At 43.9% G+C, this 250,000-nt stretch overlaps 2 protein-coding genes across 19 annotated transcripts in view; both read right to left on the bottom strand.

Moving 5' to 3' along the window:
- Nucleotides 1–48,323: 48,323 nt before the first annotated feature.
- LOC129866679 (contactin-1a-like) lies at nucleotides 48,324–169,276 on the bottom strand. Of its 3 annotated transcripts, none has more exons than XM_055939482.1 (25): nucleotides 169,136–169,276; nucleotides 114,958–115,083; nucleotides 100,934–100,972; nucleotides 92,638–92,764; nucleotides 92,203–92,378; nucleotides 91,207–91,302; nucleotides 89,977–90,080; nucleotides 89,572–89,674; nucleotides 88,310–88,409; nucleotides 87,947–88,128; nucleotides 87,497–87,621; nucleotides 86,125–86,242; nucleotides 85,605–85,755; nucleotides 84,029–84,156; nucleotides 80,937–81,109; nucleotides 77,933–78,056; nucleotides 67,825–67,986; nucleotides 63,301–63,450; nucleotides 60,851–60,921; nucleotides 59,733–59,967; nucleotides 58,710–58,813; nucleotides 58,271–58,460; nucleotides 57,894–58,006; nucleotides 54,012–54,168; nucleotides 48,324–52,471 (listed from the first exon to the last, which is right to left on the bottom strand). In XM_055939482.1, the coding sequence occupies exons 2-25, from the start codon at nucleotides 115,001–115,003 to the stop codon at nucleotides 52,392–52,394; spliced, it is 3,054 nt and encodes a 1,017-aa protein (XP_055795457.1). In that variant the 5' UTR covers nucleotides 115,004–115,083; nucleotides 169,136–169,276; the 3' UTR covers nucleotides 48,324–52,391. The 3 variants fall into 3 exon arrangements, with proteins under 3 accessions (XP_055795457.1, XP_055795455.1, XP_055795456.1); XM_055939480.1 differs by having other exon boundaries at nucleotides 100,934–100,986; nucleotides 114,960–115,083; XM_055939481.1 differs by lacking the exon at nucleotides 169,136–169,276 and adding an exon at nucleotides 131,530–131,634 and having other exon boundaries at nucleotides 100,934–100,986; nucleotides 114,960–115,083.
- A 12,942-nt stretch (nucleotides 169,277–182,218) lies between these two features.
- Nucleotides 182,219–250,000, bottom strand: part of LOC129866676 (neuronal cell adhesion molecule-like) — a 110,563-nt gene continuing 42,781 nt past the window's right edge. The window contains exons 1-32 of one of the 16 annotated variants that reach the window (XM_055939465.1): nucleotides 241,808–241,972; nucleotides 236,354–236,430; nucleotides 209,577–209,755; nucleotides 208,827–208,844; nucleotides 208,150–208,255; nucleotides 207,719–207,912; nucleotides 206,007–206,129; nucleotides 205,510–205,680; nucleotides 203,273–203,329; nucleotides 201,056–201,167; nucleotides 200,047–200,231; nucleotides 199,497–199,628; nucleotides 199,155–199,298; nucleotides 198,884–198,995; nucleotides 198,528–198,694; nucleotides 197,427–197,574; nucleotides 197,051–197,175; nucleotides 196,763–196,792; nucleotides 196,067–196,168; nucleotides 195,433–195,630; nucleotides 195,235–195,305; nucleotides 194,890–195,115; nucleotides 194,408–194,523; nucleotides 194,018–194,222; nucleotides 193,703–193,825; nucleotides 192,813–192,989; nucleotides 191,122–191,184; nucleotides 190,565–190,693; nucleotides 189,561–189,719; nucleotides 188,533–188,664; nucleotides 188,312–188,390; nucleotides 182,219–184,787 (exon numbers count right to left, since the gene is read on the bottom strand). In XM_055939465.1, coding sequence (XP_055795440.1) covers nucleotides 184,541–184,787; nucleotides 188,312–188,390; nucleotides 188,533–188,664; nucleotides 189,561–189,719; nucleotides 190,565–190,693; nucleotides 191,122–191,184; nucleotides 192,813–192,989; nucleotides 193,703–193,825; nucleotides 194,018–194,222; nucleotides 194,408–194,523; nucleotides 194,890–195,115; nucleotides 195,235–195,305; nucleotides 195,433–195,630; nucleotides 196,067–196,168; nucleotides 196,763–196,792; nucleotides 197,051–197,175; nucleotides 197,427–197,574; nucleotides 198,528–198,694; nucleotides 198,884–198,995; nucleotides 199,155–199,298; nucleotides 199,497–199,628; nucleotides 200,047–200,231; nucleotides 201,056–201,167; nucleotides 203,273–203,329; nucleotides 205,510–205,680; nucleotides 206,007–206,129; nucleotides 207,719–207,912; nucleotides 208,150–208,255; nucleotides 208,827–208,844; nucleotides 209,577–209,661 — 3,936 coding nt within the window. In that variant the 5' untranslated portion in view covers nucleotides 209,662–209,755; nucleotides 236,354–236,430; nucleotides 241,808–241,972 and the 3' untranslated portion in view covers nucleotides 182,219–184,540. Of the gene's footprint in view, nucleotides 184,788–186,187; nucleotides 188,211–188,311; nucleotides 188,391–188,532; nucleotides 188,665–189,560; nucleotides 189,720–190,564; nucleotides 190,694–191,121; nucleotides 191,185–192,812; nucleotides 192,990–193,702; nucleotides 193,826–194,017; nucleotides 194,223–194,407; nucleotides 194,524–194,889; nucleotides 195,116–195,234; nucleotides 195,306–195,432; nucleotides 195,631–196,066; nucleotides 196,169–196,762; nucleotides 196,793–197,050; nucleotides 197,176–197,426; nucleotides 197,575–198,527; nucleotides 198,695–198,883; nucleotides 198,996–199,154; nucleotides 199,299–199,496; nucleotides 199,629–200,046; nucleotides 200,232–201,055; nucleotides 201,168–203,272; nucleotides 203,330–205,509; nucleotides 205,681–206,006; nucleotides 206,130–207,718; nucleotides 207,913–208,149; nucleotides 208,256–208,826; nucleotides 208,845–209,576; nucleotides 209,756–236,353; nucleotides 236,431–241,807; nucleotides 241,973–250,000 lie in introns of those variants that run through there. The other 15 variants (XM_055939464.1, XM_055939473.1, XM_055939474.1 and 12 more) reach the window with 15 other exon arrangements.

The raw sequence follows: 250,000 nt of genomic DNA, 5'->3' as shown, positions 1-250,000 counted from the left end.
TGTCTGGGATATCACTTAATTATCATATGCCAGCAGGGGGCAGGGATGTTGTTGGAGATGGGAAGGGCAATCAGCTGAATTTAGATTGCGCGTTGCCTGTACGTCCTATCATAGTGGACATCAATACAATGTGATATTATTCAAGAGATGTATGAAATATTCCCGATTTTTCCTAGCCTTACATTTTCATTCTACAATCTGCCTTTCTATTTTTCTCCAATTCTCCCAGTTTCCCTGAGTCTCGCATGGCCTTTCTCTGTCGTGCATCCTTGGTCTTGATGTCTCTTCTTGTTTTTCTCTCTCCCCTCTGTGTTTGTCTGTCTCCCTCTCTCTCCTCCTCTCTCTCTCCCTCCTCCCTGCACTAACCCATTTGATTCCTCTCCTGGGTGGTTCTGCAGTAATGAGTGAGAGTGGGGTCTGTGCGGTTAGCTTTCCTGGACAAGGAGAGGGGGAGACCCAGCCACAGTGTGATCCTGCTCCTGTCTGATTAAGGGCCACAGTGACACGGAGAGAGGGGGTGTCTCAGTGCCAACCCTTCTGATCCTCTCTCTCTCTCTCCCTGTCTCTCCATCTCTCACGCTCTCTCTCGTTCTCTCTCGTTCTCTCTTTCTGCCAAACCCTCTGACCCTCTTCCCAGGAGACAGTGAGTGGCAGGGGATACGGCAGGGGTAATCAACCCACTCATCCAACAGGAGGGGATACAATCAGAGAGAAAGTACTCCACAGGTAAACACAGAGGGGGGAGGGGAGAGAGATATAGGGGGGAGAGAGATATAACTATTTGCACGTCATTACAACACTGTATATTACAACACATAATATTATTTTGGAACTTTTGTGAGCGTAATGTTTACTGTAAATGTTTTATTGTTCATTTTACTTTTGTTTATCATCTACTTCACTTGCTATGGCAATGTAAGCATATGTTTCCTATGCCAATAAAGACCCTGAAATTGAATTGATATAGGGAGAGAGATAGATATATAGGTGAGATAGATGGATAGGTGAATAGATAGATATAGGCGAGAGATAGATATATAGGGGAGAGAGAGATAGATAGGGGGTGAGAGAGAGTGGGGAGAGAAAGAGAGGAGCAAAATGGGAAGAATTTTAGAGACTGAGGAAGGCATAGGCAAAGAGCAAGAGAGCCTGATCATCAGGAAAGTAAGTGAATTTAACTCTATAGTACTACTCCAACATCCAATATTGGCAAAGCGAAATGACCAAGTCAAAATATGAAAACATAGCAGTGCTACCAGTGCCATCACATCCGGACTGGGGTCCCATACATACCGTAGCATACGGGTTTCCATCATGGCAACCCGGTGTATCCCGATCTAAATCACACCTTGAGCTCCAAACCTACCAACCATCCATTCATACCATAACATGAGGAAATCAAACTGCATATTACCACATGTTGTCTCCATGCAGTGTCCGTTCCACCATACCATGGCAACCAATCCAAAGCAATCAACTCCATATCTCCTGACCTTCCCAACCCATCCACCCACACCACCCACAGACCGACATCACACACACACACACACACACACACACACACACACACACACACACACACACACACACACACACACACACACACACACACACACACACACACACACACACACACACACACACACACACACACACACACGCACTCCTGTTATCTCCCAGATAGGTCTCCTCTATGACGACCCACCGCAATCAAATCCCCATCTAATGATAATACAGCCTCTGATCCAACCCACCCACTCAGAGGAGATAGGGGACTGGAATAGGTGGACAGTGGATATGGAAAACTGCAATCTATCTGCATAGAGAAAATATATAATTTAGGCCACATTACTGTGTGCGTGTGTGTGTGTGCGTACGCGTGGACAATACATGCGCGTCTGGGCGACATGTCATGTTGGTGCAGGGCCTGAATACATTGCGTATCTGGATACATTGATTCTCCCACGCCCACTTGATTTGATTTGATGTGCTTCTCCCACTTGTGCCGGCCTTTAGCATCACACCACGTTGCCATGTTACTTGCATGATGCATTCTCCTTAAGCTAAGAGAGATAAGAAACTACTCTCAACTCTGAGCGCCGAGGTCAACGAGCGGTGTGACCCGGAAGGTTTGCTGTGCAGGTCACAACCATAGGCAGGTCATACCGGGTCAATAGCAGATATTCTATAAGATGATGAGACTTCCATTTGCCTTTTATTGCTTCAAAACAACCGGAGCTATTCCTAAGGAATTTGTGTCAGACCTTCTCTGCATCCATATAAATAAGGCAATGACATTTCCATTGCAGAGAAGAAGTGTTATTTCCCAAAGGACATAGACATCATGGCATCACATCTCAAACTACCACACGTCTCGTGTCAGTTGCTGTAATGTTAATGAATTGCAGTTGTCACACGCACATCTAATACCAGTTAGGTGCTGGGTAAATGAATATATAAGACCTTGTTGTCCTCTTCAGGCGGCGGATGTATGGCGGAATGCAGCATAATGGCATAATCACGCTCACCTCAGTCAGGTAGCAGGATGAGACCCTGAGTTCTGATATCAGAGTTAATTGGAGACAGGTTTAGAAGAGTGGTAGAGGAGGAGAGGATTTGATGGGTCCGTAAATGAAGTGGTACGAGTTGGACAAGTGGTCCTTTAATGAGTAGACTGAGTAGGGGAACTTTTTTTTATTTAAAGATGACGTGTCCACTAACATGGCAAGGTGATGCTCGGTGATTTCTCTTTCTTCTCTCTCGGCCAATGTCCCAAATGGCACCGGTTCATTATCATATAGTCACTTCTACAAAGGGAATAGGGTGCTATTTTTGACCCAGACTTTCTCCTGATGATTATTCCAAGATGGAGGACGATGAGGTTGGAGAACGGAGAGGGGCGGCCGAACCATTCTTTCTTATCTCTCCATTGATTCCCGACGACATGGAAGGAAAAGGAATGGACGAATGGATGGATTCCATCAGCAGCAATGAGAGGCGAACAAAGACGTTCCACGGCGAAGGGTGTACAGTGGGTCTACAGCCTGAGATAAATGCCTGACTGAGGACTATTTCCTGGACCCGGGGATCTTAACGATCGGCAAACGTGACACACTTACATCTCTTGTGGTACTTGAGGCCCAATGACACACATGCTCTTCTGGCCAATCTGTCGGAGCACATACTGCACAGGCAGGTATTGAGGTAGTGAGTGTGTTTTGGGGGCCGCCATTTTTCTGCAGGTGGTTGTAAGGTTGTCTATTTAAATCCCTCCTATTTTATAGTAGATGTCTGTGAGTAGAGCCTGCTGTAGAGATATTGTCCATCAGGGATTGCAGAGGGAAGAGAGATAGATAGAGCAAGGAAGTGAGAAAGAGAGAGAGAGCGAGAGAGAGCGAGAGAGAGCGAGAGAGAGCGAGAGAGAGCGAGAGAGAGCGAGAGAGAGCGAGAGAGAGCGAGAGGAAGATAGATAGATAGATAGATAGATAGATAGATAGATAGACGATAGGTATTGCGAGAGAGACGGAGAGAGAGGAAGAGCGAGAGAGAGAGAGAGAGACAGAGAGAGTGAGAGAGAGAAACAGAACAGGAGAGAGAGCGAGAGAAACCTAGCCGGATCGAGAGAGAGAGAGAACTAGAGAGAGAGAGACTGAAAGAGAGAATGAGAGAGTGAGAGAACGAGAAACAGCGAGAGATAACGAGAGAGAGAGAGAAAGAGAGAGAGAGAGAGCGAGAGAGAGAGAGAGAGCGAGAGAGGAGAGCGAGTGAAAGTGATAGACAGAGTGGGAGAGATGGAGAGAGAGCAAATAGGAAGATGGAGCAAGTCTGCAGCATGTGCCTAATGTTAGTGCGCCGTTAACTAGCGGGGAATTGGGGAGATAGCATCAACAAGAATAGGCCAATCCAACCAGAGGGGATGAATTCAATTCATCCGTAAAGCCCATGATGTGCTCAAAATATCCAGAGTGTAAGGACTGCATGGGCTGCATGACAGGAAAAACATAGGCGTGAACATAATTACAAACAGCAGTATGGATTTCGTCATATATAACATTTATTGGGCTGGGGGGGGGGGGGGGGGGGGGGTAAAAGCAACTCTTAGGTACAATCTGCAATAATTACAGCCCCTTTCCTCAACCTATTGCACAAAAAGTGTGAAAGAAAATACAGATTGTGGCTTTAAAACCAATGATTTCTAGTAACAGTGTCTCTACTGAGGCTCTACACCTTTTCAGCTAAGTACACCCTCATTTCCTTTCCTGTTGGCCCATTAAGTGCGCTGGACCACTAACTAGCTAGCAGGAGAGTGAACCTCCATTAGCGCTCACAATTACCTCCATTCCCCCATTAACAGAGAGAGAGGAGAATAGTCAGGGACTCAGCTACAGAAATCACATTAAATACAAATATAGGCTTTAAATGTAACCTTTGGACGTAGCGCCCTTATTAGTGCGGTGCGGTCTCCTCTCTCTCTCTTTCTAGTTCTGCATATCATTACTGCCCTGTGCCCCAAGTTTCAGAGCTATCCGACGTACGCGAGTCATTAAAGCACATCCATCTAAATTAGGCAGTGCATTAAGCCTATGCCATGCGAGGCGTTCCTACCGCAGCTCTCTCTATCTAGACTTACAGCACAAGAAACCTGGCACAGTAACCTAACGAGACACACATTGAGTGTGTCTCAAATGGTACCGTATTCCCTATAAAGTGCGCCGCTTTTGACCAAGGAGCATAGAGAATAGGGTACTATATATACTTTATCGGGAAAAGGGTGCCATTTGAGACCCCTCCGTGTTACAGATGGTAAACGGGCAGGCGCGGACGCCCTATAGCATAATTAAAAAGAGTAATAACACACAACTGCGTTATTTTCCATTCTTTCATTTCCCAGACAAATGAGTGAAGACAGAGAGGAGGTCGTAAAGAAAACGGCACGATGATGAATAACCGCTAATGTACGAGCCATTGAATTCGGGAGTGGAGGGTGGAGTGGATGGAGTCTAGTGCTTATAGGGGTTTTGCAAATGAGACCTCCTGATTGGGTAACAGTGTGTTGGTAGGAGGACGTAAAGTCTAGTCAAGTCAAGTTTATATGTACAGGCGACACATCGTACACAGTACAATGAAATGCTTAACCGGCAGGATCACCTCTCAACAATGTGAAATGACAATAATAATAATGATTAATTATTAATATAATTAATAACAATAAGAACAGGTGTAAGTTAAGAATATTAAAAATAGAGTCAGTTTAGCAAAAATATATATACAAGCAAGGCACTCCAACACATTTACAGTTGAAGTCAGAAGTTTACATATACCTTAGCCAAATACATTGAAACTCAGTTTTTCACAATTTCTGACATTTAATCCCCATAAAAATTCCCTGTTTAAGGTCAATTAGGATCACCACTTTATTTTAAGAATGTAAAATGTCAGAATAATAGTAGAGAGAATTATTTATTTTAGCTTAAATGTCTTTCATCACATTCCCAGTGGGTCAGAAGTTTACTTACACTCAATTAGTATTTGGTAGCATTGCCTTTAAATTGTTTAACTTGGGTCAAATGTTTTGCGTAGCCTTCCACAAGCTTCCCACAATACGTTGGGTGAATTTTGGCCCATTCCTCCTGGGAAAAATGGTGTAACGGAGTCAGGTTTTTAGGCCTCCTTGCTCGCACACGCTTTTTCAGTTCTACCCACAAATGTTCTATGGGATTGAGGTCAGGGCTTTGTGATGGCCACTCCAATACCTTGACTTTGTTGTCCTTAAGCCGTTTTGCCACAACTTTGGAAGTATGCTTGGGGTCAATGTCCATTTGGAAGACCCATTTGCGACCAAGCTTTAACTTCCTGACTGATGTCTTGAGATGTTGCTTCAATATATCCCCATAATTTTCATACCTCATGATGCCATCTATTTTGTGAAGTGCACCAGTCCCTCCTGCAGCAAAGCACCCCCACAACATGATGCTGTCACCCCCGTGCTTCACAGTTGGGATGGTGTTCTTCGGCTTGCAAGCGTCCCCCTTTTTCTTCCAAACATGACGATGGTCATTATGGCCAAACAGTTCAATTTCTTTTCATTTGACCAGAGGACATTTCTCCAAAAAGTATGATCTTTGTCCCCATGTGCAGTTGCAAACCGTAGTCTGTCTTTTTTATGGTGGTTTTGGAGCAGTGGCTTCTTCCTTGCTGAGCGGCCTTTCAGGTTCTGTCAATATAGGATTCGTTTTACTGTGGATATAGATACTTTTGTACTTGTTTCCTCCAGCATCTTCACAAGGTCCTTTGCTGTTGTTCTGGGATTGATTTTCACTTTCGCACCAGAGTACATTCGTCACTAGGAGACAGAATGTGTCTCCTTCCTGAGCGGTATGACTGCTACGTGGTCCCATGGTGTTTATACTTGCGTACTATTGTTTGTACAGATGAACGTGGTACCTTCAGGCATTTGAAAATTGCTCCCAAGGATGAACCAAACTTGTGGAGGTCTACATATTTTTTCTGAGGTCTTGGCTGATTTCTTTAGATTTTCCCATGATGTCAAGCAAAGAGTCACTGAGTTTGAAGGTAGGCCTTGAAATACATCCACAGGTACACCTCCAATTGACTCAAACGATTTCCATTTGCATATAAGAAGCTTCTGAAGCATTACATAATTTTCTGGAATTTTCCAAGATGTTTAAAGGCACAGTCAACTTAGTGTATGTAAACTTCTGACCCACTGGAATTGTGATACAGTGAATTATAAGTGAAATAATCTGTCTGTAAACAATTGGGAAATTAAAGAATTGAAAATGACGTAGTCGAGTGTTACTTGTATCATGCACAAAGTCGATGTCCTAACCGACTTGGTAAAACTCTAGTTTGTTAACAAGAAATGTATGAAGTGGTTTTAATGACTCCAACCTAAGTGTATGTAAACTTCCGACTTATGTAAACTTTATGTAAACTTCCAACTGTATGTGCCGGGGACTCGGGAATGTAGCTAGCTTTCTCCTGTGCTCTTTGTAAAGCCGCATACCAATTTCATGTTTTGGACGATAAAAGAACCAAACTTCGACTCAGACTTATAACTGAATACTTGGCTCTGTCACGCCCTGTTCTGTTTCACCTGTCCTTGTGATTGTCTCCACCCCCTCCAGGTGTCGCTTATTTTCCCCGGTGTATTTATCCCTGTGTTTCCTGTCTCTCCGTGCCAATTTTGTCTTGTCATGTCAAGTCAACCAGCGTGTTTTTCCCATGCTTCTCCTTTTTCTTATCTCTCTTTTGTTAGTCCTCCCGGTTTTGGCCCTTGCCTGCCCTGACTCTGAACCCGCCTGCCTGACCATACTGCCTGCCCTGACCTCGAGCCTGCCTGCCACTCTGTACCTCCTGGACTCTGTCCTTGTTGTGATCATTTTGCCTGTCCACGACCGTTCTCTTGCCTGCCGCTTGGATACTAATAAATATCAGAGACTCGAACCACCTGCCTCCCGTGTCTGCATCTGCACCTCGCCCTGTGCCCTTATAGGCTCTTTGTATGCCACAAAGCAAATTCATGTTCGGGACGATAAAAGAACCAAACTTCAACTCACACTTATGACTGAATACTTGGCCTATCAAGGTGTAACGCCTGCCCGTGTGTCACTTCCTATCCTTCCAACCCAACCTAAACCCATTGATTTTGATCAGTTTCTGTCCCCTCGGAGATATCCTGGTGATGACAGCACCTCACATCTTCATGTCAACGACAGAGCCATCCGTCACCCCGAAGGGCCGAGTGAAAGGGCCTGACGTCGTGTGTGTGCGTGTGCGCGTGTGTTCCTCCCTCTCTGCCACCTCTGTGTCTGATGGATGCCTTGTGTCTAACCACCACCTCTCTTCCTTTGTCTGCCTAGGACTAGGCAGACCAAACCTCTGTTTCCCTCTATCCCCCTATAATTATCTCACCCCCCCCCCCCCTCCCCTCCTGATCCCCCCCCAGGCCTCTGCTAGATATATTTATTCTTAATGTCAGATAAGAAATTGTTTGTGTTAAGATATGATAGCTACTGTATGTCGGGGGGAGCGTGTGAAAAATGACAGGTCTGCAAATAGGAGGAGATAGGAGTTTTTTTCTCTCTCCCTTCCGCTTGCTGATAAATGGGGTTTTGATTGATTCGATTGCCTATTTAACCTTGGTAATAGCAGCAAGCTGTCGAAAAGTGACAACAGATAGAGTTCGTCTCCTTGCTACTGTTGACGACTGCAATGCCTCGCCATGTTAGGGGGAGGAGGAGGAGTGCCTTGTATAGTGTCAGAGCCAGTGTGCGCGTGTCATTCCTCAGTTGTTATTTTGAGACCTATAAGGGCTTTTTTAGTAAGTAGTAAACGCATGTTGCCCCTTGCTGGAATTACAGTAACAATACGCAAGGCTGTCTGCCTTTTGCCTTAAATAGGAAATGTAATAACGATATTCATATCTCCCTGAAGAGATAGAATAACAAATACATAGCAGGGAAGTTGTCTATCTCCTCCATTTGCTTCAGGCCTAATCAGGCCGAGTCCATATCCCTCCCCAAACTCATCTAAGATCCATCAGGTCTCCACACCTCTAGTCCTCCACCAGGCCCCGGTCTCATCTACCCACCTCCGTGTCCAGGTAGGAAGCTTCCAAAGCCAGACAACCTCCTGCCTTTGCCAGGGAGGGTATGTCCACTGCTGGAGCAGAGATTGAGATGCCGTCCGGGAAGTGATGAACTCAAATCCAGCCTGTCTGATGAATTTCTCTCCATACTAAATGGCCCCTCATAAAGTCCCTTGCACACCAAGTTAGTACCAGTTTTGTACCAGTTTCGTAGCATTGCAATACAACAGTTTCACAATTGATGTTGACGTAGAAATCTGACACGGTGTGAAAAGCCTTTCATCCAGAGTTTGAAGCACTTTCTCTTGTCGACTTTCTTTTTCTAAATCCGTTGCCTGGCTATGCGTAAAGACAAGTGTATTTTGTGTAACTTTTGGTGGTTTTGTCCCCTCTCTAAAACGTTCGCACTAGTCGATATAGAATTCTCAAAGCTCTCTACAGCAACACTGAGCATTGGTTCATTGTCCAGGTGAAATCGTTGGTAACTCTTTTCGTTAAGAATAATCTGGCAGTTTAGCGATTGAAGACTTGCATTGGCATAGGCTTTGGTTTCCCGGGCTAAGTAAGACACACTTCTGGCACACCAGGTTCAAATCCTGTTGGTCACACACACGCAAACACAAACAATATCTTATAGTGCATACAGTATGGTCAAAAGTAACACAGTCTAAGAAGAAAACATACATTGACAGTCTGTTTGTTTATTCCATGTGTAACTCTGTGTTGTTGTATGTGTTGCACTGCTTTGCTTTAATCTTGGCCAGGTCGCAGTTGTAAATGAGAACTTGTTCTCAACTGGCCTACCTGGTTAAATAAAGCTTAAATTAAAAAACTTAGGACTCTGGTAAAAAGTTGTGCAATATCCCACAATTCGTTCACTTAATAATCTCGTTAGGTCCTTAACACCATTTGTCATGGGAATGTTCCCGTGATGTGCAAGGAATGTTTACAAGAGACCATTCCATCAACGTCCCACCAAACATAGAACACGGTTGCCATGTTCTCTGAACATAAGCTATCAATGTTCTAGACAGGTTTCATGGGAACGTGACAAGAATATGTCTGTGCATCAGTGGTCATGATGTCGCCTGATGGTCCCAAAGGAATGTTTTCCTCAAAAATGTCCTTTTCCATTACACATCACGTCTTGTTACTGTTGCCGAGCCAATCAAGGCCCAGCTTAGTGAACCACTGATCTATTCTTTGTCTGTTGGCAAGGTTGGGAATACTCACACACAATGCTTTTAACATACAGTGTTTTCAACTTACATATTTGACACACTTTTTGATGTAGATGATTACACTACTTATTATTCAACAGTCCTCGCCTGGGATTTGAACTCATAACCTCTCGGGTTCACCATTCTTCTTGGCACCAAGTCGGTGTCATTTATCACTTAATCTTACTATTCTCATTATTGCTTTGATCGACTGATTTCAGCAATTTAAGTTCATTCAGTATAGTAGGTGGGGCATGTTAACCTATTTTAATGAAACTGTCTTGAATGTACTTTTAACAGAACGGAAATGTACTTCAAAGTGCATGTTCCCCTAACTCTAATGCCGAAACATGCTAAAAAAGGTTCTTACATAGATAGAATGTTCCCCTAGCTAAAAGAAAACTGGACCCTCAAACAATGGGGGAACATTACGGGTTACAAAACAAAAACATTCTCTCTCCCTAGAATTGTTAGCTGGGAAGGTGCCATTTAGGACGCAGCCATGGCATTCGGTTGGTCGCTGGGCGGGCCATGCGAGTCACTCAGTGGCTTTACTTTGTGTAGTCTAATAAAAACGTTAAGTGAGCAAAAAAAATGCATTTCATAAAACGTGTCGGTTCAACGGCTTTATCATCCTGGGTCCGTAGCAAATGTCAAGCAGGAGAATTTCACGGGCGCTCCATCAAATCTCCATCGCGTAAAATGCTCCATATAATACTACTCTGCCAATGAAATCATCCCTTAATTATGAGAGCAGCTATTCTGACCAGATGTGCGTTATCCTCAAATCCAAATCTAGTTGTACAAGCAAACATTTCATGAAATGATTCGAGAAGATGAATAGAAAATAAGCTTAATAGCATTTGAACGACAAGATGTTGATTGGAGAATCGATGTGTTCGCTTTCATTTGTCACCCATCGGTTTCCCTGGTATTGACTTCGTATTCATTACAGTAGTATTAATTAGTTGGGGATCAGCTCTATGTTGACCTAGAAGGTCGGTAAGACTGGTCTCTCTTACACACCCTCCACCTCTCATCTCTATATTCCATCCTCTGAACGAACCCCCCCCCCCCCCACTCCACCACAGCCAGTCGCTCATTTCCCACAGTCTCTTCAACAGTACTCTTTGGATGACTGTAAACCCGCATGGACCTCCAATCTCACACGCCAGACCTAGGCTGTGAAATAAAATCCTCATGAGTGCAACCATGCATATAAATCATAAACAGCTATCAATAAATAATTACATTTAAGCGTATCTTAATGGCGGAAGTTGTGCTGACTGGGCCAGCATGTTTATGGCCTCATGATGGAGCGGCAGAAGACATTTACAATGCGGTATGATGTCATAACAGGTGACCTGCTAATGGTCCTCAACACATCGACTGCGTTGACGATACCGCTCCTTCAATTACTGCCACGATAACGGCATGCTACAGCTGGATAACGCCAACACTGCAGTGTATTAACGATCAAGCGTTGAGGCCCTTTGCTCCACCAAGAGCTAAAAGCAATATGTCAACTCAAAATGTGTGTCAGATTGCCAATGTATTTCTACAGAAACAATCCATTGCAAGACTTCGGGTTAGGAAAAAAAATAAATAATAATTGTTCTTGGAGAAGTTAAAAGGAAAAAAGAAAGCTAGTAAGACGAAAACCATATCAATTAATCCCAAAGAGAATGTTCCGGTATGCTGTACAGTATGATCTGCTTTCTGCAGTTTCGAAAACAACACATACTTTACATTCATAGCCCCAGACTCTCAAGCAGAGATCCACTATAGGACTGACAGTCAGCGATACACCAGGATAACAGCAGTCAGTCTACAGTGCATATGAAACATTCCCAAAATGCCAGGGAAGATATGCCGCTGTCACACCTACTAGGCGGTTCTTTGTCTGGCAGAGAGCACAGAGACAAAGGTATCAATGAAGAAGCACAATGGCTGTTTAAGCCACACGTGGCAGACCGACAAGGAAGGTTAGGTTGAAATGAGCTTCCCCTTCAGGTATTGTGTTGTGTAACACTGTGATGTTGAATTGTACATGGATCTCATATCCACATGCTTATCTTTAATTATTAATCAGGAGTGGTGACTGTGTGGGGCAACAGGGACCTGTGTGTGACATGATGAGTGCAGGAGACATATGAAACAGGTGCAGTGCTGTCACGTTCCTGACCTATTTATGTTAGTTTTTGTGTGTTAGTTGGTCAGGACGTGAGGTTGGGTGGGCATTCTATGTTATCTGTTTCTATGTTGGTTTCGGTTTGCCTGGTATGGCTCTTGATTAGAGGCAGGTGGTTTGCGTTTGCCTCTAATTAAGAGTCATATTTAGGTAGGGCATTCTCACTGTTTGTTTGTGGGTGATTGTCTCCTATGTCTGTATGTATGTTCGTACCACATGGGACTGTAGCGTTTGTTTGTTTCGTTTCGTTTCGATGTCGTCCGTTTCCTGTACGTAAGTTTATGTTTAGTTATGTAAGTTTATGTTCAGGTTTCGTTTCAACGTCGTTTTCTTGTTTTGTAGTTTGAAAGTGTTTTGTTTCGTTTCGTGTTGCCATCATCGTTGTTAAATAAAGATGGCTTATTTCCCAAAGCCTGCGTTTTGGTCTGAGGATCCTTCTCTCCTCACCTCATCCGAGGATGAGGAGAGCGTCACCCGTTACAGAATCACCCACCCACACGCTAAGACCAAGCGGCAAGGGAAAACGAAACGGAGTAAGGGACAGGAGAGAAAGGAGCAATGGACATGGGACGATGTTTTGGATGGAAAGGGTTGCTACACTTGGGAGGAGATCCCAAGTGTTTTGGTCTGAGGATCCTTCTCTCCTCACCTCATCCGAGGATGAGGAGAGCGTCACCCGTTACAAGTGCTGCCTCAGCACAGTGTGTGACCACAGACAGGCAGACTGTGACATACAGTCTCACACACACACACCCTCTCCATCCCCCTCCCCCTCCACTGCCAGACGTGTACCTGTAGAGCCCTGGGTTGTCACTCTCTTGCTCCCCTGATGACACCAGAGGGCCTCCTGTGACAACACATCCAGGGAACCCTTGGACGTCCAAGACTGTCACCTCCTGTCACCTACCAGTCGTGTGTGTGTGTGTGTGTGTGTGTGTGTGTGTGTGTGTGTGTGTGTGTGTGTGTGTGTGTGTGTGTGTGTGTGTGTGTGTGTGTGTGTGTGTGTGTGTGTGTGTGTGTGTGTGTGTGTGTGTCTCAAGCGTATGTATTGTTATGAATAATGAATGATTTACACTGTGACAACATGAAACCCAAACAGTACCCTGCTGCTGAAGAGGAGGATGGGAGCCGAGGAGAGTGGGCGGTCGGCGGGAATGTTTTGGTGAGTGCTCACCACTGAGGAGATGACAGAGAGAAAAGAGAGAGAAACATCACAAAAGAGAGGGAAAAAACAGGAGACAAAAGTGAAGGAAGCCTTAAAGAAGCTGCGAGAAGCGATAGAGCGCCTCTCCTCCTACACAGTCAGGGCTGAGGATGAGGACGAAGAGATCAGAGCCTCCCTGTTCACCGTTCATTGTCTCCTTCCATAGTGGATGAGGAACATTCAGAGCGTGAATAAAAAAAATAAAAAATGTCCTTGGCGTTATGGCGCGGAGCACAAACAGCCTGTACTCTCCCCGCTTTATGGCGTGTGTGTGTGTGTGTGTATATATATATATATATATATATATATATATATATATATATATATATATATATATATATATATATATATATATATACATATGTGTGTGTGTGTGTGTATATATGTGTGTGTGTGTGTGTGTGGTGTGTGTGTCTGTATATGTATATATGCATGTGTGTGTTTGTGGTGTCTGTAATGCTCAGTAAAGAGGGACACATTTCCCTCCATGTGGAGCAGTTCTACCCAGCAGGCTCTTGAACGTGCAATTACAATGAGAACGCTACACTTACTACAGATAATAGATAGAAAGCTATAGGCAAGTTATTAAACCCCATTCTGGAAAGGATATCACCCCTTTATAACACAGCCTCTCACAGGGTGAACATAACCCAATGAAGCGGATGTACTGAGGTTAAAATAAACAGCAGACGTGAGCAACAGAAACGCTGGAAAAACATCTAGATATTACACAGGCAAACAAAGACAGACACTGAATCATTGATGGAAAGGCCTAAGTGTTCCATTGGATCTTATCGATAGTTGGATCTTCTATGAGATGAGAAGAAAGAACCGCACCGTGCACGGGAGAGAATCAGATGACAAGACGGCCTGTTTGAAGATAAGATGGAGGTACAGGTTGAGAGAGGTGTCCCTCCATTCGCTCCTTCCCTCCTCTTCCAAACAACCCCCTCCTCCACCTCTCCCAGACTCCTCCTCTCACCCTCCACTCCTCAGGGCCAAACAAGCCCTCTAACCCATCAGGCTCTGGCGTCAACATATGGACATGCATTTAAAAAAAATACTGCAATTGACTGCAATTGTTCAAGACAGTATCAATCCATCACATCAGTGGCAGGGGTGAGTCTCCAGTCTATTGTCTTCTGTCGGAGTGTGTGAAGATGGGGATCAGATAACACCCTAGCCCCAGGCTTCGGCCCTCGGCGCATAAATCAAGTGTAAACAGCACGGCTGGTGGTACAGCATCTGATAGTTAAGGTTTCCACAAATCGTTCTGCCGATCGTTCAGCAGGCTGTAGATATCTGACTGCCAACATTTTCACTTGATTCTACATGTAAAGCTGGTGCGTACTCAGCGCGCAAATGACTTCCGGCACTCTGTTCAGAGGTGCTAAGTACCCTAGGGACTCTATTCAATATGTAAAGTTGAAGCGTTACAGATTAGGCAATAGAAATGTAAAGGTAATTTCCGATTGAGGCAACATAAGCAGTGTTTACTGTGAATGCAGTCTCCGCTAAAGCGGGGAACATTGCCTTTAAACTTCAATCAAGCTGCAAAGCGGAATTTTCCGCAAAGCGGATTGAATCGAGCCCTAGGCCGGCAAACAGATAACACCTTAGCCCCAGGCTTCGGCCCTCCTGCATAAATCAAGTGTAAACAGCATGGCTGGTGGTATAGTATCTGACAGGTAAGGCTCGCACACATCGCACAGAATGTCCGTCTGACGATTTATCGTTCAGCGCGCTGTGTTTTAGGGCCCTGCTGCTGTAGCAATCGGTGAGCACTCGTTGTGCAAATTAAGGATGGCACTCTGTTCAGTGGTGCTAAGTACTTGGTGTGTCTGAGCCCTGAGCCCCCCACCTGTCTGCATGGCAATGGCAAGCTCCATATGAGAATATCACACTCATACACATCACACACACACACCAACGAACACACGCAGGCACGCACACACACGCAAACTTGTATTTATTCATGACCTTTACTTTGACAGGGAGTCACGCTGAGACCAACGTTTTTTCAACAGATGAGCCCTGTATACACTTTAATATAGGCACGCACGCACACACACACACAGCACGCACGCACGCACGCACGCACGCACGCACGCACACACACACACACACACACACACACACACACACACACACACACACACACACACACACACCAATATGAGGACAATATTTCCCAGCCTTACTATTCGTCACTAGAGTAAACAGTCATAAAATCCTGATAGAACCTCCAATTACGTTCGGGAACCCTGACATCTCTGCATGGCAAAAAAACAACAGGGGGCCGCTGCATATCGCCAACACACCAGAGAGAGAAATAATGGCACTTGTTATCTGCGCCCATTTGTGGCAATTAAAAGGGAACCCAGGAGAGCAGGCGGTGTCCGGGGTTGCACTCAATGTGCCCTGCCACCCTGGCCCCCTGACGTATGGCACAGTGCTGGTAGACCTCCGGGGGGAGCTGTAGCGCCAAGCCCGCCCTGACAGAGACAACTGATTTATCACCTGGCCGCTGCGGCTAATGCACCGGGCTCTTCGGTTCTCCTTGTGGGGCTCAAACAATGATAGAGAGAGGAGGCGTTATTATCCACGTTGGCATCCACATACAGTAGCCTACATAGCACGCAAACACCCATACACAAACTGAGAGAGAGAGAGCCCTGTATTATTCATTAGGTTGACTATTCATTCCCTCATTCTAATGCGGCTCCATTATGGAGAGTGCAAACATAGATTGAATTTATGGTGTTTCTCTGTGTACACACACGCGCTACATATGATGATTTTTCATCCGGGTTTTCTATGCATCGGCAGGACAGAACGGCAGCGTCTCGTAGACTCGTAAAACAGCAGCTGGTGCGCGCTCTCTGATACTATGGAAGTCTCGAGGTCAGTAGCGGCCAAGTTACAAACTATGTGTTGTGATCATTGCGTTGTTTGCTCTAGAACCTGTAGGTTCATATGACTTGCGACCGTGATATATAGGCCTAAGGCACAAGACAATAAGAAGACAGTGGCAGAATAAATTCAACCACAACTTTGTTCCATCCAAACAACATCTGTCCGGTGAAGTCCACAAAGCATATTGCATGTAACAAACAGTAACATGACCTACAGCATGGTCAAGCAAGTCAAAGTTTCTGGCATTTTTGAACTACTAAAGAACTATTGATTTTTCGAACCAAAGAGAGATACCGCTATTTCAGCACCGTTTCGTTTGACATTTCAATATAATCAAATCGCCTCTGCTTAGTTTAATAAAGTGACAACTAAAAGATACCAAAAACAATTTAGTCCAACCAACGTAAGCTCAATATGATGTGGCTGTCCATGATTCTGATTTCTCTCTCTCTCTCTGTGTGTATGGTTCGATCTGAATCACCGTTATAATCGTTGGCCAGTACGGAGAATTTGGTAAAACCAATCTCCATCTATGACTGATTTAGGAAAGGGCAGATTTTTTTCTATCTAGCTGGCTAGCCACCGGAAGACAGCGATACAACGAGATGCAACAATTCAATTTTTTTCTGTAAATTACTTTTTGTTTTTGAATAGGTGTGATTGGTGTGAAGCCAAATACAAACTGGCTTCCCTTGACACTTTTGTTGGATGTGCCAGGACCATTCACAGTTGAACTCAGTTAGTTAAGTTCAACGACTGGCTATTATTATTTTTATTTTTTTTATCAAGGGAGGCCAAATGCTCGCTGTCTTCAATGGCATTTGATTCTATAGACACTCAGATACTTTCTCCGGTGAGATACATTCAGCCTCTTAAGAATTTAAGGAAAATTATGAAATAAAGATAGATTAAATAAACTTTATTTTACGGGGGGAGTTTTTTTTTTTTTTTTTTTGTGGGGGCTGGTTTCCCTTGGCACCCATGAATACAGGCCACTGCTCAAGCTTCCGCTCGCCTGAGTTAGAATACCTCACGATAAGCTGTAGACCAGGGGTGGGCAACTCCAGTCCTCAAGGGCCTGATTGGTGTCACACTTTTGCTCTATCCCTAGCAAACACAGCTGATTAATCAAATTGCACGCTGAACTGAAGATCATGATTAGGTGATTATTGGAGTCAGGTGTGTTAGCTGGGGCTGGGGCAAAACGTTGACACCAATCAAGCCCTCGAGGACTGGAATTGCCCACCCCTGTTGTAGACCATACTATTTACCAAGAGAGTTTTCAGGGCAATAAACCAAAAAGAAAATGCTCATCCAGAGGCATTGCTCCTAGTGGCCGGTGACTTTAATGCAGGAAAACTGAAATCTGTTTTAGCTAATTTCTACCAGGATGTCACCTTTTCAACTAGAGGGAAATAAACTCGAGATCATCTTTACTCCACACACAGAGACACGTACAAAGCTCTCCCTCGCCCTCCATTCGCAAATCGAACCATAACTCTATCCTCCTGATTCCTGCTTACGAGGGAAAAACTCAAACAGAAAGTACCAGTGACACGCCCAGTGGTCCGTTGAAGCAGATGCTAAGCTACGGGACCGTTTCGCCAGCACAGACTGGAACATCCCTCACCCGCTTGATTAATAAGTGCATCGATGACGTCGTCCCCACTGTGACCATATGTACATATCCCAACCAGAAGCCATGGATTACAGGCAACATCCGCATCTAGCTAAAGGCTGTTCTTTATTTTACTGTTATTGTTATCTATCCTGATGCCTAGTCACTTTACTTTAACTTCATGTACATATCAACCTCTAATACCTCATTGTTATCTATCCTGATGCCTAGTCACTTTACCCTACCTTCATGTATATATCTACCTCAAATACCGTATTATTATCTATCCTGATGCCTTGTCACTTTACCCTGCCTTCATGTACATATCTACCTCAAAAACCTTATTATTATCTATCTTGATGCCTAGTCACTTTACCCTGCCTTCATGTACATATCTACCTCAAATACCTTATTATTATCTATCCTGATGCCTAGTCACTTTACCCTGCCTTCATGTACATATCTACCTCAAATACCTAATTATTATCTATCCTGATGCCTAGTCACTTTACCCTGCCTTCATGTACATATCAACCTCTAATACCTAATTATTATCTATCCTGATGCCTAGTCACTTTACCCTGCCTTCATGTACATATCAACCTCTAATACCTAATTATTATCTATCCTGATGTCTAGTCACTTTACCCTGCCTTCATGTACATATCAACCTCTAATACCTAATTATTATCTATCCTGATGCCTAGTCACTTTACCCTGCCTTCATGTACATATCAACCTCTAATACCTAATTATTATCTATCCTGATGTCTAGTCACTTTACCCTGACTTCATGTACATATCTACCTCAAATACCTTATTATTATCTATCCTGATGCCTAGTCACTTTACCCTGCCTTCATGTACATATCTACCTCAAATACCTTATTATTATCTATCCTGATGCCTAGTCACTTTACCCTGCCTTCATGTACATATCAACCTCTAATACCTTGTACCTCTGCACATTGATCTGGTACTTAGGGCTGTGGCGGTCATTCAATTTTGTCAGCCGGTGATTGTCAAGCAAATAACTGTCGGTCTAACTCTCAGTAATTGACCGTTTATTAACATAAACACATTTAGCATCTCCTGGCCTCCACGCAAAGCCTACAAGCCACTGGTGCAGACCTTTGGAACACCAATATTTTAAAAAGTCTAATAAATCCATGTAATATAGCCTACACCATCACAATAAATCCATTATTTATTTTAGACAGGTCTTAAGAAAAATGATTTGAAGAAAATGTCGTCTAGAAGACCGGAATAGCATATTCTGAGTTGTCCTTATGTTAGGCCCTGATCTGGCAATGCCATATGGCTGTGGGCTACACTAGTTCATTTAGCAGACAAGATGTGCTTAATTTTATATTATTTTATAGTATGAAGAATAGAATTGAACAGTGAATAAAATAGAAAGGATATTTTCTACAAATGATTTCTGAAGGAGTGCGCACATGCAGCTATTCTGTGTTGAGCGGTTAACAAAGAAACAAGTCCTCCTAAATGCTTAATTTAGTTATTTATTGAACTTTGGTTGTGATACAAACGTTGGGCTATATGTTTAGGTTTTTAATACATTCTAAGGCTGCATGATGAGACTCAAATTATTATTATTTTTTAAGTCGCATGAAAGGCATGAGCTCTGCTTGGTTTCTTGCGCAGTCCAGAAAGTCCAGAAAGCGCCAGGACCGTCTCCTAAAGTTGATTCAGCTGCGGGATCGGGGCACCACCAGTGCAGAGCTTGCTCAGGAATGGCAGCAGGCAGGTGTGAGTGCATCTGCACGCACAGTGATGCGAAGACTTTTGGAGGATGGCCTGGTGTCAAGAAGGGCAGCAAAGAAGCAAAGAATCCCATTTCCGATTGTTTGGGGCATCCGGAAAAAAGCTTGTCCCGAGAAGACAAGGTGAGCGCTACCATCAGTCCTGTGTCATGCCAACAGTAAAACATCCTGAGATCATTCATGTGTGGGGTTGCTTCTCAGCCAAGGGAGGGGGCTCACTCACAATTTTGCCTAAGAACACAGCCATGAATAAAGAATGGTACCAACACATCCTCCGAGAGCAACTTCTCCCAACCATCCAGGAACAGCTTGGTGACAAACAATGCCTTTTCCAGGATGATGGAGCACCTTGCCATAAGGCAAACGTGATAACTAAGCGGTTCGGGGAACAAAACATCAATATTTTGGGACCATGGCCAGGAAAATCCCCAGACCTTAATCCCATTGAGAACTTGTGGTCAAACACCTAAAGGCAGGTGGACAAACAAAAACCCACAAATTCTGACAAACTTCAAGCATTGATTATGCAAGAATGGGCTGCCATCAGTCAGGATGAGGCCCAGAAGTTAATTGACAGCATGCCAGGGCGGATTGCAGAGGTCTTGAAAAAGAAGGGTGAACACTGCAAATATTGACTCTTTGCATCAACTTCATGTAATTGTCAATAAAAGCCTTTGACACTTATGAAATGCTTGTAATTATACTTCAGTATTCCATAGTAACATCTGACAAAAATATCTGAAGACACTGAAGCAGCAAAATTTGTGAATATTAATATTTGTGTCATTCTCAAAACTTTTGGCCACGACTGTACACCGGTTGTAAAGCGGATTCATGTGCTTTTATTTGGCCACTTTAGTTGTGATACAAACCTTATCAAAACATGTAGGCCTATGGGCTAGGCTACATAAGGTGTGCATCTATGATTTGAAACAGTCGAGGCAAAAAGTTATGTGCTGTTTCTTGCCTTACTGCACACAAGCTGGGCATCATTCACAAGTGATAATATATCATTCACAAGTGACAATATATCATTCACAAGTGATAATATATCATTCACAAGTGATACCCTAATATTGTCACCCGCCAGACTAGTCTTGATTTAATCTAAATAATAAATGTGTCAAATTTGTTTTGATTTAGAAAGGACCAGTATCATGCATCTGTCTCGGAAACTGTAATGTAAACATGTCATCTATGCACTTAAATAGCGTATGGAGGACACTTTTCCCGTGGATCATTTTCATGCCAGACAGGTAGGCTATACTCCTGTTGTAAAACAAAGCAAAGTCCATAATATTAGGAAAGTTGAGAAATAAATATCGTAGGCCTAGCCTATAGAAACGTTTTAATAGAGTCCATCAAAACCCTTTTCTTGTGCATTTGCATAGCCTATAGAAATGTTGCGCAACATCAGCTCATGGGCGCTCATGAAGTGTTTGACTTAATTTTCAATTATATTTGCATTGATATCAGAGTGATTAAAGGGACAATAGAGAGCTGAGTACCAGGCAGTTAGCAAGTTGGGTAGGCTACTAATGACCATCAGCAGCATCAGAGCTTGGAGAAGCCTAGTTACGGTGACTAAACGGACACATTTGACTGCGATCATGAATGACTCTTGACCGCCAGTGTGGCGGTAATACGGTCAGCTCCATTTTTGTGTATTTTATTGTATTCCTCTTGTGTTACTATTTTATTTTTAAACTGCATTGTTGGAAAGGGCTCATAAGCATTTCATGTTAAAGTCAGGGCACGTGACAAATAAAATCTGATTCGATTTAGAGCTGCCGCTTTCAAGGAGTGGGACACTCACCTGGACGCTTCTATGAAATCCCGCTATGCCCTCTGACGTACCATCAAACAGGCAAAGCATAAATACAGGACTAGACTTGAATCCTACTACACTAGCTCTGATGCTCGTTGGATGTGGCAGGGCTTGCAAACTATCACAGATTACAAAGGGAAACCTAGCCACGAGCTGCCCAGTGACACGAGCCTACCAGACAAGCAACACTGAACCACGCGTGAGAGCACCAGCTGTTCCATGGGGACTGTGTGATCATGAGTAAGACCTTTAAACAGGTTAACATTCACAAGGCTGCAGGGTCAGACAAATTACCGGGACGCGTCGTCAGAGCATCCGCTGACCAGCTGGCAAGTGTCTTCACTGACATTTTCAACCTCTCACTGACCCAGTTCGTAATACCACAGCACTCACATCTGTAGCTATGAAATTATTTGAAAGGCTGGTCATGGCTCACATCAACACCAACATCCCAGACACCCTGGATCCACTCCATTTCCACAGATTATGTAATCTCAATCGCACTCCACACTGCGCTTTACCACTTTGACAAAAGGAACACCTACGTGAGAATGCTGTTCATTGACTACAGCTCAGTGTTCAACACCATAGTGCACTCGAAGCTCATCAATAAGCTAAAGTCCCTGGGACTAAACACCTCCCTCTGCAACTGGATCCTGGACTTCCTGATATGCCACCCCAGGTGGTGAGGGTAGGCAACAACACATGCGCCACGCTGACCCTCAACAAAGGGGCCCCTCGGGGGTGTGTGCTTAGTCCCCTCCTGTACTTCCTGTTCACCCATGACTGCATGCCCGCACATGACTCCAACACCATCATTAAGTTTGCCGACGACACAACGCTGGTAGGCCTGATCACCGACAACGATGATACAGCCCATAGGGAGGAGACCTGCCAGGACAACAACCTCTCCCTCAACGTCAGTAAGACAAAGGAGCTGATGATGGACTACAGGAAATGGAGGGCCGAGTACGCCCCTATTCACATCAACAAGTCTGTAGTGGAGCAGGTCGAGAGCTTCAAGTTCCTCGGTGTCCAGATCACTAACGAGCTGTCATGGTCCAAACACACCAACACAGTTGTGAAGAAGGCACGACAACACCTCTTCCCCCTCAGGAGGCTGAAAAGATTTGGCATGGGCCCTCAAAATCCTCAAAAAGTTCTATAGCTTCATCATCGAGAGCATCTTGACTGGCTGCAAACGCAAGGTACTACAGAGGGTAGTGCATCCGGGGTCCAGTACATCACTGGGGCCGAGCTCCATGCCATCCAGGACCTCTATACCAGGCGGTGTCAGAGGAAGCCCTCCCCAAAAATTATACGATTTCATCCACCAAAGTCACAGAATATTTTCTCTGCTACTGCACTTCTACTGAACAGCTTCTACCCCCAAGCCATAAAACTTCTAAACAAGACGGCTAAATAGCTAATCAAATGGCTACCAGGACTACCTACATTGACCCTTTCTTGCACTATCTTGCACTAACACACATACTGGACTCTACCCACACACACACACACACACACACACACACACAAGCACGCACGCACGCATGCACGCACGCATACACACTTTCACACTCACCCCACACCCTGCTGATACTGTCTATTATCTATCCTGTTGCCTAGTCACTTTTCCCCTACCTACAGTATATGTACAGTACATATCTACCTCAATTACCGTGTATCCCTGCACATCGACTCGGTACTGGTACTCCCTGCATATAGCCATGTTATTTTTACTCTTTATTTGTATTTGTTATCCACTGTGTATTTATTCCTCGTGTCACTATTTCTATGTTTTAAAAAAAATGTATCTTATCTTTAACTCTGAATTGCTGGAAAAGGACCCATAGGGAAGCATTTCACTGTCTACACCTGTTGTCTACGAAGCGTGTGACAAATAAGATGTTATTTGATTTGACGAGGATGTTGATGATAATGGTACTAAAAAAGGAGAGCAGAAGGAAGGATGGGCATTAAAGGGGCTTTAAAATGCAAGAGAGTGAGGGATAGAAAGAGAGAGAAAAAAGCAGTGAGAGAGAAATCAAATGCTAGAACAGTCTAGGAAATAAGATGAATTACAGTCCCTCCTCAACATGCTGTTAGAATTAACTGAAGCAAGACAAAGGGAATAGCAAATAATCGGTTCCCTCTTAATGATGCTGACTGTGAACAAGACAGAAGGCCCAATTCTTCCACCTGACACCCATCGCCACTTGTCTAGACTCCATTTGAACAACTAGCGCAGCAGAAAACATTGTTATAGATGGATTAAACAAAGGAGAGAAAGATAATGGGCAAAAAAAAGAAAGAAATGCTTATTTTCTTTTCAATCTGTAGTGTATCTATCTATAAGCGGTGCCAATTACAGAGAGCCAAACAATGAAGGCTAAAGCTCCGCACGGCAGCAGGAGACTTCTTCAACGTGATCGCCCGCAGATCGGTATAAAACATTGATTTTATGCCCTTCTCCTCCGGGCTGCGATCATTTCTGTCATTTGTTAAGAGGAAAACTTCTAGAGGGAAAGCCAACACATTCTCAGAACAAAACCACTGATTCCTCACACTTCAGAGTATAGGAACACAGACTTACACGCGCACACACAAACAGACACAGCCCCCCACACACTCACACACACACACACACACACAGGCAAATCACTCCCATCAGTAATATGAGTGTTCAACCCTTGATAGTCCAGGGATATTGATTCAGTAGCACAACAGCACTCAATGGCCACTGAGTGATGAGGGAAGACAATCATGGACAAATTTTCCCTGGGATTCATTAGGCCTGAACCGGCAAAAAACGAACTAGTCGGTCGTTCCACCTCAAAAATCACAATAAAGAGAATTTCGACAATCACCATCTCAGATTGTTCTGAAATTGCTTCGTGTAGTTAGCAACAGATACGATTAGCATTACTGAAACATTATTTTATGAAAATATAATTTGATCTCTGAGAAACTAAGCTAATCGATTGCACCCACTTTTGCCATCAGATAATAGTCAATAACTATAGTACCCAACATCCGATTTGGACCAAACTTCCTACCAATGAGTAAGACATGAGGAATCCCCCTCCCAAAAAATCTAAAGCCACCCACGGACCTCCCACACCCCAATCCCACCCCAACAACCAGTATATGTAACAGTCTCGCTTCCGTCTCTCTCCTTGCCACAACCTGGGCTTGAACCAGTGATGCTCTGAACACATCAACAACTGCTTCCCAAGGAGCATCGTTATCTATCGCACCAAAAAAGCCCATGGTCCTTGCAGAACAATGGAAACAACTACTTCAAGGTCTCAGAACAAGTGAAGACAGCGATTGAAACGCTATTTACGTACACCACTAACTAGCTAGCCATTTCACACTGGTTACACTCACCTAACCTTTGACCTCCTCCTTCTCCACAGCAACCCAGCAGCTGGGCAGAGCCCATCTGAGTTATCCGGGTCAGCAGCATCAATGACCATATTTACATCCACACCAATATCCCGTTATTTTTCGTGATACTCCAGTATTCTGTTTTTGAGTTGACACATATAAACATCATATCCTGTTTAAAATAAACCGAAAGAGTTTGTATCCTATTTATGAGAAACCCGGGAAAAATGCATGGTATATGCTGATCTCAGATGAGATACTGTGGCATGTCAACACCTTAACCCGTTTACTGTTGTGTTTTCTCTTTCTCTTTCTCTTCTCTCATACAGTAGTAACTTGTTACCCCGGCCTAGAAGACTAAATAAAGTAGTGCTCACCAGAATAGTCTATTACATCGATAGTATATGAATGCATTAGTAATCTAGTTAACACCGGTAAAGTTGTCTGTTTTTTTGTTTAGGGACCAGGGAGAAAACACAATAACTCCAAAACAAGTGGAAAGATTATTCCTGTGCAAAATGTCATCAGTTTGACCGGTATTAAGGAAATGAAAAGCTGTGAAAAGGATGAAACACGTTTCTGATAAGACTTCAGTTCATCTCGGGTGCATATTTTAGGTGGTTGAAATACTGTACGCTTGCGTAACAGTGTCAAAGATAAGATGCTGAAAGAAAGAAATCATATTTGTCCACTTCTATTCCCGAGACAAAATTTAAATTTGTTGTATAATTTTGCTGCAAGAAATGCATAATTCTGCAGGAGTTAATATTATATTACTCTACAGTGAGAGGTTATAGGCCTACAGTCCCTGTCCATATTTCAGTTACTATTCTGTTTATTCATGGATACTCGTGAGCAGAATATCAAAGGTCCATGTAAACAGCATATCCTGAATAATACCTTAAGCGGAATATGAGCTACTATTCGGAATACTGTGCACATGTAAACTTGGTCATGGTAACAGTGTTTCACCCGTCCCTCTCCTTGCACTAACCTTGGCTCGAACCAGGGACCCTCTGTACACATCAATAACAGTCACACACGAAGCTTCATTACCTATTGCTCCACAAAAGCTGTGACCTTTGCAGAGCAAGGGAAACAACTACTTCAAGGTCTCAGAGCGAATGACGTCCCCGCTTGAAACGCTACTGGCCCACACCGCTAACTAACATTGATGAGAGAGGTCGCAGGAGAATGGCAAGAATCGTGCAAGCAAACAGGCGGGCCACAAACAGGCAAATAACGGCACAGGACAACAGCAGCGTGCAGGACGGCATCTAGGAACGCACAACTTGTTGATCAATGATTGGCAGACAACCACACCAGGTTCCACTTTTATCAGCTAAAGACAAGAAGAAGTGGCTCCAGTGGGCACGCAATCACCAACACTGGACAATTGAGGAGTGTAAAAACTGGAACTGGAACATGACAGCGAGTTCAGTTTACTTGAGGACCTGCGCAGTCTCCAGACCTCAACCTAATAGAGCATCTTTGGGATGAGACGGAACGAGCTGTTCACAGCATGAATGTACCACCGTCCAATCTGCAGCAGCTGCGGGATGCCAACGCGTCGGCATGGACCAACATCCCTGTGGAACGTTTCTGACACCTTGTAGAATGCCCAAAGAAGTCTGGCTGTTCTGGAGGCAAGGGGGGGGGGGGGGGGGTCTGACCCAGTACTAGATGGGTGTACCTAATAAACTATCAGTGTACACAGTATCAGTTCTCTATGTTTGACAAGTAGGATGAAGGTGTGGCTTGGAGTAATGCTTCTCCATACTATATAATGTATTCCCTGTGAATCTGGTGATGTTTTTTCCTCCTATTCAGAGAAATTTGAAATTGAAGTCGTTTGCATTATTTATGATAAAGTAGTGTGAAAGTACCGGCCTTTGACCACTAAATGGCGCTGTTCTTGCTATACTGCCACATTTTTATAAATTTTCCTGGTGTCTTGTGTTTATTAAACAGAACACAACATTTCCTTAGCAATTTTGTGTTCTAAACCAATGGATTTGGCTCATTATGAAATTCAATTGTGTGGTCATCCTCAGTTCAATCCAGTCCTCCATAAAAGCAATTCCATTTATCCTTCTCTTAGCAACCTAATGCTTCAACCCAACTCTCCTTAAATAGTACATCAAGTGGCCACTCTCTGAAACGGCTATTTCTATGCAATTCTCATATGAAGACCTTTCCTACAGCTCTATAGGTATTGTGATTAGTGACATTATCATTAAACCCAACACAATCCAAATAAAATTGCTAAATGTATACAATGTGAGTTTGGGACTTTTACCATCAAAGACCATAGCATTGATGTGCTGTGATGTGCTGTAGCCTAATAGTTTGCTTGTTCACCAGGAATGGTCTAACAGTAACTAATCCAGAACTGTTCATAAGGGAATAAACCACACACAAAGGAGATGTTTCCTGGGACACTGATTAAACATGAAAGAAGAACCAACCGATTTAGTTTAATGGAAGACTGGCTTGAATTGTGGATGACCACACAATTTATTTTCATTATGAGCCAAATCTATTGGTTTTCTACCCAAAGTTGCAAAGGAAATGTGGTGATCTATTTATAATAAAGACGAGACCAGCAAAATGGATAAAAGAGTGTGTCGGTATAGTAGAAACAGCGGTAAATAGTGGTCAAAACCTGGTACTTTCACACTACTTTATGGTAAATAATGAAAGTTACTGATTTCTCTGAACAGGGGAACAAAAACCGATCCAGATTCACAGGGAATACATGACATAGTATTGAGAAGCAATACTCCAAGCCGCAGCTTCCCACTACTTGTCAAACATAGAGAACTGATACTGTATACTGGTTGTTGGGGTGGGATTGGTGTGGGGTGCGGAGGATCCGTGGGTGTCCGTTGGGATTCCTCATGTCTTTCTCATTAGCAGGAAGAAATGTGGTCCAAATAGGGTGTTGGGTACTATATTTACTGAATATTATCTGAATCCTACACATTAAAATGGTCAATTTGGTTGCAATCAATTAGCTTAAAACTTCAACTTAAATTTCAACAAAATAATGTTTCAGGAATGCCAATCCTGTGTGTTTCTAACTACGGAAGCCGTTTCAGAACAATCTGAGATGGCGGGGTGTCATGGCTTGCTGAAATGACAAGGAATGTGCTCGTCAATTGGAACTTCAAATCAACTGCTGCCTAACAAATAAGTGGCCGGAATGGGTCTTGCCGTTTTCCCACTTGTTCAAAGTCTTAGGGGGTAGCTTGTGTTGTTGCAGTTACACCACTAGGAATCAACTGGTTCAATACAGTTTTTCATGAAAAATCTATGTTACAAACATTGTGCAACAGTTATATTGGGGGAAGCCGAGCCAATCCCAGCTCGGGAACATCACTGGCCACTTTCTGTGTAGACTATAACATGACAGGTTTGTAGCGTGGTACTGTGATCTCTGAGAGAGTTTTATGTAAGTCGGAGGCTCTCTTGGAAGTGCATAGAACCGAGAGCACAGCTGAGATGACTCAAGACGGGAGATGAGAGGGGAAGGGAAGCTGAGCAGTACACTTCACATGGGCTTTGAAGCCTTGGGGAGATACTCTATTTTTAAATAGTCCTGTATACATTCTATTGACATACACCGAGAAAAAAACACATACACCGTAACACACAATATCTAGACTCTAAGCTGTTTGGCAAAGAGTAGAGACTATTCCATATGCTGCCATATAGAATGCAATCAGTTTATATTTGAGCTGAACCAGTAATAAACATATACATGGAAAAAATGTACCAGCTGTAAAATGTGCAGACAGTCCCAGAACAATACAATCCGCAATATCAACTCAAATCCTAGAATGCTATCTTTCTCCCTCTCTACAATCGCCAGCCTCACAATACCAAATTTGCCAACACCTGTACCTTCCGTTGACTGTTTTTTTCCCCCCAACACAGAATGTGCATTCTGCCATCTGCTGGATGAAGACTGTAGTCACCCTACCACCCCACTTACCTACCACATTCAAAACAGATGCGTACAGAGTGGCTTGGCTCCAGGTATAACAACATAATAGGAACCACATTGCACACACTTCAATGAACAATATGATCTCAACGTTGGAGGCAGCATTGACGCAACAAAATAGATTGGATCTGATTGGCTATTTTCTTATCTGCTCCAATCAGAGTTTGGCCTAGCCGTCTGTTGGCAGAGGGCTGGTACCAACAGAGAGGCTTTGACCTCACTATGATGACTCAGCACACATACACACACACAAACGCACGCACACAAAAACGCCGGAGGTCAATTAGGGGGAAATGGGGTAGAGAAACACAGACCGTCCAGAGGGAAAACACACTCAGGCCCGCACATGCAGAATCACAAAATAAATACAGACAAACACATTCTACACTGGTTGAATCCACGTTGTTTCCATGAAATGACATTGAACCGACGTGGAACAGACATTGAATTGACATCAGTGCACAGTGGGATAGCCTACACTGACTGTGCATGTTAGCGCACACACAAATGCACACTTGATGGACCAAACATAATAATTCCTCTGATGGACACACTTTACCAGAAGGCCCACAGGTTACATTTGAAAAGACAATTGCATTTTCTTGCTGAATGTCTCTTCCAATCCCGGGACAACTAATCAGCTACTTGGAGCTGGTTGATAACCAGTGACAGGTAGTCTTCCTCCTTCCTCCTGTCTTTACAGGAGTGTTACAACAACTAGGATCAAAAAGACGCTGACCTTTATCTATGAGACGATATGACCTCATGTTTCCTCAGAGTGAATATTTATCATCTCAACCATTCCCTCAGACTCTACCAAAATGTACCTCATTTAAAATCAAAACCCATTACAGCTCCTGTTCCCTGAGAGTCAAACTAGAGGGGGGGGGGGGGATTAAATTAAGCAGCTCTATTCTGTTCAATAAAATTCCAATAAGAACACACACAAAGCTTGTCACTATTCATTTCCTCCTACAAGGCCAGACAATACAGAGCTGTCAGTAGTGAGTTGTGATTGAGGAATCTCCCACACACCCGCACACATTTTACCATTGACGAAGATCTGTCAAACCTCCCATATAAGATTCCCCACTGTTGTTGTTCATACTCACGTCTTCTCTCCTCTTCACGACGGGATTTTGACTAGAACACGAGAAGGATCCTTTCAAAGGACAGATAATAGGTCTATGCATATTCATTAGGAGGGATTTGTGGAAGGCAAGACGAGGCAAGGCAGACGTCTGCGAAGCTGTCTGCTTGAGTGGGGTGAGTGTGTTTGAAATGGCATGTCTTTCTCTACGGGGGTCGCACGGAACTTCCCGAAGAGAGAGAGAGAACTGAAGCAGCTGACGAGGAAACACTTTGTCAGACAGTTAAGGGGGGAGTCGCTTTCACTTCAAAGTCAACACAGAGTAACCTAACCTGTGTGCCTCACAAGAGGTTCTGACATCTTCAAAACCCTGTGGCTCAGACTTGGATGAAGTCAGACACATTTTCTGTCTTTTTAATCCTCTGACACTGTGCCGGGGTAACTGAACGCCCATGAAAACAAAGTGTGGTGTTGTTTTCATGTCTTTTCATTCAGCGATGTGTTGAAGACGCTTCGAGGAGTGTTATCTACCCTTCAACATGAAGTAGAAAGCGGGAATTGTTTTTGATCCCTTGTTTCTGTCCCTCTGGTTTCCCCCTTGGCAAGAGTACAGTGCAGTGCCCAACGTCAAGCTTCATGAACTAATACCCAGTGCACCTGGCACATTACCTTGGCTTATCTCTCCCTTCAACACATCCATAATGTACTGTACTTTACTGTACTGTACAGGCGTAAACTGTACACCTGTCTCTCTGCATCTAACGGCTTCCCTTTCCCCTCACTTATTAGGACTTAATCCTCCTTCTGAACAGAGAGGCTGTCTGAGACTGGGTGCTGCTGATTGGAGCTGAACTAAATTATGATACAGTATAGAGGAGACATTTGTTTTGATGGTATTTCACCTAGTTTCATGTAATTCAACAGTGCTGACACTGGTCATGAGGGCTTAGTTTGCGGGAGAGAATGGTCCCACGGACAAAACTCCTCAGCAGGCAGACCTGGCCACATCTAGGCCCTAAGGCTCATGTCCACAAAGCATCCCAGAAAAGGTCCTAGGAATCTTAAGACAGTTTGAGGTACCGCAAAGTAAAGATAGTGATGACGCTCGTTGACGTTGTTGCAAATGATGGGGAACAAGCAATCGCGATGAGGCTTTGCCAGCTGTGAAGTCTATAGAGCTTCAGAAAACCACAGTGAATGTGACTGTCCATCAAATGTTGCAATGGTCAAATTGTGGTAGAATTTTAGCGTGACACGATCACTTTGCCTACTCTTAATTCTTGCCTAATATGTTGGCCTTTTTGAACAAATTCTGATATTTTGAATAATGTAATAGGCATAGGCTATTCCAGTATGAATCATCATTTTGATAATATTACTGTTAATATCAACAAACTTGTCATTCCCGTTCAATAACTCGCTTTCGGGCACAGTAGGCATCAAGTTACTTGCAATTATTGTTGCATAAAAAGTTTGAAAGGTCTATCATTAATCGTCAAACACATAGGCCCGAGATGCTGTCAATCGCCCAACTTATAAGCATGCCCAATTTAGGGATAGTTTGAAATAACATGATGTAGGTTAATGAAATAATTGAGAGAAAAATATGCCTCGTGAAGTCATTGTCAAAAGCACAAGAGATAGTGGCGCATATTATATTATATTAATTGGATTTTATATATACAATTTAGGGATAGGTCTACATTATATAGAAATATTCAAATATTATTTCAACTCCAAAGCAATGCCACTGACTTGCTGCTTTTTCGTATCATCAACACACCTGCTGGTAACTTCTAACTGGTCAGGACAGCTCCGGAGGTCTCCTAAATATCTGTCTACTAGGTTGGTCTCATGTGACTAAAGAAGCTTCACGCATTGCTTTTATTGTTACCCATAAGAGTAGGACTAAAACGTCTCTATTCCTATCACTTATGACCAATGTTCTACTCTGAGACCGTTTTGTGGATACGGCCCCTGATTACAAACTCATGTCACACTGCGGACAGAGCCTTGATGGTAAGCAGCCAGCTGTGTGCGTGCATGTGTCCTGAATCGGGACTTTCCTAATTGTCCTGTAACAGCTGGACATTATGCCACAGGATAATGTAAGAGTGTGTAGGTTTCTGTGACGGTAAGAGACCCACCAGGTCAATGACTAACAGACCCCCCCCCCAGCTGTGAGACTTGAAGGGTGGGGGTCTGGGGCTTTTAAACAGTCAACCACAGCAGCCATTTTGTGGGTGAATGAAGTCACTTACAAAGCGATCTACTCATCATAAAGACACAGAGGGCTAAATACTCAGTCTCACGAGAGCCCTTCTATAGCCTTTCGTGACAGAGGGGTAAAATCATTGGCCACAGCGGTGTGTGTGTTTCTGTAAAAAAAAAATATTTGAAAAAGTCTCCCTGGCCCTATAAAGAAGTCCCTCAAAATGCATTTTCTCAACCTGTTAATCTCATCAACTGCCTGGCTTCTTTTTGACTCATTGCTTACAGTATGTTATGGCTTTTAACCGTGTTGTGATATTAGACTTCTTTACCAGATGCTGCAGTCATCGGTGTGGAGCTCTGATCTATTCTACGCCGCCCAGGTTCAGTGGAGAGGCAGGCTCCAGGCTACACTCATTACGGTGTGAAGAGCGCAGAGGTCTCCCTTGCTGTTTGAGTGAGTGGTGTATTGCTCCAGTCATTGGGCGGAGGGCGCTCGGCCTCAAGAGGACCTGAAATCTGGGTCACTCATCTGAGAGCAAACCTGTTGTGCTTTGAGGTTCACTATCACAGACACAGTAAGCACAGACGTGCACACAAACAGGCTCACATGTTGATGAACCGGCAACGTTTTATTGTACATCAAAGTGGATTTAAAGTGTAGCTCTTAAGGGTCAACTAGTGTGATTCACCTAAGATCAGGACCTAAGTATACTCCAACCATCCACAGCTCAAACTAACTAACGAACAACTCTTCAACTGCTTGAAACAGCCTTTCAAAAAAAGCTACAGTTTTACCCAGCGGAACTCTCTTCACGACCCCGGTGGCTTTTAGGGGAACAGCTTCCTGGTTCACATCCTCTGCCTAAAACAACACACCTCTAGATCTACTGCACCACCGAGGAGAGTCAACGCACGCACACACACTATGCACCGCGGAGGAGGGAGACCGGATACAGAGTCAACACACACATCGCCAAACACAACAGTGCGTGTTTCTGCCGGTGTGTGTGTGTGTGTGTGTGTGTGTGTGTGTGTGTGTGTGTGTGTGTGTGTGTGTGTGTGTGTGTGTGTGTGTGTGTGTGCAGCAAGTACCCTCTCAGGACCTTGGTGTCCAGCTCCTTAGCCATACCCTCCGTGGTCCGTCCAGCTCCTTAGCCATACCCTCCGTGGTCCAGAAATGAGCTCAATCTCGACTTATTTTAATGAGAAGGCCACAAGCGTCGAAGCTTTATAAATAACAGAAGGTTAGCCAATCGAACAAGGAAAGAAATATTAAAAATGTCATTGCTCCAATAAACCTAAATTACAAGAAAAGACTAAACAGATGAAAGGTTTCAGTTCAGTTCCCACAAGAACAGCATGTTAAAAGACACCCCAACCTGAATAATCATCTACTGAGACATACTCAAGGCATACTTTTTTGATATCTCTTAAACAAAAAAGACTTGATGGACCAACCACATCTCACATGTAGCTATGTACACAGGTCTACAGAGCTATAAAACACCCATTATCTTGGCCTTCCCTACAGTACTACAATCTAAATAAAGCCACGAAGAAGAAGTTTGTTTTAGCTGCTCCACTAAAAGTTAGTCAAATGATACAGGAAGTAGGAAATACGGTCCAGCAGCTAGAGTAAACAGTTACACCGTGCTTACTCTGGACGACTGGCCACCGCAACCGAGCATGTCGGGTACAGAAAACACCCCTAAATGCCGACCTTTAGTCTGTTAGAAGCAGACTGCAAGGAACGGACAGACAACACAGTTAAGACGTCTAGATAAGCGACCAGGGTCAGAATAGGCATCAGAAAGACAATCGAAGTGTCCATCCGCAACGGACGTGACCAATGAAACGCCAGTGTCTTACAACACACAGAGGGTGAAGATTATCTGATACTGTATGTCTCTCAGCAAACTAATTGAATGAGATTGCTTCTCCTTTGTTTCCCCTCAAACATAGCAGACGACGTTGAGTTTGCTGTGGGGAGAAAAATCCAACTGGAAATCCTATTGTTTATCAGCAATCATCTTTTGTTTGGACTCAAGTCTCGCTTCCTCCCCAAAAAACTGAAATCTAATCAGCTGACACGAAAGTGCAGGTGATAAATCTATATTTCCTCTTGTCACAGCACAATCTATTTCTGTCATCTTTGTGCTCTGGGCCTAATCAGAATGGCCTTCTCTCTCTCTCTCTCCTTCAGTCTCTCTCTCTCTCCTTCAGTCTCTCTCTCTCTCTCTCTCCTTCAGTCTCTCTCTTCTTCTCTAACCTTCTCTTCCTCCTACCCTACCTCCATCCATACCTCCCTCTTCTCTCTCCCTTCACTCTCTTCCTTACTCCAGGCTAAGGTATCAATGACACGAGCGACCAGCTACATCTCCAGTAGAATCACTCGCAGCCAGGTGAAAAGGCCTGATTGCCTTAGTTTTCACTTTGTTTTAGTGAATGGCACCTCTCCAGAATACCATTACTGTGTCAGCAACCCTCTAAACTATAGGCCCTTTCCACTTGAAAAGGCTAGCGGAGTACCTAGCGATCTCTTCCCATTGACAACAACACTGAAACAGTGAGCTACACTTCGAGCCACTACACATTTTATAACAATTACAATGAAAATATGTTACGAGTATACACAAAAGCAATTTCAAACGGTGCAGTAGTGGTGGGTAGCCTCACGTCCTTGGTCCCTTAGGCTTAGGATATCAACGGAGGCGAACTATAGGCCCACAAAGTGTGTTTAATCTCACCAAGTTTTCAACTCCTCACCTACTCACAGAGAAGGATCCTTTGTAAGGCAGGAGTGACTCGGCCTGCTCATCTTGCTTAAATCCTTCCTCTTCAATAACACACAACTGTCTGTCATCCTGCTAACTGACGTCATCCTCTGTGTGAGGCCAGAGTGAAGGCTTTCAGCTGCACCATCTAAATCAACCAGCTGACTCAAAATATGCTGCAGGACCCACAGTGTCACTGCTCACAACTGGATAACTGGATATAGACAAATGGACGGTCCTCAGAAGAGGAAGGGGGGGACCATCCTCCTCAGTGAAATTAATAAAAATCTAAATAGTGAAACATTCAAAAAAGTTATCCTTTTTAGAATAGAAAACAGAATAAATATTTACATCACCAAATAATTGATTTAAACACACTGTTGTGCAACGAAGGTCCTCAGCAGCACTCCGCAGGGTAGCACCATGGCATAGCCGGAGGACAGCTAGCTTCTGTATCTCGCAATAGAATGCTGTATCTCACAGTTTCTTGGCTTGCAATGTCTCGCAACTTCAGTAAAGCAGGGCCCATCAACAATGAATAGGCTAAGGATATTCTACACGCAACAGACTGAAGACTGAACACACACTGGCATCATTAGCCTAAACCATCAAAAAAGAGAGCATAAACCATCCCCCAAAAAATCACACCCTGAAGTGGTCTGCTTTGTGTTGGAAAATTGTGCCATATTAAATTCCCCAAGTCAGAGGCATCATGCCATAGGGGGCAGTGGTGCACATGCCCCCTCAGATGTGTCATGTTGTTATTGTTGTCGGTTCTCTGTAATACTACTAGCCACCTAGCAATTTTATGAAGTTGGCTTTAGCTAGCCCAGATAGGTTCCCAATCTTCCGACCTCATAACTAGCTATGAAGAATCCATCAAATTCCAGTTATAACAAAACAAATGATTTTTGATGTTATACCCTAACAAGACGATAGGCTACAAAGGCCTGGGGAAAGTTGTGTAATTTGGAGAATTTGCAAGGCATGCGAGACAAGACATTGTGAGATACAGATTACTAAGACATGCACACGGTTCTTTCTGCCTGCCCCCCTCCTCTCTCTCCTTTGTCAGCTCTTTCTCTTCGCTAATGATGCGAGTGTGTGTTCAGTCTTCGGTCTGTTGCGTGTAGAATATCCTTAGCCTATTCATTGATGATAGCCCCTGCGTTACTGAAGTTGCGAGGCATTGCAAGCCAATAAATTGCGAGATACAGCATTCTATTGCGAGATACAGAATAAATGTTTGGCTTTTTTACATTTTACCCCTTCTTTCTCCCCAATTGGTAGTTACAGTCTTGTCCTATCGCTGCAACTCCTGTACGGACTGGGGACAGGCGAAGGTCGAGAGCCAGGCGTCCTCCGAAACACGACCCTGCCAAACCGCACTGCTTCTTGACACACTGCACTGCTTCTGGACACACTGCTCGTTTAATCCGGAAGCCAGCCGCATCAATGTGTCAGAAGAAACACCTTACAACAGGCGACTGTGTCAGCGTGCATGCGCCCGGCCTGCCACAGGAGTCGCTATAGCGCGATGGGACAAGGACATGCCGGCTAAATCCTCCCCTATCCCAGATGACGCTGGGCCAATAGCGTGCCGCCTCATGGGTCTCCCGGTCGCATGTGCCACTCGGGAGGTCGAGATGCAGCTTTTGATTGACAATAGATAGGCTTAGTGCACTGTTCTGACTCTCTGCCTAGCCGACCTGCCTATACTGTGCCCCTGCCCTCTCTGTCCCTCGCTATGAAAGAGTCCACGTTTTTGTGTTCTAAGAATTACAGCAACTAATCAATCTCCTCCGTTACAAAAATACTGAATCTTAGGATTCGACTCTTGACGCTCAGAAATGGGAGTCGACACCAGGAGTCGACGTGCAAGGAATCAATTATTTTTGGGGTCGACTCTCCACCACTACATCATCGTCATTAACAGTTGCAAAAATGTCAGGGAAAGGCAAGCGACAGCAGCGAAGTCCTGTACGGCAATACTTTGAGAAGTTAAATGAGAAGGTGGTGAAATTAAAATGTTGTAAGGTGGAAATGAGATACAGTAATGGTAGTACAAGTGAAATGCTTAACCATCTGAAAGGGACACACCGTGAGACCCAAACCATTATTGGCATCAGCACAAATGCAATAAAACGTCACGTTAGAGTAGCTAGCTTGACTAAATACTTTAGCTTGCATGCCTGCTGGCAAGGTTGGTTGTCTTTTGAAAAGCAAGCAATAACTAAATGCCCTGAATAAGACTCACATTCCTTTCAATATTTTACCCAGATTTTAGCAGACATGCAGAGTACCCTATTTAGTTTCTTTCACCACTAGTCTAGAGGATACAGACAGCTCAAAATGTATATTAGATATGCAGTAGAATATACATATTTTTACATAGAATTAGGCATAATGATTATGGATCTAGATTGCAGGAAAAAGCTTTTTCAGGTGTTTGAAAAAAAATCTAAATTCTCCAGCCCTGGAAGTCTATTTTGGAACATAGGTTTGTCTGACATGGGCAAGCCAAAGCAATGTTAGTATGCTAAATATAATAGGTCTGATGATCAATACTGACTGAATCCCCTCAGTTACAAGGAGTAAATGATGTGCTCTGGGAAAGCCCAAATATGCCAATCAGGTAAAATGACAGAAGATGTAATCATCAGTAGAGTTAAAATGTTGCCGTGGCTTACCTCTGGTACCGGGCCATACTCCTCCTGGTCCTGGTCCAGTGCATCTGTTGGTCCTTGTTCAGATAGCTGAGACAGGCAGACTCCAGAAGCTCCTGAGCCTGAGTCACTCTGTATACATTATCATAACAACAACAAAAATCCGTAAAAAGAAATAGCCTAATAGTGTATGTTGTTGGATAATGGAATATAGTGTTATAGAAGCCATCTAATGTGTCCATCTCAAATACAGTAGGCATACCTATCTTGACATTATGTAATTGTATCACATCAAAAGCAATACTTGGTGTTGGGTTTAATATGATACAAGTTCTCACCTTGTAATATCCAATAACCTGTTTGGCTATGTTGTTGATGTTCAGCATGTATTGGTGCAACTTTCGCTGGTACCTCAGAGCAGTCAGCTGCGCCTCGCTTTGGAGGGATGACACCTGGGCCAGTAGGGACTGCTCTCTCCTGACCCACCTGAGCCGCTGCATCCGGGCTTCATGCTCCGAGGTAACGCTCCGTTCCTGGAGCGCATCGTTCAGCATGCGAAGCGCATCTAAACAGCAATGGTCTCCCTGGACGACGTCTGTCTGCAAGAGAAGTCTGCAACCTTTCTTACAGACACCCACATCTCTGTGGTCAAAGTTGGAGTCGTCTTTTACCATACACAAATCATTATCCATCTTGCTTGGTTTCAAAACCTCTCCGCTACTTTCTCCGTCCTCCTTGCACAGTTTCCTATGCAGCCTCTCTGCAGTGGCAATATTAAAAAAGTTAGCAGAAGTTTGGCCAGGTGTAGAATGAACTGATGGATTTACAGACGGTTGCTATACAGACTGTGCGTAAAGTCAAAATCCCAATGTAAAACAGTCTAGGCAATAGAAACTATGCGCTTCGGGTGAAAATGCGATGTCAACGTTTGCCGCGTCTACGTCCCATCGATGTCGCCGTTTCTTACTAACTGTAAATGAACTGGATAACTTTTTACCGCCCACTTGTTGCTGGAGTTGTAGACTAACTAGTCTACTCACCCTTGTCTATTCCCAATATGATGAGAGAGAAAGAAAATATGCGTCATGGGTAAGTTCCCTATCCATAATAGTAGCAAAAACACTGGTGGTATGCTAATAGTACTGAATTCATTTTAAACAGAGGACATTACAGTCATTTCCATGAATTGTTTTCAATAGAACCACCAGAGGTCACTCAAGTCTTCAGATAACATGATACAACGATGTCATTGATTTTCAGACAATTGGATTTCCGCAACTCAACAAAACCCGTTGCCTCCATTTTCACATCATGCATTTTTTATTTATTTCAAAATAAGAATAAATTATGTATTCTAATTTATTTCCCATGCTCTACAAAAATAGGCTGCAATATAGAATGTGGCTCTATGATGACCAACCATCACAAAAAAAGTGGTATTTTGGGAACGCCTTCTATACAGCTAAACTCTGTAATATAATATCTTTGTAGAGATCACTACGCGAGCCTGATCCCGTGGCCTACAGCCCAGTGTCCATCCACCATCTAACTGTCTAACCCAGCATGACAGAGTACAGGCACCTCTCAGAGAGAAGGCATCATGTTTCAGGGCTCTGTGTCTGGTACGGAGTACACAAAAACAAAGTGACATCACTCGGGCTGTGTGTTGTATGACATGTCAGAGAGAGAGAGAGAGCGGGAGGCTGGCAGGTGTAGATTTACAAAGCCAATAGTTCTCAGCCCTGGGATGTTTGCACCTATCTGGAAGAAACACATATACTAGTCTAGACCATATGTCTCTGACATACTAATAGTGTTTACTGCTGACAACAGTCTTGGTGAAACACAGCCTCCAGTGTTACTCTGTCTAGTGTCACATCACACTTCATAAACAGTACGTTGATTCCAGACCAAGCTGTTCTGTGAGGGAAAAAGTGAAGAGTCCTCCTCATTAATAATCATTTAAAAAGTAATTAACAAATCCTCCTTGTCAATAAATCAAACCAAGACAGATTCATTTTCTAGTGAGACGATCAAGGGCTGTTTTACATCACAATTGAAGTAACTACCCACTGGGCACAGATGTCAATTAAATGTCTATCGCACATTGGTTCAGTGTCTGCCCAGTGGGTATACTTTTTGGACTCTGGTTCTTTCAGATGGAATTTACAGATTAAACTCAGTAGGCGGTATCTATAAATCTGACAATCTGATTTCCCTTAGGACCTTAGGAGATGTAGCAACAAACGATGTCAACAAGAACAACAAAACCACCTGGGACGAGGCCTATCACCTATCACAGAGAACCCATATGTTCTGGCTGATAAGCCAACTGATGTGAGACACATTCAGGGTGAAGTTATCTCCCTCTTTTTCCCATAATCGTCCTCTGTACGTTCATGTGTGTAGAAGTAACTATTGGAGCCATTTTGATTAGCAGGAAGTGTGGATGGATTCCCTTATCTCAATTTTTATCTAAATCTAACTGATAAATAGGCTGTGGCCTTAATCCCCACAAACAAAGGGGAAATACATAGTTTTGACTTTGTTATCTGAAATCATTGTTGGATACAAACTGGAAAACAAAACTCAGACTGTTTCTGGTTCTGGCATAAAATAAAGAGTATCCTGAGAGAGCTGGTGTTATCTATAATGGAGAACAGAGTTGTAACACTATCTCTGATCTCTAATCAGTTCTAAACTCTGGCAATGAAAAGGGATATTTTTCACCTGAGCTGTTATCGCAGAAATAGTCAATCATTGGAGAGGACGAATGCCTAACAGTGAAGATGATAAGGTAACTTGGGGTAATTTGGGGTAAATCACCCCCCCTTAAGAACAATGTCTAATTGTTGGCTCAAAAACAAAGTTAGGTAAGAATTACGTACTGTATGTGTAGGCAAACAAACTCACTTTTTTTTTTTTTGTTATTTAGTAAAAAAATAAAATAAATAAATGCCGCCTGAAGATTAGTGTGTTAAAATCAATTGTGTATGTTTAACATTTTTTTTATAATTCACTCTTAAAAGGTCAAGTCGAGGTATCTTATTTCAATTAAATAAACCAAATATTGAAACAAAATGGCATTACACATCTCATTATTAGTATCCTCACTATGATGAGGTTTTGATGTAAAGTCCTTCTCTTTTTTCACGCTTCCTGTCCAAATCACCCTAACGTATCCAAAAATGCATTGTGTAACTCAATTAAGTTACTTAAAGATGATTTGGAAAACACTAAAACATTTTTTTTTACAAATTGTACTACTATTAAAACACTGATTAAATGTTTTCTCTCTAAACAAGTGTATTATTTATCTTTAGTGGTATTTCTTTACTGGTATTTCTAAAAATGTTTATAGATCTAACTTTATTAGTTTACATATATAACTATTTCTAAATCACAAAATATTTGATAAATGGTTCGAGTGACTTAAAAAGTTAAAAAGTTGAGATGAGACAGATTACATTTTTATTTGAGAAAGAGCCGTGGGGGAGGGGGGTGGAGGGGGGCGTTTTACCCCAAGATACCATACCTTTAATGAATGATCTACATTGAAACCATTCACTTGATAGCAGTGAGTTCAAGCAGTTGAAATTAACACTTTAGAATTTCATGTTTTCACATAGGGGGCGGCAAATGGGGTCTTCCTGTGTCATACATCTATAAATCAAAGGAAATTGTATTTGTCTCATGCGACGAATACAACAGGTGCAGACCTTATAGTGAAATGCTTACTTACAAGCCCTTAACCAACAATGCAGTTTTAAGACAAAAAAGTGTTCAGAAAGTATTAACTAAAATAAACTGAAGTAAAAAAAATAAAAATAAAAATAATTCAAGAGCAACAATAAAATAACAATAGCGAGACTATATACAGGGGGTACCGGTACAGAGTCAATGTGGAAGCTATATACAGGGGGTACCGGTACAGAGTCAATATGGAGGCTATATACAGGGGGTACCAGTACAGAGTTAATGTGCGGGGGCACCGGTTAGTCGAGGTAATTGAGGTAATCATATATCTAGGTAGACGTAAAGTGACTATGCTGTTTTCAACTCTCTAAAACCTGCTGTTTTCAACTCTCTAGAGACAGCAGGAGCGGTAGAGATACTCTGAATGATCGGCTATGAAAAGCCAACTGACATTTACTCCTGAGGTGCTGACCTGTTGCACCCTCGACAACCACTGTGATTACTATTATTTGACGCTGCTGGTCATCTATGAACATTTGAACATCTTGGCCATGTTCTGTTATAATCTCCATCCGGCACAGCCAGAAGAGGACTGGCCACCCCTCATAGCCTGGTTCCTCTCTAGGTTTCTCCCTAGGTTCTGGCCTTTCTAGGGAGTTTTTCCTAGCCACCGTGCTTCTACACCTGCATTGCTTGCTGTTTGGGGTTTTAGGCTGGGTGATGTAAGAAGGGCTTTATAAATACATTTGATGAATAAACAGAGAGTAGCAGCAGAGTAAAAAGGGTGGATGGGGTGGAGACAATACAAATAGTCTGGGTAGCCATTTCGTTAGCTGTTCAGGAGTCTTATGGCTTGGAGCAGTTGCCATACCAGGCAGTGATGCAACCATTCAGGATGATCTCGATGGTGCAGCTGTATAACACTTTGAGGATCTGAGGACCCGTGCCAAATCTTTCCAGTCTCCTGGGGAGGAATAGGCGTTGTCGTGCCCTCCTCACGACTGTCTTGGTGTGTTTGGACCATGATAGTTTGTTGGTGATTGAACACTAAGGAACTTACAGGAGAGGCCTACAAGCCACAGTGTCTCGCACCCACTGTGAAATTTGGTGGAGGATCGGTGATGATCCGGGGGTGCTTCAGCAAGGCTGGAATCAGACAGATCTGTTTTTGTGATGGACGCATGAATCAAGCCACGTACAAGGTTGTCCTGGAAGAAAGCTTGCTTCCTTCTGCTCTGACAATGTTCCCCAACTCTGAGGATTGGTTTCTCCAGCAGGACAATGCTCCATGCCACATAGCCAGGTCAATCAAGGTGTGGATGGAGGACCACCAGATCAAGGCCCTGTCATGGCTAGCCCAATCTCCAGACCTGAACCCCATTGAAAATCTCTGGAATGTGATCAAGAGTAAGATGGGTGGTCACAAACCATCAAACAAAGCCGAGCTGCTTGAATTTTTGTGCCAGGAGTGGCATAAAGTCACCCAACATCAATGTGAAAGACTGGTGGAGAGCATGCCAAGACGCATGAAAGCTGTGATTGAAAATCAGGGTTATTCCACCAAATCTGGATTTCTGAACTCTTACTAAGTTAAACCATTAGTATTGTGTTGTTTAAAAATTAATATGAACTTATTTTCTTTGCATTATTCGAGGTATGACAACACTGCATCTTTTTTGATATTTTGACCAGTTGTCATTTTCTGCAAATAAATGCCTAAATTTGGGAGAAATGTTGTCAGTAGTTCATAGAATTAAACAAAAATATAAATTTTACCCAAACACATACCTATAAATAGTAAAACCAGAAAAACTGATAATTTTGCAGTGGTCTCTTAATTTTTTCCAGAGCTGTATATTATGCTCAGTCAGCTGTGCCTCAAAAGTAATACAACGCATGATATATTAACTGCGATAATCATATGCCAAAATATTGTAAATATAATTTCTAAATGGTCCGAGAAGAACAACATTGGCAGGGCAATTCAAGCATAGTGGTAAGGAATTGGGCCTATAGCCTACTGCGCAAACCTCATTGCTACAGTACTGTTTTTAATTGGTTAATGTTGCATAGGCTTACGTTATGTCATGTTTCAAAAAAATCTGAGCGGTAAATCTCTGCTTGCATTCACACTCAGAAAGTAATCTTGACTCAGAAAAGGTTGGCGACCACTGATATAGAGGAAACACGGGAATGACATGTTTTCACAATTAGACCATATAGACCTACTCTTACATGACGATATCCTAAATACAAATCTTAAAAACCTGAAACCCCGGCAAAAAGGTCTACCACAGCTATGTTACTGAGGAAGAACTGCATTGTGCAGAGAGAGCTTTATGATTCAGAAAAATCACGTTCGGTGCGAAGTCCGTATATCAGCAGTTTTAGAGTCAACCACCTCTAGCCCTCAGTGGTAAAGACCCCAAGAGGAGATTTAGGAATTAAATTGTTTTTCAAAAAAGCTTTTTTCTAACACATTCTACTACTCAGTAGGAATTAGGAAACATATCGTCAACATAGGTTCTGATCAGCTGTTTTCCTGCGCTCTGCCAAAGGGCATCCTCGTCCAGAGGTACACACTGTTATTGACTGTTGTGACACCATTGGGGAGGTCCACTTTGCCTAATATTCAATTATGTTTATTATTGTCTTTGTATTGGTAAATATTAATACTCCTGGCCTACATATTTACTGGGAATACATACCATTTATTCCTGTTCACAATGCAATGTTATTATTTGAGATACTTAACTGTTGTGAGGTTTGAGTATAATTTACCCCTGTTATTGGACCAAATTCTATTGTCCAAAGAAAAAAAAATAGGCAAGTTCAATCTAATGGAGTCTGTTTTAGCAGCCTGGTCTCATAGACTAGACGTAACATAATACATGTAAATCCGGGACAGTCAAATGAGTATAATATGTTATGTTTGATATGGTTACACAAGACAGAAGGTTACTTAAGTAAAAAAAAAAAAAGGAGGGTGTTTGTTCAGGGTGTATGGATGGGTGTATAACATGAACGCCCAGCAACCCAAAGGATGCGTGTTCAAATCTGATCACGGACAACTTTAGCGAATTAGCAACTTACTGCCCCAAAATCCAGGGGGTTTTAGGCTGTGGAACAGCTACTTTAGGCCTAATTAATGCAAAACACCGCTTTCTGGAATTTAATTTAGCTCTTCAAGGATCTTATGTTTAATCAGCTGAGACTTTTTGATTTGGTGTACATAGAGTTTTGTCTTTTCTTCATTTATTCACTGTACATTCTGTACTTCCGTCGGCCTATGGACATTCAAGACAATATATAAAAGAGACAAGTCACCTTAAATGAATAGTTACCTAAACTTTTATTGTTCCTTTTATGTCCAGCCAATTGGAGAGTCCAGTTTCAGCCCTCTCAACACGTGCAATTCAGTACAGTATGAATACAGCACTGAACATACAGCCAAACACTGCTGCTGTATCAACAACGGTGATGTCATCAACGCCCAACCCATCTTACAGTAATGCAAGAGACCGACCGCAGGACTGACCAGTAGGGCCTACTGAACTTGAACGAGTGAGATTCCTTTAGTCAGTTTAGGTTCTTTCTGTAAGACCTTAACCCCCATTAGGGTCGAAAAAATGGATTACCTGGAAAACTTGGGAATTCTCCATTTGGGATTTCTGGAAAAGCTGGGAATTTTGGGAAAGTTTCAAAACATTTGCAATCCGGCCCTCCAAAGACTTCCCCTTGAGATGACTGGCTTGATGAGGCAACTAATGCACACGTTAGGCTTATCTATAGAATGTGCAGTATGTACACATAACACACAGTCGCTGACATAAAGGGATGTCATTCATAATGGAATGAATGTTTATTATTATTTGCCACAAAGGCATGTTGAGTTCATATGAAGCTGATAGGAAGTTGCCTGTATGCATAATGAGTTGACTCAGTGCAATGTATGGATGGAGCTTCTTTACCATATAGGCCTATAATTACTTTCCAATGTCATGCATGTTAGGATGTAGTAATAGCACATTTCCTTCCAAATATCAAAGTTCAAGGCATTCATGCATTTGGCAACTCTTTCAATGACTTGTCGCATGAGGGGAAACCGGGAAAAGCACTTTGGTAGGTGTTTCGTCGATAGAGTCACAATGTATGCAGAAAGCATAGCTCTGGGTCCAGGGCGCTGCTTGAGCCTTGCGGAGTACGCCACTTGAACACCCTGGACCAGAGCTAGTAAAAGCATGGCTTGCATCACACCGAACATGTATTCAGGGAGAAATAAAAAAAAGAAATCTGCATTTTTATACTTCTCGCAGGGAAATAACAGTAATAACATCTCTACTGTTTAACCAGTGGCGGGTCATAGTGATGAACAACAACACCGATTGATAATGCATACTCTATATATCTCTCTGATAACATGTAACTCTCATGTTGTTAATAAAAAGACAAATGAACGTTCCAAACATAGCAGGACCAATGTATGAGCTTCGGAGGACTCTGATACGGATATTGAAAGTTTGTGTTGTTTATCTGTAGTTGCACCAGTTTATGGACCACGACACACAATAATAGTACAACTGTTATAGGAGCTAGGCAGGTTGTGTTACGCATAATACAATTTGAATAGCCATTCAAGATTCAAACAGTCATTGCACGGTTACTTACTGAACTGAGTGAGAGTCACTGCATCACTGTTGATAGTGACACTCACACTTGAGACGTTGATTAAAAATGGCAGAAACATTTAAAAAATAAAATAAAATAAATGAGACATTAAAAAGATGAAACAAAATGCAAAACATTCTTTACAAAGCACCAGCATGTAGTCTACCACTAAGGTCTGATACAGTCAAAACAAAACCTTTTTGCGCTCAATGTACTCTATATATTCAAACCATATAAATAGAATCCTTCGAAGGGAAAATACCCATTCTATAATTCTATTTGTATGATTCCAAACTCAGTTTAGTTATATGGTTCCTCCAAGTGTACATGCTTACAACACTGGACACATGTTATGGCAAAGCGACGGTCACAGGACAGTTAGGTGTCCTGACAAGCAAACCAAATACACCACTGTCACACATTGTTTATGTCATGTTTTACAACCGGTGGGTCTAATCCTGAATACTGATTGGTTAACCTGTTGAGGATGGGGGCGCTGTTGTGACTATTTATGCTAATCGTGTAATTTTTGAAACGGCTTCCCACAAAATCGTTGATCGTACAATATGCATATTATTATTATTATTGGATAGAAAACAGTCTATAGTTTCTATAGGAGTTGAAATTTTGTCTCTAAGTGGAACAGGGCCCATTCTACAGCAATTTCCCTGACATGGAGTCAGATTTCAGAAATTTTGGCCCCTGATCTGGAGTCAGTTAAAAGGGCACTGTTATTGCTATGAGTATACGGACACTGCTTACGTCTTCCCCTGGATGCCTTTACGTGATGACGATTTGAATGGGGTCGATTGCGCGTTCACAGGCACTACAAATTAAAAAACCCTGAGGCTAGTCACTCTTTTGGAGCTGCGTCATGCGCCTAGAGGACACCGACCCGCACCTGTTCCAAGCATTAGTGGAGGGAGTAATATTACTCGGGTCATGTTTCTACTCGTTATGGGAGTTAAAAACATCATAAGGTAGTTAATTCAAAGCGTTTTATAGCAATTTATATCCGTTTAGTGCGATTTTGGGACATTTATTTCTGAAACGCTGTGAATTGCTGGGCACGCTTCCAGTTCATCCCGAACGCAGTTGGCATTTCCACATGGCAAGAGGACAGCTTTCCACCAAAAGACGATTACTCCCAAGAAAGGATCCTTTGCCCAAGATACTGATGGAAGAACAGCTCAAAGTAGGACATTTTTATTATGATAAATCGTGTTTCTGTCGAAAAATGTTAGTGGCTTAGGACGCCATGTTTTTTGACGTAGCTTCGCTTGGCGCAAACTGTATTGAAAAGTAAGGATAAATTAAAAAATGTAATTCCGCGATTGTATTAAGAATTAAATTGTCTATCAATCCCTGTCCACCCTATATTTTTTAGTCACGTTTATGAGTATTTATGTATAAGAGTAGATCACTGTCTAAGTGGCGCACGGACATTTTCTCACCAGCTTGGCTACATTTCACATTGTCTAACCATGATTTTGGTGGCTAAATATAAACATTTTCGATCAAACTCTATATGGATTGTGTAATATGATGTTACAGGAGTGTCATCTGAAGAATTCTGAGAAGGTTAGTGAAAAGATTAATATATTTTGGCGATGTTGACTTTTATCGCTCACTTTGGCTAGAATCAATGCTGGGCTGCTATGTGCTATGTGCTATGCTAATATAACGATTTATTGTGTTTTCGCTATAAGACACTTAGAAAATCTGAAATATTGTCTGTATTCACAGGATCTGTGTCTTTCGATTAGTGTATGCTGTGTATTTTTACGAAATGTTTGATGATTAGTAAGTAGGTAAACACGTTGCTCAATGTAGTTTTTCTAGTCCATTTGTGACGGTGGGTGCAATTGTAACCTATGCCATCTACCTGAAATATGCACTTTTTTCTAACAAAACCTATCCCATACCATAAATATGTTATCAGACTGTCATCTGATGAGTTTTCTTCTTGGTTAGGGGCTATAAATATCTTAGTTTAGCCGAATTGGTGATAACTACTGGTGTTGGTGGACAAATAAAAGATGGTGGATTATGCTAATGTGTTTTTAGGTAATAGATGTACATCTTTACATATTGTGTCTTCCCTGTAAAACATTTTAAAAATCGGACATGTTGGCTGGATTCACAAGATCTGTGTCTTTCATTAGCTGTATTGGACTTTAATGTGTGAAAGTTAAATATTTAAAAAAAATATTTTTTTTGAATTTCGCGGCTCTGCCTTTTCAGTGGGGGGGGGGGGGCACCCTCATCCTAGACAGGTTAAAACCGCATTTCAGCCGGTGTCTATTCAACAAGTTACCACCAGCTAAATCTATGACGTTAAAATGCCTATTTCCTCTGTTCCATCTGCACAATCCACTGTTTTATCAGCCCAGTCAGGCAACTAGGCGTATGTCGCAGGTCACTACTTCACAGGAGAGCTGTTTGAACTTAAACGTTTTTATTTATCAAAATGCGTTCATTGGCAGAAATGACTTCTCGAACATGTGAACTTTCATGAGCCTTAATAACAAACTTGTATTCCATCTGTAAATACAGTGGCTTGCCAAAGTATTCACCCCCCTGGCATTTTTCCTGTTTTGTTGCCTTACAATCTGGAATTAAAATAGATTTTTTGGGGGTTTGTATCATTTGATTTACACAACTGCCTGCAACTTTGAAGATGCAAAATATTTTTTATTGTGAAACAAACAAGAAATAAGACAAAAAAAATGAAAACTTGAGCATGCATTCACCTCCCCAAAGTCAATACTTTGTAGAGCCACCTTTTGCAGCAATTACAGCTGCAAGTCTCTTGGGGTATGTCTCTATAAGCTTGGCACATATAGCCACTGGGATTTTTGCCCATTCTTCAAGGCAAAACATAACTGTGTCCAGTGTTCCTTCAAGTTGGATGGGTTCCACTGGTGTACAGCAATCTTTAAGTCATACCACAGATTCTCAATTGAATTGAGGTCTGGGCTTTGACTAGGCCATTCCAAGATATTTAAATGTTTCCCCTTAAACCACTCGAGTGTTGCATTAGCAGTATGCTTAGGGTCATTGTCCTGCTGGAAGGTGAACCTCCGTCCCAGTCTCAAATCTCTGGAAGACTGAAACAAGTTTCCCTCAAGAATTTCCCTGTATTTAGTGCAATCCATCATTCCTTCAATTCTGACCAGTTTTCCAGTCCCTGCCACCAAAAACATCCCCATAGCATGATGCTGCCACCACCATGCTTCACTGTGGGGATGGTGTTCTTGGGTTGATGAGAGGTGTTGGGTTTGCGCCAGACATTTTCCTTGATGGCCAAAAAGCTCAATTTTAGTCTCATCTGACCAGAGTACCTTCTTCCATATGTTTGGGGAGTCTCCCACATGCTATTTGGCGAACACCAAACATATTTGCTTATTTCTTTCTTTAAGCAATGTTTTTTTTCTGGCCACTCTTCCAATAAAGCCCAGCTCTGTGGAGTGTACGGCTTAAAGTGGTCCGATGGACAGATACTCCAATCTCAGCTGTGGAGTTTTGCAGCTCCTTCAGGGTTACCTTTGGTCTCTTTATTGCCTCTCTGATTAATGCCCTCCTTGCCTGGTCTGTGAGTTTTGGTGGGTGGCCCTCTCTTGGCAGGTTTGTTGTGGTGCCATATTCTTAAAAAATGTTAATAATGGATTTAATGGTGCTCCGTGGGATGTTCAAAGTTTCGGATATTTTTTTATAACTCAACCCTTATCTGTACTTCTCCACAACTTTGTCCCTGACCTGTTTGGAGAGCTCCTTCGTCTTCATGGTTCCACTTGCTTGGTGGTGCCCCTTGCTTAGTGGTGTCGCAGCCTCTTGGGCCTTTCAGAACTGGTGTATATATACTGAGATCATGTGACAGGTATGTGACACTTAGATTGCACACAGGTGGACTTTCTTTAACTAATTATGTGACTTCTGAAGGTAATTGGTTGCACCAGATCTTATTTAGGGGCTTCATAGTAAAGGGGGTGAATACATATGCACGCACCAGTTTTCCGTTTATTATTCTTTATAATTTTTTGAAACAAGTAATTTTCTTCATTTCACTTCACCAATTTGGACTATTTTGTGTATGTCCATTACATGAAATCCAAATAAAAATCCATTTAAATTACAAGTTGTAATGCAGCAAAATAGGAAAAAAACGCCAAGGGGGATGAATACTTTTGCAAGGCTCTATACAAATAAAATTGTTAAATTACGAGCACAGTTGGTTAAAAAGACAGCAACCTTCCCGCTAGTCATGATTGGCTGAGATAATGAGTGGGCTGGACATGCCAAGAGATGAGTTTGGATTGGTCTGCCATATAGCAGGCTTCTGTCTATTTGAGCTGGTCATTATGTCTAGGTAATCCTATCTAACACGGCTTTTTTATTTGATTTATCGTGTAGTAAAACTTAACAAAAGACTCCAACTATGCAAGTATCCATTTCAATAGAATGTCACTGCAACAACTGTTTCAGAGCACTCTTGTCTGAGTGTGCCAGAGTGCAGAATAACAGCAGTTAAATATGTCAGTAAGCGTTGGCAAAAAAGCGTACAAGCAAAACAGGATGTCTTATTTAATGAAAGGGGTTGCAATCTGCCGTGAAGCATTCGTCCATGTATACGGGTAAGAGTCTAGCTACAGTTTCAGATATTATACGTTTATAATTTTGTCAGAAAGTTGTTTTCATTGCAAGCTAACGCTTGCTGTTAGCGAGCTAGCTGACATTAGATGGCAGGCCCGCTAGCTAATATTATGTTTATGATCTGTGTGTAGTAACTTCAATGTTATATCAGAATGCCATTTCGCATTGCTAGTTATAGCCTAATGTTAGCAAGCTAACTAGCTAACACTGAACCTATTTGGGTAACTTTAGCTAGCTATGACAATCGTTTTGTATTGCTAGTACTCTATGGATTGGGATTATGGTTCATTGTTTAGCCCCACCCATTTTAAGAGGGTGTGAACAATGCTGCATGGGTGTAGACAAAGGAGAGCTCTCCAGTAGGTACCAAAACATTCAAAGGCCATTTTCTCAAAAGTGAGTTTACAAGTTTATCAACTTTCAAAGCAGAATTACTTTCCCATTGTTCTTCAAAATGCAGTGTATGATATACCATTTTGTAGCTCTGAGTCTCCACTTTTATCCAATGTACAAAACACAACTTCAAATTTTGAGACCGATTTAAGCCGGTCGGTCACAATTTATAAACTTGATCTCCACTATAAAAAGCATCTAGACATGATCTCACATTTCTTTAAGACTAACATTTAGTTTTCAACAGCGGAGATTTGTATAAACCTTGCTGTCTGTCTCTCAGATATTTGCAACATTGTTTCAATATTCGAACTTGTCGGGAGTCCGGATAAGAGACAGACAGACAGGCAGGCAGCTTTTCTCAGCCAGTCGAAATCATGAATCAGCATAATTTTTATGGATATATACAAACTGCAGGTCTGATATGTTTTCAAGCTAATTCTTGTTCCCAACAGTTTGTCAATACATTCAACTTTTACATACACATGTGCTAAAAATGCTCGCGTCACTCTGGCTGAGAAGTTTCTCTTGTTCTGTCAGGAAAATCTTTCCGATAACAATGTCGACATGCAAACACTTGTAAACTGGTCTATTCATTTTAGAGAATGTTATGAGTTGGAAATAAGCATGTTTTTGTGAGATAAAAAAAATCAATGTTTCTCTGAACAAAGAAGTTACAGCGTTAATAGTAAGCTATATGTACTGGCTATATGTACTTATTCGATAGCAAAACCATATACGTTGCATATATTATATTAGTATTACATGAATTGCTCTTTTTGTCTGATGATGTTCGATAAGATACATCTTAGGATGTGGTTTGACTGTACCTCTGTAAGGGGATGGTGTAATTCATCTTGAAAAGAAACGAAAGAGGGAAAGAAAAAGCCACTGAAATGCAATTAAAACACATAAAGACATTTTCATAAACTCATACACTTATCCTTCACAGCTATATTACCTGCTAAGCTTATATATACAGTATATGTGGAATGCTATGTTGTAACAATTGTCCATAATGCCATACATCAAATAAAACACACACTTTGAAGCTACTGTACCTTCATGAATGAACAAGAAAGGCCTGTATCACAATATTGTTGGAAACAGTTACCTGCCATCTTTGTGTAGTACCTATGCACTAACACCTCACCCAGTCAAGAGCAAGTCATGGCATTGTGAAAGATAAGTGTAACCGTTTACATATAAGGCATATTGAAAAAGTTGAAAGACCTCCTTAGACGCTCCTCCTTTAAAGATAATGTAGGGTTAAAATAAGAGAGATCCCAGATATCTTCTTTGTCCAAATTTTGTATTGTGTCTTTTTCCACAAACAGAGCCTTAATTCCTCGAAACTGGGTTTTTGGCCTGCGGGGTGAAACCAGAGGTTGTGGAAACCAAAGTTGTCATAGATAGGCGTCAACTTCACAGAGTCTCCTTCACAGATAAAGATGGCGCGACATTCAGAGGCCCATCAGGCAGAGCAGAGCCACCAGGAGCAGGGAGGCCAAGCTGAGGGACTTGGCAGCCATGACGCCTCCAGCTGGAGGGAGACAGACAGAGGCACAATGGTGACGTTTCAATTACATTTTGGGTAACGTTCTAACCTATCAACCAAGCCATGTATATTTGGTCTGTTCTGTTAGGGATCCTGTGTATGGTTTCACGATAGGAAAATATTACATACGCACATCCAATGTGTTTGAGCAGGTAGTGGATATCAAATCATATGTTTAGAAAATTGTTTAAAAAAAAAGAGTGCACACTGCAATTTATGCTTCTATGTTGTTAATTGGCGACAAAGTTTCGACCACTTTCCTTCATGGTTTTATGATATCATGCTGTGTACCACTCTGAGTGGCCCCTCTCCCTACCACCTGTGTAATATGTAATATAAGCCAAAGATTGGATTTAGAATTTGTATGGCAAGACAGAGTCAGTTTTTTTTTTTTCAGTGGCAAAATGTGAGTGCCACATCCAATTTGGAGATCGATGACATGCACTGTAAATGACTGGCTGACGGTTGTGGCTGGCTGACACAACATTTACTGTCATAGAGAGTTCACCTCTGTTCAACCCACACATGCTACATTCACGAGGGCTCACTCCAGTAGAGAAGCCATTGGTGAACTGATCACAATTCCAAATGTATGTATAGATGGGTGCATTGTGTAGCCTACAGCTGATTCCTGGGCTGTCATAAAATAGCAGGAGTATTTCAGTTTTAAAGATGGCCACCGAAAGCCAGAGCCATTTGTCACAGTCAACCAGGTGGCCCATGTGACAGGAGCTGTCACTGACATTTTCATAGTGTATATTATTATAGAGGTATAAGATGGGTGGAAAGGCTTTGGTCTAAAGTCCATTACAAAAGCCCGGTGATGGCCCACTGACTTCAGACTGACTGGCCGCCTGACTGAATGACTGGCTGAGTGGATGGGGTGGAGGATGGAGGGTTGGCTGAGAGTCTGGGTGGATGGATCAAGGGGTAGAGGGGGTCTTGTGAGAAGAGGAAGAGGGAAACCCCCTCCTGGGTAGCTGTTATCATGTAGGCCAGGCCCACCTGACAGCTTGATTTCACAGACTCCTGGGAATCAGAGCTCCGGGGGGATTATAATGTAGGGGGTTTGACAAATGGAGGGCCAGCTGCCTTGGATAAGATGGTGATATCTCCCCACCGCACCAAATATGGGATTCAACTTCAGATGGATTACAGTGCTTCACTCAAGTGTAGCCAGAAGAGGACTGGCCACCCCTCATAGCCTGGTTCCTCTCTAGGTTTCTTCCTAGGTTTTGGCCTTTCTAGGGAGTTTTTCCTAGCCACCGTGCTTCTACACCTGCATTGCTTGCTGTTTTGGGGTTTTAGGCTGCGTTACTGTACAGCACTTTGAGATATCAGCTGATGTACGAAGGGCTATATACATACATTTGATTTGATTTGATTATGTTGGCAGTGTGTTACTTTAATCTATAGCACCTCCTCACAATCAGCCTCCATTTTGTGTCATATTAATTTCTGCCTCTAAAAGGGGCCTTAAACATTTTTGTAAATGTATTATGTTGATATTTGATTGGTGTGTTACCTGAGATGCGTACTTGGGCCACAGCCCCGTCCCCTCCCTCGCTGTGAGCCCTGACCTCCACTATGTAGTCCCCATCCTTGTGCATGGGCAGGTCTATGGACCGTTTCCCAGTGGTAAACAGCATCCCAGTGGATTTGCTGGCCTGCCTGTACAGGACCTGTATGGAGACCAACACACAGACACAGAGAGAATATTAGATCAGTTCATATATGTTCAGAATAAGGAGCTATGGCTACACCGCAAAAAGTGAAATATAAGCTAGCCTAAATGGTCTTATATTGACTGATAATTCCCTTAATCGTCTTGTATGTATGGGATACACATGGTATACACTGTCCAACGAAATGCTTACTTGCAGGTTCCTTCTCGACAATGCAACAACAATAATAAATAATAAAAGATAAGAATATGAACATAAAATAAATGGCTCAGTAGAATAGAATAAACATTATAGTGTAATACAGGAAGGCACAATTTATAGCCCAATATTTAAATGTGTTTTGGGGAAGGGGGATTGGTGGGCATGTGTTTTAAATTGTGAAGTATTTAGCAATCTTGTAGCAGCAGTTGTGATGTGTGTAGCATCAATGTATGTGTGTGTGTGTGTGTGTGTATGTGTGTGCGTGCGTGTGTGTATGAGTGTACAGTGGCAAGAAAAAGTATGTGAACCCTTTGGAAATACCTGGAGTTCTGCATAAAATGGTCATACAATTTGATCTGATCTTCATCTTAGTCACAACAATAGACAAACACAGTCTGCTTAAACTAATAACACACAAACGATTATACTTTTTCATGTCTTTATTGAACACACAGTGGAGGATGGGGAAAGTATGTGAACCCTTGGATTTAATAACTGGTTGACCCTCCTTTGGCAGCAATAACCTCAACCAAACGTTTTCTGTAGTTGCGGATCAGACTTGCACAACGGTCAGGAAGACCATTCCTCTTTACAAAACTGTTTCAGTTTCAGCAATATTCTTGGGATGTCTGGTGTGAACCGTTCTCTTGAGGTCATGCCAGAGCATCTCAATCAGGATGAGGTCAGGACTCTGACTGGGCCACTCCAGAAGGCACATTTTCTTCTGTTCAAGCCATTCTGTTGTTGATTCACTTCTGTGTTTTGGGTTGTTGTCCTGTTGCATCACCCAACTTCTGTTGAGCTTCAATTGGAGGACAGATAGCCTTACATTCTCCTGCAAAATGTCTTGATAAACTTGGGAATTCATTTTTCTGTCGATGATAGCAAGCTGTCCAGGCCCTGAGGCAGCAGAGCAGTCCCAAACCATGACGCTCCCTCCACCGTACTTTACAGTTGGGATGAGGTTTTGATGTTTGTGTGCTGTGCCTTTTTTTCTCCACACATAGTGTTGTGTGTTCCTTCCATACAACTCAACTTTAGTTTCATCTGTCCACAGAATATTTTGCCAGTACCGCTGTGGAACATCCAGGTGCTCTTTTTCGAACTTCAGACGTGCAGCAATGTTTTTTTGGGACAGCAATGGGTTCTTCCATGGTGTCCTCCCATGAACACCATTCTTGTTTAGTGTTTTACGTATTGTAGACTTGTCAACAGAGATGTTAGCATGTTCCAGAGATTTCCATAAGTCTTTACCTGATACTCCAGGATTCTTCTTAACCTCATTGAGCATTCTGCACTGTGCTCTTGCAGTCATCTTTGCAGGACGGCCACTCCAAGGGAGAGTAGCAACAGTGCTGAACTTTCAACATTTTAGACAATTTGTCTTACCGTGGACTGATGAATATCAAGGCTTTTAGAGATACATTTGTAACACTTTCCAGCTTTATGCAAGTCAACAATTCCTAATCTTAGGTCTTCTGAGATTTTGTTCGAGGCATGGTTCACATCAGGCAATGCTTCTTGTGAATAGCAAACTCTTTTTATAGAGTAGGGCAGCTCTAACCAACATCTCCAATCTCGTCTCATTGATTGGACTCCAGGTTAGCTGACTCCAATTAGCTTTTGGAGAAGTCATTAGCCTAGGGGTTCACATACTTGTTCCAACCTTCACTGTGAACGGTTAAAGTTGTGTGTTATTAGTTTAAGCACACTGTGTTTGTCCATTGTTGTGACTTAAATTAAGATCAGATCCAATTTGATGACAAATGTATGAAGAAATCCAGGTAATTACCAAGGGTTCACATAATTCTTCTTGCCACTGTATATCTATGTGAGTGTATGAATGAGTGAGTGCATGTGTGCTAAGGTACAGAGAGTCGGTGCAGGTCAGTGCAGGTGACTAGTCTAGAGGGGCCAGCTCTCTGCCGACTCTCTCGCTTGTAGATAGAGCCTGTTGGTCTCTGAGCCTGTTGGCATCAGACCTCATACTCCAATACCGTCTGCTCGACAGTAAGGATGCTGCCAGCCTTCCACACTGCTTCGACTAGATGTCCTGGATGGGTGGGAACACGGTCCCGGTGTTGTACTGGACCGTCTTCACCCGTTGGAGGGCCTTTCGGTCGTGGATGGAGCGTTTCCCCCGTCCCAGGCCGTGATGCAACTGGTCAGGACGCTCTCAATGGCGAAGAAGGTAGTATTAGGAGAGGACCCGGGGTGGCATGCCAAATTTCAGCCTTAATTTGACAGCCTTAGGAAGTAGAGATGCTGTTGCGCCCTCTTGACAAGAGTGGTGGTGCTGTTGGTCCATGTCAAGTCCTCGGTAATGTGGACGCCAAGGAACTTAAAACGTCTCCCTCGCTCTACTGCAGTCCCATCGATGTGGATCGGGGAATGTTCCCTCCTCTGCTTCCTGAAGTCAACAATTAAGTCCTTTGTTTTGCTGACGTCGAGGGAGAGGTTGTGGGCCTGGCACCACAATTCCGCTTACCTCCTCTCTATAGGCCGACTCTTCATGGTTGGCTATGAGGCCTTACCACCGTGGTTTCGTCAGCAAACTTGATGTTGCAGCGGGTCAAGCTTGGAGGGAACAATAGTGTTGACTGCTAAACTGTAGTCAATGATCAGTAAGCTCACACAGGTGTTCCTCTTGCCTCGATGTGTTACGGCCATGTGAATAGTGATAGAAATGGCATCTACCATGGATCTGTTGGAGCGGTAGGCAAATTGGAGTGGGTCCAGTGTGCCTGGCGTGCTGGCCTTAACGTGGGCCATGACCAGGCCCTTGAAGCACTTCATGATGAGCGGGGTGAGTGCGACAGGGCGATTTGGGCATGATACCTTGTTCTTCTTGGGCACTGGGATGATGGTGGTGTCCTTGAAGCAGGTGGGCACTACGGCCTGGGACAGGTTGAATATGTCCGAGAAGACGCCCGCCAGCTGGTCAGAACACACTCTGAGGATGCGGCCAGGGATGCCATCTGGGCTGGCAGCTTTGTGAGTATTTACTCTTTTGAGGGTTTTCCTCACGTCAGCTTTAGAGAGCGAAAGCACCTGGTCGTACGGAGCAGCGAGAGTCTTCCTGGACGGCTCGGTATTGTCCGCCTCGAAGCGACCATCGTACGTGTTAAGATTCTCTGGGAAGGAGGCTTTGGTTCCCTTACTTGTAATACGCCTTTTTATTTGGTTAAAATAAGCAAAACTATCGGCCAATGATGTTAGATTATTTAACTTGGTAAAAAGTGAATTATCACTTCAATATAAGATATTTAGGCTTGCTTAGATTTCACTTTTTGCAGTGTATGAGAAAGGCACTTGAGTCAACTGTATGTTGTGTCGAGTTAATGTGGACCTTCTAGCTTGGTTGAGTTTTGAAAGCTGTAGCTTTAAGACATCTGTTACGTCTCATGTGCGTATGCGGCAGATGCTGGAGAGAGACTATGTGTTGATCTGAAGTACAGCCCTTCTTCTTTTGTTGTTGACTACACTACAAGCTTCCGTGCATTTGTAAAAACTGTACCCACCTTGTAGCCATCTATTGTTGATTCGTTGGCCAAGGGTTCGACATGTTCCCAGGCGATGTTTACTGACGTTCCTTTCAGCTTTTTACTGATTATTTTAGGAGGCCGGCTTGGGGCTGGCGAAAAACAGAAGAAAAATTGTTCTACAGTGTAAGGATCATGTGACAATCAAACAGAATCAGTGAGATCACACTTTTGCGGTACATAACTCAGAATATGCTGACGATTATTTAGCTGTGGACCAGTCTCACCGACACAGATTAAGCCTAGTCCACCACTAAGACACTTTCAATAGAGAAACTCCATTGAAAAAATGTTTTAGTCTAAGAGTAGTTTTCATTTATTTCCAGGAAACAAGCCCTGGAGATAAAAATACGTACGGGCTTTCTTGGTGTAGATCTGCAAGTGTTGGCTGCTGGGTCCGTATCCGGCTGCATTGTAGGCCTTGACCTCTACGAGGTAGTGGGAGTCTGGGGTCATATTATCCAGCCTGGTCTGGTTCTCTCTGCTGGACACCACCACCCTCTGACTGGACGTCTCGCTGTCCTCCGCCTTCCTCCAGTACCGCACCTGGACAGGAGAAGAAGGAGACGGCCACAGAGACTCAATATACTGTATATAATATTCTAGGGCCTAAATACTTCCTGGTAAAATAATATGGTAACGACTATTAGCTGATTGTACTGGATCAAATACAACTCAGTACTCAGGGTTTGTCCATTGTTTGGAGGACTCTGGGTTGGTGCAGACAGGTCGCTTCTACTTCTATCTGATAAACAGTCATGTTACTCCTCATAGACACAGACACATAGTACTGACCTGGTAGCCTTCTACGGTGTGCTGAGTGACAGGAAGCCACCACACGATGGCCTCAGTGGCGGACAGCGCCCTGGCCCCCACACTAGTAGGGGCTTTAGATGGCACTGGTGGCACACACAGATAGATAATTTAAGATACTATAAGACAGAGAGAGAGAGACCCTGTAAAAGTATTTCCTCCATATACCCACCTACAGTAACTATCAATTTTATATGAATATAGTTTTTCTTTCACTTTACTTCATGTTTACTTCATGTTGGCACCAAGTCTGACCTGTTCATGCAGACCTCCCCCAGTCTTGGTAAGGAGGCATCTGTTAACAGGCATTAATCATGACCTAGAACAAACTCAGTGACAGAAATCTCTCTCATCACATTCTTTCTGCTCTCCAACAAACACTTTCCTCTGAGTTACGACCCATGGCACACTCTCAGAGTATTCGCTGTCCTTCCTTTGATGTTTAAATCTCACGCGGGGAGCCGCGCCCGAGAAACCTTCACGCACACGTCATCGGGCTTAACTGAATGCTTCTGCCCTTCTTTTACACTCCCAACGAGCGTTACCACGGCAACCGAGCATCTCTCCGTAGTGGCTATCTTGATTGTCTGTCAGCTGAAGTTAATAAGTGGGCTAAATGCTTGGCATCCTTGGGGCGAATAATCAGCTTTCTGGCTCATGCCACAAAGATCACGATAATCCTACTCTGATGAGGGCGGGGAACGGAGGGAGGAAGAGAGGTGGGGAGAGAGGGTAGGGAGGGTTCACATTCTAAGGGTACAATTCTTCACATTCATCTTTGGGATTAGTTATTAAGTATATCCCGCTCCATTAAAAAGTCACCGTGCTGATAAATAATTGACACTGACAGATTGAAACAGTTGATATGAAGGCGTGGCGTTCTGAAGAGCCCAGCTCTCTCTATGCTGCTGACAGAGTACAATAATCTGGGGTCAGTTTCCCCTGTTTTCCCACCTACGCTTGCGGTTGGGCTTAGGAGTAAGATGATCCTAGATCTGTGCTTACCGTCCCGCGCAGAGTAGACGACAGCCATGAGACTATAGGGTCCTTCCCCTTTGCTGTTGAAGGCCTTGACTTTGACCTCAAACTCTGTGGAGGCGAGGATGGAGGAGTCTTTGTGGACGTAGTGTTTAGCCTCGGGGTCTGCCACAGTCACCTTCCTCCACTCGTAGCCATCCCGGGGCTTGAAGGCGATGATGTAGCCAAAGTTACGTCCATAGTAGTACTGTGGCTGCACCGGCTGGAGGTAGACGGAATAGGAACGAGAGTTGAAAGACTAAGAATAACAGAAATATCCACAGCAAGAAAGACATCCTTGCAGACAGAGTTATGCTGAGTGACAAGACAATGGCCAGACCCAAAATAAGGGCTTATCATCACTCTAAAGCATGTTTATATAATATATAATACTATTCTAGTAAACACGACGACTGTGTTACTGACACAGTGTTTATTCCAAAGTTCTGACACTCTTATTATTAGACCAACACCCTCTCCCCATGCCTCGTCTCCCCGCTTGGCTCAGGCACCATCAGACCATATGTTCTGCGTGACGTACATGCATCAGACACCGCTAACCTCTAAGCGCACACAGTTAACCTTTAAAGACACAAGGCCTCATCACATCGACCAACTGCTGTGGGATCGATGCTGCCAGGCTTCGAGCAAGGAAAAGGCAATTTGCCCAGGAGCGCAATAGGAATTTGTCAAAAGGGGGCAGCAGAGAAACGGAGGCTAGCTAACGCTTGATATCTATCCCTGGTAGATTTGCTGGTGTGAGTGTAAACGAGCGAGAGACCGATACAAAAGCCTTTCTGGATACCAGTCTTTATCCGTCAAACCGTACGGTTATGAATGTGCTGTGGTGGGATGTGTCTTCCTCCATGAATATAGCCACCGTACTTTTCACAGGTGTTTTGCACTGCCTTGCAAAGAGGAGAGAGGGAAAAAAAGGCAAAGACGAAATGTATTTTGCATGTGCAAAACTTCTGCCAATGCTTGTCTCCGTTGGCTTGCTCCTGGCTGCTGTCAGATCAGATTTAGGAGGGAAGTTGAAGGAGGGAAGTTTGTGGTCATAGTTCACCCTGGCAGAGACCGGGGGAAAAAGTATTGGCTCGACCTACCGTCCAAGTTATGGTCAGCTCCCTGCTGTTCCCGCCACCGCCGCCGATGTCTGAGGGAGCCACCACAGGAACTAAAAGCAAAACGCCAAGATCTGAGTTCACATTCGCAGGCCAGTATTCACAAAGCACATCAGACTAGGATCCAGCCTGTCCATTTTAATCATATTCGTTATGATCTAAAAGGTCAAACGAGATCCTAGATCAGCACTGCTACTTTGAGACACTTTGTGAATATGGGCCATTGTCCACACAGTACAATGCCAAACAACACATACTGTACCCTTCCACTAGCACCCGTACTGATGCAGCATTGGCTTTGCAAATACCATATCACTGTCACTAATGCTGCCAAGTGCAACACCTTAATGTTCATATGGGACCGATGCCACACTGTGGGGGTAGAAATGCTACAGCTCTTTCCTGCTCTGCTTACAGCTCAGTCTTATCTCATGTGTGTAGAAAGGTTCCACTATGGCCTATTTTTTCCAATGTTGAACTTAAATTAGCTCATATGGCCGACTGGGGTTCAAAAGCAGATCTCCAGTTCAAAAGCAGATCTCCAGATCTCCTGCTGAGCTCAAGCCTAGGCCAGTGGTCACCAACCGGTTGATAGTGATCTCCATGGCATTCGTAGTCGATCGCCAAACATTTATGTTAAAAAAATATATATTTTATTTATTTATCGCAGTTGGCAGTAGGTACATTTGATTCAGAAGCTCTTGCGCCGGGAAGGCAAAGAGTTCCCATTTTGAACCATTTCATGTGTCTGAAGGTAGAACTCCGCATACCCGACCCGGCAGTCCTAGAGAGCAAATCAAGTGAACCTATAGGTCTACCGCTGGCCAATCAGATAGCTCAGATCACCGTGTTTGCACAGTTTCCTCGAACCATAGGCTGTAGAAAGAAGCCTGGCGTGCACAGCAAAGTTGATACTGTGAGACTTCAAAACGTTTAAAACCATGACTAGAGAGAGACTCAATGAATACGGCAAAGAGCTGCTGTTTTTATAAGTAAGTTCATGCTTAAGTTGTTACTCAGCACTGTCAACACTTTGCTCAACACTTTTAGAAGCCATAAAATGTGTGCTCTCCCTACTTTCACACACACTACAACCAGCACCGCAGCAGTAATGAATGAGTATAGCAAAGTGTTTCGATTAGCTTGCGTTGCTACTGTATTATTAGCGGTTTGTGTCTCCTTTAATATCAAGGAATATTTCACTTTCTCTGGTCATAGGAGTAACAACATGAACTGGTGCATGAGGCAGAAATAATGCTGTGCGACTTGAGTTTCGCCATCAGCTGGAAGACCGCGTGTCCCCTTTTCTCAGCAGAGAGCGAGCAGAGGGACGGTGAGTCGGGTGAGAGGCAGCCTCACCGCTGCCCTCTCTCTACCTCCCTCTCCTCAGACTGGAGAAAGGGGGATACCTAGTCACAAATGAATGCATTCAAATGTAATGTGTCTTCCGCATTTAACCCAACCTCTCAGAACCAGAGAGGTGCGGAGAGCTGCCTTAATCGACGGCATCAGCGTCCGGGAAGCAGTTGTTGTTGGGGGGCCTTGCTCAAGGGCAGAGCGGACAATTTTTCCACTTTGCCAGCTCTGGGATTTAAACAAGCAACCTTTCGTTACTGGCCCAACGCTTTTAACCTTTTACTGCAGTGGGGTAAATCAGGGTCACACAGAGTATTTCTTGGTAGTCTTAAACAAATTTACTTTGAAACAAAAGTATGCACCTGACACACATGGTTATGGACGTACCTTGTCAGATATAGAGTTGAAATGTATTCAATATGACACTTTATAATACATCACAGAAAACGGAAATATAACAAAGATTTTTGACATAGAACCCCGGATTTTCAGCATTTAAAAAATAATCATGTTTATTAATTATGAAATTATGAAAAATATGAATAACATTCCACCCATGAGGCCATTCGGTCATTTGACTGCAGGAAAGGGCTACCCGTTAGCCTACCTGCCTAAACTGACCATCAGATGCAGGCCATCAGTCCAGTAAAATAAATGATAGAAAATCATTATGCTCACTCAGCTATGCCTCACAAGGAATACAATTACCAGTGTGATCATATACCCAACATTTTTAAATGTGATTTCTAAATGGTCTGAGAAGAACGACATTGGCAGGGCAATTCAAGCATAGCCAACATGTAGTGATAATGTATTGGGCCTATAGCCTACTGCAAAAACTTTACTGTTTTTAATAGGTTAATGTTGCATAGGCTTACTTTTTTTTTTGTCATGTTAAAAAAAATCTGAATGGTAGATCTTGGCTTGCTTTTGGACTCAGAAAGTGATCTTGGCTCAGGAAAGGTTGGTGACTACTGGCCTAGACATTAGCTCTGGTAGCCAAGACAAGTTTTCATATCTAAGGCAAGGTTACTCATGATGCAATGGCGGTTCCGTACCAGTTCGGTTCCACTCACCTGCCTCCAGCGTGGTGACTTTGGGAGAGGGGCTGCTGGGGTCTCCTGTCCCCAGGGTGTTGGTGGCTATCACCCTGAACTCATACTCTGTCCAGGGAAGCAAGTCCACCACCGTGGCTGTCTCTGCATTTCCTTCCACATCCGGAGGGGCTACAAATCAAATCAAGCTTTATTTACACAGAACATGGAAATGTTCACATTGCAGAAAAAAGAAAACGAAAGAAAGAAAAGAAAGAAAGAAAGAAAGAAAACAAAGAAAAACTTAAGCGTTTACGAAACAAATCAAATCAAATTTTATTTGTCACGTACACATGGTTAGCAGATGTTAATGCGAGTGTAGCGAAATGCTTGTGCTTCCAGTTCCGACAACAAACATAAGAGGAGAAAAAACTCAAGAATAACAATAAAAAACTGAATGACTGAAAAGCATCCTAAGACAGAGACACATAGAAACACATAGTTTCACCTCAGAAAAGTATCAGACAAACAATCATAACATAGTGTGTATAAATGCTGCCAGCACTTGGACGTCTTTTTCACACAAGTTGTATTACCTCGATGCTACTGACCATTTGATATAAATGCTGACCTAGGACTTATGAAACGGTGCCTGTGAGGACGCATTCCATACATTCGGAACACTTGTGGTTTCGGTCTCTGCAGGTTTTGCTTCTTTAATAGCTCCACCATATATCCTGTTGGGGATGGGGGCGCTGTTTAGACTATTTATGCTAATTTGGCTAATTTTTTAAACGGCTTCCCACAAAATCCTTGATCGTACAATATGCATATTATTATTATTATTGGATAGAAAACAGTCTATAGTTTCTATAGGAGTTGAAATTTTGTCTCTAAGTGGAACAGAGCCCATTCTACAGCAATTTCCCTGACATGGAGTCAGATTTGAGAAATGTTGGCCACTCTTCTGAAGTCATTTAAAAGGGCACTGTCGTTGCTATGACTATACGGACACTTCTTACGTCTTCCCCTGGATGCCTTTACGTGATGACGATTCCAACGGGGTCGATTGCGCGTTCACAGGCCCTACAAATGAAAAAACCCTGAAGCTAGTCATTCTTTGGGAGCTGCGTCATGAGCCTAGAGGACACCGGCGCGCACCTGTTCCAAGCGTTAGTTTAGCCTGTTATATTTCTCCGGTCATCTTTTCACTCGTTATAGGAGTTAAAAACATCATAAGGTAGTTAATTTAAAGCGTTTTATAGCAATTTATATCCGTTTAGTGCGATTTTGGGACATTTATTTTTGCAACGATGTGAAAAGTTGGGCACGCTTTTCAGTTCATCCCGAACGCAGTTGACATTTCCACATGGCAAGAGGACAGCTTTCCACCAAAAGACGATTTCTCCCAAGAAAGGATCCTTTGCCCAAGATACTGATGGAAGAACAGCTCAAGGTAGGACATTTTTATTATGATAAATCGTGTTTCTGTCGAAACATTTTAGTGGCTTAGGACGCCATGTTTTTTGACGTAGCTTCGCTTGGCGCAAACTGTATTGAAAAGTAAGGATAAATTAAAAAATGTAATAACGCAATTGTATTAAGAATTAAATTGTCTATCAATCCCTGTCCACCCTATATTTTTTAGTCACGTTTATGAGTATTTATGTATAAGAGTAGATCACTGTCTAAGTGGCGCAAGGACATTTTCTGACCAGCTGAGCTACATTTCACATTGTCTAACCATGATTTTGGTGGCTAAATATAAACATTTTCGATCAAACTGTATATGCATGTTGTAATGTGATGTTACAGGAGTGTCATCGGAAGAATTCTGAGAAGGTTAGTGAAAAAATTAATATCTTTTGGCGATGTTGACTTTTATCGCTCACTTTGGCTAGAATCAATGCTGGGCTGCTAATTGCTATGTGCTAAGCTAATATAACGATTTATTGTGTTTTCGCTGTAAGACACTTAGAAAATCTGAAATATTGTCTGTATTCACAGGATCTGTGTCTTTCGATTCGTGTATGCTGTGTATTTTTACGAAATGTTTGATGATTAGTAGTTAGGTACACACGTTGCTCATTGTAATTATTCTAGTCCATTTGTGATGGTGGGTGCAATTGTAAACTATGCCATCTACCTGAAATATGCACTTTTTTCTAACAAAACCTATCCCATACCATAAATATGTTATCAGACTGTCATCTAATGAGTTTTTTTCTTGGTTAGGGGCTATAAATATCTTAGTTTAGCCGAATTGGTGATGGCTACTGGTGTTGGTGGACAAATAAAAGATGGTGGATTATGCTAATGTGTTTTTAGGTAATAGATGTACATCTTTACATATTGTGTCTTCCCTGTAAAACATTTTAAAAATCGGAAATGTTGACTGGATTCACAAGATCTGTGTCTTTCATTAGCTGTATTGGACTTTAATGTGTGAAAGTTAAATATTTTAAAAAAATATTTTTTTTGAATTTCGCGGCACTGGTTTTTCAGTGGGGGGGGGGGGGGTGTGCCGCTAGCGCCACGCTGATCCTAGACAGGATATCTGGCGCTTCTAAAAAACAGTTTTTGCTATGTCATGGGGTATTGTGTGTAGATAGATTTTTTATTTATTTAATCCAATTTAGAAGAAGGCTGTAATGTCACAAAATGTGGAAAAAGTGAAGGGGTCTGAATACTTTCCCGAAAGCACTGTATGTATCTGGCACTTAGCCAGCCAGAGTGGCACCACAGCAGTCTCCACAGCAGTGTTAGTTTATTTGACCAGAATTTGGGGTTCATGGAGTAAAAAAAAATAAAGTATTTTATTGGACCGATAGACAGTAGGAGAGAGACAGAAAAAGGTTGGAGAGGAGACACTAGTATGGGTTCTGAAAGCGGCAGCACAAACTGCAAGACCTACACATTTAAGGTACTTATTTGACCGTCTACAGTTTGATGTACAGTACCAGTAAAAAGTTTGGACTAACCTAAACATTCAAGGGTTTTTCTTTATTTTTGCTATTTTCTACTTTGTAGAATAATAGTTAAGACATCAAAACTATGAAATAACACATATGGAATCATGCAGTAACCAAAAAAGTGTTAAACAAATCAAAATATATTTTATATTTGAGATTCTTCAAAGTAGCCACCCTTTGCCTTGATGACAGCTTTGCAAACTCTTGGCATTCTCTCAACCAGCTTCACCTGGAATGCTTTTCCCTACAGTCTGGAAGGAGTTCCCACATACGTTGAACACTTGTTCTCTGTTTTTCCTTCACTCTGCGGTCCAACTCATCCCAAACAATCTCAATTGGGTTGAGGTCGGGTGATTGTGGAGGCCAGGTCATCTGATGCAGCACTCCATCACTCTCCTTCTTGGTCAAATAGCCCTTACACAGCCTGGAGTTGTGTTGGGTCATTGTCCAGTTGAAGAACAAATGATAGTCCCACTAAGCACAAACCAGATGGGATGGCGTATCGCTGCAGAATGTTGTGGTAGCCATGCTGGTTAAGTGTGCCTTGAATTCTAAATAAATCACAGACACTGTCACCAGCAAAGCACCCCCACACCATCACACCCCCTCCTCCATGCTTCTCCGCTTGTGTGGTTCCCACCGTGATCATCCGTTCGCCTACTCTGCATCTCACAAAGACATGGCAGTTGGAACCAAAAATCTCAAATTTGAACCCGTCAGACCAAAGGACAGATTTCCACCGGTCTATTGTCCATTGATCATGTTTCTTGGCCCAAGCAAGTCTCTTCTTATTATTGGTGTCCTTCAGTAATGGTTTCTTAGCAGCAATTCGACCATGAAGGCCTGATTCACACAGTCTCCTCTAAACAGTTGATGTTGAGATGTGTCTATTACTTGAAATCTGTAAAGCATTTATTTGGGCTGCAATCTGAGGTGTAGTTAACTCTAATGAACGTATCCTCTGCAGCAGAGGTAATTCTGGGTCTTCCTTTCCTGTGTCGTTCCTCATGAGAGCCAGTTTCATCACAGCGCTTGATGGTTTTTGCCACTGCACTTGAAAAAACTTTAAAGGTTCTTGACATTTTCCGCATTGACTGACCTTCATGTCTTGAAGTAATGATTGACTGTCGTTTCTCTTTGCTTATTTGAGCTGTTCTTGCCATAATATGGACTTGGTCTTTTACCAAATAGGGCTATCTTCTGTATACCACCCCTACCTTGTCACAACACAACTGATTGGCTCAAACGCATTAAGAAGGAAAGAAATTCCACAAATTAACTTTTAACAAGGTACACCTGTTAATGAAAAGGCATTCCAGGTGACTACCTCATGAAGCTGGTTGAGAGAATGCCAAGCGTATGCAGCGCTGTCATCAAGGTAAAAGGTGGCTACTTTGAAGAATCTCAAATAAATATTTGAATTTGTTTAACACTTTTTTTGGTTACTACATGATTCCATATGTGTTATTCCATAGTTTTGATGTCTTCCCTATTATTCTACAATGTAGAAAATAATACAAATAAAGAAAAACTCTGGAATGAGTAGATCCAAACTTTTGACTGGTACTGTATGTCCTTTATTTATTTGACTTACATGTGGTGGCATCTCTCCAGTCCTCCTGAGAGAACGAGTCCCGGCCCTGGATAGTGTATTTAGAGATGGGGCTGTGGTTGTCTGTACCTCGGCTCCAGATCAGACGCACACTCTTATCCCTGATCTCCTCCACGCGCACCCCACCTGGAGACCCAGGTGGACCTGGAGAGAAGGAGAGGAAGAGAGAGTGGAGAGGGAGGGAGGGTGAGTGGGGGAAGCAGGGGAGCAGAGATAATCATTGGTTATTATTACAGAAAATACTAGGTCATGGGTATCATACAAACATACTGCATATGTGCATGCCCATACTGAATAGTAAGGTATAATGTCAAACAAAATAAATATATGCTTTTCCCCTCCTGTTCATGGGTGTATAGACTTTGCAATATTCCTTGCCTGTTAAGTCTACGTTATACTTATACTGCAACTCCTATTCAGAATGAACTGTTTGATGCACATCACACATCCAAACAGGCGATTCCACTGACATCAGTCTTAGCCTTGAGGATGAATACCTTGCTTAGGGCCATTCACATTCATTAACTGAGTCTATGGACCGAGAGCCTTTTTTAAATCCACTGTTTTTCTACTTCTGTCTTCCTGGAGGAGAGAGAGAAGGAGACTCTAATAGAAAACGCAGACTGTTGGGGTGAGTCTCTCTCTCTCAACACACCCACAGCCAGCCGCAGAAATCAAGCAGGACCTTCGTGTCTGTCACAGAATCCACCCAGAGAACTAAGGAGATTAGACTGTAGAGTGACAGAGGGAGAGATTGTGTGTAGAATGAATCAATGAATTAATTAATGAAGGACATTTTATTTTCGTGTCAAATCGCCATTTGGCAACCCATCCCTTACGGGATTAATTGACAGATAAACAAACATTACAATAATTCACTATGGTAATTAAATTATAATTCTTCTTCTGGCATTCTCTGCATTGTGCATCACATAAAGAGTGCATTTTTTTATATATGTATTTTTTATATATACACTGCTCAAAAAAATAAAGGGAACACTAAAATAACACATCCTAGATCTGAATGAATGAAATAGTCTTATTAAATACTTTTTTCTTTACATAGTTGAATGTGATGACAACAAAATCGCACAAAAATTATCAATGGAAATCAAATTTATCAACCCATGGAGGTCTGGATTTGGAGTCACACTCAAAATTAAAGTGGAAAACCACACTACAGGCTGATCCAACTTTGATGTAATGTCCTTAAAACAAGTCAAAATGAGGCTCAGTAGTGTGTATGGCCTCCACGTGCCTGTATGACCTCCCTACAACGCCTGGGCATGCACCTGATGAGGTGGCGGATGGTCTCCTGAGGGATCTCCTCCCAGACCTGGACTAAAGCATCCGCCAACTCCTGGACAGTCTGTGGTGCAACGTGGCGTTGGTGGATGGAGCGAGACATGATGTCCCAGATGTGCTCAATTGGATTCAGGTCTGGGGAACGGGCGGGCCAGTCCATAGCATCAATGCCTTCCTCTTGCAGGAACTGCTAACACACTCCAGCCACATGAGGTCTAGCATTGTCTTGCATTAGGAGGAACCCAGGGCCAACCGCACCAGCATATGGTCTCACAAGGGGTCTGAGGATCTCATCTCGGTACCTAATGGCAGTCAGGCTACCTCTGGCGAGCACATGGAGGGCTGTGCGGCACCCAAAGAAATGCCACCCCACACCATGACTGACCCACAGCCAAATCGGTCATGCTGGAGGATGTTGCAGGCAGCAGAACGTTTTACACGGCGTCTCCAGACTCTGTCACGTCTGTCACGTGCTCAGTGTGAACCTGCTTTCATCTGTGAAGAGCACAGGGCGCCAGTGGCGCTGGTTCGGATGGTGTTCTTCGGCTTGCAAGCCTCCCCCTTTTTCCTCCAAACATGACGATGGTCATTATGGCCAAACAGTTCACTTTTTGTTTCATCAGACCAGAGGACATTTCTCCAAAAAGTATGATCTTTGTCCCCATGTGCAGTTGCAAACCGTAGTCTGGCTTTTTTTATGGCGGTTTTGGAGCAGTGGCTTCTTCCTTGCTGAGAGGCCTTTCAGGTTATGTCGATATAGGTCTCGTTTTACTGTGGAAATAGATACTTTTGTACCTGTTTCCTCCAGCACAAGGTCACAAGGTCCTTTGCTGTTGTTCTGGGATTGATTTTCACTTTTCGCACCAAAGTACATTAATCTCAAGGAGACAGAATGCGCCTCCTTCCTGAGCGGTATGACGGCTGCGTGGTCCCATGGTGTTTATACTTGCGTACTATTGTTTGTACAGATGAACGTGGTACCTTCAAGTGTTTGGAAATTGCTCCCAAGGATGAACCAGACTTGTGGAGGTCTACAATTTTTTTCTGAGGTTTTGGCTGATTTCTTTCGATTTTCCCATGATGTCAAGCAAAGAGACACTGAGTTTGAAGGTAGGCCTTGAAATACATCCACAGGTACACCTCCAATCGACAAAAAAGTATGTCAATTAGCCTATCAGAAGCTTCTAAAGTCATGACATCATTTCCTGAAATTTTCCAAGCTGTTTGAAGGCACAGTCAACTTAGTGTATGTAAACTTCTGACCCACTGGAATTGTGATACAGTGAATTACACGTGAAATAATCTGTCTGTAAACGATTGTTGGAAAAATGACTTGTGTCATGCACAAAGTAGAAGTCCTAACCGACTTGCCAAAACTATAGATTGTTAACAAGAAATTTGTGGAGTGGTTGAAAAACGGGTTTTAATGACTCCAACCTAAGTGTATGTAAACTTCCGACTTCAACTGTACACACTGCATATGTACACATACAGTTGAAGTCGGAAGTTTACATACACTTAGGTTGAAGTCATTAAAACTAGTTTTTCAACTGCTACCCAATCTGTACGATATTCATTAACACGCACACAAGCAATTCGTACTTTGTAAAGAGACTGGATTGCTTGATTCAATTTCCCATCAACCCCAGTCTTTAACAAACTATAGGATAAAGATCCCTATTTACAAAATCAAAAGCTTTCTGGAAATCAATGAAAGATGCAAAAGTAGGCTTCTCTTCATGTAATCTATTTCTAATTATTGTACAGACCGAGAAGATATGACCTATACGGGCTCTGGATTTACAAAAAAACATTTTGTTCTTCCACCAGAACGTTTTGGTCCTCCAAAAATGTAATTCGCCTATTGTTGTGGATGGATGAATATAATTTATAAACCGTACTTAATAAACCTATGCCTCTATAGTTCAGTGGCATTCTCGGGTCGTTTGTTAAAGATTTGGGAATGGGATTCACTTTAGACTTATACCAAGTGGATGGCAGTATACTGTACTCAAAACACATTTTGAGCAAATCATATAGGACGTTAAATCATTTAAATCAAATCAAATTGTATTTGTCACATACACATGGTTAGCAGATGTTAATGCGAGTGTAGCGAAATGCTTGTGCTTCTAGTTCCGACAATGCAGTAATAACCAACAAGTAATCTAACCTAACAATTCCACAACTACTACCTTATACACACAAGTGTAAAGGGATAAAGAATATGTACATAAAGATATATGAATGAGTGATGGTACAGAACAGCATAGGCAAGATGCAGTAGATGGTATAGAGTACAGTATATACATATGAGATGAGTAATGTAGGGTATGTAAACATAAAGTGGCATAGTTTAAAGTGGCTAGTGATACATGTATTACATTAAGATGGCAAGATGCAGTAGATGGTATAGAGTACAGTATATACATATGAGATGAGTAATGTAGGGTATGTAAACATAAAGTGGCATAGTTTAAAGTGGCTAGTGATACATGTATTACATAAAGATGGCAAGATGCAGTAGATGATATAGAGTACAGTATATACATACATATGAGATGAGTAATGTAGGGTATATAAACATTATATTAAGTGGCATTGTTTAAAGTGGCTAGTGGTACATTTTTACATAATTTCCATCAATTCCCATTATTAAAGTGGCTGGAGTTGAGTCAGTCTGTTGGCAGCGGCCACTAAATGTTAGTGGTGGCTGTTTAACAGTCTGATGGCCTTGAGATAGAAGCTGTTTTTCAGTCTCTCGGTCCCTGCTTTGATGCACCTGTACTGACCTCGCCTTCTGGATGATAGCGGGGTAAACAGGCAGTGGCTTGGGTGGTTGTTGTCCTTGATGATCTTTATGGCCTTCCTGTGACATCGGGTGGTGTAGGTATCCTGGAGGGCAGGTAGTTTGCCCCCGGTGATGCGTTGTGCAGACCTCACTACCCTCTGGAGAGCCTTACGGTTGTGGGCGGAGCAGTTGCCGTACCAGGCGGTGATACAGCCCGACAGGATGCTCTCGATTGTGCATCTGTAGAAGTTTGTGAGTGCTTTTGGTGACAAGCCGAATTTCTTCAGCCTCCTGAGGTTGAAGAGGCGCTGCTGCGCCTTCTTCACAACGCTGTCTGTGTGGGTGGACCAATTCAGTTTGTCCGTGATGTGTACCCCGAGGAACTTAAAACTTTCCACCTTCTCCACTACTGTCCCGTCGATGTGGATAGGGGGGTGCTCCCTCTGCTGTTTCCTGAAGTCCACAATCATCTCCTTTGTTTTGTTGACGTTGAGTGTGAGGTTATTTTCCTGACACCACACTCCGAGGGCCCTCACCTCCTCCCTGTAGGCCGTCTCGTCGTTGTTGGTAATCAAGCCTACCACTGTAGTGTCGTCCGCAAACTTGATGATTGAGTTGGAGGCGTGCATGGCCACACAGTCGTGGGTGAACAGGGAGTACAGGAGAGGGCTCAGAACGCACCCTTGTGGGGCCCCAGTGTTGAGGATCAGCGGGGTGGAGATGTTGTTACCTACCCTCACCACCTGGGGGCGGCCCGTCAGGAAGTCCAGGACCCAGTTGCACAGGGCGGGGTCGAGACCCAGGGTCTCGAGCTTGATGACGAGTTTGGAGGGTACTATGGTGTTAAATGCTGAGCTGTAGTCGATGAACAGCATTCTCACATAGGTATTCCTCTTGTCCAGATGGGTTAGGGCAGCGTGCAGTGTGGTTGCGATTGCGTCGTCTGTGGACCTATTCGGTCGGTAAGCAAATTGGAGTGGGTCTAGGGTGTCCGGTAGGGTGGAGGTGATATGGTCCTTGACTAGTCTCTCAAAGCACTTCATGATGACGGAAGTGAGTGCTACGGGGCGGTAGTCGGGGCGGTAGTCAGTTACCTTAGCTTTCTTGGGAACAGGAACAATGGTTTAGGGCAGGGGTGTCAAAGTCAAATGGACGGAGGGCCAAATAAAAAATTTAGCTACAAGCCGAGGGCCGGACTGTTCGAATGTTCATTGAAAAAAATTTAAATGACGCATATAGTCTAGTGAACCTAATTGAACCTACTGAAAACCTAACAAATATATTCCAATATGATCAGATAAATAAAGCAATATTTTCTTATGGCTCTGTCAGTAATCTTTAATTTTCAACAGACACAAAAGACAAATTTCCTTTATATAAAAATCCCCATAACATGAACATTAAATGAAAGAAACCGGTATTCAAGGCACCATCAGTAGCCTATATTTTCTATTTTAGCAAAAGTGGGCTAAATTTACTTCAAAGAAAAAAACAATAATAGCAATTTTCTATCATCCACTCAACTGAAATATTTTTTAAATATAATTGGATTGAAATACAATAAAATAAAGTGCAAAAATCTATTAATCAAAAACAACACTTTGTTTAAGGAGAAGTAACATGCAGTGAAAACAAATATTAAACTTTAACTTTTAAACTTGAACTGAGTAAAAACTCTAAATATGTGATTGCACAGTAATGTTCACTTGTTTGAGGTTGAGGGTGATACTTGGTGGTGTCCCATCTTTTCCACAAGTTCATCAATGTTCGGGGTAAGGCTCTGAGCTGAGGAAATCCTCAGAATTGAGTGGAGGTGTTCAGCAGTAAGTCGACTTCTGTGTGATGTTTTGTTCAGGTTCATCAAAGAAAACAGTTGTTCACACAGGTATGTGCTGCCAAACATAGACAACGTTTGAGCAGCCTGGATGCGCAGCTGGGGCATTGTGTCGGGGAGGAAACGGGCGAACTCCGCAGCACCCACTGCCGCATATTTTGCCCTCAGTGCATCATTGCATTGGAGGTCAATCAACTCCATTTGGAGGTTTGGTGGTGAGCTTTCCACGTCAACAGCAAATGGGTTACCGAGCAGTTCCAACCTGCTTTTTTGTGCTTCAAAGTCAGCAAATCGGCGTCGAAAGTCAGCGGCAAGCATACCTATTTTATCAGCCAACTGTGCGCTCGGGAACGCACTGGTAGAGAGCTTCTCTTTCATGGTCTGGCAGCTGGGAAAGTGGCTCAAATTTTCTTTCCGCATCTGCGTCTCCCACAGAGTCAGTTTGGTTTTAAATGCCTTCACTGTACTGTACATATCAGAGATGACATGATCCCGACCCTGCAGCTGCAAGTTCATTGCATTCAGATGACTCGTAATGTCACACAGAAAAGCCATTTCACACAGAAACATTTCGTCTCGGAGTTGTGTTGTGTCTTTCCCTTTGCTGTCCAAGAACAGACAAATCTCCTCACGAAGCTCGAAACATCTTTGAAGCACCTTTCCCTGGCTTAGCCATCGCACCTCTGTGTGATAAGGCAAATCACCATGCTCCGTTTCTAACTCCGTCAGAAATGCCTTGAACTGGCGGTGATTCAAACCTTTGGCTCTGATAAAGTTAACTGTGCGCGTGATGATGCTCATTACATGCTCCATTTTCAAGGCTTTACCGCACAACGCTTCCTGGTGTATGATACAATGATAAGCTGTCAGCTCACCTGTCGCGTTTTCCTCTTGCATCTTTTCCCGTATCTTCGCCACCAGTCCGCTCCTGTGTCCACACATCGCAGGTGCTCCGTCGGTTGTCAAACCCACGAGTTTTTCCCAAGGCAGCTCCATCTCATTTACACATCTTGACACCTCTTCATACAAATCATGCCCCGTAGTTGTGCCATGCATAGGACGTAAAGCCAAAAACTCCTCTGTCACGCTTAGGCTGGAGTCCACTCCGCGGATGAAAATTGACAACTGGGCAATGTCAGAAATGTCGGTGCTCTCATCCACAGCCAAGGAATATGCAATGAAATCTTTTCCCTTTTTCACAAGCTGCTCTTTTAGATTGATGGACAACTGGTCTACTCTCTCGGCAATGGTGTTTCTGCTCAGACTCACATTTAAAAAGAGTTGCCTTTTTTCTGGGCAAACTTCGTCACAAACTTTAATCATGCAGTTTTTGATGAAATCCCCCTCCGTAAATGGCCGGGCTGATTTAGCGATCTCTTCTGCCAAAATAAAACTGGCCTTGACAGCAGCCTGGCCTTGTGATTTGGCTTTTTTGAACAGAGCCTGTCGAGATTTGAGGCCTCGTTTTAATTCCTCTGCCTTTTGTAGCCTTTGTTCCATGTCCATATTCTTGTTTTTGTCCGCGTGTTTCGTTTCATAATGTCGTCTCAGATTATACTCTTTCAGTACCGCCACACTTTCTCCACACAGAAGACACACAGGTTTTCCAGCTACCTCCGTGAACATATACTCCGACTCCCACCTTGTTTGAAACCCCCGGTTCTCAGTGTCCACCTTCCGTTTTGCCATTTTTGATGGGTATCTGAAAGTTAATTTTACTGTGATGCTGACGACTGCTGTGCCAATAAATATTGAAATGAAGCAGCCTACTGCTCGGTGCGTCACCGTTGCATTGTGGGAAATGTAGTATTGGTGCGTGTAAAAGATCTGCGGGCTGCCGGCTTGCTGCGGTCTGCGGGCCGGTTCTAATAATAAATCAAGATCATCCCAGGGGCCGTAAAAAACCTTCTCGCGGGCCGGATGTGGCCCGCGGGCCTTGACTCTGACATATGTGGTTTAGGGGATTGCACAAGTGTGTGTGCATGTATGTATGTGTGTGTGTGTGTGTGTGCTTAGCTTCTGTCTCCATTCTGAAGTAGCCCTGAGCTGTTTCACAGGAAGGTATAACTAACATCTTTTACACAAATAAGTCAATTTTCAGGCTTGTTGTATTGTTGTGTGGAAGCGGACTGGTGAATAGAGCAAGCTCTGCATCCATGTCCCAATGCAGGCCAGGGTCTGTGCAGGATGATAAGCTTCAGAGCTAGGACATGTTTGTGTCATATGGGGGAAAGTCTATTAGAAAATTCAAAGGCGCTGCTTTTTAAAATGTTTTCCCCCCCATTGAACTTTCTTTATTTGGATAGTTTATTCGCCGTTAGTCAGCACCTCCACACAAACTATTTTTTCTGGGTGTGCGCCAGCTCATGTTTTTTAATCCCCCATTGAACGACAACAATTATACATTGTTGTGATACGTAGGTGCATCCAGATACTGCACATGACAAAGAGAGCTATAATAATAAGATGGTCATAATAAGATACAGCTGCTGTGGGATATTTCCCCGGTAAAATCCTTCAATAGATCTACTTCCTCAGTGTCCGAATTGACACATGGTCATCTTTCATCTCCTTCCTCTTGGCACTCCATTGGTCATGCCTGCAGGCCAGGGTCTCTGCCTTGTTTTTATGCCGCTGCATTCTGGGAACATCACCGTCCCATCTGTCAGCGCCTGCTCTCGAGCATCACCACCAGGGCACGGTGAGGATCATCACACACCGGATCGCTCCTCCGCTAAAGTTCTCAGTCCGTTCTAAAGAGCCCCTTTGTCCCACTGAGAGAAAGGTCGTTTTAGGGCATACAGCATTGCAGAAGTCATGCATTGGAAATACTTTAGGAGATTCAGCTGTTTGAATATACCAAAGAACCCAAACACTGGAGCATTCATTTCCCAAGCTCTTTGAGGAGGCCACATAAAAGGCCTGACCTTTCCTTTCTGGATAGATATGTTTAATTCACACAAATACATAAATGCATGTGTCACAACGGTGCACTCTGTCAGTTTACAGTAAAGAAAACCGAATTGCAGTGCAGCTTGCGTAAGATACTTAGAGCATAAACATGATTAAAAGGAGAAACATTTCAATGTGATCATCTACCCCGTCTAGTGTCAGTTTAAAAGCCTAACTAATGACGATACTGGGCTTTTTCTGTCGTGTTAAGTGTTGCATCTGATTGTTTGAACTTTGCAGCTCGAGAGCAAATTTCAGTCACAGCTCCACTCGTCTGATGCAATGGCTTCATCTGTAGGTTTTGGCAGGCCGCTGAGTATGTTGTGTAGCCAGAACCTAGAACGATCGTGACGGCCCAGCTCTGGATTCTTTCTAAGGCCTGGTTCTGTTTCTCAGTGAGGTTGAAACGCCACACGGCAACAGCATACCCCACCACAGGACGTATGTAAGTCTCATAGACAGTTTTCAGGTCTTGGACTGCCAAACCTCCTCAGACTTTTTTGGACGATGCGTTGACCTGCATGTCCCATCGAAGATCTGCCTGTACCCACAAGCCTAGGACCTTGGTGGCTGGAACATTCTCAGATGCGGCGGGGTAGCACAGATAATTAAACCAGTGTGTTTATAAATGACATGGTGTGAGACTCTATGACACGTGCCTCCTCTCCAGTGGTTGGCCAGGCTCCAAGACAAAAGGCCTATCCTCCTTCAGTGGTTTTTCCACTGCTCTGAAAGAGCCACAGAGTTGACAAATCAGCCCATAAAACAGCCATGGTCTCCTAACTCTGGCTAGATGTACAACCCCTCACGCACACACACACATTTTGCAGGCTAACTTATGACACCCCCTCAGTGTCGAGAGTTTATAGGGGGTATTTAAGCCAGCTTGTCATTCAATTTGTCATTTACTTTGTTTTCAGAGGGCAGCTCCTCCTACCTTGTAGAAATTAGATCTGTTTAATGAACTAATATACAGAGCAGATATGGAGACAAACTACAGGTTCCACAGAGAGTGTTGCGTCAATCATCTCCCACTCTCTGTCTAGCACCCCACTTACCTACCTCCCACCCTGTCAACTCTAGTGCTGTGTGTGTGTGTGTGTGTGTGTGTGTGTGTGTGTGTGTGTGTGTGTGTGTGTGTGTGTGTGTGTGTGTGTGTGTGTGTGTGTGTGTGTGTGTGTGTGTGTGTGTGTGTGTGAGAGACGTACCTCTGACCACCAGATTGGCGGATGCGGTGACGTTGTCCACAGGGGTCTGGGCGGTGCAGGTGTAACGTCCAGAGTGATTCAGCTGGGTGTTCTTAATGATCAGCTCTCCACTGGAATCGCCATTCTGAACAGGACAACAGGACACATCCAGAGATGCAGTATAATACCAGTAACAGCGTAACATAATTGTCTATTTCATTCTGTGCAGACACACAACCTCTTAGTTCTAGTCATTTCAGTTAGAACAGACACTTAGCTACACTATTTATATATCACAATACAGGTCTATTATTCTGGGTTGAATTTATATATCACAATACAGGTCTATTATTCTGGGTTGTATTTATATATCACAATACAGGTCTATTATTCTGGGTTGTATTTATATATCACAATACAGGTCTATTATTCTGGGTTGTATTTATATATCACAATACAGGTCTATTATTCTGGGTTGTATTTATATATCACAATACAGGTCTATTATTCTGGGTTGTATTTATATATCACAATACAGGTCTATTACTCTGGGTGGGTTCTATTTATATATCACAATACAGGTATATGATTCGTCCAGAGTAATATAGCTCAGCGTTTAACACCATAGTGCCCACAAAGCTCATCACTAAGCTAAGGGCCCTGGGACTAAACACCTCCCTCCGCAACTGGATACTAGACTTCCTGACGGGCCCGATCACAGTAATTCATTGTGTAGTAATTTATTCACGGTGACGAGGCACTGGCTGAGATGTGACGTTCGGGGAACAGACAGATACTGCTTGTCCCCCTCAGTCCGTCTGTCTACATTGTTTAATCATAGGACACTAACACAACAGAGTGGGAGCCAAAACCAAACACTTCACTCCATCTCTCGCCCCCAGGTGGTGACGGTAGTCAACAACCCATCTGCCACGCTGATCCTCAACACTGGGTCCCCTCAGGGGTGCGTGCTTAGTCACCTCCTGTACGCCCTGTTCAACCACGACTGCGTGGCCAAGCACGACTCCAACACCATCATTAGGTTTGCTGACGACACAACAGCGGTGGGCCTGATCACCGACAACGACGAGACAGCCTATAGGGAGGAGGTCAGAGACCTGGCCGTATGGTGCCAGGACAACAACTTCTCTCTCAATGTGAGCAAGACAAAGGAGCAGATCGTGGACTACAGGAAAAGGAGGGCCGAACACCACTGAAGTGGAGCAGGTCGAGAGGTTCAAGTTCCTTGGTGTCCAAATCACCAACAAGCTATCATGACCCAAATACACCAAGACAGTTGTGAAGAGGGCACGACAACACCTTTTCCCCCTCGGGAGACTGAAAAGATTTCGCATGGGTCCCCAGATCCTCAAAAAGCTCTACAGCTGCACCATCGAGAGCATGCTGACCGGTTGCATCACCGCCTGGTATGGCAACTGCTCAGCATCTGACCGTAAGGCGCTACAGAGGGTAGTGCGTACAGCCCAGTACATCACTGGGGTAAAGCTTCCTGACATCCAGGAACTATATACTACCCGTGTCAGAGAAAGGCCCCAAAAATTGTCAAAGACTCCAGGCACCCAAGTCATAGACTGTTCTCTCTGCTACAGCACGGCAAGCGGTACCGTAGCGCCAAGTTTAGGACCAAAATGCTCCTCAACAGCTTCTACCCCCAAGCCATAAGACTGCTGAACAACTAATCAAAATGGCCACCTGGACTATCTACATTGACCCCCCCCTTTGTTATTGTTATCTACATTTGTTGTGTTCCTTTTTGATTGATTCGCTTTTTTAAACTTTAGTTTATTTAATAGATATTTTATTAACTCAATTTCTTGAACTGCACTGTTGGTTATGGGCTTGTAAGTAAGCATTTCACAGTAAGGTCTACACCTGTTGTATTCGGCGCATGTGTCAAATCAAATTGTATTTGATTGGATTCTGGGTTTTATTTCTGTAACACGATACAGGCATACTATTCTGGGTTCTATTTGTCCACGTGGGCCATCTTTTGAAAGCATCATGGCTGTTGTAAAATGTTTCGTGAGCTCCAGCTAGACAAAAAATGGCGCCCTTCCCGTCTTCCAATTCGCCATTAACATAGTATCTATTGTAACACGGCTACAACTTTCCAAATCCTGAGGGATATAGTCCCGCTTGCCAGACTCGCGTCACTATATAGGCTTTGGAAGAAACTAGGTGGGATACAGAGATCTGAACATCCAATCAGGAGAACTACAGGGAGCTGTACCAGAGGGCTATCACCCTTCTGCCTCGTTTACCGAATACAACATGGTGCTTCTTTAGTATTCTCAACGGGGAAATGTAATAGACAGAATACTTGATCCACAGAAGCCTGCAGAATATCTACAGTAGCTTGTTATGTGAACTGCACTCTCACAGCACGAAGCAAACCAAGGTCAAAGAAGCACTATTTATGTCATCGACCCTTTATCCAGGCGAGTCAGTTCGGAACAAATGCTTATTTACAAAGAAAGCCATGTTTTCTGTTTATGAAGTACTCCCATTGAGAATATAAAGGCAGCATTATATTAACTTACAATATTAACTTATAATATGAGTCATACTATTCTGATAGATAAATCAAATTCAACTGGAGCATGCTGTAATTTTATGAGAGGGAAAATGAGCTTTGTACACAGCAATGCAAGGTCATCAATCGTTAAATGGAGACATTCCTGTGGAATGACAGATGAGGAACGCTAGCTGCTGCTTACTGCTAAGGCTGCACGGACAGAGAGTGGCTCACATCATTGATGAGGAAACTGCAGTTAAACTGGTGATACAGGCCACCCGCAGTTAGCAGTCCATGGGTATTTTAGTAACTGATGCTAAATGTGTATTACAGTACAGAGGTACAGTGGTATTACAGTGTTACAGAGATACGATTTACACCAGAGCATTACAGAGCTACACCAGAGTAATACTAACTTAATATTTCAGCCATACCCGTAATTTGAACTGTCAACCCAATGTTTTCTGGCCTGCCTTTCTCGTCTCTTACCAGGTTGCGTTCATAGTGGGATCCCTCCCGGTCGAAGTCGATGGCGTGGGCGTCCAGGGTCCAGACGAATGTGATGTCCAGCGTGGAGTCATGTGACGCGGCGCACTGCATGTGGGTACTCTCCCCCACCGTCACGTCTGCGTTGGAAGGAGCCAAGGTGATCTTAGTGGCCTCTGGGGAAAAGAAAATTAAGGGGGTGAGTAGTCAAGTTTGCAGTATTGTGCTGAGCTTCGCTGACTACAATGTGCTGACCACAATGTGCCGACCACAATGTGGAAAGATCAGCAATGAATGTACTCTACAGTACAATTATCCGCCAAAATCCACTTTAATTTAATATTCAAGCCTTAGGGAAGTGCAGTTTGTCAGACACTGTAAAAATGTATTGATGTGAACTGGGTGGAGTTAAGTGGTAGTGAGCATCTCTGACCAGTAGAGGGCAGTGAAGGGTAAGATATGGATCACAGTAAGTGCTCTTCAGGTCTACATCTAACATGCTGACTACACCGTCCTCGTGCGCCATCGCAGACATGTTGATATTGTCCACCAACACCAGATGCAATCAGGACATGCAGGTTGAAATATCAAAACGAACTCTGAACCAACTATATTCATTTGGGGACAGGTCGAAAAGCATGAAACCTTCATGGACATTTAGCTAGCTAGCTGTTGCTAGCTAATTGGTCCTGGGATAAACATTGGGTTGTTATTTTACCTGAAATGCACACGGCCCTTTTTTTCTGTATCTTTGCAGAATTTTGTTCCATTTTGAGTCACACAAAATCCTGTGTTTTCTACTTCAACAACTAATCCACAGATAAAAGGGGAAACCTAGTTAGTTTCTAGTAATCTCTCTTCTTTAAGTCTTCTTATTGTATTGCAAACTTTATATGGCGGTTTTAAGCCTGACTGACATGCCCAAAGTAAACTGCCAGTTGCTCAGGCTCTGAAGCCATGATATGCATATAATTGGTACCATTGGAAAGAACACACTTTGATGTTTGTAGAAATGTTGAAATAATGTAGGAGACTCTAACACAATAGATATGGTAGGAGAACATCCAAAGAAACACCAACCAGAATCTTTTTTTTTGAGGGCCCATGCTCTTCCAATGGAACGTATAGGGAATTAATTAAATCTAGCTCCCAGTATGCAATTCTTATGGCTTCCGCTGGGTGTCAGTAGTCTTTGTTCAAGGTTTCAGGCTTGTTTCTTCCAAAACGAGTAAGAAATATGAGTTTTACTACAGGGACAAAGACTTGAAAATTTGTGTATGCGCGCATGATGAAGAGGACACGCACCTGCTAATATCGTTTTCCTATTGAAAATACTTCTTTCCGTATGAAATATTATAGTTTAATTACATTTTAAGGTATCTGTGGATTGAGTAGAAACGTATTTTGACTTGTTGAAAACAAAGTTTAGGGGTAGATCTTCGGATTCCTATCTTGGCATGTTGAAGGAGTGGATTACTCAAATCGATGGCGCCAGCTAAACTGACTTTTTGGAATATAAAGAAGGATTTTATCTAACAAAACAACACTACATGTTATAGCTGGGACCCTTTGGATGACAAATCAGAAGAAGATTTTCAAAGAGTAAGTGAATATTTAATTGCTATTTGTGAATTTATGAAACCTGTGCCGGTGGAAAAATATTTTTATGTGGGACGCCGTCCGCAAACAATCGCATGGCATGCTTTCGCTGTAATGGCTACTGTAAATCGGACAGTGCCACTAAATTAACAATATTTTAAGCTTTTAACTGATATAAGACACTTGTATGTACCTAAATGTTTAATATCCATAATTTTTATGATTATTTATTTGAATCGCGCACCCTCCAGTTTCACCGGATGTTGTCCCGCTAGTGGGACGCCTAGCCTTAAGAAGTTTGTTGCATTACCACCACCAACTGGACTGGAGTTTGGACTCAGTTCATCTTTCAATCACCAATGTGGGTATATGCTCCTTAACAACCAATGAGGAGATGGGAGAGGCGGGACTGACAGCGCATCAAGCTTCAAAAATAGAACCAAGTTCTCGTTGATGCGCGCGAGCAGTTTGGATGAAATTATTGAATAACATGAATGTGTACATTTATTTTGCAATGCTCGCGCACGCAACACGGTTCGATGTGGTCAGCATGTAAGGATGCTTGTGAGTTATTCCTTAGTGGGGTTCCAATCAAAAAACGCATATTTTGACCAATGGGAAATGTTAATTGTGTAGATACTCCTCCAAGAATTATCCAATGATCCAAACCTCATGTCTCTATCATGAGCCGTTCAAATGTTCTTGGAGTTTTTACCCTCGTAGGATGGCCAAGATTAGGGTGACTAAGTCAATGGAGGTCAGCGGGGAAAAAAAGTGGTCAAAAATCTGTAAAGTAGTAATGCGTCAGCTGTATGCTGACATCAGCAATCCGTTGACATCAGCAATCCGCTCGCCCACACAACGCCATACACGTGGTCTGCGGTTGTGAGGCCGGTTGGACGTACTGCCAAATTCTCTAAAACAACGTTTGAGGTGTCTTATGGTAGAGAAATGGACATTCAATTCTCTGGCAACAGCTCTGGTGGACATTCCTGCAGTCAGCATGCCAATTCAACACTATCTCAAAACTTGAGACATCTGTGGCATTGTGTCGTGTGACAAAACTGCACATTTTAGAGTGGCCTTTTATTGTCCCCGGCACAAGGGGCACCTGTGTAATGATCATGCTGTTTAATCAGCTTCTTGATAGGCCACACCTGTCAGGTGGCTGGATCATTTTGTCTAAGGAGAAATGCTGACTATAAGGGACGTAAACAAATATGTGCACAACATTCGAGAGCTTTTAATGTGCATGTGGAACACTTCTTGGATCTTTTATTTCAGCTCATGAAACATGGGACCAACACATGTTGAGTTTATATTTTTGTTCAGTGTAATTCCCATAACATGTGCTCAACATTAATAATTGACAAACCATACAGTTAACAGAAGCTCACAACATACTGTACACGCTTGTAATTGGAAAATCGTACAAAACAAATGCACGCTATAACATCCCATGTGCTACCTACTGCCATTGTGTGTGTGTGGCTTGCCTGTGATGGAGAGGGAGCCTGTGCTGTTGGCCTTGCCCCGATTGTTCTCAGCAAAGCAGGTGTAACGCCCCTCGTCTGCTTCGGTCACATTCAGAATCTCCAGACTACCATCCTCCCAGATTAACACCCTGATGATAACGCACAATATGTGAGCGTTACAAAACACAGATACAGCTACTTCATTGCAAGAGATCTGATACTGACGATCACAAAATCCTCAGAGTGTACAAAATACATCGACAAGGGCAATACAAATATGACAAGAGCAAATCCTGTAAGGCAACATTCTATTCAGCACTCATTCACATGGACAGGAAAAACCCTCCAGAACCTACATGGTAGGCAGGCAGTCATGTTGGACATCTCTGTTATTAAATAATTCCTCCATAGTGAGTTAGTGGTAGATGGTTGAGAGTGATTTGGGTAGTTTGAGAGAGACAGAGATTATTCGGCTATGGTGATTTGGGTAGTTTGAAGGGGACAGAGATTATTCGGCTATGGTGATTTGGGTAGTTTGAGAGAGACAGAGATTATTCGGCTATGGTGATTTGGGTAGTTTGAAGGGGACAGAGATTATTCGGCTATGGTGATTTGGGTAGTTTGAGAGAGACAGAGATTATTCGGCTATGGTGATTTGGGTAGTTTGAAGGGGACAGAGATTATTCGGCTATGGTGATTTGGGTAGTTTGAGAGAGACAGAGATTATTCGGCTATGGTGATTTGGGTAGTTTGAGAGCGACAGAGATTATTCGGCTATGGTGATTTGGGTAGTTTGAGAGAGACAGAGATTATTCGGCTATGGTGATTTGGGTAGTTTGAAGGGGACAGAGATTATTCGGCTATGGTGATTTGGGTAGTTTGAGAGAGACAGAGATTATTCGGCTATGGTGATTTGGGTAGTTTGAGAGAGACAGAGATTATTCGGCTATGGTGATTTGGGTAGTTTGAGAGAGACAGAGATTATTCGGCTATGGTGATTTGGGTAGTTTGAGAGAGACAGAGATTATTCGGCTCTGGTGATTTGGGTAGTTTGAAGGGGACAGAGATTATTCGGCTATGGTGATTTGGGTAGTTTGTTTCAGAGTGATTATGGCACAGGAAGCCCCAGTGTCCCTGTGGTGAGTGGTGGGTCTTTGTGAAGGCAGATTAGCCTTGTTTAGTGGTTGAGGAGCAGAGGGGCGGAGGGCAGGATCTTACACAGGCAGGCTCTCTCTGTCCTGTCTGATGAGCTTGAGAGCAAGCTTAATGTCAGTCAGTGGCGGAAAGCAGACTACAGCACAGTACTCAACGACAAACAAAAGCATCCCCATTCCCTGCTAAAGGTGCAAACCTGACACTCAGCATCTTTTTGAAGCGAGTAATACAAAATATCTATACATACAGTAAGACTAGACATTGTGAGGTAGCCTGGTCGTCCCTAGTATGGCATGCCAAAGAATGATAGAAGCGTTCGTTACATTACAGCACACTCAGACAAGGCACATTTTGAGGAGACCAAAACGAATTTGATTGATCGTCATGACCATTTAGATGAGTTCTGACCCCAGACCTAACCAGACCCGACCCAGATGCTGACCTGGTAGAGTTGAAGAGCAGTTCGGCGCCCTTGCTCCAGGAGAACGAGGGTTTGGGAGCTGCTTTCGGTTTACACTCTATGACCACTCTGCCGTTCTTAGCTCCCAGAATCCTCCACTTCACAGGGTTGTGCTCAAACGTGGGGGCGCACGCTGCATAGGGTCACGGAGAAAAAAAAGATTTGAGTCATTACACTAGGGTTTATTGGTTAAACTGTTTCTGTTCAAAAAAAATAAAGTATTGAAAAAAATCTCAGAGAGAAGCACGGGGGTGTGTGTGTATTAGCAATTCACTTCTGTTCCTGCCACATTACCATAATTAGGACGTGTTTTGGATGAAAAGGGCATGCTGTCGGTTTATTGGACTCTGTCATTTGTTTATATGTGTAACGTAGCCTCGATGAAAACCGACAAGGCAACTTCATGTTTTAATTTAGTCCAAATTAGTCAGCTAGTGCGGTGACCTTCAATCTTTGGACTGAGCCAATTACAATGAATCTTCTGAGCCTTTTTTTGACTCACCAATCACTCGCAGCTCTGCGTTAGCATAGATGACTCCATGGCGGTTCTCTGCTATACACTGGTACATCCCAGAGTCCTCGAACGTCAGACCACTGAACCTCAGATCGCGCTTATCGTACTGCAGAAAATGAATACATAAATATGTCACAGTTATATCCTTCAGCATTTCAATAGTGCACGGTGTGCTAAAATGTCAATGTACAATAAAACATTTGGATGTTTCAAAATCAACATTGAGATTTCATCACAGTAAATAATAGTGAGGCTTTTACTGACGACGTCTAGATTTCGCTTTTGTGAAACCTCAAATTTGACGTTGAACCATCAAAATGCTTTTGAAATCTAGGATTAACGTGTACCACATGATGCAGTGTTGAATTAAATAGCATCCCGTTAGCATTAAAATGCCTTTATTTGACTTAATGAAACCATCGTTAATACATAATGAAGTATCACCGTGGCATCAGAATCCTCCCGCTTGCCTTCCCTCCTGACAGGGGTTGGTGTTTGTGACAGTTAGATATGTAACCTCTTTGGGCTGGCACCCTCAGAAACAAGTACTTCTTCCTCTCCTCGTTGCATTTGAGCAGACACTCTTATCCAGAGCAACTTACAGTAGTGATTACATACATTTTTGTACTGGTCCCCTGTGGGAATCGAACCAACAACCCTGGTGTTGCAAGCGTCATGCTCTACCAACTGAGCTACACAAGACCCGTCAACTTGCTTCTCTTCCCTCCTCCTATTCTCCCTTCTCCTCTCCTCTCCTCTCCTCTCCTCTCCACGCTGGCACCCTCTCAGAAAAAACAAGAGGCACCTTCTCCTGAATCTTGACTGTGCCTTGTGTTCAGACTATTCAGAGTACCCATGCTAGCGGCCGGGTCACAACAGTGCCACCCTGATGCTGGCTGCTGAGAGGGTCGTGTTTATCTCACTAAGGAACCTGCTGGAACACGACAGGAATTTTCACACAACTCAACCGAACAGAGCCAGCCAAATCAAGCTGTACTGAGCAGGCCTGGTTATGCATCCACCATAGCTGATGGAGCATTATTTAAAAGTATATAATTTTTGAAATTGTATTTAACCTTTATTTAACTAGGCAAGTCAACAAATTCTTATTTGCAATAACGGCCTACCTCGGCCAAACCCGGACGGAGCTGAGCCAATTGAGCGCCGTGCTAGCACTATTTCCTGATTCACATTGCAAAACCCAACCACACTGTACTGGCTCAGATTTGTTTCTCTTCATATGGTATTTTCCATTACAGCAACTATGGCGGGTGATTAACCAGACCAGCTCAGCACAGCTCTTGCTTGGCTCTTCGGCTCAGCTCAGCAGTGTGAAAAGGGTATGTGAAAGTTCTCTCACGGGATAGCTGTTCTTGAGCCATTGTACGCGGGGTTTGGGCTTGCCGCTAGCCACACAGGACATGGTGTAGTCACTACTGATGTCCTTCTCTGTACTGTTGATGGACTCTGTCCACTCTGGGAATGCTGGAACAGAGTGAGATGAGGAAAACAGACAGTGTGAGGCCCAAGATCCGAACTTGAGATCAACGCTCAACACCAATGCATGATCTATGTGAACATTGTACATTTATCCAGGGCAATTTACAGGAGCACATCAACAGATCGTTCACTTAGTCAGCTCAGGGATTCAAACCAGCGACCTTTCGGTTATTGGCCCGAATGCTCTTAAATCACCAGGCTACCCGCACAACTCAAATGAGGCCCGGAAAGGTGCTAAATCAGAACACTTCGCAAGTCAATGAGTTGCAACTACCAAGCTGGAGAATATAAACCGTGTTAGTAGCCCTACCTTCTACAGAGACCCGTGCCCTGTGCCAGTCCTTTCCTTTGGAGTTGAGGGCCTCGCACTCGTATGTCCCCTCGTCCTCATACTGCACGTTGTACAGGTGGAGGCGGGCGCCCGCCATGCTGACGTCGTGATTGGACGGCAGCTCTCCGTTCATCTTCTTCCAGCGGATCTGAGGGATGGGGCTGTGGAGAGTGAGGGACGGGAAGTGAGAACCACGGAGAGGAGAGGAGCTGAGACCTATAATCCCATGGCCTTGTCATTCGAATCTATACGTACAGCTGTAAAACAATAAACTATTTCATACTCTAAGTGGTTCTCTGATATATGTACTTGTAGCAATGCACTGGCTTTATCCATACTTACTTTCCCAGGGCGAAGCATTCCATTGTGACATTCTGTCCCACCAGCGCGTAAGTGTCTGGGAACTTGACTTTGATGTCAGCGGGGTATTTCCTGATTGGACCTGGTTGGTGGAGAAACAGGAAATAGAAACGACTGGATGTGAGTTGCCTGTTTATTCACAACACCCCCTAGGAGGCAGAACAACTTAGACCAGCAACAAGGTGTTATGTTAGTTAACTCTGTGTACGGACAAGGTGATGCACGGTTGGAGGCGCTTTCTTGTAAACGGCTGTGTCAGGTAGGACACGCTAGCTTTGCTGTAGCACACACACTGTTTCCGACTCAGTCTGCCCTTCAGGATGAGTGTCCAATACAGTGCTAAATATGGGCCATGACACAGCCAGAGGCCTGTGTTGTGCTGTAGTAACGTAGTCATAATAAAACATATGCATGGCAAAGCAGGAAGTGTTGCCGGGGTAAACTACTGTTCTCCCCTATAACCTTTTCAACTAGAACACGACATGCTAGCTTGCTCCCTATTATGTTTGTGCTATAGACAACTCCTTGGGTAATCGTCAGGCATGTAATCGCCAAATATGACATGACCATAGGCGTTGCCAAGAGAGTACAAACATATCTGGGACCAGGCTAAGAACATGCTAGTTTGTGTTTTTAAATCTGCTAGGTCGGTAGTAGGCAACGTTAGCATAAGGAGGACCAACTGAGGGTATATCACCACCAAGTAATCATTTATGAACTCTTGAGGAAAGTGAGGCCTTCTCTTCGTCTCTATCTCAAGTATTTCTCTCCTCAAGCCTTTCCCACAGTCATAAACAACACAAGCACAGGGTCTCTCTCGCAACACTTCCAACTGTGAACTCAAACTCCAACTCCAGAGATGGTGACTGCCTGGGTGCTCGCCTGCTACCGACCTCTCGTCAGCAATGTCCATTTGTGGTTCGCTGGTCACAAGCTGGACCAACTCTACTGCCCTAAGCAAACTACAAATAGTAGGCAGTCGTGTGATATCTAACACCTTGACAATGATCTCACATACTGTAGGGTAATATGGTGCCCATCTTCACTGAACAGATTCAAATCTTCCAAACCCCCAAAAAAGTGGGCAATTGTGTGATTACTGAAATCTTCCGATAGCGACAACTTTTGTACAAGTCATGGTGCGTGCATACTATTAGACACGATGGGACGGGAATGTTTGCTGAGTAGATTCCTACCGCAACATATAGGACAGTTAAAACAGGGACTGAAAAACAGAAACTAACGTTCAGCCAGGGGGACGAGGGGGATGAACTTGCTGAAGACGCTCTTGGTGATGGATGTGCTGGAGACGAAGCAGGAGTAGTTGCCACTGTCTGATGAATCCACCTGGTGGGAGACGGAAACAAAACATGTGAACATATTCGATCGTATGTCCTGTATTATGTAACCCATGTTTGTGACTGCGTGTTTTTATATGGGAACATTTTCGATGCTCTAAATTCAGCCTTTCTTCAGTTTATAAAAACTGTGAGCGTCGCTCAATAAAGTTCAAACGCCGTGTCATAAGTGGCAACCTATTCCCGTGATAGTGCACTACCTTTGACCAGATAGGGCGGGAAAAAAAGTAGGCTAGGGTGAAATGATCGGGCGCCGTTGCAGACGGTCCGAAGACACATTCTGAAATCCACCTTAGAGATGTAGAGGTTCCCTGTGGTCTGGGAGACAAAGCGACGTTTATCCAGCGTGATGAAGATGGGGAACTCATTCAGAATCCAGCGGAATGACAGCTCGTCTGTGGAGAAAAGATACACAACCGTCAACATGGCGAACAAGCCTGAATCTGTCAGTCAAAGGGCAGAGGAGATGGCGGAGTGCCAAGATGGAGCCGAGCCAGGAGAAAGGCTGAGGAGTTGGCTCTTTTATTCTTACACTGTTTTCAAACCACACTATCATGCTGACCCAAACCACACTTTAAAATGAAAGCTAACAACGAACGCATTTGATGCTTTCATATCAAACTGTCATCATGACGCTATGAAAAGAGTTGAAAAGGACAAGTATCAACGAGGAACTGCAATCCAGTAGCCGCGGCAGCAGCTGAAAGACATGTATGTTACCATCATTTCACACAGTGATTTGGTTGTATAATTTGCATAAGAATGACTATGCATATCTGCTGTACAGAATTCTAGTGGAGCTCCCGGTTGATACCAAATAGGTTTGTTTAACGAAGATCAATAATTAAGAAATATACAAATAAAGGAGACCAAAATTGGGCCAGGAAAAACGCCCGACTCAGAGAGGAAAACCTGAACAGATTAGTGTAAAGTACCTTTGATGAAGAATACAAAGCTACTGTATGAAATTGCATTTAAAAAAGCATTAAAAACAGCTTATTTTGCCTCACACATCCCTACACTGAGACTAGAAGTGTAAAACTCAGCTCAGGGCTACAGCGTGAGGATATGGCCTACAATATGTCAGAACAGAAGCAGCCTCATGAAGGAGTACTGCCGGTCACCAGCAGGGGGCACACTTTCATTGATTTTCACTGTTATGACAATCTGGGTTAATTGAGTCATAGCAAACATACTGTTGGATTTAATACTGGAATAGAGACACATGTAATACGTGCAATGCTACAGACCATAGTGTTAACCTAGCACCATAGTGTTAACCTAGCACCATAGTGTTAACCTAGCACCATAGCATTCATCCCCAGCCATCACACTTTGTCTTAACATGTCTCGACACATCTTGAGACATTAAGTCAAGACGTCTTGAGACACTTTAATTAAGATATAGATACTTTTCAAGACATCTTCAGACATTTTGAAGACATGTCTTCAGACAAAAGCTGTAGAAATAGCCTAGCATCAGAGAATTAGCTGCAAGCTGTTAGCCTAGCTAGCACTTACATGGGTAGTGTGGAGGAGGAGCGCAGAGCAGGACTGCCCCCTGGCCCTCCTTCACGCGCACCGCCTCTCTTTCCTCAGACGAGAAGAAGTCCAGGTCTGGAGGAGAGAGCGTGTGGGAGTGAGGGAAGAGTGAGTGTGAGACAGAGAGAGAGAGAGAGAGAGTGAGTGTGAGACAGAGAGAGAGAGAGTGAGTGTGAGACAGAGAGAGAGAGAGAGAGTGAGTGTGAGACAGAGAGAGAGAGAGAGAGAGAGTGAGTGTGAGACAGAGAGAGAGAGAGAGTGAGTGTGAGACAGAGAGAGAGAGAGAGAGTGAGTGTGAGACAGAGAGAGAGAGAGAGTGAGTGTGAGACAGAGAGAGAGAGAGACAGAGAGAGAGACAGAGACAGAGACAGAGACAGAGACAGAGAGAGAGAGAGAGACAGAGAGAGAGAGAGAGAGAGAGAGAAAGGGGCAAGCAAGAGAGAGAGAGCGAGAGAGGGGGGGGAGAAAGAGGGAGAGAGTGATGGGGAGAGGGGGAGGAGGCGAGAGAAGAGGAAGAGAGAGAGTTCAGATTCATTAACACGCCTGGAGAATCCACTGTAATGCTCTCCCTCACCTCATTTCCGTAATAACACTTATCCTCCAATACTCTTAAACCCTGTAACCTCCTAGCTCAAAACCATTTTAAAACCAGAACCTGCATTACTTTAGCTAGCAGGCTTATAATTTGCAACTGTCACATTTCAAAGGGAGGGAACTAACTATTGATTCTGCAGAAGTGATTCCGTCTCGTGCCTCACACTATAAAGTTTGACCATTCAAATGTCATTTCCAAAGTTGTTATAATGTGGCGCTGCTGCCTCCCTCCCGAGTCCCTAACACAGCTCTACTAATATAGGCATGAAAGTGTAGCCCCTGTTCATAAAACGGCCCTCCGTCCTTCCTGCCTATGATCATGTGTTACGCCAAACAAACGAACGGCGGATCCGATCACGCCCCAGTGTCCCATCCGCTCACATCCAAACTGGACGCCAGCCTCTCGGCTGACCACGGTGCCGTAGTCGTTGGTGGCCACACAGGAGTAGTTCCCAACGTGTTTGTTCTTGATGGGGTTAGAGATGACCAGGTCGCCCCCGACCAGAGTGTAATGGTTATCACCGTCCAGGTCTATGTTCCGGCTGTCCAACCTCCACCTGAAGAAGGAGAAGCTCAAGTTCATTTTAAACATATATATCACAATGCATTTCTCCCACATTTCCAAGAATTGCATGGCGAATGAGGCCTGGATGTTTTAAAGTCCTGTCCTTTAAAGCCATGTATTAGGACCTCCAGACTTGGCCCTGTGCGGGACATCATGCTGGGGAGAGACAGAGAGATGGGGGGGGACATACAGCACACACAGCGTGTGGTATTTAAGGGGGTGAGCAGAGAGGAGAGCAGAGCATATGTTACTGGTATGTGGCAGGTGGGTTGGCTCGTGCTCGACAGCTCATGGTGATTTTGGCCTCAGGCGACTCCTCAGGGTAGATGGTTTCGACCGGCTGATCCTCAAACACCGGCCCGTAACCTGTAGCATCGTCTGCGAGGAAAGGGACACACATACAGACAAATAGGGTGAATGAATCAGGAACTGGTAGGTCAGACAGGAACAATCCTGTCCATCTGTCTGTTTCAGTTCCGTCTCTTTCGCTTAGTGCCTAACGACTGAGACACAGGTCTCGGGAAAAGACGTGTGAGTAAGTGATGTGAATTTTGAGTATATTTTCGTTTGCGACGAAAACATTTGTCATCGATTAACTGCATTCTTGCGGTGCACGAACAACTTGGTGTCATGTCTTTCTACTCCCAGCAACCTCCTACCGTACCCTTGGTATTTCTTAGTACTGTAGTATCTTCCGATGTCAGGTGGCTAACCTACTATACGCAGAACCATCTCCCATTGGTTCAATTATTGTCGGAAGCGAATACCAAATCTTAAATTGGAAATGAACACGTCGCCCAAACCCCTTTCAGATGCCACCATCATCCTCAGAGTTGACAAGACAAGCAGTTAGCGGGTTAAAACACAGAGAGAGATCTCTTTGATGGAAATGCCTTGCGTCATTCGACCTGCCTTTAAACCGGTGTCGACAAGCACACACACACGAATGCACACACACAATCTAAACATACGCGCCGCGCATGCACGCACGCACGCACGCACACACAAACACACTTGGATAATTAGATCCAATTAGTCATTAAAATACACACGCATCACAGAGCTCGCATGAATAAGACGGAAACACAATGCAAGACAAGGCAATGAATAACCAATGAGGCAAAATGTTCCTGAGATGCTGATTATTCTCTCAGATCGTGACTGTCCATTCAGGTGTGTGTGTGTGTGTGATCTCGCTCTCTCAGCACATCTGTCACCTCTATGCCACTGTCACCGAGGAGCGACCTCTGCACACACACATCCTGCTCTTATCTCATCTGTCTACATAGGCAAGCGTTGCCTCTAAAGATTCCCTGAAGATTCATTCCCCTAGAAAATATAAGAATTACACGCGAACTGCCACCTTTAAAAACCCAGGACAAAGGGTTCGTATTCTCACAAAATCCTGACAGAAAAAGAGACGGATGTCTTTGAGCGCTGAATACTGATTGGCTGAAAGCTGTGGTATATCAGACAGTAGACCGAGGATATGACATAAAGACGACTTGTTTACTGCTCTAATTACGTTGATAACCAGTTTATAATAGCAATAAGGCACCAGGGTTTTGTGGTATATGGTCAATATAACACTGCTAAGGGCTGGATCCAGGCACTCCGAGTTGCTTTGTGCATAATAACTTAACAGTGGTATATTGGCCCTATACCACAAACCCCTGAGGTGCCTTATTTGCTATTATAGTCTTCATTCTCAGTGAGAGAGAGATATATAGGGAGAGACAATGAGGGAGAGCGAGAGAGAGAATGAGAGTGAAAGAGAGAGAGAGAGACAGAGAATGCAAACGAGAGAGCGGGAGAACCTTGGACTTCAGAAAATATGATTTTTATCAGATACTTCAGAAAATGTAAGGAAACAATTGCAATGGACAGGAACGAAGCTCACACACTCCAACGCAAGGACAATGTGTAAGAGCCTGACACTGCCATAGCTTGATGGCCTAGTTCCAACCATTTGGAATGACTGCTGCTTGAGAGAGAGAGAGAGAGAGATAATTACACATGCTCTGCCATAAATAGGGCACGGAGGCACGTTAAGTGAGAAACAGTGTTCAGGGAAGAAGAGAGGAGAAGAGGAGAAGAGGAGAAGAGCAGTGACCGTATGGAAGAGAGCTGAAATGGACACACAGGCCTGTCTGGCCCAGTGAAAGGAATGCTAGTCATCGTAAAGTCATGTGTGTGTGTGTGTGTGTGTGTGTGTGTGTGTGTGTGTGTGTGTGTGTGTGTGTGTGCGTGTGTGTGTGTGTGTGTGTGTGTGTGTGTGTGTGTGTGTGTGTGTGTGTGTGTGTGTGTGTGTGTGTGTGTGTGTGTGTGTGTGTGTGTGTGTGTGTGTGTGTGTGTGTGCATTCACGACTTCTTGACTGTACCATGTGAAGTGACAGATGGTAGAGAGGAGTGTTAAACAGACCCCATAAAGCCCACAGCCTACAGATACCAGGGACCTTGATGCTCTCACATCTGTGTTAATGCTCTCTCTCCCTCTCCCTCGCACATGAATTTCTCTCTCCTCTCTCACTAGTTCTCATTGCTTCTCGATGCCTCTCTCTCTCTTCCTCGGCCGTCTCGCTGCTCTGCCTCTATCGCTCTCTCAACGAAAAAAACATCAATAGTCTCTTTCTTTCTCTCTCTCTCTTTGCCTGGCTCAAACACAGACTGTTTCTCTCTGTCTCCATCTCTCTCATCTCTCTGTTCCCTACTTCTTGTACACCTCTCTCTCCCTCTCGAGAAAGACTTCCATATTGTTCTCTGTCTTTCTCTCTCCTCTCATTCTGTGTGTCTCTCAGTGTCTCAGACACTCTTTCTCTATCTCTGTATTAACCCCCCTCTCTGTCTCATCTTCTGACATGACTTGGCTGTGGTAGCAATGGCTGGGTAACTCCGTTAAAGAGGTGTAAAAGCTTTTTGGGGTATGCAATCATGTGCTCAGCAGTCAATGGACAAACACACTGACACACACACACATCCTATTCTCTCCTTGGCTGTGACGAGAAGAGCCATCCTCTGGACATTATGGTGATAATATTTGTAAATGTAATTAATAAATAATACAGGCATAACTAGTCGAGCTACAAGCTAGCATGCAGTTAACTCCCGGACTCACAGGCAGTTGTTAATCTGGGCATCTGTTTGTTTTGTTTGTTTGTTTGTTTGATTACATGAAGAAATTGGTTGTTGTCCAAGTGGGACGGTGAACACATGTGCTGTATCCCGGAGGCATCTCTGCTGCAGCATTCTGTGGGTATATTCACCAGGTCTGTCAGCTTCGCTGCTAGCCAAATGCTCACTGGGACAGTGTTACTGTAGAGCGCACTGGGTATCACCGCATCACAAAGAATACGTTAATACGAATACTATTCAGTACCAGAGATGTGCATGGTCATACTGTATGGTGCATAGAGAGAGAGAGAGAGAGAGAGAGAGAGAGAGAGAGAGAGAGAGAGAGAGAGAGAGAGAGAGAGAGAGAGAGAGAGAGAGAGAGAGAGAGAGAGAGAGAGAGAGAGAGAGAGAGAGAGAGAGAGAGAGAGAGAGAGAGAGAGAGAGAGAGAGAGAGAGAGAGAGAGAGAGAGAGAGAGAGAGAGAGAGAGAGAGAGAGACAAAGAGAGACAAAGAGAGAGACAAAGAGAGACAAAGAGAGACAAAGAGAGACAGAGACAAAGAGAGACAAAGAGAGACAAAGAGAGACAAAGAGAGACAGAGAGAGAGAGACAAAGAGAGACAGAGAGAGACAGAGAGAGAGAGACAAAGAGAGACAGAGAGAGACAGAGAGAGAGAGACAAAGAGAGACAGAGAGAGACAGAGAGAGAGAGACAAAGAGAGACAGAGAGAGAGAGAGAGAGAGAGAGAGAGAGAGGTTAAAGTGTTTCCATTAGTAAATTGGTGACAGCCTGTATGCCTTGCCACCTATCTGGTTCATGTCTCAGGTAGGCTGCGAACGCCAACATGGATAGAATACAATAATTGACTACTATTTGCCATGTTCTAATAATTCCACATGTGCCAACGTATCGCCACGGTCCGTGCCATAGTGAAATTTGCACGGTAGATGTGAACTAATTAGAAGATGAAACTCGAATCAGGTCGACCAGAAAAGCCAGGAGAAGCAATTCAGGCATTCTTGAAAGTCAGGACAATCCTTGTCCTGCAAATGTTGTTTTGGATTTTTCAAGTAGGTGTTTATAAAGCAATGTGGGGTGGAGCATTATAGATAGGCCTAAGTGATGCCATTGCATACGTACGTTCAAAATGATATGGCAATCATGTATTCGAAAAACACAATTTGCATCCTCATTTGTCGCAATAAAGACAGGTAGACAAAATAAAAACACGCCTCTATCGAACGGATACACATTTTGTCGATCTTTATGACATTTATCCTATATCTGCTGTTTCCATTACACATTCCGTAATGATTTTTTTGGTTGCAGCATTGCCGATTGCACTTGGGTCAATGGAAACCTGTCTACTGTAGGCCCTAGATCCTGCAGCACACTATGCGTGCATTCACACGGCACGACACAGAGTGCAGATAACATAAATATGTCCTAGGGTTTACATAGACGCAGGGGCCTTAATCTTGCACATCTCTGCTGCCACATTCGCAGACTGCACTTACAAAGAAGGCAGACTGGTCCTTTATTCTTGCACACCTGCTGTGACACATCCACAAAAAGCGTACCCAATTTGATCGCCCACGGTCGATACGCCACTTATCATTCATGAGAGAGAGAACGTGAGAGGCCGTGAAAAGAGAGAGAGAGAGAGAGAGAGAGTAAGAGAGAGAGAGAGAGTGAGAGATGATGTCTAGGAGAGAATAAACAACGTACCCTGCATGCATTGTCACAACATGTTCCCCTTCTCACAAAATCATTTCAATTTACCCTTCACTGACTGTCACCGGTTGGTTAGTGAGGGAATATGGTGGTGGGTGAGGGGCATATATAAATAGTGCTATCTATGCATACCCTGTACACTATGACAGCACACAGTAAATGAACCATTGCAGGTCCCTGACCTTGTCTATAGATAATTAGGAGGCCTCCCATGTTTCTGGGACAAGGAGTCACCTTAGTGTGTGTTACGTTTTCCAAATGCACAACAAACGTGACTAGAGTCAATGGAAATGCTAGTTGTCAATGGAAATGCTAATTCTATAAAGATCGGTATTATTATCTATGCGTTTTATCCAAACAGAAGCCGTGAAACCAACATATTTCGACATAATCGGTCAATTCTAGTTATTCACCCATTTTATTTTCTCCATAAAGGAAGAAAATTATAATAACAATGTTTTTTTTTTAAATGATTGTTACAGAAAATCTAAAATACATTACAATAATGTAAGATGCTCTTTCTTCGGGGCCAACCTCTGCTTAATCAACTTTCATTTTCTCATTCACAAATTGATGAACCTGGTGAACTCTGGGACTTTCAAAAACGTCACGCATTCCATCTGTAATCGCCTGACACATCTAGATCACTGTATTATTACAAGACCCGTTGCTGCTCCCATGGCAACACAATGCCAGACAAATAAACCATTTCCTGACGGTCCTCATCATCGTCGTAATGTCAGGATATTTAACCAGATCCTCACGTGTGTTGTGGTGGAGGAACACGCGTCATCATCATCTGCTACAGCATCAGGAATCCCCAGAATAGACGCGGTCAAAAGTTAACCTTGACCTCCAGACGACGTTCCATTAGGCTCTGTCCTTTACCAGCCCGACAACGATGAGAGGGGAACTTCCAGGCTGAGTCCCAAATGGCACCCTATTACCTCTACAGGGCCCTGGTCAAAAGTAGTGCGCTACATAGGGAAGAGGGTGCCATTTTGGACGCACACCCGGTCAGTGCCAGTCTGTTAGCCCACGCTGACAGGCCGATAACGTTCTCAGGTGTTTCAACCACCACCACCTGGTGGGTCGATGCAAGGCCAGAACTGGGGACTAGGGAGTACTGAGGCCCAATGGCCTTGACATACTTCCATTGTGTGTGGGCTACATTATATGAGACAGACATACTTCCATTGTTTGTGGGCTACATTATATGAGACAGACATACTTCCATTGTTTGTGGGCTACATTATATGAGACAGACATACTTCCATTGTTTGTGGGCTACATTATATGAGACAGACATACTTCCATTGTTTGTGGGCTACATTATATGAGACAGACATACTTCCATTGTTTGTGGGCTACATTATATGAGACAGACATACTTTGTTTGTAATTTTTGCTACAAGTATTTTTTTTAAAATGCATTGGAAGATCCTGGAGGGAAGGACTGATGGTTTGTGTACTAGTTTGTCAGAGCACAGAATACCAAAATTAAGCACTGGGACACAAATCTTTCCAGGTCATTGAAGATAGATGCAGTCGGAAGCATATATCATGCTTATAACCTAGTTAGCTCTTACAAAAGTTTGTTCTGTCCCTCTTTTAACACCTGCGGGCTACACTCGCCTGTCTTATTGGCTGCAGAAGTGACCCAACAAACTGTCACCGAGGAACGTTTGCTGGAACAAACATAGCGATGCTCTGATCTGGTGGGCGAGGGACACGCGGGCTACGGTGTGTTTTAAAATGGAAAAGAGCTGTCTAATAACGTCCCAAAGAAGGACACGTCAACTGCAGGTCAAAATATCCACGTGATTGACAACTGAGGCCTTCCTAATGTCGAAGCCGTACAGCCAAAACTTGCAGCGCTGAAATGTTGCTGAAAAAAACCCATCTCCGTCTGTGTTCTAATCTAGTGGACGAGGGAATTGTAAGCGATGGCATGTCTTCGAATGGAATAGAGCGGTCTAAAAACGTGCGGAAACAGTCAGAAGGTCTAAAAACAGGCAAACTAGGTCAACTGCAGGCCGTATAAAAGGACAGCAAAGATCAAATCAGAATTTTCTCCGACTCTCTCAATCTTCCTGGACTTGGGTTAAGTGTCGAACAAAATGCTCTTTGAGAGCAGCTTGCCTGTGATGCCGCCGGTGGCCCTCAATGAATCATGAAGGACTTTCCATAGGGCCTTGAGGCCTCAAGGCCCCGGCCCATAAACAGACAGACTGAGAGCTCCATGACAAGGTCATTTTCAGTAGGGTAAGCAACCAAAAACGTTTTGCAAATGGGAAATGGAAATGAGTTTTCCTGTTTCAGTGCGTTTTCTTCGGTTACGCTCAGCATGAAGAAAACAAGCTAACACTTCATTTTAACGGGGCCTTATTACAGTAACTACATATGTAATTACACCGTAACAAGTATTGTAATTAATCGTAATAATTCATAGTTACACTGTAATAGCAATATGTAACTGGTGGTAACTGCAGTCTGTAGTTACAGAGGTGTAACAACGAGTGCTTGTTACGATGCTTGTTACAAAAACGTGAAAGTTCACGATAGCATCCCAACGCACCATATTTCAGCCTGCACAAATCACGTGATAGGTGTCAGCCAATTGAAAACGTACCACCTCATCCACACAACTCTAAAGAGCTCTGCAGTCTGATATCCAGGCCCAATGGCAAAAACGGGTTCACATCAAATAATACTTTTAATTATGCATTTGACAATGGGCCAATTACTTTAACCATCAATAAAAAATGACACGTTAATAAACAGTTATGGTTAAAATTGTGAGACAGAAACAAACACTAATTACTGTCTCATTGCAAAACATGTAGAATGGAATGAAATTAGCTATATACAGTAGCTGCACATTTTCCTATCTACCCCGTGGCAATATATATGTAAAATTGCAAGAAATCACCTTTAAAAATTGGGAATTCTCTCAGCCTCATTGACAAATGTGTCGAATAGCATTGGATTAGCTATAACACTGCACATTTCTTTCTCTGCCCCATGGTAATATGCTTGAAACAGCAACATTTTCTCTCAGCGTCATGTCAAATTGTGATTAGCTACAGTATGTTAGCTAGATTTCTTTGGTAGACCTTGCTCAGAACTTGCGGGGGAGCCCCCGCAAAAAAACTGTTGGACGACACTGATTCACAGGTAGGTAATTAGAGCCTATTGAGCCACACGTCACATCTGTCCACAAGAGATTACAACCTTGTGATAGTTACTACTGAATGGATGCAGCTGAGAAGAAACCAAGCTGTCAGTCTGTCTGGTGAGAAGGAAGTCTGCCACATATAACGTCTGAGGTGTTAAATTGCTCTTTCGCTTCCAGTTCTGTCTTTCACATGAATTGTTGATATAGATACTTATCAGTTCACTCACAGATTCACTAAATGCCTTGTGGTCTGGTGTGTAAGGCTCACTGTACACACGCTAATAACCAGCTGGGGGGGAAATCCCCTCCAAACATGGTTTCTAGTAACTCTTGTCAGATTTTTAAGTAGGCTACTCACTGATAAATCCCATTTGAGCAATCTGCATATTGCTGTGTGTGTTTCTAGATTCTGCTTGGATTTGGTGACATTGCAACATTTTCTCATTATTCCAAACTGATAAGACACACACACACACACACACACACACACAACACTCTGTTGAGATTATCCATAACAAGCCTTACCTCCGTAGAAACCAGGTTCCCCTCCGAAGACAGATGCATCTGGAAGAGAGTCAAGAGAGAGGGGGAGACAAGGCAGGTCAGCATGTTCATTTAGAAAATCCATTACAGATCCTCTATCTCTTTGCATATTGGAGAAAAAAACAATATCAATCTCTCCAGTGCCATTGCTGGAAGCTCCTACACCATGCACCTGTCTGGTTAAAAGCCTCCTCTCCTACCCAGCCTCCCGACACAAGCTTCCCCAAAGCGGGTGTGATACCTAAGCTACTCCCATAGCGTGCTGCACTGCTTGGCCCCCACCTTTTGATCCGCTCCCGACTATCCAACCTGGCACAAGTACTCCCGCCACTTGCCCATTCTCACCCGAGCTTCGGTCACCGCTCCAGCACACACTTACATTACACCCGCACGCACACATGCACCCCAAAAATCTGAGGGGGCACAGAGTACGTGCGGATGGGTGGTCAATTTTGCATCTTTCAAACACATGAAACAACTTTTTCCTGCTGTCTGTATCGTCCTGACAAGGTGTTTTGTTTTTTTAAATAAACAAAATATGCTTCTTTGCATCGCTGCTGAAATCGGGGTAAACGATCGAAAGGAATGTGAGTATTATTCAATAAATGTACTTATTTCTTGCTTTTCTGAAGTCTACCAACCTTGCCAGCAGGCGTGCTAGCTAAGATAGCTACTCTAACGTGATTAATAGCCTAAAATGGCTCCTTGGTAGCTAGTTATGAGGTTGGGAGCTTGGGAACCTATTTGGGCTAGCTAAAGCCTACTTCGTAAAATTGCTTGGTAACTAGTAGTATTAAAGAGAAACAACAAAAAATATATGTTCTGTGTATAGTGTATATATGTATTAAATAGGACAAATCTGAGCCCCTGCGCCCCCTTATGGGCATGACGCCTCTGCATCTCCTCTCTACAGGTGTCTCTGATCCAAATGTTATCTTTAGCCTGTGGACTTTTACTCTGGAACCTCTATGCATTTAGATGTGTATTACTTGGACTTTATTGCTATCTCTTTGTAGCTTATTTTATTGTAGCTTTTGCATATTTGTGATTAGTATGCAACCTCAAAGGCAGTTTCTATGGTTATTTCTTATTTTGATTGATAGGCTGTAAATGAACATGTTGCTGTTGCTATTTAACTCTTGACTCTTACACTGAGGATGATGCAATTAGGGCCATGTCTCTGGACTGTAGGCAGCTTTTGAAATACACTACACGACCAAAAGTATGTGGACATCTATGAATGAGCAAAAATCATGGGCATTAATATGGAGTTGACCCCCCCCCCCCCCCCTTTACTGTAATAACAGCCTCCACTCTTCTGGTAAGGCTTTCCACTAGATGTTGGAACATTGCTGCTTCCATTCTGCCACATTAATGAGGTCGGGCACTGATGTTAGGCGATTAGGCCTGGCTCGAAGTTGGCGTTCCAATTAATCCCAAAGGTATTTGTTGGCATTGAGGTCAGGGCTCTGTGCAGGCTAGTCAAGTTCTTCCACACCGATCTCGACAAACCATTGCTGTATGGACCTCGCTTTGTGCACAGGGGCATTGTCATGCTGAAACAGGAAAGGGCCTTCCCCAAACTGTTGCCACAAAGTTGGAAGCACAGAATCATCTAGAATGTCATTGTAAGTTGTAGCATTAAGATTTCCCTTCACTGGAACTAAGGGGCCTAACCCGAACCATGAAAAACAGCCTAAGGCCCTTATCCCTCCTCCACCAAACTTTACAGTTGGCACTATGCATTCAGGCAGGTAGCGTTCTCCTGGCATTTGCCAAACCCAGATTCGTCCGTCAGACTGCAAGATGGTGAAGGGTAATTCATCACTCCAGAGAACGCGTTTCCATTTTATGAAGCTCCCGAAAAACAGCACTCGGTGGTCTGTGAGCTTGTGTGGACCTACCACTTCTCTGCTGAGCCACGTTGAAAGTCACTGAGCTCTTCAGTAAGGCCATTCTACCGCTAATGTTTGTTTATGGAGATTGCATGGCTGGGCACTTGATTTTACACCCGTGTCAGCAACGGGCGTGGCTGAAATAGCCAAATCCACCAATTTGAAGGGGTGTCCACATACTTTTGTATACTGTGTTAAAGACTCTGGTTCCTCTGGACAAGGTTTTCCCCAGGGGGATGAGCAATGCCATCGGGGATATGCCAAATAAAAATGTGATTCACATTTAAAATTCAAGTTAAAACAATCTTCACATTCTCAAACAGTACAACGGGCTATACATTTGGGTGAGTTTTTTTCTCTCGCCTGAGTAGACTCGTTTCACTGCCAAAAATCAAATTAAACCATCTAGCGTTCAGCAAAATAACAACACAATGTCAAATACAGGTAGCCTTGTCAAATAATGAACATCCATTCACATTAACCGTTACTCTCTTGCGGGAAACCTTCACTCTTGCGCTGACATTTAGAAACGAAACATGACTATTTGAAAAATAAGCCACAGGAGTTTTTGGGGCGAGAATAAAGACGATTTTTGAGTAGTAAGACAAGGGGCTAGAAGTGTCTTATATGGTGAGCTACCGAGTGGCTAGGACAGGCAAGCCGCATACTATTGTGGAGGACTTCATTCTTCCTGCTGCCGTGGATATGGCTGGGACAATGCTGGGGGAAAAGGCCCAAAAAACTATATAGACAATGACTTCATAAAACAAAACTGTTTAACGACACATCAGTGACATGGCAGGAGATGTTTTGAAACAATTACTGCTTCGCATACAAGCCAGGGAATTGTATGCGTTACAGCTGGATGAGTCAACAGATGTGGCGGGCCTGGCACAGCTCCTGGTATATGTTCGTTACGTTTACTGGGGGTCAATTAAGGAAGACATCCTCTTCTGAAAACCAGGACAACATGAAAGGATATTTTTGAATTACTGGACAGCTTTGTGACATCAAATGGACTTTGGTGGTCAAGATGTGTACTGATGGCACAAAAGCCATGACAAGGAGACATAGTGGAGTGGTAACGCGCGTGCAAGAAATTGCTCCCGACGCCACTTGTGTCACGACTTCAACCGAGGCAGGCTCTCCTTCCCGTTCGGGTGGCACTCGGCGGTCGTCGTCACCGGCCTACTAGCTGCCACTGACTCTTTTTCCTCCCCCTCCTTATGTGTTTATTTGTATCACCTGGTTTGGGGTAATTGGCAATTAGTGTGGCTTTATTAGCCAGCCAGATTGTATGCTTCTTTGTGCGGGATTGTTCGTCTGTTGCTGTGGATTTCGGGAGTGGGTTTTTGTATTGTGTACTGGGTTTGTCTCCCGTGTTAGCAGACAGGTGTTTATGACACCCAGTAAGTCCGTGTTGGACATTTTGGTTTGCCGGTTAGGCATTAAATATCACCGCATTGAAGCTCTGCTGTTCCTGCGTCTGATTTCACACCCCACCGACACCCAGGGCGTTACAGAATCCCGCACCTATTTAAATGGAGTCAGCAGGAGCAGCAGCCAACCCTCTCCCATCGATGGAGGAACGGGTTCTCCACCACACAACTGTCCTCCATCGGATCGGATCCGCCATGGACCAAATGATGGAGAGAATGGAGCGATGGGAGAGGAGTGGGCTCCTCTCTCCACCTTCGCCCCCCCCCCCCCAGGACTCTTCATCCCCCGGCTCCAGCGCGCTCCGTCTTACGCTCCCGAGGGATTATGATGGAGCAGCGGCAGGTTGCCAGGGGTTCTTACTCCAACTGGAGCTATACCTGGCCACTGTTCGCCCCACTCCCTCGGGAGCGGAGAGGGTGAGTGTCCTCGTCTCCTGCCTAACGGGTCGTGCTCTGGAGTGGGCCAACGCAGTCTGGAATGGCCCGGACTCCGCGAAGGAGCACTACCCGGAGTTTACCCGTCGTTTTCGTGCCGTGTTTGACCACCCCACAGACGGCCGAGCGGCGGGTGAGAGACTATTTCATCTCAGGCAGGAGAAGAGGAGCGCACAGGATTTCGCGCTGGAGTTCCGGACCTTGGCCGCGGGATCAGGGTGGAACGACAGGGCCCTTATTGACCACTACCGGTGTAGTCTCCGGGAGGACGTCCGCAGGGAGCTAGCGTGTCGGGACATCGCGCTTTCTCTAGATGAACTTATTGACATGTCCATCCGACTGGATACTCTGCTGGCTGCCCGCGGGCGTTCGGAGAGGGTCCTGTGCGTTCCACCACCCAGCGCCCCGGCTCCCATCCCGATGGAGTTGGGAGGGGCCGCGCCTAGGGGTACCGGAGGAGGAGGCCCCCCCTGCACCAACTGTGGTCGGAGAGGACACACGTTCGACCGGTGCTGGGGGGGTCTGTCTGGGAGTCGAGATGTCAGGCGGAACGCTTCTCGATCACCCCAGGTGAGTCAGCACCAAACTCACCCAGAACCCCCTGTTGGTCACATGTTTGTCTCAATTTTTTTCCTTTATTTTTTCCCCTCTTCCCAGCATAGGGCACTAGTCGATTCAGGTGCAGCTGGGAACTTTATGGATCGCGGACTCGCCCGTAAGTTGGGCGTTCCGCTTGTGCCGATAGATTCTCCCTTTCCCGTTCACTCCCTAGATAGCCGGCCATTAGGGTCAGGGGTGGTCAGGGAGGTCACAGTTCCCCTGGACATGGTAACGCAGGGGAATCGTAGGGAACGTATCAGTCTCTTTATTATTGATTCGCCTGCGTTTCCAGTGGTGCTGGGTGTTCCCTGGTTGGCCCGGCACAATCCCAATATTTCGTGGAGACAGGGGGTTCTCCAGGGGTGGTCAGAGGAGTGTTCTGGAAGGTGTCTGGGAGTTTCCATTGGTGCCACGTCGGTGGAGAGTCCAGACCAGGGTTCCACGGTGCGCATTCCCCCCGAGTATGCCGATTTGGCAATCGCTTTCTGTAAAAAGAAAGCGACGAAATTACCACCACATCGACCGGGTAGGGATTGTGCGATAGATCTCCAGGTTAACGCTGCGCTTCCTAAGAGTCACGTGTACCCTTTGTCCCAAGAGGAGACGTTGGCTATGGAGACATATGTCGCGGAGTCTCTGGGACAGGGGTACATTCGGCCCTCCATCTCACCCGTCTCCTCGAGTTTCTTTTTTGTGAAGAAAAAGGAGGGAGGTTTGCGTCCGTGTATTGATTATAGAGGTCTAAATGCCATCACAGTGGGGTTTAGTTACCCACTACCTCTCATCGCTTCGGCGGTGGAATCATTTCACGGAGCGCAGTTCTTTACAAAACTGGACCTCAGGAGCGCGTACAGTCTGGTGCGTATTCGGAAAGGAGATGAGTGGAAAACCGCATTTAGTACCACATCGGGCCACTATGAGTACTGCGTCATGCCGTATGGGTTAAAGAATGCTCCAGCCGTTTTCCAATCCTTTGTAGACGACATTCTCAGGGACCTGCACGTGCAGGGGGTAGTTGTGTATATCGATGACATTCTGATCTACTCAACTACTCACGCCGCGCATGTATCTCTGGTGCGCAAAGTGCTTGGCAGACTGCTGGAGCATGACCTATACGTCAAGGCTGAGAAGTGTGTGTTCTCCAAACAAGCCGTCTCCTTCCTGGGTTATCGCATTTCCACCTCGGGGGTGGTGGTGGAGAGTGACCGCATAAAGGCCGTGCGTAATTGGCCGACTCCAACCACGGTGAAGGAGGTGCAGCGGTTTTGGGGTTTTGCCAACTACTACCGGAGATTTATCCGGGGTTTTGGCCAGGTGGCGGCTCCCATTACCTCACTGCTAAAGGGGGGCCCGGTGCGGTTGCGGTGGTCGGCGGCGGCGGACGGAGCTTTCAACAGGTTGAAGGCTCTGTTCACGGATGCTCCCGTGTTGGCGCATCCGGATCCCTCTTTGGCATTCATAGTGGAGGTGGATGCGTCCGAGGCTGGGGTGGGTGCCGTGCTATCACAGCGCTCGGGTACGCCACCAAAACTCCGCCCCTGCGCTTTCTTCTCTAGTAAGCTCAGTGCAGCGGAGCGTAACTATGATGTGGGGGATCGGGAGTTGTTAGCGGTGGTCAGGGCTCTGAAGGTGTGGAGACACTGGCTTGAGGGGGCTAAGCACCCTTTTCTCATCTGGACCGACCACCAGAATCTGGAGTATATTCGGGCAGCTCGGAGACTGAACCCGCGTCAGGCAAGGTGGGCCATGTTTTTCACCCGGTTTCGGTACACGTTGTCCTATAGACCAGGCTCCCAAAACGTAAAGGCTGACGCATTGTCCCGCCTTTACGACACGGAGGATAGGACCACCGAACCAACTCCCATCATCCCCGCCTCGAGGCTGATAGCGCCAGTGGTATGGGAGGTGGACTCGGACATCGAGCGGGCGCTACGGGCGGAACCCGCGCCTCCTCAGTGTCCGGCGGGCCGTAAGTACGTACCACTTGGTGTTCGGGACCGACTGATTCGGTGGGCTCATGTCCTACCCTCCTCGGGTCACCCTGGGGTGACGAGGACCGTGGGGAGCCTTCGGGGGAGGTATTGGTGGCCTACCTTAGCTCGGGACGTTAGGGTTTATGTCTCCTCCTGTTCGGTATGCGCTCAGAGTAAGGCTCCTAGGCACCTTCCTAGAGGGAAGTTGCAACCCCTCCCCGTTCCACAACGACCATGGTCTCATCTGTCCGTAGACTTCCTGACAGATCTCCCCCCTTCTCAGGGAAACACTACGGTTCTGGTCATTGTGGATCGGTTTTCTAAGTCCTGCCGTCTCCTCCCGTTGCCCGGTATCCCTACTTCCCTACAGACTGCGGAGGCCTTATTCACTCACGTCTTCCGGCACTACGGGGTGCCGGAGGACATCGTTTCTGATCGGGGCCCCCAATTCACGTCCCGAGTATGGAGGGCGTTCATGGAGCGTCTGGGGGTCACGGTCAGCTTGACTTCCGGTTTTCACCCCGAGAGTAATGGGCAGGTGGAAAGAGTGAACCAGGAGGTGGGTAGGTTTCTGCGGTCGTATTGCCAGGACCGGCCAGGGGAGTGGGCGAGATACATTCCCTGGGCCGAGATGGCCCAGAACTCCCTACGCCACTCCTCTACTAATGTGTCCCCCTTTCAGTGTGTGTTGGGGTACCAGCCGGTTCTGGCACCATGGCATCCGAGCCAGACCGAGGCTCCTGCGGTGGAGGAGTGGGTACAGCGCTCCAAAGAGACCTGGAGGGCCGTCCAGGAGTCCCTCCAACAAGCTACTACTAGGCAGAAGAGGAGCGCTGACCGCCACCGCAGTGAGGCCCCCGTGTTTGTACCGGGGGAAAGGGTCTGGCTCTCGACCCGAAACCTACCCCTCCGCTTGCCCTGCCGGAAGCTGAGGCCGCAGTGTGTAGGGCCCTTCAAAGTCCTGAGGAGAATAAACGAGGTGTGTTATCGATTAAAACTCCCTTCCTATTATCGTATTAACCCCTCGTTTCATGTGTCTCTCCTCAGGCCGGTGGTAGCTGGTCCCCTGCAGGACGGTGAGGTGCTGGAGGTCCCTCCTCCCCCTTTAGACATCGAGGGGTCCCCGGCGTATACGATACGGGCCATTCTGAACTCAAGACGCCGGGTGAGGGGCCTGCAGTACCTCGTAGACTGGGAGGGGTACGGTCCGGAGGAGAGGTGCTGGGTACCGGTGGAGGACATTTTGGATCAATCTATGTTAAGGGATTTCCATCGCCTCCATCCGGATCGCCCTGCGCCTCGTCCTCCGGGTCGACCTCGAGGCCGGTGTCGGCGCGCTGCGGGAGCCACGCGTCAGAGGGGGGGTACTGTCACGACTTCAACCGAGGCAGGCTCTCCTTCCCGTTCGGGTGGCACTCGGCGGTCGTCGTCACCGGCCTACTAGCTGCCACTGACTCTTTTTCCTCCCCCTCCTTATGTGTTTATTTGTATCACCTGGTTTGGGGTAATTGGCAATTAGTGTGGCTTTATTAGCCAGCCAGATTGTATGCTTCTTTGTGCGGGATTGTTCGTCTGTTGCTGTGGATTTCGGGAGTGGGTTTTTGTATTGTGTACTGGGTTTGTCTCCCGTGTTAGCAGACAGGTGTTTATGACACCCAGTAAGTCCGTGTTGGACATTTTGGTTTGCCGGTTAGGCATTAAATATCACCGCATTGAAGCTCTGCTGTTCCTGCGTCTGATTTCACACCCCACCGACACCCAGGGCGTTACAACTTGGGTACACTGCAGTATCCACCGAGAGGCTCTTGCTCCCAAGGGAATGGCTGACAGCTTGAAAGATGTTATGGACACTACAGTGGAAATTGTTAACTTTGTTAAAATAAGGCCCATGAACTCTCGTCTGTTTTATGCATTATGCAATGATATGGGCAGCGACTATGTAACACTTTTACAACATACAGAAGTACGTTGGTTATCAAGGGGCAAAGTATTGAAATGTTTTTTTAAATTGAGAGACGAGCTTAAAGTTTTCTTTACTGACCATCATTTTCACTTGTCTGATCGCTTGCATGATGACGAGGTTCTCACACGACTGGCCTATCTGGGTGATGTTTTTTCTCGCCTGAATGATCTGAATCTAGGATTACAGGGACTCTCCGCAACTATATTCAATGTGCGGGACAAAATTGAGGTTATGAAATTAACTCAAGCTTAGGGACAATGTCATATGTGAAATAGCGAAGCACCTGGGTGAGCTGGGTGCGCAATTACGCAGGTACTTTGCTGAAACGGATGACACAAACAACTGGATTCGTTATCCCTTTCATGCCCTGCCCCCAGTCCACTTACCGATATCTGAACAAGCCTCATTGAAATTGCATCAAGTGGTTCTGTGAAAATGTAATTTAATCAGGAGCCACTGACAGATTTCTGGATTGGGCTGCACTCAAAGTATCCTGCCTTGGCAGATCGTGCTGTTAAGACACTAATGGCCTTTGCAACCACGTACCTATGTGAGAGTGGATTCTCAGCCCTCCCTAGCATGAAAACTAAATACAGGCACAGACTGTGTGTGGAAAATTATTTAAGACTGAGACTCTCTCCAATAGAGCCCAACATTGCAGAGTTATGTGCATCCTTTCAAGCACACCCTTCTCATTAACCTGTGATGAGTCATTCACCATTTTCCATGAACAAATAAGGTTTCATATGTAAGATGGTCAAATAAAGAGCAAAATTATTGATTATTATTCTATAATTACTTGGTCCTAGAAGTGCTCTTTGTCACTTCCCACGAGCCGGGTTGTGACAAAAACTCACACTCATTCTCATGTTTAATAAATGTATCGTATACTGTAGTGTGTGTGGCAGACTGTCACTGATGGCAAAAAACAACATTTGAGAGTGCGCTGACCCTGGTGCTAGAGGGGGTACGCAGCTGGAGGTTGAATGTTTGAAGGGTTACGGGACTATACCATTTTGGGAACCACTGCTCTGGACTATGGTTCTAGTACTGTTTGTGAATCGAAATGTTGTAAAATCCGATATAGACTTGCTATTATTTTGCTGCTTTTACTACTGTCAGGAAATGTGCAATCTAACCCAGGTCGTGACATTTCTACCCCATCCGAATTAAAAAGTCAGAGTGGCACATAAATGTAAGAAGTCTTGTTGCAGTAATTGATCTTGTGAATATGTGGATAAAAACCCCAGACCCAGATGTATTTATGCTTTTCTGAAACCTGCCTCAGAAAATCTAGCGCTGACAAAGGCATTGTAACCATCAACGCCAATGTCAAATCTGAAATTGTGCTTATGGGTGACCTGAACATAGACTGGTTGACATCCAGCTCTGATCAACTCCAGAATCTATGTATTACCTATGATCTTACTCAGATTGTTAACAATGTAACAAGATTGAATGCAAAGTGTCCTCTGAAATCCTCTTTGATTGATCTTATTTCAACCAACACTCCACGTCGTTTTAAGGCTGCTGGTATAACTGATATAAGTGACCACTGTGCTGCTGCCTGTGTAAGGGATGGTCAAATTCCTAAACTGCCTCCATGGATCATCATGAAAAGAAACTGGAAGCAGTCTGATACTCAGGGTTTATAACATGATGTTTTGAATATAGCCTGGAATAGAGTTGAATTCATCCCTGATGTTGAATGAGCTTTTTCTTCCTTCCACAAAGCATTCCAGGAAGTACGCAACAAGCATGCCCATTCAAATAATACAGAATTAAGTGCAGAGACAACCCTTGGTTCTCAGATGAACTAAAGGAAGAAGGTCTGATTCAGCTGATGATTGGATGGCTTTTAAATGCCGTCAGAATCAGGGTGTGGCTATGACCCGAAAGCTGAAAGCAGACCACTACCTCAAATCTCCTGCTGATAATCTGAATAATCCTTCCAAATTTGGCAAGTAGTGAAAGGTTTAGAGAGTAAAAAAGAAGCACAGCTCCCTAAACAACTCCTGGTTGACTCACATGTGGTCATTTATGCAGGCAGATTTTCTCGATGCAGGCGGATTAGTTGATAGGGTTAAAGGTTAACATGAGCTCCCTGTGAAATGCTCGCCAATTCATGTAAAGAAAATCCCCTGGTCCTGATGATTTAGACCCCCGTCGGCTACAATTAGCTGCAGACATCATTGCTCCCCCTTTTAACATGCATCTTTAACCTCACCATAGAATTTAACGAAACCCCCAAGTTGTGGGAATCAGCATTTGTCCTACCTCTTTTGAAAGGAGGTGGTCCCACTCTACTGAAAAACTATCGGCCCATATCTAAATTGTCTGTTCTGGCAAAAGTATTGGAGTCCTTAGTCAATAAGCAGTTTAAGGTATACCTCCAGGAAAATAGTATTTTGAGTGGTATGCAATCAGGTTTCAAGTCTAGCCACAGCACTGTCACGGCAACTTTTAGGGTTTTGAATATATTCACTGTGCCCTGGATAACAAGCTGCATTGTGTATCTGTATTCATAGACTTGTCAAAAGCATTTGACACTGTGGACCATACTGTCTTGGTGCAGAAATTGAAGTGTATTGGGATTACTTGTCATGCTCTGGAGTGGTTTGAGAACTACCTGTCAAAGCCAGATGGTTGTAAGTCAGACACCGTAGAGTTGTGCTCGGGTGTGCCTCAAGGATACATTTTAGGTCCCCTGCTGTTTATTATCTATATTAACAACATTGGGAGACATATTGAGACAGCGGATGTAAATTGTTATGCGGATGACACTGTTCTCTATTCAAGTGACAGCAGTTTAACTTTGGCTTCTGAAACAGCTCAAACAGCTTTTAACATCAATAGAATCGGTACGATTTGAAGGTTGCTCTGAATTCCTCTAAAACGAAATGCACTGTATTTTCCAATAATAAACACTGAAAAACATAGAATTACTACTTTGGAAGGACATTCTATAGAGCAAGTAAAAATTTACAAATATTTGGGAGTCTGGGTGGATGAGAAGTTGAGCTTCACCACCCATGTGGTGGAGCTCAAAACTTCTTAAAGCATTTCACTGTATTCGGTGCATGTGACAAATACAATTTGATTTGAACCTTGTCAGGAAACTCAAGCTGCGTGTTGGGTTTTATTACCGGCACAAAGCTTGTTTACCTTTGCCGACAGAAAATAGTTGATTCGTTGTACTTTTCTCTCTGTGTTGGACTATGGTAATACTACTTATGCACAAGCCTCAAGCTTTACACTGACGGCTCTTTACTCGGTGTATCATGCAGCCCGTTGTTTTGTCACCAATCAGAGACGTCAACCTCACCATTGTGATCTATACAGTGCTGTCGAGTGGACATCACTAGCAACGCGCAGGCTCAAAGAGTGACACATTCTTATTTATAAGGCCATTTTAGGAAAATGTTCCATTTTTACCTATCCTCCTTTCTAGCTCAAAATGAAAACACATTCAATCTCAGATCTCAATCTTGATTCATGGCAACAGTCCCAAAAAGTTTTACCGTTCATAGAAAAAGGTCCTTTCATTACTCAGCCCACTGGTCTTGGAATTCCCTCAAAGCCAACATAAAACCCCAGGACCTGGTGTCCCTGGAGGAGTTCAAATGACAAATAGATGAACAGAATTGAGAGAATGCCAAGAGGGTGCAAAGCTGCCATCAAGGCAAACGGTGGCCACTTTGAAGAATCTAAAAATGTATTTTGATTTGTTTAACACTTTTTTGGTTACTAAATGACTCCATATGTGTTATTTCATAGTTTTGATGTCTTCACTATTATTCCGCAATGTAGAAAATAATTAAAATAAAGAAAAACCCTTGAATGAGTAGGTGTGTCCGAACTTTTGACATGTACTGTAGCGTTTTCTAGTTTTCACCCGATGTCACTAGTTTGCATTGCTTTATATAAGGAAGCATGTTGTTTTACTTTATACACACCACACACATTCCTGCACACACACGCACACATCCACTGTTTGTTTGCTGTTGTATTTGTGCTGATGCCAGTCTCTTCTGTCTCTGTTGTCTGTTTTGTTTTACATAGTTAAAAAAAAAAATGTATCCCCCGTCCCCAAAGAAGGCCTTTTGCCTCTTGCCAGGCCGTCATTGGAAATAAAAAATTTGTTCTCATTTGACTTGCCTGGTTAAATAAAGGTTAAATCAAAAATATTGAGATCAACAGTGTGTTGGAGTTTCCTTCTATTCTGCATATCATCCATCACTGTTGAGAGAAAACAGCAAGGTTGATATTGCAGCAGGTTAAACTTCTCACCGCCCAATCTATACACAGTACATACTGTCACTATCTACTGTGTCTCCCCTTCCGGATGAAGCAAGGGGTTAAAGGTGACATTGCTATACATTGCAAGCTTACCGAATTATGCTTGCAGTGAGATTTGACTTGTCTTTTGAATACACTGCTCCATACATTTCTGTCTCTGTTTGCATTATAGAATATGTGACAATCACAGTGATTGGGCATTGACAGCAGATGTGTACTGAAGGCTACAGACTAGGGCCATTCAAACAATCCCACTGAGATGAGTTTGGTCAGCTTGGGTTTGATGTGATGAAAGAAATATAGAAATCTGCACACTAGAATGCTGCTGCAGTTTCCTTGTTCGAAGATATTTCAGGCTTGAGTTTGATGTCACATCCTGTAACATGACATGAGACATACAGTACTGAGGCGTTGTCCAATAAGAGCCTTAGTATGGTGGAGAATCAGCTGGTCAACAGCAAAGAAATAGAATTACTAGAACGGACATTCCTATTCAAGTCAATGTTCTGTGATGGACTTTGTCCCTTCTAGTGACTCTACTTCTATGGTCAACAACGATTATCAGACCTCTGCCCAAACAGACAGTGGCCCTCTGCTGACTTCCTTCGCCACGGTCTTGACTATGTGGTAGTTTACGTAACTACCAAAACGACATTACATTAATCATCGGACTAACTTCCTCCTTGTTGGCTCTCAACGGCTCTGTCAAAGCGATGTCCCTTGGCCATAGGGATGACCCATTTCTGCATGCTGGTCTGTTGTTGTGTTTCAGAAGAGGCCGGATCAGGCAGGCATACAGCACAATGTGATGGGGTGGTGGTGCGATGCGCTGGGCCCGGCACACACACAAACACACCCCGTTGTCATTGCCTTCGGGTGAAGTCGAAGCGTGACTCACACACCCCTTCCTATGAACAAATGTAATCTCCACCATCCCCAATCTGTTTGAAGGATATGTGTTGGGAAGTGGTGAGAACGCCAGAGTCCAAACAACACATTCTTTGCTTCAGCTGAATTGAAATCTAAATTCCTGAAGGGTTTGTCCGGGGTTACACAACACAGGCAGGTCATTTTCAGCCCTGCTCTCTTCTATCTGCCTGCACATACCGTGGATAGTTGCTTGACCATGGCTGCATCCCAAAAAAGTAGCAATTCAAATGGACAGACACATTCTATTTGTCCTGCAGTTAAACTGAACATGAGACTGTTACCCTTCTTCAGACTACCGTGCCGGCCCGAACTAAACTGTCCAAGCTAGCGCTGATGTTTTTATTTTCAGTAAAGTTCCAGCAACTACGGTGACTGCATAACTAGACCGGCGCAGTACCGCTTGGTTTGGCTCGGCTCGGCACGGCTCAGTAGTGTGAAAATCCATAGAGTGTGATTAACATATGAAACTCACCAGTGGAGGGGAGAGTGAGGGACAGGAGGAGGAGGAGGTGCAGCATGTTGCTCTGTGTAGAACCTCCTGAGGTGATGCTTAGAACCACTGCTGATGATGAAACATTAGCAGGACAGGCTGCTTTTCCTGCAAGAGAGAGAGCGAGACAGAGAGTGAAGAGATGTAAATTGCCGAATAATGGAACAACACATTGCACCACTAAAATAAGACAGTAACATAGCATCACGTAGCCCATTACTTTCTTCAAAGACACCTCATTAAATCAAGGATTAACCAACAGCAGTTTGGTACCAGAAGGTATTAATAAACTTTGGCAGCCATTTTTTATGGACTTCTTAAACCCCTAAATATAATGGATATTCTGATGGCAATCATTTTTTGGTAATTGTCGTGAGAGCTGAGCAGTTCAAACTTGCAGTGACATTGCTCTGATTAAGTCAAAATAAAACCACTGAGCATGGACATGAAGGAACAGTTTAAAGGAATATTACTGTGCAATACGATTAATACTCTTGCCCTTGTTGGCATCAGGCGAAGGAGCTATTTCAGTGACCCGATTCAGGAAACTAGGCGTATGTCGCAAGTCACAACTTCACATGAGAGCTGTTTGAACGTAATCATTTTTCTTTCATGAAAATGCGTTTTTTTTGGAAGAAATGCCTTCTCGAACATGTGAACTTTCATGCGTCTTAATATCAAATATTATATGCCATCTGTACATACGAATAAAATTGTTAAATTACGAGCCTAGTTGGTTTTGCCACAGAAAAAGCGAGCAACCTTCCCACACATTTCTTGTTAACAAACTATAGTTTTGGCAAGTCGGTTAGGACATCTACTTTGTGCATAACACAAGCAATTTTTCCAACAATTGGATATAGGGATATAGGGCTAGTAATGTTCAGTGAGCTATTTTATCTCTCTTAGATTTCTGGAAATAGCTGGCAAGTTATAAAGAGATGGGTGGGGCTAAGGCTGAACAATGCTGAATGGATGTAGGAAAAGAATGACTCTCCAATAGTAGTACCAAAACATTTTTTTTTTTCAAAAGTTTTCTCAAAAGTGAATTTACAAGTTGATCACCTTTCAAAGCAGAATTACTTTCCCATTGTTTCCTCAAATGTAGTGTATGATATACCATTTTGTAGTTCTGAGTCTCTACTTTAAGCTAATGTAAAAAACTGAAATTCAAATGTTTCTACATAAGACCAAATCCAGGTGGTGAGTCACATATGGTAACACTTTACATGACACCCAGCACCATAACACGTTATGACAAGGTCATAACCATGTCATAAAATGTCATAACACCAGACATAACTTGTCATAACCTGTTATAATATGGTCATAACATTGATGAAGGGGAGGAGAAGGATTTTTAAGCCTTGCAACAATTGAGACATGGATTGTGTATGTGTGCCATTCAGAGGGTGAATGGGCAAGTTGGGTCTTTCAACAGTTTCCTGTGTGCATCCAGCCAACTTGACACAACTGAAGCATTGGAGTCAACATGGGCCAGCATCCCGGTGGAACACTTTTGACACCTTGTAGAGTCTATGCCCCGACAAATTGAGGCTCGAGGGCAAAGGGCTTGGGGATCATATGAGTGAATCAATTGACTACATGTCATACCCTACAATTGAACAGCACTAGTCATGCCCAGTAAGACAACTCGGGTACATACAGTACTAGTATCCTTTCCACTATTCATGTCATTGGCCCTGAACAACAGTACTGATCATGTCAGCCTTCTAGGTACCACAGCAGGAGACCAGCTCCCTGTCTTCCCTAACAGGTCGACAACACCATGATTGACAGGTCCATGGTTGTCACTAGCAACCACCCTCCCTAAGTGCTGTTTTAGCTGAGTGGGCCATCGCTGAACACTCAGTCACTATGTGCCCCCCAGAGTCAGAGACTACCTGGAGCATACTGTGACATGATCAACCCATCGCCAAGGAAACACAATATGACAAGCAACAGCTGTTTCGGCAACACTCTAGAATGCGCTACTTGCAGACAGCGGAACAGCAGAATAGAACAGCGCAGGGGCATCTTCCTGGTTTCCCTGGAGACGTCTGCCATAGCAACAGACAGGCTCAGGAAATGATGCTCATCCCTAGGCACTAGGCAGGATTCATGAAACACCTCCAGGGGTTTAAAAACGATGGGTTGGATGCTGGTTCATCAGATAATAAAAGCATTTGTATTCTTATCAATAATGTTGAATTAGATACTGGTTTCTAAGCATCAAATAGACACTTTTCAGAGGACTACTTTATCAGTACCAAACGGGCACTTGAAATGCTGACACTTGAAAAGCGACTAATATTAGCATAAATCAACAACAACAATTAAATCAGACAATCGATTTATATTCCAAGCCATGCGGGATTGCTAACGAGCTAATGACCTATGAGCATGAAATGTCAGAGTATCTTCGGCAAGGGTTGGAACCAAAATGAATCGTTTCGTTCTGAGCAGAATCATCTTTTTTGTTGTTGTTCCGTTCCACAGTTCTGACCAACAAAACACATTTTCTGAACTGGTTCGAACCAACAACAAAAAAGTTAAGGTTTATATAGTTCATTTCGGTTCCTTTTTAAACCTCTGAACTGTTTCGCATGCTTGTAAAATAACAGTTCTGTTCTAGGAACAGTATAGATCACTTTCGTGAAAAACAAAAACTCTTCAGTTTTTCTGTTCTGTTCCCTGAACTGGTTCCAACACACACGTAACATAACATAATGTCTGAGCTTTGCAGCTGGAGAAACGAAACATAGAGGGGATTTCGTCTCCGCTGCGCTCGTATCCTAGCAACACATTTGAAAGGGAGCAATTGTGTGTTTGCAGGGGCCTTTTGTGACCGTGGATAAAACTATGCAAACTCTAATTTTAGTCCGGAACGCCATTGTTGTTGGGGACCTAGGCCTGTAATAATAGGCAGAAAGTAGGATTGTTGATCTAGGATCAGTTTCACTCCTACTCTGAGACAGTTCATGAATACAGTTTGATCCAGCACCAGGTCATTCATTCCAGGCCCACAACAACCCAGAGACTCTCATACACTGCAAACAGGATCCTCATTTTTACAGCATTATTAAGTTATGAATCATGAACGAATTTAAGAAGTGCACCTAGGAGAGGATATGCAAAGGCAGATTCTAGAATAGATCTATCAAATAAATATTTCACATAGACCTATTACAGCCTGGATAGTTGTTGGTCCCTCAAATTCATTTCAAGATTTAAGCAGACACCTGAGTGCCAAGGCCTGGCTTTCTTTTTCTACGATAGGTGTCCTGGGGTATGTATTACAGTATGCGCTAGAATCAAAGAGTCAGCAGAGCGAGCAGCAGAAGAGCAGCAGACTGGGTAGTGAATCTAATAATCAGTAGTAATATGGTCTCTTCAGGCTCCAATTTCCTCTATTGTACCAGTCTGAATGCACCTGATGAAGGAAACTCACTTATCACACTAAATCACCTGCCAGAGGGCCAGGGACACGACAGCCAGGCCTCAAGGCCATTTCTCATCCTCTATAAATCACACCTTGAACATTATCATCAGACTCACGCACGGGCACAGACACGCCATTACTGCATGTGGCCAGATTTTCGGGCTGGGTTTCCCATCTTGACTTTCTGGCGTGAAATCCTGAGATTACTTAAGGACCCCTTATGCAGTATACAACACAAGGATTTAAATTCAGATTCGGTGATCTTCTTCAATTTTTTTACTTTCACACTCCAGTAACCAATAACATTAGCTATGGTTTAACAAGACTCCCCACCCCCACCATTGACCCCCCCCTCCCCCCAGGGCATCCGTTGGTGCAGAGCGACACCCCTCCCCCCATTTCTCCTCCGCTTGGTCTACTCTAAGCCACATAATAGAGGGTGGGAGGTGGGGTGTTTATGGTTTATGAGGACATCAGCCCTTATCAGCCTAGTCAGAGCCAAGGAGGGGGGGGTAGGAGGCAATATATGAGTGGTAAACTGAACAAACAAGATGTTCTTCAGAGCGAGAGCGAGAGCGAGAGCGAGAGCGAGAGCGAGAGAGAGAGAACAGATTTCAAGTAATCCTGTGATAGAGGATGCCAAGAAGAGGTTAAAACAGGATGGGTCTCAATCAGAAAGGGAGTGAGTGACCACCGGGGTCAAAGTTTATAGCGAGACATTTTCTGTTGATGAACTGACCACAAACGTGGGGTATTCAATGTGGTCCCCTTGCTGCCGCTATTGTACATGTTTGTCAAGAATGTATGTCGGTCCTCACACATGAGAGGAAGTTGAGAATGGCCAGTATATCATCATATACAACATTATTGTGTGGTCGTTCTGAGAACATTTTGTCCAAATGCTGCAGAAAATATATAACGAGAAAAAAGGAGAGGAGACATACAGTGTATTGATTGGACTGAATTGCAAGGAGAGAAACGATGTCAAGCTGTGCATACTAACAACATGGTTGTGAGGCTGCAGAGTCTTACAAACCAGTAGCCTGGGTGTAAGACCTTTATGATTCAATTCTTTTGATCGGAAGGATCTGTCGATCATTCCCCACAGTGTTTACCCACTAGTGTTGATTTCCATTTGGTTGAGTAGTCAGTAGAATTCAACATTAAAAAAATGTAATATGTCACTGGATTTAGTTTAACAGTTGATGTGGAAATAATGTTTCATTCAACCATTTTTTTGCCTAATAGGTACCTACTGTAGTGTACACCATCTGCCAAAAGTATGTTTATGTGGATTCACTGCTATTCAACTATCCACATTTGAAAATGTGTCAGACAAAGTACTACAACAGTGCTGTACAGTGTTGTAGTACTCCATTCTGGTCTCAGTCTTTGTTGCATATCATAGCCTTCCCCTATGAATTAATTATCCAAAATAATTGACTTGTGAATAGAAAATGAGCAACAGCTGATAAAAATGTGGCCTCCATAATCTACATCACTCCAATTCAGCCTTGATACAGTAGGGTGAAGGTAACTTCTGACCACAACCACGTAACTTCTGACCTCACGTAACTTCTGACCTCAACCACGTAACTTCTGACCTCAACCACGTAACTTCTGACCTCACGTAACTTCTGACCTCAACCACGTAACTTCTGACCTCAACCACGTAACTTCTGACCTCAACCACGTAACTTCTGACCTCAACCACATAACTTCTGACCTCAACCACATAACTTCTGACCTCAACCACATAACTTCTGACCTCAACCACATAACTTCTGACCTCAACCACATAACTTCTGACCTCAACCACGTAACTTCTGACCTCAACCACGTAACTTCTGACCTCAACCACGTAACTTCTGACCTCAACCACGTAACTTCTGACCTCAACCACGTAACTTCTGACCTCAACCACATAACTTCTGACCTCAACCACATAACTTCTGACCTCAACCACATAACTTCTGACCTCAACCACGTAACTTCTGACCTCAACCACGTAACTTCTGACCTCAACCACGTAACTTCTGACCTCAACCACGTAACTTCTGACCTCAACCACGTAACTTCTGACCTCAACCACGTAACTTCTGACCTCAACCACATAACTTCTGACCTCAACCACGTAACTTCTGACCTCAACCACGTAACTTCTGACCTCAACCACGTAACTTCTGACCTCAACCACGTAACTTCTGACCTCAACCACGTAACTTCTGACCTCAACCACGTAACTTCTGACCTCAACCACGTAACTTCTGACCTCAACCACATAACTTCTGACCTCAACCACGTAACTTCTGACCTCAACCACGTAACTTCTGACCTCAACCACGTAACTTCTGACCTCAACCACGTAACTTCTGACCTCAACCACGTAACTTCTGACCTCAACCACGTAACTTCTGACCTCAACCACGTAACTTCTGACCTCAACCACGTAACTTCTGACCTCAACCACGTAACTTCTGACCTCAACCACGTAACTTCTGACCTCAACCACGTAACTTCTGACCTCAACCACGTAACTTCTGACCTCAACCACATAACTTCTGACCTCAACCACATAACTTCTGACCTCAACCACATAACTTCTGACCTCAACCACATAACTTCTGACCTCAACCACATAACTTCTGACCTCAACCACGTAACTTCTGACCTCAACCACGTAACTTCTGACCTCAACCACGTAACTTCTGACCTCAACCACATAACTTCTGACCTCAACCACGTAACTTCTGACCTCAACCACGTAACTTCTGACCTCAACCACGTAACTTCTGACCTCAACCACGTAACTTCTGACCTCAACCACGTAACTTCTGACCTCAACCACGTAACTTCTGACCTCAACCACGTAACTTCTGACCTCAACCACATAACTTCTGACCTCAACCACATAACTTCTGACCTCAACCACATAACTTCTGACCTCAACCACATAACTTCTGACCTCAACCACGTAACTTCTGACCTCAACCACGTAACTTCTGACCTCAACCACGTAACTTCTGACCTCAACCACGTAACTTCTGACCTCAACCACATAACTTCTGACCTCAACCACATAACTTCTGACCTCAACCACATAACTTCTGACCTCAACCACATAACTTCTGACCTCAACCACATAACTTCTGACCTCAACCACGTAACTTCTGACCTCAACCACGTAACTTCTGACCTCAACCACGTAACTTCTGACCTCAACCACGTAACTTCTGACCTCAACCACGTAACTTCTGACCTCAACCACGTAACTTCTGACCTCAACCACGTAACTTCTGACCGCAACCACGTAACTTCTGACCGCAACCACGTAACTTCTGACCGCAACCACGTAACTTCTGACCTCAACCACGTAACTTCTGACCTCAACCACGTAATTTCTGAACGCAACCACGTAACTTCTGACCTCAACCACATAACTTCTGACCTCAACCACATAACTTCTGACCTCAACCACATAACTTCTGACCTCAACCACATAACTTCTGACCGCAACCACATAACTTCTGACCTCAACCACATAACATCTGACCTCAACCACGTAACTTCTGACCTCAACCACGTAATTTCTGAACGCAACCACGTAACTTCTGACCTCAACCACGTAACTTCTGACCGCAACCACGTAACTTCTGACCTCAACCACGTAACTTCTGACCTCAACCACGTAACTTCTGACCTCAACCACATAACTTCTGACCGCAACCACATAACTGCTGACCTCAACCACATAACTTCTGACCGCAACCACACAACTGCTTAGAGGCTTTAAATTGCTTCCCTTGTTTCCCGACACTGCTTCCCATCCTGTAGCATAGGGAAGCATCTCCGGTGTTTACCCAATATTCATTCAAATAAATGATTGCCACCACCACAACAAATAATGTAATTATATTCAAATAAATATTGCTGCCGGGACGCGCTTTTAAATGGATAGACGTTGGCTCAATAAATGGAAGTCTATGGGAACAGCTAGCATGTCATTGCGCTAACGCTAGTAGCAATCCCTGCAAAAATACTTTGCAGTAGCACCAGTGATAGTTTGGTAAGAGGACAGATAAGACAAAGAAATATGATGCTAGATAAGGTAATAAACATAAACTGTCAAGAACTGGATTGATTATTGGTTTCATTGGCACATTCATAACAGCTGCTTTATAAAACCAAGTGTAGGCTATTACTAGCCTGTGGCACAGTATGGTACACATCCCACTGACTAGGCTACTATTAGGTCTAGCCTGTGGCACAGTATGGTACACATCCCACTGACTAGGCTACTATTAGGTATATTCTGTGGCACGGTATTGTACACATCCCACTGACTAGGCTACTGCTAGGTCTAGCCTGTGGCACAGTATGGTACACATCTCACTGACTAGGCTACTATTAGGTCTAGCCTGTGGCACAGTATGGTACACATCCCACTGACTAGGCTACTACTAGGTCTAGCCTGTGGCACAGTATGGTACACATCCCACTGACTAGGCTACTATTAGGTATATTCTGTGGCACAGTATTGTACACATCCCACTGACTAGGCTACTATTAGGTCTAGCCTGTGGCACAGTATGGTACACATCTCACTGACTAGGCTACTACTAGGTCTAGCCTGTGGCACAGTATGGTACACATCCCACTGACTAGGCTACTATTAGGTATATTCTGTGGCACAGTATTGTACACATCCCACTGACTAGGCTACTGAAAATAATGCCCCAAACAGAAGGCGTAGCATCGCGACGTAATCCCATCGTAGACAGCCCAGTCATGCTTCGTTCTCCGTGTCGCTCACTCTCTCCAGTCTCCACTTGTCACGCTAATGTAATGTAAGCTATTTATCCGGCTCTCCCAGTCAACATAATGCCTTTAGGGTCACGAAGGCTACACACACCAGCTGACCTGTATTATCAATAACACCAGCACAACCATTCCTTCAATGCATGCCAAGCATTCAAGCTTAATGCTAGTCTAGGCTATCCATAAATCACATAGCCCTATGCATGCTCTACAGTCAGCACTGCAGTAGCTTCGCCCTAAGTCATGGCTGTAGACTCCTCTGTTTGGAAGCGTCAAGAATACCAGTTGGAGTTTCCGTTCTGTTATGTAGACTCCTCCAAGGGCAACACTACGCAATGCTATTTCGAAGTAAATTAAGAAAAGCAGATACTCTATCAGTGAAGGCATGACTTGAAGAATAGAACATCACGTTTTTACATGTATCTTTAATCAGATTACTAAGGCTTTTTATATTATTCCACGAATGACAGATATCAAGCCTTTCAAGTTCTTGAAATGCCACTAACCGGGAATCTGAGTAACTGGTATGTGATAATATATTTTTAGGTGTGAGCCAATTTCGCTGGTAAAGATGTTACTGGACTGGAGTGAGGTAATAATTTAAACCTATATACGGTCCATTCTCGATTCATCTCGTATATGGTATGAACTGTCTCGTCACCATGGAGACACAGCTCTTTATTCACATGAACATTCTCTACTGATTAGATACAGTGCGCTCCAAAAGTCTTGGGACAGTGACACATGTTTTGTTGTTTGGGCTCTGTACTGAAATGAAACAATGACTATGAGGTTAAAGTGCAGGCTGTCAGCTTTATTTGCGAGTATTTTTTATCCAAACCTGTGTTTCAGATTATTTTGTGCCCAATAGAAATTAGTGTCAAATAATGTATTGTGCCATTTTAGAGTAGATGTTATTGTAAATAAGAACAGCATGTTTCTTTATTCTCTTGACCTTTCTCTTGACCTTTCTCTTGACCTTTCTCTTGACCTTTCTCTTGACCTTTCTCTTGACCTTTCTCTTGACCTTTCTTTTGACCTTTCTCGTCCCACTCACAAGTAACTCCATAACCATGTCTATTAAATGTCGGACAGGGGGTAAATGGCTGTGCATTTTCCCCACAGGACAAATCACTGATCATTGTAATGTGAACTGGGATGAACTTTCAATCCAGTAGTCACACACACACACATGTACCCGCATGTGCACACACACGGACGACACACACGCGGACGCAAACACACACGGACGCACACGCGCATGCGCCCACGCGCAAACACATAAACACACTCCTCTGTACTATTTGCTAAACAAACACTCCAGATCAGTAACCCACGTGTACTGAGGGGTTGTATCGCGGTGTTGTATCGAGGTATGGAAAGATTGCCATTATAAACCCAAACATGATTAATGAGCTTAAGGCAAAATGTCTCAAGGAGGACTGAACTCAGAGGAAAAAGACACACAGCTCAATTACTATATGACACATCTGGTCTGAGAGGATAGCAGTTAAGTGGTCTCCATAGAATAGTATAGGATAGCAGTGACGAGCATCAGGCCCAAAACACAATAGACATCTTAACCCCTACACTCACTGGTAACTATGGGTTCATCCAACACAAATAACTGTAATCAGTAGTTAAGAATGACACATCAACAGTTGGATCGGTGCTTCCAGACAGATATACTTCAGGTGCATAGTCCCAGACCACGATCAGGAAGAGTTATGTCGAAGACCAATACAAAACGTGTGAAGAAATAGGAACTTCAAACTACAAAAAATGTAGTTTAATGCATCATGCATGTCTAGAATAGAAAGAATAGAAAAGAAAAACATAATTTTTCCAAGAGGGGCCTGCGGTATGCTATGAAAATATTGAACATTACTGTGCAATGAATCCCAGAGAGGCGTCAATGCCATTTACATTAGCCGGCTAAACCGAGACAAACAATAAACAGATGAATCTATGTTGAGGCTTCCAAGTGCCTTGCCCCATTCATTACATTATTGGATTAAAAGGAATGAATTCAACATTAGGCCACCGATTAACTTCGCCTAAACCACAGAGAGAGAAAACGCTTTAACAGAATAATAAAATAAGCCACGAGCATTCTGCTTAATTATATTTAGTCCTTCAGAGGGAGTTACATTCATTGGTGCGATGAATATCCATATCCATAACCTGCAATATCATATTGAGTCATTATCATGGACCTGAAAATAACCAGGATACAAAATAGACTGGAAAACCATCTGCTGTAGCCACCTCTTTACTGTGCCATGGCAGTGTTGTTGTTGTGTGTGTGTGTGTGTGTGTGTGTGTGTGTGTGTGTGTGTGTGTGTGTGTGTGTGTGTGTGTGCACGCGCGTTTGTGTGTGCCTGCGTGTGTTCATACGTGAGCGTACTTGTTCGTGTGTGTGCATACAGCATGTGGTTTCTTGCCTGTTTGTGAGAAAACGAACCTACTTAGCAGCCCGTGTCGCTACCATCCTCTCAAACGGGCCTTTCCTGCCAACCGTCCTATAAATCCTTCTCTCCATTGTCTCTCACAAATGAGCGCAGCAGTGGATGGATGGAGGCAAGCAGAGGAGAGAAGCTCTCAGTCGGAGAGGCGGAGGAGTAAAGCCTAATTCCCTGACGGAGAGGACTAGGACGGTAGCGATGCAAATACGCTGCCATTGAAGACGCCTCCCCGCAGCGCAGAGAGAGTAGATTCGCCGAGGGGTTGTCGCTACACACACACACAGATGGAGAGGCACACACACACACACACACACACAGATGGAGAGGCATACGCACACACACACACACACACACACATACACGCACGCAGATACACACACAGCGGACAGGGGACAGGGGAAGGTCTAATCTCTTAAGCCCTCCTCCTGTCTCACTCACTCTCAGACAGATATACACATTCTCTCTCTATAGTCATACCCCTGGCTGGGGGCCAGACCATGAGACTTTGAGAGACAGCACCTCAAGTGCAGAAGCACCTTTTTCAATTTGTCCTCTGCCTCCTCCTCTTCCTTCTCCTCGTCATCATCATCATGCTCGCTGTGACACAAGCCCTCGGGGACATTGTTTTGACTGAAGATCATACTTGAGTACAAGTATCAATCCCAGGGTTTAAGACTTGAATGATCAAATAAAAACGTGTTTTGCATGAAGAACAAGACTCAGCACCGTGTGAACATCCTTACCACCCTGAAGCATAATACAACGTGATTTGACACATGAGGATGTGAAAGATGATTGAATGAATATGGGTGCCACTAAAGCACTGCCATTAAGCCTTTCTCCCTGGGTTGTTCTAATTCAATACCGACATAGTCTGTCAAACATATTCAGGGGGTGCCATGTTTTCTTCAGTGGTAAAGTATTCCCTTCGTCCCATACCAGTTATCTTTCGGGAGAGTGTGCCCCAAGTGGAACTTCCTATTCTGAGTTGCTCTTACAACTCGCAGTGGCAAGATACTTACAGTGGGAACGAAACTGTGAAGCTAGCTCGATTATTCATTCGCGAATGAGCTCCATTTAAGTTTCTAATTTCACAAATATTAGATGAAGATAGACTTCAATCGAAATAGAACACAAGATGGTGTAGCCCCGGAATACCAAGCTAATTAGAGATGTAGCCTTTGCTCTACATTGGGGGCATAATCCAGTCACCATTTACGACAAAGTGCCGGGCAAGAGCGGCGAGGATTTGTAAGACAATAGATAAGTAGATATTGGACAGGGGTTTGTCTCTTCGACATAGGCGCCTTGTCTGGAGTGCCATGAGTCTGGCAAGCAAGACTTGCATTACTACAGTACTGAATGCGTTACTCCATGCAATTATTATTCTATTTCTTTTTTGATGTAACACCTTGCCAGATTACTCTGCCATGGTGATAAATAGTGCAATCGTTCTAAAGATGAGAACTTTCCGTGTGTTCTGAGACGATACACACACACACACAGAAAGAGAGCTGAGAAACACAAGCGGGGCTTGATTGGATTTATAGTCGGCGTAATCATGCAGAAAACCATGTTGTTTCTCTCTGTCTGCGTGTCCCATATGCATCCGTTTTAACTGAACAACCACACACACACACACACACACACACACACACACACACACACACACACACACACACACACACACACACACACACACACACACACACACACACACACACACACAGAGACATATCATCCATCTTAACTGGGCAATTTATGCCCTGCCGACCATGCCAACACCGTGAGAAGAGGATATGGACCTTAATTGAGCTAAGCTCATTCCAGAAGCCTTAAAACATGTCAGGAAGGAACCGCAGTGACACAGACTTTCCTGCAATGGTTTGGAGGGAGAAGAGAAACATCACTGCTTGTTATTCATGTTGCGTTGTATAAGTATGTCAATTAACCACAGTATTGTCATTAGTAGTCCACCCTAAAAATAAAAAATATAAGTAACCAGTTATCTCACTGGTCTCTCTTGGGAACAGGAAAACGCAACTCAGTAAAAGTACATCAGTCAACGCCACCAACTCTGATATCTAATATCTCTGGTCCACCAAATATCACAGTTGAAAAGCTAATGAGGTCAAGAAGAGAGTCAAGGGCGTTCCCTGAGACTCATGTTATTTAGCCAGGTTCCCATTAGTGGTCATTACACACTGCAGTACCATAATAGCTGAGCATAGGGTTTGTGTTGTGTGTAGTTGATGCTGCGCACACACATGCACGCACACACACACACACGCACGCACGCTCACCCACACACGCACAGACATGCACGCGCACACACGCACGCCCACCCACCCACACATGCACAAACACACACCCAGACATGCACGCACACACGCACGCCCACCCACCCACACATGCACAAACACACACCCAGACATGCACATACACAACTCTGAGGTAGTTCTCCTCTATGTGATTGACTCCAGTCTTCTGACTCAGCACTATAGTCTTTCCACTGAACACATTTCCTCTCTGTAGTCCACACACAAATGCACACACAGGGGCACGCACATGCACAAACATACACACACACACACGCATACACGCACACACACGCAAACACTGATAGGAATACAATGGGAACATGAGAAAACACTGACGTTCTCTATCAAGCCCACTCATCTGACCACAAGAGCTGATCAAACATCAGGTGATGTAGTCACGAATACAGCTACAGTACACGTACAACATTGACAGTATATTTTGTATGGAAGCTGCCATTCGCCTCATTTTAGATGCCCAGAAAGTGCTGAGCCTAACATTCTACATTCTTATGTGTCTCACCTGGAGGTTCTTGGTAAGACTACCGGACACGACGGGAGCTCCAAACCACAATGTACAAGAACAGAACATAGGGGCTTCGGATTCTCCGGGGGGGGATTACAACATGTAGGTTATTAGGGCCCACACAGCATGTTCTGTCTCTTCAACAGTGTACTGTACTTACACTTGATTGTGTTTTCCTCTTCAATCGCTCTTTCGAAAGTAGACTAACCAGATTGAACTGACTTGACTGCTACCACTTGGGGGTGGCGGAGTGTGTATGTGTGTGTGTCTGTACGTGAAGGGGAAGCATACTGGGGATATCTAAATATAACTATAAAGTCAAGTTACTATCAGGTCAGGAACCACATTGCCCCAAACACTTGGCTCCATCCATTAATCCTTAAGAGTCTAAGCTGGGGGAAGTGGGGGGGGGGGGGGGGGGGGGTTCTACTAAACTAACATATGGAATTGTTTTAAGATGGTCATACCAAGGATCATTTAGCAATTTGATTTTGAATTTTAGGACCCCTTTAGGTATAAAAAAAATAGATACAAATAGAATTTGATAAAACGTTTGATATATTGGGCCTTCCTATTAGCCCATAGAAACACACTGAATAACACATTCACAAACACCGCTGTAGCTCGGCCACCTTCCACCCCAGATGCAGATTCCTTTAGGGGGATTTTTGTATTTTGCTAATTGTATTTCCACAGGGCACATCGGCTGTATTTAAAAATAAAAAAAATAAACGTTTTTTTAATTTAACTAGGCAAATCAGTTAAGAACAAATTCTTATTTACAATGACAGCCTAGGAACAGAGGGTTAACTGCCTTGTTCAGGGGCAGAATGACAGCTTTTTACCTTGTCAGCTCAGGGATTCAATCTGGCAATCTTTCAGTTACTGGCCCAATGCTCTAACCACTAGGCTACCCGCCACCCCTAGGTATTTAAGACAATCAGGTCAATTAATCAGAGTGTGTACATGCAGGTAGTTAATTTTTATTGAAACATGGATAATTGTGTTGCTGTTAACAATAAAACGCTGCGCCTCAGCTCTCAGACAGGAGGGCTTGAATTGAGCCTAAGCCAAAAGCAGGAAAACTACCCATGATTGGCAAGATTTGACCACTGGGATCTTTAGGGCTCAAAGCTGCCTCTTTTGCTTCCTAAACAGTCTGTCTGGTGCCATAAGTGTACATCAGCCCTGTGTGGCTTAGTTGGTGAGAGTCTGGCGCCAGCTACACCAATGTCGACACAAAATATGCGTAACAACACCCTTAGAAAAAAGGGATCCAAAAGGCTACTTCGGCTGTCCCCATTGGATAACTTTTTTGGTGGAACCAAAAAGGGATCTCCACACGATTCTCTTATTGGGACAGCCGAAGAACCCTATATGGTTGTAGATAGCGCTTTCTTTTTAAGAGTGCAGTCTGTCTGCTAGCATACAAGTACAACAATACTACCACACAGCCAACCCTAGCCGTATACCCCACGACCCCATCATTATACGGGCATGGTAGCACTCCCAGAGATTAACAACAACAATCAGTAAACAACAATGTGGTTATTATGGTACAGGGCTAAGCCAAATCCATCCTAACCAACACAGAACCCACCAGGACGAGCGAAATCAGCCAGATCGTAGAGGAATCTTCTCCATGTCGGTCTCAGAGGTTGAACTAGGGTTCATCTGGTTTCCGTGAAAGAAGGTGGCGTGCAAACAGAGACTGTCAACCCGTCTACCAAAGTGCTGTCTGTGCATTATTAAAAAAGTATTCTAAAGCTAGGAGGTTATAATTGGATTAGTTTCTGCATGGAAGGAGAGAAAAAACACCCATTCATAATATTCAGAATAATATTAAAAAAACAAAATAAACCTGACCTATTATACAGAAGGAAACCTCTGAAATCCAGATTAACATATTAAGGGTCGTACCTCAAAGGCTTATCATTACCATCAACAGTGAATGGGTAATAATATTCACGGTACATTTTTGTTGATTTGAATTGAAGTCCTTGTTCTTCGAGTGAACATTAATGTGACCTACTGTAGTAACCAAACAAGTGCCCTATTCCTCTTTTACACGCGGGCGCTTTCTCATGAATTTCTCAAGGAGCAGAAAGAGAATAGAAAATGTGCCTATCCCAAGGGACACAAGTGAGAACCATTTCCCTGCCTGCTGCTATTCATACATGGCTAATCAAATTACAGCACTTTATTCACGCATGCAAACTCATTATAAAAGGTCACTACAGTACGACACATAATGTCTGAGTCCCAAAGGGCACCCTATTCCATATATAGTGCACTACTTGTTGTATGTTTACAGAGGTGAAATATATCAAATCAAATTGTATTGGTCGCATACACATATTTAGCGGGTGTAACGAAATGCTTGTGTTCCTAGCTCCAACCGTGCAGTAATATCTGACAATACACAACAATACACACACATCTAAAGAAGTAAAAGATTGGAATGAAGAAATATAGAAAGAAATATTAGGACAAGCAATATCGGAGTCTGGAGTATAGAACATGTAAGAATTAACTAAAGCCATTGAATTCTACCGTGCTGCTATACCGTGCGTTATAGGGAAATAATACACACTCTAGAATGCCCTTCAAGACAATTAGAAAAGACTATTTAACAAGGCCATAGTATAGATATACACTGTATATGATGGGACGTATAGACATTATGGCCAGTATGTAGATAGAATATGTAGTATATGTGAAGAATAGTATATGTACAGCAATAGTTAAATGGGATAGGCCTTGACTAGAATACAGTATATACTGTACATACTGTATGAAGTGGGTAAAACAGTATGTAAACATTATTAAAGTGACCTGTGTTCTATGTCTGTGTGCATAGGACGCAGCCTCTAAGGTGCAGGGTTAAATAACAGGGCGGAGACCGGCTAGTGGTGACTATTTAACAGTCTGATGGCCTCGAGATAGAAGCTGTTTTTCAGTCTCTCGGTCCCAGCTTTGGCTCACCTGTACTGACCTCGCCTTCTGGATGGTAGCGTGGGGAACAGGCCGTGGCTGAGGTCCATGATCATTTTTGGGGCCTTCCTGTGACACCGGATGCTGTAGATGTCCTGGAAGGCAGGCAGTGATGCACCACCCTCTGGAGAGCCCTGCGGTTGAGGACGGTGCAATTGCCCTACCAGGCGGTGATACAGCCGACAGGATGCTCTCAATGGTGCATCTGTAAAAGTTTGTAAGGGTCTTAATTTCTTCAGCCTCCTGAGGTTGAGGCGCTGTTGTTCATTCTTCCCCACACTGTCTGTGGGGATGGACCATTTCAAATTGTCAGTGACGTGTACGCCGAGGAACTTGAAGCTGTCTCCTGAAGTCCACGATCAACTCCATCGTTTTGTAGAGGAGAGTGTGCTGAAATAGCATTGGGCCAGATTCAAACCCGCTAGACCTTTGAAGTGCACTACTTTGGGCCCTTGGTCAAACGTAGTGCACTCAATAGGGAATAGGGTGCCATTTTGGATGCAGCCCATATGGTGATACTGTGGCAGCGCCTTAAGACCCTCAGGAGGTGCAAAAATGCTCTCTACAGGTGACATTTTAAACCTGGATTGAAAATACATCACCCCTCTATGGGTCTGTATTCTATGCACTGTATATACAGTGAGTGCATATACACTGTAAGGCAGACTTACACATAACCTACTTATGATAATGAACAAGGATGCACCCCCTAAAGCAAAGTAGGGTATACTGGGCTACTGGGCACATAGGACGATGTATTTACTTTATTGTACATGAATAATACAAAAAAAAATAAGACGAAACACTAACCTATACATATTTAAGGAGGCATATTCCCCGAATCATTTAAGTGTAGAATCAATAGCTTAAGAGCAAACATAATGTAAAAATGATCTTACACAAATACACACAGAGAGAGGGAAGAAAAGAAACACTGAGACACAGACTGTGTGCTATCCCCCCTCGTTACACACACACACACACACACACACACACACACACACACACACACACACACACACGCACACACACACTGCCACTACAGAGAAACATAGACCGACACACCAGGGTTGTGCTCAATTCAGAATTTTGGAAGACTCCCATTCAACTCAAATCCAAATGTAATTGACCACACCCCACAGGATGTCGATTTTTTGGTGTGTGACAGGAAGTAGAATTTAATGCAGTGTGGCGCAGTGGTCTATGGCACTGCATCGCAGTGCTAGCTGTTCCACTAGAGATTCTAGTTTCGAGTTCAGGCTCTGTCCCAGCCTGCCGCGACCGGGAGACCCATGGGGCGGCGCACAACTGGCCCAGCGCCGTCCGGGTTAGGGGAGGGATGTCCTTATCCCGTCGCACACTAGCGACTCCTGTGGCGGGCCGGGCGCAGTGCACGCTGACACGGTCGCCAGGTGTACGGTGTTTCCACCGACACATTGGTGCGGCTGGTTTCCGGGTTAAGTGGGCATTGTGTCAAGAAGCAGTGCGGCTTGATCGGGTTGTGTTTTGGAGGACCCACGGCTCTCGACCTTCGCCTCTTCCCGAGTCCGTACGGGAGTTGCAGTGATGAGACAAGACTGTAACTACCAATTGGATACCACGAAATTGGTGAGGGTAAAAAACAAAAAAAGACATTAAATGCAGTGCAATTCAAAGAAATTCCACTCAGTCTTAACACATGAGAGTTTAATTGAATCTGACTGATCATACCACCAGATATCAAAGAATATATCACTTTTCTCTGGAAATAATGTTCATGTACTCTTTTAACCTTGTACTTAGAAAAGCCAATTATATTTCCACCACCCATTTCATACGTTTGGCTTCGTTTTGAAGGCTTTAGGGTCAACTTGAGGGTTAAACTAATGCATTCTGGGAAATGTATTATTTGACCCATATTAAACCAAATTTAGGTAATTCATGAAATATAATAACATTTTTTTTTTTTTTATAATTCATTTTAAGAGTTTGTCCTGAAAATCAATTTTCTTCATCAATATTTTATATACATGTATTATAATGACACGTTTGATCCTTTACAAAAATGGATTTGTTGCGGCAAACTACCCTAAAGTTGTGGCAATTTTGCTGCAAACTAAATAGTGTGCCAGAAAATGTTGCCAGGAGTTTGCAAATGTTTGCCACTAGTGGTGAATCTGAGGCAAACGGGTGGCAACAGTATTTACCTGTGGTGTTGGAAGAGACATTGGTGCACTCCCTCATAACACTTTTTTTTGAGTGACAAATTAGTGCATCATCTTCAAGGTTGATAAGGTAAGCAAATGCATGTATTATTCTCATAAATGTAGCCCATACATTCATCATTTGTAACAATTAGATCCTTCCTTGCTTTAAAGTAGTAGCTCATCTTGATCATGTGTTGTTCCTTCTCTCTTTCTAGAAGCAATCAGTTACAAGGCAAAAAGACAGATTGACGCCTTCAATCAAACTGAGGACAGAGAAATGTGTGTGTGTGCACCAGGTCAAGGATTGTTGCATGCATGGCATTGAGATGTACGTCAACAATAATTCATTTTGGAAAAATAATATGACCTCAATAACTCCATTTTTATGTTGCTTTTCTTCCACCCAAGCCGTATACACCCGAGTCAGGAATAAAATACGACTAGTAGACAACTGTCTTTAAATTATGAAGTCCCCAGTCTAGATTTAATATCATAATTAGCTGATTCATTTGAATCAATTCTGTATACTGTGGCTCTCTAGGAACAGTTGACCACACATTTAGATTTAGTTGGCCTAAGTCCCAGTTTATGCTAGCTAAATCATTTGTTTATAGCATTAATACAAGGCAGAAACATTGTTTCCTTGCTGAAACATATATAGAGTGCCAGTTTCAGCGAGAAGCATAGCAAAATCAAGGCAACTTTGTAACAGTTGACCCCTTTTTTCCAAAGCCAAACCCACCCATTAGCTACGGAGTCTACTTTTAAGACGCCAAAATAGAAAATGTTTTCAGTAATTGTTTTCAGTATCCTCATTTTATTTTTGCATTCAACAAGATTTGGCTGAAGGACTTCCACCGGGCCACCATCTCCAAAGTTCACTCAAAAGGGCTATAGTTCTGAAATGGGTTTGATTTAGTTTTGGTTCTATTTATTATTTAAATGTTGTTAACTATCTTTTAAATGTCCATTGGTTGAAAGCTACTGCTCAGTTATCACTTGGCTCATGTAAATTCTGTAGTTGCCCATTTATCTCATGTAAATGTTGTAGCTACATAAAAATATTAAATCATCTATTTATTTGGGAAATAGCCAGTCATTGCTCTTTTCTTTAGCATGCTGATGTTCAATTTGTATTGGATTTATTTCTATCTGTTAAGACATTGAAAACATGTTTAGTATATTTACTACATTTAGTATGTTTAGCTTTCTCTGTGAGAAGCAAGTTCATTTAAAAGTATAGGTGATTTGGTTTATGTATTTCAAAGTTGTTAACAAATACTAACCAAATAACCTGATCTCATTTGCACATTCATACTGAGTTTGCAGCAAATTTGCAAACCGTAGAATGTTTGCCAGAATTGCTTGCCAGAAGATCAGTAGTCGCAGATTTGCCGCAACGGTTTGCCACAAAACTCATTTGCATGTGAAAATATATGCGGAAAACTGCCAGAAGATACGTTTTTTTCCGTAAGGGATGTTTTGTGTACAAGATGTATATTTGTATAGACTACACTTAATATGGAATAGAAGAAGCATTTGATTTTAATTGAATTTGACTAAATTAAATTATATTTCCTTTAAAACTTTTTAGGGATAGGGGGCAGCATTTTCACTTTGGATGAATAGTGTGCCCAAATTGAACTGCATCCTACTCTGTCCCAGATGTTAATATATGCATATTATTATTACTATTGGATAGAAAACACTCTGAAGTTTCTAAAACTGTTTGAATTATGTCTGTGAGTATAACAGAACTCATTTGGCAGGCAAACTTCCAAACGGGAAGTGGAAGTTCTGAGGCTGGTTGATATTCAACTCATCGCCTGTTCAAGTCCCAGTAAGATATGGATCTGTTTGCACTTCCTACGCCTTCCACTAGATGTCAACAGTCTGTAGAACGTTGAATGAAGCTTATACTGTGTTGTGGGGCCGGATGAGAGGGGAATGAGTCAATGGTCTGGCAGATTGCCAGTTCCTGGTCACGCACATTCCACATGATATCGCCATGCGTTCCATTACTTCTACAGACACGAAGGAATGCTTCGGTTGGAACGTTATTGGATATATATGATAACAACATCCTGAAGATTGATTCTCTTCTTAGTTTGACCAGTTTATTCGAGCTGTAATATAACCTTTTGAAGTTTTCGTCTGACGTTATGCGGGACTTGTATGAGCGTTTGGATATGTGTACTAAACGCACTAGCAAAAGTAGCTACTTGGACATAAATAAATTGACATTATCGAACAAAACAACAATTTATTGTGGAACTAGGATTCCTGGGAGTGCATTCTGATGAAGATCATCAAAGGTAAGGGAATATTTATGATGTAATTTCGTATTTCTGTTGACTCAAACATGGCGGAGAAATGTTTTTTATATCTGAGCGCCGTCTCAGATTATTGCATGGTGTGCTTTTTCCGTAAAGTTTTTTTGAAATCTGACACAGCGGTTGCATTAAGAACAAGTGTATCTTTAATTCTATGTAAAACATATATCTTTCATCAAAGTGTATGATGAGTATTTCTGTTATTAGATGTGGCTCTCTGCAATTTCTCCGGATATTTTGGAGGCATTTCTGAACATGGCGCCAATGTAAACTAAGATTTTTAGATATAAATATGCACATTATCGAACAAAACATACATGTACTGTGTAACATGATGTCTTATGAGTGTCATCTGATGAAGATCATCAAAGGTTAGTGATTCATTATCTCTCTATTTCTGCTTTTTATGACTCCTATCTTTGGCTGGGAAAATGGCTGTGTTTTTTGGACTTGGCGGTGATCTAACATTATCATATGTTGTGTTTTCGCTGTAAAGCATTTTTTTAATCGGACACGATGGGTAGATTAACAAGATGTTTATCTTTCATTTGCTGTATTGGACTTGTTAATGTGTGAAAGTTACATATTTCCCAAAAATATTTTCGAATTTCCCGCGCTGCATTTTCAGCGGAATGTTGTGGGGGGGTTCCGCTAGCAGAACGTGTGTCCTAGAAAGGTTAATTCAAATTCCAATTGCAATTCTGGTTCCTATTCTGTATCAAATTCAATAATTGAATTGGAATTTATGAGGCATATTCAATTCAGTTCGGAATTGAGCACAACCCTGACACATACACACACCCACTACAGACACATCCCTTCTCCGGTGCGGCACTGCAGTATTGAGACAGACCGGTCGGGTCCACTGTGAGCATCTGATAATGAGACCCCTTCTACAGAGCACAGGCCACAAGCCTGCAGGCTGGTGTTGTACTGCAGCACAAACATACACAAAACAGACACACGGACACAGAGAGAGTCACCCAGTCAGCTCCCTACCCTCCCCTATCCTCCGCTAGCCCTCTATCATCTCATCCCACCTCACCAGCCACTACACGCACACATTAAACCAGCCATCTCACCTACCTACCTCACACACACACACACACACACCCAAGAGGCTTCACACAGACACCTCGGACTGTGTGGCCAGGATGCCCTCTACTAAGCCCGGTTACCCTGGTAGAGCTGGAGAGCTGCAACGGAGGACATACAGTATACTACTTCATTGGTTTCCTTCCCACTTGCCCTGAACTCTCTGCTGTTTGTGTCATATCCTGTATGTGCTACTCTGAGGTCATTATAGAGGGCATCTACAGTGTGTGGCGGTCTGTCTGCCTCTCCTATGACTGAGGTCCCCAAATATAGGTCAGGGTTGTCATTAGACTGACTGATCTGTGTCAAATCCTAACAATAATAATAGTGCTCCATTTCTGGGGGGAAACTCACAGAAATAAGCACAATGGCTTAAGTGAAAGCTTGGTCAATGTACCATAAAATCACAGGACAGAATAGACTGTTCAGGTTTTTTCCCCCACCGTGATACCTTTTCTAGGGCGTACAGGAGAAGAGGTGTTAGAAAAAGCACTGGGCCTCGTTGTGTATGGTTAACCGCAGTCCTGAGAAGCGTGGGAAGCGGCCGTTAAATAGGGCAATGTTCATGCTCAGTGAATAATGTAAAGCTGACCAATAAATGCAACGGGACAACTGGAAATATATGGCTAAAGAGAAACTAAAACAATGTCGGGAGCCCGTGTGTGCAGTGCACTGTGATGTGCGATAGCTAACGTGTTTAGAGGATTGGTGTCTGTGGAATAACATTCATAAGGCCATTTATACTTAGCCCGATGATATGAGTACACACGAAGACACCCACACACACACACACACTCAGGCTGAGAGGATTGCGGCTCTTAGGGCCTTCTGGCGATCTCTAAGATATGAGTGTTTTTCTCGAGTGGAAAAATAGGTTGGACACTTAATTAGCAAACAAGGTCGGAGCCTGGGCCAAGGTCCTGTTTGTTCCTTCTACTGCTCCACATTATAATAACAGATCTGGGAGACACACACACACAGACAGTCATGGACACACACACACACACACACACACACACACACACACACACACACACAGGCATGGACACACACACACACACACACACACACACACACACACACACACACACACACACACACACACACACACACACACACACACACACACACACACACACACACACACACACACACACACACACAGGCATGGACACACACACACACACACACACACACAGGCATGGACACACACACACACAGGCATGGACACACACACACACAGGCATGGACACACACACACACACACACACACACACACACACACGCACACACACACACACACACACACACACACACACACACACACACACACACACACACACACACATGCAGGACCACAAGTGTGCCAAACACACACAGCCACACGAACTCAGGAAAAGAAAACTGAAGAGAAGGCAACCTACACTGACTACTATATACAGGTCTACGTTTTCCCTCATCTCTTAAAACAAAAGCAACATCTCTCCTCTGACCCATTCCTCTTCATTTTAACCATCTGATCAGAATAACTCTACTTGAGTATGCCAGCAGATGAGAAAGGCACTCGGAGCACCAGGCCATAGAAGAGACACAGGACTGTAGATCAAAATGACTGAAATCCTATCTGTAAATTTCCTCAGTTCGACCCAGGCCTAACACTCATCTACCCCGCATCGAACGCTGCCTAAATTGCCTTTGTTTCTTGTGCTTTGTCAGGCTGGGAGGCGCAGCAACTTGAATGTGTGTGTGTGTGTGTGTGCATTAAGTGTGTGAGCAGTAAAATGCTTGTCAGCTAAAGAGGAGAGCCACTCTATCCCTGCAGTGGAGTGGCCCTTTCCACTACTAGGCACTCCATGTCGAATGGGAGACTGATGTCAAATATACTGTACACACAAGTACACATAACAGGCGTTGGACAATGTCAGGCAAACCCGAAGATGTAACTCTGCGACTGGCACTGCCTAGTCAAAACAGCTCAACAAGACACTTTCAGACAGTGAGGATAGAGAAGTCTCTGTGATATGGCTGTCTCGAAACCTCTAGCCATTAGAAAGCCTAGAATCTTGACAGATTCAACATCAGGTATAAAACACATACTGTAAGCCATATTATAGACTGAATAAGATGAACACTCCTCTGTGAAGTGTGAGACTCCAGTAAACCAGTCGATAAATCAATCAATAACTCACGTTTGCATTATAATTATGTACTGTAAATGTGACACACAGCAGAGGCATGACTGAGTTTACAATATTGATTGATGATAGTCTTGCAGCCATACTATGTTCACTGTAATAATCCCTAAGAAGCTGTACGCCTGTCTGTCTGGTTTCATCCAGTTGTCTGGATCTGATGGTAACCTTGCTCTCTGCCTACTTTGTGATATCCTGTTGTTGATTTCCTGTCCTGTGCACACAGGACCCCCCTTGGGTTGTGCCGTGGCGGAGATCTTTGTGGGCTATACTCGGCCTTGTCTCAGGATGGTAAGTTGGTGGTTGAAGATATCCCTCTAGTGGTGTGGGGGCTGTGCTTTGGCAAAGTGGGTGGGGTTATATCCTGCCTGTTTGGCCCTGTCCGGGGGTATCATCGGATGGGGCCACAGTGTCTCCTGACCCCTCCTGTCTCAGCCTCAAGTATTTATGCTGCAGTAGTTTATGTGTCGGGGGGCTAGTGTCAGTCTGTTATATCTGGAGTACTTCTCCTGTCTTATCCAGTGTCCTGTGTGATTTTAAGTATGCTCTCTCTAATTCTCTCTTTCTCTCTCTCGGAGGACCTGAGCCCTAGGACCATGCCTCAGGACTACCTGGCATGATGACTCCTTGCTGTCCCCAGTCCACCTGGCCATGCTGCTGCTCCAGTTTCAACTGTTCTACCTGCGGCTATGGAACCCTGACCTGTTCACCGGACGTGCTACAGACCTGCTGTTTTCAACTCTCTAGAGACAGCAGGAGCGGTAGAGATACTCAATGATCGGCTATGAAAAGCCAACTGACATTTATTCCTGAGGTTCTGACTTGTTGCACCCTCGACAGCTACTGTGATTATTATTATTTGACCATGCTGGTCATTTATGAACATTTGAACATCTTGGCCATGTTCTGTTATAATCTCCACCCGGCACAGCCAGAAGAGGACTGGCCACCCCTCATAGCCTGGTTCCTCTCTAGGTTTCTTTAGGTTTTGGCCTTTCTAGGGAGTTTTTCCTAGCCACCGTGCTTCTACACCTGCATTGCTTGCTGTTTGGGGTTTTATGCTGGGTTTCTGTACAGCACTTTGAGATATCAGCTGATGTAAGAAGGGCTATATAAATACATTTGATTTGATTTGACAACACACATAGACAGACCGGGAGCAGACACACACACACACACACATGCATGCACACATACACATGCACGCAAACGCACGTGTGCACACACACACAAACACACACACACACTGGCTGGGCATCTCCAAAACAGTGATAGATATTCTAATGGGCATCTTCAAAACAGTGATAGATATTCTAATGAGCATCTCCAAAACAGTGATAGATATTCTAATGAGCATCTCCAAAACAGTGATAGATATTCTAATGAGCATCTCCAAAACAGTGATAGATATTCTAATGAGCATCTCCAAAACAGTGATAGATATTCTAATGAGCATCTCCAAAACAGTGATAGATATTCTAATGAGCATCTCCAAAACAGTGATAGATATTCTAATGAGCATCTCCAAAACAGTGATAGATATTCTAATGAGCATCTTCAAAACAGTGATAGATATTCTAATGAGCATCTCCAAAACAGTGATAGATATTCTAATGAGCATCTCCAAAACAGTGATAGATATTCTAATGGACATCTCCAAAACAGATAGATATTCTAATGAGCATCTCCAAAACAGTGATAGATATTCTAATGAGCATCTCCAAAACAGTGATAGATATTCTAATGAGCATCTTCAAAACAGTGATAGATATTCTAATGAGCATCTCCAAAACAGTGATAGATATTCTAATGAGCATCTCAAAAACAGTGATAGATATTCTAATGAGCATCTCCAAAACAGTGATAGATATTCTAATGGACATCTCCAAAACAGATAGATATTCTAATGGGCATCTCCAAAACAGTGATAGATATTCTAATGGGCATCTCCAAAACAGTGATAGATATTCTAATGAGCATCTCCAAAACAGTGATAGATATTCTAATGGGCATCTCCAAAACAGTGATAGATATTCTAATGAGCATCTCCAAAACAGTGATAGATATTCTAATGGGCATCTCCAAAACAGTGATAGATATTCTAATGGGCATCTCCAAAACAGTGATAGATATTCTAATGAGCATCTCCAAAACAGTGATAGATATTCTAATGGGCATCTCCAAAACAGTGATAGATATTCTAATGAGCATCTCCAAAACAGTGATAGATATTCTAATGGGCATCTCCAAAACAGTGATAGATATTCTAATGGGCATCTCCAAAACAGTGATAGATATTCTAATGAGCATCTCCAAATAAGTGACAGATATTCTAAAGCTCCATCTACATGTAAACCTCTTTAACTATAAATTAAACCAACTCCAACTTAATGAATCCTACAGTTAATGGTATTCCCAAATGGGGACAGATAAGGAGAAACCCTTAAAAACGGTCAAAAGCACCCCAATAAATAAACAATAACAAAGAGTGAAGTACTAACAAGCTCCTCTGTAGCCCTCCTAAGAGGTTCCAGTTGGTGGATTTTCAGTTGTTTGGCCAGGTTTTTTGGGGGGCCGGAAAGACATTTCTGTTTCTGAGGTTGCCAACACAGTATTTTATTTTTGGGACACAATGGTGAAAGAGCAACTGTACTCCTCCTCAAGTCTTTGAGTGAACAAGACAAAGGCAGCCTTGTGATTGTATTAACTACTGTACGAGTTCGTAACACGTCACTGAAGTGGCAACCGGTATAAGTGGACTCATCACCATAAGAATCTTCTTCTTGTCCTGTATCTTTGAGACTTGTATCTTTGAGACACAAATCCTCCTCAGTTCGTCATCAGGACTTGGGTCAGTTACATTTCAACACAGGCAATTCAGACAGGAAGTAAACTGACATTGTAAGTCAAAGGCTCCTTCACAGCTTCTAACCCCAAGCCATAAGACTGCTGAACAACTAATCAAATGGCCACCGGACTATTACATTTCCATGATGAGTGTCCACCATATTGTTTTCAACTCTCAAGTCTTTCCCAATCAGTGCAGATTAACAGAAGGAGACGAGGAGAGGGCATATCTTTAAGCAAAAGAGACAGAGCCCTGTTCTTGGGCTGATTCTTCCCACTGCTGAAACGTGGCCTCAATGCAACTCCCTCTTTAAAACCTGTGTGTGCCCAGACTGGCAATGACCAATGAGCTCTGACTAGGCCCAGGGCTCTGAGGCCTGAGTCACCATCCGCTGGCTGTTTCTGGCCCAGTCACAGTGTCGGCATCACGGCTCGCCATACTAAGCAGGTGTCTTGTTAGAGCAAATGCCTCCAAAAAAAACATTAATTTGCTTGTCTCCCTCTACAGCGCTGTGCTGACATACACAGCAATATTACGTCTTAAGGTAGATGTGAAGAGACAAGTACTGTGATAATTGTCACACTCCTGATCTATTGCACCTGTCTTTGTGATTGTCTCCACCCCCCACCAGGTGTCTCCCATCTCCCCTCATTATCCCTTCTGTATTTATACCTGTGTTGTCTGTTTGTCTGTTGCCAGTTTGTTTTGTTCGTCAAGCCTACCAGTGGGTTTCCCCTTGCGCCTCTTTTCTATAGTTCCTGGTTTGTAGTTTTTCACGGTTTTGACCATTCTGCCTGCCCTGAGCCTGCCTGCCGTCCTGTACCTTGTCCCACCACACTGGATTATTGACCTCTGCCTTCCCTGACCCCGAGACTGCCTGCCGTTCTGTACCTTTTGGACTCTGATCTGGATTACTGACCTCTGCCTGCCCTTGACCTGTCGTTTTGCCTGTCCCCTGTTCTAGTAATTAACTTTTGTTACTTTGACACCTTCTGCATCTGGGTCTTCCCTGAAACGTGATAATAATAGATTAAATAGCAACGCAGTGTGTATACGTGGTGATGCAATCTCAAATCAATCACCTACATCATATGGCAGATTTACAGGAAACGTGTAAATCTGAAAACGCTGATGTGAAATATATATCTTAAGCGCAGGTATTATAATACGTGAAAAATAGCTCCCTTTCACCATACTGAAGAAAAATCCCACATTACAGTTTTTCTAACATCCTGATTACAAATTTATGTAACAGTATATTCGTCCAACAGTTTAGTTCCTGCAAGTGGAGCAGCTAACAATATGGGGCTCATTTCTCAAATGAAACCTACGCAGCCTGAAATGCACCAAACATGCTGGCTGTACACTGACTGCATCCAAAAAGGCACCCTATTCACTGTATACTGTGGTGCACTACTTTTGACCAGGGCCCATAGGGCTTTGGTCAGAAGTAGTCCACTATATAGGGAATAAGGTGCCATTTGGGACACACGCACTTGGTTCAATCACCATCATCTTGATTCCTGCAGCTAAGTAGAACAAAGCTAAAGTAGGGTACGGGATGTGTTACACAATATGCTGCTTCACTACAGATAGATGGGGTTTCGGTTGAGCGCCACAGAGAATGGTAGCTATTCAAGTTATTTTGCTGAAAGTCATGCTGTTTCGGCTTGTTAACCGTAGTTACAGAGATTAGTAGAAGGTAGAGAGACATCGTGCACTGTTCTGTGAAATAATCATTGAGTTCGCATCTGTTTGGGGGGGGGGGGGGGGGGGGGCATTTGATCATTCATAATCTATTGATGCCAAGCACATCAAGACCTATTAAAAGAGAATCCATGTGATGAGTTGTTTGCCAAAAGTCCAGGTCCCTGTGTTCTGCAGGGGGTGTAGTTGTCTAAGCCATTGCTGCTGAAACACGTGTACTGTACAGCTGCAGCGTGGGTTTGAATACACCCCACTGATGTTTCAACACACTCACTCTCCCTTATTCCCTCGTTCTATCCCATCCAATAATATGAAAAAGTGCAGGTCCCCATATTGCCATTAGGATTATCCCAATGCTGTCCCGGTGCTTTGTGGTATTAGAGAGACGCACCATTGGGAAATGAATAGATCATGTCAGAGGAGACCAACAGTCTGGTCTAGTCTCCAGCACACACACACACACACGCATAAGCATAAACTCAACCACAAAAACAGACACACACACACACAAACGTCTCCACCAAAAAAAACACGGAATCACAGACCAACATCAATCCATCCAGTGTCTGACCAACTGACTGAAACATCACATCATACCCCTCTCTGAAAAAAGAATGTGTTTAATAATAGAAATATATCCCACCAACAGACGCTGGTATCCAAAGCAACTTACAGTACAGAGTCAGTGCATACTGTAGGCTACATACTGATACATATTGATGAAAAATATGTTGTTTTGATTCCAATTTGTGACGGGAAGGCAGAGTGTTGGACGCCTCCCAAAGCACTCTAAAATGTGCTGGATGGTGATGCATAGCTGCAACTGTATCACAGACGGGCTTGGTTATTAATGACTATGAGAGCTGTGTAATGGCAGTGAATGGAGGAGAGGTCGCAGTGAGGTGAGGCAGACGAGGTGGAGACGGGCGAATCCTAACCCTCCACCCTGCTGGTTATCTCCCACACACAGCTCCACCCATGCTGCATACAGTCACACAGCAGGACCATACTGTGAGTAGGACGGACAGAGCGAATGGCACCGCGTCACACACATACTGTACATACACACACCACACACGCACACAAGCACCAGCACCAACACACGCTTGAACTCAATCGAAAACACAATCATCTCAATGTCACCACGATAGTTCACGTAACTGAACTATGTCTGACTCATCGTTATGGAATCGTTGCATCTTAGAAAAGAAAGAAAGGAAACCGCGGGGGAAAAAACGGGCTCTCGCCAAAGCAGATGTAGAATTATGTCGCATGGCTGTAATACTAGGTGCTTCCTCTCCAGGCAACGCTCGTTGCTAAGAACATTTTCAATTAATACGAGCTGTGGTATGAATAGCGGCATGAATTAGCAGAATTTAACAGAAGTTGTTTTCGGTCGGTAAAACTAAAGCAAGGGCATTTGTTCAAAGCACTGCACCGTATTGACGTCAGTCGAACGGTCTTTGAACGGTGAGGGTGGCACAGGTGAACTGTATGGTGATATGGGCAAATCTTTATTTCTCGCTCTCTTCCCCCTTTTTTTTCTCTCTCAGATGCGGCAGGAACATTCAGGTACTGTAGTCTTATCAATAGCGATTCGTGAGGGTGTGCTATAGCATTACACAATGATGGGTTAAGATTACATCAGACAGCCGACCAGTCCTGGCCCAGATGTGAAAGCATCACTCTAGCTCAGGGATGGGCAACTTTGACCTCAACTAATCAGGAAGGGCTGCAGTGGCTCACGGTCTGGGATAGAGAATGACCAATAATCGTTTGAGCCGATATATCGGGCCGATATTGGTATTTTCTAGTCTATCGGCCCTTCTCTATCAGCTTTGCCGATAGTCCCGCTATATAGAAAAACTGCTGCGATGTCAGCCGCCACTCACCGCCTGAGCCATGAGCACTGCACAATGCCGAGGAATGCATAGCTGGGAAAATCAGCTGCAGCAAGCTAACTCATTCTCCAACAGAAAGGTACAGTATTGAGAAATGGATGAATTGACACACTGACCAAAATCGAACTCCTGTTGCAAATATTCGTTTAGTTTAATTCACTAATAATAAGGCTTACGTTGACATGCCCGGCCCTGGACGTACGCAAGCTAGCTATCTAAGCAGATTGCTACGTGACCTGTTAGCAAAGATTACAATAACTAACCCTTTCACCTGTGGTGTTAGCTAGCTAGCTATATTAGTTCCTATGCTAGATAGCTGTCTAGATGAACATGGTGCTAAGATATCAGATAGGAGAAAATAGCCAACATAGCTAGCTAACGTTACCTGGTTATCATTTTCAACATGCAACATTTTCGGTAACGAGCCATCTGACTTGCAGTGTTACCACCGAGTTTCTAAACAGCTATTTTACTGTCGTGCTTCTCTGATCAGCTGCAATCGTATTTGTAAATTGACAGTTGATAGTTGGATTAGATGATTGCCATAATAGGGAAGGGTTTTAAAATGCCTAAATAATAAGGCTCGTGCCTGCATGTTTATGAACCAAGAAAGCTTGTAGATCAGCGCGTGCGTATTTGTTCTCAGTTCTCAAACTGTGGGCAGATTTGAGTCATTCAGACAGAATGTGCATCATCGTAAAAAAAACATAAACACTGCTCAAAAAAATAAAGGGAACACTTAAACAACACAATGTAACTCCAAGTCAATCTTTTGAATGCTGGCGGTGCTTTCACTCTAGTGGTAGCATGAGACGGAGTCTACAACCCACACAAGTGGCTCAGGTAGTGCAGCTCATCCAGGATGTCACATCAATGCGAGCTGTGGCAAGAAGGTTTGCTGTGTCTGTCAGCGTAGTGTCCAGAGCATGGAGGCGCTACCAGGAGACAGGCCAGTACATCAGGAGACGTGGAGGAGGCCGTAGGAGGGCAACAACCCAGCAGCAGGACCGCTACCTCCGCCTTTGTGCAAGGAGGAGCACTGCCAGAGCCCTGCAAAATGACCTCCAGCAGGCCACAAATGTGCATGCACTACCTGAGCCACTTGTGTGGGTTGTAGACTCCGTCTCATGCTACCACTAGAGTGAAAGCACCGCCAGCATTCAAAAGTGACCAAAACATCAGCCAGGAAGCATTGGAACTGAGAAGTGGTCTGTGGTCACCACCTGCAGAACCACTCCTTTATTGGGGGTGTCTTGCTAATTGCCTATAATTTCCACCTGTTGTCTATTCCATTTGCACAACAGCATGTGAAATGTATTGTAAATCAGTGTTGCTTCCTAAGTGGACAGTTTGATTTCACAGAAGTGTGATTGACTTGGAGTTACATTGTGTTGTTTAAGTGTTCCCTTTATTTTTTTGAGCAGTGTATATAATCTTAACCTCACCCTCCTTGTTAGATATTATGCACATTTATGGCTTGGTAGAAAATGGCATTGCCATTGAGCTAGCTAATATAGTAGTAAACAGCAGCCAGCAAATTATTTGAGCAATGGAGAGAGATGTGAAAGGGAGCAGAGTTACAGCCTCGCTCTATCCAATCGTAGCAGTAGGATCAAGTTACACCCTGCCCATTTCTTGACAGATAGCTGAACTAGCCAACTGGGTTGTTCAGAATTTTGTCCTGGCAGCTGAGTTGTTAACTTTTTCCAGATCACGGAAAATGTTTAGTTTCATAAGCATCCTTGAGAACAAATCATGACGTTATGTTACGTAAAACTTCTTTAGACTAGTTGAGTATCTGGAGCATCAGCATTTGTGGGTTCGATTACATGTTCAAAATGGCTAGAAACAAAGACTTTCTTCTGAAACTTGTCAGTCTATTCCATGCGAGAAATTGCCAAGAAACTGAAGATCTTGTACAACGCTGTGTACTATTCCCTTCACAGAACAGCGCAAACTGCCTCTAACCAGAATAGAAAGAGGAGTGGGAGGCCCCGGTGCACAACTGAGCAAGAGGACAAGTACATTAGAGTGTCTAGATTGAGAAACAGACGCCTCACAAGTCCTCAAATGGCAGCTTCATTAAATAGTACCCACAAAACACCAGTCTCAACGTCAACAGTGAAGAGGCAACTCCGGGATGCTGGCTTTCTAGGCAGAGTTGCAAAGAAAAATCCATATCTCAGACTGGCCAATAAAAATAAAATATTAAGATGGGCAAAAGAACACAGACACTGGACAGAGTGTTATGGACAGACACATCTAAGTTTGAGGTGTTTGGATCACAAAGAAGAACATTTGTGAGATGCAGAAAAAAATGAAAAGATGCTGGAGGAGTGCTAGACACCATCTGTCAAGCATGGTGGAGGCAATGTGATGGTTTGGGGGTGGTAAAGTGGGAGATTTGTACACGGTAAAAGAGGAAGGCTATTACTCCATTTTGCAACGCCATGCCATTCCCTCTAGACGGTGCTTAATTGGAGACAATTTTCTCCTACAACAGGACAATGACCCAAAGCACAGCTCCAAACTATGAAATAATTATTTAGGGAAGAAGCAGTCAGCTGGTATTCTCTCTATAATAGATTGGCCTGCAGTTACCGGATCTCAACCCTATTGAACTGTTCTGGGAGCAGCTTGACCATATGGTACGTAAGAAGTGCCCATCAAGCCAATCCAACTCGTGGGAGGGGCATCGGGAAGCATGGGGTGAAATATCTTCAGATTGCCAACAAGAATGCCAAAGGTCTGCAAGGCTGTAATTGCTGCAAATGGAAGATTCAATGACGAAAGCAAAGTTTGAAGGACACAATTATTATGTCAATTATTGTCATTATTAAGTCATTATTTTTAACTTTGTCTACATCTTCACTATATTTCCTATTCATTTTGCAACTCATTTCATGTATGTTTTCAAGGAAAACAAGGAAATGTCTAGGTGACCCCAAACTTTTGAATGGTAGTGTATAAGGTTTGACAAACTTGTGAGGATCTCCATGCTCATTAGATGGTCATTTAACATATGTGTTGCTACTTCACTCAATTCCGTTTTAAAATGTCTCCCTTCCTAACTGCTTTACATTCACTGAGACCAACCAGAAAGGTTTCCTTGGCCAAATATTCCCAGATTTTCATAAAACAGCCATACAGTGTCTTGCAAAAGTATTCAGCCCCTTCAGCGTTTTTCCTATTTTGTTGCATTACAACCGTTAATTTAAATAGATTTTTATGTGGATTTCATGTAATGTACAAACACAAAAATAGTCCAAATAGGTGAAGTGAACAATTTAAAAAAATATATATTTGAAAAGTGGTGCAACCAATTACCTTCAGAAACCACATGATTAGTTAGATTGCAAACAGGTGGACTTTATTTAATTGTCACATGATCTCAGTATATATACACCTGTTCTGAAAGGCCCCACAGTCTGCAACACCATTAAGCAAGGGGCACCACCAAGCAAGCGGCACCATGAAGACCAAGGAGCTCTCCAAACAGGTCAGGGACAAAGTTGTGGAGAAGTACAGATCAGGGTTGTGTTCTAAAAAAATATCTGAAACTTTGAACATCCCACGGAGCGCCATTAAATCCATTGTAAATTTCTTTTGAAAGAATATAGCACCACAACAAACCTGCCAAGGGAGGGCTGCCCACCAAAACTAACGGACCAGGAAGGAGGGCATTACTCAGAGAGGCAACAAAGAGACCAAAGATAACCCTGAAGGAGCTGCAAAGCTCCACAGCGGAGATTGGAGTATCAGTCCAAAGTACCACTTTAAGCCATACACTCCGCAGAACTGGGCTTAACGGAAGAGTGGCCAGAAAAAAAGCTATTGCTTAAAGAAAAAAATAAGCAAACATGTTTGGTGTTCTCCAAAAGGCATGTGTGAGACTCCCCAAACATATGGAAGAAGGTACTCTGGTCAGACTAAAAATGTAGCTTTTTGGCCATCAAGGAAAACGCTATGTCTGGCGCAAACCCAACACCTCTCATCACCTCGAGAACACCATCCCCACAGTGAAGCATGGTGGTGGCAGCATCATGCTGTGGGGATGTTTTTCATCAGACAGAGATTTTATTTTGGTTTTAGCGTTAATCTTCTGCAATTCTACACACTTTGCCATAGGCAGAGAGAAGATTTAGCAATTTTATAACAAATTTCATGCAATTCTTCAATGTACAATTTTTCCATAGGGTAGAGAGAAATGTTTGCAGTTTTTAATATGATATCTGAGTTAGTGACTCCGTTTTAAATGACACAAAATCATTGACCCACCCCTCCCCTGGTTAAGATAGCTGGCTAGACTTATTTACCAATCTAAAACATTTTTGCTGACATCAGCTAATTGAGTGACTACTAGCAGTGACTGACATAACAAGAGAAACTGCTGATACACAACCAAATTTCGAAATTGCACCTTGTGTATTCTACTATTCTGACTCTCAACAGTAAGTTGAAAGTTCCTGCTTGTTCTTGGGGCATGTTGCTTTCCGTTTTGCCTTCAGCAAGTGAAATGCACTCTCAATTAAATTCAGGTCAGGTGATTGACTTGGCCATTGTAGAACATTCCACTTCTTTGCCTTAAAAAGTATTGGGTTGCTTTCGCAGTATGCTTCAGGTCATTGTCCATCTGCACTGTCAAGTGCAGTTTAATGAGTTTTGAAGCTTTTGGCTGAATCTGAGCAGATAATATAGCCCTGAACACGTCAAAATTCATCCTGCTGCTTTTGTCAGCAGTCACATCATCAATATAAACAAGGGAACCAGTTCCATTGGCAGCCATACATGCCCACGTCATAACACTACCTCCACTATGCTTCACAGATGAGGTGGTATGCTTTGATCATGAGCAGTTCCTTCCCTTCTCCATACTCTTCTCTTCCCCTCATTCTGGTACAAGTTGATCTTTGCCTCATCTGTCCACGTGATGTTGTTCCACAACTGTACAGGCTTTTTTAGATGTTGTTTGGAAAACTCTAATCTGGTCCTCGTGTTTTTGAGGCTTACCAATGGTTAACATCTTGTGGCATACCCTCTGTATTTACTCTGGTGAAGTCTTTTCTTGACTGTTGACTTTGACACAGATACGCCTACCTCCTGGAGGATGTTCTTGATCTGGCCAACTGTTGTGAAGGGGTTTTTCTTCACCAGGGAAAGAATTCTTCTGTCATCCACCACAGTTGTTTTCTGTGGTCTTCTTGTCCTTTTGATGTTCCTGGTCTCACCAGTGTGTCCTTTCTTGTTAAGAATGTACCAAATAGTTGATTTGGCCACACCTAATGTTTTTGCTGTCTCTCTGATGGGTTTGTTCTGATTTTTCAGCCTAATGATGGCTTGATTCACTGGCAGTGACAGCTCTTTGGACTTCATATTGAGGGTTAACAGTAACAGATTCCAAATGCAAATGCAACACTTGAAATCAACTCTAGACCTTTTATCTGCTTACTTGTAAATGAACTAATGAGGGAATAACACACACCTGGCCATGGAACAGCTGAGCAGCCAATTGTCCAATTACCTTTGGTCCCTTAAAAAGGGGGGGACCACAAATAAAAAGTGCTGTAATTCCTACACCGTTCACCCGATGGATGCACTTTCAGCTCATATTCAATAGTTCATTTCAACTCCAATGTGCTGTGGAAGACAGCTAAAATAATAACTTGGGTCATGTCCAAATATTTACGGACCTGACTGTATATCTTTGCCCATTCCTGCTCTAGCTAATTAGTTGTTGTTTTGTTCTGACCTGGCCTGATTGCAGCCAGGGGCCACATCCATACAAATGTCTGTGCTATTTAGTCGAGAGGGCTAACACAAGGTCTCTTATTTAGCCTTTTATCTCTTCTCATTCCGTATGCAGCAAGAGGGTGGCGGTGGCGTCTCAGACCCTTTTGGGTGGATCCAACGGAAAACTCTAAGGGTACGTAGTGTCAAACTGGAACCCGACCTGTTTTCGGCGGCTCGCCTACATGGAATGCTAATGCAGCCCACATCGATGGTCTCTTCAAAGACTCGGTTCTGCCAAGGGGCCCCCGGGGGCCTGGGACACCAAGTAGCAGCAAGCAGTGAGACAATCGCTACACAAACACAGAAGCACAGACCCGTAGGTCGACAACCGCACTACACGAACGCACCATGGTGTACAGCATAGGCCCATAGCACAGTGCTGGCTCATAGCTAGGGACCGCAAGTAGCAGCCAGCAGAGAGACAAGCATTTCACAAACGCACCAGCGCACAGCACAGCGCACAGCACAGGCCTTCAGCCCAGGCCTTCAGCACAGGCCTTCAGCACTGGGACACCAGCACAGGCCTTCAGCACTGGGACACCAGCCACAGGGCAAGAGCTGGATGGGTGGTTTAATTTATGGTTACACTGTTGGAAGGGAAAGAGTCAGAGCTCAAGTTGTTGTTGTCTTCTCCGCCTTAGTCATTACCTCTCGGCTCCGGCCCTCGTCTTCTTCCGCTCACTCATTCCCTCACTTGCTCTCTCTCTCTCTCTCTTTTTCTCTCTCTCTCTCTTTTTCTCTCTCTCTATCTCCCGCTCAGTCTCTCTGTTTATTCTCAGCCAAGCTCTGGTGCACCGTCACCATCAGAACACATTTAAAAAGGAACAACAGTGAATTCTAAATGAGTGTTAAATCAATAACGACCCCGGTGTTGGCCGTGACTTGCGTCATTAAAAATGGTAGTATTAAATAATAGCCTGTAGTACACGACGTGACCCCGGCCTCCATCGGATCGATTCCACCGAGCAACAACAGCAACTTCGCGTCGAAGAGCAACGTGACTGAACGCTGAAAGTTTTTCAGAGTAACACGGTGTATAAACACCGCTCCAAATGATCCAAACCTTTCCAAACAATGGACATGATAAAAAAAATGTGACTGGATATTTATGTAGGTAATTGTGTTAAGATGGGGAATCTAATAACATACAGCCGGCTTGAGATGGAGGGGGCACATTGCCATGGTAGAACAACAAACAAGGTATAATAATGAGGATGTGCTTGTCTGTTGCAATGGGATCAATACAAACGTCCCAAAAGTGCAAACCCTGCCCACCTGGCACTCCAGGCCTGCTGTAAATGAGTGCGCTGAGAGTCGGGAAGCAAGTTCAGGCAGTGTTTTAATAAATAAAATAAACACGAAACACAAACAACGCACCGACATGAAAACAGAGTCAACAACACCCGAGGACAGAACCAAAGGGAGTGACAGATATAGGGAAGATAATCAAAGAGGTGACGGAGTCCAGGTGAGTGTCAGGTGCGCTTGACGATGGTGACAGGTGTGCGGGATAATCAGCAGCCTGATGACCTAGAGGCCAGAGAGGGAGTACACGTGACGCCATCCTAAAGAAAACGTTGACAGTATCTGAAAGATTTTGAATAGCATTTGAACCTAGGTCTGTTTGCTAGCTGTGGCCCATCTCCCTGCATGAGAGTGAGCTGTGTTAGTGCTACGCTTCCCATCCTTGCCAGGGATAATGGGATTTCTGGGTTTTAAATGCACTTCACTCCATCCGGAGCCAGTAGGAAGGTAAACTATTGATCCACAAACGATTTACCTGTCCGATCTAAGAGAAGGAAAACAGGACACTCTAAATGTATAATGAAGCTTCCTCTAAGAGCACTACTCTGTCCATCCGTAGTCTGTATTCCCTCCACGCTCCATTCTGGAGGTCTTTATCTCACACTCACTCTCTCTCCCCCTCACACACACACACACACACCTTTTCCTCCCTGGCTGCTAGCTGGCTCTAGTATTAGCCTTCCATCTGCAGCCTCTAACTCACAGACCCTCCCCTACTAAAAGCAAGAGGTCACACAACAATAGAGTTTGTCTACATACACTATATGACCAAAAAGTATGTGGACACCCCTTAAAATGAAGTGCTGTTATTATGAAGTGGAAACGTCGAGGAGCAACAGCTGCTAAGTGGTAGGCCACACAAGCTCACAGAACGGGACCACTGAGCGCTGAAGTGCGTAGCACGTAAACAGTTGTCTGTCCTCGGTCGTAACACTCACTCCCGAGTTCCAAACTGCCTCTGGAAGCAACATCAGCACAATAACTGTTTCTTCGGGAGCTTCATGAAATGGGTTTGCATGGCCGAGCAGCCGCACACAAGCGGCTAAGATCACCATGTGCAATGCCAAAAGTCGGCTGGAGTGCTGTAAAGTTCACCGCCATTGGACGGTGAGCAGTACACGCTTCACCATCCTGCAGTCTGAGGGACAAATCTGGGTTTGACGGATGCCAGGAGAATGCCACCTGCCCCAATGCATAGTGCCAACTGTAAAGTTTGATGAGGAGGAATAATGGTCTGGGGCTGTTTTTCATGGTTCGGACTAGGCCCCTTCGTTCTACTGTAGGGTAATCTTAATGCTACAGCATACAATGATATTCTAGATGATTCTGTGCTTATAACTTTGTGGCAACATTTTGGGGAAGGCCCTTTCCTGTTTCAGCACAACAATGCCAATGTGCACAAAGCGAGGTCCATACAGAAATGGTTTGTCAAGATGGGTGTGGAATAACTTCACTGGCCTGCACAGAGCCCTGCCCTCAACCCTGATCAAACACCATTGGGACCAATTGGAACGCCGACAGCAAGCCAGGCCAAATTGCCAAACATCATGGCAAAATTAATTTGACACCCCTGCTCTAGTTAATATGCAGTATGGCCGGCCTGTCGTCTGTCACTCAAGACGCATGATGAAAAAACTTATATCATTACCATAAAGCCTTTGTTCTTGGCTGGTGTTACGAAAACTGGTTGGCCAGACTAAGAATATGCCTGCTCTTCAACAAACACAGATTCAAGATTCAAACAAACGCAAGTTGTCCCGCAAGGCCACGACGGTACAGTCCAGCCTCACGGCTTTGCAATCTGCCACTGCCTCACCGCTCACTCACACCTGTAGGCATTCATCACTTATCCTTACAGGCACAGCTCGTTCCTAACACTTGTCTTGGACAATCTACACAACTGAAATGACTAAAAACACATAGGTATGCTAGATTATAAAAATGATGGAGAAAGTGTAGGGTGTGTAGAGCAAAAACTGTAACATTTTATGTTTCACAGAATCGTGGCTGAATGATGACATGGATATTCAGCTAGCAGGATATACGCTGCACCAGCTAGATAGAACAGCACACTCCGGTAATACGGGGGGGGGGGGGGGTCTGTGCATATTTGTAAACAACAGCTGGTGCACGAAATCTAAGGAAGTCTCTAGATTTTTCTCACCTGAAGTAAAGTATCTTATAATACACTGGAGACCACACTTTTTGCCAAGAGAGTTTTCATCTATACTTTTCGTGGCTATTTATTTACCACCACAGATGGATGCTGGCACTAAGACCGCAGGCAGTCAGCTGTACGAACCATCAAACAGGCAAAGCGCCAATACAGGGCTAAGATTGAATCGTACTACACCGGCTCCGACGCTCGTCTTCTGTGGCAGGGCTATTACAAACTATTACAGACTACAAAGGGAAGCACAGCAGCGAGCGGCCCAGTGACACGAGCCTATCAGACGAGCTAAATCATTTCTATGCTCGCTTCGGGGCAAGCAACACTGAGGCATGCATGAGAGCATCAACTGTTCCGGACGACTTTGAACATGTCTCTGATTGAGTCTGTAATACCAACATTTTTCAAGCAAACCACCATAGTCCCTGTGCCGAAGAACACTAAGTCAACCTGCCTAAATGACTACAGACCCGTAGCACTCACGTCCGTAGCCATGAAGTGCTTTGAAAGGCTGCAAATGGCTCATATCAACACCATTATCCCAGAAACCCGAGACCCACTCCAATTTGCATACCGCCCCAACAGATGCACAGATGATGCAATCTCTATTGCACTCCACACTGCCCTTTTCCACCTAGACAAAAGGAACGCCTAAGTGAGAATGCTATTAACTGACTACAGCTCAGCGTTCAACACCATAGTACCCTCAAAGCTCATCACTAAGCTAAGGATCCTGGGACTAAGTATCTCCCTCTGCAACTGGATCCTGGACTTCCTGACGGGCCGCCCCCAGGTGGTGAGGGTTGGTAGCAACACATCTGCCACGCTGATCCTCAACACTGGAGCCCCTCATGGGTGCGTGCTTAGTCCCCTCCTGTATTCCCTGTTCACCCACGACTGGTGGCCAGGCACGACTCCAACACCATCATTAAGTTTGCAGACGATACAACGACGAGCCAGCCTATAGGGAGGAGGTCAGAGACCTGGCCGGGTGGTGCCAGAATAACAACCTATCCCTCAACGTAACAAAGACTAAGGAGATGATTATGAATTACAGGAAAAGGAGGACCGAGCACGCCCCCATTCTCATCGACGGCGCTGTAGTGGAGCAGGTTGAGAGCTTCAAGTTCCTTGGTGTCCAACAACAAACTAGAATGGTCCAAACAACAAACTAGAATGGTCCAAACAACAACAACAAACTAGAATGGTCCAAACACACCAAGACAGTTGTGAAGAGGGCACGACAAAGCCTACTCCCCCTCAGGAAACGAAAAAGATTTGGCATGGGTCCTCAGATCCTCAAAAGGTTCTACAGCTGAAACATCGAGAGCATTATGACTGGTTGCATCACTGCCTGGTACGGCAACTGCTCAGCCTCCGACCACAAGGCACAACAGAGGGTAGTACGTACAGCCCAGTACATCACTGGGGCTAAGCTGCCTTCCATCCAGGATCTCTACATCAGGTGGTGTCAGAGGAAGGCCCTATAAATTGGCAAAGACCCCAGCGGTACTGGCAAGCGGTACCGGAGCGCCAAGTCTAGGACCAAAAGGCTTCTCAACAGCTTTTACCCCTAAGCCATAAGACCTCTGAACAGGTAATCAAATGGCTACTCGTACTATTTGTATTGTGACCCCCCCCCAACCCCTCTTTTACGCTGCTGCTACTCTCTGTTTATCATGATGCATAGTCACTAACTATACATGCATGTACATACTACCTCAATTTGCCCGACTAACCGGTGCCTCTGCACATTGGCTACCCGGACTATCTGCATTGTGTAGCGCCACCCACCACCCGCCAACCCCTCTTTTACGCTACTGCTACTCTCTGTTTATCATATATGCATAGTCACTTTAACCATACCTACATGTACATACTACCTCAATTACCCCGACTAACTGGTGCCTGTATATAGCCTCGCTACTGTTATTTTTCACTGTCTTTTTACTGTTGTTTTTTATTTCTTTACTTATCTATTGTTCACCTAATACCTTTTTTTAAATTGTGCTGTTGGTTAGGGCCTGTAAGTAAGCATTTCAAGGTCTACACCTGTTGTATTCGGTGCACGTGACAAAAAAACACTTTGATTTGATTTAATTGAGACGCAGCCCATGCAAAAAAACAGATATCTCTAGATTAAACTGACGGATTTTGATGGTGATTTTTTTAATGAATTTAATTACTTAGTATTTTAATGGACGTATCTCTGTTCCATCTCCGAATAAGAGAATAGAAAGCACTGTTGAATATGCACGTGTACATGATAATAAGGACAGATTAGTAAAGAGGGATTAGGGTTTATCTAAATAGGATAGAACATTACAGGAACACATCAGGGCCTGTAGTCGCAAAGCCTTTCAGAGTAGGATCACACACCAGGAGCCATTCTAAGCTCGAAAACAATGTCAAATATTGGCTGGATCAATTATCATATCTCAACAGCAGAGATGAGGTATCCCACTGGGCAAAAACGGATGTCTGTCTGTGACCAGTGGGATGTGACTAGTGTTTGAATAGAAAAGGCAATACCAAAGAGAAGGATTTATCCATCCATCCATCCAAACCCACAAACCACTAATCAGCTGAAGAATCTATGCTGGAGTGTGAGAAAAGTAATCGTTCATATTTCTGCCTAGGTTGGTCAGCCGCATAATATTTAGACCAGGATTCCACATCCAACAGATAATCTGCTTGTGTTTCTAACATTTTTGTTACACTGCGACTGCCAATATATGAGGACATAAACAATTTGAGGTCCACTACCCATCAGGATTTATGTAACTCTTTGTGCATTTCGCGCATTTTGATATAAATAACCCAAATGTGCATTTTCCAAATATATTCTGTTTTGACAATGTATTGAACTAAATCTAGGCCTATGTTATCCAGCTAAACAGATGGTTCCAGCTTCCCCAGTGAGAATACAGCCCACACAGCGAGTGTAATGCAACGTGATCTTTCTGCTCCGTCAAATGCTAAGCTAATGCACGTGGGTAAACTGACACTTTAACACTTTAATCGCGATGTTAATGAACATGTCCAGATCATCCACATTAGGAGACTTAAACTTGACCAACTAATTAGACAACAACAAAAAAGCTTGGCCCTGTTGACTTTATCAGAGAAGTCACTTTTCCTTCTTATCATTGTTATGGAGCAGAACCTCTTTACCATCGGGCTATAGTGACCAAAATATAATGAGCTATTTGTAGAACAGAATTGGTTTTTAAATTGTCAGGGAAGGAAATTGAAAATAGTCGAGCCAAGCCTGGTGTGTGTGTGTGTGTGTGTGTGTGTGTGTGTGTGTGTGTGTGTGTGTGTGTGTGTGTGTGTGTGTGTGTGTGTGTGTGTGTGTGTGTGTGTGTGTGTGTGTGTGTGTGTGTGTGTGTGTGTGTGTGTGTGTGTGTGTGTGTGTGAGACAAGACAGACAAGACAGACAAGACAGACAAGACAGACAAGACAGACAAGACAGACAGACAGACAAGACAGACAGACAGACGCAACCCTTTGTGATCTACTTCTCCCCAAAGATGTACTTTGTATTGTAAAAGCTAAAAATATCTCCATAGGAAGTCAAGAGACGAATCAGAGAGGTTCAATCCTCTGTCAAATTTAGCCCAGTTACAATCCCAAATATAAAGTACTGTACAACCAACAGTCAGTTACAAACCCAAATACTGTATGAAGTCACCAACAATCATCATCTGATATTTGCATTAAGATATTATAGAAAAGCAAGGCTCTTTTACTGTATTGTATTGAATGGGGTAGTTCGAATGGAACTGGTTCCAAATGTCCCCCTATTCCCTATGCAGTGCACTACTTTTGACCAAATCGCTATGGCCCTTGGTCAAAAGTAGTGTACTATAAAAGGAAATAGGGTGACTTTTGGGAATGTGTCCTATGAGTGATATAGGCCTACTAGACAAACACATTTCTCAGTTACCATCAACCCCTCTACACTTAAAAAAGGTACTAACTAGAACCTAAAACAGGGGTACCCTTTGAAGAAGCCTTTTTCTTTCCAGGTAGAACCCGTTTGTTTCCATGTAGAACCCTTTTGGTTCCAGATACAACCCTTTGCACAAAGTGTTCTACATGGTACCCAAATAGTTTTACCTGGAACCAAAAAGGGTTCTACATGGAAACAAAAAGGCTTCTCCTTTGAGGACAGCCGAAGAACCCTTTTCTAACCCTTTTTTTTTTTAAAGTGTACCAATACGTTCAGCCAATACAGCCTCAGACGTATCTGACTTTTATCAATGTCATCTTATTTACCCTATGAAAGCGACAATGGAGGCAGATATGGAGTCAATTTCCCAGAGGTCCTCTTTGTCTAATGGAACATTATCTTAATGAACGGCGGCAATCTGATTTAGAACGAGACGTCTCGTTGGCAGACAGACAACTTGAAGGGACTAACTCTATATGACTGAGGAAGTCTCAGCGCTTTATCAGCAAACAGAATCACACTGATGCCGACTGGATGCCGACTGCACACACACACACACACACACATTTTACAAGCTTCAATGCCAAAAAGACACATGACATACAATTACAGGACGTTGTAACAAATCTTCCTCAGGCACTCTGATTGTGATGCATTATTCCTTATTAAAGCCTTTTCACCCGAAAACTCTTATCCATAAAGTCTATAACAAGTAAATGACAAATATCACTTTCAAACCGCCTTGTGATATTGAGAACGAAGAATATAAATTGCAATGGGACTTTGATATCGTAAAAATAGCTGATCGCCTTTCCTGACTGTTGTATTTTATGTCCCACTCCTCTTCAGGCCTACGTTACCTATCATAGTCCCACTCCTCTTCAGGGCTACGTTACCTATCATAGTCCCACTCCTCTGCAGGGCTACGTTACCTGTCATAGTCCCACTCTGCAGGGCTATGTTACCTATCATAGTCCCACTCCTCTGCAGGGCTACGTTACCTATCATAGTCCCACTCCTCTGCAGGGCTACGTTACCTGTCATAGTCCCACTCCTCTGCAGGGCTAGGTTACCTATCATAGTCCCACTCCTCTGCAGGGCTAGGTTACCTATCATAGTCCCACTCCTCTGCAGGGCTAGGTTACCTATCATAGTCCCACTCCTCTGCAGGGCTATGTTACCTATCATAGTCCCATTCCTCTGCAGGGCTAGGTTACCTATCATAGTCCCACTCCCCTGCAGGGCTATGTTACCTATCATAGTCCCATTCCTCTGCAGGGCTACGTTACCTATCATAGTCCCACTCCTCTGCAGGGCTATGTTACCTATCATAGTCCCACTCCTCTGCAGGGCTACGTTACCTATCATAGTCCCACTCCTCTGCAGGGCTATGTTACCTATCATAGTCCCATTCCTCTGCAGGGCTACGTTACCTATCATAGTCCCACTCCTCTGCAGGGCTACGTTACCTATCATAGTCCCACTCCTCTGCAGGGCTATGTTACCTATCATAGTCCCACTCCTCTGCAGGGCTACGTTACCTATCATAGTCCAACTACTCTGCAGGGCTATGTTACCTATCATAGTCCCATTCCTCTGCAGGGCTACGTTACCTATCATAGTCCCACTCCTCTGCAGGGCTATGTTACCTATCATAGTCCCATTCCTCTGCAGGGCTACGTTACCTATCATAGTCCCACTCCTCTACAGGGCTATGTTACCTATCATAGTCCCACTCCTCTGCAGGGCTACGTTACCTATCATAGTCCCACTCCTCTGAAGGGCTACGTTACCTATCATAGTCCCACTACTCTGCAGGGCTACGTTACCTATCATAGTCCCACTCCTCTGCAGGGCCACGTTACCTATCATAGTCCCACTCTGCAGGGCTACGTTATCTATCATAGTCCCACTCCTCTGCAGGCCTACGTTACCTATCATAGTCCCACTTCTCTGCAGGGCTACATTACCTATCATAGTCCCACTCCTCTGCAGGGCTACGTTACCTATCATAGTCCCACTCCTCTGCAGGGCTACATTACCTATCATAGTCACACTCTGCAGGGCTACGTTACCTATCATAGTCCCACTCCTCTGCAGGGCTACGTTACCTATCATAGTCCCACTCCTCTGCAGGGCTACGTTACCTGTCATAGTCCCACTCCTCTGCGGGGCTATGTTACCTATCATAGTCCCACTCTACAGGAGTACATTACCTATCATAGTCCCACTCCTCTGCAGGGCTATGCTACCTGTCATAGTCCCACTCTGCAGGGCTATGTTACCTGTCATAGTCCCACTCTGCAGGGCTACATTACCTATCATAGTCCCACTCCTCTGCAGGCCTACGTTACCTATCATAGTCCCACTCCTCTGCAGGGCTACGTTACCTATCATAGTCCCACTCCTCTGCAGGGCTACGTTATCTATCATAGTCCCACTCCTCTGCAGGGCTACGTTACCTGTCATAGTCCCACTCCTCTGCAGGGCTACGTTACCTATCATAGTCCCACTCCTCTACAGGGCTACGTTACCTATCATAGTCCCACTCCTCTACAGGGCTATGTTATCTGTCATAGTACCACTCAAATCAAATCACATTTTACACTCCTCTGCAGGGCTACGTTACCTGTCATAGTACCACTCAAATCAAATCAAATGTTACACTCCTCTGCAGGGATACGTCACCTATCATACTGAAAATAGAGATGGTGTGTACACATGGGCTGCAGGGCTGGATGCCACACATCCACACAAACACTAAAGCACACACTAAATGCACCGATTTACCTCTTCAAGTTCAGTGCCTTGTGATTCCTTAAAGATAATAACAGGCCCTTCTAAGCCCTAGCAACAACCTAAAGCAGCTGAAGTCCTTGGACACAGGTAGGCACTAGGCAACACAGAAGTGCCACCAAAAATGTTATGTGAATTCAAACCCACACAGAGAGAGAATGACGAGCCTGTAGCACATACCGTAGTGGTGTGTGGGTCAGCGGTTTGTTCACCCGCACCCATCGGCAAATGCTAATAACCCATCCGCAACCCGCATGACTGTATGTGATAAAGTGTAGATCTGAGGCCCGCACCATACCCTAACCTGCAAATATAGAACCATTTTTTTTTTACAGCGAGCACAGGATTTAGACATGTCTCTGCTTATAATTTTGTACTATTTGGTCGGCTATTTGTTCGTAAACGTGTCTATAATTAAATAGGCTACATGCAGATTCTCTTCTGCCATTAGCCTTGATCTTGCCATAGAAGACTAAATACACCCTTGCTCAACATAGTAATGTAATAGATTGATAACTAGATTGAAACGTTCATTCTGACATTGATCAAGTTTTCTCTCTCATCTCTGCTTCTTGCACGGAGCTAAGACGTTTAGGGACCGGGGATAAAATGCACGATTTTCTGTGCAAAATGTTCAAATGGCATCAGTTTGACCGGTTGGGAAAAAAATAAAGCTGTGAAAACGACCCAACATGTTACTGATTAGATTTCAGTTCGACTTGGATGCGTAATATATATGATTAAAATACTATCCGCTTTATGATGCTGATAAAGACAGCACCTCTACAGACATTTACATTCTCTCAAGATAATGAAAGAAAGAAATCATATTTATGCACTCCTGTTCCTGAGTCAAAATGTATCCTACATTTGGTGTATAATTTTACTGCATGAAATGCTTAATTCTGCACGAGTTAATATTAAAGCTACAGTATGTGAGAGGTTATAGACCTACAGTCAGTGTCCAGATTTCAGTTTCCATTTAACTCATCTGAACACTAGGCTACATTCCCCTTGACGTGCCATAGGTCTACCACTTCACTTCACTTTTACCACTTCAACAAATCATTCCCAAACATAACTTTTCTGGCCCTCCCTTCTCTTCAGTTTCAACTCTCCATTTCATAGCTTTTCTTTTCGTGAATTAAATTCCGATATTGTCATTTTTGCCTCTGAGGATCGAAGTGAACTTTTCTGCCCGTTCCCAAAAATATTTGGAGACTGGCCTGTAGGCTATTTGGCACGCATATAGTTAGGCCATAGGCTTACGCACTAATGCCAGGATAGCCTGAAATATTGAAATAACAGCCTCCATGTATCCTACAAATCAATTGCACCAGAATTATACATTCATGGATTTATTTAAGGTCTTGTTTTCTCTTTATTCAGTCTGCCCGCCCTTCATCCACACAATATTTCATGATACTAAACCCCCCTGGCCATGCGGATATAACCGCGGGGACTACGGGTTATCAGTCAACCCCTCGCATCACTAACATACAGTACATATCGGTAGTGGGGACAATACGCATACAGAGATAGCAGTGGGGACAATACGCATACAGAGATAGCAGTGGGGACAATACGTATACAGAGATAGCAGTGGGGACAATACGCATACAGAGATAGCAGTGGGGACAATACGCATACAGAGATAGCAGTGGGGACTACGGGTTATCAGTCAACCCCTCACATCACTAACATACAGTACATATCGGTAGTGGGGACAATACACATACAGAGATAGCAGTGGGGACAATACGCATACAGAGATAGCAGTGGGGACTAACTGACAACCTTTATTTCTCTCTCTCTCTGGGTTTGAACAAAGAGCTAAATGGACCAACCCTTCTGATACATGAGCGAGAAGGACAACCCACAGACGTAGAGAATGACGGCCTGCGGCACAGACAGAGATGGCAGTAGGGACTAAACACATACAAAGATGAGCGAGAGCACAGAGAAGGCAGTAGAGACGGACTGAGGGCCTTTCTCCCCCTCTGGATGGAACAGAGGAGGGGTCTGTCTCTGAGCAAACAGAAGAAGACGTCATGTCTCTCTCACAAAGCTAGCCAGCTAGCGGTACCATTAGTGATCCTCTCTTTATTGATGGAGGTTGGGTGAAATTTCTGAGCAATCTGAAGAGACCATCAAGACCAGAGCGTCACGTTTGTCACCGGATGAGGAAAAGGAAAAGGGTTTTTGTCCCTATCGTTACAGCACTTAGGCTTAGAGCTGTGTGTGTGCGTGTGTGTGTGTGTGTGTGTGTGTGTGTGTGTGTGTGTGTGTGTGTGTGTGTGTGTGTGTGTGTGTGTGTGTGTGTGTGTGTGTGTGTGTGTGTGTGTGTGTGTGTGTTAGGCTTGGGCGGTATATCGTATATACCGTATACTGGGCTATTTGAAAAAAGACACGGGATGGCTTTTCAATACCGTCAATACCGTTAATACAATATTTCATTTGAATATTTCTCGCTACTTTTTAAGTAAATACCAGCAATCATCTTGTGCAATTCGTTAGGAGATAAAGAACATTGCGTTCTTCCTTTAACCTGTCACATTATTATGAAGTTTATGGTAGTCTCCAGTCAAGTGTCGCGTGGTGTTTGTTTACAAGCACACAGCGACAAGAGACCGGAGCCTTGTGAGTCACTCACTGTTGTGCAGAATGCACCAGGTGATCTCGTTAAAGTATGGACTTCACAACTAAATGTTTGCCAGCTAGATATCTTACAACGATTAAGTTAACTGTCTAAAATGTGCTAAATGCTCCACAGTTGTGCATTTGGTTTGCTAATTTAGTAGCTAGTTAGCTATCTAGCTAAGTGGTTAGAAGAGAATCCCCTCCTGGATCAAGAATCTTGCTGGCTAATGTTATTTTTTTGCATGCAGCAAACTGGGAGTAGCAGTTGAGGCTGCTGAGGGGAGGATGGCTCATAATGGCTGCAATGGAGCAAATGGAATGGTATCAAACATGGCGGCAGGTATCCTAGTGGTTAGGGCGTATGGCCAGTAACCGAAAGGTTGCTAGATCGAATCCCCAAGCTGACAAGGTAAAATTATGTCGTTCTGCCCCTGAACAAGACAGGTAACCCACTGTTCCCAGGCCGTCATTGTAAATAATAATTTGTTCTTAACTGACTTGCCTAGCTGGAGATGTCTTTCTTTGAGAGTGGCCAACATTGCTTTCCACGTGATCAAATAAACATTGCCTAACAATCTACCCCCTGCTGATGTCAAATACCAGGGCTGCCAATCACTCTGAGTCCCAGACCCAGAGTACCTTCATTATCAAACCCAAATCTTAAAAACCGACTATATTCGTTTTCTCTGACCAGCTAATGCTTTGACTCCCTAGGGTCTTTGGAAAGCTTGGATTTGGGGAGGGATATCTTGGGACAAATCAAATCTCACAAAAAGTCCTTTGAGTGACTTTAATCTCAAATGGCAGCCATCCAGGACTTCAACTTCCCTGCTTTCTAAATCACTGATTTAAGACTAAGAGGTTTAGTCAATTTGTTATGGAGCTGTACGTATTCAGTATATATCACACAAAAAGGACCACATTTCTGAACCGAAGTAGTCCAGTAGTCCAAAGAGCAACACTCAAAGTATCTCAGTCTGAAAATACACATATGGTTCATGTTTTGATGATGTTGTGAGGTTGGCATAATGCCTAATAGGCAAGAAGACAGAATAATAGACAAGACTTTGTAGCAGGACCAAGCTCTATTGTGTAGCCCAGGTATTCCCAAACTGGGGTATGCGTATCCCAGGGGTACGCACCATGCCGTCGGGGGTACGCCAAATAAAAATGTAATTCACAATTTTATATATATATATTTTATTTTATTTTTTATTGTACTTTTTTTCCCTTCACATTTTCAAACAGTTCATTGATATTTTCCCACAGGGCTATACATTTGCTATACACTCGCCTGAGTAGCCTCGTTTCACTGCCAAAGATAAAATTCAACCATCTAGTCTTCAGCGAAATAACAACACAATGTCAAATACAGGTAGCCTAGTCAAATAATTAACATCCAATCACATTAACCGTTACTCTCTCGCGGGTATTCCACTAACGGTCCGTATGTAACCAAACGCAGCTGCTGCTCATGTTGCTATCAGTACTGATGGCGCAAAAGCCATGACAGGGAGACATAGTGGAATGGTAACGCACGTGCAAGCAGTTGCTCCCGACGCCACATGGGTACACTGCAGCATCCACCGAGAGGCTCTTGCTGCCAAGGGAATGCCTGACAGCTTGAAAGACGTTTTGGACACTACAGTGAAAATGATTAACTTTGTTAAAGCAAGGCCCCTGAACTCTCGTGTATTTTCTGCATTATGCAATGATATGGGCAGTGACAATGTAACGCTTTTAAAACATACAGAAGTACGTTGGTTATCAAGGGGCAAAGTATTGACATGTTTTTTTAAATTGAGAGACGAGCTTAAAGTTTTCATTACTGCCCATCATTTTCACACAACTGGGCTATCTGGGTGATGTTTTTTCTCGCCTGAATGATCTGAATAGTGAATTACAGGGACTCTCCGCAACTATATTCAATGTGCGGGCCAAAATTGAGGCTATGATTAAGAAGTTGGAGCTCTTCTCTGTCTGCATTAACAAGGACAACACACAGGTCTTTCCATCATTGTATGATTTTTTATGTGCAAACGAACTCAAGCGTACGGACAATGTCAAATGTGATATAGCAAAGCACCTGAGTCAGTTGGGTGCGCAATTACGCAGGTACTTTCCCAAAACGGATGACACAAACAACTGGATTCGTTATCCCTTCATGCCCTGCCTCCAGTCCACTTACCGATATCTTAACAAGCCTCATTGAAATTGCATCAAGTGGTTCTGTGAAAATGTAATTTAATCAGGAGCCACTGACAGATTTCTGGATTGGGCTGCGCTCAGAGTATCCTGCCTTGGTATCCTGCCTCGTGCTGTTAAGACACTAATGGCCTTTGCAACCACGTACCTATGTGAGAGTGGATTCTCGGCCCTCACTAGCATGAAAACTAAATACAGGCCCAGACTGTGTGGGGAAAATGATTTAAGACTGAGACTCTCTCCAATACAACCCAACATTGCAGAGTTATGTGCATCCTTTCAAGCACACCCTTCTCATTAACCTGTGGTGAGTTATTCACCATTTTCCATGAACAAATAAGGTTTCATATGTAAGATGGTCAAATAAAGAGCAAAAGTATTGATTATTATTATTATTATATTATTATTTGTGCCCTGGTCCTATAAGAGCTCCTTGTCACTTCCCACGAGCAGAATTGTGACAAACACTGACACTCATTCTTGTTTAACAAACGTATTGTATAGTGTGTGTGTGGCAGGCTTACAATGATGACAAAAAACAACATCTGAGAGTGCGCTGACCCTGGTGCTAGAGGGGGTGCGCAGCTGGAGGTTCAATGGCTGGAGGGGTAGGGGACAATAAAAAGTTTGGGAACCACTGGTGTGGCCAATGCATTTGGTCTCCTCTCCTCAAGAGGTTCACCGACACCATGATAATGCCACAGATAAATGTTATTGGTCACATACACATATTTAACAAATGTTATTGCAGGTGTAGCGAAATCCATATAGAAGTGATGTGACACACGAATTTGATTCTGCATGGGTTTCAGCCATGTAATTCGGGAACGAAAGAGAAAAGTGGTGGAGAAAATAGGACTACATACATGCAAAGCAACTTTATTTTAGTGAGCCCCGTGATCGGGTGCAGATGGAAGAAAATATGTTTTTCCTTTCTCCTGGCATTTCTGCTGGTGAGCCTTTCTCAAAGGATGCCCTATCTGGATCTATCTCTGGGTTCAGTTGTGTCACAGAAACACTGACACTGACAGAGGACTCCCCAAACCCAATGACAGCTCCAACTCCACTGAGGCGGCACATTTGAAATGCATGATAGGACATGATGGTCCTGGGCAGAGCCAGACATGTCTTGGGGGGGCCAGTGACTGTTATGTAATGTGTTTCTCATATATGCTTCTCTGGCTGCTTTGACTGTGCCGAAACTGTTCCAAAGCAATGAGGGAAACATTTACTGACATCATATTAACTTACTTTTGGGACTATTACACTGGTTCCATTGTGCCAGGCATGCTCAATCAAGTAGTTGAAGTATCTGAGAGAGAACAAATACTACTTCAACTCGGGTCTGTTATGGTATACAGCATCAAGAGCCCAGAGGAGCCGTATCCTTCCTCATACACCAAGTCGGAATTTGGTCCGACTTTGCAGGGCACGGGACAGCAGAAGATGCATTACATTAGCAGTCCAGTTTATAGGATTCAGAAACCTATCAAAATGACAAGCATCCCGTGAAATCCTTCTGACAGTTCGCGTCAGATTTATGAAACTGAATACGTTGGGTTGAATTGGCTCTTGGCCAACAGTCCAGCATGTCCATTGCATCTGTCATATTGAATCGTTTATACCTCATCTATCATAGTGCAGACTAGGCCGTCGGTGGAGTCTTCAGTAGCAAAAAATACAGCGAAAACCCAGGCAGGACGCGCCCATGACATGGTACCTTGGCTGACAACCTCACTGACATTCTAGTGGTTGAGGTGATTGCCGGATGATGCTGTGATATACTACCGCCGTCTGTTGGGGCTCCAACTAGTAGGCTACAATGAACCCAGCGACCTATATTTTCTGCTCCGGATAGTTCCCAATAATTGAAATGTTAATCTTGCAGGGATTGGTCTGTTTACAGTGAATCGCCGACTGTTTCTAAATCAATTACCAGGAAAGAATAGGTGAAGCAATAAATATCCTGCTTTCTAGCCTATAATAACAATATCCTAACGTATAGGGATAGATATTTTATATGTTTAAGGTTTTATGAATGTCATTCATTTAACAACGCACACACAGGTGTGTAGCTAATCATCCGTAACGTGAATCAAATGCAATCACACTATTCCTGCCTTCATGACCGTGGAGCCAGCGCACTGTCTTGTCTGCCCGTGCATGGAAAATGCATGCCACCAAAGTCACCCAGAATAACGTTTTATATCAATGTGCAAACAGCATCGACTCAAGATCGTCTGTATAGTCTCCGTTTTGCAGTCGCGAATAATAGAGCGAGAATGCAAGATGCACAAACTTGTCTAAATTGTACACGATTCTGCATTGCGGTAGGCTCCATCACTTCGTCCCCATCTCAATCATTGTAAACAACACTGATTCCCCTTGCTTGCCCAGTGCTGCAAAGACACGGCTTTTCTAGGGGGGTAAAAAAATCTAATACATAGAATCGCTGAAGCTGCACATCTTCTTACCTGCAATAGCGAACGATCCGTCCGTCCGTGTACATTCACGACTCACGCCTGGGTCATCGCCGGGTGCTCAGGAACTAGGAGCAGGGAAGAAACTGACAGGCAGCTGCGTCTCTGCCTTGTCCTCTTCGATTGGACGGATGGCTATAGGGGGCGCTATACGGAACTTTCATTGGGCGACAGGAGCAGCCACCCAGTCCAAAAGATGTGTTCATAACAGAAGAAATCTGACAACATAACGGAGGATCGATCATAGCTAAGTGATGTTTTACATATTCTGCAGTGTGATGGTATCGTTTTCATTTTGCCTAAACATGAACTGTACCTGGGTGATGTCAGTACTTCAATGAGAAAATGCAGTAGCCTATTTTAATATTAAATAGCATACCACTGGGCACAGACATCAATTCAACGTCTATTCCAACGTCTATTCCAATGTCATTGAAATGACGTGGAAATAACGTTGATTCAACCAGTGCGTGCCCAGTGTGCAGACATCATTATATATGTTTTAAATGTGAGAACGACATTGCCTGAAGCAGTCTACGTAAGTGGAGATATGAGAGAGATGTAGGCTATTATTTTCTCCATCGTGCATCAATGCCCTAAGGTAAAGTGAATGGCCTTGGTGACACGCATGTTGTCATGCGTACTATCACATTGTTCCACATCAAGATTAGCGGAGACAAACAAGGCTCACAGAGAGTAGGTCACTAGTAATTTTAAAAAGTTAAATCCCAATCCACATGACCTCCTCAAAACATGTCTACAAGCATTGCATATGGCTGTGAATGTATACAAGATACTTAAAGGCCCTCGATTATATTTTGGTACCAATGCTTATGCTTAGGCCTACAGTGAAAACATTTAAATCAGCAATGATGACATGCTCAAAAGATCTCTAGGGACTGTGTACATTGTATAAAATACAAGGTTCCTCAAGGATATTTTGCTACCAGTAATCCAAGATTTGTATGTCAATCTTTTTCGAATAACTGTCATTCATCTGAGAAACATGGCAGTGTCCATACTGTAGGATATGAATGGCATTGTCTTCTATCAATCTCCAGGGTGACTCATAAACAGCTACCACCCTCCTGTCTTTCTAGAGAATAGATCATTGTCACATATGTGGTAGAGAAAGTGCAGAGACAGAGAGCGAAAGTGAGAGACAGAGGGAGTGAGAGACAGAGAGAGTGCAAGAAAGAGAGTGAGAGAGACGGAGAGAGAGGGGGGAGGGAGACGTATGAGAGAAGAAGAGTGAAGAGACTGAAGAGGAGAGGGGGGATGTCATGATTTAACCCTCTACTGATCCCCTTTGGGACTCAACCCAAGGTATCTCCATCCCTGAAACCCAAATCCACATGGGACGTGTGTGCGCTCATGTGTGTGTGTTCAGGTTGGTGGGAGGTGAGGACAGGGATACAATCCCCACGGTGCCATAAGGATATCGGGTGGAGGGGAGGAGACAGAGGGCATTAGTGTCAGAGTATTAGAACAAAAGCACTCTCACTTTATGTATCACCCACCCAGTGGTGCACACACACACACACACACACACACACACACACACACACACACACACACACACACACACACACACACACACACACACACACACACACACACACACACACACACACTGGTGGTACACTGACCTAGGGTTGTGAGAGCCTCTGTTGACTGTATCAGCTAGCTCCCCCAAGGAAATAGCTCCTTCGATTAGATAGAGATGCAGGGGGGAACCATCACATTAAAGGGGAATTTCATAGCATTTTGCATGACCCTGAGACTTTGCCAGGAAGTAAACAAAGGCTTGCCAGTGGGATAGCTATGAGGCGTATTTGCAAAATAGGCCGATCAACGGTGGATATCAACAACAACAGAAAATAGTAAAATTACTCCTTAACGTAGGGCCATTTCAGTTTTGTAAACTCTAGGTATACTATTGTTGATCAGCAGAAGGGGACACACTCTGAGGGGTCAGTCGGTTGGCCTCTTAACAGATGTGAGTGTCTTGGCTCACCATTCGTCAGCCATATGGAAATGTCACAGAGCAATCATAAAAAATGATCATCTCGGTCTCTCAGGCCTGTGGTGGAAAAGGCCACATTTACATATGAACACAAAGGGCCAGACTCTTCACATCAGGAGCAGACGCTCTCTCAACCTTTGATCACACTACAGAAGGAGAGAGAGAGAGAGGTACACCTATAGCTCATCTCTTGGCAGTAGTACTGTAGACTACTTTATCACTGACCTCAACCCAGAGTCTCTCAGAGCGTTCACAGTCAGCCCACTGACACCCCTATCAGATCCCAGCAAAATCACAGTCTTCTTGAACAGAGCAAAACTATATCATGAGGCATCAAAGCCAAAGGAACTGAGTAATATTAAGAAATCTATAGATGGAAGGAAAGTAGTGTGGAAACCTAGTGTGGGGTCCCTTTTGGACCCCTTCCTGGACAAAACGTTTCACTTTAACAGTGAAGGTCTAAACTTGGCAGTAGAAAACCTAAACAGTATATTTGACCTCTCAGCTTCCCTATCAAATCTAAAAATGTCAAACAGAAAACCGAATATTATCATCAATTACAAATGGTTTGATGAGGAATGCAAAAACCTAAGAAAGAAATCGAGAAACCTATCCAACCAAAAACATAGAGACCCAGAAAACTTGAGCCTAAAACAATACAGAAATACACTTTGGAAAAAGGAGGAACAGTACGTCAATAATCAGCACAATGTAATTGAAGAATCCATAGAGTAACCACTTCTGGGAAAATTGGAAAACACTTAACAAACAACAATATGAACAGTTATCTATCCAAAAATGAGACGTATGGTTAAAACACAACAGATTCACAATCTTTTTGGCTCTAAAACAAAGAAAAGCCGCATTGAGGTGCCTGTTTTCTCTCCAGGCAACCGGGTCAGGCTCTCCACCCAGAACCTGCCCCTCCTCCTGCCCTGCCGGAAGCTGAGCCCGCGGTTTATGGGGCCGTTTAAAGTCCCAGGGAGGGTTAAGTAATGTACCGTTTGCAACTCCCTGCTGATTACTGCATTAACCCAACTTTTCATGTGTCTCTCCTCAGGCCAGTGGTGCCTGGTCCCCTCGCTAAGGCTGGACCCAGTGACTCCCCTCCTCCTCCGCTGGACATCGAGGGAGGTACGGCGTACTGGGTCTTGGATTCGAGGCATCGGGCGGGGCGTCTCCTGTACCTCATCGACTGGGAGGGGTACGGCCCAGAGGAGCGGTGAGGGTTTCCTGCGATGGACATCCTGGACAATTTGCTGACCAGGGATTTTCACCGCCGGCGCACTGATCGACTTGCACCTGTGGTCGTCTCAGAGGCCGGTGACGTCCTTCTCGGGGGAAGGGGAGGGGGTACTGTCATGGATCTCCCCGGTACTGCTGCTCATTCTGTTCACCAGCTCCGGAGGTCTACGTCACCGGCCTTCTAGGCGACACTGAATTTGATTCATTACCACCAACCCCGGACTGCCTTGTCTCATTATGCACACCTGGTTCCCATTCCCCGATTAGTATGTGTATATATGTGCACTCTATTCCACATTGTCCTTGTTGATTATTGCCCCATGTCCGTTGGTCTTGTGAGTACAGTACCTGTGCTCTGTTGTGTATATATATATATATATATATATATATATATATATATATATATATATATATATATATATATATATACACACACACAGTGGGGCAAAAAAGTATTTAGTCAGCCACCAATTGTGCAAGTTCTCCCACTTAAAAAGATGAGAGAGGCCTGTAATTTTCATCATAGGTACACTTCAACTATGACAGACAAAATGAGGGGAAAAAAATCCAGAAAATCACATTGTAGGATTTTTAATGAATTTATTTGCAAATTATGGTGGAAAATAAGTATTTGGTAAAGGAAAGAATGAATGGGGCCATGTATCGTGAGATTTTGAGTGAAAACCTCCTTCCATCAGCAAGGGCATTGAAGATGAAACGTGGCTGGGTCTTTCAGCATGACAATGATCCCAAACACACCGCCCGTGCAACGAAGGAGTGGCTTCGTAAGAAGCATTTCAAGGTCCTGGAGTTGCCTAGCCAGTCTCCAGATCTCAACCCCATAGAAAATCTTTGGAGGGAGTTGAAAGTCCGTGTTGCCCAGCAACAGCCCCAAAACATCACTGCTCTAGAGGAGATCTGCATGGAGGAATGGGCCAAAATACCAGCAACAGTGTGTGAAAACCTTGTGAAGACTTACAGAAAACGTTTGACCACTGTCATTGCCAACAAAGGGTATATAACAAAGTATTGAGATAAACTTTTGTTATTGACCAAATACTTATTTTCCACCATAATTTGCAAATAAATTCATTAAAAATCCTACAATGTGATTTTCTGGAGAAAAAAAATCTCATTTTGTCTGTCATAGTTGAAGTGTACCTATGATGAAAATTACAGGCCTCTCTCATCTTTTTAAGTGGGAGAGCTTGCACAATTGGTGGCTGACTAAATACTTTTTTGCCCCACTGTAGATCATGCTCAAACAGTCTTCCAGGCACAGACCTGACTAATGAGACATGCTGGGTGCGGTCAGCAGAATAGACCAAAATGTTGTCTATATTAACCACTACGCGCCGTCCCAGCATGTCCCGAAACACTTCGTTAATAAAGGCCTGGAAGACAAAAGGAGCATTAGACAGACCAAAGGGCATTATGAGATACTGGGGCTCTGTTCTGTTCACAAACTGTCCCTACAGAGCCCCAGGACAGCAACACAATTAGACCCAACCAAATAATGAAAAAACTCAAAGATAATTACTTGACACATTGGAAAACAGAGCAAACTAGAATGCTATATAAAAAAACATTTGGCCCTAAACAGAGTACACAGTGGCAGAATACCTGACACTGACCCAAACTTAAGGAAAGCTTTGACTATGTACAGACTCAGTGAGCAGAGCCTTGCTATTGAGAAAGGCAGCCTTATGCAGACCTGGCTCTCAAGAAAAGACTGGCTATGTGCACACTAGCCACAATATGAGGTTGAAACTGAGCTTTAACTCCTTCCAAATGTATGACCATATTAGAGAGACATATTTCACTTAGATTACACAGACCCACGAAGAATTTGAATTTAAACACAGACACCCTCATAGATATCATCCTGACCAACCTGCCCTCTAAATACACCTCCGCTGTCTTCAACCAGGATCTCAGCGATCACTGCCTCATTGCCTGCGTCCGTAATGGGACCGCGGTCAGATGACCACCACTCATCACTGTCAAACGCTCCCTAAAACACTTCAGCGAGCAGACCTTTCTAATCGACCTGGTCCGGGTATCCTGGAAGGATATTGACCTCATTCTGTCAGTAGAAGATGCCGGGTTATTCTTAAAAATGCTTTCCTCACCATCTTCAATAAGCATGCCCCATTCAAAAAATGTAGAACTAAGAACAGATATAGCCCTTGGTTCACTCCAGACCTGACTGCCCTTGACCAGCACAAAAACATCCTGTGGCATACTGCATTAGCATCTAATAGCCCCCGCGATATGCAACTTTTCAGGGAAGCTAGGAACCAATATACACAGGCAGTTAGGAAAGCAAAGGCTAGCTTTTTAAAACAGGAATTTGCATCCTGTAGCACAAATTCCAAAAAGTTCTGGGACACAGTAAAGTCCATGGAGAATAAGAGAAACTCCTCCCAAACTGCCCACTGTACTGAGGCTAGGAAACACTGTCACGACCGATAAATCTATAATCGAGCATTTCAATAAGCATTTTCCTACAGCTGGCCATGCTTTCCACCTGGCTACCACTACCCCGGTCAACAACTCTGCACCCCCCATAGCAACTTTCCCAAGCCCCCCCATTTCTCCTTTCTCCTTTACCCAAATCTAGATAGCTGATGTTCTGAAAGAGCGGCAAATCTGGACCCCTACAAATCAGCTGGGCTAGACAATCTGGACCCTCTCTTTCTAAAATTATCCGCCGCAAATATTGAAACCCCTCTTACTAGCCTGTTCAACCTCTCTTTCATATCGTCTGAGATCCCTAAAGATTGGAAAGCTGCCGCGGTCATCCCCCTCTTCAAAGGGGGTGACACTCTGACCCAAACTGTTACAGACCTATATCTATCCTACCCTGCCTTCCTAAAGTCTTCGAAAGCCAAGTTAACAAACAGATCACCGACCATTTCGAATCCCACCGTACCTTCTCCGCTATGCAATCTGGTTTCCGAGCTGGTCATGGGTGCACCTCAGCATCGCTCAAGGTCCTATAAGACATCATAACCGCCATCGATAAAAGACAATACTGTGCAGCCATATTCATCGACCTGGCCAAGGCTTTCGACTCTGTCAGTCACCGCATTCTTTTCGGCAGACTCACCAGCCTTTGTTTCTCAAATGACTGCCTCGCCTGGTTCACCAACTACTTCTCAGATAGAGTTCAGTGTGTCAAATCGGAGAGCCTGTTGTCCGGACCTCTGGCAGTCTCTATGGGGGTGCCACAGGGTTCAATTCTCGGGCCAACTCTTTTCTCTGTATACATCAATGATGTCGCTCTTGCTGCTGGTGATTCTCTGATCCACTTCTACCCAGACGACACCATTCTGTATACTGGCCCATCTTTGGACACTGTGTTAACAAACCTCCAGACAAGCTTCAATGCCATACAACACTCCTTCCGTGGCCTCCAACTGCTCTTAAATGCAAGCAAAACTAAATGCATGCTCTTCAACCTATCGCTGCCCACACCCACCCGCCTGTCTAGCATCACTACTCTGGACAGTTCTGACTTAGAATATGTGGACAACTACAAATACCTAGGTGTCTGGTTAGACTGTAAACTCTCCTTTCAGACTCATATTAAGCATCTCCAATCCAAAATTAAATCTAGAATTGGCTTCCTATTTCGCAACAAAGCATCCTTCACTCATGCTGCCAAACATACTCTCGTAAAACTGAATATCCTACCAATCCTTGACTTCGGCGATGTAATTTACAAAATAGCCTCCAACACTCTACTCAGCAAATTGGAGTCATGGCCAAAAGTTTTGAGAATGACACAAAAATTAAGTCTGCTGGCTCAGTTTGTATGATGGGAATTTGCATATACTCCATAATGTTATGAAGAGTGATCAGATGAATTGCAATTAATTGCAAAGTCCCTCTTTGCCATGCAAATTACCTGAATCCCCCAAAAAACATTTCCACTGCATTTCAGCCCTGCCACAAAAGGACCAGATGACATCATGTCAGTGATTCTCTCGTTAACACAGGTGTGAGTGTTGACGAGGACAAGGCTGCAGATCACTCTGTCATGCTGATCGAGTTTGAATGGCAGACTGGAAGCTTCAAAAGGAGGGTGGTGCTCGGAATCATTGTTCTGTTAATAATGGTTACCTGCAAGGAAACACCTGCCGCCAGCATTGCTTTGCACAAAACGGGCTTCACAGGCAAGGATATTGCTGCCAGTAAGATTGCACCTAAATCAACCATTTATCGGATCATCAACAACTTCAAGGAGAGTGTTTAAAAAAGAGAGAGAGAGCAACACCTGCAACATCTATCAGAGGTCAGAATATAGAAATTGTAGAGGAATACAAATATCTGGGTGTCCTTTTGGACAATACGCTTCAGTGGAGTAAATGTACAGACCTGATCTACAAAAAGAGCCAGCAGAGACTGTACTTTCTCAACAAGCTCGGATCTTTTAATGTAGACTGTACTATATGTAGACTGTACTACTATATTGTACTATTGACTCTGTTTTACAAATATTTTATTGAGAGTATTTTAACTTCTTGTATTGTTTGTTGGTTTGGCAATGCCACTCTCAGCCAGAGAAATATGTTGAGACGGATTATCACCACAGCAAGCAAGGTACTTGGAGTCAAACAGACAGGCCTGGATGAGATCTTTAAGGTCAGGGCCCTCCGTAAGGCTCACAAAATCATTTTAGACCCAAGCCACCCCCTGTACCAGGACTTTGAACTATTCCCCTCTGGGCACAGGTATAGGGCACCCCTCAGCAGGAAAAACACAACTAGACAATAATTTGTGCCCGGTGTGATATCCCTCCTAAATAGCTCGGGCTAATGTTCCTATCGACTCCGTAAGGCCAGCAGGCTAGTCTTTAAAATAAAAAGTTTTATTCATATATTATTATAATTATTATAATATTTTTTTATTGGTATGTAACTGTTATGAAAGTTGTATTGTCAATTTTGTTTTGTATTTAAACGCCACTTTAAATGTGTCCATGACACTGCAACAAAATTTCCCCATGGGGACACTAAAGTCAATAGTAGTAATAGAGATGTCGTGTATTTTTTCAAACATCTCCTTTAGTCGATTATTGACCTCGTAGATTGGCAGATTATCCAAATATTTCCCTTCATTCCTCCTCTTTTTCATCCTGTTAAAAGCAGGCAATGCACAGCCTGACATGGAGCGTACCACAGGCTTTTATCTGAAGAGGCAGTAACAGCCAGGAATGAATGGCTAATGGGTGTCATGGCAGACATACTGTCGACACAGAACCTCTGATCAGTCCTCAGAGGGTTCATAAGATTGGTTTATTCATAGAATTTGCAATGCTCCGTTTGCTTCCATTGCATTGCTGTTTAATTAAAAACATTACGAATATTAGAACAGTCAGAATTAAGTTTGACATTAAAGATAGAATGGACATTGAAGAAGATGATAATATTTTATTCATTCATTATATTTCAATTTACTTGGAAATTCATTATTTCACTACGTGGAGAAACTTAAACACAAATAAATTGTTAGTAAAAACCTTGAAACTGTTTTAGAATAAGAACACCAAACCATGTTCAATACTGTCACAAAGTGGAAGAGTTTGGCGGACCTTGTGCTGCTCATATAACCCACATAAACCAGAATGACGCAGTACATCGAGGGGTACTTATCTTACACTCTAAATGTCACGCCCTGGCCTTAGTATTCTTAGTTTCCTTTATTATTTTAGTTAGGTCAGGGTGTGACATGGGGAATGTATGTGTTTTTTGGTTTGTCTAGGGGTTTGTATGTTTAATGGGGCAATGGTTATCTAGGTGTTTGTATGTCTATGGCTGCCTAGATTGGTTCTCAATTAGAGACAGCTGTGGTTTATTGTCTCTGATTGGGAGCCATATTTAAGGCAGCCATGGGCATCATGTGTTTGTGGGTAATTGTCTATGTGTAGTGTTTGTGTCAGCACTATTTGTCTTTATAGCTTCACGGTCGTCAGTTTGTTATTTTGTTAGTTTGTGTATAGTTGTTCGTTTCGTGTTTTTTTTTTCTCTCTTCTAAATAAAAGATGTATTTTGCACACGCTGCACCTTGGTTCTCTCTCTCACCCTTAGACGATCGTGACCCTAAAGTCCATTACATCTGAAAGTTTTCAGAGTACTGTATGGTTTTATTTAGTACAAAATAGGGACATTTCAGAAACACACAACTATATAGCTGACAAATGAAAACCATCCAAATGTGAACTCATGAGCAACTTCTTGTCCTGTTCGTTACAATAATGTACAATGTTCACAGCAAAGTAAAAACAAATACAAACAAAAAAATGTATATTTATTCTATAGAAGTAGTCTATATTGAACACAGCTCTCTCAGCCAGTCAAACCTTCACATGCACATTTCTGCCTCTCGGGCTCTTAAAGGGATAGTTGATCAAATGTTGTCATTTGGGTGAACTATCCATCTAAGCTCCTCTTGCAGTGGTTTTCTGTACAGTCAATTAGAATATATATTTACAAATGCAACAAATAATGTTCTGCACATCTATCACTCCAGTGTTTAATTGCTAAATTGTAATTATTGCGCCACTATGGCCTATTTATTGCCTTACCTCCCTAATCTTACTACATTTGCACACACTGTATATAGACTTTTCTATTGTGTTATTGACTGTACGTTTGTTTATCCCATGTGTAACTCTATGTTGTTTGTGTCGCACTGCTTTGCTCTATCTTGTCCAGGTCGCAGTTGTAAATGAGAACTTGTTCTCAACTGGCCTACCTGGTTAAATAAAGGTGAAATTAAAACATTTAAAATAAACTAATTTAGTTAAACTCCCATATCTATTGGGTGAAATACCACAGTGTACCATCACAGCAGCAAGATGTGTGACTTGTTGCCACAAGAAAAGGGCAACCAGTGAAGAACAAACACCATTGTAAATACAACCCATATTTATGTTTATTTATTCTTCACTTGCTTTGGCAATGTTAACATGTTTCCCATGCCATTAAAGCACTTACATTGAATGAGCGAAAGAGAGAGAGAGATGTGTATTTTTTCAAACATCTCCTTTAGTCGATTATTGACCTCGTAGATTGGCAGATTATCCAAATATTTTCCCCTTCATTCTTCCTCTTTTTCTTCCTGTTAAAAGCAGGCAATGCACAGCCTGACATGGAGCATACCACAGGCTTTTATCTGAACAGGAGCAGTAAATCAGGTGGATGGACAGGGGGGAGGCAGTAACAGCCGGGAATGAATAGCTAATGGGTGTCATGGCAGACATACTGTCGACACAGAACCTCTGATCAGTCCTCAGAGGATTGGGATGATAGAGGGGAGGTAAAGAGGGAGAGTTGGGGATAGGAAGGAGTGGTAGGGGTGGGACAGGGGATGGGGAAGGGAATGAAGATGTAGGGATGGGGTTGGGGTAGAAGAGAGGAAGGATTAGGATAGGGACGAGATGGACGGGAAACGGGGGGGGTTTGGAGGGGGAAGGTTGGGTTTATGCGGTCGACGCTGGAGGATTGAGAACGGGATATGGCTGAAAGGAGACGGATGGAGGGAAGGGTTGTAGGTTTTAAGAGGGCAGCTGCTGTTTTGGTGGTAATGATCACCAGTAAACACACATGATTATGTTGCCATGAAAATGAATTGCTAAGCTTCTTACCAGGAAGCCCATGTAACCGAGGACCAAAAAGAAAACAATAGCAAATGGGACTGTGCTGTGGCGTATGACCATGTGGTAGAATAATGTCCAATTATTTGGTTATGTTGCAGATATATTGACATTGGTTCGTGCCAGTTCACTTACCTTTGGTGCTCCCAGCAGATCATTCCGCATGTCATGATTTTATTCACACAACATCATCGATCCAATGAAAATCTGTTCACCGAAAGTTGAAATAAAACGTGTAAATGTTTCAAATCGAGTAATAGTTGAATTTGGATGTACACTTCTGCGCTAGTCACGGGAGGCTGGTGGCACTTTAATTGGGGAGAACGGGCTCGCGGTAATGACTGGAGCGGAATCAATGGAATGGTATCAAATACATTAAAAAAAACATGGTTTCCAGGTGTTTGATGCCATTCCATTTGCGTCGTTCCGGCCATTATTATGAGCCGTTCTCCCCTCAGCAGCCTCCACACTGGGTGATGCTTTTACTTCACATTGAGACGGTAATGATCCTGTTTGTTATTTTCTCATCCGTATGATTGCCTTTTAATCACTAGGTGGCAGTAAAGGCTAGAATACAAATCTTGTATGATGAGATGCCAGTCCACAAATGGCAATTACCATCTATAAGATACTGTATAAGGATTAGAGGACAATAGCCACCTTTCTGGGTTAAAGTCATGATTGTTTTCGTTCATTTCTATCCACAAAATAATACTTGCTGGTCCAATTGCTGGTGAGGAAAGTTTCCCGTTTGAGAGCATCCATTTAGTTCTCTCTGTGCATCCAGGAAGATTTGAATAGCTGTTATATCAACTGCTATAATTACTGAGAAAGCATCCGTGAAATAATTACGCCCAATGAATTTAACCATGCAGTAGAAAGAGAGAGAAGGCAAAGTGAACAGAAGGCAAAGTGTCCTTGCCAAACGGAGAAGTGGTCCAAGAGCCCCCCCCACCAGACGTTCTTGCTTCTTGACACCAGTGCAGTGTACTGTGTGTGTATGTGTGTGATGGCACACCAGATGGTCTGTGTGCTCACTCCCAGTTACACCCATACATACAGTGCATGACCATAGTGGAAACGGAAGGGTCAACAAGTGAACGCCAACAAATATGGCTGAACTGTTCTCTTTCATCAGTACTCTCTCTGTCTCTATTATCACACATTATCTCTCTCCCTGTCTGTGTATGACTCTTTCTCTCCCTCTTCCTCCCTCTCTCCTCCTCTTTGCCCTCTCTCTCTCCCCTTCCTGTCTCTCTCTTCCTCTCTCAGCCCCCCGCATCTCTCTGATTCGGAGGGGTTGGGTTAAGTGCAGAAGACACATTTCGGTTCAATTCATTCAGTTGTGCAACTGACTGGGTCTCCCGATTCCTTTCCCACTGTCTCCAGTTTACCGTGAGGCTAGCAGCATACTTCAGACTCTACGGTTGACTTAATACTTTCATTGCATTGCATAATTCGCCTGCGTCCTTTGGCTCGCAGCATAGGGTGGTGTTGTCTCACACTGTGCTACCCTGTGATCTGCTTGTTTTTGGAGCAACTACTCCTACCTGTTCCTGTCAGGGAGTGTCTTATCCCTGAGGCGGCTTGTAAACTGACTTGCGTTTTCATTTCACCCAAGTTCCCTCGTGTAGTCCTTCATCTCAAAAAAAGATCCCAGGTATAATAAGCACCCCCAAAGTGTTTAGCATTCGTCTCATTCCAAAATCTGGTTTTGCACTCACACACACGCTCACAGACCTCCATCCCCCAATACAGAGTGCAGTGGGACAAGAAGTGATGAGAGATCCAGAGCGAGAGATTCAGTATGAACCCCTCACCAACACACACACACACCTTATCTCCCAGTGCTGTGAAGGTGTGAAATCATCGTCCTCTTCATTGATGCTTATTCCCATTGCCAAGGAGTTGGGTCTGTTGTGGAGCAAAACATACTGCTGCTATGACACTTTATCGTAGTGTAATATAATAGAATATTTATGGGGCCATTGTGTAGCACCTACTTTATCATGCCTTCATAAGATTGGTTTTATCATAGAATTTGCAATGCTCCGTTTGCTTCCATTGCATTGCTGTTGAATTAAAAACATTACGAACATTAGAACAGTCAGAATGAAGTTTTACAATAAAGATAGAATGGACATCAAAGATAATAATATTTTATTCATTCATTATATTTCAATTTACTTGGAAATTCATTATTTCACTACGTGGAGAAACTTAAACACAAATATATTGTTAGTAAAAACCTTGAAACTGTTTTAGAATAAGAACACCAAACCATTTTCAATACTGTCACAAAGTGGAAGAGTTTGGCGGACCCTGTGCTGCTCATATAACCCACATAAACCAGAATGACGCAGTACATCGAGGGGTACTTATCTTACACTCCAAAGTCCATTACATCTGAAGGTTTCCAGAGTACTGTATGGTTTTATTTAGTACAAAATAGGGACATTTCAGAAACACACAACTATATAGCTGACAAATGGAAACCATCCAAATGTGAACTCATGAGCAACTTCTTGTCCTGTTCGTTACAATAATGTACAATGTTCACAGCAACAAAAAAACAAAAAAATTGTAACAATTTTTTTTATATTTATTCTATAGAAGTAGTCTATATTGAACACAGCTCTCTCAGCCAGTCAAACCTTCACATGCACAGTTCTGCCTCTCGGGCTCTTAAAGGGATAGTTGATCAAATGTTGTCATTTGGGTGAACTATCCATTTAAGCTCCTCTAGCAGTGGTTTTCTGCACAGTCAATTAGAGTATATATTTACAAATGCAACGAATAATGTTCATTAAAAAAAAAACAACGTAAAACTTGATGCAAGTTAAGATTTTTTTTTTCTTCTTCCGATCCCTTCCTTATCACGCCAAAGGCCATCAAATGTAGTTAGTATAAGTGAGTAGCATGAATATTATCCCCTCAACACGCACGCACACACCGCGCAAAAATATGACCAAACACTTCGTAGATGACCCGAACCTTGAAAAAAATGTACAGAGCATTGACCGTGTCCAATATGGCAACCCTAAGCCGCTTATCTGAGGGAGAAGCATTTTGAAGCTTTTCAAAAGATGACTGTATGAATTATTCCTTAATTTATGGAGTCCTCCATCCTTTCATCCTTCCTAGCTGAACCCATCATCCTCAGAGTATGACTATTGCTTCATGGGCATTCCACTCACTGAACTCTGGGTAAAACGGTATTTTTGTGAATGAATCTAGACTGAACTGAAATCAGAGTTGTGTATTAAAAAGGCACAGTATTGCTGAAGGCCACCCAGCACCACAAAAATAAAACGCAAAATTTTTAAAGAAAAGCAAAAGAAAAGAGCTTGATGTCAATACGTGCAGGTCAACGGTTATGATGATGATGTCATGATAGCATGCTGCACTTCGGCATTTGCAGTGATCAAAACAAAGGTGACATGTGAGGACCAGTGGAGGCTGGTGGCTTCCTGGTGTTTGATACCGTTCCGTTCATTTAATTCGAGCCATTACGATGAGCCTGTCCTCCCGTTTTAAAGTGACACCAGCATCCCCTGGTGGGGGCGTGGATGCAGCGACTGATGTAACTTGAATCATGCTTGATTGAGCCTGCTTGGAGCCGGAATTATAGATTCAGGCAGAAGAATACTTTTAGGAGCTCACTGGACATTATCCTGCACTGTAAATGCAACTGTATAAACTGTACAAACAGCCCCCGTCTTGCAAAAAGACAATGAATAATATTCATATATTTAGTGACACGTTTCACCACCATGGCGACAGACACTGACGCCTCCTTACGGTTGCCCTGAAGGGAAAAGTACCTCTAACACACACAATAATATCAAGATAATGCTTTGACCGGAAAAACAATATGGCAAACCCAAATAATTCAAATGTGTACCGCATAGTAGTTCAAGATAGATAGACAATACCTTCCATGTAATAATCTACTCATTTGTGTTAATATATGTTTGTACATCATTTCAGGAAGATGTCTGGTTCTAAGTGTGGCTACTAAGTCAATAGGCTACAGAGAATAAAACAGTTGGAATAGTCTCCACAATCCCTCCACAAATTCAGTGATTCCCAAATGATAACGTACAATCCTCCAGTAGTGTCCTGCAGCATTGCGTTAGTGCAGAGAATCTCACACGTGTCTGTTATGTGTCTCTTAAGAAGTCTCCTATGTGTTTGTGACAGTGTGCGGATGGGGGGGGGGGGGGGGGGCATGGGATGACAATAAGCCGCAAGGTGACGTGAGGAACAGCCCTGTGAAGATGGCGAATGGAACAGCCACTGGAGAGCCCCTACAGCTTTGGATGTCCAAATGTCTGGCTAGACAAACCTACGGGCCTGGCTGTTTAACCAGCTGGCTACAAAGGAGTTCAGTTTACTGCAGCACCACCTACTGGCCTGGCTGCCTATCCCTCCACCAAGGCTGACCTACTGATCAACCAGCTGGCTACACAAAGGAGTTCATAGCGGAGGTATTAACAGGGGACGGGGCCTCAGAGCTTTCGTGACCCCCAGCAGTGTCCCTGGCGGAGCTCTTTCCGCTATACTGTCCGATAAAAGACCCGTCCTCGTTGAACTGGCCGTCACCCCCATCGCCGCCGTAGTCTACTAAACTGTCGTCACTGTTGTCCCTGTGCACCGTCCCGTTAGACGGCGTGCGGCTCCCTTTTAACGGCTTATGGTCCTCAGTGTCACTAGGAGAAAACGACATGCAGGTGAAATGATGACAGAATGATGTAAACACGGAGTTCAGTGAATGGCGTTTTCTTTAGATGGAGCACTGAAGAATTTCCAATTACTTTTACTACCATTACCCAAGTATTGTAAAGAAAGATAGCCTGGATTCAAATGTGTCTAATTCCAGAAAAAAAACATATATTATTTCACAGCTTATGAAAATGTTTATATCCTGAATTGGGTTGAAATTTGGACTCAGAAGGCACTACTTCTGACAGTATCGTTTAAAAAAAGAATCTAGCCCCAAGTCTAAAAGAAAATGATGTGAGCGATTAGTTGGTTTTCATCACGCAACAGGGGAATACAAGCAAAATCATACCCATTCCAAATTTCCCCTGAAGCCATGACACGAGGTGGAAAATAATACATATTTGCTGTATTGCTAGACATGAACGTTTCTCCCCAACAAAAGTTGCAATGACAAACTGAAAATCCAAACATGTCATAAACAATCACATGAAAAGCGAATTCATTGTCAGCCAAACATCCCCGAGCATAAATAACAGACAATCGCACTTTTGCAAACAAATGAAGAAAGTGCAAAGAAATCTTTCTTTGAGGATTAACATTAGTTAGTCAACATTCAAATCAATGTCAGGTGATGACTCATGACAGTGAAGAGCAGGTGGACTCTCTTTCATAAAGCCTTCATAATGCTATCACACTTGTATTACGCCTGTTATAGCCATTCATAACAGGTTATGTCAGCTAATAAAACTACTTAACAAGACTCCAACGTCATCAGGATGCAATCCTACTGCAGATTAACGACTGAAAGCACTGCAGTGGACACCAATGACGATGATAAGTTATGACACCACTATGTAGGCTTTGTGACAGTTAATGACAGTTTAGAGCACAGACAAGGACAGTGGTGTAAATCTGGGGTGGGTTTACAGCAGGCCTTTTTCTCCAAGTGGCAGTAAGTACTGTTTATCAGAACGATATCACAGTAGAGCAGCCCGTTGGTCACTCCTCTCAGGCCGGTCTTGCAGTGCCCTTCATTACCTTGTCTGAGACCTACATACCCCAATTAACAAGAGTGCAGAGGAAGTGATCACGCAGAGAGAGATAATCACAGCCCCCACCACCCACCCACCAGCATGCACAGATGAGACAAGCCTGCACTGGTTGCTAACCCATCTGTGTTGTGTAAAACCCATCATGTGGGTTTTACTGTTCCCTTCTGTGTCTAAGCACACAGCACCCACACATCCATCCAAACATAGCAGTATGTATCTTTCTTCAACATCACATTGCCCCCTTGTAAGTGTAGACACTGGCGATGTTCAAGGTCAATAGTTACATCATAGTTACAGGATTTATGCACGCCTGCAGTCAAACCGGAACAGCTTAGTTGAGTTAGATGAGTATTTATTGACATAAAAGCTCCATGGTTGGAATAATGGCATGGATGGAACATTTGATTTCCTTTCACAAAGGAAATAACAAGTAATATAGAGTATATTACACATTTTGCCTTGTGTTATATTGTCTAATACTTGTCATTTCAACAACATACACTCTGTTCTATTGTCTATTATTTTGCTATTTGAATGGACAGGTTTAGCTTATTAGTAGCGTATTGTCTCTCACGTTATGATCGTGAACGAGATAAGAGTTATGTGGACAGAATAAGAATAGCTTTTTTTGCCTTGTTGAAACTTGACATAACATCTTCCACTCCAACATGGCCTTTTAACTCCAACATGGCCTTTTAACTCCAACATGGCCTTTTAACTCCAACATGGGCTTTTAACTCCAACATGCTGATAGCTTCATACTGGATGACATACTGTACATACGTATCTATGACTTCATTCAAGACATTATTGCCTACAGCGAGTTTTATATACGATCTTCATCACGCCATGCACATCACACAACATTATATATCCATAATTCCATATACACTGTGTAAAGTATGTGGACAGCCCTTCAAATTAGTGGATGAGGCTATTTCAGCCACACCCGTTTCTGACAGGTGTAGAAAATGTTGGTGGAGATGGACTAATGGTCTGGGGCTGTTTTTCATGGTTCGGGCTAGACCCCTTAGTTCCAGTGAAGGGAAATCTTAACGCTACAGCGTACAATGACATTCTAGATGATTCTGTGCTTCCAACTTTGTGGCAACAGTTTGGGGAAGGCCCTTTCCTGTTTCAGCATGACAATGCCCCCGTGCACAAAGCGAGGTCCATACAGAAATGGTTTGTCGAGATCGGTGTGGAAGAACTTGACTGGCCTACAAAGAGCCCTGCCCTCAAACCCATCGATTCCCTTCGGGATGAATTGGAACGCCGACTGCGAGCCAGGCCTAATCAGTGTAGGACTTCACTAACGCTCTTGTGGTTGAATGGAAGCAAGTCCCTGCAGCAATGTTCCAACATCTTGTGGAAAGCCTTGCCAGAAGAGTGGAGGCTGTTATAGCAGCAAAGGGTTGACCAACTCCATATTAATGCCCATGATTTTGGAATGAGATGTTCGATGAGCAGGTGTCCACATACTTTTGGCGGTGTAGTGTATTTATGTATTACAGCATAGATAGAATGTATATTATAGAACATATTTATGTTTAAATACATGATACAAAAAGTAATAATATCAAATATAAGAAGGGAAAAAAACTTCATATAAATTGGGAAAAAGCTGGACTAGTACAAAATAATGTTTCCAAAAACGCTATACATAATAAGTAAAGTGCTTCATTTTTCTTAATATCTGCGTGCATGGTTGGAAAAGCAAGCAGCCTAAAAAATGTTAGAAGGCGCTATAGCAAGCATAACTAGATTACTGCAGTTAGTCAGAGCTTATATCAACTGGGATGAGTGTACTTACTGTACAGTATGCATATGTATGCAAATATTAATTTATTAAGTATGTACGTATATTCCATAATACAAAAGCTACTATATATTTATATGCACAATGTATTTGTTACAAGGTACTCATTTGGTTCTAAATGTGAAATTAGTGGGGCAGCTATCTATGCATGCCAGCTTGGAATACTGAAAATTATTTTTCAAAAATATTCCTGACTCTTCCAGGGAAAGCTTTTAAAAGTCCCCGAAAAACCAATACCCCGAAAACGTAGACCTGAATAATACTGTATATCCTGCTTATCGAATGACGCAACACAGTCAAACACACTACAATATCAATCTGGCCCCCAAGCCACCAACGCACTAAGCGGAGAAGAATCCCTCCCCGTCCTTGTCCCTTACCCAACCTCTTCCAGAAGAAGAGGCTTGTGCTTTACAGTGTAGCTCCAAAGGTCTGCAATGCCAGAATCCCTGTTAGAACGATGGTAGGCCCGCGGCAAGTGGAGGTCAGCTGTTAGGATGGGGAGGCCAGAGCGCCTGCCTTGCTGACAGGAACCAGGTCTGGGGAGGGAGCAAGGGCTTGGTGGGGTGGTTGGGGGGGGGGGGCTCGGGGCAGGGAAGAATTAGGGCCAAACAGGCTCCAGGAGAGTCATGTTTCTCACCTGTATTCCCCGAAAGTACAGTCATCCTCTTTCATGGGCTGGAACTCTGGGTCTGTGTGCGCGTCCTCCTTTTCTTTCACTGGGGGAAGAGATTCATCAAATGGGTCTTTTTACTTAGGGCCTAAGATGGGTGATGGATATGACGGCGACAACGTGTGTATGCGTAGGTGTGTGCTGTGTGTGTATGCATGCGTGTTTGTGTGTCAACCAAAAGTACCCACCTGGGTATTTTCCTCCCTTGTTTCTCTGTATGAAGCAGATGATGAGGAGGACGAGGATGAGGAGAGCGATGGCACACATCAGGCCGATGAACCAGCCCTGAGTAGCAATGTCCACCTGTCGGGCTGCCATAGCTGGTCGGGCAGAGAGGGGAGGAAGAGACTATCAGAAAACTGTTCATGACTGGCCTGTTGCTTTAATTGAGAAAGGAAATATAAGTAACGTTTAGTTCCTGTACTGGAATGCAATGAAAATCTAATGCACAATAAAGTTTTGTTAACTTCTAAGTGTTTTAGACATCTTCTATTGTAGTCAAGGCTACTAAAGGGGATACGGACCAACAAGTTGTGGAGGAGACATAAGTGCATGATAGTATGAAAGTAGGTTTCCAAAGAGCCCTTTGTAAGTATTTTATTGTTTGGAAATTGTTACATGGTGTTACTGCAAAAGACAATTGGTGTGTTAGTGATGTGATGTTATACATCTCGTCTCGCGGAAGCTACAGGCACATGAATGCAGAGCGTATTAAAGACGGCTAACAGCTCGACTTCTACAGTGCATGACGCAAACAACATTCGCGTCCCCACACCACACACAGTACACACAAATTACAAACAAAACCAAATGTTCACCACAGCGGGAGAGAGAATTAGGTGGATTATTAGACAGTTACACATCAGTCTTCTACATCATGTGAATGGTATCCATCATCTATATGAGAATGTTCTTACTGTGCGTCTCTCCAGAAACAAGACTGTGTTCCTAACTTCAACACAAATATGCGAACAGGACAACATCATGCAGGTCAGGAAACTACCAAGTCGACATCTCTACTGAACATGCCTACAGTATGTTTCCAGAAGAAAAACTTCAACAACAGATATAGGGATGGTATACCACAGGCACCGAACAGGTTTCTTGAGTAGTGAAGAATAGCAAAGCTTCCGCATACACACACGTTTCTCAATCTCTACAACACAACACGGGGCAAGGCAAAGCGAGGCCGGGCGCCAACCGCGTGCTGCCTCACCTGGAATCATCACCAAAAGCTCTTCTGATTGGTGGAGCACCGCTTGGCCGTTGTGACCCTTGGCGACCACGCGCACCCTATAGGACAGGCCCTCCTTTAAGCCCTTCAGCACATAGGCCCGAGAGCCATTTACATACTCTTTCTGCCACTCCTCTTCACCTAGAGAGTTGCAGGACGAAAGATGTACGGCGCACATATTAGGACATCCATTGCAGTCAGTCGAGAAGTGTTCATGTCCTAATACGTACGCCGTACACTGATAAGTTGGAATGGGCTATTGGTGTTCATGCAGAGATGGTTTTTACTTGTGTATCTATTGAAACGCTATAGGCAGAGGTGGGGTAATATATATAGCATCACATATGGTATCTATATTAGATATTACTACATCTGTACATTTGCGTTAGGTTATTTCATGGAGTTCTACGAAGGAAGTATGGTGATTACAAACATTTGTGGGATGCGTCTCAGTGAACTGGGGTTACGAGACTAAATACTACAGCGTGACTCTTAAATAGGAGACTGAAAAGCGTCTGAAACTACATTATTGGGATTGAATTGATAGGAATGACGCATCATGCTAATTCACTTCCTGATTTTTTTCAAGGTATAGGTGTGAGAGAGCCATACTACACACACTGTGTGTTTTTAACCCCTCACTGCTGGGCAATAAAAACAACTAAAGATAATTAGAGTCCAATCGACATTGAACGTGAAATATTATTTGAGACTGTCTATGCTGCTTTTGACTATGAACCATTTGAATAGGTTTGTGCCAACTGTTTTTAAGGCAATATTCTGTATTCTGGCCAATCACACGGAGGATATTTGTATTATCCAATCACAGAAATCAGTTTTTGCTCATATCTGGGCACGAGGCAAAGTAACAGCAGCCAGCCTCATAACTGCCAAGTTTCTAATACACCTGCAACAGTCAGTCATTGAGTAGGAGTCTCTTGCCACCTATAATGTTGAAGTATACGTGATAGAGGAATATATCTTACTGTTATCGTTCTCTACTATATATTCTACGTAAACGTTTTTCTCCGCTCCCCAGTATTCCCAACTGATCAGCGTTCCGTCCTCGCCCACGGAAGAGCTAACGTTCCCGAATGCCGGAGCCGCTGGATGCACTGAGCACAAGAGAAGAAGACAGCAATGAAGCTAAATTCAGCTTCAATAAAATGAGGCGTCTAATTCACCTTCAGATGGTGCGTCTATCTATGCACACACCTATTGCGGAATATTAGCTCGTGATTCAACATTTACATCCGTCTACGTCACAACATAGTCTACAGATCCAAATCGAAACGAGACGGGCTTCGGTTTTCCGATTCCAGCTTCTATCGCTCTAAAGTCGATCAATAACCTTACAGTTCCTCTGTTGTTCATGAGCCTTTCGATCAAATTAATACGCTAGAGCCTAAACATTTGTAATACACATTCTATAATACAATGGATGATAACATCAAATCCTTGTGAACCGTCAATCAGAAGAGAAGCAACAATATGACGTACTACGGCATGACTGGGAATGTGACAAGGTCTATAGCAGCTGTACCCTTGTGGAATGGGAGGTGTGTCGGAGGAGACCGTGCTACGGGAGGTGAGGGTTGGGTGTTCCCTGGAACAACATGGAGAGGGATAAGAAACATCACACAACACCACAGGCGAAGACACACAACAGACACACCAGCGGCAGAGGTAGACGACACAAACCACAGGCAAAGATCGGCAGTGAGGTTACACAGGTCCATTGGCATGCAGCGGAAGTGCAAACAGACAATCAATATGTTTGAGGGGGGGGGATCAGTTTGAGCAAGGTTCAAACACGCACAATGTCATGCATGGGACAGGCAGCACCAGCCGAACATAGAAATAGACATAGATCAGCAGTTGCAGGGGGAGAGCTAAAGTCTCCATAACGCAGTTGGAAAATAAGCCTCTTGAGGTGTCTTGAGTCTGTTGTATGGCAAAAGGTGTTGCAGCAGCCAAAGATGCATCACGTCACATTTGAACGTCTTTATCCAGCTACGGTGAGCTCCAAAAAGTATTGGGACAGTGACACATTTTTGGTTGTTTTGTCTTGTTAAAAAGAAAAATGCGATTTTTTTTTAACCTCTTGGCAATACGGAAGTGATACCAAAAGCTCAAGAGAAGTTTCATGTGTTTATTAGCAAGGATGCCGTCAGCTGAGTGCGTACATTTAGAAAGCTCACAATCTTATACTCTTATCCCTCTTGTTAGTCAACACCCTCTTGGTAGGTGTCACCCACCCATCTATACATTTTATGACCCCAGTGAGTTTCCCAGATCTCCCATGTGGAATGTCCATGGTCCTCCTTCTCAGAGATGCTTTGTTAATAAAGGCTCAGATCAGTGTGAGGAGCATCTGTAGGAGGGGTGTGCACTTTGACAACAACCACACCGACTGAGGGCTGATGCATTAGGACTTTTGAGAGGGAAAGGGGACACAAAAAAAGGGGAGAAAGCGGATATAGAGGTCGATGATCTGACCCCTGAAGTCCCCGGATGTGTCCGTGAGTGAGTCTCAGAGAAGTCCAAATGAACATGCTTTAATATCAGTGTAGAAGGTGCACAAGGGTAGAGAATGAGCCAACTGTGTTTAACAAAGTACAACTGGAACACAATCCACTATTGTTATTACAACTGCTACACTGAGGTAATATCATGCTTTGGTACCATTCTGTAGACCTTTTCACATGCTAAACGCTAAAATGATTTTGTACATCCACAAACATCCACAAAAAGGACCTACAGTACAAAACAGAGTACCATGCTTTATAAACAATTATAAACTGGGTGGTTCAAGCCCCAAATGCTGATTGGCTGAAAGCCGTATACAACGGGTATGACAAAACATTTTTACTCTTCAAATTACGTTGGTAACCAGTTTATAATAGCAATAAGGAAAACCTTGGGGTTTGTATATGGCCAATATACCACGGCTAAAGGCTGTATCCAGGCACTCCGCATTGTGTCATGCTTAAGAAGAGCCCGTAGATGTATTGGCCATATACCACACCCTTATTGCACACCAGGCATTATTGCTTAAGTATAAAACACAAAAATACAATCTAGATGTTTGGGGGATGACATTCCTGAGTTGACTTGAAGCATTCAAAATGGTTGACAGGTAATCCTCATATGAATGGGGTATGCATCGATAGAAACTGACTACAGATCAGGTTGTTTTCTGCTTGTGACCATCATCAACGCGTTAACACTTACCTTCATCCATGATAGTGGCGGCTTCCTCTGTAACGACAGGCCCTGCTCCCTGGCCTGTTTTGGCATTGAAATAAAACTTGTAACGCGTGCTGTACTTGAGGTTAATGAGAGTGACGGTGGTCTCGTTGGCTGGCAGGGCCAGCTCCTCCACCGGACCCAGCACGTTGGAGATATTGACTGGAAGAGTGGAAGAGGATGTGGCAGGGGTGTAGCAAGATGAGTGGAAGGGGGAAAAGTTGTAGTAAGAAGGGGCAGGTAGATGGATGGATGGGTGGAGGGAGGGAGGGAGGGAGGGAGGGAGGGAGGGAGGGAGGGAGGGAGGGAGAGAGGGAGGGATGGAGGGAGGGAGGGAGGGAGGGAGGGAGGGAGGGAGGGAGGGAGAGAGGGAGGGAGGGAGGGAGGGAGGGAGGGGTGAAATAGGGGGCAAGGGCAGAGGTGTAGCAAGATAATACGGGTGGAAAGGTGGGGGGGATGGAGAGGTGGATGGAAGTGACATCAGATTATCCATCAAAGCTATGGAGTGGTTCTCACTGTTCGATGATGTCGTTTCTAGCTATCACAGGCTAGACCCCTTGGTACATACACCTCGCAATAATACCGAATACATATGGCGCTAACAAGACATGTAAAGGAGGGCATACTGTGAACAGCAGACAGGACTACAAGGTACAAATAGAAAAGGTACTCCCTGGCTAAGATACTGCTAACCAGTAAAGGTGCTCCCTCCGTCGAAGCTCTGGCAGAACCTCTAGCTCTTGATGCCTACTATTTGATGGCTGACCTAACCCTCCCTCCGTCGAAGCTCTGGCAGAACCTCTTGATGCCTACTATTTGATGGCTGACCTAACCCTCCTACAGCCAAAACATAAGTATAAGCTATGGAAGCTCACCTGTCTGATATTTCAGGGTGTAACCGGTGAGGCGTCCGTTTCGGTCGTAGGGAGGGCCCCACTCCAGAGTGAGAGAGTCCAGGCTAGGCTTGGTGATCTTCAGGAAAGATGGCCGCCCAGGGACTGTAGAGCATGACAGGCGCACAGTAAACGACAGCACGTTGTTTGGCAGACACACAGTGAACAACAGCACGTGAATTGTCTGCAAATGGCAATTCATATGCAGCATAAAAGCATAGAAACAGACCTGTAACCTGAATTGGCCTTGACATGATACCCTCGATACGAACAGAATAGAATGTTGGCTCCTCCTACCTCCCTCAGGGGTCTCGAACTGCTGGTTGGAGCTGGCGGGGCCCTCCCCTTTGCCGTTGAAGACCCTGACGTTGAACAGGTAGAGGCTGTAGGGCTGCAGGCCTGGGAGCATGCCATGACTCTTGTTCCCACTGAAGGTCAGGACCTGCTGCTCCACATGGTGTGGGTTGTGTTTGTGGAGGCTCCGCTCACGCCAGTAGTACACCTGGTAGGACACAAAACGACATGCTTTCAACGGGGGATGATCCAGAGCTGTGTGTGTGTGTGTGTGTGTGTGTGTGTGTGTGTGTGTGTGTGTGTGTGTGTGTGTGTGTGTGTGTGTGTGTGTGTGTGTGTGTGTGTGTGTGTGTGTGTGTGTGTGTGTGTGTGTGTGTGTGTGTGTGTGTGTACCTTGTATCCCTTAAGACGTCCCCGTACTGTCTTAGGTGGGACAGGCTCCCAGTGCACCTCAGCCAGGCTGCTGTTCAACACTAGAACCTGGACATTGTCTGGTGCCTGCATCGGCACTGTGGAAGCAAAGGTTAGAGGGAGTGGAACACAGTTTAGAGGGAGCAGCACACAATGTAGAGGCTTCATTAAACCCACTGGTCTAGTTACAGTAACTCGTCACAGTACAGGTTAAAGGGAGAGATACTTGTAGTCATGTAGTCTCTTTCGACAACTTTTAGTCTGGCAAGTCACGCAAACACATACTGTATGGGTCGGTTTCCAAGACCAAGATCAAGCCTAGCCCTGGACTAAAAATCAATTGCAATAAAAAAAAATCTATTTAGCATGCTTTTAGTCCAGGACTATCCTAGGCTTAATCTGTGTTCAAGAAACTGGCCCATAGTGTCTCCCTAAAACGCAAAGTTGAGTTGTGTGTTCCTCACAGTCCTCCCCGGAGTGTCCGGTGACCACAGCTGGCTCAGGTCCAATCCCGTAGTCGTTGATGGCTTGAACCTGGACCTCGTAGGGTGTGAAGGTGGGCGTGCCAGAGACCATGAACTTGGAGACGTTAGCCACGGTCACTGACGTCCACTCCGTGTCCACGTCCTTCTGTCTCCACATCACCTTGTACTGCAGGCCTGGTCCGTTGGCCTGGTGACCTGACATTGGCTGCAGATAGGATGAGAGAAAGTTTAACCGCATTGTAATTACTGAATCCGAAGGTAATTCATTCGTTTGGCTAAGAGTGCATCAGGCACCATCACCCTTACACATACAATGACGCTTACCTTCCATGAGATCACAAGGTTGTCGTGTTCCGTTCCAAAGCCATCAACTCCACTGGGGTTCTCATCAGGAGCTAAATGGCACAAACAAATTCCAATGAAACAAAATGCCAAAATCAACAGCATGCCCAAATCTACATACTGTAAGTCAACACATTACGCAATCAACCACATTAAGCAAGTAAATCCTACAGTCTGTACCTGAAGGGTTGGTCTTGTACATGCGGGAGGGCAATGAGGGGTTGGAGAGGCCCACTTCATTGAGGGCCAGGACTCGGAAGGCGTAGTGGACATAAGGAGACAGCTTAAGGTGGGCCGTGGTCTTAGCGCCCGGAACCAGGGTCAGGTTGTGCCAGTGGCCATGGTGGTGGAGAGAGTCTGTGTATTGGATCAAAAACACTGGGGGGGGGGGGGGGGGGGGTAGAAAAGTGGTGAGCGATTGCAGAGAACGCAAGCCATGTTTTTTACACTCCAACAATTAGATTGTATTTGGAACTCCCGTCTTTGGAGAGTTAACAATCAAATGCAAATAGGCCTAAGCTCTGAGCGCACTCATATACTGGATAATTAACAAGAACATCCTGGAAGATACTATCCCTAAACCTGCACATTTTTAAAACCCATGAAATCCATTGTTGAAGACATATGACATGGGCAGTGTGGTGCAAACATAACTAGCAAGTGCTCTGAGTGGTGCTAACCTCATTAAACGCATACTGAGTTTAACTAGCTACAGTACACTCTCAGGACAATAAGGATACAGTCAACTTCGAGCTTCTGAGAGCTTCTGAGAGTAGGCCAGTAAGGTCATTAACAGACACACGCGCACACATACCGTGAATAGGGCTGTTGTGTTCGTCTCCGGGTATCCAGGTGAGCCGGACACTCCTGGGCTTCTGGTCTGTCAGCTCCAGGTCAGTAGGAGGGTCTGGTTGTTCTGGAGAAGAAACACACAAGACATGAGGAGATAAATCAACTGGGTTTAGGACAGTGCATTGGAGTAGCACTTTAACGACACGACGGCAACGCCACGACTCAATGTTGAGGATATCGATGAAGCAGCATGCGCTCTCGAGTTGGATGGAGATGAGGCATTTTCAGAAGGACCCCGCTGTGTGACGGGATGGAGAGGGAGATAAATGATCTTAGCATTCAAAGGCACTGCTAATTACTTCACACGCACAACCTAGACGTTTGACTTGTACTACGTCGGTCATGTATCTACTCAGCACATGCAAAACAGCATGAGCGTTCGACATATAAGCGGGGGAACGGGAAAAATCTGCAAACCGCAGACAGTAAGACTGAAATCCAAAAGGCCATAAAACACGGTGGTTTAAAATCAAAATGATAGTCCCTCCGGTCCGCCCATCGGTCCAGGGGCTGGTGATATTACAAACAAACAGAATAGATGATCACATCTGCGAGCAGCAGAGCATGCTTGAGTTTGCAGACCAGACTGACAGATCCCACCACACACACAGCGTGGAGGCGTAGCTTAAGCCCCCGCTTGTGTGTGATGCTGGTTTACCGTAGACTATAGCTGGAGTAGGAGCTGCCTCTGCCAGGTAGGAGGGCAGGTAGGAGTGAAGTAGGGGTTCAGAGGTTAGTGGTACAATAAGACAGACCACCTTCTCTCTCTCACTGGGTATTATTACACATTGACGACAGAATAATGTTATTTTCCCCCAACAACACTAACCCATACTCTTAACAGAAATGCTGTTCTACTTCAAGGAAGGTAAAAACCCAGTTCCACTTGTACTTGAAGGATTCACGAAAGCATGTGGAGATTGTTCGTATGAGAGAGTGTACATACCGACAACGATGAGCTCAGCGCTAGCAGAGTCCTGGTCCAGAGTGGTGGCCATGATGCAGGTGTAAGTTCCTGCATCATTCTCTGTCACGTCGGTTATGGTCAGGCTGTCAGAGTCCACCAGAAACCTGGGAAGACATAGTCAATGTCAGTCAGTTTAATGTCTCCTCTTACGTCCTCCTATGTTAGTGTACAACCCTTTTGATTGGGTTGATTTGTGTGTTTTGTGTATGAAGTCAGGAAGATTAGCCTTGATGGAATAACGGATAAACTAAAATACTGTCACAAGAGGAGACATACTATAAAGCTCGGATTGACCGTTGTAGACATAATTGCATGGTGCTCTATGTTGGAAAATGTGTGTTTGACGACCATTGACCTCTCGTCGTCGGGTAGTTCTCCGTCGTCTTTGACCCAGGTCATGGTAGGGATGAGGGAGGGGTCGTGTTTTACTTTACACTCAAACACCACGTTCCTGGTCCTCTGCACCACCTGATACTCCGGCTGCTTCAGGATACGCGTGGGCTCTGAGGGGAGAGGGGGTCAGGACACTCAGTAATGGAGAGCAGAGTAAGTTGAGTCAAAGGGGTAAGTTGAGCCTCCCTTGTTTCTAGGAAACCATAAACCAAAATGAATCATTTGACAAAATAGTTAGGAAGAGGTCATCATTTCATGGAGTGTCAACCAAGAAACCACGTGGAAAAAGTGGTAAGCAAGTTAAGTCCCCCAAAAAACGTATTTTCATCAAGTCAAATGAATTTATTGTGTTCAGGTTTCATTATGCTTGTATTTGAACCAACGTAGATATTCAAGATTGTTCTATACATCAGTTGGGGTCTCTATAAGCTTCAATACGAGGTCCTAAACCGAGCATGTAAGTGCATCCTTGTAACTGTGTGGGCTAATATAGTCATGTTTGCTTTGGGGTAAGTTAAACCAATATCCTTAAAATTATTAAAAGACAAAAAAGTGATTGTGATTGTGTTGAATTGTGTTTGGGAAATAAAGAACGACATTGTTTTAAAAAGATAGTGGTAATATTTCATTCAGTGCAGACATTTGTAGGTGTCTTAACTTACACTGTCCAGCGGCTCAATTTACCCCATACTCGGGTTAAGTTGTACCAAGAGAACACTTTTTTGGGACAAATGTTTACAAGAATTCTAATTATTTCCAGAGAAACACAACATCCTAAAATATATGTAGGTAACCTATGTTAGAAAGAATACTACATTTCACTTGACGGAATAATACTGAATGTAAAACAGGGCTCAGGTTACCCCACTCTCCCCTAAAGGATGAACCCAAGCTTGTTCAGCTGTTATACATTCTTTATTGTAACCGTCCTTCAGAAATGATGCCAGGTAGAGTAAGCAGGATATGACAAATATTTTCAGCAACTCTTGGAAATTGGTTTCAAAAAAGCTAAATAACAAAAAGGCATAAAACAGGGTGTATTGTGGTAATCCTAGGCTCTCACCTTTGACCTCAAGATAGACGTGGTTCTCAGAGATGCCCAGAGAGTTCCTGGCCACACAAGTGTACTTCCCACTGTTGACGGCCTGGGCCACATGTATCTCCAGAGTCCCGTTCTCATGCAGCACGTAGGGGTCCCCGTCCAGGGTGCTGGACCTGCTGTCCTTAAACCTGACAGGGGATAAGGGAACCACCGGCTATGAGCTTCTAAGCCGGGAACATTTTGACTGCGTCACATATTCTCCACCCTTCTCCCACCCCTCCCCTCCTCATCATGGATTTAACAATAGTGGAAACTTTGAGAGAAGGGTGGAAAATCTGGACGTGGTCTTCTAAGAATGCAATGGGTCATGAACTCACCATGTTATTTTGGGGATGGGCGAGCCGAAGGAGGAACAGTCCAGTAAGGCGCGGTTGTTCCTGATCACCTGGTAGACCTTGTTAGCTGGAGTCAGGACTCTGGGAGTTTCAGCTATAGCGACAACAATGATTATATACTTAAATTCTTCATGATAAACCATGTGACAACAACAGTGAATGCTGAGTTCACGCAGTGTAGATCCCGTCAGGATGCAATCCAAAGCAGAGACAGAAAAAGCGGAGTTCTGAATTCAAGTGTGTGCTGACTCACAGAGAACGTTGACGAAGGCATTGGACAGCAGATATCCATATTCATTGGAGGCGTTGCACTGGTAGACTGCACTGGATCCAGTCTGGACTTCCTCGAAGATGATGGTGTCACCCTCCACCTTCCTACTAGGGTCCTTAGGTGAATCTAGCAAAGGATCAAAACAAGTGTCAAAAGTGTCATCATAAACCTATAAAAATGATTCACTTGAACCTTGTCTGAACCTCACATTGGCATATGCAATGGCTTCATTGCAAGTATTTGGGGAAATATACTTTAGTGTGTGTGCACTGTATGAGACATAGGCAATGCCACCCAATCAATCAATCAATACCGAGTACTCACTTTCTATGGGGATTCCGTTCATGGCCCAGGTGATGGTGGGTTTGGGGGTACCACTGGCCCTGCAGATCATATTACCCCTCTCCCTGGGAGCCAGCACCAGGTTTCTGGGGGTACTGATCCAGTAGGGGGCCGCTGGGAGGGGAACACAAGGCAAGCCAATGGTTGGGTTATTGATTACCTCACATCACAAAAGGGTCAGCAACAATGGCACAGTGAACAATATCGAAAGGCAGGCAACCGGTTAATGACTGAACCCCCTGCTCCAGATAACACCATTTAAAAATCTATACGGGAGATAGATAGACAGCATAGAAGCCCAGAGGGTAGATAGAACAAGTCAGCCTTGCGTTCCCGACCGATTTCAGCCCTGCTCATCACTGACCGTTGTTTTGTGGTGCTATTGAACAGCATAGTGAAAAGCAGACAGGAAAAGTAGGACGACCGCAAGTCAGAAGAGCAGCGGGTTGAATTCTAACCCATTACCACTCTGCTATAGGCTACATGTGTGCCAGCCAGTCAGTGGCACTAACTGCTAAGTCACATGACCAACCTTTGACGGTGACGCGGATGGTGTGGTGTACGGAGGCCAGGCGGTTGCGGGCGGTGCAGCGGTACTCTCCGGCGTCCGCCTCAGACACGTCGACGATACGCAGTGTCTTCTGGAAGTGCAGGAAGGAGGTCCGCTTGGCAGGGAACTCCCCGCTCACCTTACTCCATGACACCTCTGGAGTGGGTCTGGAGGGGGGGAGGAGAGGGAGGGTGGGAGGGAGGGGGAGGAGAAAGAGAGATAGGGAGCACATTAGAAGTTTCCAGTGAACCCCCCCCCCCCCCCCCCCCTTCTGCTTTCAGAACAGCCTCAATATCTCGGGGCATGGACTCTACGAAGACATGGATGTCGATCAAGGCAGCCCCTCCCGCACCTCTCTGATTCCGAGGGGTTGGGTTAAATGCGGAAGACATTTCAGTTGAACGCTTTCAGTTGTACAACTGACTAGGTATCTCCCTTCCCCTTTTCCCTTTCTACAAGGTGTCGAAAGCGTTCCACAGGGATGCTGGGCCATGTTGACTCCAATGCTTCCCACAGTTGTGTCAAGTTGGCTGGATGTCCTTTGGGTGGTAGACCATTCCTGATACACACGGGTAACTGAAAAACCCCAGCAGCGTTGCAGTTCTTGACACAAACCGGTGCGCCTGGCACCTACAGCAATACCCCGTTCAAAGGCATATAAATCTTTTGTCTTGCCCATTTACCCTCTGAATGGCACACATACACAATCCATGTCTCAATTGTCTTGACGCTTAAAGATCCTTCTTTAACCTGTCTCCTCCCCTTCATCAACACTGATTGAAGTGGATTTAACAAGTGACATCAATAAGGGATCATAGCTTTTACCTGGATTCACCAGGTCAGTCTATGTCATGGAAAGAGCATAATGTTTTGCACAGTCAGTGTATAAGCACACATACAAAATGGTATAATGCATTAATAATAGAGGTATATTAAAAACATAATACAGGTAAAACAAATGGACATTTTCTCGTTGACACTGTGTCCTTACAGTCCCTCAGCGATACACTCCAGCTCCAGGACCTGTCCTCTCAGCACCATCTTGGAGGTGCTGGAGCCAGACGGAATCAGGAAGGTGGGTCTCCTCTCCTCCGCCGAGCCATCTGCAGTCACAGGGGAGGGGTCAGAGACACAGTTAGTCACAACAAGACTTCTACTGTTCTCTCTATTCTATTTCTATGGCTCTTCTACCACAGTCAGCGCTGGACCACTGTGGAGGACCAGGTCAGGGCTCACACACTCAAACCCAGCAATTGACTTTCAAAGGTGATTCCTGTTTGAGCAGAGTTTTTAGTGAACCTGATCTCCGCAAGCATATAGGAAAATGGCCTTTAATTAAAAGTCTATCGCTGTGTGAAGGTGCTAAATCTGTATTGGATTGAATCCTCGCCTTCATCACTTACTGTGAAGGTGCTCTTTGGACGAGGGGTACTAAGAGGCGGTATACATTTGTAGAACATGTATTTTCTTATGCAGCTATAACGGTAAACTACTTTCTAGTAGTGTAAGATAAGGATAACAAATACTTTGAGGACAATCAAAAGGATTATTGGTGGTTATGATTTCACGAGTTCAACAAATGGCGCTTGTGATTGTGGCAACGATGATACATGTAGACATTAATTGAGGCACATGAAAGCATTACTTCGAGAATCGACTCTCTCCGATTGGCTTTGATGTAGCCTCCCGACAAAATGACTGACTATATCTATACACACGACATGTATCTTCAGGGTACCAGACAGACAGACACACAGGAAGTGATGCTTTTACAAAGAATGAGAAATGAACTGATAGGAGATGAAAGAGTGTTTTAAAAGTGGATTGGGAGGAAATAATTAGGTTGGCTGGTGTGAAAATAATTGAATAACAAACTGGGGTGTTGATAGTGGTTGGAACATTCACAGTTTGGAAGCTGTCAATCTACTTTGCTCTAATTCAATATATTACTATAATAGAGAGAAGGTGTAAAGTAGTCTACTGAATAAAATATATAATGCTATTTGTCCATTTACAAGATACACTATGTGACCAAAAGTGTGTGGACACCTGCTCGTTGAACACCTCATTCCAAACTCATGGGCATTAATATGGAGTTGGTCCCCCTCTTTGTTGTTAAACTGTCTCCACTCTTCTGGGAAGGCTTTCCACTAGATGCTGCAACATTGCTGCGGGGACTTGCTTCCATTCAGCCACAAGAAACAGAAACAGCCTCCACCAAACTTTACAGTTGGCACTATGCATTTGGGCAGGTAGCGTTCTCCTGGCATCCGCCAAACCCAGATTCGTCTGTCGGACTACCAGACGGTGAAGTGTGATTCATCCTTTCAGAGAACGTTTCCACTGCTCCAGACTCCAGAGCATTGCGCATGGCTATCCTAGGCTTGTGTGCCATGGAAACCCATTTCATGAGGCTCACGACGAACAGATCTTGTGCTGCCGTTGCTTCCAGAGGCAGTTTGGAACTCGGTAGTGAGAATTGCAACCGATGACAGAAGATTATTACACGCTACGTGCTTCAGCACGAGGTGGTCCCATTCTGTGAACTTGTGTGGTCTACCACTTCGCAGCTGAGCTGTTGTCGCTCCTAGATGTTTCCACTTGACAACAACAGCACTTACAGTTGACAGGGCAGCTCTAGCAGGGCAGAAATCTTGTCGGAAAGGTGGCATCCAATAACGGTGCCACGTTGAAAGTCACTGAGCATTTCAGTACGGGCCATTCTACTGTCAATGTTTGTCTATGGAGATTGCATGGCTGTTTGCTCGATTTTCTAGCCGAATCCACTAATTTGAAGGGCTGTCCACATACTTTTGGCCATGTTGTGTATGAGGATAGCAAAGGCAGAGTCATCATGCAATGGTTCAGCATTTGAAATGATGTTAATAAATAGTTGCTGTCGAAAAAAAAGTAGTCTCTCACAAAATGTTATTTCATTGGACAAGTCAGGATCAGAAGTTGGGAGCCGTTTAAGGGTTGAATGTTAGTGGTTTGAGTTCTAGTGTTGGTTTACTACTACGGGAAAGGGTATCACTAGGGTAAAGGGTTAATGCTAGTTATGTGTTTGATTGCTAATATTGGTTGCCAACCAACGTAGGGAGAAATCACTAGGGAAAAGGTTAAGGGGTTACTGTAACGTTAGAGGTTGGTATCTAGTTGGTTGATTACTACGGGAGGAGGATGACCACTAGGGGGTACCAAAACTCACCACTAAGAAAATCAGTTTCATTGTATAAAGCAGCAACAGTCTCATTGATTGCATCCACTGTAACAAAACAGGAAATAATCAAACATGCCACATGTTGAAATCGAGTGATAGTAAACAAGCAGTAAAGGGATTGGGCAAAATTAACATAAATGCTTGATTCTAAAATCAAACCGTGTGAACGGAACAAAATACTGGATACTGATCATACCTTAAAAAAGCCTACAGTTGAAGTCGGATGTTTACATACACGAGTTATTAAAACTCGTTTTTCAAACACTCCACAAATTTCTTGTCGGTTAGGACATCTACTTTGTGCATGACACAAGTCATTTTTCCAACAGTTGTTCACAGACAGATTATTTCACTTATAATTCACTGTATCACAATTCCAGTGGCTCAGAAGTTCACATACACTAAGTTGACTGTGCCTTTAAACAGCTTGGAAAAGTCCAGAAAATTATGTCACGACTTTATAAGCTTCTGATAGGCTAATTGACTTCATTTGAGTCAATTGGAGGTGTACCTGTCGATGTATTTCAAGGCCTACTTTCAAACTCAGTACCTCTTTGCTTGACATCATGGGAAAATCAAAAGAAATCAACAAAGACCTCAGAAAATAAATTGTAGACTGGTTCATCCTTGGGAGCAATTTCCAAATGCCTGAAGGTACCACGTTCATCTGTACAAACGATAGTACGCAAGTATAAACACCATAGGACCACGCAGCCGTCAAACTGCTCAGGAAGGAGACGCGTTCTGTCTCCTAGAGATGAACGTACTTTGGTGCGAAAAGTTCAAATCAATCCCAGAACAACAGCAATTGACCTTGTGAAGATGCTGGAGGAAACAGGTACAAAAGTATCTATATCCACAGTAAAACGAGTCCTATATCGACATAACCTGAAAGGCTGCTCAGCAAGGAAGAAGCCCCTGATCCAAAACCGCCATAAAAAAGCCAGACTACGGTTTGCAACTGCACATGGGGACAAAGATCATACTTTTTGGAAAAATGTCCTCTGGTCTGATGAAACAAAAATAGAACTGTTTGGCCATAATGACCATCTTTATGCTTGGGGGAAAAAGGGGGAAAAGGGTGAGGCTTGTAAGCCGAAGAACACCATCCCAACCATGAAGCACGGGGGTGGCAGCATCATGTTGTGGGGTGCTTTGCTGCAGGAGGGACTGGTGCACTTCACAAAATAGATGGCATCATGAGGTAGGAAAATTATGTGGATATATTGAAGCAACATCTCAAGACATCAGTCAGGAAGTTAAAGCTTGGTCGCAAATGGGTCTTCCAAATGGACAATGACTTCAACCATACTTCCAAAGTTGCGGCAAAATGGCTTAAGGACTACAAAGTCAAGGTATTGGAGTGGCCATCACAAAGCCCTGACCACAAAACATTTGTGGGCAGAACTGAAAAAGCGTGTGCGAACAAGGAGGCCTACAAACCTGACAGTTACACCAGCTCTGTCAGGAGGAATGGGCCAAAATTCACCCAACTTATTGTGGGAAGCTTGTGGAAGGCTACCTGAAACATTGGACCCAAGTTAAACAATTTAAAGGCAATGCTACCAAATACGAATTGAGTGTATGTAAACTTCTGACCCACTGGGAATGTGATGAAAGAAATAAAAGCTGAAATAAATCATTCTCTCTACTATTATTCCGACATTTCACATTCTTAAAATAAAGTGGTGATCCTAACTGACCTAAGACAGGGAATTTTTACTAGGATTAAATGTCAGGAATTGTGAAAAACTGAGTTTAAATGTATTTTGGCTAAGGTGTATGTAAACTTCCGACTTCAACTGTAGATATTGGTCATCAAACCTCATCTGGAAATCTGTACGGTCTGGACAATTTGGCATCATGGCAATCAGTCAGTGGTAAACGCTAGACTGTATGAGAAGGCCTTTTGTTGTTGAGAGTGTACACTATACAGAGCAGTCATGAAAGCAGAGGCTTTACAAATTCAGTTAACTTGGTGGTGGGGCTACATTGCACGTAATGCAGAGAATAACCTGTAAGTTATTTTACAATGTGTCTTTTCATCATAATGACTACTGGACTACTCCTGGAGACGCTGAGGTTGGGATCAGAGATAGGAAATACACTTTCCCTCCTACCCAAACTGACACACACATTCAACGCGCAAGCAAGTTCACACCCACATGCGGGAACACACATGCTCGCATTCACTCGTGCACACACGAGCACACGCACGCACTTACGGTTGAGCACTGTGACGGTGATGGGTTGTTTCTGCTGGATGGTCTGTGTGTGAGGAAAGCGGGCGTAACAGATGTAGTCGTTCCTCGAGTCTTCCTTCAGGACGTTGGAGAAGTGCAGGTCTCCGTTCAACGCCTGGGACACACGGCTGCTCTGAGGCAGCCTCTGGAAGTCTAAGGGAGGAGAGGAGAGATGTGTTTCAGTCGAAAGGGAAGGGGGAGAGACATGGTTAAGGCCTGGGATATCCTAATGATCTGAGTCGGTCTCTGGGAGACTGAGGAAGAGGTGGCAATTAGGAGGAATGTCAGTGAGCAACAGTTTGGAGACTTTAGTAAATATCTCATTTAATTGTAATCAATTACAAGCAAAGAACCCAGAAAGAAACAGGACAGGCAATCTAAGATTTCCCCATTCAGAAACTCGGGTATTTGCATTTCTCCTTCTCTATGTACAGTATGTAGCTAACAGGCCTAGACATAACAAATAGCATGCGACTTACTGATGTCCATCCAGAAGATGATGGGAGGGGGCAGGCCGGCAGGGGGCCGGCACTGTAGCACCAGAGACACGCCCTCCTGAACGATGATCGGCTCGTTTCTTTCCTTCGACCACAAGGGGGACCCTGAAGAGGTGGAGAGGAACACACACCTCATAAGTTAGATAGCCCAAATACACACGAGCGAAACATGGTATACTGTACCAGTATGCGGTTTCTACAGTCATCGGATGTCACCAAAAGGTCTGAGAGAACAAGGGGACATGGAAGTAGTGAGTTCTAGCTACGTGGAAGGAATGAGTTCAAGCTACATGGAAGGAATGAGTTCTAGCAACATGGAAGGAATGAGTTCTAGCTACGTGGAAGGAATGAGTTCTAGCTACGTGGAAGGAATGAGTTCTAGCTACGTGGAAGGAATGAGTTCTAGCTACATGGAAGGAAGGAGTTCTAGCTACATGGAAGGAAGGAGTTCTAGCTACATGGAAGGAATGAGTTCTAGCTACATGGAAGGAATGAGTTCTAGCTACGTGGAAGGAATGAGTTCTAGCTACGTGGAAGGAATGAGTTCTAGCTACATGGAAGGAATGAGTTCTAGCTACGTGGAAGGAATGAGTTCTAGCTACGTGGAAGGAATGAGTTCTAGCTACGTGGAAGGAATGAGTTCTAGCTACATGGAAGGAATGAGTTCTAGCTACATGGAAAGAATGAGTTCTAGCTACATGGAAGGAAGGAGTTCTAGCTACATGGAAGGAATGAGTTCTAGCTACATGGAAGGAATGAGTTCTAGCTACGTGGAAGGAATGAGTTCTAGCTACGTGGAAGGAATGAGTTCTAGCTACATGGAAGGAATGAGTTCTAGCTACATGGAAGGAATGAGTTCCAGTTACATGGAAGGAATGAGTTCTTGCTACATGGAATGAATGAGTTCTAGCTACATGGAAGGAATGAGTTCTAGCTACGTGGAAGGAATGAGTTCTAGCTACGTGGAAGGAATGAGTTCCAGCTACGTGGAAGGAATGAGTTCTAGCTACATGGAAGGAATGAGTTCTAGCTACATGGAAGGAATGAGTTCTAGCTACGTGGAAGGAATGAGTTCTAGCTACGTGGAAGGAATGAGTTCTAGCTACATGGAAGGAATGAGTTCCAGCTACATGGAAGGAATGAGTTCTATCTACATGGAAGGAATGAGTTCCAGCTACATGGAAGGAATGAGTTCTAGCTACATGGAAGGAATGAGTTCCAGCTACAGGGAAGGAATGAGTTCCAGCTACAGGGAAGGAATGAGTTCTAGCTACATGGAAGGAATGAATTTAAGCTACTAAATCGCATCAAGCTAAAGGTTAAATAGGTGTATCCAGGTAACAATTATTATCATGCTGTCTTTCCACATGTAACCTTTACCTGCCATGAAGAGAGCATTGATGATGGAAAATACATCTTATTCGTTTCAAGAAAAGAGAGAAAGAGACAGATTGAATGGTCACAAATCAGAGACACGTCAGAGATGAGCTCAGTGGAGAATAGAGTGAGACAGACATGAGGTGATATGAGATGACTGAGAGGTGAGATATCGGAGAGACAGAATGGTGAGAGCCCCAGCCAGAGAAAGAGAGAGGGAGAAAATGAGAGAGGGAGAGAGGGAGACAGAGAGAGCGAGAAAGACAGAAAATGACAGCGAAAAGGTGAAAGCGATAACACATCTTAGAGATGCTTACTGGACTGTCTGATGACGATATTGTTTGATACTGCAGTCCCATGTTCGTTCCTGGCCGTACACTGGTACACCCCCTCATATGACTCAACCTTCTCTCCACTGATGTCCACCACCAGGGTGCCAGAGTGGGGTCGCATTGTGACCTTGGGGTCCTGGTCAATGTCAAAGTGGGTCCCGTTCCTGGTCCACGAAAAGCTGTAAGTGGATTGATGTCAATGTTAGTGAACATCTAAATCACTTTAACTCTCATTGTAGAACAGAGTATTTTCTATAGCTAATAAATTGGCTAATCAATATATCTGTTCGGGATTTAGCCAACTACTTTGCCATTTGACACAAGCGGAGCGAGCGGAATAACAATTGGCTTTGTGTGTGTGTGCGTGTGTGTGCACGTGTACATGCGTATGTGTGTGTGTGTGTGTGTGTGTGTACCTGGGATGCGGCTTCCCCTTGGCATCACAGTGGATGACGATGTTCTCCCGAGGGTCGATGATGTAATCCTTGGGAGACTGGTGGGTTATAGTTGGTGGCTGCGGCACTACGGCAAGCACAGAGGGACACAGTCATACCAATCCCTGCCCTTTCTGCATAACTAAGTTTTCAACTGTTATTGATCAAGCACACAGCGAGCAGGGCTGGACCGGCTCACTGCACTCAAATTGAATCGGGCTAAATTGCTGACCATAACATTAAGCTCAAATAACTAATTTGAATGACGGGAACATCAAAGCATGCAGTGGACTGAAGTACAGTCCTGGATATTCTGCTTCATAATCATCTTTCTTGAAATGTATTTCTCTCCAAAGGAACAGAAGACGGATTTACTATTTAAAATAACTGATATGAGGAATCATGCCTTATGTGTTCTACGGGACATGACGCTTACCTACTGAATCACAGAAAAACCACACCACTCAAAAGAAGCATACAAATCAACAACAAGAGCACTGCATGCAAGTCAGGCCGATGTTCAAATCCACACGGATAAGCGCAAAACCAACAGCAACAATACAAAAAATCCCCAAAATCACAACGCAAAGTACTCAAGTCACAGTCTCTGTGGTCACACTGAATTGACACAGGCATGGTGACAGGGGAACTTAACTTACATCCTTCCAGAACTTTAGCTTTTCCCCCCAAGAATCCGCATACATTTTTCGACATAATAAAGAGAGCCAGACATTAGTGTTGAAAAAAGAAACCCCCCTCTGTTAATCCCCTTCAGAACATGGTGGACAGAAGAAGAGTTAGTTACCTTTTCCAGGCATTAGATAGCTTCCGACACGGTCAATGATTCCAAACATTACTCACACAACATACAGTAGTTATAGTTCCACATTATGACTTCGGGGTGGGTATGGGTTTCTGAGCACTTACAAAACGACAAGCAAACCTACTCTTCTTACCCAGCGAAGGTATACAAACGCAATGAGGCAACAAGGTATGTGTTCATTACGAAAACCTAAGTAGCCACATTTACAAAAGCCTTGGATCAATAAAGAATATTATTCTCTCTTACTGACTCATCTTACAGACTCTGTACGCATATCAATACAACTTTGACTTTGAGAAGCAGCGAGGAAGAGTGAGGCCAAAGGAGAGAGAGAGAGAGACAGATAGATAGAGAGAGAGAGAGAGAGAGAGAGAGAGAGAGAGAGAGAGAGAGAGAGAGAGAGAGAGAGAGAGAGAGAGAGAGAGAGAGAGAGAGAGAGAGAGAGAGAGACTATGATGTGTTAAGTTCTTACGGTCTAGTGGGAGCCAACAGTTACAAAGAGATGACTCTTTCGAGGTTATTACAACCTCTACCAGACTCCACAGTGCTTGAATGTTCTTGACTGTGATGTGTTAATAGTTCTTACGATCTAGCGGGACCTCCAGAGCGTTGCCGAGGTTACCCAGGAACAGCATCAGGAACACTGTTGCTCTCGCCCTCGTCCTCTCCATGATTGGTTGTCTGACGCAAAGGTCCTCCCCCAGACAGAGATAAGTCCCGCCTCTCCCCTCAATCAGAACGCCTCGGCCACATGCACATACACAACTAGAGAGAGAGAGAGAGACATAGAGAGACATAAAGAGAGAGTGGCAGAATGGGAGAGAGGGAATGGCAGAGGGAGAGAGAGAGAATGGCAGAGAGAGAGAGTGACAGAGAGAGACAGAGAGAAACAGAGAAAGACAGAGACACCGAGAGAGACAGAGAGGGAGAGAGAGAGACAGAGAGGCAGAGAGAGAGAGAAACAGAGAAAGAGACAGAGGGGCAGAATGCGAGAGAGAGACACAGAGACACAGAGAGCGAGAGAGGCAGAGAGGCAGAGAGACAGAGAGAGAGATGGATGGATACAAAAATAGAAGGGGAGAGGGAACATACAGAAACATACATTATTGCGATGAAAACCAAATCCAGTATGCATGGTTGTAAAACAATCATGAATATGAGACTGACACACTTCAGAATTACAGTTATATCAATATGTGAATGAGAAAGTCACAATTCACTCTAGAGAGACAGATATAGATGGCTGTTGCCGTGACTGTGGATCGATGGCCCTTGCCATGCAGATGGTGAGGGACTTGGCTGGGAGGCTGGGAGCTATCGTTTTGATCTAGATGTGTGTGTGTGTGTGTGTGTGTGTGTGTGTGTGTGCGTGTGCGTGTGCGTGTGCGTGTGTGTGTGTGTCGTTGTGATGTAGTGCACTGGAATAGGGAGCGACATGGCCCATATGGCTTCATTTAGCTCAGATAGTCACTGCAATGAACTGCAATGACGACAGTACCATTAGGCACCTGCCATATCGATTATATCAACCATCACCCTCAGACGACATCCTGCCAGTGGACAGACACTCTCTGCTCTCCTCTTTTCTCACTTTCTGTCTATCTATCTGTCTATCTGACTGACTGAAATTAAGTCACTCACAGAACACCGGCAGCCGCTGGTCTCAATTCACCCCCCCTCCACCCTTGGTCTGCGGTTTTGAGGCTGGTTGGACATACCGGCAAATTCTCAAAAACGGAATTGGAGGCAGCTTATGGTAGAGAAATTAACAAAATTATCAATAGTCTGGCAACTGCTCTGGTGGACATTCCTGCAGTCAACATGTCAATTGCACTCTTCCTCAAAACTTGAGACATTTGTGGCATTGGGTTGTGTGACAAAACTGCACCTTCTAGAGTGGCCTTTTATCGTTCCCAGCACAAGGTGCACCTATGTAATGATCATGCTGTTTAATCAGCTTCTTGATATGCCACACCTATTAGGTGTATGAATTATCTTGGCAAATGATACATTCTCACTACCAGGGATGTAAACAAACATTTTAGAAAAATACCCTTTTTGTGCATATGGACAATTTCAGCTCATTAGCCTTCAGTATTTATGCTGCAGTAGTTTATGTGTCGGGGGGCTAGGGTCAGTCTGTTATATATGGAGTATTTCTCCTGTCTTATCCGGTGTCCTGTGTGAATTTAAGTATGCTCTCTCTAATTCTCTCTTTCTTTCTTTCTCTCTCTCAGAGAACCTGAGCCCTAGGACCATGCCTCAGGACTACCTGGCATGATGGCCTGAATAAAATTTGTCAAATTAGATTGTGTCTTTAAGTACAATGTAAAGTTACATGAAGATATGGAGCTGAAAATCACGTGTCAGTATGAAGGGGTTTGGCTGTTGCCAGGCAGCTTAACAATGTAATTATGACACTATCCACCCCGGGGGGGGGGGGGAGAGAGAGAGCGAGAGAGCGAGAGACAGACTGAGACTGAGACTGAATTGCCAAAGCAAAAAGGGAACAATTGCAAAGATGACTCAGAATAGGAGAATAGGCTTAACAGTTGTCAGTCCCTGGACTGACAATCAAGGATTCTTCTAAATACCAGCCTCTTTCTCTTTCGTAAGGTTGGTAGAGTTATTCACTCACTAGTGCTTTATTTAAAGAGAGTATCCTTGCATCTTACATAAATCAACAGTTGCAACAGTATCCCAAATCATAAAATAGTCTCGATACACTTGGTACGCATGCACACCCTACCCTCAAACAGTAGAAATACTACACAGCTCTAAGGAGGAGAGTGAGACATTTTTGTGAATCAGAAATTGGAGTTTGACCTGTTTTTCTCCTGCTGCCTGCCTTCTTGCCATCCTCCTCCTAAGGCGCCCCAGTGTGTGTCCCACTAAAGCTATAAAAATGGCACAGCTATTTTCTCAGCCTAGGCACTATAAAGAAGACTGCTCTGCTCTGTTATCTCAGCCTGTGATATTTGAATTGGGATTTTATAGGTGTGTTACTCAATAAAGGAATAATATAGTCCAATTAAACCAGCCCTGTTTCCGTCTGTCTTCATCTCCATCTGCCTGCCCCCATGGCCGTAGGGTGAGTCAGGGGCCAGGACTGGAGGAGTCTGGGAGTGAGGCCTCTGGGGGCTCAGCCTCAGACGGATTATACCTTTTTTCACACAACTGCTCAGATATTTTCATTTCACATGGTCCTTTCCAGCACGGTTCCAGCAACTATGGCGGATGCTTAACCAGGCCAGGCCTGTAGGCTACAGCTCGGCTTGCCTTTGCTTGACTCAGTAGTGGGAAATGGAATCAACCCGTACTGCTCCTCAGGCAGCTGATGTATTGGTTGGTCTGGAGTGATCAATTCAGGGCTAGTCTCAGCCCCCAGCAGCCCTGAGCGAATGGCTGGTGCCTGATAGAGTAACGGCGTAGCTAGCGGGAGGAAGATGAAGGAAGGGGTAGAGGAGGGTTAATGTCTTCTACGTGGCCCTGGCCGCTGCTCCCCAGGGGAACCCTGTAATAGTCGCCTAAGGCAGACAATCACGGGGCTGTGTACACCGGCCGACACAACAAGATCCATGGGAGAAAATTCATCAAGCTCATTTGCAATTGCTAGGGCCATGAGGCTAGGAGCTCTGGACCTGAGCCTGAGAGGGGAGTCTGTAGCAGAAACACAGTGTCACGTTCGGACCTTTATTTCCTATGTTTTGTCTTTATTTAGTATGGTCAGGGCGTGAGTTGGGGTGGGCAGTCTATGTGTGGTTTTCTATGTTGGGGTTTTGTGTTCGGCCTGGTATGGTTCTCAATCAGAGGCAGCTGTCAATCGTTGTCCCTGATTGAGAATCATACTTAGGTAGCCTGGGTTTCACTTTTGGTTGGTGGGTGTTTGTTTCCGTGTCAGTGTTTGTCGCCACGCGGTACTGTTTCGTTTGATCATCGTTTATTGTTTTTGTTCCTGTGTTCAGTTTTTGGGATTTATATTAAAGACACAAACACTTACCACGCTGCGCTTTGGTCCGATCCTTCTACCACCACAGACGATCGTTACACACAGCCTTTATATATCAAGCTACAAAGTGTATATATGCTCAGTCTCAATTTTATTGTAGTAAAGTGCTGAATGCTCCTAATCAAGTTCATAATGAAAGAGACTGGACAATATACCAGATCATTTACTGTAAAATACATTGTATCGTACGCTAAGTCAATTCACACCGGCCATAAGGTATTGTCAACACCATCTTTATACCGAGACAACTGAAGATACGTTACAAACGCCACACTGCGGTGGCCACTTTATTTATTTGAAGCCGTGAAAAGTAGCATGGACTGGCTGATTTATAGTATCGAGTGAAAAAAGACCAGGAGGACCGAATATGACAGGCCTGGACGAGGGAGAGAATAAATGTGTTAATTATAATTGGATGTGGAATCCCAAAGCCCCCTGGATTCTTATCTGAGAGGGAGCCATTGCTCTGAGCCAACACTCCGTACAGAATTAATATCCCAAATTAATGAGGTGTAACAACTCTCCTCCAGCTGGCCAGTGGAGAGGGAGAGAAAAAGAGAAAGGAGGAGGAGAAAGAGGGAGGGGGAGTGTGTGTGTGTGTGGGGGGGGGGGTAATAATCCCTAGGAGAAGTGTTGCAGTGTGACAGTCTGGCCCCACTGGGCCCCATACAACCCCCCCACCCACAGTACGACCACTGGCAGGAGAAGTAGAGGACCAACCATGGGACTACGGGCCTACTCATCTCCTGAAAAGCAGAGTGCTTAAAACAAGCAGGCAAAGCACAACTTGTCTTCTCTCTGCTACCTGGGAATTGAAATGTGAAAATGCCACGTAGAGGGGGGGGGGCGATGTTGACAATTTCCTCCTGAGACGAGAGTCCTTTCGGATACACTTCCTCAACACTCTGTCTCCAAGAGGTCTAAACGAGGAACGAGACATCAAATATTTTCTAGAAAATGTGTTCTGCTCACAGGGGGATGCTTTTTTCCATTTTCCCTATATAATATTCCATACAAAATGATTGATGCTTTGATTTTCCATATACAGTGTGTCTACTGTGCAATATTTATTGTGATCTTAATGCAATATAGGTATTCAATTGACCGGATGTACATGCCTCTAGAGGTTAGAGGCCTCTAGAGGTCGAGAGGTCGGTGTGTTATACAGTGGTGTAGGACCTGACGAAGATTCAACTCGGATCGAAAAGTTACCTTTATTGTGCGTCTGATTAAATCCCAATGAGAGCATACCAGCTCTGTGGTCAATCCTTTTGTCCTTTTCCACTCATCTCCGCCAGATCTCCTACACACCACAACCAACCGGGGTCCAGAAACACCATCCCTACTATACATCTAAAGCCTAAGAACAGACCTAAAGGATTGAGCAATGAGGACGGAGATACTGTATGGTTGGTCACAGACGTGGGGTTTTTTTGTGGGGGTTTTTTACGCGCCGTATTGGGAGGGGAAAAAAATCAGCGCTCGCGGCCGACTCCGCTGCCACTGCCGTGTGCCCCTCACACAAACACACCTAGAAACATCCACATGGCACACGTACCACCCGCGTCAAACAAACCCGACACTAGCCACTACCCTTAATGCCAAATGATGATGCCTTGACATTGCTCTTGTTCCACCCTAATGCCAAGTGCTGACACAACCAGGGACGCCACAGTCTATAAAGCTCAGATGGCAGCAGACTGCTGAGGCAGCGGAACAGTGAGTAAAACCCAGTTGTTGTCTAGAGCTGATAATGGCCCCTGTAAACGCAATATACTAATACAGCATCAACTGTCCTGTTTGCTATAAGCAGTGTTAAGAGATGCTCTTGACAGGGTGACATGAGGAGACCGTAGACTAAAGCTGATGAAAGTATCAATATATACTTATATATTATTCAAAGTATAATTCAACTAAAGCAGGACATTGAAGTTGAATTAGACTTCTCCATCTGCTTTCTAATGAGAGAGGGGACTACGGGCTTCCATTAGTAAAACGAATGACTAGTACTAATTACTAATAGTAACCCTAAAAGGCATCGTAACACTAGCAGCAACTAGTAACACTATAAACACTATAGTAACACTACGAGTAACTAGTGATTGAGTGGTTTCTAATGTGAGTGGAAACTATACCATTACTACAACTAACTGAACAGGTTGTTAAGTAACTACCGACAACACTACAGGCATTGAGTGGTCTGTTATTTCAACTTAAATCATTACTGTCAACTAGCTGAGAGGCCAACAGCAATTGCTGTCCAGTTCACCATTCATTCATTTACCCAGATCTCTCTTTCTTCTTTCTTGTATTCGGTTCCTTATTCCAGGGAAACACTCGGCCCTTGTGTTCAATGCTGCATTGAGCTGTCTGGGCACGCACGCACACACGCACGCACACACAGGCACACACGCACGCACACACAGGCACACACACACGCAAGCACGCACACACGCACGCACACACAGGCACACACACAGGCACACACACACTGCGATGGCCTCTTCAATTAGCCCATTGTCCTTTTCCCAGGGAGAGCCACTTCACAGTCCCCAAACTAATTGGTTTTGTGCACATGTCAGAGGGTGTTAGTGTGTGTGTGTGTTTTGTCAGAGGCTCAACACCACCACAGCACATGGAGCAGTACACACTGCCGGTGGAAGGTGAGGGTCAGACCTGGTACATAGCCCTCCGTTACACAGACCTGGTACATAGCCCTCCGTTGCACAAAGACAGCTCGGTGGACACGGGACAGTTCACACAACAGACGGAGCCGACCAGGAGCCGACAGGGGAACGGGATGTTACCAGGCTACCCTCTGAATGTAATGCAGTGAGAGAAAAGAGAGAGCGAGAGAGAGAGAGAGAGAGAGAGAGAGAGAGAGAGAGAGAGAGAGAGAGAGAGAGAGAGAGAGAGAGAGAGAGAGAGAGAGAGAGAGAGAGAGGTGTAGAAAGAGAGAGAGAGCAAGAGAGAGAGGGTTGTAGAAAGAGAGAGAGACAGAGAGAGAGAGAGAGAGAGAGAGAGAGAGAGAGAGAGAGGTGTAGAAAGAGAGAGAGAGAGAGACAGAGAGAGAGAGAGAGAGAGGCAGAGAGAGAGAGAGAGAGACAGAGAGAGAGAGAGAGAAAGAGAGAGGGGTGTAGAAAGAGAGAGAGCGAGAGAGAGAGAGAGAGAGAGAGAGAGAGAGGGGGTGTAGAAAGAGAGAGAGAGAGAGAGAGAGAGAGAGAGAGAGAGAGAGAGAGAGAGAGAGAGAGAGGGGTGTAGAAAGAGAGAGAGAGAGAGAGAGAGAGGGGTGTAGAAAGAGAGAGAGAGAGAGAGAGAGAGGGGTGTAGAAAGAGAGAGAGAGAGAGAGAGAGAGAGAGAGAGAGAGTGAGAGGGGTGTAGAAAGATAGAGAGAGAGAGAGAGTGAGAGGGGTGTAGAAAGATAGAGAGAGAGAGAGAGGGGTGTAGAAAGAGAGAGAGAGAGAGTGCACAGGGAAACGCTCGATGAAACTTGACTTAACGTTACAATTTATATGCTAAGCATGAGATGATTCGGCATTGTGTCCCAGACAATATGATGCATTCACAAGAACAGTCAAATAATCAGCACCCTACCAACAGTAACTTACTGTACTGGGTGCTGTGACTCATAAGGAAATAAAGAGAACTTCCGCAAAACGGTCCTAATTAACTCCAATAATCAGCACTAGTGACAGCACATGCAATCAGGTTTGTGAGCCTCTGTTTGGCAGTAATAACACCACAAGGTGTCCCGTACTACCGGTGACAGAATGAGGGAGCATCAAAATGATGACCACGTCTCCCCAGTCACAGAATGCAATCAGGGTCGTGATGAGAGAGAGGAAGTAGGACATGGCCTAGAATATATTTCTGACATTCGTATTACAGGATTATACATCATGTGTACGACTGCGTCGACAGATATACACTACCGTTCAAAAGTTTGGGGTCACTTAGACATTTTTTCCCCCTTGAAATTACATCAAATTGATCGGAAATACAGTGTAGACATTGTTAATTTTGTAAATTACTATTGTAGCTGGAAACGGACGATTTTTCATGGAATATCTACATAGGCGTACAGAGGCCCATTATCAGCAACCGTCACTCCAGTGTTTCAATGGCAAGTTGTGTTAGCTAATCCAAGTTCATCATTTTAAAAGGCTAATTGATCATTAGAAAACCCTTTTGCAAGTATATTAGCACAGTTGAAAACTGCTGTTCTGATTAAAGAAACAATAAAACTGGCCTTTAGACTAGTTGAGTATCTGGATCATCAGCATTTGTGGGTTCAATTACAGGCTCAAAATGGCCAAGAAACAAAGACCTTTCTTCTGAAACTCGTCAGTCTTTTCTTGTTCTCAGAAATTAAGGCTATTCCATGCGAGAAATTGCCAAGAAACTGAAGATCTCATTCAACGCTGTATACTACTCCCTTCATAGAACAGCGCAAACTGACTCTAACCAGAATAGAAAGAGGAGTGGGAGGCCCCGGCGGCACATCTGAGCAAGAGGACAAGTACATTAGAGTGTCTAGTTTGAGAAACAGATGCCTCACAAGTCCTCAACTGGCAGCTACATAAAATAGTACCCGCAAAACACCAGTCTCAATGTCTTCCCAGGATGCTGGCCTTCTAGGCAGAGTTCCTCTGTCCAGCGTATGTGTTATTTTGCCCATCTTAATCTTTTATTTTTATTGGCCAGTCTGAAATAGGGCCTTTTCTTTGCAACTCTGCCTCGAAGGCCAGCATCCCGGAGTCGCCTCTTCACTGTTGACGTTGAGACTGGTGTTTTGCGGGTACTATTTGAACCCCGGACAGAACTCTTGTTAAAGGGTATGCTAGAAAACACAAGAAAGCGAGAGAGCTCAACATTACATTTAAACTACTCAGTCAGTGTGAGGAGTGAAGTCTCTGATGGGCATTGACTAGAGCAGTGAAGTAAGGTATAGTCAGGATTGCTGAGAGGTGAGAGTCAGTAAGAGATGATTTTCAAACAGCTCTTTCTTGTCGGGGCAAAGTATTGCTGCAGAGTCAATTAAACGTTCTTTAATAAATTCGCCCTCAGCGAATGGCTTGCTAGGTTTAGCAATTTTGTGGGACAGTACACAGCGAGCTCTCGCAATTCCGTCGTTTGCTGAATGCAATTTTGTGAAAAGTCCTTGCTGCTTTTGCAACTGAGAAAGCAACTCTTTCGATGCACTTGCCCTCTGCTCAGAAGACATTCCTATATTTCTCTGCATGCTTCGTCTGGAAGTGTCGGGGCAAGTTGTACTCTTTCAAGACAGCATGCTCTCTTTGCACACTAAGCACACAGCTTTCCCTGATTCCTCATTAAATAAATATTTCGATGTCCGCTCTTGCTGGAACACCCTACATTCATTGTCTACTGTTCTCTTTTTTGAAATCCTTGAAAAAAAAATTTGGACGCAATTTCTAGCTAGCTACTATTTGTAACTGTGACGTGTGTGTCAGCCTGTCAGTCACTGTCTGTCCTCGTGCAGTTGTTATTCATACGTGCCTTCAAAATAAATGTCCCACAAGCGGTGGGAGTTAAATCATTACATAAAGGCGAGTATTCATTGGGCTTTTAATTTGAATAACGCTTTCAAAACTTTACGATCGCATTTATGTGAGCATAAAGAATTGATGCTCTACTCAGCGGCTTGCTGGCTGGCTAGCTTCTCTCACTGAGGTCTGCCTGGGATGTGATCTCATGTCAAAGTTAAAGGAAAAACCCACTTCCACTGACGGAAGTGAAGAGTCGATCTACTCCTCTCTGAGCGACCCAATATTCATCTTACTGTCTCATTAGGTGATCTATGGAGGTCTGAGAGAGGAGGAGGCGGCTTGTCTAGACTTGTGAGCCTGACCACGCTGGGAGACGCATCCACAAACCACTTGTTGTTATCACCAAGTAGTAGTGGCCCGATAACCACCGAGACAAGTGTCTGCACCAGAGAACAACAACCACAGTTAAATCGCTACTTACCCTATTCCTTACGTCAATAATTGCCTTGGTTTATTTCCAAGCCCCAGTGGTTGTGAAGCATTTGTCATCTGGTTTATAGCAGTAACTAGCTGGCCTATGTGATAGATTTGTCAGAATTCTGAGAAGGTGTTTTGATGATTATTAGCCTGATAGAGAGAGAGAGAGAGAGAGAGAGAGAGAGAGAGAGAGAGAGAGAGAGAGAGAGAGAGGAGACTCTCTCTCACGGGCCCCTTATCTGTGGAAACAGCATCCCAATGGAAATTTCACGGACCCGGTATCAGCATATGTTACTTATAATCCTCCTCATTAGGTTTTATAATCGGGGGGGGGGGGGGGGGGTTATGCAAATAAGTCCTGTTGTCAAGGGAGGCCCACAGTGACACAGAGCCCAAAACAAGCGGACCCTTTCAAATCTATGACTACAGGGCTGAACAATAAAACACATATTTATTCAGTTACCAACAACAACACACATGTTATTTGTATCCTCTCATTTTCACTTGCTGTTCTAGAAGGATATGTACACCGATATAGCCAATCCTGCAGTCTGGCACCACTACCTAGCCTAGTCAAAAGTCGTGAGCAGAATCATTTCTGAATGCTTTACAAGCAATTATTTTTCCCACGTTACATTTGTCAATAATGCATTACCTACACAGGCTAGTAAGGCCATTAGTGTATAGGGCGCTACAGGGTGAGTTCTATAGATTGCATTACCACCTCTAGTTAGAGCAGGTTAACGGGAGACCAGTGTTAATGTGAACACAGTGTGTCTGTGTCCCACATCGTGTTGTTACCTCCCCTCTATAGAAAACACACATTGGCATTCACTAAGCGTCCCCCCCACCTCCCACTACACACATACGCGCACGCACAAACGCGCGCACACACACACACACACATGCTCGAGCACACATACACGCACACACACACTCTCTCAGATTCCCCTCCACCCAATGCCAATCAGCAGAGCCACTTTAGTGAGAAGCCTCTTTGTATTCAGATGAGAGACGTGCCGCTCTGGCAGGGCACACACACACACGCACACACACATTACAGAGAGAGGCAATCACTGCCTGTTCAATCTGAATGGAACATGATAGCATTTGCTTTCATCTCATCCTGTCACCATTTCAATAGCTCAATAATGGCATCATCCTGTAGCAGTCAGTCATGTCCTCACATACAAATGACGCTATAACATTCCAGCCACATCTCCGGGAGAGATGGCTATTTTTTTCAGGAACAGCAAAAATGAAAACGTGATGAACTCTGTGTTCCTGAACAAGCTATCAATACGATAATCATGAGGAGGCAAATGTTAGCAAATGATCTATTTGATGGCAGGTAATGAAATAGTGGCAAGTGCAGATTGCTGCAACGATGAGCCCCTGACTGTAGCCTTTGTACATTAGTCTGACTCCTGCCTCTTGCACAGTATCTCAGTAAGGGAGAATGGAGCGACCCGAGACACTACAGAAAGGCAGTCATTAAAAGCAGATTAAGAATCAGAGGAAGGAGGTTGTGGATCTGAACTTGACCTTCGATAGAGGGTCCCCACACTGTAATTACTAGGAGAGGGTCTGCTATCCCTGGCAAGTCAATGAGACTGAACGGAACCCGGATGTGTGCGTGCGTGCGTGCGTGCGAGAGAGAGAGAGAGAGAGAGAGAGAGAGAGAGAGAGAGAGAGAGAGAGAGAGAGAGAGAGAGAGAGAGAGAGAGAGAGAGAGAGAGAGAGAGAGAGAGAGAGAGAGAGAGAGAGAGAGTGTGTGTGTGTCTGGTCCTGTCTGGTGTGAGAACAATGTTTTATTTAGGATTTGTGTCTAATAAGATCCTGGTGTGTGTGGATCTTAAGCACATTAGGACTGCCGTGAGTGTGGACAGCATGACTGTGTTAAGGGTCAATGCATTCATATGCTGAGCAGTGGCAGAACATTACCATACACAAACACAGGAGGAGAGGAGGGAGTAGGGAGGGAATGCATATGGACTGGACTATCATCAGTTGAATAGTTTGGGAACTTCTTTTGCAGTTCAGAAAAACAAGCCCTTTACAACCCTACTCTACGATGCCCTACTGTCAGTGAGTGAATAGTAAAAAAACAAAAAAAACATAGCTTACTCCACAAACAAAATGGCACACAAAAACATCCCAGCTAAGAATAAAGGTTGAGGGAAATGCATCGCAAGTCCTTGAGAAGACTCATACAAACACGTCACTGTCTTGTCACAGGGCACGCTAACACCTGGACTTGGGAGGACATTGCGAACGAGTACAAAACCTTTGTTTCCTACGCCACATGACACTTGTGACTCTCTAAATATTGCAATGGCAAAGCCGCCTGAAATTGCGCCATTTGGAGATTCGCCAAGACACGACGGTTTCTGAATGGCAGCAGGGGAAAGTTCACTCGATGTAGAAGGACTGGGATCCCTCAAGGCTAAAGTCTCTCCCTCAAAAACAACATCTGAGGAGCAGCTAGTGGAAATAGCACTTTCAAAGTGCACTCTGTATCCATGGCAGCCCACTGCTATTCTCAGATCTCCAATACCTGCAGAGATCTTTCACCAAACACAGACGTATGAAAACGGACAGAACCCAAAGCAACAGACAGACAAAGCCTCCATTTCTCAACTCACCGGAAAAGTTGGGAGCAAAGAAAACTGTACACTTGACATCTGTGCTCCCAACGTCTCCCACTAAAACCTCTGCTTCTTCAATAGCGGTGTGACTCAAATCTTACCTCGCTAACTAAGGCGTTCGGAAACGGCGGTGGCGTATTCTCCGATGGGTGGAAGCCCTCGGAAGGGAGCCAATATGGGGAGTTTGGTTTAAACTTAGGTTTATGACAAAAGGCTATGGCGAGACAGAGAGGAGGAAGCAGAGGTCCTAGCGGTCTTAGATACACAATGGCAACTTTCAATGAGGATGTTATGTATGACAGCAATTCCTATTTTGTCCTGACTATTTTGTCACACTGATTACCTTCCATGATGTTATGCATCATGGTCTTTATAGCAGTTCCTATTATCCCATTTTTTCGTATCCCTATTGTCGTAGTAAATCTGCCGTTTGGTAGGTTGTGGGTGAATTACATTCTTGATGGTTGCTGTGTGCTGCGAGTCAACGGTTAACATACCGTAGCTAGGATCTTCTAGCACAGTCCTGTATCAAAGAGCATTATTTGAACTGCTGCTTTGTAATCTGCTGATGGTCAGCACTGGGTCATTCGGGCCTGTTAACCGGGTTGTTGTGCTGTATTAGTCTAGCACAATCTGCTTCACAATATCACATACGGTGGACACAAACTAAGGCTCTAGCACAATCTGCTATCAGCTCCTGGAACATGTTCTGCCTGTGGCTATTCACAATATCACATGTATCAATACAACTAGGGTTCAGTCTGAATACCCAACAGGGCTCTCTTTAGGACAATTTCAGCTATCGATCACTACAAGGTACCAGGATATGTTACTATTGCCTGTGGGAAAGTTTGGTGAGAAAATGTGTCTAGTGGCAGGTGGCCGGGGTGGGAGTATAAAAGGGAGGTGGAGATAGACCCGGTGTTGTTGAGTAGGCTTTCCACCTCCACATTCATTGAGCTCCTCCACAATAGGGCCCTCCTACCTCTCCAACTCAGCCCCTCACTAGCCCCTACACACATACACCCCAACCCACCCTCTCGCCCCCTCCCTGAACCCACAGCTCATACCCAGCTCCCACTTCAAAAAATAGGCTACCACTGGATCCCATCTCACATCCCAGAGCCAGGAAAAGTAATCAAAGGCTCCTCAGAGGGGCTACGAAGCTCTCAAACCCTTCCATTGTTTTCTATAGGATTCCCTACACCGCTTGGCCCAGGCCAGTGTGTGTGTGTGTGTGTGTGTGTGTGTGTGTGTGTGTGTGTGTGTGTGTGTGTGTGTGTGTGTGTGTGTGTGTGTGTGTGTGTGTGTGTGTGTGTGTGTGTGTGTGTGTGTGTGTGTGTGTGTGTGTGTGTGTGTGTGTGTGTGTGTGTACCTGTGTGTGTGCGCCTATGTGTGTGCGTGTGTCTCCAGTCCAGGTCCTATATGTAACACTGTATGGGGAGTTCCTTTCCTCATTACCCCTAAAACTCTGTCGCACTTGGTCTGCTTTGCGTACCGTCTAGCACAAAGAATTGAGTTGCAGGACTGAGCCGAGACAATAAAACAGAAAGTGGACAGAGGAAAGAAAGAAGACGAAGAGGAAGGGATTCGTTCTAGTGAGTGGGTCGTGGGCTAATGAAAGAGCCAACACGTGTTTCATACGTCCCACCTTTAGATCGGAGGTTCAGTCTGTGAACACATAAAATACAGAAATGTGCATTGAACATGGCCTACTGCTGTAAAATACTGTACACAATCGATTCACTTAGATTCAAATGAGCGTACGCATATGTTTCATGGCTCTTCACCTGTGAACTTTCTTGTGGACACATACAATTGCACTCACCTCATTATGTACACCAGAGATCATCAACTAGACTCAGCCATGGGCTGATTTTTTCTTGAGGTCAGGGGGACCGGAACGTAATTACAAATCATTTGTAGACTGCAAATTGACCGCAGAAAGCCCAAACAGATATAACAATGGACTAAAACATAATCATTTCAAACCTTTCAAACACATACATGTGCGTGTATATCTCTCTATTATGCTTGGGAATACTTTGGAAAAGTTTTCCACCATTAAAATCACGTGAAGCTGATTTGCTGAAATTTTTAGTCTTTTATGTCCAACAATAAAAAATAAAAAATGTATTTATTTATTTTTTGCTCAGAAAACTTGGTAGGCCCAAATAAAATCACCCGCAGGCCGTCAGTTTGGGAACCCTGATGTACACAGGAGCTTAGCTCGTTGTGTCTAAAACAAGATAGTGATTATGATTCCATTCATGTATACTGAAGTTCTAATTCCTGACGCGATGTGGTGGGCTGTCCGCTGATTGACAGAGACTACAAACTGATCATCAGTGTGTGTGTGTGGATGTCAAATGAATCCACTATCACTTAAAGAACCACCAAACTAGCCAAACTCTCCCCCACCCTCTCTTTCTTTCCTCGGCTCCATTTAGACAGAGCAGGTGAATACAAATCCTTTCCCCTCCGCTGCTCTCCAAAAGCACCGACCATCCACTCTCAGACAGGGAGGCCACAAACAATGCTCCTTTCAAAGTGTGAGAAAATCTAATAATGCTGTTTCCTGGTGGGAGAATCACTCCGTGTTAACTTCCCCCCCAAAATCCTGTCTAAGAAAAGCTGAGAGGGAAAAAACAAAGGGCGTTTTCACACGTAGTTTTGATGTATAGTTCGAATCAGAATTAAACTGTTTTCTTACATTGTATTTTTTGCCATTTGGTCCGGTTGGTTTCACATTGCCAAAAGTCAAATGAACAAAAATGCATAAACAAAACCACAAGTCATTTGTTTATTGGAAGTCAAGTCATGTGTTAAGTCCATTTATGATCACCATGAAACATCACTTGTGTGTCCCAAACTTCACTTTTGCTTTTGGTCTTCCAACAACATAGATGAGGAAGCCACGCATAAGCAACTATAACTGTGAAGTGAATAGACGATATTCAGTAGCCTATATCCCCGGTATAGCCCCCGTCCCCCGTAATATGCATCACATTCAATATGCACCCTCGACAACTTCTGTGATTACTATTATTTGACCATGCTGGTCATTTATGAACATTTGAACATCTTGGCCATGTTCTGTTATACTCTCCACTCGGCACAGCCAGAAGAGGACTGGCCACCCCACATAGCCTGGTTCCTCTCGAGGTTTCTTCCTAGGTTTTGGCCTTTCTAGGGAGTTTTTCCGAGCCACCGTGCTTCTACACCTGCATTGCTTGCTGTTTGGGGTTGAAGGCTGGGTTTCTGTACAGCACTTTGAGATATCAGCTGATGTAAGAAGGGCTATATAAATACATTTGATTTGATTCATAAATGGACTGCTACAGACAAAATGTTTCAGAAATCACAAGCTATGGTGCTGTTTCTTTTCCTGTATTTGGTCCGGACTGCGTTGTCACCTGCAGCGGACCGCACCACTGTAAGAATTGAATCGGACCGAGAACACCCTCTTAAAGCGAACCACAGCTCATTGTTTCGTGCACTCCCTAGTGCAGACAGAATGTTCACACCAGTCCAAATGAACCCGACCAAGGTGTTAAACACAATGGGAACCAATAGGACAGTGGCAAAATTACAAAACCCCATCCATTTGGCATTCCGGACAGGCTAAAGCAAACGCTCCAAAAGTATTGATTTCAAATGGTAGTTGAACCCAGGTCTGCTGAAAGACGCCTTCCTGGCTTCTAACACCAAGGCTTAGAGTGAACATAATGTTTTCCCCCGTGATGTGTTCGACTGAAAGGTTCTCGAACGTGTTCTAATAGCCGTAATCAGGGGCTGTTCTGAACTGTTCATGGAGATCTCCTCTGACGGCTACATGTATTAGTGACTGAACGTACAGCCCCCCCCCCCGTCTCCCTGAATCTGCATCGGACGCGCTCATAAGCGCGCCGCTACTCACAGAATGTTTCAGAGATCTCAAGAGACGACGCTGGTTCTGGAATCGGACCGCAAACGTCCTTTTTGAGCGAACCAGCAGTTTGCTGTTTAGCGTGTTCCCGAGTGTGAATAGTGTTCACACCGCCAATGACCCGAACTAAGGGGTTAAACAGACCAGAGTTCCGGGGAAAAAACGCACCAAACCAATTTGGCGTGAAAGCCCATTAAGAAAAAAAGAGAAACTTAGAAGGTAGCAAATGTGTTAATCACTCATTGGACATGTTTTCGGCAGAACTGTATGACAATTCCATAGAGACATTTGTTATGTTAAATGATTTGAGTTTGGGGTAATCTACCTTTCTGCATACCACCTGCTGTATATCCACAGCATTATTAATGATGCAATTTAGAGACTGTAGACAAAACCATTTTACCAAACAGGTAATACATCAGAGAGCAGCGAAGGATACATTAAGTTATTCATATATTTAGTATGGAGCATGGGTCCCAGAGATTTCCCCAGAGATGATACGCCAAGTGAAACCCATAACGTGAGGAAATGTAGTGTAATGTGAAAATAATCATGTGCAGCCTGGTGCCTCTTAGTTCAAACACCCACTTTCAGCTCTGTCTCAATGAGCTGTGCTTACACTGGCCGGAGCTATCGCAACTCTATTCCACCAGGTTTTCATATGCTAAGTTCAACAAACAGCAACCAAAGACCCAAAGAAAGCAACAATTCCTCAAAGATAGTCCTGAGTAAACTAACTACTACTGTATTTGAATTAGAGGGTTGACAGATAGCTCTTGTGTCCTGAATACTCAGTTGCTCTCTTCTTCCCCCTCTCTTCTCTCTCTTTTCTCTCTCTTCTCGCCTCTCTCTCTCTTCTCTCTCTTCTCTTCTCTCTCTCTTCTCTTCCCTCTCTTCTCTCCTCTCTTCCCTCTCTTCTCTCCTCTCCTCTCTCCTCTCTTTCCTCTCTCTTTTCTCTCTCTCCTCTCTCCCCTCTCTTCCCTCTCCTCTCTCTCTCCTCTCTCTCTTCTCTCTCTCCTCTCTCTCTCTTCTCTCTTTTTTCCCTCTCTTTTCTCTCTCTTTTCTCTCTCTCCTCTCTTCCCTCTCTTCCCTCTCTTCTCTCTCCTCTCTCTCCCCTCTCTCTCTCCTCTCTCTCCTCTCTTCCCTCTCTCCTCTCTCTCCTCTCATTTTCTATTTTTCTTCTAAAATATAACTTGATGGGAATTGATCTAATGAACTTTTAGAGGCTGAGCAACTCATGATATTTTACGGAGAACAATATAACTGTGAGATAGAGATCTCTCTTCACTAAGCGGATTGGATGTTCTTATTACTTGGCTGTGACCTCATTTCATTACAGAAATACTTTGGAGAAATGAAAGGGAGAATGCTAGTGATTAAAAGAACCCCAGTCTCAGTGGTTTAGTAGTGAAAGATGCTTGGGTTGGCAGACCTGTGTTCATAAAGTACCTAAAATAATAGAATATCCTTTATCTGGGCTTGGTTGAGCTTGCCTGGCGCAATCTAGCCAATAGGATAGTGGAAAAACTGCAAAAACCATGTCCATTTGGCATTCCAGGCAGGCTAAAGCAAACGCTCCAAAACTATTGGAAATTATCTCAAATGGTAGTTGAACCCAGGTCTGCTGAAAGACGCCTTCCTGGCTTCTAACACCAAGGCTTAGAGTGAACATAATGTTTTCCCCCGTGATGTGTTCGACTGAAATGCTCTCTAACGTGTTCTAATAGCCGTAATCAGGGGCTGTTCTGAACTGTTCATGGAGATCTCCTCTGACTGCTACATGTATTAGTGACTGAACGCTTCACCTGTTCACCTCTGAGTTGTGTTCATAATGGCACACGATGTAAAAGTTTTGTAACAGAAAACTAAAAGTACTTATTGGACAAGAGCAGATAGTTTGTCTGTTTGGTGCCTATGACCCAGATTCATGTGCATAAGAACTGAGACATATGGCAGTGGTTCTGAGTGTAACCGATGTGAAATGGCTAGCTAGTTAGCGGTGGTGCGCGCTAATAGCGTTTCAATCGGTGACGTCACTCGCTTTGAGACCTTGAAGTAGTGGTTCACCTTGCTCCGCAAGGGCCGTGGCTTTTGTGGAGCGATGGGTAACAATGCTTCGTGGGTGACTGTTGTTGATGTGTGCAGACGGTCCCTGGTTCGCGCCCGGGTCGGGGCGAGGGGACGGACTAAAGTTAAACTGTTACAGGAGCACTGTACCTACTTTACTAAGTAACATTTTTGCAGAAATATCAGCCCACAGAGAGAAGCACGAGATTGAACTTCACTCAACTTTCTAGAGCAGTGGTCACCAAACGGTCACCAAACTGGTCGATCTCCAGGACATTCCTAGTCGATTGCCAAACATTTCCGTTAAAAAACCCAACGATAAAGCCTTGTGTTCCTATTTTATTTTATTCGTCTCAGGCTGTTGGCGGTAGGTGCACCCGATTCAAACTGTTGCCATTTTGAACCATTTCATGTGTCTGAAGGTACAAATTCTGCCTTCCCGGCAGAGAGCAAATCAAGTGCACTTTACAGTAGGCCTACCGCTGGCCAATCAGATGTCTCAGATGACCATGTCTGAAGTAACGTAGCAGGCATAAAAGAACGCTACAGCAACGTTAATACTGTGAGATATCGAAACATTTAAAACCACGACTAGAGAGAGACTGTCAACGAATACAGCAAAGAGATGCTGTTTTAATGAGTGAGTTCATGTTTAAGTTCTTACTCAGCACTGTCAACACTCTGTAGTCAACACTTTTATAAACCATAAAATGAGCATTCTTCCTATTTCCACTCAGCGCTACAACAAGCACTGCAGCAGTAATGAATGAGTAGGAAAGTGTATCTATAGGCTTGTGTTGTTGTTATTATTAGCAGCTTGGGTCTTTTTTAATATTGAAGAATATTTCACTTTCTCTGTTCATAGGAGTAACGACATGAATTTTTGCATGACGCAGAAATAATGCATTGCGACTCGAGTTTCGCAATCAGCTGGAAGACGGTGTCCCTTTTTGGTCAGTGTCAGTGGAGGAAAGGGGGAGCAGAGGGATTTTGAGAGACGGAACCTCAGTTTGCTTCTCTTTCCCTCCGCTGAGACTGACCATCAGATGCAGGCACCATAAGCCCAGTAAAATAAAAATAAAAAGCAAATTATAGCTCACTCAGCTGGGCCTCACAAGTAATACAACAACGGATCTATTACCGGTGTGATCATACAGCCTATCTCAAATTGCCTCAAAGAATGCCTATCATTCTTTTCAAAATTCTTCAAGCTCTGTCAAATTGGTTGTTGATCATGGATAGATTTTCAGGTCTTGCCAAAGATTTGAAAGTAGATTTAAGTCAAAACTATAACTCGCCTCTCAGGAAAACTCACTTTGTTCTTGGTAAGCAACTCCGGCGTAGATTTGACCTCGTGTTTTAGATTATTGTCCTTCTGAAAGGTGAATTAATCTACCTGTGTCTGGTAAAAAAACGACTGAACAAAGTTTTCCTCTAGGATTTTTCCTGTGCTTAGCTCCATTCTGTTTAATTTTTATTCTGAAAAACTCCCCAGTCCTTAATGATTACAAGCATACTCATAACATGATGCAGCCACCACTATGCTTGACAATATGGAGAGTGGTACTCAGTAATGTGTTGTATTGGATTTGCCCCAAACATAAAACCTTGTATTCAGGACAAAAAGTTAATTGCTTTGCCACATTTTTTAAATACCAAACTAATAACAGTGTTCCAGTCAGTGTTGACTGGGATTGGGATTCGGATAGGAAGTGGGTGCTTATTCAAGGGAGAGGTCTGTCTAAGTGGTGTACTGTACACAGTAATGGGTGGGTGAAGCCAGCATGGCCTCTGGTGCTCGGAACCACTCTGAACAGGCCGACAGAGGGCTGAGGGCAGCCTTAAGCGGTTAGCCACCCAACTGGGTATCCTGGGTCTGTGTCTATCTAATGACCTCTATACCCGACCCCCTTCAACTTTTGATGTCATCAGCCACCACTGGTTTGTGTGCCACACATCCAGGACTGGGGCTTAATTCTTAGGCCAGGGTCATTCCACTGTCCTTAAACACCAGACAGAGGGAATGACAGGAGCATAAATATTTGTAGTGTAGAGTCAGACCATGGACATCTCCACCTCCAAAGTAAATTATACTCGCTATGGTGGATATGAAGGATGAATGAATGCATTTACACACAGGTCACAGTACGGGCAATGCAAAAAATAAATTACATCTCAACTGGTGATACAAATCCCTGATATAAAGTGAGATAAAGTGTAACTGTAAGCTCTCAGTCTCAGATTGCATTAAGCAGCCAATGTCTTGGGGGAGAATCATTCCGGAGGCTACAGGTGATTTCTCATTATGAGTCTGCAGAGATCTAGGCACGCACACACACACCCACACATGTTTACAAAGACGCAGTGGACTTAGTGATTTAGAGGCCAGTCCCCCAACATTTTTTGATGCGTTTTATAGTAAAGCCAAAATATTACATTTCAATGTGCCATGAGCTAGTGCTGAGCAATTAACCCGAAATGTTGGTTATTTTTCGTTTTTAAGCAACTAATTGACCGACTTCGGTTCAGCTATTTGACTTCCATTTCATTCCGTTTATTTCTGTGAGCTCAAAGTGCACATTGCAGCTGCAGCGATAAAACTAGTGATAAAACTGAACATGCCCGAACTGCGTGATATAGTAGGGAGTTGTAGTTTCCAACAGGCCAATGTTCTACATACAGTAGTATAGTGCAGAAAACACGATAATGAACTACAATGACCATAATCTATTGCGCAGCTACGTGTCAGGTCTGTGTTTCTTTCACGCCTGCTACGTACGGGACAGAACAATGCCCCATCAAGAGGAGATAGATAGAGAGCAGTTTTTTTGTGTGAGGTATCTCTACCTGAAAATACATGATCTCAGTGATTGAGAGTTGGTATTCAGCAATCATAAAAGTGTGCCTTATTTACTTTGAAGAACTACTAAAATAGTGATTTTGTAAGACAGCATGGGCAGCAGCTCCATGGAGATGAGATGATGACTTGGAATGAAGTAGTAAAGTCATCAAATATAACAAGTGTAATATACACAACAACTGAAATGTTTTGTTAACCTTTTACTGCAGTGGGGTAAATCAGGGTCACACAGAGTGTTTCTTGGTAGTCTTAAACACATCTACTTTGAAACAAAAGTATGCACCTCACACACATGGTTATGGGCTTAAACAAAGGAGACACCTGCACCATGTCAGATGTAGAGTTGAAATGTTTTCAATTTTGAGTTCACATCCCAATATTGCACTTTCTATACATCACAGAAGACTGAAATATGACAAAACCGTTTGACATGGAAACACCAGATTTTCGGCATTTATTATTTGTTTTATGTTTATTAATGATGAAATAATGAAAAAATATGAATAACATTCGACCCATGAGTCCTCTAGGTCATTTGACAGCAGGAAAGGGCTACAGTAAAGTAATGTGAATAAGTGATGGTTAATAAGTGATAAGCAGTAACTGGCAGACTTTTATTATTGTTGTATTCTATATTGTTACAGCATTCAACCCACACAATTTATAGTGCATTTAATGTTGTTGTTTTTTAAAGTTAAATTTGTATTTTTTATATTCAAACCCAAACCGAACCCGACCTAAAAAAGTACTAATCGCTCAGCACTACCGTGAACACATCCTTACATTTATGTTTTCATCCGCTTGTCAAACAAATCACTTCAAAAGTCGGTTACCTACACGACTTCATCCAAAATAATTCCTAGCATCCGAACAACTTTCCTTCAATTCGCAAGTGGCTGAAACGAGCGAACAAAACAGCGCCCCTCTGTCTTACTATGTAGCCCAGGACATGCCATAGTCTTTCCGGCCAGACAGCATCAGATACATGGACTACATATAGATACAGTATAGGTCCTTTTGTCACGCACGGATCTGTTTCACCTGTTCCTGTGATTGTCTCCACCCCTTCCAGGTGTCTCTTATTTTCCCCCAGTGTATTTATCCCTGTGTTTCCTGTCTCTCTGTGCCAGTTCATCTTGTATGTTTCCAAGTCAACCAGCGGTTTTCCTGTTCTCCTGCTTTTTGCATTCTCCTTTTTCTAGTCCTCCCGGTTTTGACCCCTGCCTGTTTCTGGACTCTGTACCTGCCTGCCTGACCATTCTGCCTGCCTTGACCACGAGCCTGTCTGCCACTCTGTACCTCCTGGACTCTGATTAGGTTTTGACTTTTTTGCCTGTCCACGGCCATTCTCTTGCCTACCCCTTTTGATTAATTAACATTTTAAGACTCCAACCATCTGCATCTGGGTCTCGCCTTGTGTCATGATACCTTTGCCTCTGCCTCGACGACGATGGCAGTATCAGCAGCACCCGTCTTTTTAATAAAGAAATTTGTTAACTAATTTTTCTGTCAAAATTAAATCTTCTTTCTTTGTTTTCCTTTTCTCTGACCCGCTCTGAAAGTGCCTCATTGCTGCCGGCTCAGGAAAATGCCTCATTGCTGCAGGCTCTGAAAGTGCCTCATTGCTGCAGGCTCTGAAAGTGCCTCATTGCTGCCGGCTCTGAAAGTGCCTCATTGCTGCCGGCTCTGAAAGTGCCTCATTGCTGCCGGCTCTGAAAGTGCCTCATTGCTGCCGGCTCTGAAAGTGCCTCATTGCTGCCGGCTCAGGAAAATGCCTCATTGCTGCAGGCTCTGAAAGTGCCTCATTGCTGCCGGCTCTGAAAGTGCCTCATTGCTGCCGGCTCTGAAAGTGCCTCATTGCTGCCGGCTCTGAAAGTGCCTCATTGCTGCCGGCTCTGAAAGTGCCTCATTGCTGCCGGCTCTGAAAGTGCCTCATTGCTGCAGGCTCTGAAAGTGCCTCATTGCTGCCGGCTCTGAAAGTGCCTCATTGCTGCCGGCTCTGAAAGTGCCTCATTGCTGCCGGCTCTGAAAGTGCCTCATTGCTGCCGGCTCTGAAAGTGCCTCATTGCTGCCGGCTCTGAAAGTGCCTCATTGCTGCAGGCTCTGAAAGTGCCTCATTGCTGCAGGCTCTGAAAGTGCCTCATTGCTGCAGGCTCTGAAAGTGCCTCATTGCTGCAGGCTCTGAAAGTGCCTCATTGCTGCAGGCTCTGAAAGTGCCTCATTGCTGCAGGCTCTGAAAGTGCCTCATTGTTGCAGGTTAATTGAAATGAAAGTCACGTTTGCATTCGTATCGCGTGAAAAAAGCGAGCGGAGCAGATAAATTAATATTCTTTTATGTATTTGATTAGTAGTACTATATTCTTTAGTTATGCCCTGCTCACGAGGTCACTTGATGATGTGAGGCCAGAGGCAATTGCCTCTTCTGCCTAATGGTAAGTTCGCCACTGTATGGAGTTACATCAAAATGCAGCTATTTGTATTCTGCAACACCTAGCACTATGAAGCATGTGGTTTATATTGATGAGCAGATAGACTTGGCCTTGGGACCATGACCCAGACTTATCGACCACATAAATCATTGAAATTCTCAGCCAGCCCTGCACACCAACCACTTCCAAATAGATAGATCACGGCATAACACACCAGGCCAGTTGAACGTGTGAGGACAATCCTCTCTGTCCAGATACGTAGATACTCTGAATTACTGGACAGGGTTTGAATTTGTCCGACTGAGACCATCCATCCAATAGGATTTTGTGGTGTTTTCATAGAATGGCTTGGAAACGTTTTGTCCCTGTGCTTAAGGTGGATAGATGGATAATAAATGAAAGGATAGAAGCAGAGGAAAGGAGTGATGGAGAGGGAGATGGAGAATGATGTGGAGAGGGAGAGGGAGAAGGGGAAAGAGAAGGAGGGGGGAGGGAAGTGAGGGAGAGACACAGTGATGAGATGGAGATGGAGAGAGAGAGCCAGATATAGACTGGCAACTCCTCTTCCTCTCCATCTGTCCATCTGTCCACCAGTGTGTCAGGCCAGCTCAGCTATACATGTACCACACAGAACCACACAGGCCAGAGGAAAGAGTGCCCCCCTAGGAGAGCTCTCTCTCTCTCTCTTTATCCATGTCTCTTCAGGACACAGCCAGATGCTTCAACCAGAAGAGAGGTCAGAGAAAGGTCAGAGAGATGTGCTCTAGTCTGTGTATCTGTCTGAAGTCACTTGTGTCCTTGAGGCCCCCCATCTGCACTACAGCTGACCCTAGAACAGCTGAGAGGTTTCTGTGTGTATGTGAGGCATACCCTAGATCTGTGTTACAGCTGATCCTAGACCTGATGCTGGTTAATCTCATTGCTTTCTCCGCTGGGGAGAGCATCCTGCTGCTCGACTCACAGGGAGAGGATAATCCATTACACCAGGCACCAGCACACTTTGGCAGATGACTGTAGCAGCTTGGTGGCATGGAGGGAGGAACATTTCATGGGGGGGGGGGGGTTTCATGGCGACATCTTATATTTGCGCTTTGGTTATTTTGAACCTAGTGCACTGTTTTGAGTGTTGGAGGCTGCCAGCGTGTAGTGAAGTGGGTTATTAATCAAAACAACAATAGACATTGATTTGATTGTCTCGTGTATGTGACATAAAAAAAATCCAATGCTACGAAAAAGATATGGTGTCATTTACACACCTGTTCATGTGTGTTGATCTGAACTGCGGCAACAACTTTTCATTCTGGGTGGATCCTCCCTCAGCTTTCCCCCCCAACCCCCTGTCTCTGCCAGCTGACACCAAAACGCACAAAACACAAACAACAATACCAACAAGCTCTCCAGAAGCAAGCAAGGGAACACTGTGAAAGAGAGCCTGGGCGACGTGAATAGAAACCCCTGCATCGACCATATTCGTCCCTCTGTTCTGAATACTGCCGCTCACAAAGACCCGTTGGTTCACACCTCAGTGTGTTTCAAACTGACGATTCAGTCTACAGCCTCTCCCTGTAGCCCTCTCCCTTTGTCTCTCTCTCCTCTCTCTGGCCCCCTCTCTCTCTCTCTCTGCCGGGGTGGTGATTCAAAAGTGTAGACTCAGCCTCTCTTGCCTGGAACACACAGCGGTATTGACCAACACATACACAACAACCGGCAGAGAGAAAGAGAGTGAGCGAGAGATAGAGAGACAGAGAGTTTGAGAGAGAGAGAGAGAGATAGGGGTTAGAGAGAGAGAGAGAAAGAGAGAGAGAGAGAGAGAGATAGGGGTAGAGAGAGAGAGATAGGGAGTAGAGAGAGAGAGAGGGGTTAGAGAGAGAGAGAGAGAGAGAGAGAGAGAGAGAGAGAGAGAGAGAGAGAGAGAGAGAGAGAGAGAGAGAGAGAGAGAGAGAGAGAGAGAGAGAGAGAGCAATGGAAAGACAGAGAGAGTGAGTCAGAGATTAACAAACAGAGAGAGGAAGAGACAGAAAGCGAGATAAAAAAGTGAGAGGAGCGAGGGAATGTGTGTGACTGTGGGGTTAGTGTTTGTCATCCAAATGCGAGCTGTGAGGGGCTAGATGAGCTCAGAGATGTCAGTGTTCCTTTACATGTCAGTTTCCCTTTACATCTCTCTCCCCTTCCATCTCCCTGGCTCTAACGCCCTCCTTCTCTACCCCCACCCTCTCTCCCCTCCATCTCCCTCCTCTACCCACTCGTTCCCCCTCTCCCCCCCCCCCCTTTCTCTCTCAGCCGTGCTGCATCTAATGGATCTCGCTGCAGTGTCCTCCTGCACTGCTGTTTGCGGGGCAGTAGGATGAACGACCGAGGTGGGAGGTAGGATCCTTCACAGTCCACTGAACACACCGACTTCATGTCCCCTCCTCTTAAAGGCAATGTACTATCACTTCAACAGGACCTTATAACAGGAACTGCATTGTCATCATCACAGCGCTTAGGTTCAGCACAGACTGCTTTCATACACACGGCAAAGGTTACTCAGGGTCATGTTGTGGCATGCTGCAGTAAGTGTTATAATGTGTTACGACACCTACAGTATGTTATAATGCATTATGACACCTTTAGACTCATGTCGCCACACTTCCGAATGGAATGTTCCGTCAGCATGAAATCCGTGTTCTGACACCTTATGTTAATAGAAGAGACACCAGAACACTTTATTCTTAAGTGCCATTAGAGTGCTATTTGGGACACGTTATTATTGAAGCACAACTGGGACACTTTATTCTCAAAAGTGGCATGTTTAAGACCAATGCTCCCTTAGCTCAACAGGGGGTGAAGTGGGACCAAAAAGATTGGCGTGTTACCTTGACAACTATAAGCTTTTCCAGTGCACTGAACAGACACATTGGGCACTCTCTGTATGACACTGCATGAAGCTAAAACCATGTGGCGCCTCCAAAACGTGCCCCAATTTGAGGGCGGGACACATTGGCACACAGTGGACAAACGCCAATCGCAAACACACGCACACACGCAATGACCTTTAGCCTGCAGCTAGGAGAACGGCTAGGCTACACTAGAGACGCCCAGGCAATAAATGAGCAGATTCCATCCGAGCAAGGGAAAGTCATGACATTGCCATGGAAGGGCAGCCATTCAGTCATTGATTCATTCCTAGGCTAGACCACTAAAATTGTACAGCGCCACTTCACGCATTCCATTTAGCATGCTGGTAATAATCAGACATGGGAGTCTTTTTCAGAGCAGAAAGCGCCCTGGCATCCCAAATGAAGATAGAAACACGTGTTTAAGTTTGAGGACAAACTCTGTTTTGGGAAGAGAGGACGTTGTGTATGAAATGTGATATGAAGAAATATCAGCAGAAAGAACCAGCGAACACCAGTGACCTAATGTACAGTAGCTATGTATAGTAGCATGACTTACCAGAGAAGGCCCGATCCACTCCAATCTCCTGTTCAAGACTCAACACTCCTCAGAAACACCGTCTGTTCTTCTTCAATCTGAAAAACAGGGGAAATGAAGATACGATATGTCTCAGTATTCATACACCGTACTATTTGATCTTTCTCCTTTCCATCAAACAGAACATAGCTTTAACCAATTTCTTCCCAAAGCCGCTGAGAGCCCGGCTAGCAAGACTATAATCAAATAAAAGAACTCTATCTGTTATCGTCGGGATGCTGTTTCATAGCGAGACGGTTTTGCAGCAGTATGCATGTTTGTGACACAGTTCTGTGATTCCTTCACACAGTGGGACACCTCTCTATGTCTCATGGGGGGGGGGGGGGGTGCACTCTCTATCTTCTATTTCCATAAGCCACTAAATCCCCTTTCACTGGATCTGTCCTGGAACCCATCCCAGTCACACCACAGATTACAGACCAGGATGTTGCTCAAGGAAACGTTACCGTGATCTCTGCCAGATCTTATGAAAATATAGCTATTTTCACACAGCGTAGCATAGCCTGATCTCCCATAAGCCATTGATATATAGGCTTCCACTTCCATTGATATTCCCAGTGTGAAATGGAGTTGAAACACTCCAACTATGCTCGGTAGGAGTGAAAACGAAGGGTATGTCTGAGGTACCTACTGTATGTACCCCCACGGTCTAGTCGTTCAGAAATATACAACTTATCCAAACGGATGTGTGTGTGTGTGTGTGTGTGTGTGTGTGTGTGTGTGTGTGTGTGTGTGTGTGTGTGTGTGTGTGTGTGTGTGTGTGTGTGTGTGTGTGTGTGTGTGTGTGTGTGTGTGTACATACACTACCGTTCAAAAGTTGGGGGTCACTTAGAGATGTCCTTGTTTTTAAAGATAAGTACATTTTTTGTCCATTAAAATAACATAGAATTGATCAGAAATACAGTGTAGACATTGTTAATGTTGTAAATGACTATTGTAGCTGGAAACGGCAGATTTTTTCTGGAATATTTACGTACAGAGGCCCATTATCAGCAACCATCACTCCTGTGTTCTGATGACACGTTGTGTTAGCTAATCCAAGTTAATTGTTGTTAATCCAAGTTTACAGACGCCTCACAAGTCCCCAACTGGCAGCTTCATTGAATAGTACCCGCAAAACACCAGTCTCAACGTCAACAGTGAAGATGTGACTCCGGGATTCTGGCCTGAGTTGCAAAGAAAAAGCCATATCTCAGACTGGCCAATAAAAAGAAAAGATTAAGATGTGCAAAAAAACACAGACACTAGAAAGCCAGCATCCCGGAGTCGCCTCTTCACTGTTGACATTGAGACTGGTGTTTTGCAGGTACTATTACATTTACATTTAAGTCATTTAGCAGACGCTCTTATCCAGAGCGACTATATAACGAAGCTGCCAGTTGAGGACTTGTGAGGCGTCTGTTTCTCAAACTAGACACTCTAATGTACTTGTCCTCTTGCTCAGTTGTGCACTGGGGCCTCCCACTACTCTTTCTATTCTGGTTAGAGCCAGTTTGCACTGTTCTGTGAAGGGAGTAGTACACAGCGCTATACAAGATCTTCAGTATCTTGGCAATTTCTCGCATGGAATAGCCTTCATTTCTCAGAACAAGAACAGACTGATGTTTCTGGCCATTTTGAGCCTGTAATTGAACCCACAAATGCTGATGCTCCAGATACTCAACTAGTCTAAAGAAGGCCGGTTTTATACAACAGTTTTCAGCTGTGCTAAAATAATTGCAAAAGGGTTTTCTAATGATCAATTAGCCTTTTAAAATGATAAACTTGGATTAGCTAACACAACGTGCCATTGGAACACATGAGTGATGGTTGCTGATAATGGGCCTCTGTGCGCCTATGTAGATATTCCATTTTAAAAAATCGGACGTTTCCAGCTACAATAGTCATTTACAACATTAACAATGTCTACACTGTATTTCTGATCAACTTGATGTTATTTTAATGGACAGCATTTTTAGTTTTTCTTTCAAAAACAAGGACATTAGAACAGTAGTGTATGTGTGCCAGTGTCTCTTTCTAGTTGGCTGTCAGCCTAATGTGCTTGCTACACGGATGAATTCTCCGACTCGAGGGCCTTTCTCCAAATAACTGCGTCACGTTAAACACCGAGACACCCACTCGCATCGATGTCCCAGATGATCGACGAAGCCGATCAAATTTAGCTCCAGCAAAAGCGTATCGATATCAGAGAAACTCTTCTAAATAAGAGCGGCAGGGGCTCCGTCGTTTCCACCGGCGACGTAGCTGCATACTATTTTCTACCACATTTCCATCAGATAACTGGTAATAGGAAAGTAAACAGAACACCTTCAGCCAACCTCAAAACAATCATCTACAGTAGCTCCTGTTGTGAGAGCATAACCTTCTATTCATGCTTTGAAAGATTCCTAGGCTGTATCAAATACCTTTTACAGAGGTCTATTTGTGGTTAGGTACAATCTCACAAACCTACCATTCATAAAATCAAGTTTACGAGTATCATGGGCTCATGTTAACAAATGGCCAACCTTCAGTCATGTCACAACATCTGACTGAATCTCTGCGCTGTATAAAACTCCTAATTAAAGTCAAAATGTCACAATGAACGTGTGACTGTCATCATGTTTTCGATGGATCCTCAAAGTGTCAGAAAGCCGTGCTTGCTGCCGAACAGACCTAGGTTCAAATAGCACAGACAGACACCACACAACTCCACCCAGCTGACCTCAGGTCTGTCTCTACACCGCCACCGCTGCCATGGTGATTAAAACAGACTGAAGGTAGCTGGGATAGAAATAACCGGGACACACAGACAGAGAGGACCCAGGGAGATATGCGCGAGCAGAGAGGACAAGAGGGCCACAAAACAATTCACAGAAATGAGGTTTACAAAACTCTTCATAGGGAAAGATACAACGCATGTAATACTCCTGTGTGGCTCAGTTTCTAAGGGTCTAAGAGCTAGCAGCACTTCATAGGGAGTTAAACAGCGCCTGGAATATTTCAGAGGATAAACACAAAAGTACTCCACACAAAAGTACTCGACACAAAAGTACTCGACACAAAAGTACTCACACACATCAGGTTCTGACTGTGCTCCCTTTTCAAATCACTCCTAAAAAAAAAGAAGAAAACTATTCATGCTATTAGTGATGGGAAGTTCCACTCTTTTTACTGACTGGGTTCTAGCTCAGTCAAAAGAACTAATCTTCCGACTCATTTCGTTAATTTGAGTCAGTCATGCCCAAAGTACGCAGGACCCCCTACCGGCGAACGATGAACTGAAAACTCAAAAGAGTCATGATTCTACAAGTCTCTAACCATAGGGGGCTTATTGGAGCTGTCATTTGTGACTGAGACTTGTAAACGTGTGCTTTAAACAATGTACATTCCGTTGATTGCTAGGCATACAAATAGGACTATTTCTCGATAGGCTACATTTGAAACAATGTCTAGTTGTGGCGGCAACCTGACTAGATGGTGGACGACTGTTGGCGAAATACATCGCTTGACTGCCGTGAGGGTGATAAGCACAATGTAGTTAGCGAATTTCAGCCCCCCCCAAACGATTTGTTCTCAAATTGGAGTTTCTCGAGCAGAGGCTGTGTGTATGTTTTGGTTCTAGAAATCGGTGTCCATCATTAACAGTCAATAATCAATGAATTGCATCCATTCTTGCACCATGTGATCAATGATCAATTCCAAATATGTATTTCTCTTCACTATGCTTGTAATCTATTTTTCTGCGTGCGTATAACAAACAGTTGCTTGTCAGAGTATGTCTCTGGTGCCGCTGAGCTGGAGGAGCGTGCGTTAATCCTGCTGTAGGACTTATTGTGGCCCGCACTAAACAAACAACTGAAATGAACGAGTCACTCAGAAAAACAAATTGAAAAAAAATTATAATAATTACTCTCGAGTCAATAAAAAGAGTAGTCAATAAAATAATGAATCGTTTGCGAACTGCACATCACCACATGCCATCGATCACACTGCCCACTGAAGAGCAATACTATGCCAGCATATATGGAAAGCCACATGCCCCAAACCACTCAATAACACACCAAGTACTGACTCTGTTCCAATTTTAAATCAAACCTCAAAAACTGCATGAGCATTCTGCCATAATCCGACCAGTATGCAATCACTCTGCAAACTAAAGAGCACTATACAACACCACTTTTCTGTCATACACGTTGTGTGCCAAAAGCACCCCCTCACTCACTCTCAAGACTTCTGTTGTCATTTTGTATCACTCCTAAACCGCATTACCATATTCCCAACATCGTGCGTTCACCCACAGAAGTGCAATGACTACGACGCCAGTGCGCTCTCTCTCTCAATGTCTCGTTCTCGCTCTCTCGCTCTCATACAGTACATGGGGTTGATTGGATAAGTGAGGTGAGAAAGCCACAGCTTGAGAATGCATGGTCCACTGCTATTAGAGTAGTGCCATAAGCTGAGGCAGAGAGAGACACAGAGAGAGAGAGACAGAGAGAGAGACACAAAGAGAGACAGAGAGAGAGACAGAGAGAGAGACAGAGAGATACACAAAGAGAGACTGAGAGAGACAGAGAAAGACAGAGAGAGACAGAGAGAGACCCAAAGAGAGACAGAGAGAGAGACAGAGCGAGAGAGACAGGCAGAGAGAGACAGACATAGAGAGAGAGAGAGCAAGAGAGAGAGAGCGAGAGAGGAAGAGAGAGAGAGTGAGAGCTGCCACACATTTCTTAATGAGTGTTCTGTTAGTTTTTCCTCAAGGCTGTGTCTCATATCAGAGAACAGAGAAGAGAGAGAGAGAGAGAGGAAGAGGAGAGCTTCTGTCTGCAGCACTGCAGTGTATTGGAGCCTCAGCCTGTCGGTGGGTTTAATTTTAGACTCCAGGGTTTCTAACAAGTGAGAGAGGGAATAGCAGAGCGTGGAGCAGCAGACAAAAAAAAGTATTAGATCCGCCACACTTCCATTAATGCATTTACATTGGGGAACGTGACTCCATAAGTCAGGGCTCCGAGCGTTTCCCCTCACAAACCTCCATCGTTATATTAATAATGAGTTGGCAGAAAAAGCATGACATGTTTATATGCCGCTTGTGGGAATGCAGCGGAAATATTCATGACACCGATTGAGAAATGCCTTCAGAGAAAATAAACCATTAAGCCACAGATGGACATTACTCATTGTATACAGAATGTACTCAGGCAAACTCTAAATGAGTGTTCACAATGTGCAACAACGTTAGAGCATTGGGCCAGCACCCGAAGATAAACGAAAGGTTGCTAGATTGAATCCCCGAGCTGACAAGGTAAAAATCTGTCGTTCTGCCCCTGAACAAGGCAGTTAACCCACTGTTCCTAGGCCGTCACTGAAAATAAGAATTTGTTCTTAACTGACTTGCCTACTTAAATAATAAAAAATGAAAAAAAGAGTTTACATTACCTGTCTCTCTGGTTCTGTCTGCAAGAAGAAATCTCCCCAGTGTGTGTGTGTCTGGTGTGTGTGTGTGTGAGAACAAAGTTAGGTCTTGATATTCCCAGTGGCTGTGTACTCCGCGTTGTGTCTGGTCTGGTGGAACTAGCACTGCTGGAGTGACAGTGAGCGAGAGGGGGCCTGTATCACATACACAGCCACCTCCCCCCGGCCCTCCCCTGACCCAACCTCCCTCCCTCTCTCCCCGCACAGTGGGATTAAGACAACCTTTTGTCTCTCTACAATAGGGGTTAAACATTTCCTGGTATCAAATGAACACGCGGCCAGAATACACTCAGATGCAGGTTTTTTTTTTTCATGGAACATTTTTGGGATGGAACATCACACATGCCTGTTACATCATTTGAAGAAAAAAAACAGGGAGAAGACTCATGAATTTGTCATGCAAAACAAATTCAATGAAAATGAAAATGCTACGGTACACTGAATTTCAAACATGTTCTAACTTACGCCAACAGTAAACCGCTCTATCAACCGCCCTCCCGTTGCTCTGACTAGCTGTACAAGCACATGCAACATTACTTCAGCAAGATAAAAGAAAATAGCCCCGAGGCAAAAGAAAACGAAACCACTCCTTCCCATTATTGGGTTCTAACTTGAAATATACATATTCCTGGTTCTCTATTAGAACGTATTGATTACGTTAGATGTATAATACGTGTCCAGTACATGTTGAGGGCTCAATGAAGGGTGAATAGGAACTGTGTGAACGGAACGCTACTGTGAGAGAAAAGGGGAACAGGGTCTGTTGAGGAAGATGCACAGGAGGTCACTGATCAACATCACGGTGACCGGGAATAAAGAGGAACCGCTCCGAGACTAATCGCCAGCGAAAACAACAGCGCAACAACAGCGATATTGGGAATCAGATAAGAAGTTCCAAGAAGTCGTGCCCCTACTTTCGTCCTGACACATACATGATTGTCAGATCATGTGCAAAAGTGCGAGGCAGCTGAGACACCCAGTGGGATGAAAACATCTGGTTTGAACTTTTTCGAGTTGTCCGTTTTGCGTTTTACTCCGTTTGTTCAGAACCCAACACCATCCACTCATCCAACCTGAAGACAGTTTACAGAGAAACAGGGTCATCGGCTTCATCAAACAGCCTCCTGTTGTAAAAGCACCTGCGGATTCAACAACAGAAAAAACGAAACGCCTCAAGGCACCGAAACCCAACAGACGGCCCATCCTATGACATCTAATCTAGCTGGTGGAGATGAAAGTTTGTTTATTGCCCACTCCTCCCTACTGGTATTATTGCCGCCATTTCAAAGAATGGGTTTGAAAAAGCCTTTTGACGTCCGTTAGCTATGGTTGCAGTAGGCAACAATGGCAGGGAGTTATCCCTTTGACAGAGTCACTATTCTATGTCCTCCCCAACCCAGAATAATACTCCTCCCTTCACAAAAGCAGTGAAAATGTAACATAATCGGCCTCAAAGTCATTGTCTGTCAGCCACGAACAAGGATTTGGGGTCTGAACTGAAGTGAACAAGCGGCACCTTTAACTTTGTTTCTCTCTCACAACTCTGTGATTACTCCCTCTATTTTCTGTCTCTCTCTCTCTCCCCCTCCCTTCATTGTTGTTCCTATAGCTCAGTGTTATACATTGGGCTGTGAGACAGCTATATTGCCTGGATAGTAGATGTCTCTCTCTCTCTTTCATCCTAGCTTAGTGCTCTAGGTTGTTTCTGAGACAGCTATATTGCTGGGATAGAGGAAAGTGGCTAGCCGGGGGAATCCACGTCTCTGTTGAGGGAGCATGGCCAATGGCTTCATTACCTGGTTACTGTTGCATGTTATTGCGAGCAGCATATAATTTCCACCATATTCCCATAGAACCATTAACCTACCGGTTTTCATCGCCTCAATGGCCAAAACCAATGCACGGCATTGAAATGTGGAGCTATCTACAGTATACCATGGACGCATGCCAAATGGCACCCTATGGGCCCTGGTCAAAAGTAGGGCACTAAATCAAAACCAATCAAATCAAATGTTATAGTGTAACATACACATGGTTAGCAGATGTTAATGCGAGTGTAGCGAAATGCTTGTGCTTCTAGTTCCGACAGTGCAGTAATATCTAACAAGTAATCTAACAATTCCCAACAACTACCTTATACACACAAATCTAACAAGTAATCTAACAATTCCCAACAACTACCTATTACACACAAATCTAAAGGGGTGAATGAGAATATGTACATGGAAATATATGGATGAGCGATGGCCGAGCGACATAGGCAAGGTGCAGTAGATGGTATAAAATACAGTATATATACATGTGATATGAGTAATGTAAGATATGTAGAAATTATTAAAGTGGCATTGTTTAAAGTGACTAGTGATCCATTTATTAAAGTGTCCAGTGATTGAGTCAATGTAGGCAGCAGCCTCTCTGAGTTAGTGATTGCTGTTTAACAGTCTGATGGCCTTGAGATAGAAGCTGTTTTTCAGTCTCTCGGTCCCTGCTTTGATGCACCTGTACTGACCTCGCCTTCTGGATGATAGCGTTGTGAACAGGCAGTGGCTCGGGTGGTTGTTGTCCTTGATGATCTTTTTGGCCTTCCTGTGACATTGGGTGCTGTAGGTGTCCTGGAGGGCAGGTAGTGTGGCCCCGGTGATGCTTTGTGCAGACCGCACCACCCTCTGGAGAGCCTTGCGGTTGAGGGAGGTGCAGTTGCCGTACCAGGCTCTGATACAGCCCGACAGGAAGCTCTCGATTGTGCATCTGTAAAAATTTGTCAGGGTTTTGGGTGACAAGTCAAATTTCTTCAGCCTCCTGAGTGAGGCTTCTTCACTACACTGTCTGTGTGGGTGGACCATTTCAGTTTGTCTGTGATGTGTACGCCCGGGAACTTAAAACTTTCCACCTTCTCCACTGCTGTCCTTTCGATGTGGATAGCGGGGTGATCCCTCTGCTGTTTCCTGAAGTCGACGATCATCTCCTTTGTTTTGTTGAAGTTGAGTGAGAGGTTGTTTTCCTTACACCACACTCCGAGTGCCCTCACCTCGTCCCTGTAGGCTGTCTCGTCGTTGTTGGTGATCAAGCCCACTACTCTTGTGTCGTCTGCAAACTTGATGATTGAGTTGGAGACATGCATGGCCACGCAGTCGTGAGTGAACAGGGAGTACAGGAGAGGGCTGAGCACACACCCTTGTGGGGCCCCAGTGTTCAGGGTCAGCGAAGTGGAGATGTTGTTTCCTACCTTCACCACCTGGGGGCGGCCCGTCAGAAAGTCCAGGACCCAGTATATATATATATATATATATATGACATTTGGGATGAGCCCCACATTTTCTGTCACATTTCAAGTAGCTTCATACTGCAGTAGGATTGCCTATAGGATTCCAACGCTTCACTGACTGGCAAAAGATACGAAACCGATGAATTGACTTGGAATGTAACAGTTTTAACATACTTGCATTGGCATAGGCCCTACAGTCCCTTGTATTTTCTCAGCATGTAACTTCTCCGCATGGCATCCCATTAGCTGAGAATGTTTTATAAAGAAACACATTATTCATGAGTTCCTGTGTCCGGAGTCTCCGGACATCTTTCAGAAATACGATTGATAGGTATGAGGTATGAATTACACTATGAAATGAATGAAAAGGGGCCCGTATTTCATTGAGTATATGCGGCATGATCGAACAGCTCTAATAGGCATTATGTCTGCACACTGACTCTGTTGAGGACAGACACTAGGAGATCCCTGATGGCCCATTGGCTCCCTGAGACTCACACTGTGTTGCCGTGGGCACCCTCCTTCGACTTTGTCACAGAAGCAATGGAAGAACAATATTTCACTGACAACTGCAGCATATTTAAATGGCAACTTTTAACAGAACAAAGTTCAGTCATGCAATGGATGGCTGGAGTCGTAGTAACAGGAATGGTGTGTGTGTGTGTGTGGGGGGGGGGGGGGGGGGGGATAGAGGAGAGGTCTCTTTTGGGGTTCTCTCTATATAGATGTCTGAATGGGAGTGAAATATTATTGGCTCAGTAGGATAATATGGGGCGGGGTCCTCTCAAAGCTATTAGAGCAGGATGGGGGGGAGCTTGTTGAAATACTTCAAAGAGTGATAAGACGAGTATTGAGCGAATGATTTAAGGATCCTAAGTTAGCGTTTTATATGGACCGTTGGTTCTTCAAACGGATTTTCGTCGGTTGTCGCATTGTTTGTTTACGTTGTACAAACAACCAGTGTAGTAAAATATCCGTACAATGTAATTGTATTACAAAAATAACTTTCCTCGTACAGCACTTGTTAGTTGGATTTTAGCCTTTGCTATCAATTATTGAATTAACTTTAGATTTACGTGATACAAAATGTACATTACAGTGTATCCCAGGTTGTAATCATTTTGTCTTATAAATCTAACGCATGTCAACTTTAACTGACCCCCACCACAATAACTGCAGTGATGGCTAATTTCAACTCTGTCGACAACCCTCCCATGACAATAATAACATTCATTTAGGGCTGGCGCAATTACCGTATAACCGCATAACTGACCGTTATGATGAAGACAGCCATGAAAATAAAAATGACCATCATAACCGTTTAAATAATATTAATAATTATTATTATTATGAATATGATTATGATTTTTTGGGGGGGGGGAAGAACAGCTTTGCTGAAGATGGGACGGCCAGGCTTTGTGCAGTTGAGTCTGTTTCTGCTGTAACATGAACTCCACAAAGTGATGAAACTTTGTTGCTCCTTGCTGAAACAGGTGTTGTAGTCTTCAGTTGCCTTGGCAACGCAGCATATGCTTCATGCACATAGGGGGCACAGCGTCAGATTTGTACGGTTTCTTTTGTTTGTTTCTTTTGTTTCTCTGTAATACTACTAGCCAACAAGCCATTTTATGAAGTTGGCTTTAGCTAGCCCAGATAGGTTCCCAATCTTCCGACCTCATAACTAGCTACCAAGCAATTTCAGGCTATCAATGAAGTTAGAGTAGCTAGAGTAGCTAGCTTGTCTAAGCTAACTAGCTAACTATCTTAGCTAACATGCCTGCTGGCAAGGTTGGTCGACTTTAGAAAAGCAAGCGAGAACTAAATATACTGAATAAGACATTCCTTTCAGTCTTTTACCTAGATTTTAGCAAAGATGTGGCCCTTACGAAAAAATATTGCAGTCAGAGTGCAGTATAACTGCAGTATGCTGCAAATACTGCATCCAAAATAACCGTTTTTTTTTTTACTGCAGTAATTTTGCAGTGTAACTGCAGTTAGAGTGCAGTATAACTACAGTTCAACTGCAGTACACCGCAGTTATTCTACAATTACTGCGTCCAAAATACCATTGTCGACTGCAGTTTCTGCACTTTTACTACAGTTTCGAAACTGCAATCTTTTTTTTGTAAGGAGAAGCATCTTTAGTAAAACAAAAAATGGAAGAACCACCAGTCAGGAGGATACAGAGAGCTCAAGGGTTATGTTAGATGTGCAGAAATGTTCGACATAGATTTAAGTGTAAGGATTATGGCTCTAGATTGTATGAAAAGGCTGTTTCCTCACATACTTTGTGACCCTTCCCTGCAGCACATGCAGTCAGGAGCGGAGGAGACGAGAATTATTATTATGATTCAATATACGTTTAAAAAATATATTAAAAAAAAAATATTCGACCAGTTATATTATTGTGTATGCAGTCATTTGGCTGACCAATAACGTCATCCAAAATTCTGTCATTTTCTGTAACTGTCTTCGGGAACGTCAGCATTAGAGTGACACACAGTTACACGGTGGCATTTAGGACACAGGGCTGGGGTTCAGAACAGGGACAATTGGTTAGACAATGAGGCAGAGTTGTTAAGGGAATTTACATGAATTACAGAAAGAGACCCGTTGGGGATGGCCACGACCTCCCTAAGAGCTTTTTAAAATCTAAAGAAGACTTCTGTCCCTGCCTCCACACACAGATAGAAGCACACACATGCGCACACAAATTGTGAACACACATGCACACGCACGCACAAAGAATGGTCTGATTGGTTTCCATGGTGCTATGAGGCTCACTGTCAGAGATGGAGCGTTAACATGCCTCAGAGAAGAGGGAGAGATGGAGAGAGAGGGAGGGAGAGGAAGAGCACAAGGCAAGAGAGAAAGAGCGAGAGACAGACAGAGAGAAAGAAAGACAGAGAGATGGAGAGGGAGAGGGCACAGGCAGTAAAACACAAATAACACGCAGATCCCTTTGAATAGGAAAGATTTACCACCCACAGCCAGCAGACTAACCACTAAGGTTAAGGGCCTGTATTGTCCTGTATCGTATTTCTCTGTTCCACTCAAACAGACTGGTTAACAAGAATTCCCACAAGGACTGGGATCCTTCCAACCAGAAAGCAAATTTGCAAACCAGTTACTGTTTGTTTGTTTTTTGTAGCGTTTAGAAATAGGCAAATTTGCTATACACTGTAAAAAGTAACTGCCTAACTCTTTAAAGAACTGGGGATGTGGCTACTCAAACATCTCCAATGGTCAGTAGAACTCAAATCAAGAAGTGGTACTAACTCATATGTGTGTAAGATTAAGTTATTGAGTAGATATGACTTTATTTGTGTTCCGCCGATCTGATGTGATTGGGTTTTTACAAGTTATGATGATTTAATATTTTAAAATCAATCGAACATTTATTAAGTACGTTAGTTCTTACTTGATTGCATTCTTTTTGACTGCACTGGGCCTTTCTCTGGTGATGCGATAGTGTACTGTGAATTTGTCTGTAGCTTTTATGTTTACTCTGGCAACTCTCTCAATTGGACAGGATAATATTATTAGAAGTTCATTTTTTTTTTTTTTTTATGAATCTGTAGCACAAGCAGTATCATTGCCAACTCACTCAGATTAGGGATCCCTGCCTTGGTTACTCAACACAACACCATTAGTGGCTTTCCCATTTATCAATCGTGCGTAGGCACATATCTGTGCGTAAACCACGCCTGGGATCATTTCCGCGTTTGCTTGAGAGTGTGCGTAAATTTACGCACAGACATGACCATGCGTACGCACAGTGCCAAGTGGTGGAATAAAGGAACTGCTTGTCAAGCGTAGAACGGGGAAAATATTAGTTGAAAATAACGACCAAATTTTTTTCCATTGTGATTTCATGCAACATATCTTGAAAGGCTAACCAATTAAAAAATATCATTTGACCACATCAGTGGATTTGTTACAACAATAATCCATATAAAGTACAGTCATTTGTTCCATTAGAGGCATGTGTGAAAGTGAAACCATTGTTGAAATACTATAAAAGACTGCGTTCATGGGAAATCGAATGAGAGATGGTTGATTTTGCTCTTTTGGAAGATTTGGCACAAACTGCATTTTGCAGAGAGTGCTTCTTTACAGATTGGCTCATCAGATATCGTGTCACAAAACCTGTTTTATTTGATTTTTGGGAACACTTTACTTGACACCCAGTGTCATAACATGGTATGACACAGTCATAACCGTGTCATAATGTAATGAAAGCTGACATAACTCATAAGGTGTCCGTGTCACAACAGGTGTAAATATATGTGTCATGACAGTGTTACGACCATATTATAACAGGTTTTGACAAGTTATGTCAGCTGTTATGACATATTTTGACATGGCTATGACCGTGTCATAATGTGTTACGGCGATGGGTGTCAAGTGTTACCAGATTTTACCAGAACTGCCTGAAAAAGGCAAACACATGCCATTCCAGTGCCCATCTAAGTGCTATCCACCGTCGGGTTTTTGGCAACGGGCACTTTTCAACGTAGCTTGCCGATCAGCATCTCACAGCCCTGGAAGAGCCAATGTTTTGGATGCAATCATCAGCAAAACGAACAGTAGCACATACAATGTCCGTACACCACCGCACAACAGGTTGAAGTCAAGAGGGGTCTCTTTGCCATGATGCCATCAATATGTTCCCAAATACGAACGGAGCCATAGACGGCACCCATAATCGCCATACAAGAACCCTCCCAAAAACGATTTCAACTATGTGAACAGAAAAGGTTTGCACTCTTAATGTGCATGTGATGCGCAAAAGACACTGCTGAATGTGGTGGCGAGGTGGCCAGGTGGAACGCACGACTCGTACAGTCTGCAGAACAGCAATGTTGGCGTATACGCCTACAGGAGGGGGC

Source organism: Salvelinus fontinalis, chromosome 12 (genome assembly GCF_029448725.1).
Source record: "Salvelinus fontinalis isolate EN_2023a chromosome 12, ASM2944872v1, whole genome shotgun sequence".
In the NCBI taxonomy this organism is placed as follows: Eukaryota; Metazoa; Chordata; class Actinopteri; order Salmoniformes; family Salmonidae; genus Salvelinus; species Salvelinus fontinalis.
This window is presented reverse-complemented; position numbering and strand designations above follow the sequence as displayed.

Coding starts and splice junctions, on each gene's coding strand:
- LOC129866679 (XM_055939480.1), bottom strand. CDS start 115,003: ATGCTGCACCTCCTCCTCCTCCTGTCCCTCACTCTCCCCTCCAC. Junction 88,410..89,571: donor CCTCGTCCCCCTGGCTGAAC/GTTAGTTTCTGT, acceptor TCCACCAACCAG/GTCCAATCAGGAAATACCCC. Junction 78,057..80,936: donor CCCACTATGAACGCAACCTG/GTAAGAGACGAG, acceptor TGTCCTGTTCAG/AATGGCGATTCCAGTGGAGA.